Source organism: Micropterus salmoides, unplaced genomic scaffold, assembly GCF_014851395.1.
Source record: "Micropterus salmoides isolate LMB-PRFRI ecotype aquatic unplaced genomic scaffold, ASM1485139v1 Ms_hic_scaffold_5, whole genome shotgun sequence".
Classification (NCBI taxonomy): Eukaryota; Metazoa; Chordata; class Actinopteri; order Centrarchiformes; family Centrarchidae; genus Micropterus; species Micropterus salmoides.
The window spans coordinates 33,040,512-33,328,869 of record NW_024044237.1 but is presented as its reverse complement, the minus strand read 5'-3'; the positions used below and the strand labels follow the sequence as shown (position 1 = coordinate 33,328,869).

The window sequence follows — 288,358 nt, the reverse complement described above, 5'->3', positions numbered from 1 at the left end:
TTTGTAGGTAAGAAGAATGATTTTAAATTCTATTCTGGATTTTACTGGAAGCCAATGCAAAGAAGCTAAAACAGGAGAAATGTGATCTCTTTTCCTGGTTCCTGTCAGAACACGTGCTGCAGCATTCTGGATCAGCTGAAGAGTCTTAATGGACTTTTTCGAGCAGCCTGATAATAAGGAATTGCAGTAATCCAGCCTAGAAGTAACAAATGCATGGACTAGTTTTTCTGCATCATTTTTAGACAGGATGTTCCTGATTTTCGCAATATTACGTAGGTGAAAAAAGGCGGTCCTTGAAATTTGCTTAATGTGGACTTAAACGACATGTCCTGATCAAAGATAACTCCAAGATTCCTCACAGTGGTGCTGGAGGCCAAGGCGATGCCATCCAGGGAAACTATATCTTTAGATAATGCGTCACGGAGGTGCTTAGGCCCCAGAACAATAACTTCAGTTTTATCTGAGTTTAACATAGAAAATTACAGCTCATCCAGGTTTTAACATCCTGAAGGCACATTTGAAGTTTAGCTAACTGATGAGTTTCATCTGGCTTGATCGATAGATATAACTGAGTATCATCTGCATAACAATGAAAGCTTATGGAATGTTTCCTGATAATATTGCCTAAAGGAAGCATATATAAAGTGAAGAGGATTGGTCCAAGGACAGATCCTTGAGGAACTCCATGAGTAACTTTGGCGTGCATGGAGGACTCATCGTTAACATGTACAAACTGAAATCGATCTGATAAATAGGACTTAAACCAGCTTAGAGCGGTTCCTTTAATGCCAATGAAATATTCCAGTCTCTGCAATAGGATCTGATGGTCAATGGTATCAAATGCAGCACTAAGATCTAATAAAACCAGTACAGAGACAAGTCCTTTGTCTGATGCAATAAGGAGGTCATTAGTAATTTTCACCAGTGCTGTCTCTGTGCTATGATGAGCTCTAAATCCTGACTGAAAATCCTCAAATAAACTATTGCTCTGTAGAAAGTCACACAGCTGTTTAGCAACTGCTTTCTCCAGAACCTTAGAGAGAAATGGAAGGTTAGATATAGGTCTATAGTTTGATAAAACATCCGGATCAAGTTTGGGCTTTTTCAGAAGAGGTTTAATTACAGCTACTTTAAAGTACTGTGGTACATAGCCTGTTGATAAAGATAGATTGATCATATCTAGTATAGAGGTGCTGACTAAGGGTAAAACATCTTTAAGCAGCCTAGTCGGGATGGGGTCTAAGAGGCAGGTTGATGGTTTAGATGAAGAAATTATTGAAGTTAGTTGGTAAAGATTGAGGGAAGCAAAACAGTCTAAACATGTATCTGGTTCTACAGCTGTTTCTAAGGTTCCTGAGTTAAGAGATAAGTCGGTGCCATTGAGGGCAGGTCTTGGTGAATTTTGTCTCTAATAGCTAGAATTTTATCATTAAAGAAGCTCATGAATCGTAACTACTGAGAGCTATGGGAATACTTGGCTCAATAGAGCTGTGACTCTCTGTCAGCCTGGCTACAGTGCTGAAAAGAAACCTGGGGTTGTTCCTATTTTCCTCTATTAATGACGAGTAGTACGCTGCTCTGGCATTACGGAGGGCCTTCCTATAAGTTTTAAGACTATCTTGCCAAATTAAACGAGAATTTTCCACTTTGGTGGAACGCCAATTCCTCTCAAGTTTCCGTGATATTTGCTTTAATTTGCGAGTTTCAGTATTATACCATGGAGCTAACCGTCTTTGTTTTAGTATTTTCTTTTTTAGAGGGGCTACAGAGTCGAGTGTCATTCGCAGCGAGCCTGCAGCACTATCAACAAGATGATCGATTTGGGAGGGACTGAAATTAGCATAGGAGTCCTCCGTTACTTTGTGACTAGATAATGTATTTAGAGCTGATGGAATCGCATCCTTAAATTTAGCTATAGCACTATCAGACAGACATCTTGTATAGAAATTTTTGCCCAATGGCGAGTAGTTCAGCAATACAAACTCAAAAGTTATCAAACAGTGGTCGGATAAAGAGGGATTCTGTGGGAACACCACTAAATGTTCAATTTCAATACCATACACCAAAACAAGGTCGAGGGTGTGGTTAAAACAGTGAGTCGGTTCATGAACACTCTGAGAGAAGCCGATGGAATCTAACAAGAGATAAACGCAGTACTGAAGCTGTCATTCTCAACATCTACATGAATATTAAAATCCCCTACAATAATAACTTTGTCCGTTTTAAGGACTAAAGTTGACAAAAACTCTGCAAATTCAGATAAGAATTCAGAATACGGGCCAGGTGCTCGGTACACTATAACAAAAAGAATTGGTTGCAGTGATTTCCAACTTGGGTGCGAAAGACTAAGAACAAGACTTTCAAATGAGTTATAGTTTAGTTTAGGTTTAGAGCTGATTAATAGGCTAGAGTCGAAGATAGCTGCAACTCCACCTCCTCGGCCTGTGCCTCGAGGAATGTGAGTATTAATATGACTGGGAGGGGTGGATTCATTTAGGCTAACATATTCTCCATCACCCAGCCAGGTTTCAGTAAGACCAAATAAATCAATATCATAATCTGATATTAGTTCATTTACTAGTACACCTTTAGAAGAGAGAGATCTGATGTTTAAGAGTCCACATTTAACTCTCCTATTCGTTTGCACTATTGCTCTTGTGGTTTTAATTTTTATGAGGTTTTTATGCACAGCTCCTCTTCTGTTTACCTTTTTAAATAATTTCGATGGTCGGGGGACAGACACCGTCACTATAGGTTTTCACTAAGTAACTCCTGAAATGGAGGAGCAGAGAAGTGTGTTAGACTGCGACTCTGCGTAGGGTTTTGGGTGGGTAACTGCTGAAAAAGAAGGGCAGAGAAGTGTGTTAAACTGCGACTCTGCCTCCTGGTCTCAACTCTGGGTTGTCATGGATTTGGTCCACTAATAAACTTGGCCAGATTTCTAGAAATGAGAGCTGCTCCTTCCCAAGTGGGATGGATGCCGTCTCTCCGGATCAGACCAGGTCTTCCCCAGAAAGTCTGCCAATGATCAACAAAGCCCACATCGTTTGCTGGACACCACCTCGACAACCAGCGGCGGAATGACGACATGCGGCTATACATGTCATCACTGGTCAGATTTGGCAGGGGTCCAGAGAAAACTACGGTGTCCGACATTGTTTTTGCATATGTACACACCGACTCAACATTAATCTTAGTGACCTCCGATTGGCGTAACCGGGAGTCATTACCGCCGACGTGAATAACAATCTTACTGTATTTACGTTTATCCTTAGCCAGCAGTTTCAAATAAGACTCAATGTCGCCCGCTCTGGCCCCAGGGATGCACTTAACTATGGCCGCTGGCTTCGCTAACTTCACGTTTCTCAAAATGGAGCTGCCAATGATCAGAGTTGGTTTCTCAGCGGGTGTGTCGCTGAGTGGGGAAAATCTGTTAGAAACGTGAACAGGTTGATGATGCCCCGTGGACTTTGAATGCTTACTATTCCTCCTTCGGACAGTCACCCAGCCCCCCTTTCCTGGCTGCACAGGGGATGCCGGAGGACGGCTACCAGAGGCTAACTCAGGCCGTTCCGCACCGACTACCGGGGACTGGCTAGCTACAGTAGCTAAAGACTGATCTACCAAGGTGCGGAGCCGGACTTCTAACTCACTGAGCCTCGCCTCCATGTCTATAAATAAACTACACTTATTACATGTACCATTACCGCTAAAGGAGGCAGAGGAGTAACTAAACATCTGACACACCGAGCAGGAGAAAGTAGAGAGAGAGAGGGAGAAGGAGAAGCCATCGCTAGCTGCTAAGCTAAAGTCGCTAACGGCTAAGCTAAAGTACTGTAGCGTCAGTTACCAAAACTTTAGAACAACTATGAGATTGAACAGCAGTCACTAAAAGATGGAAAGAACTGTGAGTGCTTAGGCAAAATTACTGTAAAGAATAAGTGTTTAGCGAACAGTTGGCCGCTGTAATCAAACAAATGTAACTGTTATTTAGCGAGAGCAGCACAACACGGTACCAACACACAAGCACCGGAAACGGAAATGAGTCGACACGCTTACCGCAATACGTCAGCACGTCCCCACCTGATCTTCAAAACAGTCCTGCCCTCAAGTCAGCCATCTCTAATTAAATGCATTGTTATAACCCTCCGTAGCAGTGCTAAGATCAGAGGTGATGTTAGAGATCAATGAGCTGAACAGGGAAAGATTCAAAGCCAGAGATTCCTCAAAGTCCTCAGTCACACACTGCAGTGACATCAGCACTACAGATCCATTTCACATTACAGAAGTGTTTTAGTCATCAGTAGAGTACACTGGAGTGTGTATAAGTGTGTGAAGGCTGATAAAAGCTCTCTCTCTCTCCCATCACACTTTACTTATCTTTACAAAGACATTGTAAGTGCAGTGCAATCGTGTCACCATCAGGCAGAGTAAATTACTTCTGAAAACGGTCATTTTTCAGTTAGGCTTATATTTGGCAGCAGTGAGAGTCCATGGTCATTCTGCATTTTGGCCTCGTCTGCAGTGCAGCTCTGCATTTCTGCTGCAGTGTGCTCAGACACAGAAGGTAATAACCACGTCACCTGGAGGTGTAAAAGCATGTCACACAACATTAAAATGACTTTTTCTGACATTGCATTCCACAGGAAGGTGTTTTGGCCCAAGATGAGATTACATTCCTGAAACAGTTACTATTGCTCTCATTAAAGCCACCAGACTCCGTTGACAAAAATTAAAATTTTACCTCTCTGGTCTCCTACTGCCTCGATTGGTTAGTTTGTGTTATTGTGTGACTTTGGTGTTTTTAAGCCTTGAAAACACAAACTAACCAACTGAGGCAGCAGAAGACCAGTAACTCTGTGTCTTGCGAAGTAAAATTACTGTTTTTAGTCCGACAGCTTTGACGAGTTTCTTGTTAAACAAAAAGGATCGTAAGCTTTAAAAAAGGTTTTTGCTCTTTCCACAATGTTGTCAGTCACATATAATAGCAATCTGACAATCTGAGTAACAAGCCTCTCAGTGGCAAAACCAAGCACTTTAATGGACGCACTTTGACGTGGCACAACTGCCCGCAAGGATTACGTTGCAACCCTGTGTCAGTGCTGCCGACTGCAGCATGCTTGCTCAATACTGGACCGATTTTTTTTTTTTTTTTAAATGGGGAAACATGGGGAAATAGGGTTTGGTTGAAAAAACACCAACTTAACCTAACTTTACTTAACCTTCCATTTCTCTCTAAGATCTTAGAGAAAGCAGTTGCTAAACAGCTGTGTGACTTTCTACATAGCAATAGTTTATTTGAGGATTTTCAGTCAGGATTTAGAGCTCATCATAGCACAGAGACAGAACTGGTGAAAATTACTAACGACCTCCCTATTGCATCAGACAAAGGACTTGTCTCTGTACTGGTTTTATTAGATCTTAGTGCTGCATTCGATACCATTGACCATCAGATCCTTTTACAGAGACTGGAACATTTCATTGGCATTAAAGGAAACGCTCTAAGCTGGTTTAAGTCCTATTTATCAGACCGATTTCAGTTTGTACATGTTAACGACGAGTCCTCCATGCACGCCAAAGTTAGTCATGGTGTTCCTCAACGATCTGTCCTCGGACCAATCCTCTTCACTTTATATATGCTTACAATATTATCAGGAAATATTCCATAAACTTTCATTGTTATGCAGATGATACTCAGTTATATCTATCGATCAAGCCAGATGAAACTAATCAGTTAGCTAAACCTCAAATGTGCCTTCAGGATGTTATAACCTGGATGACCTGTAATTTTCTAATGTTAAACTCAGATAAAACTGAAGTTATTGTTCTGGGGCCTAAGCACCTCCGAGACGCATTATCTAAAGATATAGTTTCCCTTGATGGCATCGCCCTGGCCTCCAGCACCACTGTGAGGAATCTTGGAGTTATCTTTGATCAGGACATGTCTTTTAAGTCTTACATTAAGCAAATTCCGCCTTTTTTCACCTACGTAATATTGCAAAATTAGGAACATCCTATCTAAAAATGATGCAGAAAAACTAGTCCATACATTTGTTACTTCTAGGCTGGATTACTGCAATTCCTTATTATCAGGCTGCTCGAAAAAGTCCATTAAGACTTTTCAGCTGATCCAGAATGCTGCAGCACGTGTTCTGACAGGAACCAGGAAAAGAGATCATATTTCTCCTGTCTTAGCTTCTCTGCATTGGCTTCCAGTAAAATCCAGAATAGAATTTAAAATCATTCTTCTTACCTACAAAGCTCTTAATGGTCAGGCACCATCTTATCTTAAAGAGCTCATAGTACCTTACTACCCCACCAGAGCACTGCGCTCCCAGAATGCAGGGTTACTTGTGGTTCCTAGAGTCTCCAAAAGTAGACTTGGAGCCAGAGCGTTCAGCTATCAAGCTTCTCTCGTGTGGAACCAGGTTCCAGTTTGGGTTCAGGAGGCAGACACCATCTCCACATTTAAGAGTAGGCTTAAGACTTTCCTCTTTGATAAAGCTTATAGTTAGGGCTGGCTCAGGTGAGTCCTGAACCATCCCTTAGTTATGCTGCTATAGGCCTAGACTTCCAGGGGACTTCCCATGATGGACTGAGCTCCTCTCTCCTCTACTTTCTCTCCCTCTGTTGCATGTTACTAACTCGACTTCTCCCCTTTCTGGTAGTCTTGTGCTTTCTCATCCCTCTCCTCTCTCCTCCTATCACTTCCTGCAGGTTTTCTGGTTCTGGAGCTGTGGAGTCTGGATCTGTGGTTGCGAGTCACCTGCTGCCCCCGTGTTCCTGCTCGACACCCTCTGCTACAACTATTGTTACTAGTCCTATTGTTATTATTGTTATTATAATCATTAACATTACGATTATTATCATTAACACTACTGTAAATATCTGTAACATTTTTCATTTAGTCTATAGCAACATCACCTTTACTGTCTGTACCTCCGTGCGTATACTCTCTCTCTCTCTCTCCCTCCCTCCCCCAACCTATCGAGGCAGATGGCCGCCCACCCTGAGCCATGGTTCTGCTCGAGGTTTCTGCCTCTTAAAAGGAAGTTTTTCCTTGCCTCTGTCGCCTAGTGCTTGTTCTTGGTGGGAACTGTTGGGCTTCTGTAAATATCATCACAGAGTACGGTCTAGACCTGCTCTTTTACGAAAAGCGCTGTGAGATAACTGTTGTTGTGATTTGGCGCTATATAAATAAAATTTAATTGAACAACAGGCAATATGAAGATGCCCACTTGATTTGCAGTCACAACATTTGAATGTTGGTGTAACCCCGATATTCTGAATTGAAAAAGACGGGGCTCTGAGCAGTACGGTTGACAAGATACACAAGGAGCGCTAATATTTGAAACAGAACAGTTGGCAGGTTTAATTTAATTTACACTTCCTGGTTAACACCATTTCTAAAATGATTTACCTTTCCAATTTAAAATATCCCCAAAATAAAATAGAGCGCTTTTAAAATACAGAGTCATTCTGCTCAGGTAGCAGAAAATAACAGTTTTAAATGTTTCTCCATTTTCCAAAAATCCTGATGCGAATCTGCAGAATGGAATCAAACACAGTTGGCCACACTGCATCCAGTCATTCCTTCTGCATAATGTCACTCACTGGGACAGGCTCGCCATCGAAGTGATCATGGTATAGAAACAAACTAAATCCCTTATCAAAAACAATCTGCACGTAGCAGTACAGAATAGATCAAATCTATAATAATCATTTCTATTTCTTTTCCATGTGTGGTACCATATTTTTGTTCTTTTCTCAATAAAAAACAGTTTATTTAAACCATTAATCATGGTTAGGAGAGAACAATTCAATTCACAGTAGTACTGTGCTACACTGTGCTCCATACAAAGCAGTTTGACTAGAACATCAGTTTGCATTACAAAGCCAAATGATGTTACAAATTTAAACAATAGCATTTCCAAGGTCTTTTCTGAAATATATTATGTTCCCTAAAAGGGTAAATTAATTCCTTGACCCCTAATAGTCGAACATGCAATGCTTCGATGGGCGGAGCCTGATTCTACTGTCAATCTCACAGTCAAAGCGTCAAAGTGAAACAAGGATGGTGCTCAACAGTTGATTTTACATAGAACTACCAGTTTTCTTCCAATAAGTTAATATACAGCCTATTACAATACACATTTCAATGTTCAATGCTGTAAATAAACATGTAAAAAGAAAAAAAACATTCAATAAAAGTTTTTAAAGTGTGTGAATAAATCCAAAATTGTAACCCTAACCCTGGGTCGTCAGTGCGCATTTGCAGGCGTAGCGTATGTGTGTTATGTGTGTAGTGCAGAGAAACACTTGCTGAGGAGACAGAGCCACAGCTTCACTGGTATAGTCAAGATTAAAGCGGAGCCACCATGTGTGTCCCGGCCCCCCCGCTCGCACTCGCCGTGCACAAAAACAGACATGATTTTACTATCAGTCGACTATAGGCTATAGGACTATAGGACTTGACGATTCCGATTCGACTATGTAAATCCTTAGTCAGGGACAGCCCTAGTAAGCTCATGGGCAAGTTCAGAACCAGGAAACTCACCAGTGTTGTGCCTCACGATGCAGTCCATGTGTTACTAATAAAATACTATCTTATCCACAACTCCGGATAAGAAGTGATCAAAATATCTTTATATGTATTTTCACTGAAATGAGCTAGAGGTCTGTCATACATCTGAAATAGATGCAAACTGGTCTCCATCATGAAAGTCAGATGTGGTACACGCCCGTCCACCACCTCAACCTCCACGCACTTACTTAGTTTTTTTGGCACTGAACATTGACATTCGACATAAATCGCAAGGTGCAGAATCGTCCTACCGGGATTTCTGGGGATAGTGAGCTGTGATTTGGCTAACCTATATTATAGTTAGTTAAGAAATTGAATTGGCTTCGTTCTGGATGACCAAACTGGAAAGATTTAGGAAAACACTGGCGTCCAAATCTTTGCAATAAGGTGCTAACAGAATTACATTCACAGGAGCCTCACTCAAGCAAAATAAACAAACAATAAACCTGTCTCTTTCACTCACTTTGTTTTACTTACTTTACTTGCACTCTTGGTGTGTCCTAAAACAAAAAAGCATTTTGGTGATGAAGAAAACAAATCAACATTTTATGATTTGTGACATATGGTGCACATTTTTAACCCATCTCCACCCTCCTCTGTCTTCTAACAAACCTGTTTGCCTGAGTCCTGTGTTGAAGATGCTCACCCTCCCACACACATATACATACAGCATTTCCATTTTCCTCTTCTCCTGGATGAAAATATCAGGGGAACTCAATCAGTGTGCTGATAGTGAAATGCCACTGAGCAGGGCTGGAGGGAATGCACCTGAGAGGCTCTGTGATTTATTGCGAGGCGAAGCTGAAGCCAAGTCGCCAACTCTAATTAGAAAATCCTGTGCAGGCAGCTGAGTGCAGCAGCGGGCCTTAAATCTCGGAGCCGTCAGCCTCAGACTGCTGCAGCAAAGGAGGAAAGATCTGTCCTCACATCAGCACAGCCAACATCCCTGTCTCACTCTCTGTGTTTACATGTGTTTGAACATGTACATGATCATTAAACAATGTTCTAATCTGTGTGAAATGTGTGTACAGTATATTTGTATGTGCATTGGTCGGTGTGTGTACACAGATGAAAGCAGACTTGTACATTTATAAATGTGCTGTATATGTGTGAGAGCTGGCTGATTATGTCTATGTTAGAATATGCGTTTGAAGGCCTTTACAGTTCAGTACATGTGCTAAACTGGGTTCAGGATGAACCACAGCATACATTAATGATGAGCTTCCACATGTACAGTAACATTAAGTCCATTGGTAAGGCAAGGAGGCATAAAAGGAAGAGGAGAGTGAGAGAGGGATTAAAGGTATCCTGTTTTTCACCTCTTGTGGTGCTATGGAGCAGCCCACGAGTACACTGACACAATACACATTCATGCCAATGGTGTCACACTATAAGTGCGTTTGAGTTCATGCGGCGCTGCGCAGCACTGACTTAACGTAATGCATGCTGGACTTAAATTAAGGCATACTGGTTAGAAATTGTGTCCGACTTTTGCCGACGCTGCAAAACGTAACCATGTCACATGACATTAAAACCTTGCGGGAGCAAGGGGGCTGCAGGCGGCGAGTCCGGCGGCCGCAGTTGCTTTTTTCCAGCTGCACAAAGTTGTAACCACCTTTCAGACAACAGAACTTTACTCTCATTGGTTTAAGGCTTCCCTGACATGCATGACGTGTGCGGCGTTATTATCCTAAAGAGAGCTACAGCTCTGTTATCTCTGGGGATGCAATGTATTTGATTTCCTCCTTTTGGCAGCTCACTTGTTACATATGGACACTGTTTGCAATTCCAACTAGAAAGCTTACAACACAGTTTGGTTCAGGAGTGTCGTTGTAAAAGAAGAAATTTTTTTGCTCTCAATATGGTTGCCTTTTTCTTACAGTAGCCTATTCTCAAATCTGGTTCTCAATTAGCCTATGTTTTCAAAGGACATTACGCAGAAGTAATTTCATGTGTGTCAAACTGAACCTCTGTCTGGCCTGAAAATATTTTAGAACAACATATTTTGGGGTCATTATTTTTATATTTTGCTAATCAGACATATTTAACATATTTAACACTCATATGTTTTGCATGAAAACACAAAACAACTGTGGCTGTAGTCCACAATGAGTTGAACAATCTGGTGTTGTGAAACAGGTGTACTGACTTTACCTAATGTGATGATGTTCATGATGTCATCTTGCAACAGGTGTTCTGTTGTTATGATCCAGGGGACCAGCACAGTGGGGATGTAGGGAACGAGGCCCTGGATGATGAACCACATCCACTATAACCCCATAATGTTCAGGCACACCGTTACAGAGATGAGTGTGCCACAGCATTTAGGGACCAAACCCCCATTTGTTTTGCCCTTCCTGGTCTTTGTGAATACAAATATTAAATGCAGAATACTTGAAAATGACAAAATGATAACACAGACATCAGTTGTGGACTCAAGCACAGCAATCCTCCTCTCAGTGTAGGCCTCATAAAAGACCCCAGCTGGTATGAGCAGGTTGGGGCTTGTGGGTCCTGGAAGAGGGGTGTGGAATAGATTGTGCCCACTGGAGCATTTCCAACCCCAGAACCTCTAAATATTTCATCCATGTGCTGTGAAGAGAGACAGATTTAAATCAAATGTTGTTTCTTGTTCTTCTATCTGCTCATTTGTAAAGCACTCAGTGTCTAAATTGTGCTGTATCAATAAACTTTCCTTGCCAAAAACTGCATGATTTAAAATACACTCATTCAAATTATCAAAGTAAAAGACATTATTATACTTAATGTAATACTCCCAATTGACTCTTGCCTCTCCTGTTGTCCAGAGTCGGTCTTTAAACCTTTTATACGTCGTCATCATGTTCCCAATTTTCTTTCTCACCTGGTCCATTGTGAAATGTACAGTAGACAGCACGCAGACCTGCAGAGCTGATACTCTTAATGCTCTCCATCTGCATGTATTTCAGCCTGTGGAACTTGGACTTTTGAAGGCCCAAAAATGACGTCAAAACCCTGTGACACCCCGTCGCATGTGAGAGATGTAAGCGTATTGCTTAGATTATAAGCTCTCAGCAATCTAAAAAAACTATTCTGCCATCAGTGACGCTGCGTTGGTTTTCACAGGTGAGCCTCGTAGGTGGGCTGATTAATCAGTGACGATCCTAGTCAGACAAATACACTGAGCCTTTAAACTTTTTGTTGGTGCAGTTACGCAGCTACCAGAATTACGGTGTTTCTGCTGTTTTTCTACATCATTAAACCACAGTTATGCTGCGCGATCATGCGCAGCAGATGCTGGTGCCAACAGGAAGTAAACCTATAGTAGTATTTTATTGGTCCAAAACTGGCTTCACTCCTCTCCTTTCAAATCAGCGGAGTGGCTTTGTCCAGTAATATACTGTCTATGAGTTTTTTTGCCTGGCTGTCAGGTGCCCATTATCTCAATAAGGCTTTAACAGCTGAGGCAACAGCGGGTAGGCAGAGTCTCTGATGATATGCATGCCCGCTGGCACAAGAGATTGGGGATCTTCCTCCCAAGCATGAGCAACTGCTGCGGAAAGCTCTGGCATCATGCCAGCTGCCATGGTGGCCCTGATGTGACAGAACCTTCTCTGACTGTCACAAAAGCCAGTTAAGTTCGCTGAATAAAAATGTTTGCGGTTGAGATAAGCAACAGGGTTCTATACGTGTGGCTTTTGAATAGTTATATGGCACCCATCCACAGCACAAACAGTTCTGGGGAAACCCCAGCCCTTGCAAATCCTAACTCTGACCTAAGTAGGGCTTCCCCCACAGGCCAGGTTATATAATGTGGCATGTGTGCATTAACTAGGGCACAAAACTCTCATGTAAATGTGTCATAAAGGTAGATTTGCTTATATTAAATCTGCTTGCCACACCCCTGGTTGGCCAGAGTCCACAGACAGGACTCAGTTGCTGTGAACAAACAATTATTTCAACAGTAGAGTTTTTTGTTTCAAATAAAAAACTAATTACTATTACTACTAAGAAAAAGTAGGCCTGGGCCTCCAAGTGGATCTACTAGCAATGTCTGTTTTAGGCCAATGGCCAATGTGCATGGCGCTTCACTAAACATTTAACTGAATGCAGCCAATATAACATAACCATAACTGTTCTGTCAACCTTTATGAAAGATAAAGGATGTTTGAATACAATTTAGGCCTGACACAGGTTGTCAGCTGATTCCCCTGTAGGTTAAGGCTGTCACCATAACTACATGATTTCCTTCTTTAAACAGGTAGCCTAAACTAGCTATCGTTCTAAGCTGATGTTAGTCCACGGAAGGTAGAATGTGTCCGACTTCACGGCACTGTTTTTATACCCCACCTCTGCAGTCACCTGCAGCTCACGTTAGACTATCAAGTTGGCGAAAGTCAGCCGCCGTCATCTCGAACGCACCTTGTATTCCACTGTTCCCCTTCGAGGGAACACGAACTGCGTCGGTTACGACACTATGAGCTTTTTTCCCATAGTGTCGTAACCGACACAGTGTCTCATTCCCCTTCTCGGGGAACCAGGGTTACATACGTAACCCGAGACAATCTACAGGTGGCAATAATGTTCCCAGATAGGCAGCCATGCACTGGAAAAGGCAGGGAAGAAGAAAACGTTTAAAAAAATGTCTTTGCACTTGCATTACGCTGAAAGAAAATACATTCATCCCATGAATTTAAACATTACTTTTTTTGTAGAACAAACATATCTGCATTTGCTCTTGTGTTTGTCTACAGATTGGTGTGTATGTGTAACTGTGTGTATGCGTTACAACAAAAGCAAGTGCACACGACGTGTGTACTGTGTGTTCCTGTGTGTGTTAAAGTCTGGTGTTTGTGTGGATGTGCCCTTATCTTGGACTGCAGCCCAGGGTCACAATGCTTGGATAAAGCGAAAGAAAAGGCCACGTAAAAGGTGAAACACATGGTGTATTTCACTGTCAAAACTCACTCTCCCACTCATGCACACAAACACACACACTGCTTCACACACACACACACACACACACACACACACACACACAAATCTATACACACACTCATTGATGTAAAGCTGAGACTTTCCTCGTCTCTCTGAATGCCAGCAATACTGGCAACTTGGCAAGTCTGTGAACTTATATTTAGAGATGTCTTCACAGACACACACACACAGATACATGGCTGACAGCCGCTGTTCCCCTTAAAAAAGCAGCAGTATCAATGGAAGCACGGCTCGCCCGCTGAATTGTGTTTTGATGTCTGCTGGCACGCAGAGAATACATGTAAATGTCTGTCCCACTGCAGATACAGAGCAAACACGCACACACACCGGTATTGTCAAGTAACGGTCCAATGAATGCAAATTACAGCCGTTTTTCTATTCAAAGCTGTGCTTATCAGAGCTGTTCATATATTTATACCTCAGGATCAGAATAATGTTTATTCAACATGAGAGTCAAGCCAACAAATCACCTCTTTTATTTTTCTGAGCATTATTTTCAGACCAATATATTGGAAAGTTGATATTAGAGACAGATTTTGCTATATTATGTTTGCTTATATTTAAAAAGACAGGGCAGGACATTGATATTTAAGTTGTATATCATGTCATCTTTGTCATATTAAATGTTTTGAATGGAAAATTGTTTCAAGTTAACAGAACACATAGTTTGAATTCTATCCACTTTTGTTTTTTCTATCAATCAGAATCGGGTTTATTGCCAGGTACATTTTCACATAAGAGGAATTTGCCTTGGTATGAATTGGTGCTTACAGTACACATAACATAAATAGTAATATAAACATATAAAAAGTAAGGATCAAAAAAAAATTACAAGTATACAAAAAATATAAAAAGATACAATAATACTATAAAACAATGCTGACAAGTATGTGCAAAAGTTGGCAACATGAGCATAAAGCACAGTTGAGCGTTGTTGTAAAGTCTGGGGTCAGGAGAGTGTATGAGTGTATGAGTGTTTGTGAGTTTGGTGAAGGGGGCATGAGAGTCACTGACAGTGGGGACCCGGGCCTTGTTGAGGAAGCCCACTGCCATCGGAAAGAAACTGTTCTTGTGGCGAGAGGTCTTGGTCCTGATGGACCGCAGCCTCCTGCCAGAGGGGAGAGTCTGAAACAGTTTGTGTCGAGGGTGGGAGGAGTCAGCTGCAATCTTTCCTGGAGGTCCTGGAGGCGTACAGGTCTTGAAGAGAAGGAAGATTGCAGCCAATCACCTTCTCTGCAGAGCGAATGATACGCTGCAGCCTGCCCTTGTCCCGGGCTGTGGCAGCAGCGTACCAGAAGGTGATGGAGGAGGTGAGCAAGGACTCAATGATGGCGGTGTAGAAGTGCACCATCATTGTCTTTGGCAGGCTGAACTTCTTCAGCTGCCACAGGAAATACATCCTCTGCTGGGCCTCCTTGGTGAGGGAGGTACTGCTCAGCTCCCACTTGAAGTCCTGGGAGATGATGGAAGCGGAAGGAGTCCACAGTGGTGACTGGGGAGTCACACAGGATGATGGGGGAGGGTGGGGCTGGTCTCTTTCTGAAGTCTGCGACCATCTCCACTGTTTTCAGAGTGTTGAGCTCCAGACTGTTCTGGCTGCACCAGGTCACCAGATGGTAGATCTCCCACCTGTAGGCGGACTCGTCCCCACCAGAGATGAGCCCAATGAGGGTGGTGTCATCCGCAAACTTCAGGAGTTTGACAGACTGGTGACTGGAGGTGCAGCTGTTGGTGTACAGAGAGAAGAGAAGGGGGAAAGAACACATCCTTGAGGGGAACCGGTGCTGATGGTCCTGGAATCAGAGACATGTTTTCCCAGCTTCACGTGCCGCTTCCTGTCCGTCAGAAAGTCAGTGATCCACCTGCAGGTGGAGTCAGACACGTTCAGCTGAGAGAGCTTGTCCTGTAGCAGGGCCGGGATGATTTAGTTTAGTCCAGTGGTCCTTGGTTTTTTGGGGACAGGGATGATGGTGGAGACTTTGAAGCAGGCTGGCACATGGCATGTCTCCAGTGAGGTGTTAAATATGTCTGTGAACACCGGAGACAGCTGATCAGCACAGTGCTTCAGGGTGCATGGGGAGACAGAGTCCGGCCCAGCTGCTTTGCGAGGTTTCTGCCTCCTGAACAGTCTGTTGACATCCCTCTCTAGGATGGCAAGAGAGGGGGAGGAGGTGGGGGATGAGATGGTGGACTGTGGCCGATCAGTGGCGTGATGGGGATGGTGTCATATCTGTCCCATTGTCTTTCAAAGCGACAGTAAAACTGGTTAACTCGTTGGCAAGGTGTGAGCGTGTTGTAGTCTCTCTGCGTACAGCTGTTTAGCATCTCGCACTGCCTTGCTAAACCTGTACTTTGACTCCTTACACCTGGCCCAGTCGCCACTCTTAAACGCCTTTTCCTTTTCCAACCTTAGCTGTGAACCAGGGTTTGTCATTGTTATAACTCACCCTGGTCCATGTTGGAATGCAGCTATCTTCACAGAAGCTGATATAGGACGTCACAGCCTCTGTATACTCATCCAGACTGTTGGTAGCAGTCCTGAAAACATCCCAGTCAGTGTAGTCCAAGCAAGCCTGGAGGTTCTCTACAGCTTCACTGGTCCACTGCTTTGATGTCCTCACCACAGGTTTACAGATTTTTAGTTCAATTCAATTTTATTTATATAGCGCCAAATCATAACAACAGTTATCTCACAGCGCTTTTCATAAAAGAGCAGGTCTAGACCGTACTCTATGATGTTATTTACAGAATCCCAACAATTCCCACCAAGAGTAAGCACTAGGCGACAGAGGCAAGGAAAAACTTCCTTTTAAGAGGCAGAAACCTCGAGCAGAACTTGTTGTCTGTATGCAAGAATCAAGTGAACCATGGCGTGGTCAGAGTGTCCCAGTGGAGCTCGAGGGACGGTGTGATAGGCACTGCTTACTGTGGTGTAGCAGTGATCCAAAGTGTTCCCCTCTCTGGTTGGCCCTTTATGAACTGTCTGTATCTGGGGAGTTCATGGCTGAGGTTTCCTTTGTTAAAGTCATCAAGAACAATAACTAAGGAGTCCGGGAATGTCCGCTCTACCCACAGTATCTGATCGGCCAGCGTGTGCTGTGCCTCCTGCACGTTGGCCTGCGGTGTGATGTAAACACCGAGCAGAAAGTAGCTAGCGAACTCATGGCAGTTAGGGGTTCAGGGTCTTGTTCAGGGGCAGCTTCTGCAATGGTCCGTGGTGAACCAGCGAGCAACACCAAGTCCCTACAGACTGAGCAAATACCAACCCTTTTTTGAACGTTTTCAACTAAAATTCTGGCCATATCTTGCATATTGTACCTTTTAAAAAATTAACAAAGAGAATATTAAAACAAACAACTCACAAAATAATGACATTTGCCTCGAGCACTGATCTAAATATCTTGCTGGAGGAGGTTGGGATGGATCGGTAATACAGTGTTACTTCAACATCCAGATTCCACAGATCATCTCCCACCAACAGTTAATGGTGGTTACTTATAACTATGAAAACAATCTTTCCCAAACCATAACCAAGTATTTTTAGTTGCAATGCTAATTAAGTAGCTATGCTAACTAAGACATGATGTAGTGTTTATGACAATCCCACATTAGCACAACAAAGTCACATTCGTCTTGTGACCTTGAGACTCACAATTTTAAGAATAGTTTGGCTGAATCAAATTCTCCCCTCGCCGAAAAAGGAGCAGGAAAAGCTGTTTTACATCTCCTGTAACATGCTAGCCATACAGAACCATTCTGAAGTCACATCGGTAGCAACTGGTGTCATTGCTTTGACCTCTGACCTCCATACAGCTTGCAGCTTGTAATATTGCTAATCTAGAAAGTTCAGCATGTTTTACTGTTGCACTCATCGTGATTCAGAGTATCAGTTAAACACCTGAGACAGACGAAGCCATTTAAAAAATGCAAATGCTCACCTTGGATCAGCCTGTTAACACAGTCCCTCTCATCTGCATTCATCCACCAGCCTGCTCACCTGACACGACGCCGATAATATCTTTATTGTCTGTCACAGTGTGACCTCCACAGAGGTAATTCACGGCCGATTATGCTCTTTCCCCAGCTGTCTGGGTTAATTAATATGAGTTCCATCGTGGAGAATGGTGTAAAGGATTCCTTTCAATTGTTCCTCCTGCTTCTGTCTTAATACTGCTGACACTTGTCTGTTCTTGAACATTAACGGCAGAGCCCAATGGGTTTGTCTGCATAGTAAATTAATATTAGGGATTCTTGTTCACTTTATTGTACCTCCATCTCTGTTCCTCAGAGGTCATGACTGTGGTGTTTCAGTATACACACATCTTCAGAAAAGTGCAAGTGAATTAAGCTGTTTGAAACGACGTGTTCACACTGGAATCTCCAAGCTAACTACAGCTGCCATTCTCCATGAGTAATTTTTTTGAGCGAGTATTTGACGCTCAATGCATAAACTATTGGTATAGTATTCCATTAAAACTGGAATCCAATTAAAAGTTGACTTTGACGGTTATGTCTCTGTTAATGTGACTCCTGCTGTGCTCTTCCCATCTGCTGTTTGTACATAACATAATTAGGAACTTTAGTTAAACACAAGATTCATTAATTATGCATGGCACAAAAACATTCCTTGTTGAAATTATGCAAAAATCATTTAAATAAATTTTGACTAAAATGCAAACACCTTATTGTTACATGTTTCTGAAAGGAGGCCTTATGGCTTTTTAACATAGAATTCAAAGGTTATGCATTTTCACAATGAAGTAAGAAATATGGGAGATAAGCTTTTTTCAGGTTTGAATACAAATGTATTTCTTATAAGACATGTACATGAATAAATGCTTCAAACTAAAGCTAAATGTGATTAAAATCACATAACAGGGGTCATCATTTTAATTCTCTTGACAATCATAAGTAATGTTCTTCAGTGTTGTGTAGTGATTCAATGTAAAGGTCCATCTGTGGGCCCTCAATGTGTCCCCATCATGGCTGAGGTCTGGACCTTAATATAAAAAAACAACAACCCCCAAACCAAATTGGCACTATAATCAGGTGTTGAAATTTTGGTCTATCCTTCAATTGTCTGCTACCACTTAGTTGTTGGTTGTATTGTGGACAAAAATCTGCTGGCCCAAATCATTACATTATGTGACATACATGTAACGATTGCACACAGTACAGTCCTGTCATTTCTAAATAGAGCGGCGGGAAAGAGACGCCAAGTGGTTTCTTACGTAACATGTGTTCGCTGTCAGGATTGGTCACCGTGTTTGTTTGTCTCCTCAGCCTGACAACCTACATGGATAACCCACATCCCACACACCTGATGCCCCGGCTCGTGTTTGTATGTGTGTGAGAGAGATAAAGATAAGCAGGGAAAGACAGATTGTATCTGTGTTTTATATTAGGTTGCAGGGTGTTTGGGGTCTGAGTGTGCATGTTGGTGAGTAGTGCATTATGGATGTGATATACTGTATGTGTTGATGGAAATCTCTTTGTATTTTTTGTAGTGGTGGGTAGAGTACTTACTCAAGTAAAAGTACAATTACTTCCATAAAAAATATTATCATGGTCAATAAGCTACTCAAGTACTACTTTGTGTTTTAATATTACTCTCTACTTTAGCTATTTCTGTTTAATACAATTATTTTACTTTAATCTACATGAAGGTATCAATAAAGGTATCAATAAGAGCTCTTTAAAATATCATACTTGCTTTCTGCCTAGCTGATGGACCACTTGCTTTGATATGAAAGACGTTGCATATGACTCACCTTCTCCAATAGCTCAGGCACCCAATACAATTTGATTATTCCTAAAGCATCTATGAACATAATCTTTGCAATGTAAAGAATTATTGTGGCAATAACATGAAGTAGGATAAGAAATTATTGTTCCTGAAAAAATAACTGGTAGCCTGCTGAGTGAAAGCCAAGATCAGTTTAAAACAAATATTAACCAACGCCATGCTTTGCTAATGTATCAGAATCGATTCAGTGATCATCAGACTTCGATGTTACAGTGTGTAGCCTGCACTTATTCACCAGAGACGAAATACTGCCGGCTTGTGAAAGGGCGATGCAGGCTGCTTTGCAACACGGCGACCAGTGGCAGAGTGTGCAGTTACATTTCTGAGTGTAACTGCACAGATTTACATTAGTGGATCAACCAAACCTTAAATTGAAAAAGATATTTGCCTGATTTTCAAGATTTTTGCATCTGCTCTCTTACATAACCACGCACACCCATTTTGGTTAACAGCTCATTTCAGTTAATGTAGCAAGATGCATAGTAAATAAAAGCCTATTTGAAACAAAGGTAACAGCAAAGTTAAAGCTAAGTAAAATGTAGAATACTGGCCCTAAAAAACTTTTTCTACCCATTTGTATTAGGGGAGAGCAGGGGCAAAAGTACCATTTTTCAGAAAAACCTGATTTTAAAAGATAATGTTTCAGACAGAGGTATATTTTTGCTGTGGACACTAACTCCCAGGTGTACTCTATCAATATCAGGTGGTATTTTGTACAAATGTAGAACGACTTCCGTATAATTTCACTTTAAACATAAGTGGCACATTGTTACTTTCGACCCTGTCAGCTGGGACAAAAGTAACACACAGGTGGGTCAAAAGTAACACACAATACAAAAATAACAGTTTATGCCCGCCCTGATTGTGTGATGTTTGTGTTTGGAGAATGATGTGTGGACAGTGTAAAGGAATAATTCTGGGTAAGATCAATTTCCCCATGGTAACATACAGTCTCATACAGTAGGAGCACTAGTGAGTGTGTGTTAGCTTGTGTAAGTCACGCTATGGGGACACAAACCTGTACACACTGTCACAATATGGGGAGTCACCTCAACTTTGGGGACAAAAAGCTGGTAGTAGTTAAACAAACACAAGTCCACCTATTAGATGTTTCTGCAGCATTCAACCATATCATCATCATCAACCACATGTTAACTGAAAGTGACCTGAGATGGATGAAAAGCTCATTTATTTTTGCGTATTTTTAATGCAAGCAACAACAAAAAAAAAAGGTTTTGAGAGCATATTTATCGCACTGCAATCAAAAATTAAAAAAAGTTTGTAATTAAAAATAAACAGGCCTTTTTTTGTGTCACAAAGTTTTAATTGCTAATTTGTCCTTTATTGATTGCAAGTTAAAAAGTTTCAGAAAGAAAGTCAGAAAGTTTTGCAAGTTAATAAGTTTAGCAAGTTAAATTGTTTTGCAAGTTAAGTAGTTTTGCAAGTTAAATAGTTTTGCAAGTTAAGTAGTTTAGCAAGTTAAATTGTTTTGCAAGTTAAGTAGTTTTGCAAGTTAAATAGTTTTGCAAGTTAAATAAATTTGCAAGTTAAAAAGTTTTTCTTGCAAGTTTTGCAGGTTCAACCGTTTTGCAAGTGAGAGAGTTTTGCAAGTTGAAAAGCTTTGCTAGTCAAAAAAGGTCTAACTAAGAGATTCTATTGGTGGTTTGACTGACCAATCATGTGTTTGCATCAAACGCATGGCCACGCCTACAATCCCCTCGCTCTGACAGCTCCATCCACTTTCTGGAGACAGAGCTGTAGTGTGTACAGGTTAGATGGAGGTAAGTTGACATGTCGCTCATTTCAATAGAAATGCTTTTAAATGTAGTATGGTATGATTTAATGATTATTTATATTTACTGTTGGCAAGGTCACAAAGTCTATCGCTGTCTCCTTTTTTAGAATGACATGTATAACAGTTAGCTAACGTTGGCCTCCTTGGCATGAAGCTTGACTGGCGGTGCAATTGTGCACTTAGACGTGACGAGCTCTTGTTTAAAACACATTTTACATGATATCCAGATAAACTAGTTTTTTGTGACTGTGGTAACTGAAGTTTATGGTCACACAACATACACTGTAATAGACTTTAGACCGCTAATGTTATATTGGAAATATAGACTGTTATCTAGATATTTTGAAGTGTTGCTGCCTTGTTACGTTTTCTCCTGTAATGTTAGATGTGACATAGAAGAATTTATTACACTCATTTATTTTACACCCTTAGTTGCAGTGTGGATCATTGGTGACAGCTATGTCCAGCATGGTGGCCAGAGAGCAGCAGAAAGCTTAGGAAGCACCTTCACCCTGCTGGATGTCTCTTGGTCTGGCTGGCTTCCCCCGTTCTTTTCCCCTCCCTGCAAAGAGGTGCACCATCAGATGTCCTCGCAAAACTTTACAACTTGCAAAACTCTCTCACTTGCAAAACGGTTGAACCTGCAAAACTTCCTGACTTGCAAGGAAAACGTTTTAACTTGCAAAACTATTTAACTTGCAAACCTTATCAACAAGCAAAACTTTCCGACTCGCAAGGAAAACTTTTTACTTGCAATCATTAAGGACAAATTAGCAATAAAAACTTTTTGTGACACAAAAAAAGGCCTGTTTATTTGTAATTATAAACTTAATTTTTGATTGCAGTGCGATAAATATGTTCTCAAAACTTTTTTGCTTGCATTAAAAAGACACAAAAATACCTTCGTATTTGTCACACTTTGTGTGATTTAAGGTTTTAAGGTGGTGGTAAAATCAGACAATATTCTTATGATCATACAGACAACTTCAGCGTGACAGAATGTCAGCAGTCAGACGGAGCTAACAGGTTAGTGGTTAGGCATGATGGTGCTTTCTTGCTACTTGGCAAACATTGGTAATATAAACCTTGTTTCACCTTGCCCCTATGCCGCAATCTGTGCTCCATCTTGTGGTAAGCACAGCTCATACTGCTGATTATGTGTACGGACCCTGAATCTCCAGGGAATGAATTCAAGTCAATACAATGTCAACAAGCGTGTGTGTGTGTGTGTGTTTATGTTAGTGTTCATGTGCCTGCAAAAAATGTGCAAAAAATAGAAAGATTCTTTGCCATATGACTTAAGAGCAATCCTCATTTGCCCGCAAGCATATGAAAGGAAAGAGAGAGACAGTGTGTGTTTGTGTGTTTGTGTGTGTGTGTGTTTGTGTGCTGAAGACACACTGAAACGTCAGCTATTTCTGAGAGTCCAATATTTTCCGCCACAGCCAACAGTTGCCTCTAGGCACAGAGGAAGCTCCCATTTGGCTCTGAGTCTGTACTCCCTCCTTCAAAACCCCCAAACTGCAAACACACATATAAACACACAACACACACATCCTTGCCTCCCTGGGTATAATTAAGTATTTTGACAAAACTGCAGTCAATAAAACGGAAAACGGCCGTCTCTTAACTTTGATCAAAGCGCCTGCTGAGGAGTCTCTAGTGCTCCAGTACTCTTTATTTTACCAAGTGGGTTTAAAAAGATGAGAAGACACACAAACACACACACACACTCTACAATTACACTATGAACAAAAATGCTTCATTCTGGTACCCGGAAATGGTTCTTTAAATTTATACCAGAGCAGTTTGGTTGCCAGATTTAACATTGATGATAGCCGCAAATTGTGTTACCAAGTAAGTTAACTATGTAAGATTTTCTGTCAAGATTCAAAAGATTTTTAATACATTTTGAGTAATATTTATGAGAACACAACATACAGTTTAGTGACAAGGATCTTCACTTATTCCTACTCACTGTCTCTCTCACTTTCTCCTTTTCCTGTTTCTGTCTGTTTGAGGAGTCTTGCTGAATAAATAGTTAGACCCATTGACCCGGCCCACACACACTTAGTACAACATAGCTCCACAAGCAGAGTCTTAATTCAAATTATCTGCTCTGAATTATTCATGAAAAATCGCTTCACTGGAAATTGTCTTCAGCGTGTGTGTGTGTGTGCGCGTGTGTGTGTTTCAATTCATCCACCTGTGTTTTATCACTAAATATTCCATAATGATTGTGTATGCATCTGAATCTGTTTCTGTATACAGACAGATGTTTATGGGGATTAAATTGAAGCCATTTTTTGTTTGCTACATGTGCTATTATGGAAGTCTCATCTCTCATCTAATGCAAATCTAACTACATATTCACAATTAATTCAGTCATGACTAGTCATCACTGAACAACTCCGAAGAACAAAATTCAAATTGGTACGTCACGCAGAGATATACAATGGATCTGACTGTTTCTCAGAAAGGCAATTATGACAGCAAAAATTTTGCAAAGAATTCCGATTCCATCCGATTTGAAATTCATTCACTTTAGTTAAATATTAATGAACCATGACACAAATCTGCACTCAACTCAGCTCAAACAAACTCAACAACAGGAAAATTAAAAGGTGGTACCAGGTGATCCACAGAGGTGAGAAAACACAGGCCTAGTCTCTAGTGGACAGGTAAGTTATGGCAGAATCTGGGAAAAAGGGAGATGAAATTGTCTGGGGAGAAACACCAGGCAGAGGAATGAGAAGAGGAGGATGGAGCAGCACATCACATGTGATATGTCCTTCACATTTAATTCTCAGTTCACAACAGCAAATTAATTTTAACACTAGCAGGATGCCTAAATGTTACTGCACATGGCTTTTAATGTGCCTGTTATGAGCAGATGCCGAATGGCAAGGCTCTTACTGGGGTGTCTCCTTTATGGAGATTGATACCGGGTGTTTTGCAGCAGCTGCAAAAAGCATGACCTGTGCCGCACCTGCATTCAGCTTATCCGTGTCGAGTCACACAGGTCACTCCGACTAATGAAGCCATCAAGGCATATTTTTACAATGGAACCCTAGAAAGACTGTGGAGGTTACAATGAGTAACTATTCGTCCTTCAGTGTCCTTTACTGCTGTTAGCTTTTAATCAGAAGAGTGGACCTCATAATCAGCATGGTCCTACATGCAAAACTAAAACTGTGTTACCTCACTTGACTCCCTGAGTGTCTACATGCCTTCTGGTGCAAATACTGATATCATCTGTTGCAATAGGCCTTTTTCACATCAGACATATTGACTTTTAGTAAGAAAATCACAGGTGTTAGTTGAAAATATAAACAATGGCTCCACTCTATTCAAGTGTCCTAATAAGCCATGACTGGGTGCATTTTGCTAAAGAATATATTAATTTAAAATTGTATGTAATGTCCTTTTATTGGTTTGTGGTCTTTTATTTTTGCATTTTTATAGATTAATACCAGTTAGTGTAAAAAATGTGCAAATAGCTTTGAATTACTTTGAAGTCTTGTCTGCTCCCATAATGCAAACTCCTTCATCTGTTGTAGAGATTTAACAGTAATTTTATTTTGAATACATTGCTGGCCTTAATATTTTACATTTTCTTGTAGTGTGATTGTTGTGTTTACCTTTGTCCAAGCCAATGAGATTGGGTTTAATGTTTGAAGAGACACTGTTTCAGGCTATGATTTATATTTGCAAAGAAAATGCTCTCTCACTGTTTTTTTAAGCTTAATCGACTTAATCACATCAATTGTTCACCGTCTTCTTTGCTGGTTGGTTTGTGTAGTTTGACATAATTGCAATCACCAATTTTGGGAAAGACTTATGTTCCGCAAATTAGCTTTGTGCATGTATTTGAGTTTAATTAGTTAGTAATTTTTTTGTATTTGGAAGTATTTTGTTAACAGTAAATTTGTGAAATTCAAGTAAAAGTCTCAGTCTGTTTGTTTGTTATTTTGCCTTGTCTGTTTCTTGTTCTGTTACTTGTTTCAGTAAGTTTCATGGTGTTGGGTTTTGTTCTGTGTCTTGTGTTTCTTCTGTTTAGTCCTGTTTATGATTATTTACATCTTCTGCTTATTTCAGTCATCGGTTCAGATGACATCGGCTTTCTGTGTTTTTATTTTAGTTCTTGTGCAGTCAGGCACTTTGTGACGTCGGGTGTAACTTCCTGATTAACCCATACTATGAAAGGTGGATGGGTGTTAACCGAGGTCTGTTGCCATGGCAATTTACGCTGCATCTCTAAACTACTCCGAGCAGGCTATGTTCGTGGTTAACTCGAGGTTACCCTGTATACGTGGACTACACACCACATCTGTACTCAGTGCTAATGATAAGAAGTAGGATATTAATACACACCACTTGATAAAATAATTGTAGATTTCATCCTGACTTGTTCCACTGAGGTTGCAGCTGAAATAAAGTTATTTTATACTGTGGTGTATAATATATGTGCATTTGACACATAACAGTTTAACATAGCACTGTAGCAGCTGGAGGATTAGTGACCTTTTAAGGGGAGAGCAGAGGTCAGTGGTTATGTGGAGACTCAGACCCTTATATGGTGTCTAACAGATGTCTACACTTATCCTATAGAACTGTGCCCTTATATGGATTGGTGCCTTAGTTTGCAGACTCAGACCCTTAAATGGTGTCTAACAGATGCCTAAACAGGTCCTATATAAGCTGTGTTTGATGTACAGAGAGACAGAGTGGTCATCGGTCTGGGTCACTCTCCAAGCTGCTGCAGAGCTTGTAATTGTTGCTGAACTCCTTGGTGTAATAAACTTTTATGATCAAGAACAGTGTCAAGCGGATTTCTTCTCAACACATTATCGCGGCATTATTGTTCGGACACCACATAACACAACAGCATCACGTTCACACAGTGAGCCCTGCAGCCTGTGATTTTAGAGAGGAGATCTTCATTACATAACAGGACAGTTTCTGAGAAGTAGCCCACCTGTAGGCTAGACTGAATTATCCTAAGTGTTTTCACATATTTAGATTGACAATTTTACGGAGCCAGGTTAGGGGGTTAATAAACCAAGAAAAAAAATCTTAGATGAAAGTGTCAAATTTACAAGAACGAAAAGCGGAAATTCCCTGAAATTAACACAAAAGCCAAAATTACTCTTCTCTTCTGAATACGCCTCAATCCACGGCAAAGTCTCTAAGGTGCATGATAGTGATTGGGGGCTGAACTCACGAGTATTTCCTCACTGCTAAATCCGATTGTGAAGTCTAATACAATTTCCCACTGCATGCATAATACACTGCAGAGGTGTGTGTGAGATGTTGAAAAAAAAAATTTACTCAATGCGATGCCAACAAGCCTGCCTGGCTTTGTCACCCACTGCGATATTAGATTTGGCCGTTAACATGTCTTTAAACTCCTCATATCCTGACACCCTCAACGTGCATTCTTCTGGGGAAATTACGGAGCATGCACTGTTTCGAAAAAAACTCTTCTGCTCGGCCGAACACACCCCTTTTGTGCCTATGCGCACCAACTCCAATTTAGTTAACACCGTGTTAACACAGACTCAACTAACCAACATCTTGTTCACCGTCGTAGTTTAACTCCAGTGTAGGCAGTCAGAGTTTGTCAACCCTGAGTTAACTCTGAGTAGATTGAACTTCCTCAGCAATTCTGGTTTTTTGTCTTGTCCGTGTCCTCATCGGTTTCTGTTTTTGAAAGATGTTCAGTGTTGGTGTCAAGTTACATTTTTACATCACATGTTTGTCATCCCTCTTTTTGGTCGATTGTAGCTTGTCGTGCTCTGTCTCCTGTGATGTCCTCTGCCTGTTCTCGTCAATGTGGATTTGGATTTTGTCCTTTGGTCCTCCACCTTCCCCATCAACCAAACCTTACACAACCCATGCTAAAATCATATTAATCTCATCAATCAACTTGACATATTTAACATGTGCAAATTCCCTATTTACAAAAAAACCCTGTAGGTTTTAGACTGATTTCCTAACGCTGGACGCCACGTTACGGCTGCTTGAGCTATGCGCAGCCATTGTAGTCAATGCTTGTGCACCAGAAGCGGTTCTTTGCACTGGAGAATAGGCAGCCAGTCTATTTTTTGATGGAAAACACGTAAGGCACAGAGCAGATGAACCATGCAGGAAGTCAGACACAGAGCGGCAGAGAATCTGGTCGATTTTCAAAATAAAATACCATGTGCAGACTCCTGATCGTATATCAACAATAAACAGTTAAAACAGACAAAAAAGAAACAATTAAACTATGTAGCCTTCTTAAACATGGTCGAATCACAAAAATCAAGGACAGCTTATCGTGTCAGCAAAATCTAAACAATTCAGCAGTATCAGGCAGGCCAAATGCTCCATGTGGGAAATTCAGCCCTGCAGGGAACTGTAGTTTCGTTAGTAGAAGCACACAAAATTAAAAGGCTAAACGCTACGCTGCTGAAACGCTTCCAGTGTGAGTTGACGCAGGGCTGAGGACGGATGAAAACCGCGGCGCAGCCGTAACGTGGCGCACACGCCTCCTGTGTGAGTCCGGCTTAACCATCACCAGAGGCTAAAATAGGTCTGAGCTGTCAGTTTCTAACTTCCATCCTTCAATTCAATCACTTGACTCTGACCTCTATTATGGCTGTTTCAAAAACGTAAAGAAACTTAAATAGTTTTTTAGGACTATAAAGGAATTGTATTACCTCACTGTAACTCTATATGCCCAAGGTGAAACCAAAAAGCACATAGAGAAACTGTCGACCTGGTCAGGTTGTTGTATTAAAATACATATTACAATAGCAGAAGATGCAGTAGTGTGATTTTTAGGGATGCTTATGGGAATAACACTTCATTAAGTAAACTCTTAAGTTTCTAAAAATGGATTTGTGTGTTGTACTATAGTTCACACAAGCATTTCTTTGAGTCAGTGTAGACTGAGATAAAGAAATAATAGCACATCTGCTCTGTGAGATGGATGAGTGACAGTCACTGCAATAATGCTTCTAAAAGGTTGGTGTGTGGCTTGCTCCTGAGTCTGCGTTCTCCTGTGGGCAAGCTATCATTGTCACTCCCCAATCTATGCTGTGCTGTGCTTGGTGTATGCTTGTGGGGAGTGACAAGGTCAAAGCCTAGATCAGCTCTGTACATACACTGCTGACTGAAATATTCTTATGTTAAAGTTATGTTGTTATATGTGTTTGTGGACAGGGTCTCTTTGGTAACCCTTCTTTTTGGTGCATTTCAGGGTGCTCCTTCTCATTGCTGAACAGTAAAGGAATTCAAAAGTGGACTATATTTGCATTATTGATCCATATTTGTCCTTGTATGCATCACTGAGGACACTTTTAAAGACAGTTCCTGCAACTAAATTGTTAAATGTTTTGAGATAAGACTGTCAGACAAATACAGTCCTGTTTGCTACAGACCAAGCAGAAAGCCTACGGCCAGCAAACTGATGCGAATGCGGAAGTCCCTTAAACCTACATTCTATCGAACGGCCAGCAGGGGGGCGACTCTTCTGGTTGCAAAAAGAAGTCAAGCTCCATTAGCTTAACACTTTCCTGATGAGTTTATGGTCTCAATCGCTAATTTCATGTCTTCTTCAATACAACATGATGTTCATTTATTAAATTATGGTCGATGTCTGTGAAGATTCTCAGGCTTCCAGGTCATAGTTATCCAAAGAAGGTTAAATTCAAGGGCAACTGGACTTGGTTGAAGATACTAGAAGACATTTTGTCCCTCATCCAAAGGACTTCTTCAGTTCTGACTGACTGGTAGGGAAACTCAGCTATTTAACCTCAGTGGGGTCGTTGGCCGGGATCGTCGATACCGCTGGTTTGTTAGTGTTCCTGGCTGTTGTAATGACACTCGTTATGGTCATTAGGACTACCCGAGGCCAAGACTGAACGACCATCGTTGACATCTTCACCTGAGGCCAATAGGTTATGTTTGTTGAGTTTCCTGGGAAGTGATGAAAGGACAGCATTGTAAGTGGGGGATAAGTGGTGGCGTAGACCCCCTCCTCTGTTCAATGACGGCTTCTCAACCCTGGTGTAGATGGCTTCCTTGACACCTCTTTCAAACCATCCATCTTCTCTGTCTAAAATGTGCACCTGGTGGTCCTCAAACGAGTGTCCTCTGTCCTTCAGATGTAAGTAGACTGCAGAGTCTTGACCTGAGGAGTTGGCCCTTCTGTGTTGAGCCATGCGTTTGTGTAGTGGTTGAGTGAGCCCCACTCAGGCCGATTATCAGCAGCATTAACTCGGTCACCTACAACATTGCCGAACACATTTCTACCATCTTAGCTCCCTTGGAGGGAAACACACTATAACTGAAGAAGTCAGTCGTTGGATGAGGGACGAAACTTCTTCTAGTATCTTCAACCAAGTCCAGTTGCCCTTGACTTTAACCTTCTTTGGATAAATTATGGTCCCATATAGAGGAAAATGGACCATAAAGCAGAGAAAGCTTCAGGGCGGGATTATCTATGATTGACAAGTCGTTACCATGGCGACCTGTCAATCAAGCTAGAGTGACCCAAGGCACTGTGTAAATTTAATCAGCCCTGTCGAAAAAGCTTATGAGTCGGCTGTTCACTTTCTCTGGTGAGTACATTTAGTTTTAAGACTGTTGTTTGCTAGACAAAATTGTCATCCCTGTTAAAATGACAGTTAACATTGAATTACAAATGCACATAGCTCAGCAGCTAGCTAGCTAGCTCCACACATGTTCAAATATGGTCACGTCTGGTGACGCTGGTTGCAAAAAATCAATATGCCTATCGGCCAAGTTCAGGGCTTCAAAACGGCAGTCCACAAACCAACAGGTCCACTTCTTTTATACAGTGTATGCTACATACGACCCATTTTTGTACTTTGTTAGGGTTTACTTGGTTTGATGTGATTGGTTGACTAAAAAAGAAAAAGGCTAGGTTGACGGCCACAGACTGTGGTCAGAGACAAAACTTGATAACAGAGAAAGACCAAAAGCTTTTAAGACATATTACTGTATGAAAGATGTACCAGGCAGTATGTTAAGTGTATACTCTGACCACAGTAAGTGCGTGGCCTTCATCTGACAGAGCTGAGGGCCACGCACTTACAGGCAATCACTCTGAGCATTCAGTTGACCTCCAAGCTCTCTGTCCACAGATTCATCTAGATCACACAAAAGGGGAGAATACAGTGATGACCAGAGGCCATGTTACACAAAGAAAGCTTAATCACCCAGAGTGGGAGTCTATTGACTGTTCAGATTTTACAGACACATATCCTTAGGATGTACATTGTTCAGGAAATGAAAGGGCTCACACACATAAAGACTGGCAGACTGGTAAGCAGTTTAAGTGAAGATTTTTTTTTTCCTATTGAGGTTGTTTCATTTGATTTTTTTTTTTTTGGAGTTGAGGTTAGAATTAGCTTTAGGGTAAATTCAAGGCATCATCTTTGTACCATGCAACTTTTCCTCTGCTGCATTCCCATAAATAATAATTATGATGAACTAAAAATGATTGGCTCAGCAATATACAAGAGGCACAACTGCATAAAACAAGAGAAATGCCCAAATGATCAGTAACGTGAGGACAAGAGATGATAAACGGCCATAACAGGTGCCACATCAGCACAACGCCCACACTGTTAATGAACACCCTCATTAACAAAGACTTATGTTCCCTGTGGTGTTCACCTGTGGGATGTTACACTTAGTACCCCCACCCCCCTACTATTTTTCTCTCTCTTTCCCTCTGTTGGCCTTTAGAAATGTGTTTTTATTCATTTTTTTTCTCCACTCTTTCTTCTACAGGAGCCCAATGTCTGTGTCTTCTCCCTCCTTGTTCTATTTTTCTTTATTTCTGTCATCACTGTTTCTATCGCTACATCTTCCTCTTCATTTCTGTCACTTCTCTTCTTTTCTCTATCAAAATCTTTATTTCAGTCGTTGCTTTCTTCTACATTTATCTGATTTTCTTCCACCGCTCCCTGCTTTTCTCCGTCCGTCTCTATTTCTGTCAGCCTACTCTCTCTGCTGCCAGATTTTAAATTTCTTCAGACTTCTCAATCTCTTCTTTTCATTCGCTTTTTCATCATTGCAGTCAATTTTCTACCTCATTATTTGATTTTCTTCTTATTTATTCTTTCCACTACTGGTTAATTCCTCAGTGTCTTGACCTTTCTTGGCTTATTTTGCTCTGTTCTTTGTGTTTCTGCATCTTTTGATCTCACTTGTTCAATCTGTTTTTTTCTATGTTATTCTCCTCTCTTGCACATACCTACATCATCCTCTGCTTTTGTCTCATTTGTCTCGTTTTTTCTCCTCTCTTGTGCATTCCTCTTCCTTCCTTCTAATCTCTCTCACTTTGCCTTCCTCTACCTACATCCACTCCTCCATTCTCATCATCTCCCTCTTCCTGTCATCCCTCTCTTTTCCATGATTTAGACGAGCGTTATTTCCCTTGCGGCTTGAGCTCACCTGAGCCCACCGTCGGCTGCTGTTCTCCAGCCTCCTTGCATTAAAGCAAGAAAGGTGCAAGGCTACTAACAACACTTCAGTCTTTTGACCTCTCCAGAATTTATTTCTCCACAAAAAAAGCGTTTTCCATTATGTTGTTTTTCTCTGTTTTGTTTTTGTTATTTTTCATACTTTGGCATCAAAATATTCAGTGAAAATAAGTCATTACTGTTGGAATGAAAAGAGGTTAGATGAAGGAACCTTGAAACATGAAATGCTGTTTTGTATGAATTGCGAAGTTGCAAGTTGCAATGGATCACAATTTTAGTCAGTTTTATGCTGTAAAAATCCACAGAAAGTTCTCAAAACACTGCTGGAGCTGATCCACTGATCTACTATCATTCATTTGTTATAGTCTATTTATTTGTATCGTTCAGTATCACATACAATGAGACCCAGAAGAGCACCCACCACTAAAAAATGTATTTATCTCTGTGCTAAAAAGTCCTGCTATCATAAATCAGCAGACATAACAAATATAGCAGTGGCAGTAGAGGTATTAGGGGACCTGAAACATTTACAAATTACTAATAAAGCTGTCAACATGGCGTCATCAGAGCAGCGCTGTGCTGTGTGTACAGAAATAAAGAGGAAAAGGTTCGGCAAGTATAACTTGCTAAAGCTATCCATGACTCAGATTGGAGGCAGTCAACAGTTACAGAGATGGATGAGAAAATATTATACAGAAGTTAATGTTACATAGTGCATGGTTCATTGGACAGTGACTTGCATAAAGACACAGAGGCAGCTGTCGAAGCAGTTTTCCTATCAACTACTAAACTCTATAAGCTGCCATGCACGAACATGCTAAAAGCCGGAATGATGTTATGGTTATGTAGGTCTGTATTTCATATTTAAATAAAATGTTAATGTCTTTTACCTTTTAGTTTTGTGGTGGAGAGAAGCAAACATGATTTGTTCGTGGCTAATAGCAAATTCTAAGTTAGAGAAAATTATTATAACTAATAGATTGGATCTGAAATACTCATTGTGCTCATATTCCATCTCTGTCACCGGACTAGAACGTCAGTGATGGACACTTCTGTAAAACCCTTGATCATGTGGAATGGCAAATTTGTTGTGCCATTTTAATTTTTTTTTCTTTTTTTCATTTCTGCGGTATCGGAACATGGCAACTACCTTTGGTTAAAATGAAAAACAAATATTTTTTCTCAGAGAACTGAGAATAAAATGCACTGACTAAGATGCTGCCAATGCTTCAAATCAGCAGCCTGCAGTCTGTACTCAGCTTCAATTAGGAGCACTAATTATCACCTCAAGTGCATTTGGGTTTTAAATTCTCCTTCCCTTTCTATGATTGGATTAACTCTGTGAACTTGGATTGAACTGAATTCAAGTTTGCACTTACCTAGAAACTAAGTTGGAAAAAAGAGAACATTTTTATATGTCAACACCACAGTTTCCCTCTGTTGATTTGTTGGCTGTGGTTTGATATTTGAGTCTTTTTTTCTGCTTGGTGACATTTTACACCTGAAGTGCTGTTTTGTTTCCATGGTGCCATTACATTAGCATTAAAAATTGGGATGCCTTAAGCCTCCTATTATCCCCATTATCCTGTTAGCGAGTGCTGCATATTTGATGTCATCAGAACGCTTGTAAACTCGACTTCCATTTAAAACCGAGCGTGCTGACTGAGAGAAAAGCCTCGCCAATCTAATCACATTACTGAACGTCTTCCTGTTTGGGATAATGATTGAGGTTTAAGGGCTTAAAGCTCTTCAATAACAAATATATTCCTGTCAGGAGGGAATATTCGCCCTCTGTACTATTGTTTGAGTCTAGTTTTCTCAGGTGGAAGAGGAAAACATAACAGATTAGATGAGATGAGTGTCATATCCTGTAATTATAGTGTTAATATAGCGTATATAATGTGCAATCAGCATTTTAGCATTGTCATTGTGAGCATGTTAATCATGTTAAGGTTTACCTCAAAGCACCGCTACAACCTCACAGAGCCACTAGCATGACTGTACACTCTTAAAATAATTGTAGGTGGAAATAACAGCATGACAAATTTTATGAGTGGATCACTGAAGGAGCAATGCAAGACTATGATCCTCAGTATGCCAAGCTCAATAAAGATTCAATAAGGCCAGTTAAAGTTAAATAGTGATAAACCGTTGTTACATTTTCAAGACAGTACCAATAAATTAAATGAAAAGGGCTTTTGGGTGGGATTTTTAATATGACAGATATATTTGTGGTCAGTAATCTCCATCAAAATACACAAAAATATCCCATTTGATCAAATTTATAACAATTAAGACGGTCAAACACTAACTGAAAAACCAGGGGTGTAACTGAGTAGAATAAATATGAAATAACCATAGACATGTTTTATCTGGTAGCTTAAACAGTACTGTAACAAAGGCTACAGAAGAGGAGAATATAAAAAGAGGGTGAAAGAAGAGATGAAAATGAAAGAAGGGAAACTGGTGGATCCTTGAAAGCGTGTGATGAACGACTGCAGCAATATTCTCAGCTTCCCTGAAAACTCTCACGGCTCATAAACTCTCAGGAAGAACAGAAAACGTCTCTCTGTTCTCTCACTCTCTCCATCCCATCATCCCTCAGATGGGCCGCCGTCCTGCCCGGTCGAGGCTGGGCGGGGGGGGGGGGTATAAAAAAGAGAGAAAGAGAGAGAGAGAGAGTAAAATGGCCTTCTGTTTCATTCTTTTATTTTATTACTTTCATTTTCTTGTTTTTATACGTTCTTTTCTCAGAGGAGGGCGATTCATCACGATAGAGGAGAGCAACAACAAAACCCAAACTCAGAAGGTGGAGGATGATTTATCTCTTCCCTCTGCTCCACTTTCTTCGCCCCATTCTCTCCACCCCAACTCTCTCTTTCTCTATCTCTCGTGAAGGAGGGAGGGAGGAGAAGGGGGATGGAGAGAAACAAACTGGGGAGCAAGACAGAGAGAGAAGGGAGATAGCTTGGTCTGGAAAGTTTGTTAAATGAACGCAATGTAGTAAAATGTAAATCAGGCGCTTTGCGCAGAGAAACAACAAGACGACAATATTGGTTTGTGATCCTAAAACAATCCACAATCACCAATCCAGATGTCGTCGTAGAGTTTGATACTACCACCAGAATCATAAAGTCACTGGGACTCTGTGGAACAAACTGTGCATCCCCAGTTAAAATACAGAGAAGCCAGGGGAAGCTCTGCTTTCCTAAAAGAGAAAGGACTCCTGCTGGAGAACCAGTGAGTCCCCACTTGCATTTTTATTTCTTTTAAAATGTTTTATCTAGTTTGAAATATTCTCAGTTATAGCTTGGAGAAAGTATTGAGGGAATTCAACTAAGTATACTGTATTCTTGCTAGTTCCCACTACCCCCTGTTATTTTCCACGTCACAGTTTTTGGTTTCCACTCCTATTGGTTGTGCTGACGTGCATCTTGTTAGATAATGTCAAGGGCGGGGGGGGGGGGGGGGGGGGGGGGGGGGGTTAAATGGAGTGCAGGCGCCATGTGAGGCGGCAGGTATGACCTTGGGATGCTGATAATCAAACAGCATGTTGGCAGAGACATCCCAATATGGACAGTTTCCTGATTTTTTTGCATAGTCCTTGTTTGATTCGTTTTGACTTTGTTTCCTTGTTTTTCTTGTCTGAGTCAAAGAGGACAGATGGTGTCCTGTACAGTACAGACATTACAAACTGCGTGCCAACGGTTACATAAATATTTTAAATTCTCTCCTCTACTAGAACATTTGTATACACGTGTGTAAATAGTTTGTATGACTTCATTGGCATATTTCTAAAAATATGTCTCCAGAGAGAAGGAAGATAAATGAAGTGAAAGGAATCCAAGAAAATAAGAGCGATGAGAAATGACAGGAGGGGGCGAAAAGGAGAGATTTGAATAATAAAGGAGAAGAGAAATCTGGAAACATCGGGATGGAAAAGAGAAATATTGGTGCATGTTAACATGTTACATAACATGTTAGTCCCTTGTGGATGGTTTTAATGACGCATTGAGTTGAGTCACACAAATCCTGCACTTACTAAAAATGTGCAGTTCTCGTGAGATACAGCTATACTAACAACAACCAGGCAAAACCTATATGTTACTACAAAACTGTAGTAGTCCTTTAGTAAACTCTCCATCCGCCCACACTCTCCATCCACCAGTTCATCTAATATGTTTTCTTCTCCTTTCTTTTAAGAGAGGAAGCAGATTGATTGCATGAATGAGGGTTTAATATGTCTGCTTTCTGACTATTAACAAAATATCTGCATGTGTGTGTGTGGGGGTGGAAGTCAGTCTTTATGTGACGGATGCCTATTGTTTGTAGGTTTCGATAATCGTTAGGTCTGTTCACAGCTCATAATTACAGCCGTCAAATAAACAGGATGGTACATAGAAGTCTCAAAAGGAAAAAAAAAATGGCAAAAGTAAACATATTTTGAATATCACAAAACATTTCAAAAGTGCAACAGGTATGGAAATCGAGTGTGTGCTTACACACAGGCATTGTAGTGATTGTCAAACAGTCATCACGCAGCTGGAGGCTGGAGGCCGCGAACAACCAGGAGGAAATGCTCAGTTTGTACAGGCTGAGTCAGCAACGGCAGCTTGCTACCACAGCATTTTGTTGGCTTTAAAAACTTTACTCTACCAACAAACTCTCACTCTGAGTTCCTTCAAAATGCAAACTCATTATTATCAGTCTGGTTCCAATGGAAAGTCTAACAGCAACAGACCAGAAATGCATTAATTATACAGTATTTTATCAAACACCTTACTGCCATTAACCTCTGCCATTGTCCTTGCACCTTTCTTTTCCGCTGCTTGTGGTATTTGCTGTGCAGTTATAAAACAAGAACAATCAATATTTTCCCAATGAGAGGAAAATCCCACCCCTTCTTTCAAACTGACTGGACATTGGAGAGCATTTCACATGTCAAAGTTCTGTCAGACTCTGTGCGAAGCGAAGGAAGCGCGTTAATTTGTGACCGGCAGCGAATGTATCTCACCCTGTTCCACATAAAAATAATTGGGAGGTGATTATTGGTCAGACTGCGGCATCAGGCGTACACACTCAAAGGATAATGAAATCCAGCTGAGGAAGCAATCAGTAGGTCACCAGGGTTTATGAGCAGATAAAAAAGGTGAGCAGAGCAGAAGAACTAATGCCACTTAGTGGGCAGGTGAGGAATGGTAGACACTAGGGGTGTGAAAAATAATAGATTTTTAGATCCATCACGATGCGGACTTGTCAAATGTCAATAATTGATTAGAGGTTAATTGACATAATGTTGACGGAACAAAAAAGGCCGGAACTCGGAAATGCGGAAGTGCAGCTCCGGACCGTCTGTGCAGTGCACACAATGGCTGGAGCATTGTAAAGTGGGAAGTTCAACACGTCTCTGGACTCTATATTGATAACAGCAGCATCTGAAATAAAAATAACAGCTGCAGAGGTCAGTAATATATTTTATAATGCTATGCAATGTTAGCTACATTTATGAAGTAACATTAAATATCTGCATTTCATTACTACCTGCTTGTTCGGATTATTACAAATACTTTCCTTTAAAAGTACCAAGTAGTCAAACAGTGATATAATACATATTTATCTAATTTGTTTTACAATCGCATCGTAGCCCTCATAATCGTAATGAGGTGCCTAGAAATTCCCAACCTTGAGGTGATGCATCGAGATATTGAATCGAATCGTTGACCTGATAATCGTAATTGTAATTGAATTGAATCGTGAGACCATTGAAGACGCACACCACTAGTAGAGTTTGGGACTCATTTGGGATAGTTTTTTGACACAAGAATCTTGTAAGTTTTATAAATTGTTTAACACGCATACATGGCAACACAATTTGGCATCTTTGTCAAATCGTTGAATCATTATTTTTGCAAACATAAAGAACATTAGGCAGTTTCCATGTTATTTAATGACTTGTTCTGATGCCATGCAAACACTTAAAAAAAATATTTTATGTGCCACACCAACAAACAAGGTAGCCTACAGTGTGTATTTATTTTCTAAGTAAGTTTGTCACTACAGCTTTGACCAGATGTGTTTAGTGCAAAGAACTCAGTGTAGCATTCACAACACAAACTTACTGCAGCTATATTATCTTTGTAAACTATAGAAAGGTTAAATCAACAGCAACTGGAATTAGTTGAAAACACTTGGTTTTTGCCTCTCATCCAAAAGGCTGGTTCAGTTCTAACTGGCTGGGAATCCCGGCTATTTCACCTCTTTAGGGTCGTCATCAAGGTGATGGATACCACTTGGTTCATTAGAGAATCCTGGCTGTCGTAACAACAGTCATTATGGTTGGAGTCAGATGAGGCCAAGTCTGAACAACTGTCGTTGACAATGTCACATGAGGCCAAATGTGAGTGTTTCTTCAATCTCCTGGGAAGGGATAAGGACATGATTGTAAGTGGGGGATAAGTGGTGTCGCAAACCTCCTCTCCTGTTGAGAGATTTTCCGCTCTGGTGTAAATGGCAGTTGCATACTCCTGTAATACATTATTTAACTATACTGTAATCATATATTTTGTCACATCTTGGGAGGGTTGGCTCATATGGATTAACATACCAAAGTAAACGAAGAACATCTCAAAAACTATCTAGTGTAAGTATGACTACTGACAGATAACATGGAAAATGTAAACCAAGAGTGTGTAACATTGTCACTGTTTTTATGCCAGTCCATTATAAACGACATAATAGATGAAGTTTACAAAGCATAGTCAGGTGAGGATCAAGGCTCCTCTCCACTTTGTTCAATTAGATAAGCAATCTGCTAAAATCTTACCAAAATGGTAATTACATTTTTTGAAATACAATAGAAACACAAAGTAATACGGTGGCAATTATTAAATGACACCTTTGTGTGCACAGTAGTAAAGAAATACAAAATAAATAAGTTAGACTTTATATATGCAAATTCTGAAAGTAAGCATTATTGTTCACTTGATAGGCACATGCTCTTGTTTTCGTAACACGGTTAGCAGTAAAAAAGTTTTGCTGGCTGGTCTAAGCTTGGTCTAATCTGCTGTTTGTCTCGCGAACATTACCAGCACATTTCTGCCCGCTTAGCAAAGCCAAAATATAGCGTAGGAGAACAATGTTACATGATATTACAATTCAGTTACATTTTTTAAAACATTGACAAGGGAAACACTTCTCTGGGGATTATGCCTATATTTTAGCAAAAGCTATCAAACAGTTTTCATTTACATTGCTAAAGTTGGAGTAACTTACCTGTCAGCAGAAAACAGGCAAGTTCGGCGTCACTTTGAAAACATTGCAACACTGCATCAGCACCTTCCATCTAGGAAACTGAAGTTTATCCTTGATTTCTTCCATCCTCTTTCCTGACTTCATGTGGTTTCATCATGTTTTTACTTCTTTGGCGATGAAGATTCACGCTCTAAATTATATGTGTGGTCCTCCAGTTGTCCAAATTTTCACTTCTAAACCTTCTTCTTCATACGTATTCAACATAGTGACCAGTATCTACACTGCAGGAATTCTACAAGAAGAAGAAGAACGTAGTCACGAATCGCGCTCTGTAGAGCATTTCGTCCATTTTGGGCTATTGTAGCGCAACATGGGGACTTCCGTTTAAGGGGTCCCGCAGTATAGATAAATAGAAATGGCTCATTCTAAGATAAAAAACAACATTATCCTTTCAATGTAAGTAAATTATAGAGTCTTGACCTGAGGAGCTGTTTAGTTTCCCTGATATACAGCCTGTGCATTGCTCACTGCGCCGGCCAACTTTTCTTGTGTTTAGGTGTGTGGTCTTTCGGGTGGACCTATATTGTCTTAGCGTGTTCTTGGGTTTGAAAAACACAGGGATGTGGTGTTTGTTGAAAATCCTCAGTCTGAGTATCTCTGATATGCCAGACATAGAGTCACAATGTTAATGCGTTTAGTCTTCTTTCCTCATCACCCTTAGTGTGGGTGTTCTTCTTGGATTTTGTGACTGCTTTCAGAAGGAGGAGAGGAGACTATACTCCTATAAAAACAATGTAGAACATTTAACAATTTTTTTTAAGTAGAAATACAGTCAACATCTAGGACAAACACAATAGATTTCATTTAGAAGTATGGTCACCTAGATTTAACCCCTTAGGACCGTTACAGAAAGTCATTCCTAGCCACTGCCATAACAATACACAACAACACTCCTCTGTGCAGAGAGAGGAGACTGAAGGACACGTGAATATTAAAGGACAGTTGCACACTGTGATACTAATTGCACATCCTGAATATGCGCACAGTTGCACTTGTGTATACATCTCAGTTTTGTAAATACATTTTAAACATATTTTTTAAATATATTTAAAATGTAATTTTGTACATTATATGTTAGTTTGTGTAAATATATATCTCTTTCCCCTTGCAAAAAATGTTAACAAAATGAATTGTTCTCCCTAATTTTTAATTTAACCGACATCTCGTGAACTCTCAGGGAGATTTTTAGAGGGAGACACTGTTAATTTCTGTCCCTGATTCAGTACATGCTTCAGTACAAAGTACAGTGTGAGATATCAGTGCCCATCTCCTGAGGGCCATTGTCCTTAATTAGAAATGTAGTTATCTCCTTCGTTTTGCCCTTCATCATTACCAGCTCCTCTGCTTCACATGGAGGCTGCAGGTCATTTTCAGTTCACTCCATTCAGCTGCAGATGCAGAAAAACATTTTAGTTCACCTGCAGATTTGTTGGTGGCAGGAAAACCCCAGGAAGCTAATAAGATGTTTTAGCAAACCGCTGTGTACCTGCAGTGATGTGTTGGCAAACAAAGCATATAGTGAACTATCTTTGAGAGGCAGGCACTTACAAATGTGAGAAGATTCCCTGTGTATTTTCATGAAATTATATTGTAATTGTTATGTAGTATTAAGTCTCTGATTTGTTTTAGTGTCTCATGTATGAGGTTTAAAGGTACAATGCTCAAAAAATATGGCCAGAATTTTAGTTTAAACCATTTTTAATATGAAATAATATTATTATAAAATATAAAACTAACATGATCAATAGAATGTAAAGACGTAACAGCTATGACATCATGTCAGAGATCTGTATGTAATGTGTTGTAGAGATATCTATAACACACACACACTTAGTTTATTAAAAACAAACATGTTTACTGTTAAATTATTATTTTTTTTATTTAAACACACACAAACACAATTGTACTGTTTTATTTTATTTATTTAATGAACTGTATGAAATGAATTTTCTTTTTTATCATCTTTTAAGCTTTGGCAATATTGTTCTTTGACATTCATGCCAATAAAGCAAAATTTAATTGAATTATTGAAGCATGCTAACCAGTTAGGCCCGGCCCGTCCTGTCTCGTATTACCACTTCTGCCTCCAGATGCGATAGTGAGTCACTGTAGCGTCTAGTCTGCCCTTAACCTACATGAGAGAAGTAGAAGTAGAGCTGCCCCGAGGACTCGCCAATCAATGTTCCTGCACAAGCTGCTCTCACTCTCTCTAGCGCTCCACAACCTCACTTGCTCCACTGCTAATTTTTGTCTCCTGCGACCACTTCACCTTCCCTGTCTCCGACTCGGCAGAATGGGTGTGGAATCGTCATTGTCCAGGGATACTGCTTCTTTTCGGCGCTCATGTTAACCAATTACGCTGTCCCGACAGAGTAAGCTAGAATAGGTAACGTAAGCTGTATGGCTCTCATCCATACTTCTCATCATTCATGTGTCATTTTTTGACAGTTTTTCTCTTCTTTTTTTCTTTTACTATGGCACGGAATGATGACATGCCTATTTTTAATCCAACCTTCAAAGCACTGGTTGGCTTGGTGGTTATTCCAATCAGGGAAACATCCATCAGTCAGCACATCATTAGATCTATATGGATCACTGAAAAACTGCAAATGTGGAGAATGACAGCCTGGTTTGGTTTCAGAGGCTGGAAACCACACAAGAGCAGATGTCTAATCAGGCAAAATAATTATAATTCTAAACACCTGTGTGGGTGAACCATGGCACAAAATAAGCACTTCCTATCTGAAACCTGTACACCTCTCTTATGGAAATAAAACAGTGCCAGATGTGTGTTTTGGTGGATTTAAGATGCTTCTGCTGTCAGAAGAGCCATGTAGGCAGAGAGCTGTGGAGTTATATATACTGTATCTGTGTTCAGTTGAATCTGTACTGACTGTTGTACTGAGTTGAATGGCTTTGTACTGTAGATGTAGTGTGAGTGGGACCACCCAAATCCTGTGGGCGGCTGGGCCACTCAGCCAATCGCTGCTCTTGGTTTAGCAGCATCCTGCAGCCCGTGATCAAGCCATTAAAAATGCCTGGCCGAGGCCAGATGGTCTGTCATTGAGGAAGGGGGCGGTAGTGTCAACTAGGGAGATGGAAATATAGAGGGAGGGTGAGAAGGTCAAGATAGGCAGAAAGTGGGAAAGAAAAGAGAGAGAATAAACGAGAAACAAATGGGGCCGTCATTGAGGAGGGATGAGAGAAATACGTCCACAATGGCGAGATGAAGTGCAAGGAGAAAAGAAAATAGATCGAGGACAACTAATAGGGACAGAAAATAAAACTGAGAAAAGAAGGAAGGGGGAGAAATCAGAGACAAAACAGAGAAACAGCTGGAAAAGGAAGAGGGTGCACAGAAAAGAGGGTGAAAGAAAAGGAAGAGGAAAGAGTGAGGATGTAGGATGAGGAAGAAGACATGAAAGGAGAGTGAGTGTGCAGTGAAATCGTGGCCTCGGAGATTGTGGTCCTGATTCCATGTTGCATCAACTTACCTGCAAATAGATTCAATGCATACATGTATCGTCAATATTAATCTGTGGAATACCGTGGATGCAGCTTGCCATACCAATCGCCTACAAGAAATGAATATACAGTATCTTGTGCTACCAGTGTTACAGGCATTAATATTGTATATTAAAATCCAAAAAAACCCAAATTGTATTTGTGGGTTTTGTATCTATCTCTTTGATTGTCGTCATGTTGTTTTTGAACTTTATGTGACTTAGCTGCTGTAAATTTGTGGGTATTATGACACAGGTTTCCCAGGTCATGATAGGGTCAGCCGCTGAGCTAAAGAAATCCAAAGGTGACTCTCCAAAACTGTAAATCAGACTCTGTCTCTTTACTTGTTGACTGACTGACACAGCTGAGTTGATGAGGATGCATGTTATACATTTGTTAGGTAACCCAGTGTCGAGATTATTTTTAGTTTGTTTCATTACGACAGACTGACTGGCTTTATGTAGAAAGTGTTGCATGTCACTTAAATGACCCACAACGTGTTTTGATTTGAACCAGTAACCTTCACACATGTATAGCATGTTTAACAATAACCTTATTTGGACACTTAGTAAGTATCTGTAGATCTAGGAAGGATAAATATCCCCAGACAGGAAGGATTCTTCATATTTGGCATTACATGTGTTTCCACATTGTACGCTGGCACTGTATTTCCTCAGCCGGGCCAAAGTCCTTCCAAAGTCATGCCACTCGGCAGCCATCTTGGCAATGCCTCCAGGCAGATATTTTGGACTACTAGGCTCCTATCTGAATGAATGGGGAGAGAGCCGGAACTGCACTTTCACTTGTCACCGGGACATAAAAACTACATTAATAGAATCACCAGTAAAATCTAATAAAAATCGCTGAAAAAGTTTTATAAAGGCTTTACCTCAACAATGCATGCTCGGTAGTAGTGACGCATCCGCAGTAAAAACAGATCCTTACGGCAGTGGAACCACACAATTAGCTGAAATATGTTTCCCGCCATAGAATTATATTGAGGATGGGATTGAGTGCGTGTCTCCACTACAAAACGTTCTCTGTCCGGACTCAATAAACAATATGTTAACAATATGTTATATTAATATGTTAAAGGGCTATATGTAGTTTTTAAATGAATATGCGCCCTCCCTAGCCTCTAGCTGACACCGCAGCTAACGAAGTGCAGTCCACTAATCATATAATGACACAAACTCAAATATATACTCGACATAAGGATAAATACAACAACAAAGTTTTATGTTCTGAAGCGCATCAGGCCAAACGAGAATCAGAGGATGTCAGGTGAAAACACAGTCAACATCAGAAATGCTGATTGTTACCTCGCCGGCTAATGCCGGCCAGTTGCTAACGTCATCCGGTGCAATATACTACAGGTGTAATGTTATGGCTTTGCACATTACTTCAACAGCTAAAGCAACTCATATTAGTATCCAGTGTACCACTGGGATTATGTCAAAGTATTGATTTTAGCCTGCAAGAAAAGATGTAACAGTACAAAGCAAATGTGGAGCGATTTGTTTATATCAATGAATGAATGAATGAATGAAGCTTTATTATTGTGTCATGCATATGATTACGCCCAGCCCGCATGGGCTTACAAGACACCAACATTAATATACAGAAAAAAAAAAAATACAAGATAGAAAGGTCCAGAGTACATCATATACAGTGCTAACCAAATAGAAACAAGGATTATAAGTGGAATAATAATAAATATGTATTCAGATACATGCATGTATGTGTTCATACACAGATGCATTCACATTTACTTTGATAACCACCCACATAAACCCATAACCCTACACAGAACAAAATTAAATCTAGTTAAACAAACTAGCTTGGCTTCTTTTCCAAGCCTTTGAGCCAAAGTTTGCAAACTTAAATACATCATAGTTAAACAAACATGTTAATTTTTGATGGTCAGCATACCAAAATTTGCCGTGTAACATCCAGAAACAAAGATTCTCTTAGATCATCATAATGTGTGCAATAGAGGAAATGAGATTCACTTTCCACTTCACCAAGGTCACATAGCTCACACAATCGGTTTCATCTGGAATATCTTTGAATTGACCAACCTCAATGGCCAGAGACAAAATCTCAGATCTCAGCTGTGCAACAAAGGATCTCTGGCTTCTAGATAAACGAGATGTAACATACAATTCCAGAGTAAAGTTCCGTTTTATATGCATATATGTCCTTAATTTTGGCTTTAATAAAACATTTTAAAAACATTTTTTTTATAAATTCAATAACAACTTGTGTTTAAGCTAGTTAAAATTTTAACTTAAATTGTTCCTGTAGATATACAAAATATCCACCTCCTCAAAAGTAGAATAAATCTCCTTTACCCATGGAGACCTGTGAGCTTTACTCCACCTAAATACTCTCTTATTTACTCTGTTCTCTGCCATTCTGATTAGACGGTTCCACAGTTGTATCATCAGGATCAGGATCAGAGCACATTTATGAACCCCCAGAAAACATCGTTTGGCTCGATTCTATACGGTATCTACCGTTTTGGATTCTTCAAAGCCCCACACCCCTGCAGCATAGTTCAGTATAGGAGAAACACATGCATCATAAAGTCGAGTATATGTACAAGTATACTTCTCCACCGTCTCAGTCGATAGAAACCCATACAATATACAATAATACAACATAACAGGACTACACCACTTTGGAAGACCCATTCGCAATCTAACTTGAGCCAACTAAAGCACAGCATCACAATATATTTCACATGCTTTGCACTAAAAGCCAGCTCTGTGTAGCTTTTTTAAGTTCCAAAACAAAGCGGAAGCCTTTCCGATGCTGACAGTGTTTTCACCTGATGTCGATCTGATTCACATTTTGCTTGATGGGCTTCAGCACAAACTGTTTTGGTGTTTATCCATACATGGAGTTTGTGTTGAAGTCTGTGTGCCGGGAGCCGGTTGTTTTTTGCCGTTAGAAGACTCCGTTAGCTGCGGTGTTGTTGCAGTGTGTAAGGCTCAGAATCAGAAGCATCGGGAGCATGCATGCCGGAAAATCCAACCCAGAGTCCTCACATAGGATTAGGCATACTAGCCATCAGACATAAAAGAAATACCCAGCAAGTGGATTGTTTTTATAATCCCTTTAACACACAGGCGATAAGAAAATACATAAAACTACATAAAGCCCCTTTAAAACATGTCAAATGGTAAAATGTGGCTCCATGAGAGCTGGCGGAATAATTCTGTCTGTCTGTGTAAACTTCCAGAAGCAAGTCTTGGTTCGCTCCATTTTCTTCATTAGCTCATCATGAACGAAAGACAAGGCAAGCTGTTGTTGGTACACTGCTCACATACTCCCTCTCTCTATGGCTAAACACACACACACACGGTTTATTTAGTACACATGGATACATAGTAACTGATGGGGCTTTGCGCTGCTGTCTGTTTAGCTGTCCAAGTGTGCAAACGGGTCAGCACAGATATGACAGAAAATATCTGCTGCAGGGATGAAAGGATTAACAAGAAAATAAGTGAGTGAAAGAAGGCATGAACGTTGTTTCTTAATAATTTATAATAATTAACTGAATGATTAAGGTAGAAGATGAATAAATTTGTATGAGCGAGGATGTATGACTGAGTGATGAGCTGAGGTATGATTGATATAAATGAATGAACAAATGAACAAGTTTGCAACTAAATGAATGAATGCATGGATTAATAAAGTAATATATCTGTTATTAAGTAAACAAGCTCGACATCATTAGCTCATTGATATGATTGGTTACAATATTTGATATTCAGGAAATTAATTAAGTGAATAAATTGAGTGACTGAGCCAGTCAATGCTTGACTGAGCGAATGTGTTAGTCAATAGATGTTTAAAGTGATGCATGAATTAATTAAATTACACATGAAGGACTGTGAGCACATGGGTGAGGGGTTACACAGGAGTGGACTTGTATCTGAATCTGTATCCCGATCCCACAAAAAAAATCCTCCTTTTTCCGTCCCAATCTCAGAAGAAAAACCACCTTCCCTGAGAAAAAAAAAAAATCAGAAAATAGTGTTTATTCAGTATAGATAAATTGACCTACGGTTCCCGTCCCGCCCATTCCCAAAGCCTTTTTTCCTGTCAAGTCCCAGTCACATGATGAATCCCACAGGAATCCTGTGACCCACAGGATTCCCCGAAAAAATTACAGCCTCAAGTGAAAACGTGTAAATGATAAGATAAACTGTCAGCACATTGTATTGTTCCCTTCCTCACGACAAACTAATGACATCATGAACCTGCCTTGCTATGAATCTCACATTTTTACAGTAGATTTCATAATATAGACAGTTCATTGTTTTTAAATACCATACAGGTAAAGCAAAGAAAGGAAATAAAGTCTTCAAGAGGAAACTAGGGAAACTTTGGGAACAACTAAATGAGATTTATCCATGAATCACTCATTTATTCTCAAAAATGCAGTGCACGATGCAGATTAATTGTGTTTTGCACCATCAAAACTCTCTGACTTGAACATAAGGTGGAGGTTGAGTTCAGCTGGAGGTTTATGAAATTGAAAAGGGAGCAGAGGTCTGTGTGTCCATGGTCAGAGAGGCCAGACGATGCTTCGTGGCATCAGGCAGGTCTGCTGGGAAAGGTGATGTAAGCAGTAATATCTCCTGTTTAACCTCTCATTAGCTTTCTATTACCTGTTTGTCTGCCTATACCGGGGCCCAAAGCCTCATCTGCAGCAAACCTGGGGCCTCTGCTAGCGCTTCCCAACGTGTATATATGTCAGCACTGTGCTCTGTGTGCATCCTTCAGGATGTGACCCGGATACACATTCATCTGTCATGGGCCCACGAGGTTAAAGCATGCAAATGGGAAATAATGGTTTTAGGTTGTAGGCAGAAATGGGGCTGTAATGTTCCAATGCTGTAACTAGGCTGCAATAATAAAGTCTAAAAGGTAAAGACTATTTGATGAAATAAGCAGAAGTGAGGATAGCATAGCTCATCTTCCACCAATCACCTCAGCTCCTTTTTCAAATTTCAGATTTAGCACTTTTCACTGTGAGCGTTGACCAGCAGCAAATCACTCTAAGACTAAGACTGTCAGATCTGCTCTGGCAAAAATGTAAATAAAACTTAAACATTTAAGATTTAGCACAGTTATACTCTAAATAGGGTTGTGATATCCAAAAGCTGTAATATTTCATCTGACTGGGAGTAAGATGGTTGCAATGCTCTGCACCAAAAAAAAAAAAAAAATTAAATATAAACACATAATAAAATAATTTTGGCAGCAAACAGTTACCGCTAGCCTTGAGAATGTTGAATGTAGTAGTAATAGTTTTAACACAGCTGTCATGAAAAACCTATTAAGGCTAAATAATAATTTTTGACAACATAAACAAGGTTTTTGGGGTTTTTTACTGCTACCAACTACACACCAGCTACAAACCATGTCTACTTTTTATATTACTTTATTTGTTATCCACTGTTGAAGTTACTGGCGTAAGATGATGGCTGGTATAAAGAAAATTACAGGGCATAATAAATTCAGTGCTTAAATCACTACTTAAAGTATAATCACAACATAATAAAATTGTAGTGTATGTCTGAAGTTTTGTTGCCAGAAATCGGAGCAAAGACTACTTTGAGTGATAGTCAAACTTTCAGCTTGGAGTAATCACCGGAGAGTGAAATGACAACACTTTCCTTCATGAGTCAGGTTTGTCATATTGCTTCGTGCTGTACTGCCAGACTGTTTTCACAAAACACTCAGCAGGCTCAGCAGCCAGCCAATTAGTCTGCCATTCAGTCAGAGCTAGGAATAAGAGTGCAGTCACATTTCACTTTAATTTTCCACATACTTTAAATCAGACACATGTAGAAAGATGGGGAAACTGTGTCAACAAGTATGCGCATCCGTTCTCATCTCCTCCATCATCTCCATACTTTCAAGCCTTACGAGTTTCACTAACTCTCTTCAGGTTGGTTTTTAAATGTGAAGCACAAGTTAACTCCTTAACGCTAATTGCCGCAAATTAGCATCACACCGCTTCCATTCAGACTGCAGCCGAGGTAGCATATGTATTCCCTCAATGCCAGTTGTTGCATATTCGATACCTACCTAGGTACCTTTTGCAAGCATCCATTTATGCCTGTTGTCGCCAATTTGCATCCTACCTAAATTTATATCTATTCTATGTGCTACAGACAAATTATAAATCTCCACTTAATTTAGCATCAGCTTGAAAGCAAAAACACAAATAATTTATATTTGCATACAATTGTAATTATAATTGAAAATATATTCAGGGCACACCCAGCATAACTGTTTTAGGAGGTGTGCTATGTTGCACATGTGACTTCTTTATGACTGCAGCAAAGTACTACTGGAGCTGAGCAAAAACACGAGTATTTAACTGGTTTTAATTTTTTCTTGATGAATAAATTGATGAACTCTTGGTTCTATCTTGTGTGATTTACCTTAAGGAAGATCAAGTACTAAGCAATTTCATCAATGAAATTTGAACAAACTTTGAGTAGTGATTTCAGGTTCACCAAGGATAAATGTGGCTTAAGCTGCCAACTAAAACTAGCCAGTCAGCCATTAAACCAATGTGGAACCATCCATTCAACAAACTTAACCTTAACCCTATACATAATCTAAACCCGACCGCAAGTGATCAATCAATGAGACAGAAAACCTTCTTCTCATTCTAAAATAACACTAACCCCAACCAATTAAACAGCCAACCAATAATGTTTTGGTTAGCTCTCACAGCGTTGATGTCAGCTGCACCAGGCAGCTATTTTCAGTGAAAAAGTTCTAAAAACCCACTGCACACTACCTGCTCAGTTCCAAACAGCAGACACGGTTTGTGACTAAATGGTAAATGCAACATCTGACTAAACCACCAATGCTTATCATGCCAAGTTTAGAGCCAGCTAACCAACCAAAAGCCAGCCAACTAGAGTTGCACTTGTACACACACATTTTCAAAACCAGCATTTGACATTCAAAACATCTGCTGCAGCCACTGATTGTTTATCAATCTGTGGAATGATGACAGAATTCCTAATGACCAGGATGCATTTAAGGGACAAAGAAAAATGGAGATTGGATTCTAATTGAGACTGGCAGACTGCAATGGTGCTCAACTGTTTGTGATGTTTATCCATCACCCTTTCAACCCCCACCCACCCCCGAGGAACAGCAGACAGTTTGTTTATGTCAGCCGTCTCGGTGAACAATCCGTTTTTATGAGACTTCACATTTGTACACAAACCAGGTAGCATATTAGAAAGGTTAGATGGAATTCTGGCCCCCTGCAAAAAAAATCTTCTTGCAGTGTAATTACTTATTGATGGGTGTTTGCATTTGTGTGTGAGAATGCCTGACAGAATGCATGCATGTGTGTTGTGTATGTGTGCAGGACTGCATGAATGTGTGTGTGTGTGTGTGTGTGTGTTCGTGTGTTCATTTACAATTCAGTTGCTGTCCAGCCAAAGTAAGATTTAAATAAAAAGAAAAAGTAAGAAATACTGTAACAGTATGCTAATGGTGGTCTGCTTATAAAGGAAATATGTATTCAGCGCTAGCAGGAAGGGCTCTATGCATCTATAAATTACTTTGGGGGCTCTGCTGCCTCTCTCAGGGATGCTGATGTATCACAGAAAGAAAGAGACAGCAAGAGAAAGATAATCTGAGTGTTTGTGTTGAGAAAATCTTTTGAGATAAAAAGAGAGGCAGTCAAACAGTGAGTCAGGAAAGATAAGTGGGGAAAATGAGAAAACTGATGAGAGAAGGAACAACTAATCTAACTACTCTAAAAGTGTTGAATTGATGCCCTTAAACTTTGTGCACCTTCTTTTTTTTTTAGACAAATGCAGAATGCAACAAAGATGTGCGGGCTGTAAAGCCAGCAGGGCACCTTGTTCTTCTGCTTTCTAAATGCATTCTCATCAAATCTAGATCATGTTAGGCCTTGATTTTAAATATCCTTCACCACACAGTCCAGTTGTTGGCAACAATAAGTCTAATAAAAGACATAAAGAAGTTGAAGTTTGGACATGCAATAAATACTAATATTAAGGCTGAATTCAGCATGTCACAAACACTCCACAGTAGTGGCAGAACTTCCTCAGATGATTATCACTTAATGTCAGAAATGCATTCTTCTTAATGAGACTGATGAGAATGATATTGCATATCTGACAGTGTCAATAGAAATATATATCTTACTTATTTGTTCATTATCTGAAAATTAAATAAAACCAAAAAAGCATTATGATTGACAGTGATTGAAAATTTGAGAGATTTGCGTGAATCACAGGATGGCTTCGCCAACCGAGAGCGTCTTGGTGAGCTCTGATAAATCTCCACACTCTTACAGGCTTAATTGAGTTTTATTTATATAGTGCCGATTCATAAGAGAAGATATCTCATTGCAAGTTTCAAAGCAAGTCTAGACCGAACTCTTGATAATATTATTTAACAGGCACTGTGTGCAGTTACCATTTACCTGATTCCTAAGTGCGGATATTAAACAGACCTTTTCTCTGTCCAGTGTGTCACCCTGTCCTGCTTCACCTACTGTATTTCTCACCTGACACAGTCACCTGCTTGCCAAGGTGCACTTCACACACAATTAAGTGTCAAACCCCCATTTGAGCCTCTCATGGTACAGTCAATACTCAACAGTACAATACTGGACTACAAACTGCAGCATCACTTCTGGGTATTGTTAGCATCTCTCTGATCAATAATTTTTTTTAACCGACATCAAAATCATATCCTTCTTTGGAAACGAGTGTAGTATACTACAATGAGCTGTAGTTAGTATGTTGTATGGAATTGGGACACAGCACGTACAGTTGCAGGAAAAGGTATGTGACCACTTTGGAATTATCTGGATTTCTGCATAAATTGCTCATAAAATATCATTTGTCCTTTGAACACACCGTGTAAACATTCAGTGCTGGGTGGAAAAAGTATGTGAACCCTGGTTGACCCTCCCTTGGCAGCAATAACCTCAACCAAACATTTCCTGCAGTTGCAGACCAGACCTGAACAATGGTCAGGAGTAATTTTTGACCATTCCTCTTTATAAAACGGTTTCAGTTCAGCAAAATTCTTGGGATCTCTGGTGTAAATCACTCTTAAGGGTCATGCCAGCATCTCATTCAAGTTTAGGTCATGACTGGGCCATTCCAGAAGTTGTATTTTCTTCTGCTGAATCCATTCTGTTGTTGATTTACTTCTGTGCTTTGGGTGATTGTCCTGTTGCATCACCCATCTTCTGTTGAGCTTCAATTGGCGGACAGATGACATTACATTCTCCTGCAACCCTTCCCCCCCTGCCCCCCTGGGGCAGGGAAGCAGCACCAAACCATGATTCCCCCTCCACCATACTTTTCAGTTGGGATGAGGTTTTGACGGTGTGCTGTGCCAAAATTAAATTGGTGTGTGTTTTTCATAGGGCAGGGCAGCTCTAACCAACACCTCCAATCTCGTCTCATTGATTGGACTCCAGGTTGGCTGACTCCAATTAGCCTTTGGAGAAGTCATTAGCCTAGGGGTTCACATACATTTTCCACCCTGCACTGTGAATGTTTACACAGGGTATTCAACAAAAACATAAAAATATATTATTGTTAGTGTGGTTAGTTTAAGCAGATCAGAAGATCAGATCACATTTTAGGACCTATTTATGCAGATATTCAGGTAATTCCAAATTCCAGGCTTTTTCTGCCTCTTGGCCAGAGTCGATATCTGTTGATATCGACCAGAGGGTGTTTCCATATCTTAAGAGTTTGCCAGATTTTGTATATTTCCTCTTTTTCAGGGTCTGTCTCCAAACTTTCTGTCTGAGTATGAGCCTGTCTTCCTGTCTTAACCTGATCCTGCAACTCCTGGGCCTGATTGTGAACCTACTTATGCCTTAGCCTTGGCCTGTCTGTCTAAGCCAAGGCCTGCACCTGAGCCTGAGTATGTGAATTATTTTGCCTCTGTGCATTAATCTCTCTCTAAGTATACAGAATATCCAGTTTTCATCCTTGCAAGATTGGGGTCCTCATTCTTGATGCTGCAGTAGAACAAATGCTCGTATACAGATAACATAATATAATATGTCTGAATGTGGGTGTGACTATGCCTCTATATGATTGTGTGTGTTCTTTCCCCGTCTTATCTCAATTTTACTTTCCTGTTTGACTCTTTTCTTGTCTATCGCATCCTCTGTTATGTGATAGTGTATGTATTCCATTGAGGGAATACATACGCTATCACACCACCTCCTGCTTTCTTTTACGGACCTCTACTGTTTTTTTCTTCCATTATTTCTCAACCTCTCCTTGTTTGGCTCTCTCTAAAAATGGTTATTTTGAGGTTAATATACATTGTGACACAATCATAAAAAGATCATAAGCTAAACAATAAACCTGACAGGTAAATTTGTTTTAATGTTTCTATCTAGTAAGGCACAATGAAACACTTTTTGCAGACTGGCTGGGTTGTTAATGGCCAATTTCCAGGTCACTGATTGTCATACTTATTGGTAAGTCTATTGATGAGTTAGCTTGGCGACAAGCTGGTTTGTTTCTTTGTGGGTTGGTTGGGTAATTTGGAATTCTGATTGGTTTGCTGCCTGTTGCGCTGTTTGGAAGAAGGTCATTAGCTCTTTTGTTGGTTGAGCGCTTGATGGCATTTTGATTAGTTTCTTGGCTTCTCTGTTTGGACTTGTTGTTGCTTTATTTGTTGGCTTCAAACAAATGTTTGTCTCACGAGCCTCCAGTTACCACCTACAATAGAAGCTGCCAACCTACAAACATCTAAATCGTGTAACCAAAATGTCAGTGATTCACCTGAGGGTGCCAATGGTATTGCATCACCTCAATTCGCTATACCACACACCATTTTTCTACTCTTTGCCTTTCTTTCAGCCTTACTGTCTAAAGCTGTCTCTCAGTATCAACCCTTTGTGTGCTGTTCATATTCCACAAAAAGAAAATCTAAAGAACAAGTGCTGCTGAAAGCTTCAGGCAACAAATCTCTGTGAAAAGGACCAGAGAAAGAGCAGACCAGCCTTACCAAGGCACAATACCAACCAATTCAAGCAGTCTCCTGCTTGTCTAACAGACAAGAAACAAAATAGGTTTTGATTTGTCTGTATATGGCCTTTGGCCTTGTTAGTCTGTATCAGGAACTCTGTGACAGGCTGGTGAAAGCAAGGGACACTTTATCATACTGTAGCTGAGTACCATGCAAGACACTGCTCTCCAGTGACACCGAATGTCATTTGAAATGGCGGGTGTCATTTTTATTTTGTGCTATGGGATGCTACGTCACTTATGTCCACTTGAAGTTATTTTACATAAATTGTATGCATGTATCAATTTGGTTATTGACATAGAAATGGATGTCCAAATGTGTTGATACAGAGAGACTTCCATCACACTGTGGTGCAGTCAGTATCATTGCCAGTGCAACAGGTCAGAGGACAAAGACAATAAAATCCATGGAGTACATCTCCAGCCACTACAACTGGTCTATGACAGACACAAGAAAAAAAAATGTAAAGGTTGAAAAATGCCCTTTGGCCCTGCCAGCATCTATCAGCAGCTCCACAACTCTCCTTTTATTGTTGTTTTGTCCTTTTATATAATCATGTGAAACAAGTGTTCTTGATTGGTTTAAAGTCACAAATTCAAAATGTCACCTTGGTATTTTACTAAAGACGAAGACAGCTTTTGGCGTACAACCTTCAAAATAAAAGCACAAATCTCAAATATCTGGGGACAGTCACAATAAAAAGCTGTTGCTAGCAATACATTTTGCTCCAAAATTGTGCAAGCTGTGACACCTATATCAAGTTTGAGGGAATATTTATAAAACAGTGCTTCACCCTCTTACATCGAAAGTGTAATTTCTAAAGAACTGAACATAAAAAACACATTTTTAAAATATTATGGGGGGTTGTTGGATGTTACACAGGGAAGCTCTGCTTTAATCTTGAGAATCTGCAGAGCCACAGTCTCTGTCCATTACTCACTGTAACTTAAACTTTACATTTACATTTCTAGCTAAACTGAGGCTTATTGTTGACCCTTTTCTCTCTGCTCGCCTGCCATTAAACTGTCTTGTGCAGCACCGCGATGTGCATGCCGTTGTCGGCTGCACAGCATGCACGTTGCAGTTTCTTGCGTGTCTATTTCAAGTAACTGTTTAAAAACGATACAATATTCTTTGTGTGGCTCATCAATGGTGATTAATTATCTGAACGTCCCGCCAAGTGCCGACAACTCCGCACAACACTGGCACAGCTGATAGTCTTTCTTCCTCATCTGCCAACACACGCACACACAAACCCGCTGAAGCGTACCGCTTCAATTTTAAGGGTTAGAGTTAAAATTTTGGATTTATTCATGCTCTTTAATAAAAAGATTTATTAAAAGTTTCTTTCTTTTCACATTTTTATTTAAAGCATTATATGTTGAAATTTCTATCAAAATAGGCTTCATATTAACTTATTGGGAGAAAACCAGTAGTAAAATGAGACGCTGAGCACCCCATTTAGCCAAATGCTATCATCCTACTTTCATAACGCCACTGGGAAGATTCGACTCTGAGATTGACAGTCGAATCAGGCTCCGCCCATCGAAGCATCAAATCTTCAACTATTCCGGGTCAGCCCTACAGTAATGTATTGCTTTTTGCTGTAATGAAGCAATATAACGCATTACTAAATAAAATTTGGTAATATTATACCCGTTACTATCTCAGTAACGCGTGTTACAATAAATTTTAAGCCGAAATTAAGTGGTGTTTTGTTAATTTAAGAATTCACCAACACCGCAAACCATTTCAGCTGCAGAAAAACAAATCCGAGTAAAAGAGTAACGTTATTTCCTGTTGCGGGAATCCGATGGTCGAGATTTTAGGCAGGGTGTAAACTACGGGGGAGCTCGGCTCCTCTTAAAAAGACAGTAGCTCCCCTGACGTAGCATGCGTAAATAGATTTCTATAGGCTATGTGTTTGTGCTTTAACATGTACAGAGAGGCTGCTGTCAGTTCATCCTGACCGATCCTGTCGGAGTGTCGGGAGATTCAAATAATCAATGACGTAATGCTGCCGTACCTCGTGCGTAAATGCGCACAGCGTCTTTCTTAATGGGGAGACGATTCATCCTATTTCATCCCCCCACCCCCGCTATTAATCAGAAGGTTTATTTTTACGACAAAGATCCACCCGATCCGCAGATAACTCTGCACATCACTAGAATCCAAATTATACATAACGAGAACTTTATATAGTATCATTCTCATGATAACTGTGAGGCATGGGAGGTATCCCCATCTCTTTTACAAATAAGTTAATAATATTTATACTATATATAAATAACAAAGGCCTGAATACAACTCCACCACCACAGGGTAAACATTGCTCATATTTGTGCCTTCCACCTGCTGTAGATTTCTCCCTGCTAACTTGCAGGAGAGAAATTACATGTCAGCCACAGTGTCACAATGATTAATTTGCCTCTGCATCATGGCATAGTAATCCTCCTTGCAATGGTGCGATCAATCACACACTGCCCGGCGGATCGCCATAGCACATACCACATACCACACACAGCCCAGACGAATGCTGAGGTGAGATGGGTTCCTCCCATGATACAGTCACAACAAACAGCTTGATAGAGTCTGGCTGCCTGGCGGGAACAGAGAGAGGAAATGCAGAATGAGACAGAAAAACGATTTGTACGTTTAGGTGTTTTCTTTATTGTCATGCAGAAGAGTACATTTCGGAGCTGAAAATATGCAATTACAGGAGAGACTTCAGATTCAGATAGAGGGAGCTAGAATAAAATAAGTAATCCACATACAGAGGCCCTAAATGGTGTGTGCAATTATCTCTTTGCAAAAAAACATGTTTAAATATGGCTAGAAACAGATTCTGAAGTCACAACAAGATGCTGACGATTTCAGAAAAAAATGCAGTGATAAACAAGAAGACCAAGAAACTTCAGTTTTATAATTTGGTCAAGTGGAGTTAAAAGATTTTGTGTGTACTTATTGCAGCCTAGAATAGCCTACAATAGAATAGGCCTACATTTCTAGCAGTTTTCATCAGCAGATGGAGATTGTTCAGTTATCATGGAGGAGCTTGCAACCCTCATCAATGGACAGTGAAGACAACTGAGCCATCTTGAGCTGAGCAAACTATTTCCACTGATGAAGATCATGTGGTCAGAAGCTCCAGAAAAAGCATTAATGTTGAACACCGATGCCCCCTGGTACCGGGGGCAGCCCACTGACTTACTTTTGCCGTTTGCGCCGTTTTAAGTCCAAATATCAGTTGTATGGACATAAATAGTGTTTCAAAGATAACTCCCAATAAATGTCAACATTTAAACAGTAAATACTGCCAAAATGTATATTTTGGAAATATTGTATCATCACTGTTGTATTTTAGTTTATTTTAACTGCTGCTATTCTGGTTTAAATAATTAGTGGTGAAGTAATGGTGTTTAAACAAGATCAAAGCGTACAGCCATGCTAACATCTCTGTGAGGCTAAATGCTGATGTCAGAATGCTAACGTGCTCACAATGACAGTGTTAACATGCTGATAGTACAAAGGTATAATGCTTACCATTTTTCACCATCTTACTGTAATGTAGCATATTCACATGGTAACAACACGCTACTCTCAGGGCATGTCTCTAGCCCTTATGTTGACATATCCTGCATGTTCTGTGATGATTGGAGCATTAATGTCTAATTTTTAGTGTACTTTGTGTAATGCAAAGCCCATTTCTTGCATTTGTTGTGCCCCCTAGTGGTCAATTTGAATGAAACTTTCAGGGTATGTGCACATATCCTATGAGTGCTGGTCTATTTATATGAAAAGAAAGCGAAAGAATGTGTGCTAGCACGCTTACTGGCCCAGGGTGAGGTGCCGCTCCTTCCGTACGGGTGTGTGGCATCTGCCCTGCATCATGCCCGGGGATCTCCATCGCCACTACGAGGCGTGCCTCGGCGCCGGTCTGGCCAGGCTTCTCGGACCAAGGATTCAGTGTGGTACCTCTGCTGGAGCCCAATCTCACGTCGTTCTTTGGTGTGAAGCCAGCCCAGGCGGCGGCCGCACGGCATCCCCTTCTGGCCTCTCCGAGAAGGCTAACTCCACTTACTAACTCCGCTTACAGAGTTTAGATCTCTCCCCGGCGGTGGTGTGCACCATCCAGGGGTTGAGGGCTGCTTCTACTCAGTCCTCTTACTCCTCCAAATGGTCGGTGTACCAACGCTATTTGGACCAGGAGTTGGACCCTGTAGCTTGCCCGCTGCCGGGGGTGCTTTCGTTCCTCCAGCTGCTCACGGACAGAGGTCTGGGTTTCAGTTCCTATGCGGGCGTCCTTTCACTGAAGCCTTCATGGCAGGACGGCGTTTGCTCACCCGCTGGTGAAGCGTTTCCTCAAAGGGGAGATGGGAGAAGCACACCACGCACTCACAGAGGACAATCACTCAGACAGAACGCTCAGTACTGAGTGAGTCAGTGAGAAGCGGGAGACATCCCGCAGGTAGAAATCGACTAAAGAACAAAGACCAGGAGGCCGCCATGCAGATGTTGTCCACTGACATTCCACTGTGCCACAGAGGAGGAGACGCCTCTCGTGGAGTGCACCCTGATGTCGTTGGTGGGAGATACACCGGCTGACACATAGGCCTTTAAGACAGCCTTGCACAGCCAGCGAGACAGGCGCTGGGCCGACAGGGGCCGTAAACGCTACGTAGCAGAACAGCGCGTGTACCGGGCAGAGAAGGTGCGGCTCACACTGGCCCTGCTCTACGCGCAACTTATGCGGTCACTATCGTGACCTCGTCTGCACCTGCACAGCTGTGGGGCCCCCCATCCGGTCACGGAGCGCATTATATTTGGACTAGCGAAAGAAAGAACTACAACACGGGAGGAAACGGTGTGTGTGTGTGTGTGTGTGTGTGTGTGTGTGTGTGTGTGTGTGTGTGTGTGCGCGCGTGCCTGCATGCGCGTGTGCTCACCAGTGACACTCACACACACAACATGCACTAACCAGCCTAAGGCAATGCTCAGCTTTATCGCCGATAAATTACATATTGATTTCACAGTGTGGATGGGGGGATTGGGGAATAGGCTGAGGTAGTGAATTGACTATTGAGTTTTCTCCCTGAAGTGATGATTGAATTCCTGCTGTTCTTCTCCAAGTATGCAAGCTGTCTGCTGGCATCCTGCAGGCTGCAGCACATTCGACAGTATTTAACACCTACATTGTTTGTGTGTGTGATTTAATCTTCAGAGAAAGTGCTGGGCGCTGCCTGGCGAAACTGCTGCTTGCTCGGTAAGAGCAAGCGTGTTGCTGTTGGTAGAAAATGAATTTAGATTCTTTAGTTAACAGACAATTCTAGTTTGACATATTTATTATTGCTAACTTAACAACGTTAACCACATGTTTTATTTTGAACGTCTAACCGGACGTACCATATTTATTATTGCTAACTTGACCGGATAACATATTTATTGTCATTAACCCCCACATGCCGAAATTAAGCTAAAGGCTTTCTGCCTCCACCTTAATAAACTGGAAGTAAATAGAATTTTCTACAGCATTGAATAAAAATAATAATAAAAATAATAATTCTACAGCAGCGTTTTTATTATAATAAATATATATCAACAATGCCATGTACTGTAACTCCACAGACGTCAAAATTAACAATTTGCATGAGGACTATTTCTAAAAATCTATATGGATGTATACCTCTAGTGGTTAGAATGAATATATTTGTGGTTAGAAAAAAAAGTATTTTTGGAATATGGATAAACGGATCTATTAAGGGCTTTATAATAAACTAAATCACATGTGGTATGTTTCAGTATAATTAAAACTGTGTGTACTTAACAAAGGGCACCTTGACAGTAAATGTTTTTCTGTCAAGTGTGTGTGTGTGTGTTCTTTTATATTAATGCCTGTAGTTGGTCCATTTATATGTGTCCACTTCAATCTGTGAGCATGTTTGTGTTCGCTGCCTGCAGGTGTATGGGTTTGTGTGTATGTGGCCTAACATGCTGTGTGTATGATTGCAACACGCTTCGCCGAAGTGTACTTAAGACATCATGCTGTACTTAAAAGCCACTATCATGCGTAAGAGTGATTGTGTGTGTGTGTGTGTGTGTGTGTGTGTGTGTGTGTGTGTGTGTGTGTGTGTGTGTGTGTGTGTGTGTGTGTGTGTGTTTGGAGGGGAACTGGTCAGCAGCCAAAAGCATCATCTTAATACATGCTTCCTGCTCTTCCCCCTGCAGGGTTGAAGCAGCCCCATGCAGAGCTTCGCCTTCACCCAAGCCAAATCATCGGCCAACTATCACCCTGTACAAGGTTACATTAACACTCTGAGGCGTCCACTCACATATTGGACTTCATACACTGCAGGAGCTGAGATTTAAGTTCATAAATACAAGGAGAGACTTTTCTCATCCAGTCTGCTGATGTTGCTCTTTCTGTTTTATAATGTGTGTGTGTGTGTGTGTGTGTGTGTGTGTGTGTGTGTGTGTGTGTGTGTGTGTGTGTGTGTGTGTGTGTGTGTGTGTGTGTGTGTGTATCAAATGTGAGAAGCACTTTCTGACACTGATGAGGTGAATCCACGTAAAAGCCATCAACACTTTATTGATTCCCCTTAATAAATCTGCAAGGATATAAAATATGAAGGACTTAATATAAAATACTGTGATGAAGATGATTTACAGCCATATAAAATATTAGAGACACTTAGTTCATTAAGTGCACTGATGAGGGGGATTCAGGTATGAGTGATTATTCCTACTAAATTTGTCTCATTACATCTCTAATAATTAAAAAGGAGGCACTGTAGATAAAGAGGTTGAGTAGTTTGATAAGGAATTTTAAAGCAACAGTTTGATATTTTTAGGGATCGTGCTAGTTCGGTGTCTCATCCAAAGTCAGAAGAAAAGATCCATATCCATAGTTCAAATTTTTGTACAAAGAAAATCTAATCTCTTGGCAGTGTAGGGAGAGATGGAGAATATGCAGTGCTGGGGCTCTCCGGGACCACAAATGAGCACCACAGATTTCTTGCAGCTTAATTTAAGCAAAACTGCATGTTAGTTTTAATAATAAAACCTGAAACATGAGTTTAAAACTGGCATCATCATAAGGTATAAATAAGGTAAGGTTCTCAATTTTCATTTTCAATAGATTTTTCTTCACCCCAAAATGATAAGAGGTCATTTGTCAGTGTCTTCCAAAAGGACCCACATGATTCATGTCATTCAAGTCATTATGATTGTTCTCTGATCTGACACATCTATAGTTAAGGTTTAGTTGACTTGAAACTAAAACTTCTTGGTTAAGGTTACAAGACAACTGTGGTCAGAGTTAAAAAATGTAACACTGGCAGATGGTAGGACATGGGATGCAAAAGGCATCTCACATGCCACATGATCGAGTTTCTGAGTAGCCAACCTTCTACAAAATACATGGTATGTCATACCTTTCAACCCTCCTGTTTTTCCAGGGATTATCCCGTATTTTACCATTTTAATCCCATATTTTCCCATTTAAATATTCCCTGTAATTCTCTATACTATGAAATTAACACAATACTATATTTTTTGAGGGGGGGGGGTCCCTTATTCTTTCCCAATGTTGACAGGTATTTGGTATGTACGTAGTTAAGCCATCTAGTTGGCTATGTTATAAGCAAAGAAGTGAAAAGCAAACAAAAACAGCCAAAGGTTCAAAGGGTTAATATAGCCATGAGAATTGATGATTGACTTATAATTACTGTCCTAAAACTACAATTTATTTTTTTACATTACAGTGTTCAATAATCCACAATCTTGAAGCAGCTTTGGAGTTGTTGGAAGGTTTCTTTTTTCACTTTTGATGGATCACGACGAACGGTTTCCCACTGGTTCCAGGTTTTGTGCTAAGCTAGGCTAAATGCCTCCTGGACCTATGTATGTCTGTGATGTATGCATAGAAAAGAAACTGATTTGTATTTCTGGATAAATGGAAATCAAGAGTGTTTTTCCCCAAAATGTTGGACTTTTCCTTTAATCTTTGAGGCTGAACTTGTCATTTGCAGAAAAGGGATGTGATTGCGTAGCCTACATTCTGTACATTCACTGTCAGCGTGAGAACGTGTGTCTGCATTGTGCTTGTTCATAAAAAAGTGTGTGTATGAAATAGTGAGACGTGTGAGAGATGCTGCTCATTAATCACAGACGGGATGACCCACAAAATCTCTTTTGTGCATTGCTCAAAGAAAAAATTATATAAAGGAGAGAAAGTACAAGCACGCCCAACTCAAAGGCAACACAGTACAATTCAGTGTTCAGTATGGATGCTGGTGCTACATCTCAAGGTTAAAGCCAAAGTGAGGCTGCACTTTTCTGGGAAATCTATGTTCACATTGAATAAAGAACATGAGAAAAGACAGGAGAAGTCCTTGTCTTCTTTAATATGAAACATGTTTTTCAAATGGCTTCATGCTGAACCTTCACACTGCTGCAGGCTGTACTCCTCTTTGTTTACAACCATTGAACTCACACCACCAACTAACATGGTAATTAACTAACAGGCTTTTAGTTAACCTAGATTTTAATTATTTATGTCCCAAATGTTGCTTTTCCTGTTGTATCAGACCACAGTGTTCTCTACAGTTTGTAATAAATGTCGTCCTGTTGCGTTGAGCACTACTAAAAATGAAGAGAAAAATGTGGAGAAATTGCAAATGAGCTGCTGATTATGCACTACAGTCCAAAGCAATTAAAGAAATCAATAAATGGTTAACCTGCAAAGTGTCTGGGCTGCAAATTCTATTTTTTGAAGGATTGAAGGTTTTTTTTAAAATAACAACCTTAAAATTGTTCCTAGATGTGTGAAAAGGCTGCCTCCCTCTCTCTAAGCCAAGCTAATTGATCAGTCATATATATATAATAGCTTGTTGAACTCTTAAAATGGTCAGCCCTACTGTGGTGATGTATGAAATGTTTTCTTGTTTTTTGATGTTGTTCTGTTTATTGTGATGTTGGTGGATATCATTTTATCACAGAAAGTAAGAAAAGGTGTGTGACATTTATTAACATTCTGCTCTGTTAAAGATGGAGCAAACCAATGTTATGTACATACATATGTATATGTAGAAGAAGAGTAGGTGGCTGCTCTCTGCGAGGCTGCAGGTTTGATTTGTGTTTTTTTTCTCCTTCACCTTGAAAATAATTTTGTTGAACTTCTGGGGTTATTTTCTCTTTGTTTCATTACATTTTGTGCCATCTTTGATCCTCCCTGTTAGAGAGCTGCATTGGGATTGGGATCCCACAACACAAATCGCACAGTTTTAACTCTGCTGCGGGCGGCATAAAATTTAAGTGAAGGCATCTCTGTTAACATTGGTTTAGTCTTCTAGGGCAACACTTACCACAACGCCTGAAGTCAGCATGTCTTGCGTCTCTTCTGGCTGTCAGAAGAGATGCTAGCCTTAGCATCAGCTAACTATTGAAAAGACAAATGGCTAACAGACGCCTCCGAAATCATACTGAACAAACTTGGCCGATTACAGTCATGGGCTAATATGATAAGTGTTTAGTTCTCGCTAGTATTTCAAAAATCGAAGCACGAAAACTACTAAAAACTTTTAAAAAAGTATATTTGTATACAAATTCGGTTTGTTTGTCTGCCATCTTGACCAGTTTTTGTAAGCTGCCGCAGCCACACTGGTTTATGGGTAATAGGCAGCATCAATGCTGCCTTAAAAACTGGCCATTACGGGGGCAGTTTGAAGGCATCTTACGAGACAGGAAGAAGTCGTTCGAGCCGTTTGGAACAGCGCTTAATGCCTCGCTGTCCTGTGAGACACCTTCTGAGGCAGCAGTTTAGCCCGATTCGAACACAGCCGATTTCTCTGGTTCTGTTGCATCCATTTTTATCTTGTCTACTGTATGAAATTGATGCTTCTGTGTGTAATAGAGTGGAGTTTCACCCTCAGGGTAACTGATTACTCTATCCATCCCTTTTTTGTGCAGACTGATGATGACATAACCAAAACCTCTTTGTCTTCTGGGTTTTTTTCCTCGCTATTTTGTTTCTGCATTTTTCATTCACTTTATACATTATATTCTTCTTGTCTGGATCTCCTTAATGGTGTCTCTTTCTTTTCCTGAAACACACAGCATGTAATAGGAAAACACAAACAGTGTCTGGTTGCCTGTGTTTCATGGACAGTTGTTTCTTTGACAACAGCAGATGGACGTGAAACAGGAATAGTCAGAAACAAAACTGTTGGAAGTTTAAACACCCAACTGCTGCCGGAGTCTGGGGCCGAATTATGGTGTTGCCATGGTAACAAACTCTGCTTTCTTAATTATCATTTTTACTCTAGCACCAAATGAGTGTTATTTCTGTGACAGAGATATTGTCAAACACTGTGTTGCTGCCAGACAACCATCAATGTCTCCATATATCCACTTCAGCTCGGAGGTTTCAGCAGAAGAGAAAAACTAATGTATGTTCAGTTTCAAACACTTTCGTCAAATCTGATGTTTGATAGGACATTTGGATATTTTTAAATTGCACACTTGAACAGTTGGGAGAAAAAAGCAGATCACGTTTTGTAATTTGATTTTACTTCACATTACATCACCTTTGAGTCTGTGGAGTATTTCAGATATGCAGCAGGAAATCACCTTCATTTAACTCCCCAATTAAGGCTAGCATTTTGGTGTAATTGGTCCAAACATTACACAAGAGTTACCTGCAGTTGTGGAGATGTTACCGTGGTTACTACTGCTGCCAGCGAGGCAGATGGAAGTAGAACAGGGGAGAAAGAAAAATGCTGAGTGCAAAATTGCATCTGCTTTTAGTACAGAATGAAGTCAAATCCCTTTGAGGTGTTGTGGCTAAGTCGTTCCGAGGGATTTTCAACAATACGGCCTTATGTGCTATCATTTCAGCCCTCTATTCTTCGTTTTATGTCCTCTGAAAAGCAAATCCAGCTCTATAAAATGAGAGCAATAACAGCATTTTACAACGCAGCAGATGTCACTGTGTTCATGGGAGGCGTCCTCATTTGGCAGCTCTGAGCACAGCAACTCTGCTGCGTCATTCTGTCCATCATTCGCTGTCTGAGAAACAAATGAGGAGGCACATTTAAGAGATTCAATACTTGAATGTGATGGCTTCATTTACAGATTTCCTGCTGACATGGTATGATGTTCAGTACTGTGACCATGACAAGTATGAGTTAAAGAAAAACAGTGTAAGAGTAACATGTAAGTATATAACAGACAGAGATTATGGGAATTATCAGCATGCATGATATGTCATTGGCTATTGTAGGGTGTGGACACGACATGTAAGCTCCTATAATCGATTGCTGGATTACTGTGAAGCTTCATAGGTAAGTCGTGTCAGTTTTGATTGTATTGGGTGGTCTGACAGAGGCGCTGATTGTACCCACTGCTGTGATTGTATTAGGTACACCTGTGGCATTTAAACAATGGTCAGTTGGCACTAAGGGGCTTAAAGTGTATCAAGAAAATATCCCCCACACCATTACACCACCAACATCAGCCGAAACCTTTGGCATGATGGATACGTTCATGTATTTTACACCAAATTCTGACTGCAACGTCTGAATGTTGCAGAAGAATTCTCATCAGACCAGGCAACATCTTCTATTGTCCAATTTTGGTGTGTTGTAGCCTCTGTCATCAACTACCAAGCCACATTCAAAGTCACTTAAATCACCGTCCTACCCCATTCTTAAGCCTGGTTTGAACTTCAGCAGATCGTCTTGTCCATGTCTGCATACCTAAATGCATTGAGTTGCTGCAATGTGAATGGCTGATTAGATATTTGAGTTCACAAGCAGTTGAACAGGTTAGGGATCATTAAGCACAAGACAAGGCAGGTTTACTGTTTTACTTTTTTAATAATTAATCAAAACCAAGAATGTTCATCAACTTTAACCAAAATCGTTTTGTTGTCTAAACTGACTCAAATCCCAGGACGTTAGAAGATGGGCACAATGGTCATAAAGGCATGGACATGGTCAGCAACCTTAACGTGCTGAGTGTCTGAACAGAGCCCTAACAAGCTGATTGTCGCGGTGGCAGCCCGGCTGTCGGTGAGTGGCCTGTTTCTCCTTTCCCTCACATTCTGGTTTCTCCTGTGCCCTCTCTCTCTCTGTGTGTATGCTCTCTCCCTCCCTGCTCCGGAGCCCGGCTGGCTACCCACACCAGCCAAATAGATTGCCAAATAGCTCGCCGGCTTAAGATTCCCCAGGTCCCCTTAGATACCCCCCTTCACGCCACGGGTCTAATCGGCCAGCCTTTCGCCACTGTCACCCACCGCACTCCTCGGTTATCACTTCTTACTTCCGGCAATCACCACGAGTCCCTCGCCCTCCACCTGATCTCTTCCCCTGCCGCCCCTCTGGTTCTTGGTCTCCCCTGGTTATCCTCCCATAATCCCAATATCGACTGGTCGCGGGGGAAGATCAGGAACTGGAGTACTTCTTGCCATTCCTCGTGCCTCCTGTCTGCCCGAGCCCCCGGTTATTCGGTCCCTCCTGTCTCTCCTCCGCTCCCTCCCGACCTGTCCGGAGTCCCCGATGTCTACCATGATCTGGCTCCGGTTTTTAGTAAAGACCTAGCCCTGTCGTTACCCCCCCCACCGCCCCTACGACTGCTCCATAGACCTCCTCCCGGACGCTCCCCTCCCATCCAGTCATCTGTACAATCTGTCGCGACCGGAGAGGGAGTCTATGGAGCAGTACATTAAGGATTCCTTAGCCGCTGGCATCATTCGCCCTTCATCCTCCCCCTTAGGAGCGGGCTTCTTTTTTGTAGCCAAGAAAGACAAGACCCTCTGCCCTTGTATCGATTACCGGGGGCTCAATGCCATTACTATTAAAAACAAATATCCCCTCCCGCTCATGGATTCGGCCTTTGATTCCCTCTCTCGGTCCGCCATTTTTACTAAACTGGATTTACGAAATGCCTATTATCTGGTGCGGATCCGGGAGGGGGATGAATGGAAAACCGCGTTTAACACCCCCCCTCGGGCACTATGAGTACCTAGTCATGCCCTTTGGCCTTACCAACGCCCCCGCGGTTTTCCAAGCCCTGGTAAATTATGTTCTTCGTGACTTTGTCCACCGCTTTGTTTTCGTTTATCTTGACGATATCCTGATCTTCTCCCGCGACCCTGCCCAACACACAGAACACGTTCGTGTGGTCCTGCAGTGGCTTCTGGAGAACAGGCTTTTTGTTAAAGCAGAAAAATGTGAGTTTCACACACCCTCCGTCCAGTTCCTCGGTTTTGTTATTGAGAGGGGGCGGCTCCGCGCCGACCCCTCCAAGATCCAGGCGGTCGCTGACTGGCCTACTCCCACCTCCGTAAAGCAACTGCAACGCTTCCTTGGTTTCGCAAACTTTTACCGCCGCTTTATCCGTAATTTCAGCACCGTCGCCGCCCCCCCTAACCCGCTTCACTTCCACCTCGGTCCCTTTTGTCTGGTCTCCAGAGGCCGCTGCAGCCTTCTCCCACCTCAAGTCCCTGTTCACCTCCGCCCCCGTCCTCACCAACCCTGACCCCTCCCTTCAGTTCGTGGTCGAGGTGGACGCCTCGGACATGGGCGTCGGCGCCTGCCTCTCCCAGCGCTCCCCCAAAGATAACAAACTGCATCCTTGTGCCTTCTTCTCCCGCCGTCTTACCCCCACCGAACGAAATTACACCGTGGGGGACCGAGAACTGCTGGCCGTTAAGCTGGCCTTAGAGGAATGGAGGCACTGGCTTGAGGGGGCTGAACTCCCTTTCCTGGTCCTGACCAATCACAAGAATCTCTCCTACATCCAAACCGCTAAAAGACTGAACTCCCCGTCAAGCCCAGTGGGCCCTATTTTTCGATAGATTTAACTTCTCCCTCTCCTACCGTCCTGGATCCCGAAACACCAAGCCTGATGCTCTCTCCCGACTCCATTTCCCGGACACTCCCCCGAACCCCCCAGACACCATTCTGTCCCGCACCTGCCTCATCGCCTCTATAGTTTGGGAGGTTGAATCCGCTGTTCGCCGCGCCCAGTCCACTGAACCCGGCCCTGGCCTCGAGCCTCCTAACCGCCTCTATGTCCCGTCGACTCCCAGGTTCTCCAGTGGGCGCACGCCTCCAGATTCAGTTGCCACCCCGGGATGGCCCGTACCCTCTTCCTACTTCGCCAGCGATTCTGGTGGCCCTCCATGGATAAGGACTGTCGGTCCTTTGTGGCCGCCTGTGAGGTGTGCGCGTGCCAAATCCTCCCATCAGCCACCCGCCGGTCTGCTTCGCCCCCTCCCGGTCCCCGGTCGCCCCTGGTCCCACATCGCCTTAGACTTCGTCACCGGACTCCCCAGGTCCAACGGGAACACGGTCATCCTCACCATCGTCGAGCGTTTCTCCAAATCCGCCCACTTTGTCCCCCTACCTAAACTCCCCTCTTCCTTGGAAACCGCCCGCCTCCTCATCAACCATGTCTTCCGTCTACATGGCATCCCTCAAGACATCGTCTCCGACCGGGGGCCTCAGTTCACGTCTCAGGTCTGGAGCGCCTTTGGCGCCACCGCCAGCCTCTCTTCAGGTTACCACCCCCAGACCAACGGACAGGCTGAGCGGGTCAACCAAGACCTGGGGGGCCTCCAGCCTAGGTGCCCTCCGTTCCTCCAGCTTCTCGGTTCCCCGTGTCCTCGTCTGCCTCTCCCCCTCCTTCCACCCTCCTTTTCCTCAATAAACCTCATTTTCTACCCTCAGCGTTGCGTTTGGGTCCGTTCTGTCTCCCACCGTTACACTGATAGTATATATTGCAAGAGAAAAGATAACAAATTAAATATGATATAATACGTTGCGACAAGGGCTGAAACGATTCATCGATTAATTTGATTACTAAAAAGCATTAACACAAATTCTTTGCATCGATGCTTTGTTTAATCCATATAACTATATAGCACACTGTTTCACACGGACATTTATTACTGTTGCTGTGAGGGACGAAGAAGAAAGTGTCCAAAGTATGGGATTATTTCAAGCTAAAAGAAAACAACTCATGTTGCCTACCGCAGCAGCACGAGTAAGCAAAATTACTTCTTAAACGATGCATCGATGAAGCAATGAAATAATCTGTACAAGCTTCGAGTACTAAAATCATCGTTAGCTACAGCCCCCACCTACATAACATTATTCAGCTTAAAACTTTAAATAACTCACTGTTTACTTGTTTTTAAACAGGACTCAAATCCTGGTCTTCTGGATTAGAGTCCTGAGCTTTTTAATCATCCATCCACCCCACCCCCACCTCCCTTTTAAAACTACATCACCTGACATCCTCCTTTGCCACCGTCACATGGCCACTACAGGTCTAACAATAAACGCTAATATGGGTTGTAATAAGCTGCTCCACAATCAACCTATATGGCTGGATGGCATCATGTTGCTGCTATGAACATATTTGTAGAATACAAAAAAGTAGTATATAAACTACACGTTTGCTATAAACCACCAGGGATTATTATTTGTCTTGAAATGCAAGAAAATGTTTTTAAATAAATGTTTATTTATCATTCATTGCAAAAGTACTTTCTCTTTAGAAAAGCAGGTACACTACAGACATTACAAGCAGTCTCATATCAAATCTGTTCTACGGAGCAGACTTGTGTTGAGTTTGTTGTGTCTTGTCTTGGTTCTGACTTCATGCTTGACTGGTTCTTCCAACCTTGACATCTTATGAATATGCCATCACAGTTGCAAAGGGACTATTGATACAAACAGAGGGTGAGGTTTCCAGTTTTGGGAGATGGTTCATGTTTACTAATACTTTTAAACATTTTTTCTTCAGCAGATCTGCTCAGTATGCTTAATTTAATTAGCATTTCCATCCTTTTTCCTTGAATGTGATGCCTGCATCTTTCATTCCTGCCTTCCCCCACTCTGATTCTTCCCTTCTCTCCTGGGTTTTAAATCGCAGGAAGAAGCGTCTTCATCTTGATATCTCTCGGAGTTAGATGCCAACTGTATGTGATGGTATGTGGATGCAGACAGCTGCTTGTACAATGTATAATTTTCCAGCAGACAAGTCACAGCCAGAGTGGAGGCTAACAGGGTGCACACTTGGCAGAACTGATTGCAGTGTAATTCACTGTTAAAGTGTATTGATAAGAAGGAGAGAGAACCAATCTTCTCAGTAAATTCACATCCTTTTTCTCTTCTAAATCAGTTCTGACTTTGTCCTTTACTTGCATCTCAGTGTTTTTCCTTTTGGGTAAAAAAATAAGTCTCTTGCCCAGTACTCTGCTTTAACTGGCCTTTTCTGCATACAAAGCAAATACACAGACAGCAAATTGTGACATATTTTTGGAACTTATGGCTTATGTGTTAGCATATAAATGTCTATTTACGTATCCAGCAGACCCAGATGAGTAACTGCACTCATCTGATAACAAGTCAATATTCATTCTTATTTTAGCTCTTGATTGGTCTCCACCACAATTGGGGAAATAATATATGGTTGTTTAGCTGCTAGATCTTCCCTTTCTCTACCAGCTGGTCTCTTGCTTTGTCTTTTAAATTTGTAGCAAGGTTGCGGAATCATCCAACACCTAAAACATATGCCTCATCTGTATTTTCATCTGCTTTTAATACAATTAAGCCTGTTTTACTCCTGTCCAAAATGATTCAGTTACAGTTCAGGATGTCCATTTTAAGTAACAAGTCTGTGGATTTGAAGGCTTCTCAGTTGCTACAACATTTCATAGCAGTATTTAATACAGACACACATGACAATACTCCTACCTTTCATTGCAACAATCATAAGGTAAACAGTAGAAATACAGTGTGCTTATGTTACAGAACAATCAGTAGAAAAATCAAATAATTCGAGTTGAACTTCCCTGTTGTTTGGACTGTCTTTAAATGTCTTGAATGCAAATGTAATGCAAACATAAATAGTTTTTATTTCCCCCCGATGCACATCACTCACAGGAACAGACAGATGCGGCCATTTGTTGTGTTTCAGGGTTTCTGTTGTTACAGCTGAAGTGACTGACATGGAGTTGTGATGGACATAAGAAAAATGCTTCATACAGTATGTTTCATGAGACCCACAAGGTCGAACACATTGCTCAAGGGCACCTCAAACGCAATATTTCCAGTGAGTCCACATCATCCATCATTTGTCATCAGCATCATCACGTGGGTGGCTTTACATTGGAAAACATGCAACATAACATCTTTCTTTACTTTTTTTAATAAATGATCTGCCCTAGATGACAGAGAGCTTTCTGTGCTTTCAGGTCAAGAGAAAATCATTTTTTTCTACTATATTTTCCCTGCGAGGAGCCACAGAGTGCATTTCTCTGTAAGCATGCCTCATCTTTCTCTGAGCAACATATGGCTATTAGTCAAAACCTTCCTCTGCTTAAGCTGAGTAGACAGCAAGAATTACATAACAGGTTTACTCACTGTTTCCGTGTGTGTGCGCATGTTTTATTTAATTTTATATTGAAAAAGCTGCACACACAGGGGGCCTTGTTCATATTTAAAAATGGAGATATAAAATGCTAGTTATCCGTTATGTGTCCCAACTTTTGCCCCTGACAGCAGTATTTAACAAGCAGATTGGATTTAATAATTTGTGCTAACAAATGGCTCGGTCGTCATCCACTGGCAGGTCTCCTCTGAAGAACAGCTCAGGGTTTGACTGCAAGATAACAGCCGTTAGACAGTGTACTCATCTAATTGGACATTAACAAAGTAAAACATAGGACATCCTTTAGACCTTCTTGTGTGTGCGCCTATGTGTCAGTGCTAATAGGTAAAGTGGGCTCTGCATCTGCCACAATGAAGGGTTTCCGTTAATTACTTATCTCGTAAGGCTGGAACACTGGATGTTGAAATGTTCTCTTATGTGTGTGTCTGTGTGTTATTATTTGTATATATGTGTTCCACCACAGGTGCTGTCTGTGCCTTAAGATCATGACAAAAGAAGGTTTATTTTGTTCAAGAGAAAATCAACATTTAGATAAACAATACATGTATTATGACAGCTGTTCAACGTGACGTCACTTTGAGTTTCTACTGGCCAAAAAAGAGTTTAATGCAACCGTCTGTACAATTAATGTACTGTATGTTCGATAATAACATACAGTTTGTAGTGCATCTACTTAAGGTATATGATGTGTCTCCCACAAATGTGATTCATTGTAGTCACTTGCACCTGCTAGAGTCAGTAACTGCAGATATGAACAGAATTGACATGGGACATCCAATATTTTCAAAAATGCCAAATGATCTGCAATTGATATTGAGGTCATATAGTCTGTTAGGGCTGTGCGATATGAGAAAAAATTCATAGAAATATTCCCAACTGTAACTTAGGATATTTCTCTGCAATATAAAAGGTAGCCTAAGGGATTCTGGAGAAATCCAAAACCATGACTATTACCATGATAGAGTGTACAACTACACAGCAAGTAATGTAACTAATTTTAGGTAGGTTGTGGTTTAGCAAACTGACGCTACTTGCTGCTGTAAAGCTAACATGAGAGGACGAGACGGTCCCAGAGCAGCACAGCAGCTCCAGACAGCGACACTCACAGCTCTCCTGCTGCTACAGCTAACATCACAACAACAGCATGTCTTGGTGAACTAAAAAGTGGGCAAGTATGTCCATTAATTTTAATGCAAAACATGCATGTGTGAAAGAACAGTCTGTGGTGAAGTTAGTTTCAAGTAGGACATCCCATAACTTCACCGAGGTGCAAAGCACCATTCCCTCACCAAAACATTACGGTAAAATGTGGACTTTGCGACACAAAAAAATAAACGATAGAGCATAATTGTAAACGTTAGATATCGTCATATCGCACAGCTCTATGGTCTGTATTTATCCAGTCAGCCACAGAAATCAGAAACATGTCAAATATTTAATTACTAGTACATTACATGTGGCTAACATTGTTAGAGACTCAAGCAACTGTACATGCTGTAAGTTCTGACTCTGTGTTTCCTCTGTGTAGAAAAGATGTCAGTATCATCACCAAAACCTTATTTGTGCTAAGGAGGGGAGTTTAGACAATCTCAGGACACTCTGCTGTTCCAAAATGTATTTTATATTTTGCTGGTGACTTGCCGAATGTCTAAAGTGTTGTCTAGTGCAGGTTAGTGATTAATTCAGATAACTTAGAAAATAAGACAAAATATGTTGTGGTCAAAGTTGTGCTGTGAAAGCAGCAGCTAACAAATTGGGATGAAGAGGTGGAACAAACCAAATGTTTTTTGTTGCAAGGGGGAGGTTGAGGACTGCCTGAAATGCCAAGCACCTGAAAACAAATTTAAAATGATTCTGCCAGCAACACTTCCAGGCAATTCAGCAAAACTATCTTTAGCCTTCGAGAGGCTTACTGTACAGTTTTGCTCCTGCTACTGTAAACATGGTGTGTATGTGTGTGGATTTCAGTGTGTTGGGTGACTGCCCTGTTTTTCTCTATCCCCAACCATTCAGCAGTCACGAGCCGTCCTCTGTGCAACAACAGCACCGAATTATAATTAAGGTGACGTGTGTGTGTGTGTGTGTGTGTGTGTGTGTGTGTGTGTGTGTGTGTGTGTGTGTGTGTGTGTGAGAGAAAGAAATTGCTGCATGCTTTTGTGTGTGTACACGGACAAAATGTGTGTGTTTATTTGTGTGTGAGAGTGAGTGCGTAAGTAACTGAAAGATCCAGAACAAATGATAGTGGATGTACATGTGCAGAGTGCATTTGCAAAAGTGTGTGTTTTCGTGTGTGTGTGTTTTGGCGTTGCAGTGGAGGGGAATCCATCATCGTCAGGCTTCTATTGATGTGAATGTCAGACTCAGTGAGGACCGATCACACTGAGATGCACCGCAAAGCACTCACTATAATTAGACACACCGGCACACACACAAGACACACAGGTATGTCAGAATATTTTAGAACACAAACACACACACACACACACACACTTCCTGTTTGCACAACAGTGACATCATTCACTTCTGAGTGACTCATAGCAGTTCGTCATTTTAACCAAAATATACCAACAGCTGTGTTCAAAGTAACTTCCTGCTTGCTATCCTTTGCACTGTATTACTTTTACAGCAATTCATTTGAGTATGGAAATTGGAAACTTTAAGCCCTATAAGTTGCAATTAAATCTCTGCAGAGGAGCAAAAGGTGCATGATGATGATTGATCGAAGTGTCAGAAATCTAATCACTATAATGTCATGTATGTTGACTATGTAGGGAACAGTGAATGAGGGTGCAAGGGAGTGATTTTGGACACCTATGATTTATACACTATATAGCGTAATGGAGGAACAACGAATTTGGGCATTGCAAATAATTATTAGCATTTAACAAGTAGAGTTCTTAGTCATAGGTGCTCAATTGTAGACACAGTTGGAGCTGTAATTGGTCACTGCTAACAAATATTAATTGTTTTAATCTTGGTTTGAATAAGGGCCTGATCATGTTTATTATATTTTATTCTAATAATCTGTTTATTTGTGTTGGGTGTTGTGTTGCTTGTAGCAACCCCTACTGGCACAGCATTGAAGCAGCGCATTGCAATTGTTTGTTTTTTGTTGTTTATCTTGTATAATTTTTAACAGGAATATTCCCCTTGAGATTCTTTTTCAAGGGAGTCCTGGCCAAGACAGCAGCATAACATAAAAGACCAAAGAACAAACTTAAAAGAAACAGCAAATGACATCAAACAATGAATCAGCAGTGGGCATGTGCATTTTCTCTTCCATGCTTATGCTTATAAAATAATCTAGGTTAAAGTGACTGTAGCTCAAACCAAGATGAGAGTGCAAACACTCAGTAGAGTGGTAGAGTAGGTAGACAACATAAATAAGTAGAGAACATAAATAAGGAGGCAGTTTGTGAAAATATGACCTTGTGGGCTTGTTAGCAGAAAGTAAAGCTGTGGACACTACTTGTTTCATCATGTGGGCACTATAGTGGAAAAGTATACACATTACACTTACACCTAATTTAATGCTATATATTGGCTATATTTTAACATGTAGTATATTCTAAGAGATGTTTAAACCAGTACGAAAGTGAAAAAAATGTATACACTATATTAGTATATTCTGTGCACACATAAACATACACAATGTTTACAAGGTCAATGCAATTGATGTAGGTGCAAGTATATTGTCTTGATATATACATGCAGATACACAAGCTTAAGTTGGTGAACATTTTATTTTACATGTTTTACGCAGCAGTAAAGTGTGCGTGTATTTATTATTTAGCACAATTCAGCTTTCCCATACATTACAGAATAAAGCCATTAAGAAGCGTTGCTTTACAAAAAATGCCTCTGGTCAAATTAATATTAACATCCCTACATTAAACATTAAAATAGCAAATGCAGTCCTTACTGTTAAATTAGAGAGAGAACAAGTTTCATCTTCCCGGAGGAATATGTCTTACTTGCCATGGACAAATATTAACATATGAAACAAAATATTAAAATATACAAAATGTCCTGTGAAGCATAAAGAAGAGGAAGACAAAGGGAAGGAGGGAAATATAATGGCCCTGATGACTCACATAGTGTACAATAAGGATTTGTTTTTTTTGTTTTTTTTTTACATTTCCTCATTTTCCATTTGAGAGTCAAATTTGCAGAAGGCAGCCGGGCTTTGGTTGCTCATCTCGGCCTCTTCCTCTATGCCGGCTACATCTGTTTACTCTGCCCCACGGGAATACAGCTGGGCTTCGGCCTTCATAGGACAATACAGAGGAGACGAGGGAGCGAGGCAGAGAAAGAATGAGATACAGAGACAGAGGGAGGATGAAGAGCTGAGGACGAGGAGGAGGAAAAAGAATCATTTCTGCTTTCATAAACCCCACATGTCATGCACACACAGTCCCAGAAGTCCGTGGTCTAATGTTGTTGTAATGTAGATTATTACACCACAGGGCCGGACAGAGCCGCTGTGCAGATGTTTGCTAAGATAAACCCAGTTCACTTCTGTTGTTTTAACCAAGAGAAAAACAGGTTTGACCCAGAAAACCAGAAGTAATTGGACAATTATAACCATGCAAAGCAAAATTACAAATGTCCAGTCACATCTGCGGTGCTGTGTAGCAGAACGAGTAGAGGAAGGCATTAACACTGACACAGTTAGAGGTCCAAAATAATAATAATAATAATAATGTTTAAAATATTTAGGGACCATTTCAAGACATTAAACCAGGATGAAGGGAACTTAATCTAGAACAGCTATTCTTCCTGAAACTCCAATGTAGATAAGTTTAGTATCTGAAGGCGACGCGGGAGTCGTTGAAACACATTTCTAGAATAATGACTGTATTATATATTATATACACTGCTCCAAAAAATAAAGAGAACACTAAAATAACACATCCTAGATCTGAATGAATGAAATAATCTCATTAAATACTCCTTTCTTTACATAGTTGAATGTGCTGACAACAAAGTCACACAAAAACTATCAATGGAAATCAAATTTATCAACCCATGGAGGTCTGGATTTGGAGTCACACTCAAAATCAAAGTGGAAAACCACACTACAGGCCGATCCAACTTTGATGTAATGTCCTTAAAACAAGTCAAAATGAGGCTCAGTAGTGTGTGTGGCCTCCACGTGCCTGTATGACCTCCCTACAACGCCTGGGCATGCTCCTCATGAGGTGGCGGATTGTCTCCTGAGGGATCTCCTCCCAGACCTGGACTAAAGCATCCGCCAACTCCTGGACAGTCTGTGGTGCAACATGGCGTTGGTGGATGGAGCGAGACATGATGTCCTTGATGTGCTCAATTGGATTCAGGTCTGGGGAACGGGCGGGCCGGTCCATAGCATCAATGCCTTCCTCTTGCAGGAACTGCTGCTGACACACTCCAGCCACATGAGGTCTAGCATTGTCTTGCATTAGGAGGAACCCAGGGCCAACCGCACCAGCATATGGTCTCACAAGGCGTCTGAGGATCTCATCTCGGTACCTAATGGCAGTCAGGCTACCTCTGGCGAGCACACGGAGGGCTGTGCGGCCCCCCAAAGAAATGCCACCCCACACCATTACTGACCCACCACCAAACCTGTGATGCTGGATGATGTTGCAGGCAGCAGAACGTTCTCCACGGCGTCTCCAGACTCTGTCACGTCTGTCACATGTGCTCAGTGTGAACCTGCTTTCATCTGTGAAGAGCACAGGGCACCAGTGGCGAATTTGCCAATCTTGGTGTTCTCTGGCAAATGCCAAACGTCCTGTACGGTGTTGGGCTGTAACCACAACCCCCACCTGTGGACGTCGGGCCCTCATACCACCCTCATGGAGTCTGTTTCTGACCGTTTGAGCAGACACATGCACATTTGTGGCCTGCTGGAGGTCATTTTGCAGGGCTCTGGCAGTGCTCCTCCTGCACCTCCTTGCACAAAGGCGGAGGTAGCGGTCCTGCTGCTGGGTTGTTGCCCTCCTACGGCCTCCTCCACGTCTCCTGATGTACTGGCCTGTCTCCTGGTAGCGCCTCCGTGCTCTGGACACTACGCTGACAGACACAGCAAACCTTCTTGCCACAGCTCGCATTGATGTGCCATCCTGGATGAGCTGCACTACCTGAGCCACTTGTGTGGGTTGTAGACTCCGTCTCATGCTACCACTAGAGTGAAAGCACCGCCAGCATTCAAAAGTGACCAAAATATCAGCCAGGAAGCACAGGAACTGAGAAGTGGTCTGTGGTCACCACCTGCAGAACCACTCCTTTATTGGGGGTGTCTTGCTAATTGCCTATAATTTCCACCTGTTGTCTATTCCATTTGCACAACAGCATGTGAAATTGATTGTCAATCAGTGTTGCTTCCTAAGTGGACAGTTTGATTTCACAGGAGTGTGATTGACTTGGAGTTACATTGTGTTGTTTAAGTGTTCCCTTTATTTTTTTGAGCGGTGTATCTCATTATATTATACAACCTGAGATAAGAGCGCTATTTGACTAACTAGCACAAGCCTTTTCTGGGCTGGCTAGTAGTTAGCTTACCTGGTACAATTGTGCTAGCCCTGATAGTGATCACATCACCAAGCCTCTAGCATCACCTATTTCATGACGACGCATCAGTTAACCAGGCTGTTCATAGACATATTGATTAAGAGTAATTTCATCAGAGGCTGCTTAGAGAAGCTGGAATGGATCATAAAAGTCTATAATTGATCAGATTCACAAACCTTTGAAATATTCACCACTTGGAGGGAAATATTTACACCATATTTTCTTTGTATTATTGGTTATTATTTACTGATTGGGTTGCTCCTGTCTGACTTGACTGTCTGGTAGTTAGGGCTGCAACTTATTTTGATAGTTGATTGAGATGAATAATCGACTATTCGGATTATAGTCGCAAAATGCCACAATGCCTCTCATTTTGCAACTAGCTTTTAAATTAAACTTGAGATTGTTTTAAGCATGTGCTATTTAACAATCAAGACAACAAAATGAATACTGCCTTCAAAAACATCTTTGAATGAACGTTTCTGTTGCAGCAACAGAAGTTCCACTGAAATCCAGTCCTTTCATGGACCAGACAGGTCTACAGTAAGAAATAAAGTGTGTGTGCGCAGTGCTGTGCAAGCACTCATCTTAACATCTGCTGTCTAGTGAGGAGCAGCTTACATGCCAGTAGTGCAACACACTGGGACAAATGACACTATATATATAGAAAGGAATAACATTAAAAGTCCATTTTGAATTATGGCTCATGATGCAGGCTTTTTGTGCTTTTTTGCACATATTTAGTACACTTTTTTTTGCAAATTATTAGAATAATTTGAGATAGAAAGAGAGTGGACATACTTCCCTGTCATCCGTGTTAAACCTGAGGTCAGCAGCTGTGCATATTCTGGTATCTCAGAGGTTGCAGTTTGTCTGACATTTGTCAGTTGGCTGAAGGTGAAGAGAAGTGACCCTGGATCAATCTGATCCTTGCATCTCTGCTGAAAAGCATTTCCGTATAACAGCATTTGGAAATAAATAATGGCGTCAGATAAATTCATGGCAGATAAAGTTCAAGTAACAGAAAAGTCTGCATTGCATTTTGGGCTATGGTAAGTTATTAGGTATTCTTTTTCAAGAGGCTCCATTTTAAATTTCGTGCTTAATCTCAACTGATGCTCCTTCAAAATACAATGACATTTGGTGGCGCAGTGTGTACTCAAGAGCTGGACACACTTCAAACTATTTGAGTGTAGCTTAGAGGACAAGTGTCACCTTCGGATGGGACTTGAATCTTGAGTTTTCAAAGGAAAAACTTTTATCCTTACATTGCTATACGAGCAAGTACCAAGGCTACAGCTCAAAAAGAAAGATGCCGACATGAGCAGCTGCTGTACTTTTACAGAGTTTATATTTTAGGTCAGGGCTTTTCAAAGTTTTGGTGACTTAAGGTAAATCTGCCATATCTGCACAAGCCAGATAGATATATTGGAATAAAAATAAATATCTAAAGTTTTACAATGAAACTCTCCATGGGTAGAGAACGAGTGAAGAGAGCTGCTATTCATTGGCTGATGTCATATTCTTCAACGGCATTACAGATTTTTTTCTGTCTTCCTGTGATTTCAGAGGCTTTCTTCCGTGCTGCTGCACATTTGGACCAGTCTCTGTGCTCAAGAAAAGATGCATCACGGCTAATGAGAAAACTCTAGACAGCAAGGATCAATTTCTCCTCCATTATGTTTTTTTTTTTTCTGTGGTGAAACACGCAGAACTTGACAGGACTGTTTTATAAGTAGATGGGGCAGTGGATAAGACACATGCCATTGGTGTGAGAGACCCGGGTTTGATTCCCATTGTGACACATGCACCCATGTGTCCCTGAGCAAGACACTTAACCTCTAGTTGCTCCAGAGGTGTGCGACCTCTGACATGTATAGCAATTGTAAGTCGCTTTGGATAAAAGCATCAGCTAATGAGTAAATGTAAACAAGACAACGGGCATTACATGTGTAACTGCTTGCTCCAGATTCCAGAATATTTGCACATGGTTGAATTTTCCTCACCCTTCCCACTGCCCTGCACAAAACACAAATGCCTGTTCTCACCTATCTAGATAAGGTTAAATTTTGCTTTAATGTTAAGACTGTTCACTGTTAATAATCTTTCAGTTCGTCTAAAAAATGAGTCTCTTCTTATAAACTTTGGGCTTACTTTTTACTAGCCCCTCTACACTGTGGGCCTTGTCACTGCTAACTCGATTGTGAGGTGCCTTGTCTACTACAGATAAAGCTGCAAAAATCATTGCCAGCTAGGCCATAGGCTCTGCTAAAGCTGACATGCACTACATGGTTTAGGTGGGGCCGCTTGTGTATTCTCCTCAACTCTGTTAGAAATTATATTTATATATTACTAAACTGTTTTTGCCAGTCACGTTGTGGGGACAAATTTTACCGTAATGTTTTGGTGAGGGAACGGCGCTTTGCATCGCAGTGAAGTTAGTTTGAAATTGGATTTCAACATCTATCGAATGTCCAAGGTTAAAGAAATATCCACTTAGAAAGAAATAACTTCACCGCGGTCCGTTCTTCCACACGTGCCGGTGTTGCAGGGAAGAAATTCGCATTAAAAATAATAGACGAGCCACACAACACTATCCAGCAGTGCCAGCCGCGATGTGTATGTCAGTCAGGTAACGTTTAATGACTTGCCCACGGACACACAGCTCGCTTTTTAGTTCACCAAGACATGCTGTTGTTGTGATGTTAGCTGTCTGGGACCGTCTCGTCCTCTCATGTTAGCTTTGCAGCAGCAAGTAGCGTCAGTTTGCTAATCCACAACCTACCAGACATTAGTTACATTACTTGCTTTGTCGTTGTTCACTCTATCGTTGTATTTGTCATGGTGTTGAATTTCTTCAGAATCACTTACCCCACCTTTTATAATGCAGAGAAATATCCAGAATTACAGTTGGAAACGCCATATTTTATGGAATTTACAGAAAAATTTCTATATTGGGATATCGTTAACGGGATATGAATTTTTTGCCATTTCGCACAGCCCTACTTGTACAGCCAATGCGCGGCTCACCTGCTGCTGTGATAAAGGATCGCCGGTGGAAATGTACGGATAAAAGACGAGTTCTCAGTCTTTTAGGTGACTTTATAATACAGACTTCTGATTGAGAAAATGGAGCAGACGGGGAGAGAGGCAGAGAGAGGCTGGGGGTGTTTACCTGAGGTGTAGGTGTGTGGGGAGAAGAGAATTCAGAGGCAGGTGCAAAGCATACTTGAAAGCAATAATAAGAATGTTCGAGTACAGGCATTACATCCTGAGCCATGTTTGTTTTAGGCAACAAAAGCACATTTGTAAAAGTTCTAAAAAGATTGTGGATTTGCTTAAATGTTAATGAACAGGCTGTCTCTCATGCGTCAAGTCCCTGCTCACATTTTATGTATTAAATCACGACGATTCTGTAGTAAGTACTAAAACGTGGATATAGAATTAAAGATAAGACAATTTGGTGGAAAACAAACATTCAGTACCAACATTTTTGCCACATGCCATATGTATTACATAATCTGTCCGGCATTGCCTAGTTCCTTCAAAAAGTATTTGCTGTTGCAAATGAGTTGTATATAAAGTAATTTGTAGGACTGCTTGTGTAATGTGTCAATGGACTGGTTTTATTGCAAAGTGTTTGAGTGTCCTGAAAAGCGCTATGGAAAAAAATGTGTTGTTGCATGAAACACAATTGCTTCAGGCATATACTGAATTCTTGAATTCCTGACATTGTACAGCACATCTAATCTAGAGGTGGTGCTATAACAATCAACAGGTGAAATCTACTCAACTATAAATCAACTAAATCAGTTTCTATTCCAGAGGTAGCAGAACCCCCTCCGAGAAGCATTAATTCACCTTTAAAAAGGAGATCCCCCTCCCCTTCACTCAGGCGATAAGAGGATGATCCAGCTTCCCACCCACTAACACTTACCACTGTTTGTTAAAACGAGCAAACCAGATGTCATCCACAGGCCCACGACCTCACTTGTGTCCGTCACTGAGCTGCAGAGATATACAGAGCTAAATGCTAACAACACAGTTGAGGTGGCTGGACCGAGGCTTCAGAGTTCACAGGATCTGATGCAACTCCTCGCTGTGCTATTTTGGATGAGCCTCAAGGTAGAAAACCTGGCCTGCCTGCCTGCCTGTAGATGAGGACAAGCACATTACTGGGGATGTTTAGTTTTTACACTTTTTTCTGATGACCAACATTTATAGACCTGGTGTCTTGACATAATAAACATTGTTCTTTCTGCTCTTGTGTCATGTTTTATCAACATCTCTCCAGATTTGAGCCAAAGCAGATGATGAACAAAGAGATTTTTTATATCATACTCATACAGTATATATGCTCTTTGCTGTACATTTTTATCCAAAGTGTGTGTGAGTAACATTGATGCAGGTAAGGTCCTTTCACATTATTCTGTCATTTGGTATTATTTTCCATCCACAGAATAACTTTTAGTTAGTTTCCTGAGGCTGACTGACCTTTTAAAAGCCAATAAAACATTAATTTAGGAAGTTTTATGGCTCCTGTAATTAGAGGATGAAAGAAAGATTGTTTCAGAACCTAAATGTTTTGTCCTAGATCTAAATGCATACTTAGACAAGTTGTGGTTTTATGTCAAATTATGTGCCAAATTTCTCTGCTGGGAGCTGTGACCAGGAATCTGCGCTGGTTGCCAGGTACAAATTTTCTGGAATATAGAGATACTGATACTAATACTGATTCAGTGTACTCACCCTCATGTCTAAAAAGAAATGTAAAGCTTCATTAGGATGGAGGGAATTATTTTTCCACAGTCACTCATTTTAGAGAAACTGGTGTTGACGGAATATGAGACAAAAGTGACTTGTTCATGTGGGGTTTTTTCTCCAAAGCATTGTCTGTGGCCATCACAAAGTTATATTAAGTTGTATCATAAAAACTTGATTTCTTAACACCAGCATAGACATAATCATTTATTCATTTAGCTGACGCTTTTTTAAAAAAAATTTATCCAAAGCTACTTACAATTGCTATACATGTCATAGGTCGCACACCTCTGGAGCAATTAGGGGTTAAGTGTCTTGCTCAGGGACACAATGGGGGATTTAACCCAGGTCTCTCACACCAGAGGCATAGTCTTATCCATTGTGCCATCACCACCCGTTTAATCACTTAAGAATACTAGTTATTTTAGGTCCAACCATCCACAGGAAAGGAAACTTTTTAATCAGATTATGTATTTCACAAGGGCAAAGCTAAATAGTCACCATTATCACCAAAAAAGCACTAAAACATTTAAAGCACAATAAAAACTTCCAATCTGTTTTAATTAACTCCTTATCGAGCTGTGCAATAACTATTCCCTGCAGTCTTGGGGTACATAAGCAAGAAAACAGCCACACAATTACATCTGCTCCCCAGACAGCCACCAAACCACTGGTACATAATCCCAATATAATATGATTTTTTTTCCTCTGCATGTGTTTTTTCCCCCCTTCCTCTTCTCCTTACTCTCCAGCACTTGAGCACCTGAGGGAACTGTAATTGCATCCTTCTCCTGGCAATAATACAAGCAGACTGGCCTCATGCATTATTCATGCTGTCTAACATGGCACGTTGGAATTTTAAAATTATTATTTAAATTAGAGGTCATCCTGTGTTCCAGCTCAGGACGCTGTGGGAATTACCTGCACCAAGTGTGTAACGTACTGTACTTCTGTGTATTTTCTGTGTGTGTGTGTACACGTGTGTGTGCACAGTGTCTGCATTAATTAGTTTATGCATTTGTGCATGTGTGTGTATCCCTGAGTGAATGCTTGTTTGAGGGTACTGTGAGTGTATTTCCAAGCTTAGCTGTATATGTAGTATGTTTGTGTGTGCGTATAAAAGTGTTTTTTTTGTGTGTTCGCTATCCATTATCTCCCTGGTGGGATTAAAGCTTACTTCACCGTTCTGCCTAAAACCTGATATTTGCACCTGGAGGCATATGGCGCTGTGACCTAACACTTTTTAGGGCACATCAGGTCGCTGTTCTGCTAATCTGTCCAGTCTAGCCAGGCCAAATGCACAAAGATCACATACAGGGGCTTTTCTTTATTAATTTTTTGACTTATTTTTATCTTCAGTCCATCATGTATTGTAAATACATGAAAATCTAAATATGTCAAATACACAGTATCAAATATATTTAAGTATATAAATTCATTCATGACCTTTTGGAATAGCAGTCTCGACTCAAGGTTCACTTACTAACTTTTCTTCTGGAGCCTTCAACTGCATCTCATGGTCTCTGTTCACAGATGAGGCTTTCTGAGTAGTCGTAATTTATCAATTTATCAGTTCCTCTCCGGGAACCATCACCTTATTGTGGTGGAGAGGTTTGTGTGCCCCAGTGAACCTGGAGGCTGTGTTGTCGGGAGCCTAGTGCTCCTGGTAGGGTCTCCCAAGGCAAAGTGGTTCCAGGTGAGGGGCCAGACTGAGAATGGTCCACAAAGACCCTTGATGACAAATCGAGGAAGACAGACCCTGCCCGGAGGAAGCCAGGGGGCCCCCGTCTGGAGCCAGGTCCAGAGGGAGGGCTCGTCGGCGAGCGCCTGGTGGCCGGGTTTGCCACGGAGCCCGGCCGGGCTCAGCCCAAAGAAGCAATGTGGCACCCCCCTCTCCATCCTTTGGACCCACCATCCATCGGAAGATCCGCAGGGGTCTGGTGCGCTGCCACATGGGTGGCAGTGAAGGTCAGGGACCTCGACGGACCAGACCCGGGCGGCAGAGGCTGGCTCTGGGGACGTGGAACGTCACCTCTCTGTGGGGGAAGGAGCCGGAACTTGTGCGGGAGATGGAGCGCTACCCAATTAGATCTGGTGGGGCTGACCTCCACGCACAGTCTCGGTTCTGGAACCGTACTCAATTGATAGGGAATGGACACTATTCTTCTCTGGAGTTGCTCAAGGTGTGAGGCGCAAGGCGGGTGTGGAGATACTCACAAGTCCCCGGCTGAGCACCGCTACGTTGAAGTTTACTCCGGTGAACGAGAGGATCGCCTCCCTACGCCTTCGGGTACTGGGGGGAAAACTCTGACTGTTGTTTGTGCATATGCACCAAATAGCAGTTTAGAGTATTCGGCCTTCTTGGAGACCCTGAATGGAGTTCTGTATGGGGCTCCAGTAGGGGACTCCATAGTTCTGCTGGGAGACTTCAACGCGCATGTGGGCAATGGAGATACCTGGAAAGGCGTGATTGGGAGGAACGGCCCCCCCCTGATCTGAACCAGAGTGGGTGTTTGTTGTTAGACTTCTGTGCTAGTCATGGATTGTCTATAACGAATACCATGTTCAAGCATAAGGATGCTCATAAGTGTACATGGTACCAGAGCACCCTAGGCCGAAGATCAATGATCGATTTTGTAATCGTTTCATCTGATTTGAGGCCGCATGTTTTGGACACTCGGGTGAAGAGAGGGGCAGAGCTGTCAACTGATCACCATCTGGTGGTGAGTTGGGTCAGGGGGTGGGGGGGGGAAGACTCTGGACAGATCTGGTAAGCCCAAAACGGGTAGTGTGGGTGAACTGGGAACGTCTGGAGGAGGCCCCTGTCCGTGAGATCTTCAACTCAAACTTCCGGCGGAGCTTTTCTGGCATCCCTGTGGAGGTTGGGGACATTGAACAGGAGTGGGCAATGTTCAAAACCTCTATTGCTGAAGCTGCAGCGGAAAGCTGTGGTCTCAAGGTCTTAGGTGCCTCAAGGGGCGGTAACCCTTGAACGCCGTGGTGGACACCGGTGGTCAGGGAAGCCGTCCGACTGAAGAAGGAGGCCTTCCGAGATTTGTTGTCTCGGAGGACTCAGGAGGCGGTTGCAAGGTACCGACGGGCCCGAAGGACTGCAGCCTCTGCTGTGGCAGCTGTAAAGCAGCGGGTGTGGGAGAAGTTCGGAGAAGACATGGAGAAGGACTTTCAGTCGGCACCAAAGTGTTTCTGGAGAACTGTCCGCCATCTCAGGAGGGGGAAGAGGGGAACCGTCCAAGCTGTGTACAGTAAGGATGGAACCCTGCTGACCTCAACTGGGGAGGTAATTGGGCGGTGGAAGGAACACTTTGAGGAAATCCTAAATCCGACTGACACGCCCTCTTTAGTAGAGGCAGAGCTCGAGGCTGATGGGGGATTCTCATCAATTTCCCAGGTGGAAGTCACTGAGGTAGTCAAACAACTCCACAGTGGCAAAGCCCCAGGGATTGATGAGATCCGCCCAGAAAAGCTAAAAGCTTTGGGTGTGGAGGGGCTGTCTTGGATGACACGTCTCTTTAACATTGTGTGGAAGTAGGGTACAGTGCCCAAGGAGTGGCAGACTGGGGTGGTGGTTCCCCTGTTCAAAAAGGGGGACCAGAGAGTGTGTGCCAATTACAGGGGTATCACACTTCTCAGCCTCCCCGGTAAAGTCTATTCCAGGGTGCTGGAACGCAGGGTTCAGCCGATTGTCGAACCTCAGATTGATGAGGAACAATGCAGTTTTCGTCCCAGTCGTGGAACAACTGACCAGCTCTTTACTCTCACAAGGATCCTGGTGTGGGCTTGGGAGTATGCCTATCCAGTCCAGTGGGGATCCCCCAGTCAGAGCTGGTTAATGTGGCTCGGGAAAGAGAAGTTTGGGGTTCCCTGCTGGAGCTGCTCCCCCCGCGACCCGATCCCAGATAAGCGGATGAAGATGGATGGAGCTCATTTGCTGAAAACTTTGCTCAGTTGTTAGCAACTCCATCTGTTGAGGAAGAGAAATAGACACGTATGAAAGATCTGTGGAAAAAGAACAGTGGACCTTGAGTTAGGAAGTTTAATGGACGGCGCCGTCAGCTGTACTTATTACTTATTAAGTAGCCAACGTTAGCATGCTAACAATCCTGAAATTGTGAGTATAATAAATATTACACCTTGCTAACATGATCATATTAACATGTCATTGTAAGCATGTTAATGTTAGCCTCCGGGTGTGAAAATTAAGCCAAAGCGGAAGTGCCTTATGCATGCTTTTTAATTTCCAGCAGGAGGCGACTCCACTGTTTGTGTAAAGAAGTCCAACTGCATAGAAGTCTATTAGAAAATGACCTTTCCTCTCAGTTGATTTGTTACCTCAGTAACTAATGAGTTCATGGTCTCAATCACTAGTTTCAATTCTTCTTCAAAACATCATGTTCATTTTTAAACTGTGGTCCGACTTAGAGTAATAAAAAAGCCCATAAAGCAGGGTATGCTTTAGGGCACGGCTACCTTGTAATTGACAAGTCGTTATCACGGCATTGATTGCGTTGATTGATGCGTTCAAACTGGCACACTGTCATAAACACACACAAAATTGACATGCTTGTACACGAGTATCTTCCTCTCTGCATGAATTCACACACATACCGTCAAGCTCTTAACAGTAAGTAGTGTAGCTGTATGTCTCTCTGTCAGGACTGAGAAGTGAAACCACAACACTGAATATGTAGCGCTGCAGGACACAGATAAAGCACCTGAACATTCATCCAGCAGCCACTCGGGTGTTTCAGCTCACTTGGCAGGGCAGCAGGAGTTCCTGTGGGGTCTCAGATATGAATCATGCTTCAATAAATTATTCAAACGGTTCAAGTTTGACTCTTGAACTCTGCATGCTGTTTGAGAAGATCTGAAGCATTTTTCCACCAAGCCTCAAGACCTGCTTGTCGTCCTTACAAACTGCACTATTTACTTTAACGTAATTTTTGATGAGGATAGCCTCAAATATGCACATGCATAAACATTAAACATGCAACGTGTAACTGAAGCATTTGATACACAACCCATGGACATATACAAACATAACAAAGCAATCTAACTAATCAAATTGCATTAAAAAGAACTTATCTGCCCTCATTTGCATCCACACACATCTGTCTCTCTGATGTTGCACTTTTAAGAGATATCCATCTCTCTGTTCTTCCCCTCCCTCCATCCTGACAGAACAGCCAGTGTGTGAAGTGCTATGTCAGGCCCTCCTGCTGCTCGTCGATCATGATTTTCCTGGTAGAGCTCTCAATAACTCAGCAGGCCCTCATGCACCATGAGAGCACAATTAGGTCGACTGACGACTGCATTTTTCTCCTCAGGAATAAAGTGGCACGACCCGTTGGTATTAATCTCAATGGAGATTTTGACTGATGTAATGAACGGATGGTTTCCCACCGAGCCCGGTGCTGCTGTACAGTCGCCTGTCTTCCTTTAACTAAAGTGGAGAAGTGAATCTGAGATCTTGCTTTTTTTAAAGGAATTCAAATTTTCAAAACTGGACCAGATACGCTGGGTACACCAAACTAAAAAGGTCACATTTTTTTAAACTGCCCAAGACATGACCATGGAATATGAAAAATGTGACTGTGTTAAAAAAAAGGTGCTGCTTTGGAAAAGGAGCTTTGTGTAATCTATGATATTCATCTCAAACTAACTGTAAATTTAACCCTTTGAACACCAAGCTGTTGATTTTCCACTCACTTTATTTACAGGCTGACAGCACAGTTACTTAATGGCTTAGATATACCCAGTGCAGTCTCCATGAAATTTCGTTCATATCTGACAAATGTCCAAACTTATGACTTATATCCAGTGTTGGCAAGTTACTTCCAAATCGTAATACGTTATAAACTACTAGTTACTGCCATTTGAGAGTAATTAGTTAGTTATATTACTATATTACTGTCTCTAAAATTGTATTGCTTTACAGTACTTTTGCATTACTTTGAGTTACTTTCACTGCAATTTAATGGGTGCGTTATTCTGATGAAGATGATGATTAAGATGTGGTGCATAGGTGGGTTTAAGTGATGTGCGTTATATTCGCGGATTGGTGGGTCTTTGCCATAAAAATTAACCTTCTGATTAATTCATGAAAGCCTATAGAAACCTATTTAGACACAATCCATCAGAGGAGCTCCCGTCTTGTTAAGAGGAGCCGAGCTCCCCCGTAGTTTGCACCCTGCCTACTATCTCAACCATCGGATTCCAGCAACAATACTACTTAATTTCAGGTTAAAGTGAGTTGTACCGCACATTACTGAGATTGTAACGAGTATAATATTACAGATTTTATTTTAGTAATGCGTTATATTACTACTTTACAGCAAAAAGCAATACTTTACTGTAATTGTGTTACTTTTGTAACGCGTTACTCCCAACACTGCTTCTATCCAAAGATTATGTTGAGTGCAAACCCACGAAAGTGTGTTGTTTATGTAGAAAGTACACGTGAGGAGGTTCTGCATGTAAGGGTTCCTCACAGAACCAATAGTCTTTCTTAACCAGAACATTGCTGCCATGCAGAGATATTGTATTTTTATTTTATTGTGTTATTCAGAAGTAGCATGTGAAGTGTGCTACACACTAGTACAATTACTAAAAAATAAAGTCTTAAATACCTGACTTTTTTTTGTATTTATGTCCAAAGGCTTCCATTACACAATAAATGTATGTGAAAGATATTCAGTGTTACCATGAATGAGTGAGCTACACCTCAAGTCCTGCGCCCCGTTTCAGAAAGCGGGATTAGTGAAAATTCTGAGTATGTTGGAAACTCTGGGTTTTCTGTTTCAGAGAGCGAGATCAGATAATCCCCCAGGTCAGTAACTCCGGAAACTGATGCTGTGAACCTCACCTCCTCAGGAGGTGGTGAGGTTCACAGGATAAGTTGGAAAACTGTAAGTTTCTCTCTAACTCCTCCCCTCCTGCGGAGCCTGAGGCGGCTGTCTGACACACCGTTTCATTTCCTCATTCATTCTGTTGATATCAAAGCACATATCTGAACGCATTCACATCTTTAAACACTTTAAAATCCCGGTTAGATAGGCTATTAGATGTCTGTCTTTAGGTAACGCTGCAACTCTGGACAGTTGCACTGAAAACACTTACTGTGTACTACATTACTGCAGTAATCACTGTTTAATATGTAGGCTAACCTATAAAACCGATCAATGAACAGTAATCTTTCATATTGTAGTCGCACTGATAGGAACATTCATAGTTATGTGTTTTGACAGCATTAATAAAATACGAAATGAGCAAGATTTTATTAATGTAAAATAGATGTCTAAAACTTTAACCTATAGACACATTTTCCACTGCAAAAAATAATTAGGCTAACAGTCTAACCTGCTGGGTGTGACTGTGACTTTACAATCACAAGTTCACGAGTAAACTGTGTCTTATATTTGATCTATAGCCTACCTATTTTCATAATCCGGTAGTCGATTGCCACCAGAATTTTATCCTGTCGGGTTACAGCTTAATAAATATAGCCTTCCTATTTAAAATTGAATGTAATGGGCTGTTGCACTTTATCATCCATTAAGGAAATTCCAGTCTGGTAAATGATGAATGAGCAACGCTGTATAGAAGCCTAATAATGTTAACGGATTGATCCTTCTTCCACGCCTGTGTTTTAGAGCCAGGTCCGCGTTGGCAAACATTCATACCTATTTCTAGTTCCACCTGATTAAAATGGAGGCTCTGCCTTTATTTACCCGTTGCCATGGGGAATCTTAGTATCGGAGCTCCTTTGATGATGGCTTTTTTTCCATCCCCACGTCAGTCAGGCTCAACATACTCAGAGTTGATTGAACTAATTCTGATCAGCTGTTCTAGAACAGAGAGAGTTTCCCACCTCAGGCTCAATCAACCCAGAGCTCAGGGATAAGCTCAGAGTTTGTTAAGCCTACTTTCTGAAACAGGGCTCTGGTGAACCTGCACCAAGGAGAGGCTTCCTTCATGCTGTTTCCAGCAGTATGTGTATGTCATGTGTGCTTTCTGGTTTGTCTGAGAACAAAAAGGTACAATTTGATGCAAAATTCACCCAATACATGTTAAGAAAAAAAGTCCATGAAACTTAAGTTTGTAATGCAGGCAGTTTCATCTATAGAACATGACCACATTGTTCTGTCCAACCCATTGTTGTCGTCTGGTCCCTCCAGAGAACATTTTGTTTTTGACAAACCATGCGTCTCTAGCTTTTATACTTGCTGTACCTTAAAGAGGATATTCTGAGAATTTCAATGATAGGAAGTCAGTGGGCAGATGGGACCTTACAGGAACTTAAAGTCTAAGTTTGGTATTTTTCAACCTGAACCTTATGGTCCCATGTTTTTGTGTCTGACTAATTGGGACAACATTTTTTGACATTGGTTTAGTATTGAGCGAGCGGGCTGCAGTCAGCAGCATTGAAAGAAGTCTACATCGTTAATCCTTGCGGGCAATCCCAAACCCAGTCAGAGTAGGTCCACTAAAGTGCTTGTTTTTGCCACTGACAGGCTCAGATTATTATTAGCGTCTGACAAGATTCTGGAAAGGTTCCCCACAGAGATCTTTTTGTAAAAAAGTAAGAACTTTTTTGGTTCAATCAGAAACAATCACTATATCACTGCCTCCAACTGCAGAGCACTTGCTCAATACTAGACCAGTTTCAAAAAAATGCATATAAGTATCAGGTACAAAATACAGAACTTATCCTTTAACTGTGGCACACTTTCCATCAGTAGAGGAAATGTTTGTATTGTATGTTTGAGGGAAGGATCATTAAGTTTTCAGAATTTGTCATGTGTGCTAGCAGGAACAGGTTTTAGGACCCAAACACAGGACACAGAGGCAGGTACAGTTTCTGGGTATTTATTTAAGCCCACAGAACTTACAGCAGGGTCCAGAGTTCAAAAAAAGGTAGTGCAGAAACAGGCAGGCAGGCAGGCAGGCAGGCAGGCAAGCAAGCAAGCAAGCAAGCAAGACACATGGCAGTGGACAAACATACAATGAACCAGCAACAGCTGAACAGAAGTCACACACATTTAAGCACTGGCTAACGAGGAGGGAGGGAGCACAAACAGGTGATACTAATAAAGACAGCAGCCAGGCAGGCAGAGAGACAGCAGGGGAAAACAGACAGATAATAACAAGTCTCAAAACACAGGCAAGAATCTAACTGGCACTCAAAACACATACTAAATAACAGATACTGGACAGACCAATAAACAAAACTCACAGAGACCTAAACTAAACCGGGCCCATCAGACAGGCAGTGTGACACAAGTAGATGATTTGTAGCAGCAGCTTAAAGGTGCAGCTCATCAGTAATTAGCAGCTTCACTACCTGCAACTCAGCAGCAGTAAATCTTACAGGTTGATCATGATAGCGCAGTCCAGTGAGTCCATTTTCACACAATGTAGTCATAGCTACATGGTGCTAAATTACAGATATGTTAATAAAAACAACATCCTAGCAGGGCTGCCCTCGGCACATCATAATATCACACCTACCCTTCCTGAATTGATTCTGTAGTTCAAAAAAACAATACACTTACGTTACTTACGTACGAAAGAAGCAGATGTGTATGTGTAAGCACCTCTAGTTACTTAAATCTACCAGAGCTTCATGATGAGTCAAGTCAGAACTCTGAGGAAATGCCAGGTGCAAAACGAACACTCAATGATAAATATTTATCATTAATTGTGGCAGTGCAGTTTAACTCTTGGAACTAAAGACACTTGGCTGTTTTTAACTGTTTGATATATTTTGTGTATTAATACATTTAACATATGTTTCTGGGATTAACAGATAAAATATTTCAACAAAACAGTTTAAACGGTCTGTTGTCAATGTGTGGAGGTGGGTTTACGTTGGGCTGATGTTAGATGCCAGAATAAAATAAACCTAAAAACTACAATTCCATCAACACTTTTGTTGATACTTTTGTAAACCTAAACTTAAACTCCCCTCCTGCAATTCTCGTCCTGGAAATTAAACTTAAAAGAGAAAATTATTTCAACAAATATGCAGGGACATGTGGAATACAAATCTATTGCATGTCTGTTGTCAGTGAAAAAATGACCAGATTTGTGGTGCTTTCCACTGCTACTCAGTGCACATATTCTTCAGCAAGGGAAAAAATGCTGCTCTCTGCTTTAGGACTTTTAATCTTACCTTTCATGTCGATCTTTATCTATTTAAGCCTTTCAAATCTGATTAATCATCATTATTGCAAAACTCTGCTAACTTAATCAGAAGTGCCTGATATGCAGTCATGCCAATGTACAAGATGTTGAATCAGTAATTTACTGAAAGTGAGGAAACCTCATTCTTTTTCCTCACTTTACTCTCACATCACGTCATCAAGTCACGTGAGTATCATTTGATTGCTTTTTTAATCATTACTGCTTGGCTAAACTAAAAGAATTAGAGTCACATTAAACAAACATCCACTTGAACTGTCCAACTGAAATGATTCAGTTGAAAGGATCTCGGCCACAAAACTGAAAAGCTCAATGCTCAGATAGAAAAATCACTTTTGAGTTCTTTGCTTTTGATACTGATCCAGATACCTTTAGTTCTATCTGATGTAGAATCTATCTGATTGTATCTGACTCGATCTGATTTATTTAATTATCAAGGTGATAAATTATTTTCTTCTGCTTCTAGTTTGATCCTAGTTTGTATCTTGTTTGCAATCTTGTAAAGCACGTTGTGAGCTATGTTATTGTTTCTGGAAGTTAACCTGCTGAATGCTGAATCGGCTCATCACTCTATTTCAAGCTCCACACCTGAGGAAACTCATGGTCCGGACCATGGGAGAGCAGGTAGCAAAACGCAGGTAGCTGCAGGTTATTCTGGCTGTCTGACATTTTAACCAATCGTGGAGAGAACCAGCCAGCCGTCTCAAGGACAGCATGGCTGACACACGCAAGAGAAGAAGACAAGCGGTTGCAGAAGGACAAAAAGATAAAGACAGGGAGGGAGAGGTTTGGTGATGGAGAAAGGGGGTTGAGAGAGGTACACTGAAAGTAAAGAGAGAGAATCCAGCAGTTCAATTCATAAGTCTGGCTAAATTAAGCAGATTGCTCAATGTGGTCCCCTGTGTGAATATGAAGAAATGCGCCTCTTAATGTGATTGCCAGTGGCGGCCATAACGTAACTCAAGGTTGAGGTTGGATGATGCAAGTGTGTGTGGGGGATTATACGAGGACATTTACAATGTGATGATGCCTGGCGAGCATCAAGGAGAGCGGAAGCTCAGGCCAGTCAGCCGCTATACCATGTTGGGCGCAGAGCAGGCCAGTGAGGCAGGCTAACAGCTAAGAGCATTGAAACTAGCTTCTAGAAATGTGTTTTTGCTAACGCTATATGAAGATCTGATCAGTGAATGTGATGTAAATTACATTAAAAGTGTTTCTGCAGGTTGCCTATGATCACAGATTTTAGTCATAAAGCTTACCTTCTCTTTACTTTAGTTATAAAGTAAGTGCTTTTTTTGCTCCAGTTAATAAATTTTCTACTTGAGTGGCTATGTCTTTGTGCAGCAAATTACGTGTGTTTGTGCCCACTTACATCTTTCCACCCACTTTGTATTCAATCACCATGTCTAAAATGGGCTGTAGATCAGTCTGAATACCCTTACTGTAATCAAATGTTATCATTGTGAAGAATATGTCAAAATATTTTTGGTGTATTTGGTATTGATTTGAAGTTTTGCTTAGAACCTGGCTTTACAGACAGTCATATTGTTACTTCCAGCTGGAGAAGGCAGTTTGTTCAGTGAAAAAGCCCTAAAAAACAACAATATGTGCTCATCAGCAAATAACAGACGGATACAGTTGTCTACCTGAACATAGTGGAGCATTTAGCTGCTAAATAGCCAGATATTTCCCACAGGAGACCATGGGGCATTCATTCACCAGGTGGCCAGAAACACGACTCCAAATGAATATTAATGATGCTCCGTAATTGCTGGGTGTGTAAATAAGTTTACCAAGTCAATGTTGAGGCCAGCAATATTGCATTAAACAACAACATGAAGTAGAAACAATAGTTATAAGTAGGTAAATAATAAAATATTTTGCTATGAAGGAAGCGTTTTTCACCATAAGATATTGTGTGTCTTCTTGAGTTGACAAATATAAAATTAAATGCATTTTATTTTTCATAAAACATTTTCAAAGCCATTTTCTTATTATTATTATTTGCTAGCTAGCAGTCTTTTTCTTCCATTTTTTGTTAAAGTCCATCTCCATTCTCCATTCCAGCTCATCCTCACGAGTAAAATGGCCAAATAGGTCAATTGCGCAGCATCTTATTCTGACCCATATTTCCGTTTTTTTAAGGCTGTGACCTCTAGTGGCTGTATGATGGTATCAAAAGAGAAAGTTGATGATAAGTGAGTGAGGAAGGAGGTGGATGGGGGTGGGCGGACTGGTCAAACAAAAGCTGGATTTTCCCTCAAAAGGCTGAGGTTCAAGTCCAGTGTGAAATCAAGTCAAGGTTGACTTACTCAAGTTAAACAGACACTGATTTTAACCTAAACCATGATTTTTTCCTAAACCTAACCAAGCTGTTTTGTTGCCTAAACATGACCAAACTGACCATTTCACAATGCTATCCACATTGTTAACATCATGAGACTTATGTCACGTGGCATATGTAACATAATTAATATCCTATTACAGAGACTGGAACATTTCATTGGCATTAAAGGAACCACTGGTTTAAGTCCTATCTATCAGATCGGTTTCAGTTTGTACACATTAACGATGAATCCTCCATGAGCACCAAAGTTAGTCATGGAGTTCCACAAGGATCTGTGCTCGGACCAATCCTCTTTACTTTATATATGCTTACTTTAGGCAATATTATCAGGAAACACTCCATAAACTTTCATTGTTATGCAGATGATACTCAGTTCTATCGATCAAGCCAGATGAAACTCATCAGTTAGCTAAACTTCAAATGTGCCTTCAGGATGTTAAAACCTGGATGACCTGTAATTTTCTAATGTTAAACTCAGATAAAACTGAAGTTATTGTTCTGGGGCCCAAGCACCTCCGTGATGCATTATCTAAAGATATAGTTTCCCTTGATGGCATCGCCCTGGCCTCCAGCACCACCGTGAGGAATCTTGGAGTTTTCTTTGATCAGGACATGTCAAGGACCGCCTTTTTTCACCTACGTAATATTACAAAAATCAGGAACATCCTGTTCAAAAATGATGCAGAAAAACTAGCCCATGCATTTGTTACTTCTAGGCTGGATTACTGCAATTCCTTATTATCAGGCTGCTCGAAAAGTCCATTAAGACTCTTCAGCTGATCCAGAATGCTGCAGCACGTGTTCTGACAGGAACCAGGAAAAGAGATCATATTTCTCCTGTTTTAGCTTCTCTGCATTGGCTTCCAGTAAAATCCAGAATAGAATTTAAAATCATTCTTCTTAACTACAAAGCTCTTAATGGTCAGGCACCATCTTATCTTAAAGAGCTCATAGTACCTTACTACCCCACCAGAGCACTGCGCTCCCAGAATGCAGGGTTACTTGTAGTTCCTAGACTCTCCAAAAGTAGACTAGGAGCCAGAGCGTTCAGCTATCAAGCTCCTCTCCTGTGGAACCAGGTTCCAGTTTGGGTTCAGGAGGCAGACACCATCTCCACATTTAAGACTAGGCTTAATTTGTCTCCCCTTTTGTATTTATCTTTTTGTTTGTGTGGGTGTACATGGTATAGGATATTTTCATCATGAGATGTTTCTTTAGCCTGGATCAAGGTGCAGAGGAAACTTCAGGAAAAACAGCTGAGCAAACTTCTAGATAAACCTGAAACTGAACAGTGAGCAGAGGGTCGGTGAAGGATATGATCCACAGGGGAAGTTGTGCTGGTACACTGGTCATGATGTAAGTCTGCACCTCTGTATGACAGTCTGAGGCATCACTGTGATGTCTGTAGCCTCTAATGCTGCATTCTCACTGTCTGTACCTGAAGGCCTCTCACTTTATTCACCACAGTCTGTTCAGAACAAGGGTAATAATATTATGAAGGTCTAATGTAAAAACTATTTTCTATTAAGATAATGTTTTGGAAATGAATTCTGAAAAGTCAGAATTTTTCACTTTTTCACTTCAATTTTAGTCTATAAAATATTCTGATTGTCTGTGTTTAATGTCTGTAAAGGTTCTCAGTCATCCAGGTCATAATTATCCAACGAAGGTTGAGGTCAAGGGTGACTGGACTTGGTTGAAGAAACTAGAAGATGTTTAGTCCCTCATCCAAGAGACTTCTGAGTTGACTGACTGGTAGGGAAACTCAGCTATTTAACCTCTGTGGGATCGTTAGCTAGGATCTTCGATACCATTGGTTCATTAGTGCTCCTGGCTGTGGCAAAGTTTAATTTGGGTCCTTCACACAATCCAGTTCCTGAATTGTATTGCTTGTATTTAATAGTCTCTCAGTGCCAATACATAAAGAGGTGTGAGGTTTCCACAATTCACCTTGCTAGTACTGGGTTAGACCCCCTTTTGCCTTCAGGACTGCCTTAATTCTTTGTGGCACATTTTCAACAAGGTGTTGGAAACATTCCTCGGAGAATTTGGTCCATATTGACATGACATTGGCTGCACATCCATGATGTCAATCTCCTGTTCCACCACATCCCAAAGGTGCTCTACTGGATTGAGATCTGGTGACTATGGAGGCCATTGGAGTACAGTGAACCTGTTGGGTGCTTCCCAAGTCTCTTAATTGCATCCACGTTTCCCTCACTTGCGTCTTTTTCTTGCATCTTAGTCCCGCCCACTGGGGGATGCATGGAGAGAAGCAAGAAAACTAAGCCAGGAAAGAAGGAACAAGGAAATATATTTTTAGAGACATAAGACATCCTTTCCTCCGAAGTGTCACGTTAAAGCCACGTCCGTTTCTGATGACGGCGGCAGCTGATCACAGATGGATCAGCTGTCAGTCGGCTCTAACAGCTCTAACAGCACCTTTTTATATACAGTCTATAGTCTGCACACATGCGCACTGTATTGGTAGTAATAAAGTCTCACAGTTATCAGTGCGGAGCAGCATCATTCTCTGTTACCTGTTAAACAAAAACCTGCACATGAATAATTATAGATTACTGGATGTCCTGCTCAGAGGCACAGGATCATTTCTACTGGCACAATGCTGATATAATTATTATTATCTGCATTTAGAGTTATTGATTCTGATTGTAAATTCGTTATTAACCCAGAATATGATCATGGTGCCTTGGGATTTATTAGCCTAAATGTTTCAGGAAAACTCCTTAGTGTACTATGTGTTATCGTCGTCTATTTGGACTAAACACAGGAAAGACCAGCCTCACATGTGACTGAATAGAAATGACGATAAATTATGTAAAACATGTTTCTTGCTGACAGACTCTCCGACACTCACTGACTTTAATTGTCTAAATAATAAAATGTTGATGGGAGAAATAAAAGAAAGAAAGATCTTTCTACTAAATGAAGAAAGTTGTGTGTGTGGGGCTTTTGTTGTTCAGACCTACAATGAACACAGATTTTAACAAGACAGTGAATCACAAAACAACTCAAATTCAAGACTTTGCAGTAATGCACTTGAGTTAAATGTTACTGTCCTGATGCATCAGATCAGTCCGATCAGCTGCAGCGTCCAATCAATATAAGGGCTACCCAATAAAGGGGCGTGTCGGTCAGTAAAAGACTTCCGCGAAGGATGCACTGGTGTATCCTTGCTCATAGACCCTCAGAGATCGCTCCTCAATCCTCGACCCTCGCTCCTCGGAGCGCAAATAAGAGTTTGGGACGGCCTGCAAGATGGCGGAGCGGAACAACTTCCGGTTCAAGCGAGGAAACGACAAATAAGAGACTTGAGAAGGACCCTTTGTGAGGTTCAAGAAACCAGTTTGGGATGATTTGAGCTTTGTGACATGTTGCACTATCCTGCTGGAAATAGCCATGGTCGGCTGTCACTTAAATTCCCTTTCTTCCCCATTCTGAGGCTCGGTTTAAACTTCAGTACAGTTGCTGCCATGTGATTGGCTAAAATCGCTATTTGTGTTAACATCAGTTAAACAGGTTTACCTAATAAAGTGCCGGAGAGAGTGTACAGTGTAATGAAGGGTAAAGGTGTGGAGCAGAGTGCTACTTCAGCCTGAAATATGGACCTGCAGCAAAAAACATTTTAATTTTATGCCTGACCTGAACCCATATACTGCAAGTCAGCTTTTGAAGTTTAACCTTAATCATACTTAAATTGCCTTGTATATGTTAGGAATATCTAATAGAAAAAGGTAGTGACGGTTTAACAGGAAAATGTTGTTTCTCATGTAATGTAACTAGAAATACAAAATGTCAAAATATGAATGACATTTAAAGGAGATATGGTTTGATCACAAGATAGATGAATAAAACACACAGCTCTCCACATAATTCTGGCAAAATATCATTTCCATAATGGCATGATAAAGTGTTTTAATAAGATTGTTTGGTGTGACCACTTTCCCCTTAATCTGCTTTATCTACTGTCTTCTAGATTGTCATTCAAAAAACCTTCAAACAAAACAGGAGTACTTTACATGAGTTACACAAGCAGGTCAGGAGGTCATTTAGCAGAAGCAGAGTTTTCTTGATAGAGACCCACACTCCTTCTCATAACTCAGTTTGTGTTGTGGCTTCATTATGTTCTGTTGTATTTTCTTCTAATGGAGTGCAGGAATAATTTGTTGTGCTTCTTGAACAATGGACTTGAAAATGGAAAGAAAGAAATCTTGCTCTAAAGAAACTGAAGCCAAAATTTAGTTTTTCTTATCATTTGATGTTTTAGATAACTGAAACAGTTTCTACTAACAAACTCCAAATTGCTGCTGAAAATATCTGGACATAATGTCACATCATCTATTTGGCAATTATCCACAGGAAGAAGAAAAACATGCAGCAAACAACCAAATGGTAGATAGGCCATTAATGGCTATTATTAAAGCCTTAATTTTAGGGCAGTTCTTTCTTTCAAACAATTATTTGATTAATTGAGGGTAATTGTAATTTGGACATTTACAAAAAGAAAACTAGGATGAGACAAGATTTTGTCAGTGTTTAAAAGAAACTGTAACATAATTGCTTTAAAAACAAAAGAGAGAAAAGCATCTCAAGCTGTCACTGACCGTGAGGAGAGGGTCTAAAACAACAAGAGCAGCGGAAAAACAGCACCAACGTTTAATGAGAAATGGTAAGCGGGTCGTGACTGGCTCATGTTTGAAGAAAAAGCCGTTTTGTCAAACCGCAGGTGATTTAAGATCACAATGCTTCCGAAAGCACCAGTATTCACAGACACACTCTCAAAAAATGAGCAGGGAACAACTGTGTTGCCTCTTACATTCTGCCCTTTCTAAATCTGTCCTTAGTTGCAGTGTTTTTTTTCTGGTCTTTCTAGTATATTCCCTCTTTAAATGAGTGGCTCACCAATGTGACCTTACTAATTGGCTTACAAGTGAGTAAGTTACTCATATGATTGCTAGACATACTCTTTTGTCATAGTCATTTGAAATAAAGATGATCAAATGCAGGCAATTAGATTGACTGCAAGGATTTTGCACATTTGTTTTGTTTTTGCCCTAGATTTTGACAGATTTGTGAACAATATTTGAGAGAAATAGGCCTTTTGTGTACATAGAGAAAGTCTTAGATCTTTGACTTCAGCTCATGATGAATGGGGGCAAAAACAAAAGTGTTGCGTTTATAATTTTGTATATGTATATTTGTGTGTGTGTGAATATATATGAACAATAAGTCATGGTACATAAATCATAAAACAGGTAATGGTCAGACCAGAACACAGCAGCAATACTTTGTATCCAATTTAAACTACTAGGTAATGTTTTGTAAAAGTCGACTTCATAATGTTGACTGTTGGTAGAAGAAAAGAGACACACAAACTGCAGTTTCCGGTATTGAAGTCACTTTGTATGCCCAACCATCCAACTAGACCTCCTCCCTAAAGGCGGTGACACTGCATAAAAAAATCAATGCAAAGACACGAGTGGAATCAAATAATCACAAGTCCACCCGGGGCTGCACAAATTTAGGTGAAGATGCATATATATATATAAAATATGCATATACGCAATAAAATAATATTGCTGCAGGCATAAACTTTTTTCACAGTGCTGTGGCGTAGTATTTTATTAAAAGTCATTGAGATTGAGGATAGGAAGTTGTAAGAGGGAGAGATGCATCACTGTATGCCATACTGTAGAAAGAAAGGCCTGTTTCCTGTTGGGTTGTCATGCTTCTCGCCATGTTGACATCTGGCTACCTTTATGAAAAATATCTGGGGCGCCACTGCATGTCGGATCCATTTCAGATATCTTCCAGTCTTCTTGTGACACTGAGTGTTACAGCACTGCTTCCTATAGCAGCCATCGATTATCTGCTCTGATATGAAAAATGGTCAAGTTCAGGCCTTTCCTCAAGACACTGCTTTCATTAGGAGACTGGAGCTATTGATCTGTCCTGCAGGCCTGCTGCTCAACGTCATCTTTACTCGGACCGTCTGCTCGCCTTCCAGCAGCAAACTGAACCAGTTAAACAGATGAATGACAGCCTATTTAGATTAGTAAATTATACCACTGGGAAAGCAGCGAACAGAAATACACACAGTGAACATAAACACATAGGTAAATACACACAGAACACGTACAGTGTTGTTGTATTGTACAGTGGGTCTTTTGTGCTGCTGCTGTCAGACTCTTTAATCACAACTGTTCTCACCGGACCATAATATCTCCTGGACCCTGCGTCAATCACACCACTCAACTGTGAACTCTATTTGCATTAGGAGACTTCACATACTTTTGTTTTCCTGCTGCAAACTCACCTGCCAGACTGGTAAAAAGAAACCAGCTCAATGTTGGTCTCTTTTAACCATGGCCAAAGGTAGTCAGCCTGGGTCCAAACTATATTTAGTCTATTTGGGTCAGGTAAGTTCTTGTTATATTGCTGTAGCTCTCAGTGTTGTGTGATAATACATCCAATCTCTATCAGCTCTGAACACATGAAGCATTTTAATCAATGTGTAACAAGCCCTGGACGTGAGTTCTGTATTCAGATTATAATTTCTGTAGATAACAGAGAAATGATAAGACAGGCAACAGGTAGTGTGCTTCCCTTCCTCGCTTCTGTCATACTTTAACTACATTCTCCACTTCATATTTATCTTTGTCTCCAATTTCAAGGTCACATAATGACAAACCAATATAACAAAATTTCACTTTCTGTTAGAAGGATATTTCCCAAAATCCACACTTGTTTTGTAGAAATTAAATAAAATACATTATTCAAATATCTTCGGTCAGCTGCTCCTAGCGATAATAACTGAAAGAGTAGTTTAATAATTGTAGGCTTCCAGTTAACCTGGCTAATAGGAAATAATCCATGTTTAGCATAAAGCTAACAAAATACAAAGACTTTAACCCATAGGGAAACGACACGAGTAGCAAGAGTTAGCATTTTCCTATCAAACTGAAAAGTAACCATAAATATTATATAGCATTATACACACCAAATGTTTTTTACATACAGTCATTTTCATACAGTCAATACAATCATGGGCCGTCCTATTAGACTCGAGAAAATCAAGTTTAATACACACGTTATACACATGGTGATGCAAGCTAGCTTAACATGCTGAGTAGCGTTAGCATCCCCAACTACGTTATTTTCACGGCACTCAATAACAACATAGTAGCGACTCTGATAAAAAGAGCACATGAAGGCAATAAAATGTACGTTATACTTCAACATTTTTGACCCCCGTTTTAACCGTTACTAACCTGTAGATGACAGAGAAATGATGAGATGTGTCACAATTGCAAGAGAAAAATGTTACTGAGTGTGATCCAGCAACCCTATCGCCAGACAACTACACTGAACAAAATTATAAACGCAAAACTTTTGTTATGAACTGAAGCCAAAGATGTAAGACTTTCACTATTTTCAAGTGGCCTTTTATTGTGGCCAGCCTAAGGCACACCTGTGCAATACCCATGCTGTCTGATCAGCATCTTGATATGCCAAACCTGTGAGGTGGATGGATTATCTCTGCAACGTATAACGTGTGCGGCAAAGGAAAAGTGCTCACTGACACAGATTTTGACAGATTTGTGAACAATATTTAAGAGAAATAGGCCTTTTGTGTTCATATAGAAGGTCTTAGATCTTTGAGTTCAGCTCATGATCAATGGGGGCAAAAACAAAAGTGTTGCATTTATAATGTTGTTCCGTGTATTTTAATATTGAACGATCCTGAATAACCCCAGATTATGAGTTACTGACAATATTTTTTAAGGTCCAGTGCCAATTTGCACTTTCTGCAATATCTAACACCCACCCAATATAACCACTCACCGCCGTATGGTTCAGGAGAGATTATAATTATTCACCCCCCCCCCTCCATCCCCACACTCTTACTTTCTGTTTTGCTTCAAATAGGGCAATACTAAAGAAATACTATTACCTGCATTGGCGTTAGAACTGGCTGGAGATTGTAAGGTGTGGAATTGTCCAATAAGGATGTAATTCCTTGGGAAACTGGGCTGGAGCATGAACTGTGAAGTGCAGGATAAATTACATGCACTGCTGCTCCATTCAACCAATAACCCTCAATCTATTGACAAGTATTTTAATAAGGATTTTGGTGTTAATATATTTACAGTTATATCTTAATCCTTTATGCTGCATGGCTATGTGTTTAATGAGATTAACTATTGGTTGTCAAGTTTTTGCTTTATTTTGTTGCTCTGTACTGCTTTGCATGTCACTTCATTGGTTTTAGAACACTTTTCCAAAGGACTGGTGCTGAAAATTAGCCAGCTGGTGAACACTGGCACATTTACATATATTTTGATTAATGTGCATTGTCCTTATAATTAAAAAAATTAATTAAACATAACCCTAAGACCTCTACCATCACCACGATCATTACCTAACATTCACCTTCCTTAACTAAAGCTTACGCATATGTGTCTGGTCCGAAAACAGGCACATGAATAATTTTAACAGTCATAATAGTTTTGCAAGGCATCAACAAACAACAACATCATCCTGATGATCAGGGCACCAGCTTCTGTATTGTCTTTTCCTCCTTTTTTGTTGCTGTATGATTTGATTTATTTGAATGTTTTGCACTTTGAGCTGCATTTCTTTGTTTACTATACTACTACCTTTGAACACAAACAGACAAATACTGTATAACGTGTGGCGTCTCAGTTCCAGAAGTGCTGCTCCTTGAGAACAAAAAGCCTCTATAGAGATCGATAAAGTATCACATTAAAAACAATCACAGGCAGATGGGATCCTGCATCCACAAGCCGAGCAACACACTCAACAAATCAATGGAATCCATTTCAAGAAATACAGCCAGGTTGTTGATTGAGAAAAGCTGGTAAAAAAGTTCATTGGCAGCATCACATTTTCACACAGTACGGTTATAGTACTGGATAGATGAGATCATTTAAAACCGGATTACATGCAGTGACATAGATTATTATTATATTTGAAGAAGATAATTACATAACAACAAGAAGATTATTCTATTCTATTCTAGTTTGATAAAACGTTCAATGTGGAAATATATGATGATTCATTTCCTGCATTCTGGTAACATTTTCTGCCACCTAGGCCTATTTTAAATCGTACTTGATTGCAGAGCGCTGTAGCACATTTGCGCAGCACATCCTCTCGCTCGTCTCTCTTTCTCTCCCTCATGAACACCGCTGCACAAATTTGTCCAACACAAAGTTGTCGGACGCCCAGCTTAAAAAAAGTTAATAGCAAGCATGTAAGGGGCCTAGCTAAAACGAACAGCTGACGTTAGAATACAGCTGGGTTGTCGAGGTTAGCACGTTGTTAATAGGTGGGGCCACAGTTACACTGTCATTCTGTGGGAAACACTGGGATCACTTAACAAATCTTAGGTAAAACATTTAAAACAATTATGATTAAGTAAATTTATTTAAAATATTTAGTCCAAAACTCATTATTATATCAATAAATACACACGGACTGCTATTGCGTCGCTTTATATTAGCCTAACTACAGCTAGCATGTAAACAAAAAACGCGTCTACACGTTGACCTTTTCAGTGACACCTTAATTGATCCACTAGAAACTTCCATGCCCTGTTCACGGCCTACAATAGCCAGTGAGTGTCCACGTAGCCAGGAAGTGCCAGTTCCCTTTCTTTCGCGTATACACCGACACTGAGCCACCAATTGTGCAGAGGAAGACTGGCGCTTCACACACACATAACACGCGACAGTTAAAAATTATGCAGGAATATTTTGCAGGCATTTTTATATACTGTTGAATACAAAAACGCGTCACGCCGGAATGCTGGCACGGTGCCGGAGAACTTTAAGCCCTGTGAATTGTTAGTTTAATCTTTTTTTTTTACTTTAGGTCAACAAGTCAGATAGTTGTAATCAACCACATTTATCCTTTATCCAGTCAAAAACTGTTGGTCTAAAAATGTTGTTGGACGTCACTGAACAAACTGAATTAGCGGAGGTGCATGCGCCGATTGCTACAATACACTAACCGTACTACCTGTGGCTTTCTGTTGTGCATTTTCTCACAAAAGTGGCGGATAGCCCGTCGATGTCACCCTCCACCACCAACAATTTACCCGCATTTGGCAGGTGCTAATTTCATTTCCTGTTTGACACTAAAGTTTCTGTAGTGTCACCTTCTGTCAAGCTTGAGGCCATTGTACAACAAGTCAAGGTACAGCGTAATGTGCAAAGTTGATGCTTCCTCTGCAGACTGCTTTACTCGCGTGTCATGTGAGCAGAGTGTAATCGCAGCCTTTGCGATTAGGAAATCTCATTTTATCATATCACGATAATATTGCAAATGCAATTAATCGTTCAGCCCTAACTAGCATGCAGCCGTGTATCACTTGAATTTAATTGGGAGTATTCACGAGGGCTCAGATACATAATGACAGTTGTTTAGGGAGCGTGTTTAAATTTACGTTGTCTGTTGAGAATTTCTCCATCGGGGATTTGAACCACGACTTTCCAGTCACACAGCTGTTGGTCTGCGCTGCTCCACACAGTCCCACCCTCCTCTGCGTGCACCACCTTCTGCAGCGATGGGTCAGCTGGGTGAGTCGACCCACTCCAAACGACGACTGAAGCCAATTACAGCCTGCTGCGACTATAAATAACCACCACAGCACTTTACTCTGCATTTACATAAAGAGCTATAATGGCTATGTAATGGTTTAAATATTCATCATGCTTCCTTTGCATTTCATTTTCCACTTCCCACTTTCCACTGAATTATAAAACAACAAATAAAAAAAAACATCTTCCAAAGCTCCAATTATTGCAGATTTGGCATTAAAAGGATTGGAAATTAAAACTGCCTTCTATTGTTTGTGCATTAAAAGACATCAAATTCTAAATCCTGCTGTCAGCTGTCTTTTTAGTACAAAATTACCACGGCCCTCCTTCGTACCATTCACCCATAGACAGTATATTGCTGGACGAAGCCACCCCGCTGATTTGAATGGAGAGCAGTGAAGCCAGTTTTGGACCAATAAAATACTACTACAGGGCTACTTCCTGTTGGCACCAGCGTCTACTGCACATGATCGTGGAACCATGGAACCTTCCATGCAGGCTTTGGTCGGCTTCACTGTTTGATCTCGGTCTTACCCCCTTGCATTCACCTCCTGCTCATCAGATTCAGGCCCAGATCAAGCTCATCACCACAACTAGTGTCTAGACTCCATCTGGGGGTTTTCTATACCATTACGGCTTCAACACCCGTTCAATACCATACCATCATGATGGGGTCTAAACACCAAAGACTTTTCACATTTCTCATATTCACTGTTCACATAATGTCCATAAATTATTATTGTTCACTCAAATGAAGTCTCTCCTGGTTGAAATAAAATTACCCTCTAACTCTGAACCATACTCACAACAATAAAAAGGAAACCAAACAAAACAAATCATTATTTTAACGACAGACAAAAGAGTTTTTGAAGCAGGGCTGATGGGTCTTTACGGCAATAACTGCATGTAACGAATGAATGTTGCAGTTAACATCATTTTGTCAGCTCTTCATACTGCATTTCAAATGTCAGTGCAGTTTTTGTGTTGTGTGTTGAGTTTGATGTTTAGCAGCTGTATAGGATGTATGTAGAAACCACCCTTGATGTTTGGTACTCTGATTATTTAGAATCTTTCTCTACGTACTTCTATGTTTCTTTGCGGGGTTGGGGTTCCTGATCTGAATGGACGGTCTAAGGATCAAAGGTGTTGTATGCTGTACAGATAAAGCCCCTTAAGGCAAATGTGATTTGTGATATTGGGCTATAAATAAAATTGACTTGACTTGAATGTCAAGAGGTATTTCCATTATTTACTTTGAGGTAGAAGCCTTATTGAAAGAGCGGGTTTCCCTTTACACTAATGAAGACATCATATCCATATTCAGCAGCTCTCCCTCTCACTTTGTGTGTGTGTGTGTGTGTGTGTGTGTGCGTGCGTGCATGTGTGTGTGCTCTTCATTCCCAGTATCACTCAACCTTGTGATTCCTTCCTTCAGTGCATGCAGACATTGGAATCAGAGTCACGTTCAAGCGGACACTTCGGACAAAACAGTCCTGAGGAGGAATGTGTGTGTGTGTGTGTGTGTGTGTGTGTGTGTGTGTGTGTGTGTGCAGAAATAGAAAACGCTACCATAATAGCACAGAAGACATTATTAGAATATCAAGATTACAGTGCTCATACAAGATTAAAAATATTGTAAAGTACCTCTCAGTTGGTGTAAACGCTCCAGTGACCGAGACTTGTACCACAGTGTAAAGAAGGGTATAATAATAATCACTTGCAGATTAGCAACAAGACAAACCAAAGGAAAACGTTGAACCTCGCTAAGAACAAGTCTAAACGTATTGACCAGATCAAAAATTGCGGTTCTTGTACCTTACCATACAGTGACACTAAAAATGTGATGCTTAAATGGGTTACAAGGATTTTTTTTTTATTAATCAATAAATCACTTTTTTACTGCCTATTTGTCAATGAGCTGTAGCCTCACTTAGAAATGAACCACACACCTGTTTTCTCTGTTGCTTGGAACAGCCACTATTCTGCATCTTATGTGAAGAAATCAGGTCGGGTTCTAGCTGCATGCGAGCTCCTGAGCCTCACTCCAACACAGACTCCAACACAGACTCCACATAAGGATAAAAATCAACATAATAGTTTTATGTGCTGGAGCCCGTCAGGCTAAACGAGAATCAAATCGATGTGGGGTGAAAACACAGTCAACATGAGAAAGACCCGAGTCAAGAGCAAGATCATTGCTTTCTTTTGAAACTGACTAACCCGACACAGAGCTGGCTTTCATCCTATTGGACAAAGCACTTGCTAACGTTATCCGGTGCAAAATACTACAGTTGTACGGCTTTCTGCATTACATCACCAGCTAACGTAAACAAACGTGAGCTGAACAAGAATCTAACTACTTCCTGCCAGACAAGGTTATCTAAGGGCCCTTGTCCACCAAAGCGTTTTTTGCCAGCTGAAAACGCCACCTGCTGTTCTGAACACGCCTACCTGGGAGCGCTGGGGTGCGTTTTGGAGGCGCTGTGTTTTTCTTCAAGATGCTGTGGTTGCTATGATACATAATTTCCGTGCAGGCAATGTGCTGCAAGTAGGGTAGCCTACTATGTCACCACAAAGTACGTAGGCCTACTTGTTCTGGCCCTTGCTCCGCATGAAGAGAAGGCTGAAACATGAGAGCACAGTACGCGGGTTCATGAGATTTACGGGCGAGGAAACACCTCGGCGACGAGGCACATCGTTTCGTTCAAGATCGGATGTGCTCGGTGTGGTTTTTGTCGCGCCTCTCTTGCACTGTGATTGGATGGCTGGGTAAAAACAGTGACGAGCGCAGCGTTTTTCCCAAAGTTGAATATTTTTCTCGCAGCTTTGGATATTACATTTACATTTATGAATTGGCTGACGCTTGTATCCAAAGCTACTTACAATTGCTATACATGTCAGAGGTTGCACGCCTCTGGAGCAACTAGGGGTTAAGTGTCTTCCTGAGGGACACAATGGTGTCTCACAGTGGATTCTCACACCAAAGGCATGTGTCTTATCCAGTGCACCATCACCACCCCATATTATTAAAGAGTGCTGGTACAGGGATTGACTAGATGTGAATATGCTACATTGAATGTAGTTATTAGGGCAGATTATGAGTAAGTTAAAAATACACATAGCCTACACTTATTCTCTTTCAGCCATCTGTTTACAGTTACACTTTCCTGCAGCAAATATTTATTGATGTGCAATTGTTTACATGTTAGGTTGTTGAGACTGTAATCTATTTTATTAACATATTCCATTTAAAAAAAAAGGTTTTATAGCCCACAGAAAAGAACAGCATAGTTTAAACAGGAGGTCTACTATCCAAATAATTTTCAAAATCAAAATATTGGCTCATGAATCAGCTCTTTTTCAACTTAATATCAGCATCGGCCCCTAAAAACCCATATCGGTCAGGCTCTAACACATTGTAATCTATAATATCTGATTTCTATATTTGATTTCAGTGTAATCATTGCTCATACTGGATAGACATAGTAGAGTTAGAACAATGCTAAGCTTTGGTAATCTTGTGAAAATTAAATGACTACAGGGTTACTATTGAGTACCACAGAAAAGTCCTCTAATAGCCTCACGGACACACAATAAACCACTATGTGATAATATCACACCATGAAGTATGATGATGTAACATCAGTTTACTGAAAAAGGGATTTTACTGAAATATCACAACAATAAGGCTATAACAGTAAAAAAAAAAAAAAAGAAAAAATAGGAAATGACATCAGGTCAAATCTTACAATTGAAGATCCAATTAAAATATGATATTTATTAAATGTTTATTTGTATAGAGGCAAGTATAGCACGAGCCAATGCCACATACCACATACCATTTGCAACCCCCCCAAAGGAAGACCTTTAAAATTCATAAAAATCATCAACAAAATACATGCAAAACAGCACATGACAAACAATAAACTAATCTAAATGTTGATTTTCCTGTGTTTTTCACTGTTGAATTTTCTTAAACGTTTTTTGTGTGGAAGAAACTATACTAAACCAGTGCTACACATTTATACATTTTCTAGTATTTCTACTATTTTAGTCATTGTCTTTACATTTTATTTTGTTCTACTATAATGGAATTCTTTCCCTCTTTGTTGTGTTTCATTAAAATGTTTATTTTCTTTGCCAAATGTAAAGCACTTTGAATTCTCTCTCTGTGATTAAAAAATACTAAACAAAACAACTTAATTTATCTTATTAAGGTCAATTCTACCTCACTGCTGAGCATCACAAATACATTTCTGTTTAACAACATGTCTGTAAGGTCTATCTAAACTCATCACAAAGTTCTTTTTACAGTGATTTTCCCCTAGGGGATTTATGCGTGAGGGGCAGAGCTCGCCCAGCTAGTGACACCTCTTCCAGCCAATCAGTGACGGGCTTCAGGGCCGTGCTGGCCAATGGCAGCACCCTGTGGGAGTGTCTGTCCACTGCGAGGTGCGTTTTTTGGAGTTTGCTAAATGACTGCAGCAAGAAAATACAGTGTCGGAGCGCACCAAGGTTGGCTGTGCTACTGTACCGCCGTGTGTGTGTGTGTGCGTGCGCGCCGTGCAGGGGCTATAGAGTCGCTATCGCTCTCCTGCCATGGAAGAGGGTCCTCATCAGTACAATACGCAGGTCTCGACATTTTTATAACACTCTCTCTTCTCCTGAGGGACTTGCTTTTAAAAAAAATAGTATTATTTCTAACGGAAGCCGTGCCCGGATGGGAGCGGATGCGGAGCGCAGCAGCGGCTGCCGGTGCGTCTCCAACTTGACCACTACCAGACAATGGGAGTAGCTGAGACGTGCTGCTTCAGCGCCAACTACTACTACTACTCGCCCCTGGGAGATAACTACGAGAGGAAGAGGCACACGCAGCAGCAGGAGGAGGAGGTAAAGAAGAAGGAGAGGGAGAAGAAGAAAAGGAGGCAGACTTGTTCTACTTGCAGACCTCCTTCTCAGAGCAGCAGCGCCGGGACTCCAGCAACAGCCAATACGCACGGATCCAGAGCGACGCTCCGGCTGCCTCTGGGATGCATGTGAGAGAAAACCTGCAGGTCTGAGAAGAGCACTCCTCTGTGTGGGTCTACTCTGCTATTGGAATTAGGGAATATAACACACAGGCACAGTTTGCCAGACCTCTGGAGACAGCGAAACGCAGTTTCCCGCCGCCGAAACACCCCGTGATTCTTTTTTTCCACCACTGAAGGAATATGTCTTATTTCCCCTTTAACCGCTGTAGATCGCACAGACTGGACTTACGAGTAATTGGGTGTAATTATAATTGTGTGTCAATTAACACCAGCCTGTGAGCGGCTAACCTTTTCTCGAGGACCCCCTCCATTCCCCCATCCCCTCCTCCTCTCTAACCCCCCTCCCCCCCTCGAGCCAAAACCTGGACGAGCTACCTCCCCGCAGCCCCGCCGGTATCTCTGCCTGCCTCTGTCCGTGGTCCTGAACACAATTTCGTGGATTTTGTGGATTTACCCCGGCTCCACTGTGGCGGCGCTGGAGGCGTGAGAGCGGACATAAGCATGATTTCATGGCCGGTGAGGTTATGAGCATCCCGCGGCTCAGCACCGGCGACTCCGGGATCTGACACACGCACAACAAAAAAAAAAAAAGCGGAACATTTTTGGCTCACCTTGGAGGTCATAAACCATAAACATAAACCCCCCTCCCCTCTCTTCCTCTTCCTCCTCCTTTTCCACCACTGAAGGATTTTTTTTTCTGGAGGGGAATTCATCTTCTCAAGAGTGTGACCCCCCCCCCCCCCCACCCCCTTCAGCAACACCTTCACCCCCCCTCCAAACAAAATGAGACTGGCAAAAATGTGCCGACTAAACGCGCTGGGGATCTATTTGTGGGAAACGGTAGTGTTTATCAGGTAAGCAGAGGCATGTCATGGACTTCATGAGTGAAAATAATATGTGTGTAATTTGGATGAGGTTTGAGAAAAATAAATTAGCATTTGCATTGCTCTTGCTGCTATTAGGGACATGCTTGAGCATTAGTGCTACAGTCAGAAGTCTTGAAGGGGGGGGGATTCAGGTGAAATCTTGTGAAAGTTGCCTTTGGGCTCGTGTGTGTTATTGCTCATGTGCACGATAGCCTGTGCGTACTAGTGAGGTGAATTAAGTCTCACAGAATCCAGGCAGGATTGTGTGGGGAGCGAACAGCGACCACTAGCGGGCTGTCTGCGTTCATGATGTGCTTTTCCAGAATGTCAACAGGCATATGAAGAGAAAAGTAGACTCTCAAGGCGCCACATGTTTTGGCGTTTACATGGTGGTGTTATTTATGACTCCTAACAAATGCACTCATGATGATATTTAAGATTGCAGAGGTCATTTCAGTCAGTGGGGTTCTTGTCCAGTTAAGCTTTTCAATGTGAATCATTTTTTAGTGCCTTGTTTCCTGAAAAACCTAAAACTCATTTCACTCACCAGTTCAATCAGTTGACAGTCAGACAACTGATTGACAATCAGTTGTTATGAGGTTTGGGTTTTAATTCTTTATTCATTACAGGCAATCCATTAGTCGATTACCAACAAATTATTCTGCTGCTGCTGCGCTGGTTGTACATCAAGCTAAATCTACAAAACATCAAAGACAAGGAAATTTCTTTACTTTCAGAATTCAAATATGTGTTGTTTTTCCTGTTGCCAGAAACTCATATTTTGAGGTAGTCCCTTTGCCAGCCATATGTTTGCATATGTCTTTGTTTTCCATGGTGTACCCATGTTGATTTTGAGGTCATCTCCAGTCCTTCTTCTGGCTTGGTTGTAACATTTACTCATCCCTGCTGCAGCCAAAGTTGCCTATTCATCAAGGCCCTCTTGCATGCTGTATGCAAAACCCCCTAGCAACAAAATCCTGTGCTAGTGACGCAGCAGTAGGCGGGGCATATGGTAAAGCTGCTGTGCAATTCGACGCTTAAGGGGGATCTTGCTCGAAACGTGAAGTTGCAGCCATCATTTTGTCGTTGACATATGAGGAAAACGTGGCTGCTCAGTCGGGGCTTTTGAAAGGACTCGTGCTGAGCAGATCTGGTAGTTGCTAGTTTTGTATTGATGGTGACATTCCTGTAAACAGAAAGGGTAGATGAGTCCCCTGGTTGTTGATTGTGATACTTGTTATGTTGTCATTCGTCTCATCCTGTGATCAAACAAAAGGGGTTTATGAGTAAATTTGTTTTTACATCTAATGCGGAAACACAGCAAGAGTTGTAATGAGGTGCTCATGACTGGAAGTAGACTTGAAAGTAGGAAAAAAGTGTCACACTCTGGCTCCATATGCATTAAATCAACATGTCTTAAATCAACATGTTGAAAATGATCAGAATTATCAAAGACAAAGTGAAACTGGAGCAAGACCCGATCAAACCACAGTGAAAGGATGACAAAATATATTTTTGTGTGGTAGATAGATGAGATGGACAGCAAAGGGGAAGTTGGACTTTTTTTTTGGCTTTAGGCCACTGTGACCCGCCTAATGCATCATCAACAAGGTGAAAGCATTTAATAAACCGTGAACAGGTGTCACTGCCCTTCACAGGCTTTAAATTGCTCTCCTGGGATCTTGACTAATAGCAGCAGGTTTGGGGTTTGTTGAGCTCACTGGGTTCAGGCAACGAGTGAATGTTTCATTTATAAAGACCCAACTTGTGTGTCGGCATGTTTTGGAGGTGGAGCTCATTCTAACTACTTTCAAAGGGGCATGAAACACATGAAAGTTTGTTTACTAATTTTAGAGAGTACTATTTACCCAGCCTGTTCTCACCCTTTAGCATCATAGTTCAACACAGAGTGGTAAGCTCTTTAGTTTCATTGTTCAACGCTATATTTAGGCCTAGTATAAATAACAGTAAAGTGAGAAAGTGGGTCAGTCAGAAATCACTTTTACCCATGAAACTGGTGTTCCGTTTAATGTGTGAAACAAAAAGTCAATATTGAACTTACTTGTTTTAAGTTATGTTAGTTAAAGTAACATAGTTTTTTTAACCCAAACTATGATTTTTTCCTAAACTTAACCTAGTAATTTTGGTGCCTAAACCTAACCAAAATGTGACATTTTACAACAGTATCTACTAGTTCTATTTAGAAAGTGTAACCGGATTGCATATTTATTCTTGCTAAGCCGAGAAGATTAAGGATACCCAGGTTGTTAATAAGTGACACCAAGGGATCTTGACACCCTGGGATGAGAACGGGTTGTTTAAACAACTGTTTTTATAGGATTTTAAAGACATACTTGTTTCCCAGGCAGGATCTAATGTAATCTGCTGTTTAGATGCATGATGGGAACTGTAGGAGGCTTTGGAGCTTAACACATAGGGGGCAAAGTTCATAATATTGCGTGATCTACTCTGCTTTAATGTACCCTGGTTCAAATTGGTTTACACACAATACTCAAATTAATAAATACAGAAAATAAAGATATAAATATAATGGAAACAAATTACACCTTGTTAAAAAAAAAGGGTAGTTTATGATTATTATTGAAATATTTTTTATACATTACACCACCAGAAAGTAGACCCATACCCTGATAATCAATATAGGGCCAGCATTATAAATTAATTAAATGTTTTGTATGATAAAATAAAGAAGCCCCAAAACAGATATCCTGAGGCTATTAATATGAAGATAATAAACATTTTTATAGGACTTTGTAACCCTTGTTGGTAAAAAGGTTGTACTTCCACAAATCCTCCTGATTAAAAAAGACAACAAATGATTATGTTTTGCTAGTTTTCCATAATGGGAACAAACTGCGAGCTGGAAATGAGCCTATTTAATTTTACCCAGTGTTTCTCCCAATTTACACTAAATGCATTTTGCATGCAAATATCTCACAATATAATTTGGTAATGTATTTGGGTCCTGCTTTATGATTCCAGCTGCAGGCGCCCTGCACATTTGACTTTATTGTGTCACGTGTGGATATTATTTCCCTGCACGGCCTCCGAGATATTTCATCATGTGAACTATCAAAGGCATTTTTCTACCTGCTCTCTCATTTCCATTGAAAGGCTTCTGTTTACAGTTGGGATGGGTGGGTTGGTGCTGGAGGGGGCGACTGCAGGAGTTTTGCATTCAGCACACACTGTTTAGTTAATGAACCAGAGTCGGGATATTGCCGTCTCAGCTCCTCAGGCTTGGACTCTGCAGTTCCCTGCTTAATTGATATCCCTTCCCTTCCGTCCCAACCCAAACCCCCCACACCTCATTCCACATTCAGCTTTATTACTAAACATTGATTAGCCTGTCAATGGCCAAGGCCAGACCTGATGAATACACATTTAATGCTCGCACATCTCTCTGTCTCCGCTCCTATTATTCATCAAAGAAGCAAGAGAGGAGAGCTGAGAATTTAGATTGAGATTGAACCTTCAGGAAATGTTCATCTCAACAAAACCTTTAATCTTGTATTCAGGTTTAAACCTGTGAATTCTGTCAAGAAAAGTGAAAGAATGTGCCAAGAAGGTGAGATAATTTCACTTGTTGCCAGTACATCTCACAACTGAAGTGTTTTTGATCAAGTGGTTAAACTTTTTGAACAAAAGAGCCATATTTAAAAAAAAAAGTAGAACCAACACATTCGCACTCACTACTAGTCACATATGGACACTTGGTCAAAACCCTCGGCGTTGCTTTTTAACGGCCTGGGAACCCCTATAAGGCCATTGTTTGATGTTTAGGGCTCTGCGGTCAAGTTAGCAACAATATATATTCTACGTCCGGTCAAGTAAGCAACATCCTGTTTGACTTTCAAAATAAAAGTACTTGTTAACGTTGCAAATTTTGAAATGAAGCGTTGTTAATGTTGTGAAATGTCACAGTTTCGTTTGGTTTAGGCCCCAAAAGTACTTGGTTAGGTTTAGGAAAAGATCATGGTTTGGGTTTAAAAAGCTATTTTATGTACATAGGTTAACTTACGTGAGTTAAGTAACGTAACTTAAGGAAGCTATGTCACTTAAATAAAACATTTTAGTGCTGAATTTTTGTTTCACACGGGAAACGAACACTGGTCTTCAGCTTAAAAGTTGGTTACTGGCCAGCCGTCCACCTAAACCACCTCCTTACATTGCCTTTTGTTAAATATCATATACCTATCTTCGCCATCCAAAAGCGACGCTACAGGGCTTCCCCCAGTGCGTCGAACTATGACGCTATGGGGCTCCCCAATGCGTTACAAACTGATGCCAATGGTTCTTGACCATGCGTCCATATGTGTAGAGTTCTGAGTGAGAACGGGTTGGAAGAACACGAGTGGAACAAGTGAAACTGACCTTGACGTCTACACTATATCGGTCGCTTTGCATGATCTAAGAAACAATTGTTTAGCATTGTTTTGAATCTCAAAAAACAATTTCAGCCACACTGGTGAAGTAATTCCCTGTGCTCTCCCCAAATGTTTGTGTGAAGGTGAAGGTTTTAAAAATGAGCTGTCCACATCTTAAAAAAAGACAGAATAAGGCCGAATTGTGCACCTACATGCCACTTATTTTGGAAAAAAGTAAAATCACATCAGTTTGTTAGTTTTAGGAAGATAAGAGTGTGATTTAAGATTAATGACTTCTCACGTAATTTATGTGAAGTAAATAATCTGAATGGATACATTCTGTAAATGGCAGTGTCTGATATTGAACTTGACCTGTTAGCACACCAGCTAGCCAGCTCATTTAGCAAAACACTGGCATCCTGAATGACAATGTTATTGTCATATAGGCTTCAGTAACTAAATTAGCTAGCGCGATGTGTCCATAGCAAGGGTTTAACTGAATGTTAACTTGTTAGTTTCCACAAATCAGAATGCTCTATTGGGGTGGTGATGGCATAATGGATAAGACACATGGCTTTGGTGTGAGAGACCTGGGTTCAATTCCCCACTGTGACCCATCTACCAATGTCTCCCTGAGCAAGACACTTAACCCCTAGTTGCTCCAGAGGCGTGCAACCTCTGACATGTATAGCAATTGTAATTCACTTTGGATAAAAGCGTCAGCTAAATGAATAAATGTAAATGTCTCTTTGAGACGTATTTAGACAGCATCAGCTGTATAAAATTATTTCAATTCAAAGTGATCACTGCCTGCTGCCCTTGTTTCAAATGAAATCCTCTGAGGTGCATCCTATTTAGAGTTTGTAAAGCAACATGAAATGCTTTGTATTTGTTACAAAGATCAGTGAACAGCAGATTCTGGCTTTTAAGCTAAGGAAAGTGTGGGTAACCACTGGTCTATAATTACTTTTTGCTAACAATCTTACATATTTAATGCATGCTTTGCCTTTTATATATGTGTACATTACAGTACACTAAACTCCATCTTTAAGTGAACACTGAACAAGTGAACAAGGAAGTTATTTTGGACACAGCACCAGGAAGTGATGGTAAGCTAACACATACTGCGGCTAGATGACTAACAAGCTGTCTAAGCATGAAACAAATCATTGATGATACAGTCAGCCTCTGCTGCCGCTGATGAGCTCAGAACCTCCAGTATGGATGCAATGTCACTGTATACGAACCAGTAATACTTTACTATTTCTGACTGAGTCAGAATCACAGCAGAGGAGCAGACTTGAAGTGCACAGGTGAACATGACATGCTCATCAGGCCTCCAGCACGTCATCCTCTTGTATCGACCGCTCACGCAGGAATGATTAATCAAACCAGTCAGCGTTGCGTTTAAAGAATGCCAACGCACAAACCGTGACCATCAGGGAATACCAATCAGTCAGTCAAAAAGATTGACAGGTCTTTGAACAGCCATTGACATCTCTGCTTTATTGCTTTTCTACCAGGCAGGAGGTTGGTGTTGGAACAGCAGAATAGTTGAGGTTAGCATAGGAAACTTTGGGGGAGACACTCCTCTGCAACATGATATCTCTGCGTGTTTGCCTGGACATTTCTAGATGTTTGTGTTCATGTATGCATGTATTTGAGCTTTGTCTGTGTTTTTTGAACTAAATGTGTTATAATTTTAGGAAAAGCTGTAGAGCATTATGTATAGAAATATGTATTCCCTGATTTAGATTAAATTATGGGAAGAAATCAATGGACAGTTGTGCAGGAGCAGAAGAGAGAAGTACAGGATTTTCTGTTTACACTTCTTTTTTTTCTTTTTTTTAATCACGCGTTGGGGGTGATTTACAAGGAGGCTCTGAGTTGTTTGTCAGAGTGCTACCACAACAAATAAAGTATCTCAACGTTTCGAGAGCTCAGCTTCTCTGGAGATACAAACGTTTCCACTTTTGATCAGGTCAGATCCGCCTCCCTGTGATAATGCAGATTGATCGCCCCTCTCGTTTTCGGGTGCTTGTGCAGATCGTTATTGTGCACACAAGAATGCAACATCCCTCAGTATGCAAACTATTCATCTTCACCCGGACAAAAGGTCCAGTGACCTTTTCCTCTATGGATTTCTATATTCAATAAAACTCTTTATTCTCTCGAGTGGAAACAGCGAGCCGTCCATATAAATACGTAATCTAAACATTTCACCTCTGGCCTGAAATATATATGAATAATGTATAATCTATATGGATAATGTAATCTATCATTTCTGATAGCAGGGCGAATATTCAGTTGTGCCTGTAGCCGTTTACCTGTCTGCTACTGGAAGTGACCTTGAGTTGGCCTTGAAAATGCAGCTGCATGTGGAGATCTCCACACGCCGCCATTCAGGAGACACACACACCTTCATTGCACACAGGTTAAATTAGATCCAACTCTACCAGTTCATGAAATAAATTGATGTTGAAATTTGATGATTCAGAGAAGGTCATTGGTCTGCTTTCCTAAATTATTTTAAGTAAAGAGGCCCTGGATGTCAGACTCTGTTGAGTCTAATTATTAAATAAAAGTCCTTATCCTGAACTGGCAGGATTGAAATTGGGACAGACCTGACTTTTTACAGAATAGACTGAATGTCCTGGCGGTGTGTTCATTAAATAAAAGGTTAGCCTCCACGTAGACAGTCAGAAAAAACAGAGCTGTGACAGAATGACTTAATAGAATGTCATGTTACCTTGAGTGATATTTCACTTCGGAGTAACATTTCTAGTTGTGGCATTCATTAGCTGTATAAGTGTTGTGACTCAGTGTTGGCCGTCGTCAGCATTTACAGTCACGTCGCAGGCTTGCCTCTGTTTTCATACAACCAGATTGTAAGTTCGACGTAGAACTTGGAACACAGTGAACAGAGAAGAGTCTCTGTTCTGGGTTGTTTTTGAGAAGTGCAAGGTCAAACTTGAAGTGCAAAATAAGGTGGGGGAAAAAAGCTTTTCTCACTTGGGAAAAGAGAGCACTGTTGCTCCCTTTTATATCATATCAGAGGTATTGTAAAAACCAAAGCTGCACACATGAGACTTGGACTCGAGTCACAAAAGTGAAGACTTGAGACTTGACCTAAACTGACAACTGTTGTGAAATATTTTTTTTCAGTTTTGTGATAGAAAGTTAGTAAGAACACAGTAATCCAACAGACAATCCAACAGTCTATGCTTTTAAGTTCCTCTACAATGTAAAATTCGTATTATTCATCCAGAATTATTGCATACTGATGAAGTGTAATCCAGGCTGTCAAGACAAAAACATACCCTGTCTAGGACTAATGACTATGACACTCACTTGAGACTAAAGAGCTTTTCTGATTATCCAAGAGCATTAAAGGGCATTCAGATACTCAGAAAGGGGATTTGCTTCACCCAATTTCTGTAACTTTCCAAAACCAATAAACTCACCTCCACTAACTTACTTACTTTCTGCAGTGATTGACCAGGTGAGCACAGGTATGAAGGAGAGATCTCCAAGAGTGCAGCAAACTGTGTTTTTTTTATATCCCTACACGGCCCATGTTCACAACAGGAACACAGCAGTTGACCTTTCCAAATTATTGATTTTAAAAGTCGCAATATGGTTTAGATTATCGATATATAAATATATATTGCAAACACATGCAAAATCACTGAAAATACTGTGAAATTACTGTATAATATGATGCATCACACCATACAAAACTCTAAGTAATGTTTTAATTCAAAATGGCTTACAATCATTTGGGCAACATGATTGTGTACAATAGTTAAATATGTTTATATCGTCACGACATGGTTTAAGTGAAATTTCCCAGCCTTAATTAGCGACCAAAACTGATCATCTAATTACTTTTGTTGAACATGGCAATAAAGTTTTCTTTAGTACAGTCAGCAGCCCCTCATAGACCAGAATGCAACGCAGCCCAATACATGAAACAGTTCTCTGTTGTTGTTGTTAAGTGGCACTCTGGGAAACGTACAAAAAAATTAATGTTGGTCAAACAAAAAAGTAACTTCTACCTCTTCTAATGTTTCATTAGATAATAACTTTTAGAGTGTATTGCCACATCACAGATTGATGATAATACGATTTACTTTGTGGGCTGTGCACAAAAAGCATAGGAAGAGAAATTTTTGCACTTTATTCAAACTTCTGTAATCCTCTATTGATCCACCAAAGGGACAAATTTCTTTTATCTTGCTTTCTTCAGAGTTCAGAGATTAAGGTCAGCTACAGCTGACAGAACAAAACCTATGAAGCTGGCAGGGATTCATTGTGTTGCTCAAGGACACTACAGAAAGATGGAGAGCTCAGCACGTACCCCTGGCCAGCTGCAGCGCTCAGAAATCACCCAGTGTCAGTAAGCATACACTCCTGGTTCAGCCAAATTAAAGCGAGTGTTATTTATGAACCTGCCCTGAGGCTGTTTCATTTGTTCTTCAGGTACCCGGCTGATATTTATCGCTCACATCTTCCATCATAACAAATCATAACACATATATATATATATATATATATATATATATATATATATATATATATATATATATATATATGTTTATTTATTTCCTCTAATGAAAAACAATCGACTGCTCTGGTGGAGTTCGCTACCGTCTCTACAATAATTAACTTCTGGGCAGGTTCATTTCCAAAACTTGATGTATGATAATACATTATTGATTAGCAGACAGTGACAGATTTGCACCATAAATAACAGAGTATATTATCAATGCCCTCTCAGCGCTCGATTACAGTGAAGGTGAACTGCTGGAAATGTTAGAAGCTACAACAAATTTCTGTAATTAAAGTGAAGCTGGACAGCAACAGAGGAAAGATGTGTACATTTTGTTTTGTTGTTGTGTAACTGTATGCTTTTTAGAAAGAGAGTGGGAAGAGTTTTTTAATTACAAGATTTCAGCAATGTTAAAATTTGAATCTTCATTGAGTGAAGCTTGTTCATTTCCTTTTCCTGTCGACTTTGCATTTGGTTGCAATATGAAATTTTCTTTACAGTTTAACCTTAATGCCAAATCTTAAATGTACTTTTTAATTGTTTAAAACCTATCCAGATACAGTAGCTATTTAAAATCAAATAAACAATTCTGAATTACAACTGTGAAAGTAAAAATGAGAATATGGCAAAGAAATAATTTCCTAATAAACTACGTATTTACTTGTTGTTTTCAGATGTAATTAAAATGTTTCATTAGCTTAAAATATGGAAAACTAAATATGAGACATGCTGAGGAATCATCTCTGTGCGAGCTGCAGCCCTCTGGGACTGAAACTGCGCAAATTTCTGCTGTTCGGGAATTTAAATATAGACGTCAAGTTTCATTTCCAAATTTCCCTCAAAGCTTTTTAATTTTAGAAGCTTTAATATCACATAAAAGGTATTACAGTTGGTGGACTCAAAAGTGTGCCTCACAGCACCATGACTACATACATTTTTAACACAGCAGGTCCCAGTGGAATCAAACCCCAAACCTCTGCAGTGCTTGTGCTTTGCTCAACCTGGACTACATCAAACCTGCAGCAGCTTACATTAGTGTACGACCTGTTATGCTGATTGATTGAACATAATTTACAAGGCGATTATTTAGCCTAAATTCTCCTACTTGTGTAACTGCATGAAATCTTGGTGTATGCATCCTCAAAGTGTGTATCAGTGTGGTCACACAAAAGGTTATTATCTGGCTCAGAGACCTTTTCTTTACAGTGCTCATTACCCATTTCTGTGGCCCTGTCTTAAAGTGAGTCTATTTATTCTGTATATTTTTTACTGAATGTATTTTACCTCACAACCAGGTAGTATTTACATTAAAAACTGGACACAGCAGTGGGAGGAACAATGTTTAATAGTTGCCAAGCAGCTCACTTTTTGTTCTGGGCCCCTCGATTGAGTTAGTCTGGCCATGATTTTACACAAATTTTTATGATAAATTAAAAATAAATGTTTTCTTATCTAATGGGCACACATGCATGCATTTAAAGTCCCCCACGGGACACTGTGATTCATGTGAGCCTACTGTATGTGGACATTTTTCCAGTGCATTCTGGGTGAAACAGATTTTGAACAGAAAACACCTGCGTTGTCAGCATGTAGGAAATGTTAGCACGATACAGCTGGCAGGAGCAGAAAATACAGGCCATCTTGAACCTCTGCAGCATCCACAGACATAAAGCTGGAGTGAGTGTTTACCTGGTAATCTGCTCTGCAAATAGTAACTCCCGAATGGACCGAAATGCCTTTTAAAAAGGAGTTTGACTCTTTGCCCCGGTGAATGTGAAAATGTGACCTTTTTGCTGTGGTGCCTGGTGTTATTGGAGCAGTGGAGTGTATGACGCAGCTCAGCCATCCGAGGCCTTCATTTGTAGTGATGAGCGAGTGTTTGTCGGGCGAGCCAGGCAGCCTATCTGTTAGTGCCAGGGAATCGCGCAGTCCTTTGCTTTCCTGAGTGTTACTAAATGCCAGGATGAGATCAATTAGGGATTCGGGTCTTCAGAGGCTTTAGGAACATAATGAGGAACACTTAGAGCTAATGATTGGAGCCTTGCATTAGCCCACACCTTGCTCTCGCTCTCACTTTTCCCTCTACTCGCTGTGTGCATATTAGACACTGGCACAAGACGACTCAGCTGTTTCTTCTTCTTTGCTGTCTCAGCATTGGACACGGGTCTCCAAAGTAGCCACGGCCAGCATTGATCTGAAATAATTAAAGCAAATCCGAACTTTGATCATGGAAACCCAGAGAACAGGGCGTTCAGGGAGAAGATTATCAACAAAAGCAGATGGAAAGGCCTTGTATGGCTTTCGACAACGTTGCTGTGTGCTACGTCGGTCGATTGTGAAACACTTCAATCCACAGTGGCCCCATTCCAGTCTATTAGAGTGTGTGTGTTTACATAGGCTGGTGAATAGCAATGGAAGTACTGTCAATAACATGAGTTAAAAAGCATGTTTCAGACTGTAACAACACAATAAAGTCAAAGGAAATGTGCTTTTTCCCTTACTACTTATGTAGTTTATACAATAAGCTAATATACAAACGTACTTTCAATAAGAAGAGCCACTGTAAAACATTATTAGATCTTACATTTCAGTTTACAAATAACACAGTTCATAATTGGGTTAGAAACCAGTTTTTGGTAAATTAGTTAAATTATTAATCAATTAATTTCAAAATCGTCACAGGTGAGTCGGCTCGTTGACAACATGGCAGAGATTTAAGCTTGTCAAACACAAATGCAACAAATAACAGGAATAGTGGTTTTATTGTATTTAGTTGTTATAGAACCAGGTTTGCCAACCACTGTTGACGATAGCTGCTGAGGTTTGAAGCTGTCACTGTGTATCTGGATCTCCACAAGCCACAGAATTAGCCTTATGAAGATAATATTGGACAGAACATTTCCTGGGGAGCCACATCCGAAGAGACAGCCTCTTTGAGTGAGAAATTAAGTAAAATAACACAAAAGTTGGGGCCCGGTCCCCTGCAGAACTGCTTTTTCACTGCGTTTGCTATACTATGCTTCATGCTAGCCAGCAGTTGTTTGTGAATGGATGGATGGATATCCACAGATATTAGTAGCCTACTTACTGTTTTGTTTCCTTGTCCTGTATCAGAAACAGGGATTACCGATTTCATGATAAACCACGGTAAAATTCCGGATGAGTAGTATTACCGTTTTATTTTAAAAAAAACTTTTAACTTTTAACATAACAGGTGAAACACATAACAGACACATAACAACGTAGTGAACAGAAAAAGAACAAACCAAACTATTTGACAAATCAGATTTTAATAATCAGGAAAACCATGTTTGATGACCACGCTTTGATAAATAAATACTGACTAGCATCAACCAAAGTTAGCAAGTACCCCAGATGTGGCTTTGTTTTGGGTCAATAAAAACATGAAGGAAGCCGGTGACAGCGCACCGGAGATTTTCCAGCCTGGCTGAAGTTGTATTTTCATTTCTATATTAGTGCTGAGGGAAACTTGATCGCAAAAATAGCTTTATAGTGAATGCAGGGTGAGTTAACTTTTAGCTAAATGCGTGATGTGGGGATGTCATGGTTTTTCTAACTTGCTAATAGCTTGTAAACTGAATTTCTCTGTGTTACCTACCCAAGTATAAACACTACACTTTGTTCTGCTGCGTGTCTGCAGACTCTATTTGGCACCCATATTTAGTCGCCTAACCAACCGACAAGCAGCCGAATTGGTTGTAAAAGTGTTCCAACAGGAGAAACGCTAACAAGAATCCTCTGTATTTATGTCAATTGTTGAGCTCATTCATAAGACTAATTTTGATTTGTAAAATAGGGTCATTGCATAACTTTATCACATCTTTAAAGTTAATGCACATTTTATATGGTTTTCCTATATTTACATAAGGTATTAGCTGTTATGATTTTTTTTTGTTTATGCAAAGAAAATGTGCACAGTGCTGCTAAATTTATTTGTGGTTTTAAATATAAAAATTGTTTTAGTGTGTCTCAGTACTTTAGGTCACTCTAATCGTAATATTAAATTTTCCTACCATTTAATTTCTAATCAGAAATGATCTGCAGTCAGTCAAGGTGGGAGGTAAAATATTCTCTTAACTGGTTTATTCATGGAAACTGAGGCAGCCTATGTACTATGCCTATGTAACACTATGGACTGTTTGCAATGATATTAAAGCATGTGAGCTTTTTAAAAGTACAAATCAGATCTACGTTTGGCTCCGTGACCCAATAAATATATTTTTATAGAATTTAAAACAAAACTGATATTGTTTTTTTAATAAAATATTTCCTTACCTTTTTAACAACCTTCCTGATTATTAAACAGAAATTATCATTAGAGTTTTTCTGACCTGAGATCTGTGCCAAGAAGCAGAAAGAGTAAGTCATCCAGTCTTCTGTCACCTCAACGGGCTTTATAATCCAAATGTACTTTCATTTGTAAAATTGCTCCAGTTTAAAAGAGAGACTGGCACTGACCTCTTGTTTGGGTGTTATTGATTGCTTTTGTATTCTTGATATAAGGCATCGTGAAGCAAGGAGCTGTGCTGCATGGCTTCAATCAAAGACAGGAATACAGAATAATGATAAGGGTTTCAGCTGTACAGAGTCCAGATGTAACATGATGCGCTGCTCATTCACTCTTTGTGAATCATCCATCGACCAGTTTTTTTACCACCTACTAGCTTTTTCTCTAGTTTTCAGTCACATTTCACAGTTTACTGAATTGTCATAGAGATGGCTCAATATGGAACTTCAGTCATGTGATGATTTTATAGGTTTAATAAGCTTCCTTTATATAGTGCTCACAGATTAAAAAATTCTAATTACCACAAAGTAATTGACACAAGTAGTTGTTGTTAGTTGATCAATTAGTTTGAAACGTTACTGTCAAACATAAAACTAAAGAAAAACTAAAAAAGACAAAGACTTTTTAAAAAGTCATAGAATTAGATTCTGGGTTTGTGGGCGAAATATAATTAAGATGTAATGTTTAGTGTTCTGAGTGCACTGTAGGCTACTTGATTGGAATTGAGGCAATACACAAAGTACAAGGTCAGGGGGTTTAAAAGGGGTTCAACAGCAAGCAGTTAGAGATTGAAAGGCTACTAGGAGGAGTTCAACTCCCCCTTCTAAATTTCACAGTGTCAGTGTAAATCAGCCTGAAGTGTCCCATTCTACAAATTCAGGGGAAATTATGTTTGTGTCGAGGACACACTGGTGTAATCCCAGTCTGTGACTAATCTGATTGCACAATCGTCAGCTCAGCAGTGTGTTTGTTCAATGCTAATTTGAAAGCCATTTCACGTGGGTCTAATGCTTCATTGTATCATGTCGTTGGTGAGCGATGTGCTCAAACAACAGAATTATGTTTTGTTTTTGGTGAGAGCTTGATCCTATCACACTCCCACTTGTCGTTGTAAAGAGGATTAAGCTCAGATTCGTCACGTCGCGGAGGGAATTATTGGTGCAGTGATAATCTCTGATCCACCTAATTTGCTGTCACAGAGAAAATAACTGGATGAAGTGTGATTGGCTTCAAAAACCTGATGTCTTCTCATTGATCAGCAACAACGCTGACTGTGTAGGATCTGCACTTTTGTGCGACGCCATGAGAGGTCCATTATCTGATTACTGATAGTTTAGAGATGGTGTGTTTTTCCCAGGTTGTCTGATTCTCCAGTGACACCTGACGTTATTAGGCAACTATCATCATTATCAATTGACTTCACTTCGCTCACTCTCATCAGTCACTCGTGTGTGACCTCGGCAGCACATCAACCAGAGAGCAGTTAGTGTGAAATGGTTAAACAACAATGATCCAAATAGTCTAATCACTTATGGAAATGTGCTTAAATCAGTCTCAGTGGTCACAGCAATCATCAACCATTTTCACAATTAACACAATCAGGCTCAGCATGAATTTAATAAATGTAAGTGAGTGAAAAGGGTATTTCAGAGCTCCGTTATACTTCATACATGGAAGTTTTTTCATTAGTGTTTGCAATCCCTAGTCTTTTTGGGTATACAGTTAACACGAGTATCAAATTAAAATGTTTGTATTTTCAAAACTAGTAAATATGTCGCAAGACAATGGTTTTTCTTTCTAAAATCAATATTATATACACACACACATATAGACCTCTGACATATATAGCAATTGTGTCTTTGGATAAAAGCGTCAGCTAAAATGAAGGAAGGTAAATGTAAATGGTGAAAAGACTTCAACAAAAGTATTCTCCAAATTGCTGCTTGTTTGAGTTCTGAGCTGTACAAAGAGGGTTTCCGAATGTGGTTGTCAGTCTCCTGTATTTATTGGAAATATTGTCTCCATACATATTGCCTCTATCCATGAAAGCCACCAATAACAGATACTGCAGATACACTTATTTTAACAAAGTTTCCCGGTCAGCACTGATTTGTTCAAAGGTTTATAGATATTTTAAATCCAAAACAGACTTTGTTGAAAAGGGAACAATTTTTTTTTTATCTGGGTTATTTATAACCATGGGCTGTTACTGTGTTGTTTTGCATCTCCATACAACCTAGCCATGTATAATACATTAAATTGTGCTCAATAAGTATAGATTCAGGTCCCTCATGATGTAAAATATGGACAGTAATTCCACCTAATTTATACATACATATACATCTGTATTAAATATACGAGACAGTGTTGGAAAAAAGAGCAGATTTAGACCAGTCCAGTTCTAAATCTGTGCAGATTTCACTTTTTATTCAGTTTCAAAGATCAGATTGTTTCATATGTGAAGGCAAAAAAAAGTCAATATTAGGTTTTTATTTTTAGAGGAGTGACGACATAAAGTGCAGTGTTGGCCGGCAGACATGTGACCTTCTGTCACTACCACAAGGACAACGGGAGGGTAGTCTGCTGCTGACGACTCATAAAACATTTAACTAATTAATTTTTTTTATTATTTTGGCATCACATTATTATCTCATTTAATCAAAAATCTGAAATTTTAAGGACATGTAAGGATGCAAGTGTGAAAAACAGCAGTTTCTCTGTTTTACTGCTCAGTAGTCCATAATCCAGTCATAATGATGTCAGATGGAGAGGGAGGCAGTGATGATAAAAGATGGGAATTAAAACAAAAACAGCAACCTCCTTCCTCTCATTGTAACTGCCCTTAAAAACACTTCATACTGCTAAGTCACTATTTTTATTTTATTTTTCTAAACTGCTGTTCGACGTAATTCTTCTTGTGACCTCTTATTTTTGACAATTGATTCAACTCTGATTTCTCGTATGGCGAATCTTGAAGGAACAGTGCTGATGCTGACAATGTTGACAGTGTCTCTGCATTTAAGAAATGAATTGTTTATAATTTTAAACTTTTCCTATATCCTATTTCGGAGCTTCGTAGAAATGCTGTCATCTCAGACTCATTTTATTTTTCATATGTGACATCTCAGACACCTCTGGCTGGGCTTTGATGAAACACTGACGTGTGACAAATGTTGGCTCTGTGCTCTGGCATTTAAAAAAATACCCACTTGCCAAATGAGCAGTCTGCAACTAAAGGTCAAAAATTCAGATAAATGTTAAAACTCCATGATGGATCTTGGTCCTGATTGGCCTAAAGCGTGCCTCTATCAACATGTTTATTTGTTCCAGATTTGTCCATTTTCCAGTAAATTCTGAATCATGAGGCAGCAGACTGAGTCATAACCCTGCATACACTTGAATGACTATTTGTCATTTAGTCCCTTAAACTGCGTCTGTCCCCTTCTCTGTGACTTACAGTGTGCCAAGCCTGGATTTAGACCTGGATATATTCATAAAAATGATGTAAACTGATGTGAGTTATTTCAGTGCAGGATGCTTTACTAATAAGAAAGCCAAGCTGCAGCTGAAATGTTGAAAAAGAAATCTTGCCTGGAAATAACACATTAATTTCATGCAGACGCAACAAGATGGATGCATGTCTGTTCCTTCAAAACATTTCAATGTTAAAGAGAACAAAGCTTTTCTGTAAATACAGCTGCCGCTTGCTTATCTTATTTATTAGCACCATTAGTATCTTGAATATTACATATGACGACAAACAAACAAATAAAATAATAATTTCTTTCTAAAGATGAGATATTTTATGACTTCACAAATAATCTACTTTTCAAGATAGATAACAAAATCTCCTAAAATAGTAAGTAAAAAAAACATAAATAAAAAGGAATAAACAAAAGAAATGGTCATTTAGCATGCTGCAAGCTATTAAAAGGTAAAATGTTTACAAAACAACAGACAACCGTTACTGTAACATCCATCTACATCATAAGCACTGTGGCATTATGATCTGATTTATGATCAGTTCACTTAAAAGTTTTAGCCTGATCATCAACATCATCAGTCTTGATGGTTGTAATATAATTATGTGAATAATTTCTGATAATTACAACCTCATCAACATCACGCAATTATTTTACAACAGAGACAGAGAGAGCATGGCTGTATGTGTCAGCTGTGGACACAGTGTGAGACATCATTTATTCACTGAACACTGAATTATAATAACATCCATTACAGCAGTTTTAAACAGCAGTAGTGAGACATTTTGCTTATTGGATTTAGTTTGTGTTGGCTTGTTTTTTTTTTATTCAAAGGCATGTACATCATTTTCGTGTTTTTTCTTTTCATTATTCATTTCATTCAGCTTTTTTATAATTGTCAAATGAGCTTGAAAAGGATACAAATATCCCCTCTGTATGCAGAGAATTCCACTACAATAATAACATTTATTCATTTAGCTGACGCTTTTATCCAAAGCGACTTTCAATTGTTATATACTCTCACCTAAAGGATTATTAGGAACACCTGTTAAATTTCTCATTAATCAACCAATCACATGGCAGTTGCTTCAATGCATTTAGGGGTGTGGTCCTGGTCAAGACAATCTCCTGAACTCCAAACTGAATGTCAAATGGGAAAGAAAGGTGATTTAAGCAATTTTGAGCGTGGCATGGTTGTTGGTGCCAGACGGCCCGGTCTGAGTATTTCACAATCTGCTCAGTTACTGGGATTTTCACGCACAACCATTTCTAGGGTTTACAAAGAATGGTGTGAAAAGGGAAAAACATCCAGTATGCGGCAGTCCTGTGGGCGAAAATGCCTTGTTGATGCTAGAGGTCAGAGGAGAATGGGCCGACTGATTCAAGCTGATAGAAGAGCAACTTTGACTGAAATAACCACTCGTTACAACCGAGGTATGCAGCAAAGCATTTGTGAAGCCACAACACGCACAACCTTGAGGCGGATGGGCTACAACAGCAGAAGACCCCACCGGGTACCACTTATCTCCACTACAAATAGGAAAAAGAGGCTACAATTTGCAAGAGCTCACCAAAATTGGACAGTTGAAGACTGGAAAAATGCTGCCTGGTCTGATGAGTCTCGATTTCTGTTGAGACATTCAGATGGTAGAGTCAGAATTTGGCGTAAAAAAAGAACATGGATCCATCATGCCTTGTTACCACTGTGCAGGCTGGTGGTGGTGGTGTAATGGTGTGGGGGATGTTTTCTTGGCACACTTTAGGCCCCTTAGTGCCAATTGGGCATCGTTTAAATGCCACGGCCTACCTGAGCATTGTTTCTGACCATGTCCATCCCTTTATGGCCACCATGTACCCATCCTCTGATGGCTACTTCCAGCAGGATAATGCACCATGTCACAAAGCTCGAATCATTTCAAACATGACAATGAGTTCACTGTACTAAAATGGCCCCCACAGTCACCAGATCTCTACCCAACAGAGCATCTTTGGGATGTGGTGGAACGGGAGCTTCGTGCCCTGATGTGCATCCCACAAATCTCCATCAACTGCAAGATGCTATCCATCAATATGGGCCAACATTTCTAAAGAATGCTTCAGCACCTTGTTGAATCAATGCCACGTAGAATTAAGGCAGTTCTGAAGGCGAAAGGGGGTCAAACACAGTATTAGTGTGGTGTTCTTAATAATCCTTTAGGTGAGGTATGTCAGAGGTCGCACGCCTGGAGCAACTAGTGGTAAAGTGTCTTGTTCAGGTACACATTGGTGCTTCACAGTGGATTCGAACCCAGGTCTCTCACACCAAAGACGTGTCTTATCCATTGCATCATCACCACCCCATAACTGTCAGCAATGTAGCCTTGAAATTATTTTCCCACTCCTACTTTTATGTTTATGTCTCTAATTTGAGAAAAGTACTATTTAAAAATGATATAATATTCTTCGTGTGGTTCATGTAGTGCGGACAACTGGGCACAGTACCGGTGAACATGGTGCTCTGTGTCTTCAGCCACTACACACATACCGACACACACACAAAATGGTTTGATCCTCGTTTCATAATGCCGTTGCGAAGCGCCGACTGTGAGACTGGCAGTCGAATCAGGCTCCGCCCATCCAATATATATTTCTTAAGTCTGTAGAATATGGTGGGTCTCTGCAGCGCAACAATATTTAATTAAAAATAGCATTTCGACACACATATAACCTTTAACAAATACTGCGCCCCCTGCAATTTGAAAATTACAGTTGCCATATTGCGATTTAGAAAAAAAATTGATTAGTTGTTCAGCCCTAGTTTGATGAAAACAGCTGCCTGCTGCTGATAGAAATGGGGTTGAAGAGAGAGGTGAGATTGAACCACAGTGTAAATTTGCCTTAAAACCAAGGAGCTAAAAGCCTGGAGTTGGTGATAATTATTATTTTCACATACATACACATAACTTATATTGTGTTTTATGCTATGATCTATATGCTGAATCAGTTTAGTCGACTATAGCAGCCCAAAACAATGTTCTCACAGCATTTAGCTTGTTAGTTTTCTTCAACATCATCATTATCATTCATGAGACATCGAACCACTACCGCCTAATTTATGGCACTTTTTAGCACTGTCATCAATATCCTCTGTCAGGATCCTCATACTGTCGTTATCAGTGTGATGATTTATGATCGTTATAACATCATCGTCACCATTTAAAGCCGCAGACAGACAGAGACTGCATGGCTGGGTCGGTCATTGGTAGCTGCCTCCGTGTGTGTGTGTGTGTGTGTGTGTGTGTGTGTTGAGAAGGTCATGTGACTCTGCAGGCAGCTTGGCCAGTGACCTGACAGGCAGGGTGACCCGAGCGGCTGGTAGCAGTGTGGACGGAGACAGCAGCCAAACCTCATTTATTGCTCTCCTCCTCCTCTCAAACACATACACACAAACACACATGCCCGCATCGTCCTCCTTCACCCTCCTTCCACTGTCTCGTCGGTGCCCTGCATGATTTGTTTTCTGATGTTTTCACTGATGAGGGCGAGTTGCTTGGAAGGTCGGTGTATGTGTGTGTGTGGAAGGTTCTGCAGCAGAAGGAGGAGAGTGTGTATTTCTGCAGTTTTTTATACAATATTGTGTGTACCTACTTATATGTGTGTGTGCTTTTCCATTCAGTGTTGTGCTAACACATGAATGCATCATGAGACAAGAACTAACAAGGCATTTGTCCCGCTTTAGTTTGTTTTCCGATCACGGCAGCTCCATAATTCCCGTTTTCACCCGGCGGACTGTGATTCTGATCAGCAGTTTCCTGATAAAGTGACGCTGCTGACTGCATTACGTGTTTATGAATTGCTAATGGTGCTATTTATCATGCCGCACATCAGGATTTACCATATTGAGAGTCACGGTTAGCGGTTTTACATTTAGAAGGTGAAAACTTAGGCGTGATCGACTATAATCTGTCATTTTAATTTATGAAAGATTAATGTGGCGATGCTCTCCTCCCCCGCACTCATCAGGAGTTTCAACTAATGGTTGAAAAATTGTCATTCTCACTTTTACCACTTCAAAATCTCTGTTTTGACCTTTACAGGCATTTATGGATAATATTTGAGTCTTTAACTGGGGGTTAAGAAAGGTCAGATGCTGGTTTTGGTCACTCCATGTACTGTCTGAACTTCAAAAAGTCTAAAAAATTCAGCAAACAAAAAAGAAAAGTTAGATTTAGTTCATGTTGTCAGGCTCTGATTCAACTTTCTCAGGAAATAATTTTGTCTGTTTTCAATCATTGATACCATGAGCTGAGCTTAGAGGAGGAGGTCTTGATGGCTGAGACTGACTGCTGCCTCACTGGACGTCTTGAGTGCTGCAAAGTGAAAATGTTCCAGCACTAAAATGAATTATTCCTCATAAACACAGCCCATGACTTTTCCTCACTCTGTGAAAGTTTGGCTGAGACAGAATCAAAATAAAAAATGCACGTCAGGAAAAATTCCCAGTAGGCTGAAAATCAATTTTTCATATATATGTTTATACATTTTTATGAGTCATATTTAATCGAAAATGTTCAAAGAGGATTCTCATCAGCAAAGTTAATGACTACCACTTATTTGCCATATGTATGTAAAATAAGCAACATATATCAATAATGATAAGTTACTATCACTATTCTCCTCAGGTTTCTTTAAATTTGCACAAATACCTTTTTTCTCCTCTGGCTCCAGTGCTGTCCAGTTAAGCTATGATATTTCAATTAAGTAAAATATTCATACTGGAGATTTTTGTGGCAGCACCATCACATAAAACTGTATAAATGATGCACAAGACCTCTAGAATATTTCATATTTCCCAAAATTTCAGATATAATAATTTTGGCATCAATCAAGTGGGTCAAGCAGAGTTTAATAGAGTGAAACCAAAAACACAAAACTCCCTTTTCTATTAGATAAAACTGGTTTGTCTTTTTTTTAACAAAATAATGGTTGTTATTACATAATGTTTCTGAAATGTGGAACGTGAAAAACAAGTCAAACTGTGCAACTAGTTAGTTTTTAATGGAGATAAAATGAGGAAGCAACTAATTGTAAACCTTGAAAAAATAAACTTTACCCAACTGTTCTAATATAATGAATTATTCCACTGTTGATCACTGAACTTAAGTCTGAGACTTGAACTGACTAAAACTTAAAAAAAGTCATGGACATTATTCCTTTGTGTTGTTGGTTAAAAAGCTCATTGTGAAGCTGTAGTCAAATGGAAGGGGACAGTACAGCAACTTATTTATAGCCCAAATCACACTGCCGTCCATGCTCTTTCTCCAGGCACAGCGAGAAATGATGCAACCAGATACAAACTGCACTACAAGTGGCTGCTAATGCAGTTCCACTGTAAGGCCACGGGTCAGTTCAGTCCTCGCTCAGATTGAAGTCACTGTCAGTTCACTTTCAGTCTAACTCAAGCAGCAGAGCATTTCATTTCAAAACGTGTCTCTTTTAAAATGTTCATACAGCTTGTAACACAAGAACTAAAAGCAACATCAATAACTGATAATCACAGTTTCAGCTGAATGAATGAATGAGTCACAGTGAGTCATAGCAATGAAACAGCTCACATAAATAAACCCAATGTTATGAATGACTCTATATGACAACAAATGTTTATATTTTTTAGCAAATACAAATCCACTGGGATGAATTTGAGGGGAAGTAAGCATGAGATTGGATTGGCAATGTGTGTGTTACCTCTTGTTTTTCTATCTTTGTAAGGACCTATTGAAATTGTAAGACATTTTTGGAAAGTGAGGATGTTTTTTGAAAGTGAAGACTTTCTTTAGAAAGTGAGAACATGTTTGAAAGTCAGACATTTTCTCTTTAAAGGTGGAAAGACATTTATAGAAGATCAGGACCGAAACAGTTTTTAACATTAAACATTTTTATAAAAGAAAGGACTGTTTTTTTTTGTCTTCTCACTTCAGAGAAAATACTTTGGTTTTAGGTTAAAATTGGGGAATGAATGTCAGTGAGGGTCACAAGTACAATACAAGCATATCTGCTTGTGTGTACGGCAGTGTAGTGATTCAGAGTTCTTGGTAAATGATCATGAACACAATCACAATATAATTATTTAAAAACAACAAGGCATATATATTTTATAGTATGTATTTAGGCTGTAGTGGGGATTTTATATTATGCATAGAACATCTAACAAGCATGTTGGGCTTAAAAGGGTATAAAAGTAAATTGCGCAAATAACACAACCTTATTGTAAAATCAATGTGTCACTCAGCAGGACATGGTTAATACTTTAAGGAAACAAGTGTGTGTAACAAGATCTAATACATTAAACACCAGTCAGCATGTAGTTGACAAGGCAAGTTGACATTTAATTATTCAGTTTTTAATTAAATGACATAAAACTAAATTAAATTAAATGATGATAAATAAATTTGATGTGCCCTAGTGTGCACACAGATATAAACAATGGCATTTAAAGATTGATGCCTATACAAAAAGACTAATCTCTCAGTTCTTCCATTTTAGGATTAAAAGAAAAATTCATCAACAGACCACCAGACAATTTGTCTTTAGTATACAGATGACATAAAACAATAGAATTGAAAGAAAGAATTGTAAAATTTAGGAAACAATTAAAACCGATATTGTCACATGACTAGTTTATTCTAATGTACAATGTACATCTTTTCCATAAATAACCTTCCTTCCATTATTGTATTCAAAATGATTTACATTAAATGAAGGCAAAAATGTGCTCTCAAAATACATTAAATTCATTTTGACAGCACCAAGTGGATACTGGGAGTTGCAGGCAAAGTAAAAGTTTGAAGTAAAGTTTGGTAGTCCTACACTTTTCTCCTCAATGGTTTAAATTCCTGCCTCAACACATGTCAGTCACTTTCATGAGCTGCAGTATTTCAAACTGAGGCTGGGAAACTGTGTCCCTGAAGCCTCCAAAGTTGTTGAAGAGGCAAGCAACCAATGCAGGAAAGATCACTGGCACTTACAGAAGATCTGCACTCTGGTGTCAAAGTCACAGGTTTTGTACACCCATCTGTCGACCTGACCTTCTCTCTGTAACTTTTTCCTGTGTCATTCTTTCTGTTATTTAATGGGTCCAATAAAATGGTAAAAATGGTTTCATTATTTCCTTCATGTGATGAAAAGGCAGTTTGATTTGATAAGTCTTTTTAGTAGTGCAGCATCAGTTCACCCGTTACATGTTGGTGCCCTAGACTTCGGGTGCACATTTCATGGCATTTTTAAAGTAATGTAGGCTGTTTTTAACAAAAGCCCAAAGCAGTAGTTTTGTCCAGAGACGACTGCCCATATCAATCTCCTCCCTATCTGAGGTGGTCCATCATCTGCTACCCACAAATTGTCCCTCAGACAGCATTCCCTCTTGTCTGATTAGGGAAGTCTTTGACACCGTTGGACCATGTATTTTGTCATTGATAAATACCTGTCTCGTTTCTGGTTATGTTCCGTCCGCCTTTAAACACGCTGTTGTGCAGCCCTTTCAATCCTATCTAACAGATTGGAGTTTCTCTGTCCACCTCAGTATTTTCCTCTGAGACAGCCCCATTTACTCGTGGTGTCCCTCAAGGTTCTGTCTTAGGCCCCATCTTATTTTCTTTGTATATGCTGCCCCTGGCCTCCATTTTTGAGAGGTATGAGGTCTCTTTCCACTGTTCTGCCGCTATTTAAATTTAATTGCCCATGAAAGTTAAAAAAAAAAAGGGCTCACTGCAGCCCCTGCTTGACTGTATGAAGGACATCAAAACATGGATGAACCTAAACTTCCTTAACCTAAACTGAGACAAGACAGAGATCATAGGGTTTGGACATCCTGAACTGCTTGATGTAGATTCTTTTGGCCCTTTAACTTCAAATAACCGCTCAACTGTGAGGAGTCTTGGTGTTGTGTTGGATAGTGCGTTTAAATTTGATGAACAAATATCCGCCACTGTTAGATCCTGCTTTTTCCAGTAAAAAACTATAGCCAAGGTAAAGGCCTATCTCCCTCCTAATGATATAGAGAGGGTGATTAATGCCTTCATAACTTCCTGCCTTGACTATTGCAACTCCTTATATGTGGGCTTAGATAAGTCATCGATTCAGCGCCTGCAGTTAGTCCAAAATGCAGGAAAGAAGAAGAGGGACCACATCACACCTGTGTTGCGCTCCCTCCACGGCTTCCTGTTCATTACAGGACTGATTATAAAATCTTGCTTTTAACTTTGAAATGCCTTAATGGATTGGCTCCATTGTACTTAACGGAGCTTCTTCATGTTCATACTCCAGCTAGAGCACTGAGATATGCCAGTCTCCTCCTCCTGGATATACCCAGAAGCAGACTTAAAACATGAGGCGATCGAGCCTTTAGTGTAGCTGCCCCTAACCTGTGGTTACAACAACCTGCCAGTCCATATCAGAACTGCCTCAACTCTCAAATGTTTTAAATCACTGTTAAAAACACATCTTTTTTCTTTGGCATTTCCTTTGAGTTAAGCTTGTTATTATTCGTGGCAATTGTTAATATCATTATATATCGTATTCTGTATGTTATAATGTTTTATTGCTGCACTTTTACTGCCTAAGTACTCTTATTGTTGTATTTTAACCTGTGAAGCACCTTGGTCAACCTTGGTTGCTTTAAGTGTGCTATATAAATAAAATTGATAGTGATAGTGATTGATACCGTGACCTTTAACCCTTGGTCCTTTTTCCTCTCGGTGTGCTTGTAACACAGCCAGACTGCTGTTGTAGACAACAATTCACACAAAGGTTGTTGATATATTATGACTACAATCCAATCCGATGTTCATTTTTCTGCCTGTAAAAAGTTATCTTTCTCATTACAATCCAATCACAGCATTTTTACATCACTCTGCCCCTTTGCGTCTTTCTCTAACCAAATATACCTTTCTGTCTTTCAGCCTGGCAGCATCGAAAGAAGCTGCGGCGAGGAAAGCTGCCACCCCGATGCCACCCTCCGAGTTCCTGGACAAACTCATGGGCAAAGTATCGGGTTACGATGCCAGAATTCGACCAAATTTTAAAGGTAGGAGTTGCCACCAAGACTCAGTCGGATAAGACAGGAATGTAGCCAAACAATATTCTGAAAAGACCTGGATATGTGTTGTTTCTGCATTTCATTACCCTTTTCTAAATGCCTTTTTAAGGGTTTAGCCAAGGTTGTCACCAAGAAAGGTTTGTATTCATTAGTTGTATTAAAGAAGAAAATTTTATATATAAATATATTACTAAAATTATGTTGCTTCATGTTTAATCATCTCACTGTTTTTAGTTGTTCTCAATCTGTCAATCTCTTTTCATTTGCCCTTTGCAGTGTTCAACAAAGGTAATTCTGCCCATTGTTCAACGTGCTATAGACATAATAAGGCTATTTCAGGTGTTAGTCCCCAAAACCCGATTTTCTCTCTCTCTTTTTTTAACAAAACCCTGTCCCTGCACTTTTAGCCCCAATCAGACTGTAAAACAACATTCCCATTATTTTAGTATTTCAAGTCCATGGTGCTATAGTTGGCTACATTCCTTGGTATCCACATAGTATCCTGAGTGCTTGTTTTGGTGGTCAAGGTAATGTGCCTCTCTCCCACAAGTGTCCTCCTCAATATGATTTCATGATGATGATGGTGATGATATTGGTGATGATGATAATCTAATATTAAGTAACCTCTCCCTGAATTGAAGCCCCCATAAAGACACATGTCAGAGGTTTCTATATTTTACTTTCTCACATTAGGAACACAGTCTGGACATTAATATGTTTGAATGACATTAGAAAACTGGAGCAACCCTCCACATTCATTAAAGTGTATGAATAATACAAAAAGTGATGTTTTTTAATCATAGGCAAAAATATATTAAAGTAATTGAAACAGACCCAAATTTCAGTTCACAATCACAGAAACAAAACAATGTTTTCCAACATAAACTGATATAAGTGACTGTTTGAACCCAAAATGTTACATTTGAACCTTGTTGCATGTTAAGCACTGACCTATCTTAGTTTCCAGAATGGATGTGAGTAATTTCTATTTCCGTATATAGGTCATTTGTGTATTCTGAGTGTACAAAATATTAGTACCCTCGTGATATTCCACTTTCCTGTGTGTACATCTCAACTTTAATCACGAGCATATGCTCCGTTCTTCAAGAATCAAAATCCCTTTTACCTTTTTTCTATTAGTAATTATATCTTATACCTGCATTTCTTTAAAAAAAATAATATCTTATAGGCGGGTATTCTGTCAAGGCACTGTGACCCTTGACATCGTCCTTGAGACCTTGCAATCTGGAGAGTAAATCTTATTCTACTTTTGTAGTAACTTTAAATCACTCACATTGGTTCAATCGGTAGGAAGTGGTACACATATTTTTCTGTCAAATTTTTCAAATTTAATTAAAATCAGAGCACTGGTATCAGTAGGATAACATTTAAGTATACATTTCCATCTTCAGTTGTACCATTGTAGTTTTTAGGTGGAATTGTATATGAGACAGATGTTGGTTGGACATAATAACAACATAGCACCAAAATCTGTGCAGGTTTTCTCAAAAGCAAGAGTTTCAAATTTTAGAATTTTATGTAATTGGTTTGGCTAATTTAATTTAGTGTTGAAGATCCTCAATGAACTCTTTCTTGTGTTTACTAATTCAATTGATTTTGATAAAATGAAATGAAACCTTTGGAAGTGATAAAACCTGGAGAGATGATGAGCTATATCTTGTTAAGTCGATGTCAGCATACTTTCTGCATTTCCTCTTCATCTTTACAGCAGATTTAACAGGTGAAATTAATAGCTGGCCTAATATTTTGTACACTGAACAACACACAGGAAACAGACTGCCAGAATGTGCAGCAGTGAACTACAGTTTATGTTTATGAATGCTGTCATGGAGCTTCTTTTTTTTTTTTTGCTGAGCCCATAATGGCATAACCCATTACATGGTGATCTTTGTAAGTGGGATATTTCAGCTCAGATAGATGCGAGATGGAAGGGGGAGGGGTGGAGGGGTTTTACCGTGACTAAGTGTGCATTATTAAACCTGCCATTGCTGCAAAACAGCTAAAACTGCTCATCCTTCCTGACCTGCCATGAATTTGTTCGGGTGTTTTGTGAGGCAATCTTGGAGACTATTTCTATTTTTTTATTTTTTAAATCTGATTTCTCCTCAGCTCCGATTGGCAACAATCCATTGTGATTTACTGCGACTATTGCTGCATTGACCGTTACTAATCAGGAATTAAACAGGCCGATGTAAAAGTTATTTGAATGATGACTTTCATGGGTTTTTTTTCATTCTTTTAATTTGATGTAACAAAAAAGTTTAAATGCAGATGAGAGGATTCTCTGGCAGTGTGTTAGACATGCAGATAATAATAACAATCCTCCAGATGATGTCAGTGACCTTTCAAAATTTCAACCCCAACTCAGAAAAATGTACCTAAAATAATTCAAATTAAAGTTCTTAATAAGTGTGATTTTGTATTTTTTTTGCTTTTCTTCTTTGGCTTAATGTGAACCGAAGCAATCTGTGATGAATATGTACATACTCAGGAGAATGAGCACATCTTTTATGTAATCTGCTAAGCTAATTGTGTCAGGGGCCATTGTTAGCAGACAGAACCCGATGTGAATTTCCAGACTCTGTCATGGCTGTCAGGTCGACAGAGTGGCATGGCATGAGCTCTCCAACTTGCTCATTCATGCAGATTTTGTTTGTGTGTGTGTGTGTGTGTGTGTGTGTGTGTGTGCGTGCGTGTCCCCTACCAGCTAACTACACTACTGCATTAATCACATTCATGAAATAAACAGCTTGACAGCTCTGCTCCTCAGTAAACTCAAGGGGCGGGGTTGGGAGAATATGTAAGTACACAAAAAAGTGTACTTTTACAGGATGATAGGGAGTCAGTGGTGGTCTCAAAAATGTTTCTTTGTCAACCAATATAATGATAATAATTAGGGCTAGCCCATATGGCATCATGTCATTCGATATCGATAATTATCACGATAAAAGTCAAGTCTTTCTTTCTTTCAAGTTTAAATGCTGATTTTTGCTCCTGATTGAAAGTTGAAGAAGCCAGATGGTTAATTGTGTGATTAAACTTTATTGTTACAACGTGACAAACACTTGATGCCACTTGATGGATCACCTCACAAATACTAGGTAGAACATTCAAAACAATTATCATAAAATCTTTTTAAAATATGATTAGTAAATCTTTTTTCAGTCCCTTTTCCTCAACAAAATAAATATCTTAATAGAAAAATTAGTTGCTAATTAGTTTGTGATTCAAATTAATTAAATCAAACATTTATTGACAATTGTTGAACATGTTGAACATTTGTTATATTGTTATTGAGGAAAATTACATTCCGATAATTATCAGCCTAATAATAATACAATTAAATGTAATAATTTGATATGCTGTATAAGTAGGATCACACAGTGAATAAACTCTTAGTAAAATTAATTTTATGATGATAATAAATGTTGGGAAGTGAAAATGGAATACCCCGCATGTTAAGAGAACACTGAGGTGTCTGAAAATGTATCTGAACAGTGGGATTCTGGACCTCTTTATGGAATGTAACGATAGGAGAGGTTCACAAAGACAGTTTGATGTTACAGGGTTTGCTCGGAATCATCATTCGATCTACCTAGCTAGTAAGCAAGCTTTACATCCAACCCGTTCTCACTCTCCAACTTGTCACATATGGACACATGGTCAAGACCCATGGGCGTCACTTTGTAACACACATAGGGAAACCTATAGCGTCATAGTTCAACCCAGTGGGGGAAGCCCTGTAGCGTCAGTTCTTGACGGTAAAGTTAAGTTAGTTAAGAGTTAAGAGGTGGTTAGGGTGGATGGAGAGTCAGAACCCGGACTTTGGAGAACGGGGTTTGTGTCCCATGTGAAACAAAAAGTCAACATTAAATATTTTTAGTTAAGTTAGGTAAGTTACGCCAATTGCGTAAGTTATGCAAGTGACGTTAGTTAACTGACGTACGTAGTTATTTTAACCTAAACCATGATCTTTTCCTAACCTTAACCAGGTAGTTTTAGTGCCTAAACCTAACCAAATTGCAACGTTTCACAACTTTAATAACGTGCCGTGTCAAAATGGCAATGTTTGCAAACGCTAGCATTTTATTTTAAGTGTAACCAGACATTGCACATTTGTTTTTGCTAAGCGTTGCTAACTTCACCATGTAGCCCTAAACATCTAAAAATGACGCAAAAAAGGTACCCAGGGCATTTAAAAGCAATGCCATAGGGCCTTGACCATGCATCAGTATGTAACGAGTAGGGAGTGAGAATGTAACATCCTCCAAGCCAATTCACATAACAACTACGATAGCTTGTATTCAAATTAGCCACTGATCTCTGACCTTTCGCTAAGACATACACTTAGAAAAATAGTCATTTTTCATAGTATTGGTATGAAATTTAAACTAGGACTAGGTAATTCTTTTTTTCCAGCAAATAAGTCCCAGCTATAGTTGTCTGCATGCATTTATTAGCAAGCATTTTCAAGCAGAAATGAAAAATATATTAGTTTTAGTGTGTTTAAACTTATTTTAATCAATTCCAGTAGCACTTACAGTCATTCTAACTTTTGGGTTAGACGATCCAGAGTGTTATCTTTCAGAGAAGCCCAAAAGCATGCATATACTCCAAATGGTTCAAGAACTACATTCAATTTACTTTGGATATGCCTTGAATAGGCGTTTTGCATGAATTTTACAGGAATGTTAAGAGTGTCAAGTAATGCCTAATTATTCACAATTATTACGCCCAACACTGGTCACGAATAAATGCTTGTTAACTATGACCTGCTTTCTAGCAACTTTCTAGCAAAGTTGTAGTGTAGCCTAGTCTGTCAAACGTAATAGATGTCATGAACTGCACGTACACACTGAAAAGACAAGAGTCTCACTTTGTAAAGCTGATAACTGTTTACCAGTTAGCTCTCCATTTTAAAAACTAGGCATTAAGCTAGCTTGCTTGCTAGTGAGTGAGTTCACTAACTCACTGACTAACTAGTTAGATATCTAGCTAGCTAGTTCACTAGCAAGTTATTAGCTTGACAGAAAACTTGCCACCGTTCTTTCTGAATTTGACAAGAGAGGAAATGATGTTTCCGTACACAGCGGCACTTTAGAGCATATCATGTAATGTCAAACTGCCTTTATGAACCTCCACCATCACCTACCATTGCAACAGATAATAATAAGCCACAAATGGATGCCAGCTGTCAGCTAGGATGCGTGCAACTTCATTTTATGACTCACTTTTGGGTACAGGGTACCTGAATGTGTTGGCATGCGGACCGTGGCTACTAAATGGAAACGGCAAAATAGTGCAGCTAGCTTTGCTAAATGTAAGATGATTGCTCTTCTCTTTAAATTAGTGTTTACACACACACCTCATCAAATCAGCACCGGCCCCGCTAATTTTGCTGTTCAACAACAGTGCGACGGAGGGATTGGAGTGAAACAGGGGAGGGAAGAGATGAGATTTGCCAGAGGCTACAAATATGCCAGCATGAGAGAAAATTACACTGATCATGACCGGGGGGTCCACCGATAATGACCGGGTGTGGGCAAAAGCTTCCGATTGATTTAGCAGGTTATTCCATCGGAGAGAGAGGAGAGCAAATACTCCTGACACATTCGGGACAAGCCATTTATAATCCATGAGTTAATCAGTTCTTTCATTCTCTCGTCCTCTTTCTTTTCTTGGCGTCTTTCTGTCCTTGACTCTTTTCTTACATCTTTCATTTATTGATTTATTCACATTTTGATACCATTCTTGATTTGTTCCTTGCTCCTCTAAGTTATTTGTTCCTTTTATAAATTGTTTTTTGTACCTCACATATTACTGTTCTTTCAGCCTTTTTCTCCTTCTTCCAGTCTTCTTTATTCCTGTCTACTTTGTTTTGTAATCCATCTTTCATCCCCTTTCGGTGTTTGTACCTGCTTTTTACTTACCTTCACTTACCCACAATTATTCTTCCATCATTCTACCGAATTATTTATTTTATTTCTTGCTGTTTTGTAATCTGTCATTTTGAAAGTCATTATTTGTTCCTGTGTTCTGCCTTTTTCTTAAATTTGCTACCCACATTTCTTATTTTTACCCTGCCATCCTTCTTTCATCACATCCTAAGTGTTTTCTGTTGTCTAGTCTTTTACTTCAGTGTCCATTTTCCTCTTGTCCGGATGAAAGACAAGGTCATTAGATCAGTGATCGCCCCATTCATCTTCTCCCCACCCCACCCCTCTCCTCTCCTTTGACCTTCTTTCCCCTCCCCTCCTCAGGCCTCCTCTGTATTCAAGCCTTGCTTACCGATCTCACTGATTCGTGAAACAAATTGGACTCCATTGACCCGGCTGACCAGCTGGGAAGGAAGCAGTCAAGCTCACAGAGCAAGAAGAGACTGTACAGTTCCTCAACAGCAAGAACAGGGACATGTAGTAGAATGGCAACACCAAGTCTTTCTGATCTACTAGCCCCTAGTAATGAATGGCCACATGGCGCTATACAGATAAATTAGTGTGTATGAGCGTGAGAGAGAGATAGGCAATTTCAGAGAGAACCAGGGAGGGAAAGGTGTGTTTGTGTGATTCCTGTGTGAGTGTGTGCACACTTGATGAATGGTACAGACTACAGCTGCGACTCCCCTCTCCCTCTCCGCCATAACCTTGTCCTTCCTCATCATTCAAGCCATGTGGCAGCAAGGACAACAACCGCTTCTGGTTTTAAGCTCAACCAGAATGAGTTGCTAGTGAGCCAGGTATCTGAACCCACCCCCATTCCCCTTTGCAAGACATAAATCGATGCTTGAAAAGACCCTGAACGCGTCCCCAACCTTGTAGATTCCAGTGTGCATTAGGATTGTGCAGGTCTACATTAGCAGGTATTCATCAGCTCTCTTAAACAGCCATTGCCTTAGCTCTTCGGTTTGCTTCTTCGGCTACAATCCTTTTATTTAATGCTGCTCCCATGGGTGGTTTGGCAAAGCTCCCTCCTTCTCTCTGCTCTTAAATCCCTGTGATGATCAGTGTAAAAAAAACTCTTTTTAGAGAAGCTACCACTGCAACATTTTGCTTCTGAGCTGAATAATAATAATGATGCTAATAATTATTATTTATATAAAAAACTGTTAAGAAAGTGCTTTGACAGACAAAGCAAAAGCGGCATAATCAGAAAGCGATATAACAACAGCAAGCCAAACAGTAAGCAAAAGCAAGACAAAATTAACCTAACGTGAAAACAAGAAGACGCAAAAAAAAAAAAAAACACAGTGGAGACCGCATCACATAAAAAAAGTGATTTTAAAAAATGTCACTGATTCTGCGGACCCTTTCCACTCAGGCAGATTGTTTCAAAGTGAAGGGGCCCTTATAGCAAAAGCATAGTGACCTTTAGATTTAAGACATAACTTTGAAAGGGCCAGATGGGCCCCACCAGAGGATCTAGGGCTGCGAACATTCCAACTTGGGGCCATACTCAGGCATGTTTTAAAAGCGATCAGTAAAATCTTCAAATTCAATTCCTACTCGAACAGGGAGCCAGTGGCGAGAAGCCAGGATTGGGGTGATGTGATGTAATCTGTTAATGACACTCTCTTTCTCATCTGAATAAGTGGACATGAGTAAATATACAAAGGACGGCAGTATATTTACATGTTTGGCTTCCTCCTTTCTCCTTCCTCCACCTCTCTTTCCTCTTTCTCTTTCTCCACAGCTGGAGTACTTGTTACTACACAAACCTGCGCTACTCTATACTACACTTACATTGTACTACACCCTCCCTGTTCCTTTCTGCACCTCCTTTTCTCCTTGACAGGGTTGAACGTGCCGAGGTGGGACTGTAGTTATTAGCTGTCGGAGCTTGACGTTCATTTGGTGTTATCAGCACTTGTTTAATGGCTACTTAATGGGATTAATGGGTATAAGGTAATGAGCGTCGGATGGAGGAATGGCTGCGGGGGAAAAAGCGGATGGGTCAGGGAGGGGGAGAGAGAGAACGAAGTGAATGAAGGTAGCATTGTAAATAGCTAACCAACTTGGAGGGATTTGCTTACGACAGAAGATTGGAAAGAACAGATGGCAAAAGTGCAAACCAGGGTCTCACGCCCGAAAACACAGAATATGTTTCCACTACCGTAGCACCAGAATATTGATGCTAACACAGTTCCCAGTGGGCTTCAGTATTGCTCAGTTATGTATAACACTTGCAGCAGACATGAATAAGCAGCTCTGGGATACAAACTGTAATATCTACACAATCCTCCTCTTCTTTTTATTTTTCCGAGAGCTTCTTGCCACAAGGATGCAAACACAGAAATCTATTGGACTGAAGGGACATCCTTCCGCCTAGAGGAAGGTCTCGTGGCTCTTTTAGTATTTGAGATAATGGCCCAATCCTTTCCAAGCCAGGAAATTTGGATGGGAACTATATTGCACGGAGCGAGGAATTTTAATGTTGTCGCAGAGGTGACTCTCCTCTGAGTTATGACAAAAATATTGATCACGCTTCAATGTCTAGCGGGAGGAGGCGGAACGGCAAGGGCAGTGAAGAGAGGAATATTGAATAGGGTAATGGTTAAAGGCAGCCAAACGTATGAGGGCACTCAAGACGGCCTGAAAGAGAGACTGATGGGAGGGTGGAGGAGAGGAGTGGGCAAATGAAAAGAAGCACGGATGTTTGCACTGATTGTGCTGCCAAATGTAGCAGTTGAAATCTGAACCAAGGAGTACAACAAGAAGTAAAAGAGAAATGATCAAGCTGATAATTAGAGCACAGTCTAATGAGCCATGTTGTCAAAATGAATGAACTCTATATCTCTTTAGTTACACAGTTTGCTATAAATACATCACATCATCATTGTTTCTTCTTGATCTAAAGATAGTAAAAACGTGGAACCTCTTTAGATCGAGGCAATGCAAAGCTAATCTGGGATGTGCGAGAACAGATGACGGCTACATTACTCTGTCTTCCTCCCTCTGCGGTCCACTGGTCCGTGGCTAATATCTTTATAAGGAGGGGAATACTGCGTTATAAAAAGTCATTGAGTCCTGCGGAATCACACCTCTAATTACCAGCTTGAGGAAAAAAAGGTTTAATCCCACCATATCAGTCTGAAAGGCCTGTTGGAGAGGTTGATGCATAATTGTTTACTGCTGTGACACAATCATGAAGGCGGTAAGCTGCTGTTTTCAGGCTCTACATGGCAGACGTATCTAATCATTCGCTGGTGCAGGCAGCCCGGGAGTACGCTGAAGAGAGAAAAAAAAAAACTAGGGAAAATCCCTGTACTCATTTAACAAAAAATACCTTTGTTTTCCAACACAAAGGCAGGGTTTTTTTGTTGTTGTTTTTACACCTCCCCTGCAAAGCCAGGAGAATTGATTCTGCACAGCACTAGTAATTAGCTCACGTTATGAGATCTCCGCTGCCAGCAAAGCAAAGCCCAAAAACCAAAGCTGCTGTGGTTTTAATGCCAGAATCAGGTGCTCAGATGTTCGACAGGCTGCCTGGCCGCGGGGCTAAGCCCGGGCTTAGCCCTGACACAGAGAGATTGCCGTGCACAGAGGAGGAAGGAAAAATTGCCTTTCATGGATTCAGGCAGATTATAGAGTTTAAGTCACCTGTCTACAACAGTTCATGGTCACAACGAATACTTTCCATCTATCTTAGGAGCCGTTTCCCCTTTTTTTTCGGGCTGACAATGACAGATTACAATATCGCTTCCAGACTTCTACTCGGCATAGTTGCAATCCCTCACATTGGCAGTTGTCAAGTACAGGAAAGCAGGCCAGGCCTGGTTTATCAGTTCAGTGCGGTTCAGAGGCAAAATAGGACATCAATCAACCAAATGAAAGAATAAAATACTCCTCTGTTTGTAGTGGGAGGAATTTTTTGGCCTTCGTAGTTTAGAGTCAGTCAAAGAGAATGAAGCTGTTCATCTTGATGAAAATGAAAAGGCTGTGTGGTGACATTTCTAATTTCAGTTAAAATTGCAAAGAAATACATATGTTGTCACACACAGCTGTGATCATTATATGCTCAAATAACATTAGATGTGTGAAGGTCAGAATGAGCTGTACACTAGTTGACCTTTACATGAGGACATTTCTGGATTCTATGAAGGATTTTCAATTCAAAATCTATAAGACACTTGTGGTATGTGCAGTAATGGTGAGTATATTTGTCAAAAACACGAAAGGATGAAAGGTGAAGTGATGTGGGGTTGGTTGAGTATCTGCTGATCAAAGGACAGAAAAACTGACCTGGCCTTAACAGTGGGAAAGGCCTTGTCACTGTGAAACAATGAATCATTTGGCCTTAACTTTCAATTGCTTGACATTAGCAAGTCGGCATTTTTCCATTATAAATCAACCTCTCTGGAGACCAAACGTTCCCTTTCTGTGGTGTGACTGAAATTATGTGGCCCATTTGGAAGAGGCTGAAGATTTACATTTTTTGGAGGTGGAAGTAGAACCTTTTGTCATTCCGACGGACTCCATTTCAGCCAAATTAATTCAAATTAATGCCGTCCATTTGAAGAAAAAAGTAGAATATCGTTTCGTTTCGGAGATCATTTATCCATCCTTGTGGGGTTACGGCTCCATTTCTGTAGCTGGAGTCACATCATTGTGAGGGACAACGAATCCATTTTGAGAACTTTCTTTCTAGACCAGTTCATTTCATTTGGAAGACAGTGAAGTTGTGGAATATGCGACACACCACCAACCTGTTGCCCAAAAGACAATCTAATGTAATTTTCTCGAAGGCCGAATGTGGCAAAAAACTAGACGAAGCCAGTTTGACATGTAGTCTTTGCATTCTCCCTGCTCTCCTCCTCTTCCTCCTCTCTTTCTCTCTGGCCTCTTGCATCTCTTGTAGTGCATTTTGCTAGCCTTACTTCAGCTCCTACTGACAGAACTGCATTGCAACCCTCCTCTTCCTCCACTTCATCTCAGTGCATCGCCTCTCCTCTCCTGCCCGCTGCAGTATGGCAGTAGACTGTTCCTCTAAAGACTCGTGCATCCCCCTTTCCTGCTTCACAGTATGTTGCCCCTCCTCCTCCCTGCCCCTCCTGAGTCTCCCCCACTGCCATACACTCACCCCTGCTGAGTGTTGGCAGCAGTGTGACACCTTAGATATTCGAGCCTTGCTGTCTTGTTCGCTCCTTGATAGACAAAGCAGTTGTTTTCCTTAACGAGGACAAACAACGTATAGTTGGTAACATGATGTTAGAGTATTCTGTGTTTAATTCTGATCTTTTTTTTATTAGACCCCAAAGGCTCCAAAAATGAAGCTACTCACAAGAAAGGTACTTTCCTTTTCTTTTTTTCCCTTTTTAATTTTTTTTTTCTTCTACTTTTCTTCCCTGACCATGGTTCTATGTTTGTCTCATGCGATGATGAGGCATTTACCAAGTGTTGAGAAAACTAAGAATGTTTTTGGAAATGCCTTCTTGGATCATATGTAGAGATTTACATGTATTGTTGTAGGTTTTGTCACTCAAAATGTTTTGTCAAGAAATTGTATTGTCTAGAAATCCCTGCAGAACATCTGGTGGCAGGAGCAATCAAGCAAGAAAGTATTTCTCAAACATCAGCAATATTTCAAGCTTTATTTATTATGTTGACACTGACATTTTTCTTCCTTAATGCCACGCACAATTGTTTCATTAGTGGTAAAACATGTTGGAAAAGATGCTTAGTTTGACAACAGATATTAAGCCACAAGTGTGCCCATTTCCTTACCATAAAACGTTCTTGCACTTGATTATGGCTATGTTATTCTATTGTACTGTAGATATACATATATGACACTGGTGAACTCCTGTACGTTGTTTAGTAACTATAGCATAGGAGAACTCCCTTCAATGTTAAGTTAAACAAAACCTCTATGGGTGCCAAATAATGGTACACTGATAATGAGTCAAGGATAAGAGTAATCGGGAAAAAAAGAGCAAATTATAAACACATACATCTGCAGTAAACATAGTGCTATTGTAGATATATTTCTTTTTCGCCATTGCAACATTGAACAACTGTAAGCTCACTCTAGTGTGTGATAAAATGTCTATGGTGTTGCTAACACTTGTTTCCCTTTGTGTCAGCAATTGTACCTGGCAGTTGGGAGCTAATATTACCACAGATCCTTACTCAGCACAACCTTTACCAAGTTAAAATATTTTACCCAAAATTGCACTTCAGTCCTCTTAAAGTTCTGCAGTGAGAAAGTTTCATACACCACATCTTTTGAGAGTCGTTCGAAACATTGCAAGCATCTTCAGAGCAGGTCACATATGCAGTAGGAGTGGCTTAAACCTTTGTTTTCATAAATTGTGATTCATCCCATGGTATTGTATAGAGTAGTAGTAGTTATGTATTATTATACAGTAAAGTATGTACAAGATAATAGGCTACAGTACCTACAGTATCATGCATAGTTAATTATTTTGTTATATTGTGTAATATTCATAGTTTTCATGTGACGTCACATTCCAAGGAAAACACTCCCTTGGAGGGCAAAAGAGACGTTATTTCCCGCTGCCCGCCAACCAGGAAGCAAGTGATACACTGTTACTTTGAGTTTGTTGCTTTTGCGTTGCCAAAATGCCAAGATTTGACTGCTTTTGCGGCGTCTCTACGGGGGACTCGCGGTGTGAGCCGCTATGTTGGTCTGTTGTTTTGCCCTCCAGGTCACCGTGCATGTCACGTGACTGAAAAATATGATATTATTAGTATACAGTATCGTAAAGTGTGCAGTATTCAATATACTATTCATATTTACTAATATCCATAGTATAGAGTAGAGTAGGATAGTACAAAAACAGTGCAGTATAAGTATGTAAAGAGTAGTATAGAAGTATATAGAATAGCATAGTACAGAAGTGAACAGTATAGTGTATATAGCATAGAAAAGAATACTGTGGTAATGAATAAAAGTACAACACAGTACAGTACAGTGGAGTACTGTTTGATACAGTATAGTACAGAATAGCTTTGTAACACTTTTCTCCATTTATTCCTTGTTGATCTGTGTTGAAGAATCTCTTTCAGCCCCATTGGCTTGTTAGCTTAACATGCTAACGCTCATAGCACAGCAGGCTCTTTACACAGTGGCTCCTGTCAGTCGTAACTAATGTGTATGTGGCCCTGATTTACATGCACAGAGAGGAAGCCATGGTAAAACCCCCCATACACACTCTACACACATGGATACACACAGTGGCCCGTCCTGCATTTAGTGCTGCAGGACTTTCCAGGCAATTACTGTTGGTGATGGAGCAAACAGGAGAGGTGATGAACTGGGCAATGTTTTTAGGCAATGCCTCTAGACACAGTTGTTGCAGGTTAAGAGAGCGTATTTCAAAGTTTCCTGGCAACAGAATATTCCTTAGTGGTTGTAGCAACAATGCTGAGGAAACATTAGAGGTCCCAATGCTCAGAAAGTTAACTTGGGCCATGCCGTCTCAAGATGATTAAAACAGAAAATCAACTTCAGCAGCGTCTCTGTCCACAGCACTGCAGATATGATCCTTTTGTGCCTGATTACTCTGGGTGACTAATGCTACTGAGAAAGACTCTGTTGGTTTGCAGACTGAAGACCCCAATTACCTCCTGAGCTTATTCTGCTGGCCAATACTGTCAGCTTCACAGGAGACGTTTTATATTAGCAGGCAGCAGCCTGTCTGCCTTCAGGCTGCTAACCCACTGGCTCGGCAGAGAGAAAAAAAACTGCAGCGCTAATGAAAAATAATTTCCCATTTTAATGTTCAAATAGCAGGAGATTCATAGCTATTATAGGTGAATTATAGCTATATAGCTATAGCTTATATAAAAGTTCAGAGATGTGAGAGGGAGGGTATGCAAGTCTTCATCTCGTAATGCAATATTTGTAGTAGTGACTTTACGCCAAGCGGCAATCTCCAAAAAACGCAGTTCATTGAATGGCCACTTGAGGGTGCCTCCAAAAGTGAGTCAATCCCAATAGACCCCCATTAAAATGCCCAACTTTATAGCAGAAAAAAAAGATGTTTATAGCCTGTTACAAAAAAAACGGTTTTGGTCTCTATAGCTTATGACAACTGTGCGGGGAGGGTGGGGCTAATATAACTTAAGGTTGCGTCACTTTGAGTGACAGGTGGGTGCTGTTACAGGTGGCCAGCTGCTAGGTGGTTTAAGCAAGCTTCATTCGTCCTACCTCAGCTCCACCTCTTTGCCCATTTTTGGATCAGCTGGAGTCAGATGGCCGCAGCTGCAGGGAACTTCAAAACTGCTCTTCAGAAACCTATGGGTGATGTGACGGAGACTACGTCCATGTTTTATACCGGCTATGCTTGAGGCATTATCAGAAAATGGTAGCAAAAGTATTAATGTTTGTAATAACTTACATTTTTATTGTGATATGTCTTGGTTTGCTTGTTATGATCACTTAAATTATGGCTGGACTTTAAAGCTAGAGTGCGGGATTTTTACATATAAACAACCGTTACATTTTGCCCTTATCAAATGAGTTCACACAATGATGATTAAGCCTATCATTGGCAGGTAAATATCTCTGTATTTGCAGTATCTAGTTGTTTATTAAATCATTGTGAGCAATGTTACAAATCACTGCATAGGACTTCTTTGCATCAGTACGATATAGTAACTTTTTTTGTATTTGTTATGTTGGATTAGCCAAAAACTGATAATCCAGTCTGATTCCTTTATGCATTACTGGTTTTCTATTTAATATGCTACCCATCCTATGTTGTTAAATTTTGCATTTTAATTAAAAAATTGGTTAAATTTCAGACATCATTCTACATACTGAATTTTTATAACTGACAAAATAGTCTTTCCTCACAGTGCATTTCAGGTGTGATTATAGCCTAATTATTAGCATAATTGTGATTGGCCCCAGTGCAAATATTTTTCTTGTGACCCCCACCCCGCCACCCACCCTAATGTACAGACACACAACAATGGCACGCTATTGAAAACCTGCAGTCCCACAGACAGCAGCCGAAGTGCCGAGTCCATCAAAGCAAATCTAACAGCTCTGCACTCAAACCACTGCAGCCTGCTGTTTTGAACTATCAAACAACCGAAACAGCTTTAGCCAGCCTATAGTAGTAAGAGATCAACCCAAAACAGCTTACACAGTTTGTCAAAGACCACAGAACAAATAGCAATCGAGAAGAGCACAGCAATTTATTGTAGGTCTACACAGTATGAATGAATGGATGACGGCATCTGATCATGTTTCACGCGGCATTTGTCGCTGTCCCTCGTGGGCCCTTGCAATCAGCTGCACCAGGGCCTGTCAGTACTTACGCCACTGACCACAATAATTTCTACACATTCTACATTTGATGCTCCCCTCTTATTTTCTTGTCTGCCATACACTGATCTAAGCAACTCCCTAGTTGTTGGAGTTATACAGATTTTAAAAAGTCACAGCCCGGAAATGGTTGAAAATTCTGTTTTGAATAAAATAGGTTTTCCCTAACTGGTTGCTTCTATATTTGATGTATTTAAATTGTCCATTGTCTTGCAAAATTGCTACACTATGAGCGCAATATGAATCACCTCTGCAAACCTAAAGAAAACTGTACATGTAACAATCTAGGAAGCTTATTTAGCAGAGAATAATGTTAACATGCAAGTGCTAGTTTACATGCTAACACACTTAAGGGAGTATGCTAACCAGGAGCTGACATTGTCTAAACACATAAAAAACAACTGGAAGGACAGTGATAAAATTATATGGTCTTTGTCAGGAACAATCAGAATCTGACCTCCAATATGGCCGTCAGACGCAGTGCTAAATTATCTGAGAGCACTCTATTGACAACCAATAATTTCTCATAAAAAGGATGTGGCATGCTGGAGATTAAAGCTCATTGATTTGTTCTAATGATGCCTCTCACTTTGCACAGCAAGCGATACAAAGTATTTTATTTCCTTTGTGTGCTTCGACTTTATTTTCCTGCAGTATCCTCAGCGGGACCCTGAAACCTTTTACTTATAATGGCGGTTATTGACGTGCACATTCGCTCTTGCAAATGGTAACGGAATTTTTTACTAGAAAGTAGCGTGCAGGCTCATCTCTGATCTGCAGATCAGCTTTAGACTACTTTAGTGGAAATGTCAGTTTTAGAAGAGGGGAGGATAGCAGAGGAGACAAGAAGGAGAAAAGATTAGGTTAATGTAGATGGAAGAGAGAGAGAGAGAGAGAGAGAGAAGGGGGAATGAGAGACTACAAAAGCAAAAGAAAGGACAATCTACCGAAGAAAAAAATGAAGGAAAAGAAAAGAGAAATGAGAAAATAAAATCATGTAGGCTCATTGTAAAATAAAGTCAGTTTAAGGACAGTAAAGAGGAGGATAGAAAAGAGAATGAAAATAAGATACGAGAATGTTAAAGAAAGGACAGTGAGAAAAGAAGGAAGGAGACATAATGAAAAATGGTGAAGGAAAAGGAACAAGTGAGCAAAAGAAAGTACACGGAAGGAAAACAAAACAAAAAAAGGGAGGGAGAGGACCACAGTGGCGGAAAGAATGAATGAATGAATGAGTCAAACAAACCAATGTAGTGACTTGAAGCAGAGCGCATTACTTGAGGGGAAGAGAAAGCCATCATTGATGGCGGAGACATGGGAGGAAAGGGAGACGAGAGGAGAGAAAAGATAGAAACGAGGACACGCAGAGGGGAGAGAGGAGATTTCTTTTTCCAGCGTGTTCAGCAAAATTCAGTCAGCAGGTCAGGGCCCGATGCCTCGCCACGGCCGCTGTCGGCAGCAGCCGTTCTTCCTGATTAGAAGCTCTGCTCGGCTCCTTCTGTTGTGGGATGTTCAGCACATATTACACACAACTCACCTCCTCGCACCGGCGCTTTATGCAGATTAATGTTAGGCCAAGGGATATTTGTCTGCTAACAGATTCTGGGCTCTCCTTCTCCCTCTGTGCTGTGCAAGAGGCCCGAGGATTCACTCTGTCTCTCTAGATTTATGCTTATACAAGTGCCCGGTTTCATAGAGGACGGCTTTGTAATGTGATTGCATAGTGCTTTAGAGAGGTGACACTTTAATGTGAAGACTGCAGGTTGGAGCATATTGCGGTTTATTTAACTTTTTTATTGAGAGTAAAAAAAAAAATTGCTGCTATGTAGATTTATGCTTATCCAAGTGGCCTGTCTCATGGAGAACACCTTTATAATGTGATTGCACAGTGCTGCAGAAAGCCAACACTGCAAAATGATTACTGCAGGCTGGAGCACATAGTGTGGCTTTAGTGAATGTAAAGCAGAATATCCCCCTACACAGATTAATGTCCATCCAAGTGGGCTATTTTAAAAAGTATAATATGGCTGCACAGAGCTTTAGAAAGGAAACACTTGGTTGTGATTGCGGGGCTTCCCTCGACTGAAGAAATTCAACGAATCCTCAGACCTACACGACAAAATTAGTAATTTGTCAGTGCCCTCCAGAAAGGTCTGAGGTTTAGACAAGAAAAACGACATGGTTATGGTTCGAAAAATGTTGTTTTCGTGCTTAAAAGGAACCAGTGTTGTCTTTCGGTAGGACACAAGATGCAAGCTGCAGTCTCTGATGTCAAAGTGGCAAGTGTTGTATGCCCAACATCCAACTCAAACTCCTTGTCAACCTGTCTTTCACACACATGCATAGTCTGTCTGAGTTACAGCTTTACATAAAACATGACCTACCCTACAAAGAAGCTAATTAGCTACAGACTACATTACATATTTTCTGCCATACTGTAGATTTTTTACCCAAGTCCTGATAGGATCAGAAAGTAGAGTTACGTAACACACAACATTAAGCATTCCTCCGTTCTTCAGCTGTAAAACTGGCTGTCACTTTTATACTGTGACTTGAGCCTCCTGTTGGCGTTGGAAAGTCCCGTTTAGTTGAACTCTGCAATGTGAAAGCATACAGCCTTAACTTAAAGTTCAAAGGTAAGCTTATTCCTTGGTCAGATCACACCCCCAGAGTTGGAGTCGATATATATATATTCTTAAAAAGTCTGCTCCCTGTATGTATTGATCTTGAAGTATTGATCTTGAGGTTAAAAATGAAAATCCATTCATCTCTTTATCAAACCATCTCATCCCATGCAGAGTTGATGCAACACACAGAGTCTAAATGAAAACAAAAGATAAAACAAGAGTATTATGGGTACTAAAACAGTAAAGCAGTATTTGAATTAAAACATCTTTGATTTCCACTTGAATGATCTAAAACATGAAAAAGGGACATGATAATATTGAATCAGCCTGTTTTATCAGTGAGGTTTAGAGAACGACTGCATGCTAGTGTTTGAGGGATAAGGTGAGGGGGCGGACTGTGTTTGTTTATATCTGTGTGTGTTTTTCCACTAATCTTACATGACTATCTACCTTCCTCTCAAGATGATTAAAAACAACTAACAGCGAAGCATCACGACATAACTAATTCATTGAGCAGATGACAATCACACACCCACACACAAACACACACACACACAACAAACAGTCCATCTGCACAAACACGCAAGGATCAAGCAAACACATACGCTCATGTACACACAAACACACAATAACACACAGATAGAGACGTATGTACAGTGCAAATACAGACACTACAATGGTCACGTCTTTTTGTTTACTTTTTTTTAAATCTCACCCACACACACATTCTCACACACACTTTGCAGCATCACTACCTTTCAGTAATCCAGTGGAATAAAGCTCCAGTCACATCGTCTGCGTCACCGTGTCGCCGCTGTAGACCTGCTATTGATTTCTGTCCCTCTGCAGTCAGGAAGCTGCCAGCCTGTCATGTCCACCTGTCAGTCAAAACCTGGCCTGGAAAGCCCTTGAAAGTCCAGGAATGCTACTAACTAATTCACTGCAGGTTTAAGTCACTATCATGTAGGCCATTAGAGAAGGGCAATGTGTTTCCTTGTTAGAAAGTGACCAATTATTTATGGCGATCAAAAACATCAATATCCAAATATCCGATGGTCGTGCCCGCTTCACGGAGTGACTGGCCAGGTGTGTGTCAGGTGCCATTGTCCATGCTGACTGCTGGACGCACTTTGATCACAAGTGTTGCTGGAATGCAGGCTTTTAGAGAAGAAACTTACAGTAATGTGACTAAGCTTGTGAACAACAGCTGGAACAGAGTTGACTTGATACACTGACTCTCTCTGACAGACTCTCCCTGCACCAGTTAAATGAGGCAACCTGCGTGCAACCAAGATTCAAATCCAAAAGGCAATTTATTTATGGCTGCACTAAATACATAAAAAGCGGAAACTTGCTCGCTGTCCTCTGAATTATCTCATATAAATTTCCCCTACAATTCAGCGTGACTTGCTATCTCTGGAAACTTTGAGAATCAATAGAATTTATTTCTGTGGGTTTGAAAGGATGAGGCTGATAAGGCGGATATTTTCCTTCTCTCGTCTGTGACTCTCAGCCCCAAGACGTCTATCTTTAAAACAGCTCACAAATATAAGTTTCAGACCTCACATTTTTGTAAATACCTGTTTATATCTTTTCATGCGACAACACTGAAGAAATGACACTTTGCTCCAGTGTAAAGTAGTGAGTGTGCAGCTTGTATAACTGTGTAAATTTGCTGTCCCCTCAAAATAACACATCACACAGCCATTAATGTCTAAACCGCTGGCAACAAGTGTACACCCATAAGTGTACTCACTTAGATATAATCAAATATTTACAAAAATGTGAGAGGTGTACTCACTTTTGTGAGATACTGTGTATTTATATGGGGCAGCAGGATGGTGTATAAATCAACATAAACAACAGCATGTGTGTTGGTAATGAAGGAACATGTCACCCAATGCATCAGTGTGGCTCACTCTAATGGCACCTGCCTGATTTGATTCGGTTGAATCGCACCAGAGTTCGTTTTCCCCCTTGGTGCGGTTTCTTTGGGCAGGTGTGAATGCAGCAATCACACCTGGGTGTGCACCAAAACCGGACCAAACAAGCGTACCCTTTCAAACGGACTCTGGTGCTGTTCACTTGTGGTGTGAAAGCAAACGAACCAAACACAGGATTTTATGATAGCAGAGATGTGATCTGAGCATTATTTCCAAAGCTAAACCACTAATAAATCCATCTGCTGACAGCGACATGTGTTCAGCTATCTTATAATTGATCTGTATAAGCCATGTATAGGCTATCTTTATGAAAATCATTTGGTAACGTATACTTGTCAGCGCGGCCATTTTCGCGGATGAATAGGTTAAAATCTGTTTAAAAAGGAGCTAACAGCACTGCTTTTATCCTGTCAGTTATTAAGTCCATAAAACATTTGTGACAGCGATACCACAGTGGACCTACACTATAGGCTAATAAGCCCCGAATTTTTACTGCACATGTCCTGTATGCGGTCGATCTGTGGTCTAACACTAATCATGCTTATAATAAATTATTACTTCGTGAGCTCTTTGCGATACAGATCAGAAGCTTTAAAGTGCTGCATAAACTTCTGTCAGTCACCAGAGTTTGATTTCCCCACGTGGGTCCTGATGATGGAGGATGACAATCGCCAAAGACGTCCAATCAACACGTTACCTGTAAGTCAGTGTAACGTCATGGTTACCTCTCTTGGTTCGTTTGTAAAACTGCAGTGTGAACATGAACCGGACCAGAACTGAAATGCAACAGCGAATAATTTTTTTCACTTGGTCCACATGAACCAAACTACAGGAGTGAAAGTACCCTAAGACTCAGAATAATAAGATATACCAGGCTTTAAAATACACACAATACTTGCTAGGATGGGTGGTTTTGGTAGTTTACTATGCTTTGATGACATAAAAAATATACAATGTACATATTATCAGCCTTGACCTTTATTTTTTTGGATAGCTAGATGTTTGTTTTTCAGTGTGCTCTGGCCCATGATTAATACCTGGATGAGACTCTGTGTGTGCGTTAGAATAATATGTATAAACAAATGGGGGGGTGCACACATGCAAGCATACGCTGACAGGCAAAAACACACACTCACACACAAATATGCTCACACTGTCACATGGAGAAAATGCTCGCAGCCATGAATGCCAATTTTGCGTAAATATGCATAGACAAACACACACACACACTCATAGCCTCAGGTGATTTCTGACCAGGCTGCCATGCATCCATCCATCTCTCCATCCTCTCCTCTCTGCCAGCCACCAACTTTGAATACATTTCATCTCATAATGAAACTTGAACACCCTGTGGCTGAAAAAGAGAGAATACAAATGAGAGAGGAAGTAAGAGGCAGAGTGACAATAAGACAGGAAAAGAAAGGGAAAAAGCCAAATAGAAAGAAATAGATTCATGGAGAGAGTAAAGGCGAGATGAGGGAAGAGGAGAGGAGGAGGAGGAGGGGTAAAACATATCATAATGGCATTTCACCTCCCTTGCTGGGAAGGAAAATTAAGTTTTTCCCTAAAGTTCACTCCATGGAAGAGGCGATGATGGATGGTTGAATATGTCGGCAGGAGAAACCTCCATTCCTCATCTCACCACTCCAATTAAAATGTGACAGGAAGTGTTTTTTCCCCCCGCTGCTGATCAACCGCACTGTTTACTTCCTCACTTAAAGCCGAAATGGTTTACTGTTCTATAGGAGAAGCCAGGTATACGATTTTATATGTGGGAGAATAATGAGAGCTGTCTTTGTAAATGAAGATGGATGCGGCACAGAAGAAGGGCTCTGGCATCTGCATGGGAATAACGGCAGAAACAAGAATGCGATGCAGCCAGGTTCTTTTTTTAGGAAATGGCTTTAGACAAGGTAGACATAAGGAAGAGAAGGGTGGGTGGGGGGAGTCTTGTTCCAATAGTGTTTCATTGTTGAGTCAGGAGACGGACGGCACTTTAATGTTTCGCCGCCTTCGAGCATTTTCTTCTCTTTCCCCTGGCGGTTTCACAGCCTTGATGTTTTACTCCTCTGTTGTCGTGGCTGGATGTAATGGAGGAAAAAATCTGAATAAAACAGTAGCGAGTCTGAAAGTTATTCTCCCCATGTTTTTCGTCCTTTAGCAGGCGTGCACAGAGGAGCAGGGGAAATGCTTGGAAGGTTGTTAATTTGATTTTGATGTTGATGGGTTTTTGGAAGTTGTATTTTTTATCAATGCACAGTGGCCAAATGAATCATATGATATTTTGAAATGAACCTATCCTAGAGTTGACCAAGATTTAAAGACTTACAGGGGCTCTCCAGCAATTTAGGTTTGCTCTTCCATAAAGTTCGGGGACTTGCAAGAGACCGACTTTACAAAATGGATGGTCATAATGTCTGCAACAGATGACAATATATCGTGATGTTTGTAAAGCAAGATAATGTTATGAATTTATGAATTAGTTTTAAAGTCTTAGCTGACATACTGTACCCCTAATGACATGTCTTTGGTTATATTGATTTAGCAAAGCTGTGTCAGAGTCCTAGCATACACAATACAAGGATTTGATTTAGGTGAGAAGTTCTCATGGCTAGCAAAATAATTTTAATGTATAAAATCAGTGTCCCTTTAACAATATGAGGAGTAATAAGGATCCCTCTCGCACTGAATCATGGTGAGCTTGTAGTCTTTTATTTCATTCCCAACAAATACTCTACTACTACTTTCAACATGACAATGTCCTCGTAGACAAAGCCAGATGTATGAAGTAATGCTTTTCCCAGTTTGGTGTGGAAGAACTTGATGGTTTACACACAGAGCCCTGACCTCAACCCCATGAAACAACTTTGGGATGAACTGGAAGACTAACTGTGAGCCAGACCTTATCCCCAACATCAGTGTTGGACCTCACTCATGCTCTTGTAGTCGCATGGGAGCAAATCGTGCAGTCAGGTTCGACTTCTGGTGGAAACGCTGTTATAGCAGTACATTCATGCCCGTGGCTTTGGAATGACATGTGGGTGTAGTGTTTGGGTGTCCTCAAACTTTTGGCCATGGACTGAAAAGCTCTATGCCACCAGTTATTGGTTTTCCAATTACAGCAGTAAAAAAGGAAAGTTCCATATATCATGAAAAATGCTGCCAAAATATACCTGCAACACACACAGACACACACACACACACACACACACACACACACACACACACACACACACAGTTCAGGCATTTGAAGGGTTTTTTCTTGAGTACAGTCAGTTTTACGGCTCTTAGCGATTTTTTTTTAGAAGTTGAGCTGAGTAACTTCCAAGAATATAAAGCTCTCAGCATTTGATAAAATGTTCATTATTTCACTGTTTCGCTATCGAGTCAGGAGATTTATGATGCTTTAAAGTTCCCAGGGACATGTTATTTTCTTTCGCTGGCATTTCAGCTCTGATGTTTATGCATGGAGGGTAAGAACAAAATGATCACCTCCTCAGTGTCGGGACATAATGGAGGAAAAACAGCAATAGGAAAAGAAAAACAACACGCTACTTCTTTCTCTCTTTCCTTCTCTGTCTCTCTCACTCTCAATCCTGCTTGTACAATGAGCTGTGTTCCTCAACTTCCATTGAGCATGTGTGGGGAATATATATTAGTTCAATAAAGAGTAAAACTCCTTTCGCCAGACCATATAGCCTACAGACAATGCCCTATAAATATTTAATGTCTCACAGTCATTGTAGTACTTTTTGCTGAAGGCAGCTCAATTGCAAAAGAGGCAACCCTGCGTAATTCAGAGTATTATTCATATAATTTGTAGCCTGTGACTTTTCTTCTCCCCGTTGCCTCTATTTGCTTTGTTTAGCTTCTCTGCCATTTGTTGCTGTGAATAAATCCAGCCTCTCTGCTGCAGCGCTGAGGTGTCACTTAGAGGAGTGCAAATTGGGCATTGGGAGAGGAGAGAGTTAAATAAAGCATAGGAGAGCAGGGCCAACACAGTCCTCTAGATACCTGTGTTTTACAGCTCTACTAAGGCCTGACAATGAAGCATACCCCACTGTATCGCCTTTCCATGCGGGTGGGCTTTACCAGAGGCTCATTTCAGAATAGACTTGCCGTGTTGATGTTCTGTAACCAGGACAATGACAACCATGTGTCCATGACAGCATATGCTTTTGAGAAAGTTGCAGCTGCTTATCACTGTATCACAAGAAAATGTTGGAGTGAACGCTGTCCATATAGGCCACAAAGGAGAAAAAGTGGGAGCTCATTGTCTTTTATCCTCCCAGGAGAAAAACGTCATAAGTTGAACCTCAATGTTATTCTCTGCTCATCCAGAAACATCCATGGGGGCATTTTATGTCTTTAGTTGTTTTGTTGACAAAGCAACAATGCCACTAATTGTGGTGTGACAAGATGAATATACTGATTTTCTTTGTTGTATTAGCATGGACTGCATTCTGATAAACCGCAGTCACACCACAGTTTGACCTGAAACTATATCAGAACTCTTTATAACCCTGGGTGAATACTACTGGATTTGAAATGTGAAAATGCAATTTTGCAAATTGTAAACTTTTAAGGGCCAAAGATAATGAAGCTATCAAAGAAGATAAGCAGCCCTGGTTTTTTATTAACCATCATGTGCTTTGTGGTTTTTCCAAAAGCATTTTAAAGCCCCATAAGCCCAAAGTTTTAGAACTTTTTCTCTACCATTTCTCAACAAAACCTTATAATTTAAAACATTAAAAGAGTTTGTAAAATTGAGTGCACTAAAATTTATTTCACAGAATTAACCAATGTGCTCAGAAATCCTTATTCTTGTTCAAAACATCAACAAATTGGACATATCCAAAGTTCTTCTTTATGAATACATCCAAGGTACACTAGTCTGACAGAATTTCTGGATCCACCAATAACATCTGGCAGTTTGACTTCCTGAGGTCATAAAAACTTAAATCTGCTCCTCAGACACGCACAGCTCAGCCGCCTCCATCCTCAACATGAAGTGAGCTGTGCCTGCTTTCAGCACTGCAGTGTTTCAGACTGTTTCGTTTGTGAGGAGGTCCGGCCATTGTTGGCTGAGTCATTGTTGGCAGATGGGGATCAAGCCACCACCAGAGGCTTAAGGATGGCTGCAGTGAGTCCTGGACTGATACTGAGACCTATGAACCTCATTGAAGGTTAATGAAGAGGCAAGGAGATTATATTTGTAAGCCAGTGTCTCTTCTGCCATCTGTGGATTAAAAAATGACCTGGGGCCTCATTTATAAACGGTGCGTACGTACAAAGCAGGGCTGGAAAGGTGCGTACGCCACTTCTCAAGCAAAGGTTGTGATCTATAAAAAACAAACTTGATGAGAGAATGTGCGGTTCTGTAAGTAAACTCTGAACCATGTGTACGCACATAAAGAGGAGAAATGAGAAACGGCGACTCATATGGCAGAAGGATGAAACGCCTTGGAAAGAATAGGCCTACTATTGTGTAAAATAAATCAAAATATTACCTCTGAGCATTATAGTCTTAAAACCGTTCTGAATAAACAAACACCCGTTTGATTGACTTTCCCTGAAGTGCGCAAACCACCCCCCCCCCCCCCCCCCCCCCCCCACAATTAATATCATTTGCAGCGCACACAAAAAGAATCCAGACTTAGGATAATAAAAACAAACAGACATATCTGTTTCTGCAAAAGAACGCCTCAAATATGCTGTACAGTTTAATCAGGAATCAGATTAATTAATAGGCTATTTGCATGCAGTGCAATTTATTCTCATAAATGAGGTGAACAGGAGGACAAATAACATTTAAATTGATGCCGTTTTCAGTGCGTCAGTCGAGCAAATATGAGAGCATAGTTTCATTTAGCCTTTTGTTATCACATGTCCGCTGCCTTACATTTGGTTTACTCTCTTTTCAAACAAGGGAATCCAAATTAGTACCTGGGTCATCCTGTCTTGCGTGTGTGTGTCCCTCCAGCCAGTGACATCACTACTCAGGAGGAATGCCCGTTCGGTTCTGTAGGGGAACGTCAGTGTCATACTGAGTTAAATTTCATTTTGTAGCTTTTCTGTCAGAATTTGCCTCCTTTTCTTCATGCAGTCAGTAAGTATTAATATTAATGAGGGGCGTTTCACTGACCATTAATAGACAACTATGGGTGTTTGAAGGGTCGGACATGGAGCTCCCTCACATGCGCCACATTTCAAGTTGATTCTGATTTATAAAGGGAACATTGCTTGCAAGTGTGCGTACGCAAGTCTGAATATTTTTTTGTGAATATTCTACGCACAGTTTTATAAACCAGACCCCTGAGCTTTTAATAATAAAAAGAGTTGTTGAATATCAGTAACCTGCTTGTATTTGTGGTCAAAAGAAAAAGAAAAAAATTCTGACTTTTTGGTTTGAGACATGAAGTAGACCCTGGTCTCTGAAGTTAAAGCCCAAAGCTTTGTACGTCAAGGCACATTGTATACTGCTGAATACAGTCTTGGATTTTGCCTTGGTTGGTTGAGAATGGATGGGAAAAGTAAATTTACTGCAACAATGGATCATGTTCTCTTTTTGCATTATTGTCTTAGTTATAATGGAAATAGTGTGTTTGTTGGCAGAGATGTTGCCTTAATCCTACTTGTTGTCTGATATGTCCTAATGGACGTGCTAACAGTATAATAAGCATGCTGCTTAGCTAGTTCAAATAGATGGAATAATTAACAGATGTAGGTCTTAGTTTTGTTAAATAAAACTGTAAAGACGTGTCTCAGTTCTTGCCTTTATGAAAAAGCTACACATAGACTGCTTCAATTCTTATTGTGCTGAAGATTATAGACATAGTGGTTGTATCAATTGGGCATTACTGGATTTTGATTCACCACTACATTGGCCACAGTAATGCTCCCTGCAGTCTTTATGCACCTGCTATATCATCCTAACATATGGCATTTGGTGGACATGGCATAACCTGCTGTTTAGTGGATGCTTTAATCCAGAACACTTTCCAAAGTCATGACACGTTTGCAATAAGAGTGTATCCAGTGAGGAACAGTGATGAGATGCAAAACATGAAAAAGCGCCAATATGCCATGTTTTCAGCACAGCTAAAACTCAATTTCAGGTAGTATTGATAGAGAGATGACCGTAAAACAGTCCCATAGGCTCAAGTCTGGAATCCACATTCTCAGTTGGCGGCTCGCTGCTGGTTCTAGTGTCAGTTTTAAAATCACAACAAAGACGAGATGTTAAATTGACTCTGGAAAAAGTCTGCTGAGGGAGGAGCACAAAACCAGGGAACTGTTAATCATCAAAAAAGTAATTACAGGCACTTCTCTGGCAGGTTTATCAGGCTGTCATCTCCATACCATCTCTATCTACTTCCTGGATAACCACCAACACTCTTTTCTCTGTGTCAGTTCTGCTCTGAGGTGAAAAATGAGTAGATGATGATGACCAGCAAATGTGGCACTCTAAAAACTAAAAGGTACAACGAAGAACCGATATGGTGAATCCATGACAGTGAGCAAGAAAAGAATTTCTCTCTTTTGAAAGAGGAAATAGACTTTCACCAAACATACTTCACTAAATCTGATCACGTGTTTTGTGCAAGGTAGACAGCAGTATAAACTCTCACATTGTAATATGTATTTGATCGATAAATGTTTTATTGGTATAGAGTACTCTGACAGGGTGAAATGAAAAATAAAAAGTTATTTTTTACACATAGGAATGTGATTTTTTTAATGCACTGATTTAAAAATTGGCAAGAAGTTTTTATGTTTTTTGCAGTTAAATTCTAAAATCTATCAGTCACTTTGATCACAAGATTGTGAATTTATGGAAGGTTAATATACAGCAGTTGTCCCTCCTCCTCAAAAAGCAATCTCAATCTAGAGATCATCACTTTCTTAAAGGCTATCTTTAATTGTCAGAGTGTACAATAGAGATATCGATGGTAAATACTGGATTACAACTAAACATAAAGTGGTAGGTGATACACGTCTTAGACACCTAGGCGGCCATGTTACCTGTGATCTTCACTTTCAAAAGCAGATTATCACTGTTTACACTATTCTTTAATCAGACATAATTACATCACTATAGTCTATATATACAGTATCTCCTTTATTAGTGGTTCCCCAATTCACAGTTCAGTTCAGACCTACCAACCACGGTTTGGTTCATACCTCTTTTTTGTTGTTGTTGCCATCCTTTTAACAAGCCGATGAAACCTGGAAACTTAACAGAAAGGAAGTCTGATTTTGGAGACAAAATGCATCCATGGAGGCGCCCCCTCCAGTGTATTTTAACGGCACAAACTTGGACAAATTGTTTCTAAAGATTTTGTTTTGCGCATGGCATACAGAGAAATCATACACATAGAACGAGAGAGCTCAGGGACTGTTTAGAGCTTTTATTCAGTAAGAGGCTGCAGTGGCTGCAGTTAGCAGAAGTGCTGAGAGGCAGAGCTGTTTGTTTCATCCTGCTTTATTGCTGTTGTCACTTGTTTTTAATGAAAGTGGAGTTCAGCTGAAGAAGGGAGGGAGGGTTTAGTTGTGCCAATGCACCTCAGCAGGACTTCAGTACAGTCGGTGGCTTTGATTGGCCTCTTCTGCGTGTGCGTGTATCTCATTATGTGTGTTTTATTCAGTGAAATTAACTTTTTAGTTTGCATGCCAAGGGCTGGTAGAGTAAAAAATTATCTCACAAGAACATTCACAGAATAGTATAAATAATTCAAGTATGTTTTTCAAAACAAACATTAAACACACACCATTTTGAGTGCAGTTTTATGACAAATAGTCAATATGTTAATAGTTTAATGAGTTTTACAAGGTTAAAAGTAAATGCACTTATTTAAATATACTTAGTTACACAACTGTCCAATCTACATTTTAATATTTAACCATCCAGGCAGCAGATTTCCTTTATTGATTTTATGTTGATTCGATGTATGCACGCCAGAAGGGGCAAACTTCCAATACATGCAGAGGACAAGGACTGCGTGTAACATATTTAAATGTTATCAGCTGCAAAAGGTTAAAAACCAGTGAAGCATGGAGTACGTATCCGTGCAAAACATTATGTTAATGAGTTTTAAATGTGTTTTGTGTGCTGCAGCCTGTAAGACCCATGCATACTGTATGTGTCCTTGAGTTTCACATGCGTATCTCATGTGTGTGTGTTAAAAATCTGTTCATATGTTTATTTATGTATTTATGTGTGTGCTTGTCTTTTTGTTCAGTTTATATTTGTGTATATCTATGTAATTCAGTGTGTTTTTTTTAAAAAGCATGTTTGCTCATTTATGTGTGTTGAATTCATGTATTGTTTGTGTATGTTTGTCACTTTATTGTTTGTGTGTGTGTGTATGTGTAGGTGTGTGTACTCCCTGTTTGTATATATGCGTGTATGTAGTACATGTATGTCTATGCTTTTAGTGTACATGTTAATCTGAATGTGTGTGTCCTTCTGCACATGTACTATCATTATGATGACTAGTTTAATATTCCTATGTTGTAGAGGTTTTAGGGTTTATGTTAGAGTTATAGATTTTAGGTCCAGGCAGTGAACAAGAAGAGGCTGAGAGAAGAACGCCTGACATTGTCGACTGCTCTCTATAAAATTCAACAAAAAGTTCAGAAAAGACTCAGTAAGAAGGTGGTTGGGATGTATGGAGGGCCAGAACCTGGACCTGGGGTTCGTGTCCCATGTGAAACAAAAAGTCAACATTAAATATTTTTAGTTAAGTTAAACAAGTTACGTTAGTTACCTTACGTGTTAACTGACGTACGTAGTAATTTTAACCAAACAAAAATCTTTTCCTAACCCTAACCAAGTACTTTTTCTGTTTCAACCTAACCAAATTGCAACGTGTGCCGTTTCAAAATTTATTTTGAAAGTCTAACCGAACGTTGCATATTTATTTTTGCTAACTTTACCGGGCGTTGCATATTTATTGTTGTTCGAGCCCTAAACATCTAAAAATTACACTAAAGCGCTACCCAGGGTGTTAAAAAGCGACGCAAAAATGTGACCAGTCGGGAGTGAGAATGTTTTGCGACATAGTTTCCAGCTACTGCACTGCAAAAACTAAAATCTTAGTAAGATTAATTATGTTAATTGAAGGCGAAATATACTTGTTTTATGTCTGACAAGATATTTCTTCTTACCAGGCAGCTTTTATGTTAAAGAATTTCATCTGTTTCAAGTTTTTTGTTCTGTTGTAATATTGCGAATTTAAAGTAATATTTCCCCCATTTTAATGCTTTTTTCCCCTTGTTTTTGAGAGCTCAGTTTTTGCAGTGTGACAGTTCTCATTCAGCCAGCAAAATCAACATCTTTTTGTCTTTTATCTGAAATCAAGAGCCCATTGTTTTGAAGATTACTATAGATATTGGGTGGTAAATCTGGCACAGTTATTATAAACTGCATACATAAAAGTAGCAACAGCAACCAGCACAGGATACATTTTGAAAACTGATGCTGCCTGAATCTCCTTCATTATTAAAAGGGTTTAATTGTAATTTCACACAAGAGGCTAGGGAATGCATTATGTCATGTCAAGTACTGTATAGAAGTGCTGACGTGTGTGTGTGTGTGTGTGTGTGTGTGTGAGGCCATTTGGCACATCCACACTGAGGCAAATTTAAGTGTACAGCTACAGTAGCCTGTGAGTCACACTTCCGGCCTGTCCTCCATGACAGTTAATGAACTGTTTTCTGCTGCACCCCCGTCTTCTGTCTTTATGGGAAAGCTTTAAAGCAAACGGTCTCTCTCTGTCCTTCTCTTCTCCTCTGGATGGTTATTAAATGAAGTGCTGTGGTAGAAACGAGGGAGAGAAGCAAAAGGAGGAGGTTTTCGGGGGGTACTGGCTTCTCCTCCTCCTCAGGTTTTTTGTGTCACGTGCTGCTAGGGACGTCAAGAAAAGACAAATTATGATATCCTTCTGCTCGCCTCCCTCCTGCCACGGAGTCTGAGGACTTTGAAGGAGGGATTTTGAACAAAGCCAGGATGCAGAGAAAATGTGTCAGAGGACTTGAGTTAGGCTTTCTGAGGAGCAAAAAAACACACAGTGATAATGTAATACCAGCTGGTTTATGGATAAACCCTCTGATGCACTCAGACATATCAGAGCTTGTGCTCACTGGGTTTGTAGTGCCTTTAAACATCAGACAGAAACAGTCAGGTGGTATAGCTGAGGTGATTATTTTCCAGGAAGCTTCCAGAGTCCGTTTATCTTCCAGTGCATTTGCAGTTTGTTTGTCCTCTTGTTTCTTTCATGTAGTGCCAAATAAAGGGATCATTTTACTGCCCTTTTTCTCGGAAAATCAGGAAACGTTGTAATGTATATAATTAAAATCAGTAACTGACATTAGGTGCTTATTATGAATGAACAGGTCAAACGTGGATGACATCCATAATCCAAAAATCTGTGTGAAAATGGAATTAAATAAATACCTTTTGCTACGCAAGCACTGCATAGATCACCACAGTGCTTTAATTAAGACAACACTTACTATTACTCACAGTAGATTTGTCAGAAAAATAGTCCAGTTTTCTGCTGCATCAAGGTGCAAGAGGAGGCAGGAGATCTGCAGCAGTGTGGGGTACAATATGTGATCTAGTTCCGTCGGATGGATGCTGGATAAGATCCTCCAAAATCCTCTTGTCTGTACATAACCACTCATGCACATGACTTTTGAAATTTTTAATTTATTCCAACTAATTAATACATTTTGTGAGCAAGTCATCCTCCAAAATTCTACATATGCATTTAAGAGGATTCCTGGTTTAGAGTATTGGGGCCTTTATTATTCCATCTTCGGGAGACCCTAGTGAATAATTATTAATTTTCTCCCCACTTTTTTCATCAGTTTCTATAACCACATTTTAAGGTCTTCTTGCAGCAGGGAACGCAATATTTTTGGTGCAAGTAAAACACAGCTGTTTCTGCTTCAGTAAAAAGAGGGTCCATCAGGGTGTTTTCTGTTCAAAATCTGTAGAACCTAAAATCAACGGACATTACAAATGGCAGCGCACCTGACAATGGGAGACGTAGCTCCCAAAAGAGACTGGCGCATGGCAGTGTGGTTTATTAGGAGTGCAACGGTAACCTGCTACACTGCAGGATCCAAATATATAAGGGGGTCATAGATTGATGCAGTTCATTACAGTTGGAAAGCCACATAGAACAAAAGTTCTAGTCTGGACTGATGTTCTTGTTTTGTAGAAGTTTGTATATGCCCCTATGAATTAACATATTAATGACTGTATGAATTTGAATATTGTAAAATACATAAACTTGCATGTGTAAATGATTGAAAACCTCTCCATACTCTGCTGGAAAAAAATGTTGATCAGCTTGTCATGGCTTTTCAAGTGGCACTTGTCCTGGTTAACAATTTCAATGAAGTCTATTAAAAACAAAACAAAAACGTGAAGCATTTTCATAGTTTCATGCGTCAAATTCAGTAAGAGAAGCCCAGCAGTCTCAACGGCTTATGAAACAAACATTGGGCTTCCACACTTCCCAAGCATCAGTTATCTATCACCTTTGAAGTAATTGAACCTTTAGCTCTGGCAGTTTAAGTGTCTTGTTCTCCTCATTCAGCTACAGTGTGCAGCTATTTCTCTTTAGCAACGGTGGACCAAACTCATTTCATCTAGAGCCAGTTTCATTTTCTGCACTGGAAGCAAATGTGGTTTATTTATTATCTGAAAGTTTTTTCTTTTTCCTTTATTACTTCATCCTCCTTTCCTCACGCAATCCTGTGAGTAATCTATTGTTTGTTCTAATTAGATGCTGTACATGTATGTCACATAGGGAACGATTGCCTCTGGCTAGCTTTAATGATTTTTCCCTCTTAACCGTGCATCTTCAACCCTATGATTCTACTCTATGGCTTAACCACAGTTGCGTGCTTGTGCTTGTGTGTGTGTGTGTGTGTGTGTGTGTTTGAGTGAGTGAATGACTCTCAAATGATATTCCTCCCTAGTGGCCTCCAGCAGTCCTCAGACTGTGACAAGGAGAGTAATTGGCCATCAAAATAATCCAGACCCCTTTGCTTCATTCGTAACTTGCCGCCGGCTAGTGGAATTAGACACCAAGTTTAGCCAGGGACATTAAACACGAACTGTGTGTATATATGTGTGCGTGTGTGTGTGCGTTTGACCTTAAGTCAAGAATATGGCTGTTATGCAGCCTTTTGACTTATTAAAAATACATTTTTATAATCCAGCACAATTTTAAATTCAGATTTCTAACACATAAAGTCTGATGAGTGGATTAAATATAATGGGATTACAAAAATTTGTAGGCAGTGATCTCATTATTTCACAAACAAAGTGCAGATAATGGTGCACAGATTGTAATACACTGCTATACATAAAAAGTACAGAGTTGCATTTTGGGACTGGCGTGCTTGCAAAGGAGCTATTACAGTAAAGCATATGTTTGTAACAGCCTATTACCTCTTTTAGAACAAACAAAAAAGTACCAGATGTGTACAATAAAACTGTATGATCAGGATTGAATGTATTTTTATCCACACAGGGTTCACTTAATCTTTGAAAAGAGTGGATTTCCATAAAACATCAATTAATAGCTGCCTACCTCGTTTACTGGCCTGGTGTGGGAATAGATTTTCACAAATGAACGCAGGTCTCGATCGAGAAGTTCTTTGGATGTATAAAACCTTTTAAACCCCGCCGGATCACCCACTTTAGCTGCTTCTAAGCTGCTTAGATCGTTAATCAAACAATAACAAATATTAATGTTTAAATGTATGATCAATATGTCAGTATGGACATGCTGCACATCGTTAGGATCAGTTAAATTCTCCTCAATTCAGTCGTTCAGTTCATTTAACGGAAACAACGAGCTCGGTGTAAAAAAAAAAACCTTTGAAGCACTCGTTAATGCCAAATGTATCCGTTCCGTGATTATTTAAATTCCTCCGCTGATCAAAAGAATCAAAACAGCTTTTCATAAAAATTAATCCAAGTTGTGACTTGGATTAACTTCTCCTCCTGCACCGCGTTGTTGGGTATGTTTGTTTTCGTTACGTTGCTGCCTACAAAATAAAAGTGCATAAGCCGTCTGTTGGAGCTAGATCAAATGAATGATGTGTATTTGATATTATTTGATCATTTTTACACAAGTAACATTCATACTGTTTTAAATAAATACACTGTTTCATAGTAGTAATTTAGTGATGTTAGCAAATAAAAGCCCGGGCTATTAATCAAAGTTTTACGGTATGTGGTTATTATTTTATATAAACAGATGAGAAAACTATTGTTGCTGTTCCTTATGCTGTGCTTCTACTTGGCTTTTTTAGCAGTCAGAAACCTGTTTCTGTTTAACCTTGCTTCCTGTCTTTGCGCTAAGCTAGGCTAATGATATCCAGACTTAAGCTCCATAGTTACTAAAACTCAGATGAGAGGGTAGTATTCATCTTCGCATCTAACTCTTGAGAAAGAAAGTGAATAAGCATATATCTCAAAATGTTGACCTACACTCGCTGCTTCCTGTTCTCAAAGTAAAATTTGACGTCCGCTCTCAGTAGCTGAATAAATTCCTTTTCTGCAGTTTATTGGGTAGATTGACTCTCTGTCATCATCAAACCAGTGACCACCTGACTCCACGACTTTAGAGGTTACTCACTGTGATTTAGCTTTTAAAGCCAATACCATGTCCACTGTCTGAAAGAGATGAGAGCCCGACTGTCTGTTTGGCCGTCCTCCACGCTACTCACCGCAACTCCACTCCTGCAGCCAAGTAATCGCATTTGTGTTTGTACAACCTGGTAATACATGGAATCGATGGAGCGGCAGCGAAAAGCCTGAAATGCTATTTACTTTCACTCCCACTCGCTCACCTGAAAACAACCTTGAGTCTTGACTCTGAGAGGAGAGTGAAGGGGAGTATTTTCGTCATTATGAATTCCTTTGAAATGACACTCTGTGTTTATTGATATTGCCTGAGTTTGACCGACAGCACTTTTTAAGTCTCAAAGGGGATGACATTGATTTTCTCATTTCTAGTTTTCTTAAGCTGTAATGAGATGTTTACACGTTGTCCTTCTCAGCGACTCCTGAACAAACTTGCTGCTGCTGTCAGACAGTCGGACACTGTCGGAGTATTTAAGTCCAGAGCAGAGACTCATTTATTCAGTACAGCCCTCACAGTCTGTGCTGGAACCCATTTTACCAGACAGTTTCTTTTACTTTGTTTACTTTCTCTGTTATCAACTCACTTCACACTAGTCTTCTCTGCTGCTCTAATATCTGGACACACACATAGACTCAAACACACAAATACACAATCCTTAACCTCAGTTCAGACCTTTATTGTCCTACGACAGGAAATTCCCATATATACACAACATGGAATACATTAAAAGGTAAATGCAAGACATTAGAACAAAACTGGTACTTGATGGTATATTTCAATGTTTGAATGTGTTACATCAGATTTTCGGAAGCCTGTATCTCTGCCCAGAGGGGAATTTCAAATAGCCTGGTTTCAGACGCCCACATCAGATTGGTCTGATGTTGTGCTCATTGACTCTTTTCAAGACAGTCAGAACTGTGTAGTAAGAATTAAGGTATTAATGTCTTGTGCCAGAAATAAAAATGGAAAGGCAACAAGCATGGATGAGAGAGATGTAACTCTTAAGGTTTTTGTAAGCCGACAAACAGAAATAAATCATTCTTAATTATTAATGGATCAAATGATGATTTGAAAAGAGTACGAAAAACAAGCCAAGTATATTCACCAACTCTGCAGTTCCCCTCAGCTCTGTGGAGTATTTTTGCATCTTTCAGCTCATTGTTTTGTTTTTACAGCCTGCAACTCTGCCGTGGTTCAGTCTCAGCGCTCTCATCAAGCCCATTTTCAGCTACAGAAGGTGGCTGTTATCTGTGATAAACAGACAAAGACAGAGAGCTGGGGAAAAGTTCGGCTAAAGAGCCAGATATTTTTTTATGTAGGTGGTCACACTCCAGCGATGTGACGATGTTGCTCCCTGTAAGTGGATGTCTATTTAGGCAACTGTTTGCTTAAATAGACATCAGGTGATAATATGTAAATGATGTGTTTACATATTGTTTGGCTTGTTAAAAAAATATCAATGTAGCTTGAAATTAGTATATTTCTTTGATTGACAAGACTAACAATAATTTAGTCATGTAGGGTGGTGATGGCGCAGCAGATAAGGCACATGCCTTTGGTGAGCAAGACACTTGAACCCTAGTTGCTCCAGAGGCATGGGACCTCTGACATCTATAGCAATTGTAAGTCACTTTGGATAAAAGTGTCAGCTAAATGAATAAAGGAAAATAAACAAAAACAAAACTGTTCATAGCAGCCAACAGGGCAAACTAACCCTTTCCCAACAGCAGACACAATGTCAGACTGATTAATGAAGTGAAAACAAGTTTAGGCTCATTATCAGGCTAGATGTCAAATTTCTTTCATAAGGGATGGTTTTGATTCACTAAGACTGATTTTGCTTAAAGTGTGTGTTTTCAGCTAAAATGCATTTTAGGAATGATTCTGTGACAGATCTGGAAAAAAACACACAACTTCCTCTCAATGAAAGAATATCTAACCTCTGAAAACCTCCGTTTATTGGATTTTCTGGTGATCTTATCTTTAATTATTCCATCTCTTGAGGTGTTTTATATGTGTAAATACATTTTATGTTTTACCGGTTGTTAAAAACTCTCTGATGAAATCTAATTTCTCCATCTCTTTTCCTCTCTTTCCCTTCTCTGCAGGTCCGCCTGTAAACGTAACCTGCAACATTTTTATCAACAGTTTTGGGTCCATCGCTGAAACAACAATGGTAAGCTCAATTATTCTTCATATCTTTTTGTAATACATCTCGATATGCAGATTTTGTTATTATTTATTCGTCACTGTGTGTGTGGATGTGGATGGCTGGGCGGCTAATGGAAAATGTCACATCCCGTCTCAGCTCCATTTAGACTTGGGTAATTTAGCCGTGAAAAATTCGATTAATTGGATGCGCCGAACATCAGTCGTTCCATTTTTATTTCTTTTCAAAAATTAAAAGCCTTCTGCCCTCTGAGTGTGTAGAAAGGTCTCTGCCTCATTGAGCTCTCCCATTTCAAACAATTCATTTGAAAGCGCGCATCAGTGCCGCGTCCATTTGCATAACAACGCAATGGCTGCGCTGCTGTCGTGCCTGTTTGCAAGCGACGGGGGGGTTACACGTATTCATTACATAGAAAATCCATTAGTGTTAATATAACTGAACCATCAACCATCACAGAGCAACAAGGCCCAAAGCAGATACGGTAACACTTCACCATAATGTGTGTGTGTGTGTGTTTGCATGTGTGTGACAGCAGAAGTGCTCTCAGCATCCACGGCATCCATGAATGTTAAAAAAGAAAAGGGTATACACAGGGCACACTCGCCACTCTAACCTCCATAAAATACATGATTCATGTTTTCATCCACCAAATCATTGAGCCTGTCAGCGGTGAAAAACTTCTGCAGGGGTCAAGCTACCATTGAGGACACAGAGGTCATGTCCATAGGACCCGGTGGTTTATGATTAGAAGCTGATTAAGTAAATTGCTTTTCAGGGCTTTTTTTAGGTTAAGGTTAAAGGATGGTGGAAAGAGGAACTGGACCAGCAAGCAGCTATTAACAGAGTCCAAGCCCCCCAGCGGCCCCTCAGAAACGACGCAAATCAGACCTACAGTGCCACGGGTATGAATCAAGTCGCAGGTCGAGAGCAGCACAGAGATCTGAAATAAATGTAATTCAAAAAGAGTAGTTAAATCAAAATCTTCGCAAATTCATGATTTTGCAAGAAAAGTGTGACCAAGTGGCCAATTGGTGTCAAATTTTGCACAGAGCTTCAGTTTGGCAGGGGAAACTGTTGCCCCAACTTTTGTGGTAATTGGACAGACCAAGAGATTAGACATCGCTTTCATTGCTAACTTTTGAGGAGAGTCCATAGATTCTTTGTTTGAAATTTTGTACAGATCTGACTAAGACCAGGAGGAGTTTGAATAAGTAGGTAAACCTAGAGGCAGATTAGCGCCTAATTTTGCACAGTCTCAGTGGAGCATAGTTATGAAATGGCCCAAGTTTCATGTTTATCAGACAGATGATCAGATAAGGCAGGGCAATAAATTAATAATGATAATTATCGCAATATAATTTTCCTCAATAACATTATAACAAATGTTTAATATATCGTGAATAAATGTTTGATTGAATTCATTTGAATCACAAACAAATTAGCACTTTTTCTATTAAGATATTTATTTTGTTGAGAAGAAGAGACTGAAAAAAATTTACTTATCATATTTGTTTTTTAAATTAATTTTAATAATTTTTTTAATAATTGTTTTGAATGTTCTACCTCTGTTATGTTAAGTGATCCACTGTTTGGCGCAAGGTGTTTTTTCATGTTCTGACCATAAAGAAGTTAAATAGTTTAACCACACAATTAATTATCTGGTTTCTTAAATTTTTACTCGAGCAAAAATCAGCCATTAAACTTGAAAGAAATAATGATTTAACATTTATCGTGACAATTATTGATATTGATATTATATTCTACTGATAAGATGAAATGTTTTTATCATGCTAAAAGTTTTGGCTATATCGCCCAGCCCTTTGATCAGATGTATATTTGTCTTTGTCTTTATTATTTATTCCCATTTTATGACAGATTGACTTTGGACCTGGGTGCCACAGAGTAAGTCAGAGAGTATTGAGAGATGGACAAACACATTGTTTATTTTGGACTTTTCAAGGACTATAAAAAAAACCTCCAGCCTCACCTTTAGCAGAACACATAACACTATGAAGACAATTACCACTTCTATAAGAAAAGTGGAGAGGAAGCAAGGAGTGAAGCACAAAAGGAGAAAAGAAAGAACTAAAAGGTGTCAAGTAAGGAAATTCGGGAAGATCAGAGGCAGGAAGGGGAGTGAAAAACCTGAAGAATGGCAGAAAGACTGAAAGAAAGGAAGAAGGGAATACAAGGAGGCAAACATGTGGAACATACATTCACACACATCACTGCATTGAAACTGCTGGCCGCTGCAGATCCTCGTCATGCAGAACAAATTCCAGATTTTCCCTCTTGCAGAAGCCGAATCGATCTTTGTTAAAAACCAAGAATGGAGGGAGACAGGAAGGAGTAAGATGGACAGATGGGGGCTAAATGAGGGAATGGGCAAATAATCTGAGGGGAACGTGATAATTGTAAGAAATTATTATAGTCTGGGTGCGATCTGCCAGGGGGGATGCGTGGGATTTCCCCCTTTCTGGTTTATATATATTGCTGCCTCTGCTGAATTATTTTCATCCCCGGTGGGGACAAAATTTATCCACGTAATTCTGTTTTACCACATTGTAATTCCACTACGCCGCCATTCTTCCAGAATGAGGGACCCTCTTCCGTTTCACTTTCTAAAGTATCTCCCTTTTTTTCATTTCTTCTCTGAAACTCTTCCTTAACCGAATCGCTTATCTTAGAAGAGGATGTACCGATTGTATACCTATTTTTTCAGATTTTTGTCTGTAAATAAAAATGAATTGTCAGAGCTCAAGTGTCTTTGATGCCGCTCACAGCCTGGCAGACGGAGCGACACGTCAATCAAGTGCTGAACACAGGATAACTCCTGGATGCTGAGGCTGAAGACCACAGAAGACCACAAAGTGTAGATTAGAAGCGAAAATTAAGCCTTAAAATAATTGGATTTAACAGGTTATATCAAGCCAGAAAATCCATTTTAATGCCTGAGGCAACACAGAGCGAGCAGGAGGTTGAGGACGGTTTCTTGATGCAGTGATGTTCGTTGTAGTGTGTAGCTCTTGCTTTAAGCTTGGACTACAGTATCCCTCCAGCTTCAATACACACACACACACACACACACACACACACACACAGTGCTGCTGGGGCCGGAGCACAGTGATAGATGGAGTCGGTAGAATGGCGCAGTGCGTGTTGAAGTCCCGGCGGTACACGGCTTTATTCCTGTTTCAGTGCTCACACCGCTCGCTTGCCTGCTCGCTCTTTCTCTCTCCCTCACACACAGACATGCAACCCCCTTCTCTACCTCTTCATCCCATATCCCATTATACGATATATACCATATTTAATACTATACCGTAATAAAAAAAGAGTTGGTAGTATATACATTATACTTTTCTGTGTGTGATATTTTGTGCTATTCCTCTCTAACCACAGAGCTCTTAGGCTCTTTATCCTTCACACACGAAAACCTCAATGACTTTATTTCCCTTTGTTACCCCCCTCCATCCCCCCACCCTGCACATACACACAGTGATCTCGCTGCTCATTCATTCCCACTCCCACCCTCCATATGAAGCTATATGAAGAGGATTTACCCTGTGTTATTTAGAGCATTGCTGCCAGCTTCTCTCTCTCGTCCTCTCCTCTCATCTATATTGCTACTGTGGCTGCGGTCCTTACTGTAAAGGAAGTTACTTTCAGATACTATTCCCTACATACATTTCATTTCTCCACATTGTCAGTATGATACAAATAGGACAAAGGAATTATGAGCAATATTGTAAAGGCAAATACCGTATAGCGTGACAAACACTCTTGATGATTTAAAGTGACTTTGACCCAGAGGGCCGCAGTTGAGTCAACTTCATAAGCATGATATCCTTGAGCATTCCCTAGTAGTTTTATTTCCCAATACTTAGCCAAACATTAATCACCGGAGCACAAGATCAGAACGCTCAGGTGGGGCATTTTCCAAGGCACTGACACATGACACATTTGGTTGTTTAGTTTGGTGGACTTTTTGAACAATGTCCCAGACTTTCTAAAGAATGATGACTAAAACCACATCTGATATTCTCCGCTCCCATTTCTTCTTCTTATTTCCTTCTATAATATTGTCATTACGGATACTGAAAACAATAGTAATTGTTGTATAGCAGTAGCAGTTTATACGGTCAATTCATTCACTTGGAAATCTCATACAACAACGTAAGAAAAGGAGACACTATTTCTGCCATGTGTCAGTTTTTGGATGTACTGGACTTTTGTTTAAACGTAAGCTGTATGTTCTTGCAGACTGTATTATATCTGCACTGTATCTCTACATCTGTACACAGCTCAGCAGTCTTCATCTCGATCTAGCACTGTTTCCGTGTTGGTATCAACTCAGTCACTCTTGACTGCAATACTGGTCTAAATATTGTCTCAAGACCACTTTTTTGATATATATAACTGCTAGATTGGAGGCTCTTAGTTCTTAGTAGAATTCTTAGTAGAATCCGAAGACCTAAATCGGAGAAGTTTTAAAACACCAGTGACCCTGTTTTCGTTTTAAAACTTTGGAGTAGCGTATTGGTGCGGACAGACAATAACGGAGGACTTTAGAAACGATGACACAGACGCTCACGTTTGGCTTCCTGATTGGGTCATGTAAGTCATGCAAAGCAAAAACACAACACCATTGACAGAGTTTAAGTTTTGGTATTTTTATTAAACTAATTTTGTACTGTGTAAATAACACTTATAGCCTACACTTGTACTGTGTATGTCCCCGTTTTACTTTACGTTTTCCATTTAGTAACAAGTTCCACTTCGTTGTTGGTCCATGCAAATAAATCTCTGGTGTGGTTCTTCATCTGCATTACTTTCTTCTTTCGCCAAATCTTCTGCAACTGCGGAGTGGACCATCTACTTCCCGTTTACACCGGCACACGCCTGCCCAGTGTGCGTTAAAGGCCACTAGATGTGCGTTTTCAGTCGTTTTAATATAGACAGAGATCAGTTCTGATACGCAGCTAAAATGCTGGCATGGACGGAGATTGTATTCGTTTTAAAACTCTAGTAGTGTGGATGGGGAGTATTCGCATCAGTGCTTGTTGAGTGGTCCAACCTGTCATTTCTCCAGAGAAGATAAGATCCAGAGAGAAGTTTGCTGTTGATTTGACATCCCACAGGGCTGCAGGCGGTGGTGTTGCTTATTTTGAGGCCACACCGTGAAAACAGCATCTTTCCCTTTCTCAGTGTTGTCTGAGCAGAGCAGATGCGCTGCCATAATGTGTGAGCTTCTGTAACCTCCTACCTCGTCTCCCTACCTGAGCAGCATCCAGGGAGCCGGCAGGATGTTATGACAGGCGTGGAATTAGAATATGGCTGTTGCTGTTTCTGTATGCATTTGTTGTTGTTGTCTGAGGAAGGAGAAGAAGTAGAGGAGGAGGAAGATTGCAGTCTTTCATGCGTGGTTTACTGCCTGAGTTTAATACATGCTGAAATGAGTTCTGTATTGTGTAAGTACAGCATTTCCTCTGCTAATGGTTTCATAGCAGCGTGGTGATGGTGGATGGTAATTTCAGGGTAGCACTTAACAATCCAACGGCCTTATGTCAGGATATTAAACAACGAGTATGAACCTGCAGTCATCATGGGAGTCCGACATCTTGCTGCACATATGCCGACGTCCTGCAGCACTTTTCTGGGTTCAGTACGGAGCCACCTCAGTGTTAACATTTTTTATTAAACCTCAGAGTAATCATGCATTCACTCCAATTCCAAATAATTTCCTGAAATTATTATTAACTTGCTCCCTCAAATTACTTTCCCCTCATTTGAATCTTGAATGGCGCACTGTCCGTCCCGCCTATCTGTTTGATGCACTTAATGTGCATCCATCTGCAGCCTTTGACCTATGAAGATGACGTTTTATGGACCAGATGACATCCGCATCTGGATTTTTTTATTCTGCAATTAAACTATATATTGTTTCATAAACGGCTTTTTAGGGATGTCCAAATAAAACAGCATTGTGTTTGACAGGCAAAACTGTAGTGTGGGAAGGCATTTTAAGGCAAGATAAAGGTGATGGTCTGAAATGCTAATTGAAAATGAATAAAGTAGTTTGAGAGACAAATATTTTTTGGAGGAAAAATTGTAAGGCTTGTCTGCCTTAAATATATAGAATCAAAAATTAACTATTGCAGCTTTTGGAAACTTGATATTGGGAAAATAATGTCAATACTGGACAATTAAAAAAAAACTGTATTATGTTCTGTTATAGCATTTATGAAATTCTCAAGTTCTGCAACATCTGCACATGGCATCTACGGCATAGTTAAGGTTTTGGTTATGGCAAATTAACTACAGTTAAGGTATGGTTAAGGTGAGGCAACTACAACAGTTGGTTAAGGTTAGGAACATCATGGTTAGGGTTAATAAAAAAGTTAATTGCAGACCAGCTTTGCTCTGGTTTGAGGCAGAATTGTCCAAAACCAAATTCCAGGGTTGAAAGACGTTTATAGTTTGAGGGAACAAACTCGGATTTTGAAGGAATTAATAGAAAATATTTTGACCATGAATTAGTTATAATTTGCAGGTATGAATTATGTGAAAGAAAATAAAAATAATTTAAGGAAATTAACAATTCAGGACAGAAATAAGACAGAATTAAGACTTAAAGTTTCTTAAATTGAGAAATAAAGAACAGGTGGTGAACAGTTCAACAACTATTAGCTTTGTAAAAAGAGTCTTGTGTGACCGTTAGATTCAAAATTCTGTTTGCTTTCAGGGACTCCATCAAGGCCATTTCCTTTAGACTTTCGCCCTTTTCAAGCCGGTGTCAAACAGCCGGTCTTATGACTGATGATCCTTGTGTGGACTTGTACGTCTCCTCTGTATTCCCTCGTTCCCTCTCTCCATCGACTGACACTCCTCATCTCTGCGCCATTTACAGGTTATTTATCATATTCTCGAGCAGAAGAAAAGGGGACTCATTCATGAAAGGTCGAGCTCATTTGTTTCATGTGAGATATTCAGTCTAATAAACAGTGATGAACAGTGAAGGGGTCTCACTGAGGCTGATTGCCATGTGACTGTATTTCACACGCGCACACATGCAGCACCGTGGCTGATTGCGCCTTTAAATGCCACCCACTGGAGCTGCTGGCAAGGCCGTACATCGTCCCTGCAATGCATTTCTGCTACGCCACTCAGCTTAATGATGACTCCAGCCTGGCCGAGGTGGCCGAGCTCCATATTCTGAGAATAATTGACAATTAGGGGAATAGAAGGGGTGAGCTAAATGCCACTCCACGCTGAATAAAGATACCATGTGATTGTGAAACAGGGGATGGAGAACAGGGGGTGGAGGATGTACAATAAAACTCTGAGCAACAGTTAATATCTTTTTATATCCATTGGTAATTCAAACCCTAACTTTAACTTTTGATGGCTGGATCTACAAAAAGTGGGAGATTGCTGTTCCTTTTCTGTTACCTCCTAACAGTAAACTTTTCAACTGTTCCCTAACCATAACCAAGTTATTATTGTAATCATGACAATGAAGGTTTTCTTAACCTTAACAAAGTGCTTATTTCAATCCAAAACATATTTCCCAAACCCTAAGCCAAATCACACTGTTAACACAGACAAGTTGAAGCACGTTAAGTTACAATGGCCATGTTTCCATCTAATAGTCAATTAAGGCGAATTTTAGGCGAACTTCTGGAAATGTCGCAAATAATAATAATTAAAAAAATAAAATGCAAATTAGGCGCATTTCCATGAACTGCTTTAAATCAGGCTACACAAGGCATAGTTACGTCTGAAGTTGAGGTTACGCATGGCTGTAATAAACAAGACCCCGACAACGGAAACAGCTGATCGGGCATGTGAGGTAAATGATCGCGACACATAGACTGTATATAAGAAGTGGATGTAGTCATCGTGACGTCACCCGTCGGTTTGTGGACTGCTGTTTTGAAGCCTCAAGTTTGGCCGTTGACTTAGCTAGGTGCATCTGTAATTCACGTTAACTGTCATTTTAACCGGGATGATATTTTTGTCTGGCAACAAACAGGCTTAAAACTAAACGTACTCACCAGAGAAAGTGAACAGCCAACTCCTAATAAGCTTTTTCAATGGCGCTGGTTAAATTTACACAGTGCCGTGGGTACGAGTCACTGTAGCATTATAGACAGGTTGCCATGGTAACAACTTGTCAATCACAGATAATCCCGCCCTGAAGAATACTCTGCTATATTGTCTATTTTCCTCTAAATTGGACCATGATTTACTAAATGAACATCATGTCGTATTAAAGGGACTATATGTAAGTTTTTCAATGAAATTAATCAAATTTTCATTGCCTTATTGTCAGTGTGCTCAAAACTCACTTAGAAATGAAGCACATGCCTGTTTTCTCCGTTGCTTCCATCAGCCACTGTTCTGCTTTTAATGTGAGGTCTCCAGGATGAATTCAGCCCTGTGCGCGCTCCCGAAATCAGCTGAGAAGTAGGGTCATCTTACATTTCTAATAGAGTCAGATTTCTTTTTGCAACCAGAAGAGTCGCCCCCTGCTGGCCGTTCAATAGAATGCAGGTTTAAGAGACTTCTGCGTTCGACTCAGTTCTCTGACTGGAAGCTTCCCACTTGTCGCAATGTCAGAATTTATTCAGCAAATGTGTTTCCATCTCCCATTTAGAATAATAACTCTTTTCCGAAAAAGACAAAAACCTACCTCAAGCGAGCTTAAAATCGTGGACAAGGACGTTTTTTCAATTTTTGCAGTTTCCATCAACCTTTTCTATTCCGTCACTTCAAAATGCGCATAAAAAACGTTGATGGAAACTTGACTAATGAAAAACTCAAAGCCTTATTCACTAATTAACACACAACGCAGTGCATTTAATAAAGACGTATATACAAAACATTTGATGCACCATTTCCATCTTAAAAAAACATTTTATATGTTTTATCCGGGCAAGCCAGCCCTGCATAACGATATAAAATATGATACGAGCCATTTTATTTTGTAAGACGAGGACTGAAATATAAATTTTCATAACAATCCACTCACTTGACAAATTGGTCCTCGCAAAGATAGACCTGCAGGAGTACACACACACACACAGGCAGACCAGTAGGAGATGTATTGATCTTTCAGTTGAACAGCGGGGGCTGAAGGTCTTAAAGCCACATGGTGGAGGTTCTGCAGTCTGGATTTAACCTCCGGTCAGCTCAGATTCCAGCTGGATGAAACCTTTTAAAACCAAAACTTAATCTCTGAATCTAAAGTAAAGCAAAGATCAGCAGCAGTAACATTGTTGTATCATTCAACACCTGACTCTGATGATTCTGTGTCTGCAGGTATTTTTATTTATTTTTGTCGTCTAAATTTAAGTGTTCAGCATCTCCAGGAATTCTGTATCCACAGTGTCTGAGAATTATGTCTGAATCTTCTGACCACCAAACTACGTCGCACAGTTAACAGATGCTTTTTGTTGTTTCTAAATTTTATTCTCATTCTGATATTTAGTTTTAGTGCTGGCAGGAGTCTTTTCAGTTCTCTATAGATAGTCTGAAAATGGTTTACAAACGGCACCAAGGATTGCTGCAACACAAATAAGAACAGTCTTCACACATTTCATAAATCAGGTTTTCTTATTTTTGTGTTATTTTATCTATATGAACAAATTTAAGAGAGAAAAATAAGACAGCGTAGGTCAATAAGGAAGGATTGTGGTTGCAGTTTCAATGTATATGGCCTAAATCCATCCTCCTTATTGCAACAACCTCAAAACCTTAAAAACTCTGCTTTAAAGGTTATTTTTCTTGAATACATGCAGCCCAAAAGCGTCATCTTTGAAAAACGCTCTACAGCCTTCTATCTTCTGTTCATCTATCCCTCTGACTGTCTTCCCACTGTATCGCTCCATCTCCCTGTGTAAGACTAAAGAGGGAGCAGCTCAATTACCTTCAGCTGCCTTCCAGTTTTGTATGAGGCCGACTCGCCACTCATCCATCTGCCTGTCTGTATATCCCAGCACTTCTGTCAACTTACTTAAAACAATAATCGTAGCACTCTAAAACCAAACCTTAAAAAGTGCTTTATCAATCAAAACCCAGCAAACACAAGCCTCCACAGAACAAGCAGAAAAATAAGAATAGAGAGTAAAAAAATATAGTTAAAAGTTGGGCTGAATGCTGTCTTAGAGGCTGAGGAGGATCAGAGGCAGCAAACTGGCTTACAGGCAGGAAAAAGATGTCAGATTTGGCTCGAGGCCACAGCTCACCGTGATCAGTAAAATCTCTTATATTCACATAAAGGAGAAAATGACATATGAATGAAGACCCATAACCACCTGCTCATCCAACCGCAAAATCCTGCCCATCACTCCATCTCTACATCTGCCGGTATCTGTCTATCCATTCCTCCATATGGAGTTACAGCATCTTGAGTCAGCAGTGCAATGACCCTTGACGGGCCTTTTTTTCCTCCCTTTCTTTCATTTGTCCTTTTTTTTTTTATTATTTAAAGGAAACGCTTTACATGTGTCTGTTCAATGTGTTTCTGAGATGTATGCTCCATCAATTTTTGCTGTTTTGTTGTAATTTAATTTCTCTGCTAAATCAAATTTCCTCCAAACTGCCTTGTCTGCTTCAGAGAGACTTTGGACCTCCAGAGAATGCAGGTGTGGTAGGCATATTCGGAAAGAGCAATAGAGATGGCAGTGATAATTTAATATGAGTTTACAAGTTAAGGAGAAGCAAAACTGTTAATTTATGTGGTTGCTGCATTGCATTCTGGTCTGTTTTTCTGCTCCTGTGGGTATAGACATCGATCTCCTTGTTCTTCTTCTCTGATAAATATCTTTTTGTTTAGAGAAATACAATAAGCTCTTGCGCCTTGGATTTTGAGAGTCAGGCTCTAAAATTTGACATTGTTAATGTTTGAAAAGGCATTTAAAACCCACCACTAAACAGCTGAATGCGTCCACGTGAAACAACACTGCTATCACCAGAGAAACAACAGAATTGGATGCAAGAGTAGACGTACAGTATGGTTCTGTTTGTGATTATGAAAATAAAACGGAAGAATGTTGACAGTGTTGTAGATCAATATACAGTATCTTACAAACCCCTCACATTTTTGTCAATATTTGATTATACCTTTTCATGTGACAACACTGAAGAAATGACACTTTACTACAATTTAAAGTAGTGAGTGTACAGTTTGTATAATGCTGTCCCCTCAAAATAACACATCACACAGCCATTAATGCCTAAACCGCTGACAACAAAAGTGAGTACACCCCTCACATCCCATCGCACACAGTGGACAGGACATAATAATTAGTCAGGGTGCAGCGGGCGGGATGTGCCGATCTGTTAGGCAGTTGTGATAAAATTGCTGCTTTGCTGAATATTTGATGTGCTTCAATGTCAGGAAATAGGACAGTGGAATCTCCCCAGCTGATTATGTCCACCCACTATGATGCACCTCAAGACGCCGTCAGTTGGTGGCCTTGCATTAAAAAAAATGGATGCTGGTGTTTTGACATGCGTCCAAAGCCGCCACTGTGTATTGTCCTTGAGAGATATGGTCAGCGTGGATAGATGTGTGTGCAAAATGTGTGACTTTGACGACACAGTGCACTGTTTGTGGTTGAAGCCTTCTACTTCCATCCACATCCAAATGCAGATCTTTGTTTGCAGATCTTCTGTTTTATTATTTCAGATTTTAGATATATCTTTGATCCATTGGCATATAATTGTTGTAATTGTATAATTGTTTTTGTAAAGTACTGAAGGAGTGGGAAGCTGGATGCTGTAAAAAAAAAAATGCTGCTTTCAGATTTATTCTCATTACCACTAAATGTGTGATCATGCATCCAGCCATAGCTTCAGAACAGTGTCTCCCTCTATCTAACATCTTAAGATCGTATGTCCTGTCCGTCTCCTCTCAGGACTACAGAGTGAACATCTTCTTGAGACAACAGTGGAACGACCCTCGGCTGGCCTACAGCGAGTACCCAGACGACTCGCTGGACCTCGACCCCTCCATGTTGGACTCCATCTGGAAACCTGACTTGTTCTTTGCCAATGAGAAGGGGGCCAACTTCCACGAGGTCACCACCGACAACAAGCTGCTACGCATCTCTAAAAACGGCAATGTGCTCTACAGCATACGGTGAGTGGAGGAAGTGTGAGATTTTAGAGTCCAACTGAGAAAAAAAGTCCGGTTATTAAACTGATTACTACGGCACGGATACATCTTAACGTTATCATTTCACTCGGTTTGTTAGGTGTATGCAAACTGTAAATGGCACAATAAGTGCCCTCTTGTTATTGTTTAGACGATACAATAAAGAACACGTCCTCTTTTTCCAGCTGTATATAACATTAAATATATTCTGATCATGCAAATCCCCCAAAGTAAACTGACATTAGTGATATCACGAAGTGTTTTATGTATTTATAAGGTCAGGTTGTTCTGTCAGCCAATCATTTCTGTTATTTTAATCTCATTCCAAAGTTGTTAAGCTTTTTTGATATCCTCAATGTTATTTAACTAACACAGGAGTCTGCTGTATAATGACCGTACCCTATCTCTTACAGCCATCAGGTGTCTCCACAACCATTTGATGTATTACCATAAATTTGATAGACATTCACGGTACCCTCAGAATGAATTGTCATCGTTTATTGGATCCAATACAATTAATCACGTTTTAGCATGTTAACACATTAAGCTAAAATGACAAATATGGTAAAAAATTATGCCTGCTTCGCATTAACATTGTCATTGTGTGCACTAGGTCTGAAAGATTAGGAGAAAAAATCTATTTGCGATTTTTCTCCTAGATACTGCGATTACGATTCGATTTGCGATTACTAAAAGTGGAGCTTAAGTTCAATATTCACGGCTAGTCTATTTTTGACGGAAGCCTCAAGCAGCACAGAGCAGATGAACCGAGCAGGAAGTCGGACACAGAACGGTATAGAGAATACGGTCGATTTTCAAAATAAAACACCTGTGCAGACTCCCGATTGCATATCAACAATAAGTTAAAACTGACGAAAAAGAAACACTTTAACTACGTAGCCTACCTAATCATCATAGAGTCATAAAAATCAAGGACAGCTGAACAAATTAACAAAATCTGAACAAGTCAGCTGTATAATTAACCTACATTTTAATCGCCGTCCTCATGATCAGCGAATTTCAAATTGCAATTCCGATTTGGAAATTAATTGTTCAGCCCTACTGTGCATGTTAGCATGCTTACGTAAGGATTTAGCTGGCTGTAGACTCAGTCTTGTCTTCAGTCATGTCAGTTCAGTATGGAGGATGGCTCTAAATACTAGGATATCCTGCTATGAAGAAGTCAGATGCACGAATTAGAGCAGAAGCAAATCCGGTTTCTACAACCGAGATATGTTTAGCCTTAGCTCACCATTAGCCACGCACATGTCCTCGAGTTTGTACTTTTGACTTTTTATCAAAGAAGGAAACAGTTGTCTCATCTTTTGTACCAATGATTCAACATTTAGAACTTCGTGAAGTTGTTTTCCGAACTAACTTTTTAAAAAATGACAAGAAGCACAGTGACTTGATTATGGTGTAGTATAACTGTACAATGATCATTGAAAAGAGACATAAAACGTAATTGAAAAAGTTATAGCATAAGAAGATGGAAAAAGGCTATAAGTTTGGAGGTTATTTTGAAACAATCAGTAATAAAACTATGATGGAAAGTGACTCTCCTGCTCTGACTTCCTGTTTATTGCATTCCAGAGGCCTTTATCCTCAGCTTTAGAGTGCTCTTATTGCGTCAACGTTGGAGGTTTTTATTTCCTCCAGAGCTCTACGTCCTCCCTTTTTTTCTTTGTATCTCCAAGACATCCCATTCAAGGCTGTCAGAGTTATAGCCGCCTTCCGCCGACAAACCTTTTAGCTTGCTGGTGTCTCCTCCTCCTCCTCTTCCTTGCTTTTATTGCCTCAGCTCAGGGCGAATGAGAAAGCACTGCAGCAGCCGTGGTAATCTACTCAGCCTGTTAGTATTCCAGCAGTGAGTCTGATCTGTTATCAGCCTCACTTTTCACCTTCATGTCCAGCAGGAGGAGGAGTGAGATTGGCCCTTTATAAATTTCGTCAAAAAAAGGGATGAACCGTTCGCTCCGCCTCTGTTGCTTTCATTTTTTAACTTGACACTATCGGAATGAACCCTCCGTTGATCAGCTTGATCTCGGAGACGACGAGGCGGCTCTGGATATTAAACCATTTCTGAGGAAGGGGGAGAAAGTGGGTCTTGTAAATGTTGTTTACTCCGTTTTTTTTATGTTTAACGCTCAACAATTGAGCAGTACGAGGAGGAGTCATAACCGATGGCCTCGTCATAAAAGTGAACTTTTTGAGATTGGATGACCAGATTCACAGTAGTCCAATCTTGTGCTGTGTTTTTAAAATAAAATGCAGGGCTTGCACTGAAGAAAAATCTATGATACTTTAATTGCAAGAATTCCTTTGCAAAGAAATAAATGTCGAAAGTTAGTTTTCTCTAAAAGATGAAATACTGAAAAAGGGGCAAATCGAGAAAGCCAGGATACCTTATTTTAGGATGATTAAATCTGACATTCACTTTTGTTCAAATCCCTAAAATGACTTATGTTTACATTCATCTCATGAAGACTCCAAGCAGTAATGTCAGGAATTGGTCAACCATACTTTGAGAGCACAGTACCTGTCTCCTACCATCAGTAAACAAGAATTTATTTTACCATGATACCAATTGCTCTCTTACCATAACCAAGTGCCTGAACCTAACTAAACATTAATTTGTCTTACATGACGTAAACCTAAAAAACACAAAACTTTATAAAATACAGAAACACACACACATATATATATATATATATATATATATATATATATAAAATGGTAAAACCGACATGAGATTACATTACAAAGTATATCGTATTTATTTCTTATCCAAGATGAAAAAGTATGCATGATTTCTTTATTAAACTCTTTAAATACAGGTTTTCAAACCATGAGGCAAAGATTCTGAATTATGCTACATTTCCTATTTCCATCACAGATAAACATCATAGAAAAACTTGCCTGAGAATCATCAAATTTTTAAGTTGTCTTTGGACATATGTTGTCCAACATAACGGTCCAACATTGTGATAACTGTACTCCCAAAACATTGTTACCTCCAAATCGAAGGAATCAAGATTTTTGTTTTCGCCAGTGGCAGATTTTAGTTGACTGGAAAACTCAAAAAACACATTCTGAGCTCAGAGTTTATTTGTCACCATGTAATCAGATTTCTTAAAGGTTAGTCATTGCTGTGGGGTTTTAAATTCACTGTCTGTCCTTTAATAGTAATTCATGATTTTCCATGTAATCCCACTTGTACTGGAACAAAAGCACAAAATCACCAGCAGGATTGGGTGTTCAACTCCATCTAAATCCCTAGGAGTATAAAGTAAGGCACTAACTTTGTCAGCATTTGGCATTTAGGTGTCACGGCGCAGCAGACAGAAAACCACAGAGCTGAATCTTCTTTCTGAGAAAGTGGGACATCTGGGAAGACTTCCTCGTGTGTGTAATACATATTCAGCATCCTGTCATGGACTTATAACAATGTGCAGACGTGGCAAAGTTTATTTGGTACAGCAGGCCGACTGGACGTGTGTGTTGTAGCAGCGGGTGTCCTGTTAGAGCAGAACAGAAGCACTGAGTGTGTGCAGCAAAATCACCTCCTGCACGTCACGACAACTTGCAGACAGCTCAAACTGCAGAAATTAAACTGGAGTTGTTTTTTTTTAGGTTTTCTCAGTGAAATCTTTAGCATTTTGTGATTTAGAGATCATGAGGACGATGGTGATGGATGGTCATTGCTGATTGTGGTTTTCATCGGCAGTTATTAACTTGTATTATCTGAGAATAACCTTCAAAGTAATTTGACAGATTACAAGCTCCCTGATTTATGGACAAAGCAACCAATACAGCACAGTAGGCACACTGTATTTAGTGTTTTATGTATGTCACCAATCAGATTTCCTGGCTGACGTTATGTTACACCCTTAACAAATTGGGAGGAATAATCACGAGAGTGAAAGCGATGATTCCTCAGCGAGAACTTTACTCCAATTAATCTCCAATTAGAGAATCCGGTCAATTTTCAAAATAAAACACCCTTTGGAGACTCCTGATCGTAAGACAACAATAAACACAGACACAAAAAGAAACAATTTAACTATGCAGCTTACTTAATCATAGCAGAAGCGCAAAAAGCAAGCACTGCTTACCAAATCAACAACATCTAAACATGTCAGCAAAATCAGGCAGACAAAACGCTCTAATTCTGAAATGCTCCTTTTGGTACATTCAGCCTGATGACAACGGAACGGAACGGGAGGCACAGAGCGCCGTGAAGAAGGTAGTAGAAGCAAAAAAAAGGACAAATGAATAACAAGTGGGGCAGGCTACATGCTCCGCCACTGAAACGTTTTTGAGACGCTCTCAGTGGACGTTGATGCCCAGGATGGAACAAAACCGTGGCGCGGCCGTAACATGCCGTAGTAGTCAGTAGTCAGTGGACTTAAAACTTACTCAAACAGTTTAAATCCATGCACAGAAATAAGACAGAAGCCCCGTGAGACTAACAATTTGCACACACACACTTTACTACACTTAACTCTAACTTATTCAAAATGTCACACAAACCCTCTTGAAAACTCTTGAGATCTTAGCTTGGTATCACAGCCATGGTAACTTTTTTAACACCGACAACATACTTGAAAAAGGGAAGGAATAATCACAAGAGTGTGAGAGATGTTTCCTCATCGAAAATAGAGATAGAGCGATGTGTGCAGAGACCGAAGTAATTGATCTCAGGATCACAGATCAATACCACCTTGAAGATCGCAGATCAATACTTTAACATCCCACAGGCCATGAATACACTACAGTCATCTGTTATAAAGTGGTGTATTTCAGATAGACAATCAATGATAGTTGAGTTCATTCTTAACCTTGTAAGCAGCAGCTAAGCAAATCTCATTACAAGAACCATTTGGTATCTGTTCTGTTCTGGAGCTTTCAGTTGGATCACATCTCAGATAAATTAAAAAGATAAGCAGAGCTAAGCTTTACTGTCCCCCCCATTATCATTATTTACATTTGACAGTCTACACATGTATTGACTAATTGAAAAATAATAGATTGATTGATATTAAAAATAATCAGCAATGTGTCAAATGTGTCTCCAATTTATTTTGGAAGCACATTAAGATTACATCTTCTACAGTGTCCCTAGTTTTAAACAAACAGCTCTGAAAAGGCAACTGATTTTTTTTAAACAGCAAATGTTGAGGTCTAATGGGCAGAGTGGAGCATTAATAATGTCTGAGAATGTGTTTTATTTTTCAAATGGTAGATATCTCATTTTAAAATGAAAGTCCTTAATTTCAGTAATGCATCATATCAGTTATAAATTATTTTTTCCATTAAATTCTGGGGATAGTTGACTTTTTGCAGAGATACATTCCCTCGAAGTGACAGCGGTAATTAATTTTTGGTGCCTGAAACTCAGGAACGTAATGTGTCACCACGACGTGGGACCCGCTGCCTTGAACGTTTTAATTTTCCGAGTTTCACGGATCAGCCTTGCATGAAACAAGATTCATTCCCTTGTTGCTGCACGCATGCTAAGCTACAGGTTTTCATCCTGTTAGTCCTCCAGCAGAGAAGAAGACGTGCATGAGTATAGTAGTAGTAGTGAAACGGTGACCTCTAACATCACATTCCAGTGTGTGTGTTCATGGCATTAAAGTCACCCAGTGCAACAATGTGCCTATTTGTTTTTAATAGTTTTTGGACAACAGTGGAACTCTATGGCACTGAGGAATTAGAGATATGCTTTGATACACACACAGTACTTGTTAGATACATTCAGTGTTTTGGACATTTCATTATATCTTGTTGACAGTAAGTTAAATGCAGAAAATCACCAGATTTATCATTTAATTATTTAGCTACCAGAGCCCAGGGTGATATCTTCACGTCACTTGTTTTGTTTCATAAACAGCCCAAAACCAAAACATATCCAATTCAATTGAATAACAATTCAATATTTAATATTTAATCTACACAGCTTATCATACAGAGAGAACTAGCAAATGCTCACATTTAAGGAGCTTACACTTACAAAATACATGTTGAATTTGTTGTAATTGTCTATCAACTAATCAATCAATTAATTAACTACTATTGTTTCACTGTTAATCCTCTCAAATCCGTTTTAGTCACAACATGTTTTAATGAAAGCAAGTATACATCAGTTCAGTTGCTCTTTAATGAAAGTTGTGTTTTTTTATTTAATTAGTTTGACTTTCACCCTTTAAATCTTAGATGTGAATTTTGCTCCTTCTTTCTGGGAGCATAAATTTAAATGTTTATTTAATGTAAATGTAAATTCATTTAGCCTATTGTTGCATGTATTACAAGACAGTCTGGATAACTGCAGTGGCAAAAAAAAAAAAATTTATTCATTTTTTATCAATTTCAAACACGACCTGATCTGTCGCTCAGTGTGGTGGCCTGGCGCTGGCTGCTTGAGCCAAACTGACAAAGCTCTGGATAATCCTCTCAGTACTCAGTAAGTGATTCTACATGTGTGTGTTTCTCTGTGTGTGTGTGTGTGTGTGTGTATGTGTGTGTTTGCAGAATAACACTGATCCTGGCCTGTCCCATGGATCTGAAGAACTTCCCTATGGACGTTCAGACCTGCATCATGCAGCTGGAGAGCTGTGAGTAAATCACACACACACACACACACACACACACACACACAGAGTCAGGGGTACATGGAGAGCATCAGTCACTCAGCAGCTGGCAGGGTGAGAGATATGATATAGATTTCTCTGTGGCCTTTTCATTCTTTGAACAGACGTGAGAGGAATCACAGAAACACAAGCTGAAGTTCAAAGAGCTCTGTACTTCTACAAAGGGTCAGCGATCATAAAAGAAAGATAGAACAACACAACACTCACTAGTACCATACTGACATTTGGTGTCAGTTCTGATTTTAAGGTAACAAAAGGAAGCGACAGATACTGAAGAGCTTCATAAAGTCACTGGCTGACTCTGCGACAATCACATTTTTAACCTTAGAAAGAGTGTTCTGTTCTCTGTTGAAATGATTTTCCCTTTGGTGAAATTTTCTTAAAACAGATCAGCTTAAATATTTGCCACTCTTGGCACCATTGACATTTGTGCAACCACCAAGTTGAGGCATGTACATTAAGCATCAATTCAACAATGACAAAACAGAGATTTCTGCTGATGTTGATATAATTTTATCACCTAGAAAAACTAAAACTAAAAGTTATTGTTGCAGTGTGCGTTCCGGCGTTCGATCCGCATTCATAAACCTATGGACACTTTTTTTCAGTTCCCTGAGAAAATGCAGGGGAATCCAATCACACGTTTACTGACGGCTTTTTCAGAGGTGTGTCAAGCAGGGCAGAGACTCTTTTGAATTTCCTTCAGAACTCTTCAAAGTAAAAGCTCTTAATGAACTCGACATGAAGCACTGGTGCAAAATACGTTCTAGCGCTTTTATTTTTGAGGCACAATCACTTAAGAGGAAGTGATTATGTGAGTAACAGTAGCTGTCATAACTGAGATCTATTTCAGCACCAGCTGTTATCAATTTATTAATTATTTATTTTTCTGCTATCAAAGCAATCTGGCCGCAGGCCAGATATTATTGCTGGTGGGCCAGATTTGGCCCGCGGGCTGCCTATTGCCGATCACTGCTCTACACTGTAACCACTTAGTGCCCGACTATGAATCCTCAGCTGTCAAGTATATTAGGTGTTGTACTTCTAAATTTAATTTTGTCTTAATATCTTTTTCTTTCCTTTTATTTTTACTTCAGTCTTTTTCCGTCTCCTTTTTTCTCCCTTCCTTCATTGATTCTCTCTTTCTTGCCTTCAGTCCTTTGTAATTTCCTACTTTCCTCCTGTCTTTCCTCTGTCACGTCTTAGCTTGCTTCTTTATTTCCTCTCTTCTCCAACTGATCTGAAAGTGTCCAATCTAGGGTTATGAATTGTAGTTTTTTTTTATAATGACTATTTCTGTTTTGGATAGCTAAATAAATTTTCCTGATTATATAAATAACGATGAAACAGGCCTAACCTCTTGCTCGCTCCTCTCTCCTCCAGTCGGCTATACCATGAACGACCTCATATTCGAGTGGGATGAGAAGGGAGCCGTGCAGGTGGCTGACGGCCTGACGCTACCGCAGTTCATACTCAAAGAGGAGAAGGACCTGCGCTACTGCACCAAGCACTACAACACAGGTGAGTGGGGCGAAGATGAAATGTGGCCTCTGACAGTCTGATTATTTCCCCCCCTTTTCTCTCCTCTGTCTGTTGGCTATTGCTGTTTGGTTTACACACTTATAAAATCTAAGTTATCAAGTTAATTTTACTTCTTATGGAGACGTAAAAGACTTGTTTTCTCAAAACATGTGAAAAACATCTGCCACTGCAGTGACACTACAAATCAACAATCATCAAGTGTCATTTTACATGATTCTTCTTCATTCCATTAATGTCTTTCAGAAACAGAATCAAAAACTCTTAATGCACTGGCAGATTTTTTTCCAGTCAATTTTCTAGAAAGTTTCCTGGAAATAATAATGTAATTTGCAGGGATAATAGAGGTCTTAGACCCTCGAGTTTAGTTAGTTATGTTGAGTTTATCAGCAGTTGCTGATATCTAGAGGGATTTTCTGGAAAGAACTGCTCTTATCTATAATTTATTATCCATTTGGAAATTGTATGGTTGCTTGGAGACAAATTTAACAAATTTGCATGTTCAGCTTATTTGCTATATTCTGACTAAATTACAATATTAACAAATAACTGGGTTTATGCTGTCTCAATTTCCTCTATAATTAGTACCAACGTATAATGTTATTATAACTGACAGACATGATGAACAAAGCTACAAAAGTTGTAATAAAACAGGATGATTCTTCTTGAGAGAAAACTTTTAGACCATGGCAAGAATAACTTGACCAGATATAAATTTTCTTCAGTGCAACATAATAACGTTTCAGCCGGCCAACTCGCTTGGCATGGATTATTGTCTGCATGCAGAATATGCTCAGCTCAGCAGGGAATGGGGAGGGCCATTACTAACTTCCTCCTTAGGGGTAGTCAGAGCCTACAGGTGGCTGCTGTTGTGGAGGTGGAAGTTTTGAAATGCTATATGAACAGCAGCACTAACAACACACGTTCAGCGCCATAATCAAAAAGGTGCATTTGATATTTGCAAGTATGCAATATTTTGTTTTGTTTGTGTTTGTTCACAATGAAAAAACAACCAAAACAAGCCGATCTCCCTCCATTTTTCTTTTGCCATCCTATTTCTCTCTCTCATTTTCTTTTTTCTCTACATTGTTTGCTAAAAGGACAGATGGAGAGAGAGGGAGAGATACAGTAGAGGAGGTTTAGTAAGACCAGAAAATAACGCAGGACTTAAAGCAAAGAGAAGAAAAGGGGATGCATGTCTCTAAGGCTACGCTCAGACTGCAGGAAGAATAACACGACGTCATACGCAGCCTTCTGTTGCAAAGAGGTTAGCTCTGGTTAGCTCCTACTTGCTAACCCTACCAAATATCACGGGAGACGTATTTCACTGTCCTGTCTGGGTTTACTACCAGGGTCACATCCTGAAATAATGACAAATGTTCAAAACTTTCTGGCTTTTCCATGACAATCATTACAGTTTCTGGTGATGTACAACGCATGTGCCCCACAACTCTCTCTCTCTCTCACTCGCTCTACTGCGTCTGCTGGCATAAGTAGCATGCATGTAACTCAGAAGAGAGCCACATGTATGATAATGTGACTTTATGGAGCTTTTTCATTCACCGCAGCTCCGTCGACAGCAGAACTGTGACAACACCTGCTCTCCGGTGACGTAAAAGCTGCATCAATTCCAACCTGTGCCAGACTCAGGTCGCATTTAAATAGATCCAATCTGTATTGGATTTGGGCCACTTTTATATGAGGTCCAAATCCGATCCGAACTGGAAAAGATCCGATTCCATGTAACTTGGCCAGTTCACACTGTTTTAAAAAGATCAGAGCTGAGTCACATATGAGCAAAAAAATTGGATTTGGGTCAATGTGGCCTGCAGTCTGAACGCAGCCTAATTAAGGGAGAATACATCAAAATTACGACGTGGCATCTGTTCTTTAAAATTAAGAGAGGGAGACTCCAGAATTACCCCAGAATTGCATTTTTATATGAATGTGTGAAATGTGAAAATACCACACTGAAATGGAAAAACATATTCCCCAATATATTTTTTTATTTTCCTGCCAATGTCATGAAATTTTCTGTGTGGCTCAGTGGAGAGGAAAACACTGTGGGCTGCAAAGTTTGTTTCAGCCACAAACTCAGAAATAACTGTTGATTTATTCACCTTTTTTTCCGATTGAAAGAGTTTGTATTTTTACATAATAACAAACATTGTGAAAACATAAGACTTCTATGTACATTTTAGGACTTCCTCAGACAGAAAGAGAATGAATAGCAGAGGATAAAAGAAGAGAAGAAATGACAAAAGAGGATTAGAGTGGAGACAAAGTAATGGGGAGAAAGTTAAAAAGTAAGGCTGAACGATTAATCGTTTTCAAATCGAAATTGCGATTTGAAAGAACGCGATTAGCTCATTGTGAAGGCGGCGATTTAAATGAAGGTTAATTAAACAGCGCATCTGACCCGTTTTAAACAGTCATGCAGTTACAAATTCATTCCGTTGTCATCCTTGTGTAACAGACCTGCTCGCCAATCACAAGCGCTATGCGCCCACTGTTACAGTCCTACTCACCAATCAGAGGGGGGACAGGGCGTGAACATTTTACAACAACAAACGAAACTAGAGGAAACAGACACAGGCAGCGACTGTGCCGAGGTTTTGTCTACACGTTGTTAATGTGTTGTTAATTTGTCCTTTCTTGTGCTTCAACTCTCTGTGAGCCGGTTTTGTTCCGCTCTCCGCAGGCTACAATTCCAACATGGAGTTTTTCAGAATAAGAGCGTTTTGCCTGTATGATTTTGCTGACTTGTTCAGATTTAGTTGATTTGCTTGGTTGTCCTGGATTTTTGTGCTTCTACTACAGTTATTTAGCCTGCGAAGTTGAATTGTTTATTTTTTTATGTCTGTTTTAACTGTGTTTATTGTTGATATACAACCAGGAGTCTGCACAGGGTGTTTTAATTTGAAAATCGACTGGATTCTTTATGCCGTTCTATGTCTGACTTCCTGCCCGGTTCATCTGCTTTGTGCTGCTTGACGCGGCTTCCATCAAAAATAAACCGGCAATGGATATTGAACTTTAGCTAAACTTTAAAAAAAAAAAAAAACGCAAATGGAATCATAATCGCAATATCTGGCAGAAAAATCGCAATTAGATATTTTCCCCAACTTGTTCAGCCCTGTTAAAAAGGAAAGAAAAAGAACCAAAAACTGAAAAGAATTTTTTATTTTTTTTTAAAAAGGTGAGGAGCAACAGGACAAAAAGAAAAGGGAAGAAATAGACAAGGAAAAAAAAGAAAAAATGGATAGACAGTGGAAGAAGAGAATGAGAAAGAAAGAATTTGCATCAGTCACGTGAGCCCCAAGCTGAAGAACAACAGAAATAAGTGAGAGCAGCAGAAATCAGAAAAAGAGACAAGCAACGAGAATCTAGCAGAGGACGGGGGAGGATGGGGGCGGCTGCCACGCTCTGTTTCTCCCTCCAGGTCCTCCAAGTGTGGCTGAAAACCATCTGTCCAGTCCACCTCGCCAGTCTACAATTCTTACACACAAGCGAAAACACAAAACAATATGTACAGCATATAATAATTTTAACTAAAATGCTCATTATACTTTTATTCTGAAATGTAATACTTTATTGGTCACTGGTCAAAGTGTGTGTGTGTGTGTGTGTGTGTGTGTGTGTGTGTGTGTGTGCGTGTGTGTGTGGGCAAGTGTGCGTGAGAGAGAGAGAGAGAGAGATAGTGTGCAGGAGGCTGATTAGTTCAGATTCAGAGCCATCACTCAGACAGAGGTTGACGTTTGCTGTCGCCACTGAGGAGATGAACGATCCACCTCCAGACGAAAAGCCTTGACACGACTCAGCAGAGCCACTCTCTCTCTCTCACACACACACACATAATAAATACACACCTACATCTATACCCTCACACATGCATATACACGCACACAGTCAGGTGCATGCACAGCAGAGACAATGAAGTGATAATCCACAGCGTCGCTATACAAATACATGTAAGTCTGTTTTCTCACCATCAGGGACGCTCACAGACATTTTGAAGCGTTGTTGACCCAGAGCGACAGACCCAGTGAGTTTATTACTGCGGGATAAGAGTGCTTAGAGTGAATCAAAACTCTTTGCTGAAAGAGACAAAAATGCCCTGTAGAGTTTGACAGTTTCTCTGTGGGTCTGTCACCCCAGCGGCCGCTATTAAACGTGCGCTTCATTTACCCCTCCCTCCTCCTTTTCCTACATTTCCTTTTTTTTGCCGACATCTCATCTCCGGCCTATTACTCTCCAGCCGTGCTGCTCCTCTGTGACTACGTTCGTGGGCATGTGTGCGATAGTGTGTGTGTTAGCGTGCGTGGTTGAGCGTGCACATGCCTCGCTGCTTCCCAATCAAGCATTAAGAGGGAATTAAGGTGTCGTTTTTCCTCAGATTTATTAGCTGCAGTCTATTGTGACTCCGAGAGAGAGGCAGTATTTCCCTGTATCTCTCTCTCTCTTTCACTATATCCCACATTTTCATTTCTTCCCATCCCTCCATCCACCCTAATACACACACACACACACACACACTCAAAGAACAATCCCTGTTTGAAATACTAATTATGGTTTCTGCTGCATTGCAGGGCGCTTTTGTTCTCTGGCTGGTGATATGTTTATAGTGTACAAGAGGTGTTCACACCCAAACAAATACAAGACATATTGCATTTCCTAGCCCCTCACCCAAACCTTAAGCAACACCTACATGCTTAAAACCCGAGTATACTTGCTTTTAACTACGCAAGATGGCTGCCACGTGTATCCCGCGTTCCTTTGGAGTGTAGGTTGTGCACGTCTCCAGAAATTAACGCTACACGTCTGCAAGATGCAATTCAGCACATGAATTGTGGTTGCAGTATGTCGATCTGGCAGACAGGTCAGCAGCAAACTTCTGTTCCACACACCAGCCCGGGTGGTGGCGGTATGCAATTGGTTGCCAACCGCCAAAAGCAAAAGAAGAAGAAGGTCAGCAGCAGACTTACAAAAGGAGATTTTTGGCGGGATATGTACAATAAAAGTCCTGGAGTGAGATCGTTTTGATTTCTCATTAAAATCACAACCTGCTCGAGTGTCGCTATATTTGGTTTGTTTACGCTGTGCAAATTTGTTGGAGGAGGTTCGCAAAGGAAGATGATCTGGTGTCAGCGAGGGTTGATCTGCCCCCTAGCGGATTCACGTTTAATCCTTCAGGTACGCGCAAAGAACTCAGGCAAGTCTGTGAACAACGCCATTTGCGTCGCCGAAGCCTGTCTACGCCTACGCATAGTTAAAAAGCAAGTAGGTCAGGGCCTTAAGGCCGATCCACCAACCAACCGATCAACTTAAAATCAAATAGAAACAAAAGATGATACATATACACACACACCGCACATAAAGATTGAATAAAAGTACAGTATGGATTTAAAGGAAACACACACACACAAAACTGGCAACCACACGGCACATGTCAAGAAGAGACACAAGTGTGTGCACTATCAATATAAGACACACACACACACAGACTCAGTCCCCACAGTGAGATAGGGGCTCGGCTGAATAATTTCAATCTTCTTATCAGATGGAAAATATGGACAGCACTTAAAAGCTCTGAAGTGTATCACGGCTATAAATCAAGTCCAACTTCATCGACTCTCGTCCTTCTCTTCCACCTCCTTCTCCTGTTGCCATCATTTCCCCCTTCCCTCTTTTATTCCATCTCTCTCTCTCTTCCTCATCCCTCTCTCCTCTCGCCCCGGCATCACATTTCTTCCACTCTTTCTCGTCCTCTTCCTGTCTTCTGCTTTTCTCTCCATTGCAGTCTTTTAGGGTTAACTCTAATTGATGAGGCTGCCTTCCATTGATCTGCTTTGATTAAATGGATCGTCGGCCATCTTGCTCTGTGGCTCTCTTGTGGTTTATTATGAGACCCGGCGTGCTCATTACATTACAGACAGAGAAGACATTTGTTTCTGTTGCTGGCCTACTGCACTGCAGTGTGTGTGTTAATTGAATTATCTTTGTTGCTGATTTTGTTTACACGCATCATTTTTGTGCTGAAAATTACACTTTTTGTGATTTTTAAATTTGTATTCTTATTTTCTAAAATGTTTTTAATCCCTTTAAAGAGGTGGTATTATGCTTTTTGGCTTTTCCCTCTCCTTTATTGAGTTATATATCTTTTTTGTGCATGTAATAGGTTTGCAAAGTGAAAAAGTCCAGCCCAAAGGGAGTTCCCATCATCTCCCGCAGAAAACTCTGCTCTTTACTGCCTGAAAACATTTAGTTTGAAGTCCAGCCGCAACCCTTTCATCCCTGTGACGTCACAGTCCCCTCATATAACGCTCGCCAAGCGGCTAGTCCGATACTGACTAGGGGTGCAACAAAAATCGATTATTAAATTCTTTACCAATGAATTTAATAATCGATTTGTTCATGACGTCATCGGGCCGTAGCGACACCAAGTGATGTGAACAGTAACGTTAAAGTTACTAAAACAACATCAGAGCTGCAGTAACACCTTCACAACCTAAAACCTCCAGAGTGTGGCAGCATTTCACTCTTCACTCCAGAAAGGTGGTGAACTGCAGCAAAGCTGAGCTCTCCCGGAAACACCGGAGCATCTGAAGAGGAGGCGCGTAACGTCGCGTCTCTGTGGATGATGAAGACTCGTCTCGGTAAGCTAGTTAGCGAGCTAGCTTCACGTTAAGGCCGTGTTACTTCACGTTATGAGCTGAAACGTTTTCTATATAATTGTTAAAGTAATGGTGCTGTGATTAGCACATAATTATGATACACAACGGCCACGTTCACGTTCCAGATGTGCCCTGACTTTACAATCAAACGATGCATCGCTCATGGCGACGTTCCCAGCTGGAGAACATGTTGCTGGCGAGTGTGCAAGATTAAAGAGAAACAGTTCTCCTGTCTGTGCGTGAGGTGGCGGTTAATCCACCCCAAACTCCCATAAAAAGTTTTGTGAGTTGTTGATTTAGGGGAAACTATATAAATGTTGTGAAACGCTGTCTACTACAAAATCGTTTTTATGGATCCCCTCTTGGAAATCCGGCAAATGAAATGCATGTTGTTATTCCTTTCTTTGTATACAGTGTCAGTTTGTCCCGGGGTGTTGCAGTACTGGCGAGAAAGCTGCTCCGTCACTAAACAGCAGATCAGCTGCTTATCAGGACTTGATTTTAGTGGAACTTTCTGTTGCTGCAGCAGAAACGTTCATTAAAAGATGCATTTTTGAAAGCAGTATTTATTTTATTGTCTTGACTGTTAATTAGCACGCGCCTAAAACAACCTCAGGTTTAATTTAAAGGCTAATAGCTAAATGAGAGGCACTGTGTCATTTTGCGATTCATAATCCGAATAGTCGATTATTCGTTTCAATAATCGATAGATTAATCGACTATCGAAATAGTCGTTAGTTGCAGCCCTAATACTGACCTGCCCTTCTCTGCTTCTCGTTGGCTAGTAGTCCTTAACTAGGAACTGTGCATGTGCAACTCCCAACAAAGATCATTTAGAGACAAGATGTATCACTCCATAGCTAAAACGAACCTTAAACACACAGGGTAAAAAGAGGAGCTGCAGCAATGTGCAGTATGACAAAAATATGTTTTTTGTAAATTAAACCATGTAAACCTTTTCTGGTCCAACCCCTAAATAAGATTTTGAACCTGAAAATGAGCATAACACCACCTCTTTACATTTTTCAACATACGGTACAGATATTGATTGAATAACCTATTAAACCAAAATAAAGCATTGGTTGTCATTAGCAGTGAGAGACACCAAGGTTAAATAGAGAATGAAAAGAGCGCCACCTACAGAAACTCTATCTAAGAGAGTAGACACCACGCTGTTTGATTGACAGGTAACCGCTGGGAGGTCCAGTGCAGTAAAGCCAAATGAGGTTTGAAGATATAAATTAAAAACTGGACGCTTGTAGATTGTTGCCTACAAAATACATATTCCATAATGTGGTGAAACAGGAGCAGAGGGATTAGGGATTAGCAGACGGAGGTGGAATTCCAGACTCCATTCCTCCTAATCTCTCTGCTCCCCTTTTACAGCAACATGCTGTGAGCGTAAACATCCACTGTTACTTCCCCTCCGCAGCCACGCAAGGACTAACAGAGCTTCTGGCAGACTACAACAGGCAGCTGCAGATCACCAGACATTCAACAGCAACAACACAGCATGTGCAGTGTGCTGGCATAAGAAAGCAACACAGTCAAGTTGCCAAGTTAAGGGAACGAGACACCAGGAGGGTTAAAACTTTTAAAATTCAAGTTGATGTATTCATCGCAAGAAAGAGTTCAATATGGATGGCCTGGATTTTTGCCCTTTTGAGTAGTGAGAGAGTAATGTCAGTGTTACTATGTGGTTAGGCTGATGCAGAGCCGGCAGAGAGTCGCTCCCTGTGAGATGTACTTTTCAAAATGACTACAGTTGTTAGCACAATTTAAACAAAGCAAAGTCTTGAGGTTGAAGGTTCCTTCTTGACTTTGGGAACAGCAGCTTAACAAAAAGCAAACCCTGAAGCCGAGACTGGGCAAACAAAACCCTGAAGGAACGTTTCCAGTTAAACACCCCAGCATTATTCTGTGTTTGCAGAGTTGGCATCTTTAAAGGATTAATTGAAGGATGTGAAGGTTAGGGTTATTTAAATCTGGAAAAAATACAAGATGTCATGGCTTGAGTATAATCCTGATTCGCCCATGATGGTGTCAGGTCAGCACGAACTGCAAGCACGTTATCTTGTCAACACATTCTCGATCCCAACTCGCAGATACTGAGGCTTGGTCAAGGCCCTTTGGCGTCGCTTTTATACGCCCTGGGTAGCCCTTTACCATCATTTTTAGACGTTTAAGACTCCGCAGTCAAGTTAGCAACGCTTAGCACAATAAATATGCAACATCCGGGTAAGTACACTTTCAAAATAAAACGCTAGCGCTGCGAAACATTGCCATTCTTAAAAGTTGTGAAACCTTGCAATCTGGTTAAGTTTAGGCAAAAAGTACTTGGTTAGGTTTAGGCAAAGATCATGGTTTGGGTTAAAATAACTACGTACGTCAGTTAACACGTAAGTTAAGTAACGTTAATTTACGTAACTTAACGTAAATAAAAATATTTAGTGTTGACTTTTTGTTTCACATGGGACACACACCCTAACCCTGGTGTGGTATATAATAATAAATATTATATACCACCCTTGACCGTCGAAAACTGACGCTACGGGGCTTCCCCCACTGCGCTGAACTGTGACGCTGTGACAGGTTGATATTTTATGTTGTGGTTTTACAGTTTGAATCATACATCTTAATGATTACATCAAATATGCTTCATGTTTTGTGCTTTTAGGGCATGAATCTTTACAAATCTGAACGTAGGGCTGGACGATATGGCCAAAAATGTTATCACGATAAAAAGTTTCATATCTTTCGATATCAATAATTATCACAAAAAGTATCAAATCGTTTTTTCTTTCGAGGTTAAAGGCTGATTTTTACTCCTGGGTGAAAGTTGAAGAAACCTGATGGTTAATTGTGGTTTAAATATTTCTTTATGGTTCTGCGGCTCAGAATGGAGAACTAATATGGCTAATGTAACACACACAGACATATTCTCTGTTTTCTGAGAGAGGAAGGGGCAAAAGCTTCACCATTTTCTGTTGTGTCCTTCCACGGTGCTACATGCCCATCTGAACCACCTTTCAGGCGCTCTGAGACAGGCTGTTATTGCAACAAGTAACTGGCAGCTTAAATCCCAAAACACCTCCTGTGTTTGTTTTCAAATATTTATTTGGTTTCATTTGATATTCAGTAAAGCCGAGCATTTGTGTCTCTCTGATTTTCCGCTCATGATTTACATGTTGGCTTAGTGCGAGTGCTGAAGGAAGATGACATTTTGTCTCAAAGCTGTCAACTTTGTCTTCAGTCCCTCTGTGTTTTCCTCCCCGGCTTATCCTCCTTTTCACTGCCAGTCCCACAACACTTCCCTTCTCTGATCCCTCCTTCTCACTTTCTTTCTACGTCTCTCCTCATCTCTCTGGATCATTCTTTTAATTTTGCCCTCTGTCTCATCATTTCCACCTGTTTTTTTCCAGGGGACACGAGTGTGTCAGTGTTCAGATAATGTGCCCGTTCAGATGAAGATAATAGGGAATTCAGAAACACTCTTCACTGCTAATGGAACTACATCGCCTCAGGGAAACTGATGAAAGAACGTTTTGCCTTTCAAGTAGAGTTTAAACATTGCCTAGCATTATTATTTCTTTTTCCTGGAATCAACCACTTGTGCTTGATGTAATGCAAATTCTGTCATTTTCAAATGAGATATGTTGAAAAACAGCCCACCCAGTGAGACAAAATGATTGGCCCGGTGAATATATAACTGAGTAATGAATATATTTGAAGCCATCTCATTACAAAAAAATAACCTTTTGCTCATGTGCAGCTCTTTCTGTTCCTGTTAAAATGCTGAACATCAGAATAGATATATTTAGTTTCTCTCTTTCACTGCAAACCCTGATTTGCTTTTAACATTTTTAGACATAAATCTTTAAGGATCAGAATTTATAGCCAAGACAACAGCTCCTCCTCTGTCAAGTTTCTCGCTTTGTTAAGGTTTATTTCATTAAACAGTGTACTGACTAAACTCTTGAAGGGACTACCAGCTTTGCTACATATAGTTGAGGCAGATTTGTGTTTTCTCAAGTATTTCTTTTTTATAAAAGTAGCATCATTATCATAAAATTAATGTGAGAGCCAAGGACATTGATGATTGGTTTTTTTTAGGCCTATTTGCCCCCCATTTTTGTTTGCTTTGTCTTGTTGCCTGATGTTCATGATAATGCTTGATTTGATATTTCTCAAATAGGGGAGACATTTTTGAAATCCTGTTCGCTTTACCCTGCACGTATCGACTGAGCTCAAATATTGTCTATACCCCCCCAGGGGGGTCGTGACTTGGTCCCATGGGGGTCGCAAGAATGCTACTATAGACACAAAAATAGAAAAACAATAACTTAAAAATAAGAAGAAGGACTATAGTTGTGAATGGAATCACTTTTGAGGTGACACTGTAAATATTTTGCACTGTTTAATCCAGTAGGTGGCGGTAATGCCAGCCGCTATAAGAACGCCAAAGAAGAACGCCGATCAGACAGAAAGCGCTTTGCAGGTTCAAAAACGCGAGGCGCACAGCAATGCCTTTTTTTGGTTTAATTTGGAAAAGAACAAAGCGCTGCGTTTTTTATGTTGCTAGGCAACCACCGAATCAGCTGTCCAGTTTTGTATTAATAAATGTAATTAATAATTAATTATTAATAGTATACTGTTTTGCAATAAGTAAGAAATTCAGACATGATACAATATGAGGATAATCAAACTGCAACTAATGTAATAATTCTCTCATTAAGCTTCACGTAGAGAACACAATATTTTTTCCATAGCTACCTCATTGCATTGTGGGACTTGACAGTACAATGAATCTAATGGACTTTTTTGAGTTTACTTAATTTTGTCACATTTCTAGCCTAAAATCTTAGAGTAACTTTCAGCCTTTAGAAACACAAAAGAAACCCTCTATGATGATCTCTTTGCCAGAGGTTTGTGCAGTCGCTCTGGTTTTCAGCAAGTCACTTTAACCAGAAGTTACTAAAGTCTCATCACAATAATAACAGTTTTTTTCTTTTTCTCTAATTCTCCTTACATTCCCTACTTCCATTCCTTCATTCATCTGGGAAAACTGAAATGGAACAATGTTTTTTTTTTACTACTTCTTCTCCCCCCCGCAGGTAAATTCACCTGTATTGAGGCTCGTTTCCACCTGGAGCGTCAGATGGGCTACTACCTGATCCAGATGTACATCCCCTCGCTGCTAATCGTCATCCTGTCCTGGGTTTCCTTCTGGATCAACATGGACGCTGCACCCGCCCGAGTGGGTTTGGGTATCACCACTGTGCTGACCATGACCACACAGAGCTCTGGTTCCAGAGCCTCCCTGCCCAAGGTGAGGACAAATCAAACGCTCCAGTACCAGCTTTTGTAATAAACAAACATAGACTGTATAAAAGAAGTGGACGTAGTCATAGTGATGTCACCCGTTGGTTTGTGGACTGCCGTTTTGAAGCCTCAAGTTTGGCCAATAGGGCGCCGCCATTTTTGCAGCCAGCTGCACCGGACGTGACCATATTTGAACGAGACGGTGAAGCTAACGGCCATGTGTGGAGCTAGCTAGCTTTCTCAGCTAGGTGCATCTGTAATTCACGTTAACTGTCATTTTAAGAGGGCTTATAACTAAATGTACTCACCAGAGAAAGTGAACAGCCGACTACCAATACGTTTTTTCAGTGGCGCCGGTTAAATTTAAACAGTGCCGTGGGTACGAGTCACTCTAGCCTGATTGACAGGTCGCCATGGTAACAACTTGCCAATCACAGATAATCCTGCCTTGAAGCATACTCCATAAGACCATAATTTACTTAATGAACATCATGTTGTGTTGAAAAAGACTTGAAACTAGCGACTGAGACCATAAACTCATCAGGAAAGTGTTTACTGAGGTAATAATTCAGCTGAGAATTAGCGTCATGTTACCATTATTTCTAATGGTACCGGACTTCTTTTTGCAACCAGAAGAGTCGCCCCCTGCTGGCCGTTCGATAGAATGCAGTTTTCCGCATCAAGTCTCTGACCGGAATCTCCCGCTTGTAAACAAAGAAAGAAAATCAAATTAGCTGCTGTCCCAACTTTGTATAAAGTTAGACTTTTTAAAATAAGCAAATTGTCATATTTTATGATTGAACAGAAAAACAAGATTACAATTTGTGGTTGCAGGGAGAGTTGAATGGCATAACTATTTATTGAAGAACAATGTTTATCCATTTGACCAGTACTTCTCTGCAGTGCGTTCACTAGTAGCCTGTCAACCTCGCTGTGATGACAAGAATCTAACTCACTACTGTAGCTCGGTTTGCTTTAGCTTAGCCCACCTAGCTGTTATTTGACAAGAAATAGATTGAGCACGTAACTTCCGATAAAGTAACAAATTTACATTTTTACATGACTGTTTGGGTCTAGTTTAAACAAAAGATACAACATGTTAATTAGTGAGCTTTAAAGATGTTGGCAGATATGACAGATGTATATAATAACAGTGATAAAATAAGTACACAAATAAAAAACATTTGACCAAACAATATTACATATACAGTTAAACTCTGTCAGTATACATTTACGAACCAACATGTCATGTTCCAACAGTTTCACGCTTCACCTTTCTACTTTGGTAGACCACTTTGTCCCATTTTCTATCCAAATGTCAACAACATTTTAAGATAAAGAAAAAAGTACAGATAAAGAATTATTTATTTATTTATTTTTGTTCAGGACCTCATCATATGGTTTGGAGCACAAACGAGACATAACAAATAACAAACATATGGAGTGTTTCCCACTGGACTTTAAGAGACTATGGTGGGTGGGCCTTGGACCCTCTCGGGGGATCCGGGGGCATGTCCCCTCAGAAGAAAATTTTGTATATTTTAAAGTTAAATGCTTTAATTTGGTGCAAAATTAAGAGGCTATCTATGAAGAACTTTGCAATGTTGTGCTCTAATAAACTATTTAATCATAAACCCATTGTATAGCTATAATAAATGTGATGAAACAGCAACAAATGCGAACAAATTTATTAAATTTATCAAAGAATAGAAAATAGAATAAGTCATTTCCCTAACATTTTACTGTTGTTGTTTTTTTTACATTTAATGGACACATGTATTATGACATTTCATACTGCAACACTTGTCTTTGTAAAGAGACAAACTGACAGGATAAAGACGCTAACCTGCCTGTCAACTCGCTCTGGTCCGTTTCAGTTACTATAAAGGCTTTAATACGTGTGTACTCCAAATTTAGGTGCGGCTAGCTTGATCGTCCTCTCACAAACGAGTGACAGAAACCGTTAACGTTAGTTACCTCAAAAAGTTGTCTCAAGTCGGATGCCAACGTGTATGTAATATGTATGGAAGGAACAACCTAATTATGACATAAAGTATGAGGGTGGTTGATGTTTTCTACACCTTTTCACACCATTTCAATCAAACAAATGCAGTGGAAGAGTGGCAGAATACAGGAATAGAAGGGGAAAAGATGAATGTTAAAGAGAATTGGGGTAGGTAGACAGAGAGCTACAGTTTCTGCTGAATAATTTATGTTCAAAACAAGTAAAGGAAAATATAGACATAGAGGAATTATTAGAAAGAAGATGAAAGAAAGGGAAATAGGAAGAGAAATGGGAAGAAATAGCAGATTTGTCATTGCCAAATGTATGTTAGAGTGGAGGGATGAGAGGAAAAGTGGAGGGGAGGAGAATAATTAAAAACAGACATTTAACAGAGGAAGTTCAAGAAAACAAAGATGAGTGAAATAACTTTTAAAAACCAAGAGTAATATTTTCCTGAGGGATTTTCAGATTAAGGAAATACTTAACGGTCAGGCGTTGCGTGAGCCAGTAGGATTGCATAAGTATGTCCAGGGAAGCTGTAATCCCAACACACACATACCTACAAACACACAAACACACAAACACACACACACACACACAGTGTTTGTTGACATTAGGTGCTTCATGCGCTCTAAAAATTGAATAAGTGAACCGTGATTCCTCCGCAGTTCAGCTGTCACAATAATGATCACACAGCACAGCTGAGCTTAAGGTGAACGTACTGCTCACACACACACACACACACACACACACACACTCGTACATCTAAGTGTGTATGTGTGTGATTGATAGCAGATACACACACACTTAACACACGGCTCTTTTCACATGCCACAGAGGACGGCTGCACCATGTCAGGCGAGGCAAGAAAGGAAATGAGGAAAGGAGACGAGGCAGGAGGAGGAAGGAGGACGAACACGAGGAGAAGAAATACTAGATTGTTGACTGTGTTTGGGATTTATTTAGCAAAGCAGAAGATTGATGATGAGTTAATGTTACGTACACAGTAAGTTCTGATACTGTATATACAGGGATGGTTAACTCACCACAAAGTATTGCAGTATGCAGGTAGACAAAATGTATGAACAAGTCTAGAAAAACATAACATCTGTCAAAATGCTACACAATGCAGCTACTACAAAGGTTGGTCCTATCAACTTCAATGCAAAAGAAGCCATATTTACCAGCCTTTAAATAGATTTTTAGCATTTTGAAGCGGTTTCAAAGCAACTTTAGGATCAGAATCATAAATTATTTATTGACAAGCAGTTTTCACATGCAAGGAATTTGCCTTGGTGTTGTAAAAGGTACTAAGTACATTTAATTACCGTTTTACAACACATGTTTGTAAAATGAGATTAAGTTGTATTTTCCTTTTATGCCACTCACAAAAACAAACGTTATATACAAAAAAATATATATACGATAAATGGGTGAAAAAATAAAAAATGCCATAGTGATGCAAATAGTAATCTAACATACACAATTTTGAATAAGGAATGTGCAAATGTTCGTAGTATAAAGAATAAAAGCAACTTCTAAGTATCGGATTACACAATGTCAGCCAGAAAATGGTCCTGATCCTACAGACGATTACACATTAATAAGCAAATGAAATTTTATTTCATTTGTTATGATAAAATGCAACCGAGTCTGCGTCACGAGGCTCACAGAGAAAGATAGGTAGAACAAAAACTGATTTTGCTTTGCCTTCTCTCACCAAGTTCAACGATGTCTACCACGTGTTCTGTAACACTTTCAATGCCATGGTTATTAATATGTCTGATCCCTGAAGTCTGGGCCCTGATGTTCAATCAGGTTGTGACAGACTGTGATTGGCTGGGATTGAACATACTTTAGCTTATTCCTGATTGTAAACATTTATACGGAAAGTTATAAAAGCTACAAATTGGTAGTAAAACAGGAAACCAGGAAATAACTATTTAGAGGCATTATTTCAAACAATTTGGTGTACCCACTCTCTCTCTCCATCTGCTACATTTACTTCAGTTAGTGCTTTACTTTCCTAGAATGCCTTTTAACCACCTTTCAGAGAACGATGCATTTTTGCGTTAGTTGTACAAAGTTAATGTTTTCCAGGTAGGAAGGGGGCCATTTAGCTCTTCTTCACATATTTTAAATTGATTCATGGAAATACAGAGTTCTTGGTGTTTTATAATGTCTGCTTCCATTTGTGAATCTGCGTATGATGCCAGTACATTGTGCTAATTTTATAATTCCATCCAAGCATCTCCAAAATAATACATACAGCAACCAACACTAAACTAAACATTACTTGGTGAAAATAGGTAGGACATCAGTTTGAGAGAGGAAATTGGCTTGCATCCCTGCCTTATGTGTTTCAATACATTTTTTCTGTTTATATAAAAAGGTTTTACGAATTTCACGAATCTCTAAATTGGGGTAATGTAAGAATCCTCTTTATATTCTTATTCTGTTTCTCTCTCTCTGTCTGCATGACCATCAAACCGTTTAGGCCTCAGTGCCTCTCAGCAGCTCTGGGGGGGGGGGATCAGTCGGGCATTCGAAGATAAATGTTTTCATAAGCATCAGACTCTGTGCAAACGAGCCCAATTCACAACAAGGAAGAGGGGCGGTGATAAGCGCTGTGTGTTTGTGAAAGTGATCTAAAGTCATAGTTTAATTGGATTTTAAACGGCTGATTGTGGGTTTTGAGACAGAACAGGGATCTCCCTCTCAGGCTGCACGGTGTAATTGCGTGTGGAGATGGAGAGTTGTAATGACAGGCCAGGGTGAATGCACTTGAATAATGGCACTTGGCGGGTAGATAGCAATCAGACAATGATCCAACCAGGCTTCATTTAGCCCTTATTATCTGGACAGTCCTTACCCTGTCCTTCTCGGATCACAGCTCAGTCTGTATGTAAAATCTGCTGACATTCGACTGGTTTTGTGTGCTTATCGTATCTTGTGTTGTGGCTTTTGGTCCACCTGGCTGTCTGTGTAGTCCCTACAATCTACACATAAATTAAAAACATCATACAATTGTGATCTAAACTCTATGCAGTTAGCATACTTTTACATGTTCATGGAAAGTTATGAGTTTGTGCACTGGTCAACTTCACACCAGATTCCACTACAGCAGTCGAGGCGGTGTCATAGAGAGTGTTTGTCCCATGCTGTGCCTAACTGTTTGTCCTTGCCCCTCCTATAATCACTTTGATTTTGTTTTATTTAGGCAGTAAAATGAGAACTATAACTGAAACTCTGATGCATAAATATAGTTTTGTATTGAGGCCTAGTCCATACGTACAGGGTATTTTTATAACAGAGTTTTTCCTCTGTAGTTGAAAAAAAAAAATTCTGTCTACATGGAAACGCAAAACACGCTATCAAGCGCTGTCAAGAGCATGCCAAACCAACAGGCGGGGATATGACTCTAACCGTAAAGCTATGTTAGCCAATCAGAGCCTAATAAAAAACCGAGACCTCGGTACACTTTCAAACTCTGGTGCTGTTCACTTGTGGTGTGAAAGCAAACGAAACAACCACAGGATTTTATGATAGCGGAGATGTGATCTGAACATTATTTCCAAAGCTGAACCACTAATAAATCCATCTGTCACGGTAAGTGGGTGGTGAAGTAGGTTGTAGGACCCAAATGCAGGACACGAAAGCCAGCAGGAACAGTTCAGAGAAGGGTTTTAATACAACAAAAGGCGAGCACACTTACAAACAGAGTGGCTGATTGACTGAGTCCAAAAACAAAGGCTGTCCAACAGAAATCCAAAAGGGTGAAAACCAGAATCCAAAAATGAGCAGGGTAACAGGGAGACACAGTGAGTAAGGTTGAAGACACGAGAACAAACTGCAACACTGGGTGACAATAAACAATGACCCGACAAAGACAAGACAGAAACACCAGGTATATATACACACACAGGGACTAACGAGCAGGGCGGGAGCAACACAGGTGAAAGACATGAGGCTAATGAGGCACAGGCAGGGAGAGAGAGCGCAGGGGAAAACAGAGACAGACATGCAGAGGGATCACTGGGGTAACAGACATGACAAGGGTTACCGAACACCGAAGTCTCAAAGGGCCAAATACAGGCAGGGCAAAGCAGTTCAGGAGGCCAACCGAGGCGGCAAGAGGTGAACAAATATAAAGGGGCAGACCCGGAGGTCGACCAAGCAGACCAGGAGGGCAAAACAGTTCAGGTGGGCGTCCCGCGGGACGACCCATGAGGCCAGGCAGACCGGGGGGCCACAGAGTTCGGGAGGCCGTCCCGAAGGACGACCCAACAGGCCGGGCAGAACAGGGGGGCCACAGAGTTCGGGAGACCGTCCCCGGAGGACAACCCAAGGCGGAGCTGGTGCCGGTCGGACCACCGACAAGGGACCAGAAGTCGATCGGGCCACCGGCGAAGCTAGTGCCGGACGGACCACCAACTTGGGACCAGAAGTCGGCTGGGCCACCAACGGAGCTGCGGTTGGTCGGACCACCGACAAGGGAACAGGAGTCGGTCGGACCACCGGCAAAGCTGGTGCCGGTCGGACCATCGACGAGGGAACAGGAGTCGGCTGGACCACCAATGGAGCTGTTGTTGGTCGGACCACCGACAGGGCGCAAGGAGCAGGAATCGGCTGGACCACCAACGTAGCTGGTGTTGGTCGGACCGACGACAAGGGACCAGAAGTCGATCGGACCACCGGCAAAGCTGGTGCCGGTCGGATCACCGACAAGGGAACAGGAGTCTGCTCGAGAACAGGCAGGCTGCTAGCAGCCCTAGTGGGCCGGGGATCAGGCAGGCGGCTAACAGCGCTAGCGGGCCGGGGATCACGCTGGTTGCAGACGGGTCGCTGCTGGTGGCCTGGTCACCTCCGATGACCACCACGGGAACCCGAAAAGATGGTCAGGCGACTCCCTTCAAAGGAGAACTCCGGGGGAAGCCTAGCCTCCAGGCTATCGGGCCATAGGCTAGCTGGTCGACTCAGAGCTGGTTGGCTGACTGGTTGGGAACTAGCAGTCCTAGGGCTCTCTGGTTCTAACGCCAAGTCCATCAAAAAAGAGACCAGAGAGCTAGATGTCCAGGAGTCCCCAACCAGTCCGGATGATGGAGCTAACACAGGAGGGAGATGACCAGGCAGGCAGCTAGCAGCGCTAGCCAGCAGAGAATCAGGCGGGTGACTAGCAGGCTGGGTGCTAGCAGGCCGGGAGAGGAAGAAGCCTCCCACCCTGCAGCTAGCAGGCCGGGAACAAGTCCTTTGGGGGTTAGCAGGCTGGGGAACAGACGGCCTGGAGCTAGCAGCACCGGGGACAGGCTGAGGACTAGCAGCGCTAGCCGAGCTGGAGACTGGCGGATCAGGTTGGCGGCTAGCAGCTCTAGCGGGTCGGGGATCAGGCTGGTGGCTAGCAGCTTGAGCGCCACCAGGCAGCGAACCCTCGGGAGTGTCCATTATCTGCTCCAGGTCTCTCTTCATCCGTCTGATGACGACCAACTGCTCAGCCAGGGAGGGGAGATTCAGCAGCTTTAGCTTGCTGCACAGGGTCTTCTCCATGAGGCCATAAACAAACAGTCTGCGGTTCAAGTCCGTGGAATCCAGGATTGTGGAACCTAACCTTTCGCAGGTCGAGGTCCACTCCCTTATATCCTCTGCCAACAATGCTAGATCCGTTGGGTCCATTTGTGGTCGGGTCATTCTGTCACGGTAAGTGGGTGGTGAAGCAGGTTGTAGGTTGGAGGACCCAAATGCAGGACACGAAAGCCAGCAGGAACAGTTCAGAGAAGGGTTTTAATACAACAAAAGGCGAGCACACTTACAAACAGAGTGGCTGATTGACTGAGTCCAAAAACAAAGGCTGTCCAACAGAAATCCAAAAGGGTGAAAACCAGAATCCAAAAATGAGCAGGGTAACAGGGAGACACAGCGAGTAAGGTTGAAGACACGAGAACAAACTGCAACACTGGGTGACAATAAACAATGACCCGACAAAGACAAGACAGAAACACCAGGTATATACACACAGGGACTAACGAGCAGGGCGGGAGCAACACAGGTGAAAGACATGAGGCTAACGAGGCAGAGAGAGAGCGCAGGGGAAAACAGAGACAGACATGCAGAGTGATCACTGGGGTAACAGACATGACAAGGGTTACCAAACACTAGACGACAGACAATACAAACCCCCAAAACCCAACAGACCGAAATAACGCTAACTAAACACAAAAGTGCAAAACACGGCATGGCAGACAGGCAGAGTGTGACAGTATCTGCTGACAGCGACATGTGTTCAGCGATCTTATAATTGATCTGTATAAGCCGCTATGTTTCTGAAAATCATTTTATAAGGTATAGCCTACTTGTCAGTGTGGGTATTTCCCTGATTAATAAGGTTAAAATCTGGTTAAAAATAGAGGGCAAGTAGTATTCAGTTTACCCTGTCAGTCCATAAAAACTGTGTGACAGCGATACCATAGTATACTATATGCGAACAGAATTATTACTGTACATCCTGTTATTATTCATAATAGGCTATGTGGTGGATCTGCTGTCTAGCATTACTAATCATGCTTATAATAAATACAGCGATACAGATCGGAAGCTTTAAAGTGCTGCATAAACTTCTGTCAGTCACCAGAGTTTGATTTCCCCACGTGGGTCCTGATGATGGAGGATGACAATCGCCAAAGCTGTCCAATCAACAAGTTACCTGTACGTCTGTGTAACGTCATGGTTACTTCTCTTGGCTCGTTTGTAAAACTGCAGTGTGAACATGAACCGGACCAGAACTAAAATGCAACAGCGTATAATTTTTTCACTTGGTCCGGACCAAATGAACCGAACTACAGGTGTGAAAGCACCCTAAAATATGGGTGTGTTTAGTGCACAAACTCCTTAAAGACAAAAGTTGACATGAATTTTAGGGATCTGCTACATGAAGAAAATACTTATCAAGACAGTCTGTGGCTGGCTGCACAAGAAACCTTAAAGCATAAACAGTTTCTCATCATTACTTTTGTCGCTTTCTTAAGAATCAAATCAAGATGATCGTATTAATGATTATCAAGTCAGACATCAAGGCTGGTGGGCGATTCATAAAACAACAACGCCTCTAAACAGCTCAACCCAGATGCCACTAACAGTTTCTTTCCCCTTTACAGGTGTCCTATGTAAAAGCCATTGATATCTGGATGGCTGTATGTCTGCTGTTCGTGTTCTCGGCCCTGCTGGAGTATGCCGCTGTCAACTTCATCGCACGCCAACACAAGGAGCTGCTGCGCTTCAGACGGAGGCGACGACACATGAAGGTGAATAATCTCCCACATCTGTGATCCAGTTAAACATTTACATTCACATTGTCTTCTTTTATCTTTCCAGTTAAGTTTTTCTGTGATTCCGAGTAACAAAACGCCTGATAAAAGAAAATGAGACCAGCTTTTGCTGCTCTTCAAATAATTATACATGACTTAAGGATTTGACAAAGATGAATACAGATGGAATTTGAATGCTAATCTTGAATGATCCACACTCTTCCATATGTGCCCTTTAACTTCTATCGTTCAGCTGTTTTAAAAGAAAGGACCTTTAAGAACAAAGAGTAACCAAACAAGCTGTTTTCCAATGGTCAAAAACAAACGGTTCAACAGTTATTTTGTCCGTACACAAGCATCATCTTTATTGACTTGTGTTGTTGTCTCCAGCTAGCACCACAGAAAAGAAACAAATAATTTAAAACCACAAATGTGTTGTTTTTAAGGGATGAGAAGTGGTACCTACTGCAGTTATGGAAATCCTCTGCCGCTGGGCAGCAATGTCCACCTAACCAAGATCTTATATATCATTCATACCTTGCACTTTGTAGAATAATGTAATCATAGATAATTTATTATTACTGCTTAAGCACTTCTGGTTCGATGCTATCTGCATTTTGTTGCTTTGTACCTAGTGACAAGCGCAATGACAATAAAGTTGAATCTAATCTAATCTTAGTTTGTTAGGTGGACATTGAGGCGACGTTCTGCACTGTAAACATCAGAATGCGGTTTGGATTAAAATCCCTGCGCTCTGTCCTCGGGCTCTGAAATATTTACTCCGTGTTTGATATTAGCTTTGTGAGGTGCTCATCACCAGGCAGAAACACATGGCATCAATGTTTCATGGGCGGAGCAATGAGCATGATTAAAAGCTGAGCTGTGGAGCAAACAGAGACAAGGCTCATAATGGATTCATAATGTAGAAGAGTTAAAAAAAATGTTCCCTCTGCTCTGAAACTTTTGTTTGTGGAAATGCATAATTTACAAGAAACAGTGATGAGAGTGTGTCTTTTTCAGGGATGTGTGTAGTTGCACTGAATCCAGCATTTTGATCCCTGTTTCACGGTCAATGTGCTGCATGTCTCTTATTTCTATTTTATTTTTGCCATATTAATATTCCAAAGTAAACATCCTGTCAAAAACACACTAGCAAAAAGCAACTTGAACGAAAAGTTTACTGTTTTCTTTTAAAGCTGAAATTCAAATTCATTTCATGGAAACAGCAGTAAAGACAAACAGACTTGTGGTGACAAGGTGCATTTAGTAGATGTTCTGGAGCTTTTGATCGTCCTACATGATCCTTATTAGCAGGCAGAAGTTCAAGTGGTTTAATATGTCTAATAACTCACTGTAGTTGATATTTTATTAAACAGCAATGTGTTTTGTGTTTGTGAGGGTCGTATGTATGCATAGATGTGTTGCTGAATATGTTAGTGTCTTTGCACTGCGCTGGAGAAAAACAGCACAGTCAACAACCTTTTGTTTTTCTTTGTTTTGACATCACTATGAAGTCAAAAACAAATAGATCTACTTCAAAAACCACCTAAATTTTTTATTAACTGTCTCCAAGCCTAAGAAGACTACTTTAGATGAAATGAAGATAAAGTGGAGACCTGAAAATATGTCACTTTATTTAATTTCTCAAAACCTGCTTTGGATATATTTAGTAAAAATGACAAAGCGTGATGTCAATTTTCCCCTGGAGGACTTTTGAGATGTATCAGGGTTTTTCATCTTTCATTGTCTTTGTATTTTTACACATTTAATCAATCAATTCTATCTGTCTGGGTATATTTATCAGTCCCGGGCTGCTATATTGAAAAAGGAGTAAAGCTGTCAGGTTTGTGGGGAATACTGAAGTGCTGATTGATTGTGAAACTGGTGGTTTGTGTGTTTGTGTGGGTTGGTGGGGGCAAAAAAACATAAAACACCCACAGGAAATGCAATGGTGGGCCTGCAGTAAACAATCCATGCAGTCCTGGATTTGTGTCTCTATGTGTGCGTGTATCAGAGAGAGGAGGAGATTATATCTATACAGCCGGTGAACTTGCATGAGTGCATTCACGAGGGCTGTCGTGCGTTTTGACGTTGTAGGGCATGTGTTCGCTCCTGCCTTGACTGGAGCTGCTGACACTGAGCAGTTTCCGTATTTATGAGGGCCTCGTGTCCTCGCAAGGCTGCTAAGGTGACAAAGGTGCTGTGAAGTGAGGACACTGTGCGAGAAAGTCCTGTTCGGGATGAGATTGTTTTAGTTTAGAGATGGATGAAGTCAGGGTCACGTTTAAATTGGATTCAGAGCTAAAGGTAATCCTTTTTTTTTTTTTTTTTTTTTTTACAATTATTATTAGGGATGATGATGTCTTCAAATTGTTTGTTTTCTCAGACCAACGATGTTCAATTGACAGTAATACAAAACTTCACATGTGAGAGGCTAAAATAGCAAATGTTTGGCATATTTGTTGCTTGATAAATTATTTAAATGATTTGCAAAAATTTTCCTCAGTGCTGTTTTCCGAAGAATAAACTTTGAAACTCAGCTTTTAAGCCAGTGTCATGTTATATAAGCAAAAGCACCGGAACAGCTACAGTACCTTGAGGAAAGATTGTTTTCTCAAAAGCTTTTAGAAGAGTCATGAAAAATAAATATTATTGATTTTATGTGGTAGAAATATGTTTTTCCTTTCCTTTTGTGACTCTTCTGTCGACAACTGAGAAGTGATTGTAAAGTATTTTATGACACCAAATTAAATTTTTCAAATAGCATCATTCTCAATTTATTATTTATTATTATGATGTCAAATTTAGATTTGTGATTGTTGTTATTGCTATGCACAAAGATACCAAAGCAAATTCCTTGCATGTGTAAACCTACTTGGCAACCAAGCTGAATCTGACAAACCCAAATTAATGGAGTAAAAATGGGTTTAAATAAACAAATGACAGCCTGCTGTTTGTGAACACTTCCTTAAGTTTAGGTAGTTTCATACGCACATCAACCTCAGTTAATAAAAGCATAGAAAGGAAAAGGAATCAGGAAGTTCAGTGGGGTTTGTGGGGAAAAGATACATAAAAATAAAAAACTATAAATCCTAAATCCTATTGTTGTAATCCCCAATCCTCTGAGCTGTGATTTTAGGTGAAGAGCTAGATTAGCGGTCCGGCTGCCGGTGCACTTTCAGGTGAATCAGACACTAACCGCCTTGCTCGCTCACTCTGTTTGTATACCTCTCACTATGTCTCTCGACCGTCTTTCACCCCAACAGCAGGAAGAGAGAGCGAGAGGACCGCAGGCTCAGGATTGACCCACATCTGGCACACCAAACCTTTTGCATAGTTTTTTTTTCTGTTATACAGTTTATTTCTGCTCATGTGACGAAAGCAGGAGGTGAATTTAGGCCATCGGTCTGTTATGTAATTTGAGTTTGGTTAATGAAGGAGCTTGTCTGTTCAGTTGAGGTCAAAATCTAACAGACTTTGCAGCTGATCACATTTCATCACAAAATTTTTGAATTCAGGTGCTGTAACGTGGTTTGTTTGACAAACTGTACAGTCTATTCTTCACACAGTGTGATTTATTTATTAGTAATTTCTATCCATAACATGTAGAAGAAAGAAAACACACTTATCCAGCTACTTCTGCCTTTTCACACCACAGTCACAAATGTTAAAAAATAAATGTACTTGAACTGTCAGGCGATTTGATGAAAGCATCAGCACCAAATGTCAGAGATGTTACTGCAAGTGGGTGAAAATTTTATGAAAACAGATTATGCTCCACTGCAAGAGAATAAGATACAGATAATGTTAAGACAAATAGACTGTAATGAAAGAAATCAAAGAAAATGTTTAATACATATATCTAGTGATCCCCATAAAACTGCAGGAAGCACAAATCAAGCATCATACTGTTTGTTTTTATCAAATTAAATTATCAATGGAAATCAAATTTATCAACCCATGGAGGTCTGGATTTGGAGTCACACTCAAAATCAAAGTGGAAAACCACACTACAGGCCGATCCAACTTTGATGTAATGTCCTTAAAACAAGTCAAAATGAGGCTCAGTAGTGTGTGTGGCCTCCACGTGCCTGTATGACCTCCCTACAACGCCTGGGCTCCTGATGAGGTGGAGGATGGTCTTCTGAGGGATCTCCTCCCAGACCTGGACTAAAGCATCTGCCAACTCCTGGACAGTCTGTGGTGCAACGTGGCGTTGGTGGATGGAGCGAGACATGATGTCCCAGATGTGCTCAATTGGATTCAGGTCTGGGGAACGGGCGGGCCAGTCCATAGCATCACTGCCTTCCTCATGCTGGAGGATGTTGCAGGCAGCAGAACGTTCTCCACGGCGTCTCCAGACTCTGTCACGTCTGTCACATGTGCTCAGTGTGAACCTGCTTTCATCTGTGAAGAGCACAGGGCGCCAGTGGCGAATTTGCCAATCTTGGTGTTCTTTGGCAAATGCCAAACGTCCTGCACGGTGTTGGGCTGCAACCACAACCCCCACCTGTGGACGTCGGGCCCTCGTACCACCCTCATGGAGTCGTTTGAGCAGACACATGCACATTTGTGGCCTGCTGGAGGTCATTTTGCAGGGCTCTGGCAGTGCTCCTCCTGCTCCTCCTTGCACAAAGGCAGGGGTAGCGGTCCTGCTGCTGGGTTGTTGCCCTCCTACGGCCTCCACGTCTCCTGATGTACTGGCCTGTCTCCTGGTAGCGCCTCCGTGCTCTGGACACTACGCTGACAGACACAGCAAACCATCTTGCCACAGCTCGCATTGATGTGCCATCCTGGATGAGCTGCACTACCTGAGCCACTTGTGTGGGTTGTAGACTCCGTCTCGTGCTACCACTAGAGTGAAAGCACCGCCAGCATTCAAAAGTGACCAAAACATCAGCCAGGAAGCATAGGAACTGAGAAGCGGTCTGTGGTCACCACCTGCAGAACCACTCCTTTATCGGGGGTGTCTTGCTAATTGCCTATAGTTTCCACCTGTTGTCTATTCCATTTGCACAACAGCATGTGAAACTGATTGTCAATCAGTGTTGCTTCCTAAGTGGACAGTTTGATTGAGTGTGATTGACTTGGAGTTACATTGTGTTGTTTAAGTGTTCCCTTTTATTTTTTTGAGCGGTGTATTTGGAATTATATTTGGAAAGGCAGGTATTAAAGGAAGACGTTAATATTTTGGGAAACGCGGTTTTTAGCTTTCTTGCAGTGAGTTAGATGAGAAGACTGACACCACTATAACTTCAGATATATACACCTTGTGAAGACAATATACAATACTACAATGTAACAATACTCAGTTAAAGTGAATATATTTGAAAGTGTCAAAGTCTTACCAGGAAAATGTACTCACTATCTGACATGTGGCACTATTTTATTATTGTTTATATTCAATTAGTGGAGTATTATAGCTGAAGCATTAAAATTTAAGCTTGATTTTAAAGTTGTAGCTTGTATATTGACTTAATTACTTTGTGGACCATTGGTTTGTTTATAGTCTCAAAAAATCTTAATATGAAAATAACTGGCAACTTCAATTATCAAATAAAGTGCTTTACTTTTGAAAAGTAGTGGATTAGAAGTATAAAGTAGTATAAAGTACAAAGTACAAGCAAAGTACCTGGGCTTACTTTGCACCACAGGTGCACAAACCTTTTCTTATACCAAACCATGACAGCTACAACACATTAAGGAGCTTTTCCTTTTTTCCTGTTGAAACCTCTGTAAAACTAAAAGAAATTTGAGGTATTTGCATTTGAAACTGGATTTTGCCAAGAGGGTTTCATAATGCAGTCCAAATGTAGGAATCATTCAGAAGTGTTAAGCAGTTTTAAATTTAGCTCCTCAGGTCGTTTTACTTTATTTCAAGCACAATGAAAAAAAAAAACAGAAGAACAAAATCCATTATTAAAAGTACCCTCAATATGATCATCACCATTAATCCCAACTGCTGTGCTGTGAAATAAATCCAGCAATGGAGAGAGAGAGAAAGAGAGGCAGTCCTTGGGCGACACACGTTCTTAATTAACCTCTCTGGCCAGTCCTTCTAATGTGAGTCTAATGTGATCCACATCCCTCTATTACGGCTCTGAGAGGGCTATCAGTCAGGTTTCAGCTCGCAGCAGAGGAAACTGTCACTGTTGGCCTGCAGCACATGTACACTACTCTACAGAGGCAGATGTGGTGCCGCTGTTCACTGCCTAGTCACCTCTCCTTGTCCAAAAACAAATGAAAAAAGCAGAGAGGAAGGCAGTGAAGACAGCACAACTTTGGAACATGAGAAACTGTAACAGGACATGTTTTATTGTCCAATTGAATTATTATTGACATTGTATAGAACCATTACAGTCCTATCAGAGGATTCTGTCAAGAGTTCTTGTCACATCAAAGACCTGCAACTAACTTAACCAAGTGTTTCAGTCGCCTAACCCTAATCATAGCTTTTATATTTATTCGTTTGGCAGACGCAAGCGACTTCTACATGAGGTGCGCTGCCAGAGGAGATCAAGGAGAAGCTTTTGAGAATAAGCGCCTCAAGATTCTCTTTTCTGTGTTCCACCTGACACGAGTGCCACAAAGCTGCAGGTGCATGAAGTAACACTTAAGTGCATAGCAAATTACGATAGAGAGAGGGAGAGAGAGAGAGAGGGTATATTAGCTGAGTCTCACAAGAGGTAGGTCCTCAAGCTTTTTTTGAAAACAGAGACTAAATCAAGTCTTAACCATTGTTGTTTACCATAGCCACTATCGTACCGTATGTAGTTACCATGCCAGATGTTGTTGAAGACGTAATTTCTGCATTTCCATTGGATGTTTAAAAAGGGTGTCATGAATTGTAACTCCAGGTTTTGAAGTATGTGTACACATACAAGGTATTTGACTTTTAAGTTTTAAGTTGCTCTCAGCCTTACACACAGTTCCAATTTACAGGAGAAGATAGAAATAGACATACAGCTTAAAAAAGGTCAAACTAAACAGGTATGCATTTTATTACAGCAAAAATACCCCGAACGCCTGCTTCCTGCCGTTACAAATGCAACAGTGACACTTCTCAAGGGGATAATGTTTTATTCAGTTCAGTTCAATTTTATTTATATAGCACCAAATCACAACAACTCTTATCTCATAGCGCTTTTCATAAAAGAGCAAGTCTAGACCGTACTCTGTGATGTTATTTAAAGAAACCCAACAATTCCCAGCAAACTATTGCCAATGCATGTGTCAAGGGTTTTCCTCAACAAGAAAGGAGCATACAAGCAGGAAACATTAGAAAGGACATACTGTGCCGCACAGCCAGTCATGTTAGCACACATCTTCAATTTCTTATGGTAATTGTGTTAGGATGGTAGGATGTATTGGATTAGAGCAATACTTCCCTGGAGGGATTTGTTTACTGTGATAATGGCTACAACAGTAATGAATGGCTATGAGGTGCAACTGAGTACAACTGGAAGTCTCTATAATCAGAGTGAAGAATGTCCTCAAGGGCTTTATGGCTTTTCTGCGACTGTTACGATGTACTGCATGTGTGCTGCTTTAAAAGTGTTCTTTGAAGCAGCAAGAGCGCCTATATAAGACTGTAAGGAAACTATAAGTATGGCCAACCATTTATGAGCACAGTTGAGTCTCATCAATCAAGTATTACAGTACGATCATCCCTGCTTTGACTCATCTTTCTCTGTTGGACCTGAAAAGCTGTCATCGCAGTGCAGGTAGCTGCAGCAGCAGCAGTTGTAGTAGTCTCAGTTGTGCTGATTTCTGTGGTTTCTACCCTGATGCGTTATTGATTCGTTAGTGACACTGATAGTCCAGAGAGAACGAGACAGAGAGAGAAAGAGCGGGTGCAATCGGACTGAGGCTACCTGCTTCATAGGGCTGTCTAATTAGACAGAGCGAGAGGGCATAAAATAGACGGATACTGCTGCCCTGCGAGAGGGAAGAGAGGCAAAGCAGGCTCCTCCGAGCACCGAGGCAGACCAACATCTCCCCCTGCTGGGGGAGTGAAACAACTGCAGAGGGATCAGATCAATAGCGCCACTCATCCTTGAAGGATAGGCCCGCCTGGCAGCAGCTCGCTTGTTTAACACAGACAAGCTCTCCAGACTGAAAAAGAGAGAACCCCTTTAGAAATCAAAGGGAAGTCGAACATTACTGCCTCTCGCCTCCATTTCAATCAGGACTGTCTTCAGTGGTGTTTCTGAATTCCACGGCTCAGAATGCAAATTAGTATTTTTAGATCGAGAAAGGCTTTCATTAAAATAAATTATGTGTCACTCCTGTCATATGCATCAAAAATAACAGGCCTAATTAGAAATGCCATCCAGTATCGCGGTAAAAACAAAGTACATTAAACCATGTTTTCTTTAGCCTAAAGACAGAAAGCTACTAAAGCCTAAGGACTGTCCTCTTCTACTTCTCTTTCACCTCAACATCACAAGGAAAGAAATAAGAGCGACGGCGGAGCCTTGAGGTGCTTCCTCCCCTGTCTGTTTTTGTCACACTCTGCCTTCTGGCAAAAAGAGGTATACATTTGAGGAAGGTGCCAGAGGGATGTGACCCCCTCCTGCGACTACATTCGCCATCCTGCTGTTTAACAACGACAGCGCCATATTAGGGAAAGCGTCTTCCTGATTGATTGGCTATAATCGCTCATTAGCTGTGATTAGGTGATTTTCGGCAGGGGTGGGGTGGGGTGAGGGAGATTCTACATGCTGGTTTGCTCTAAATGCCTTGATCTCGCAGGCTGTTCGGCAGCTTTGAGAACAAAGGCAGATAAGAGTGCATGGGGATTAAGAGGCCTGAAGACAGCGATCAGTGATCTCCGCAGGCTGAACTTAACCATCAGATTGACAGGTCGGCTGTGAGTTGGCATGTAACACACTCACTGTTTCCTTTAGAAGAAGAAGTGCTTAATTGACAGAGTGGAAACATTCATAGTTTTAATCCATCATGTATTCTGCATTTGTGCTGATGACACTTTGTGTCTTCAATATAACTCACTGGAACCAAATACCTTGCAGATCTTCATTTTAATATCCATATTTATGTTGTTAGCTGTTGGCAGAGGAAATGTGTTCACCTATTGCCCCTATTATGCTCTTAAACCATACTGAATTAGTTAAAACATCAATTCTTATCAGGCCCGCCATGTTTTTACGAGGATTAAAAGGTTGACCTTTTGGACTGAAGGCTGTAGTGATCCTGTAATTTCAGTTCTTTTCCAGTTGATTTTGGAGGTGCATCATTATGTTAGGAAACGTGCAAACTATGTCACTAAACTGTAAAAGCTTTAAGAATGATTCAGAAGGTGACAACAGGTAGTTTTAGTTTTAGTTATATTACATGCAATGCAATCAAACAGCACACATGTCATAACAGTGTATTTGTAATGCATGCAAATTAACTTTATGTGAATTTAACTTGTTTTTAATATCTTTCTTGTGCATTTAATGACAAACAACATTAAAGAGGTGGTATTATGCTCATTTTTAGGTTCAAGAACTTATTTAGGGGTTGTACCAGAACAGGTTTACGTGGTTTAATTTTCAAAAAACACCATATTTTCTTTCATATTGCACATTGCTGCAGCTCCTCTTTTCATCCTGTGTTGAAGGCTTCGTTTTACCTATGCAGTGATAACTGAGCTCTGTCTCTACATCACAGTAACAACTTTATTTTCATTGGCTGCCTGGAGGGTAGCTAGTGTTTGGAAGGGAGAGGAGAGGTGTGTGCTGCAGCTCAGTGTGACGTCACAGGGATGAAAGGGAAGCGGCTGGACTACAAACGAGCTGTTTTCAGGCAGTTCAGAGCAGAGTTTTCTGTGGGAGATGGGAACTCCCTTTGGGCTTTTCCACTTTGCAACCCTATTACATGCACAAAAAAAGATATATATATATATAAAGCAGAATACCACCTCTTTAAAGGACAAGTCTGGTGATATTCTATATAAAGGGCAAAAAAGCAGGAAAATATACTGAGACCCCCCCCCCCCCACACACACACACACACACACACACACCCCCCGATAAAACTGGCGGCGGCTCTATTATAATATACGGATGGTAAAGCAGGACCCATGACAATAACTTATTTGGTGGATGTGTTGCAGTGGGAATCAAAGTCAAGTGTCTAATCCACTGTACCATCACCACCTCTCTATAATAATAATTATTTTTTGTTCCTTTTTTACCAAGCTTCAACAGCTAAATAATATAACTATTAACTTTCAAATTAGTTTAGTAGAAGTTAATAGATTGTTTTTAATGAAAAAGAGACAGCAGCAAAGTTTGTTACCTGTGTAAGACCAGCTGGCGTAACTGTTAAAGAAACAGTTTTATTATTCAGGAAACTCAGACCAAACAGCCACAGCAGTCTCTGTCTGTTGATAAACTGTAGGAAAAAGCTTGACATTTCAACTCTGGCAGCGGGCGGGCGGGCGTGTGCGCGAGACGAGAACGACCGCGACAGTTTCACGGGATCGCGCTAGTTACACAGAAGCCGTTGCCATGGTTACCTGGCGGAGCGCTTGTTTGCCTGTTTGCTGATGAGGTGCGAAAAGCGACCCCGCAGATCAAAGCCGTCTGAAAAGGCCTTATAAACCCCGTCACAACCATTCACAAGAAATTAATTTATAATGTGCCAAAACCTTTAACATAAGGACATAAAGACTTAAAAAGCAACCATTTATACAGCAAAGTTAATAGCCTATATAGTCATAGCCTATATAACAAGCAGTAATCAAAACATCCAATTTATCCGACGCTTATAGTCAACTCAGTGTTGGGCAAGTTAGCGGGCTTTTTGAGTTTCACGTTGCTGTGCTGCCTTAGCTGATGCTTCAATTACCCTAAGTCAATGTGGAATTGTTCGCGGTTAAAGGCTTTTTGCTGGTCGCACAAAGTTTACAACGTACGACAATGTTCTTTGCATCTTAGATTGTGACACAATAATGGCAACAACGTTACTTACAGCTGTCGAAAATACCTCGCCTCCCTGTTCTCCAGTCTTTCTTTAGCTTTGGTGCCGCTGAGCTGCAGCGCAGTCGCGCATTCACGTCAGGGATGGTGCGTTCAGTAGGACAGCCTTAATAGGATTAGTGACTGTAATAACATTACTGTTTTGGAAATAGTAATCCGTTAACTATTCTTTACTGGGAAAAGTAATATTACAGTATTACTGCCCAACATGTTACCATGGTACCACTGATGCGACAAAGCGACTGTAGTACACACTGCGCAGGTGTGGAATGGGCAGCTGAACGCATCAGTGAGCCACACAGTTGCACTGGGTGACACTTCATTACCATGAGCACACACATTGTAGTTGACTGTTAGTACCGTCCTGCTGCCCCAAATCCTCGATCACCAAATGTAGATTAATCCGCAACTGAAAATAGTCCCCAATAAAAACACTAGTTCCTCCTGTTTGTGTAACGTCTGATAAAAACTACAGTGACCATCTGGTGAAGGAAATTAGTGAGCAATTTTAAACGAAACTATTGATGAAAAGAAACAAAAATGGTTTCAACAAAAATGTAGAATATCACCACTATTAATTAAAGCTATGGTTTTGCGGTTATGGGAGTGTTTCTGTGGAGGCTCAGCATGAAAACTTTGTTTCCATTATGACATCAAAGGCTAAATTTAACCCAACATTAAGATGAAGTGAACTCTAATTGACATTTATACGTCATCTTTAATGGATGAAGCTAAAGGTGTCGTGGCTTCCCTGAAATGTTATTTAGATCTAATGCTGAAAGTGAAATAGGAGAGAGAGAAAGGAACAGTGCAGCAGATCATGTGGATAATCATTCCAGGTCAGCGGCCTGATGAGAGAGAGACATTAACACACCATGCTTTAATGTAACAAGGGATTCCAGTGGAAACAAATGGAGATGAGAGGAAAAGGCAGGATGGATGGATGGATGGATGGATGGATGGATGGGTGGGTGGGTGGGTGAATCACTGGATAGAGAATCAAAAACATTATTACAGTGTAGATGATTATTGAAGTCTAATGGATTTGACTGATTTGTGTGAGAGCCATTGTGATATTAGGTTAATCATCACCATCTCTACATTTCTACCCAACGGCATACTGCTAAAGCATTGTATTCAAATGGCACAAAAACTATCAACAAATACACCCTGGTCCTCCCACAAATATGTTTAGCCGTTCAGCTAATGTTTCCGTAGAATGTATGCAGGATCGGCGCTGGGTGTCACTGCAACCTCATGTACTCTGAAAGCAACGTAGCATGTTGCCCCTGATTTTCATGCTTTTATAATAATATAATTTTTCTACAGTAACGGAACTTTGGCAAAAATGTTTAGACTTTTTACAAACGCTGCACAGGCTAATTAGCAAGGTAGTTGATTCGCCTTGTCAAGCACAAGAGTAGGTCTTGTCTTATGCCGTATTTTCAAGCTAGACTTTGTTCCAGTAGCCTCAGTCAGACAATAAATTTACATGTTCTGTCCATATTAAAGATAAACAGGTATCTCTGCTGTAATGAACAAAAACATTTGAGCACTTTTTAACTTCAGTGACGTTTTGGCTCTAGCCTAGCTAGCAAGGTAGATGACTCGTCTGACCTTTGAGCCAAACAAAAGCTTGGGAAATGTTTGAAAAAAGGCAAAGTTAGGTCATATGTTGACATGTGTCAATCAAGACAAGTGAGCTACATGGACTGTGACATGGGTGACTTGTCAGACAGAGGCAGCTGTGCCACTGCTTCACACAATAACACGTATCCCAAAAAGTCTTCCGCTGTGGCTTAGAGGTAGAGCGGGTCGGGTCACATACAAATCAGGAAGATCAGCAGTTTGATCTCCAGTGCCTCCAGTCTGCATGTTGAAGCGGGCAAGATACTGAATCCGAAGTTGTGTAAAAGTGTCAGTTCTCCCCCAATTCAAATGTTGCCGTGTGCATCTGCCAGTCATCAGCAAATCTTTAAGTTTTACATTCTCAATTTCTCCAGTGAACAAAAGATAATAGGAGATATTGCTTTTGTTGACAACATAAATGTATTTAACCAAATGGAAAACCATTTTAGTTATTAAAGTTAAAAAATATTAAAAATATTAACAGTTAAAAATAATTGTAAGGTCAATGCAACGTTACCAGCCCTCCTACCTGATCCGTGAGCCATGTAAACCATTTGCCACAGTCACACCTGAGCACTGGGGTGTGCTCCCACTACAATCTTCCCTCCTTTAAAACTTTGTTCCATCTGTTGATCTAAGAATAAGTAGACCTATACAGAACAGAATGAGTTATAAACAAACAATATTTATTGAACACGAAAATTGATGTTGTTGAGTCTGTGTTTCTATTGGCCGAAGATCCAGCATCTCCTCTACTGATAAACTTACACATAGCTGGAATTTATAGAGTTAGTAGTACTGTTATAATTTTTTTTTAAAGCTGCATCAGGCCCATTTAAACTGGTTCCCCCAGATTTCATAACTTTACCTCCTTTTCACTCAATTCGCTATAATTGGGTGGGTTTTTTTCTCTCTTTTCTACTTCATCCTCTCATGAAAGTTGTAAATACGGTGAGGGGCTTAATTTGGCCGACAGAGAAAAGCAGCCAGGCAAGAACGGGAACAGATAAGCATCGCCTAGCACCCCTTGGGTATACAGTTTTTTTTAGGGTGTTTTAAATCGCCCAGAGAACCTCATATAGAAAGGTCTGATAGAGTAACGGCAGCTTGCGCAAGAGAAAGTCACGGTTGTACACCGAAGAGAAACATGTAGATGTGCTGGTTCCGGTGAGTACAGGCCCTATTTCCAGCACTGGATTTGGTGGTAAAGGCCCTGGTCTCTGAGGGAGACAACTGATGCCAGTCAGCTCATGTAGTCCTCTGCCTGAGTTAATGTTAACAGTACACAGTGGCGCTGTGTGTCAACCTCCTCATTGATTGATTGATTGCCGTTGTGTGTACCTTAAAGTGGTCAGGGATACAAGCTCACAATTGACAACCCCAGTTTCTTGTGCCATACAAGGGCTTGTAAACAGGGAAGGACCACGTAGCCTCGTCTGTCCTCCTCACTGGATGTCTGGGCACACGCGTTATCTTCTCAACAGCAGTCACAGTTATCTCACAGATAAAATCAAATGCAGGCTGGGATGCAAAATCCAATCACAAGTGGTCACTTGGGGTGGATCCTGGACATATTCTCGGGTGTGAAGTACAGTCCATCCCAGCTGATATCACTCTTACCCAACTTTAAATCACACATTTAAAGAAAATGAATGTCTACACATAATACTAGCAGCAGCTCCAACTAAAATGTTGTGTGCGTCCACCTTTAAATATCTTTATAAGTAAAGCAGCAGACCAAAGAATTTACATTTTTTAAACTCACATCTACTCAGACATTCCTCTCAGCTACACAGAATCCACTCACCGCAGACATATTGATACTGAAACATCCTTAAAAGCCTCAAATGGCCTTAATCCAGGACAGAGGCAGAGGGGAGAACGGGGAAAAGGAGGGCGGTTTGAGATGAATCCCCCAGAAAATGGATCAGCAATGGCAAATTTATAATATATTTCCTTCCCCACTGCACGGCTAGAATTGCTTCTGGGGGGAAATCATAAAGCGGAACGCAAGCCAAGGAATTCCTCCTCCGGCCTCTTTTAGGAGAGACTGATGCCGGCATTAGTTGGGGCTGACACCTTTCCCAATCGTGTTTTATGTTAATGCAGGTCTCTAAAACAAGTATCCAAGGGTAATATTTGCAGAGGAGATGGCAGAGGATAGCAGGCCTGACGCAGTTTGCTTTCTGCTTCCTGCTAATCTGCTCGATTAATCACATCAGCAGAGGCAGAGATATAAATGCTTCAATCGGGAGAGGAAAGCATGATGGATGGGTGAGCTAAGAGGTTCTCTTGCTCGCTTCTCTTCTTTTTCTTTCCCTCTCTTCACTCCATTCTATCTATTTTCCTCCATCCATCGCTCTGCCTTCATTTTATTGAGGATTTTTCTCCAACTCTCCACCATTTTTTCTTCCACACTCTTTTTCAATTTGTTGTTGTCTGTCTTTTCCATTTCTTTCTCTTTTCTTTATCCCCACTGCCACTGACTACCTCAGTAAAATAGGCTTAGTAATTGCCGTCACATGTTGTAGGCTATGTGCAGACTGATGCATCACATGCGCAGCCTTGCAAGCATCTATCTATATGAAGTGTTCTCATTTGAACTGTATATGAAGTATGAGAGAGGTCTTGATTGGGCTTTGTCCAAGTGCACCAGCTGCTGCAAGACATAAACAAGAAGGTGATTTACTATTGTTGTTACATTGCCATGTAGCTGTTGCCTGTGTGACATCACTTGTTGGGATTGGCTGAACCATCTGAATTTTACCACAGGCGAAAACACACAAAGAGTGTGCGTGTTGTTTCACTCAGCGGTTTGTTTTGTTTTTAAATGGCATGTGAGTTAATCACTGTAGAAAGGGCCATAAGGTTTGCAAATGCAAGAGGAGGTCAGGAGGACAATGATAGCAAGAGGATGAAGGGAAGAAGAAGAAGAAGAGGGAAAGAGGAGTGAGCTGCATCCTAAAGCGAGGCCGTAAATTGTTTCCCAAAGGGCAAAGCTCCATTCATCTTACCGTTTATCCCCTGTGTCCTTCCCTCCACCCATTCATCCCTCCACTCATACATCTATCCATCCATCCATGGACCGTACAAGCCCAGTCCTTGCTGTGTAAATGGAGGAAATTAATAATTAGGCGTGAATGTAATGAATCAACTGGGAAAGCCAAGGGCGTAAGTTTGGTTTCAGTCAGGGGTCTTCTGACATTAAAAGCGGTAAGAGAGCTTTTTTGCCCTGAAGAGTGTCTCTCAGCCTGCAGGGCTTCCTCCCCTGCCTCCCTCATTGTCCTCCTCCTCCTCCTCCTCTCTTTCTTTTCCTCATCATGCCTCCTCCTCCCTACATTGTGCTCCTCATTGCGCCTCCTCCTCACGTCCCTCCGCCCTCCACATTAATCACATGGCAGGGAGAATAAAGCAGAGCATCTGTAATAGTTTAGCTGCGTCACTGAAGGACGGACAGAGGTCGGCTAGCATCGTGGCTAGTGTGTGTGTGTGTGTGTGTGTGTGTGTGTGTGTGTGTGTGTACATGTATTAACAGTAATAGATAGGTTGGTGTGGACACAAGGACAGAACGGGGACATGGGACGCTAAAAATGGATCCCTACCTGGTGGTCTAACAAACACACATATCTGTAGGCACACACATTGACATACATTCATCTACACACACACTCACACACACACACACACACACACACACACACACACATACATATATATGAATGCTATACATGCCAGCCTACACACAAAAGAAGGGGAAGAAATCTCCCTCCTGTATCTGCATTTGCCCCATCTGATTTTTAGGTGCATTTTTATCCTCTTTTCTGACATTTTATTGATGGATATTGCTGATTATTGGTTTATTGACTATTTATTGAGCCTTTTTCCTTCTGTTGGAAACTACTGTAGAGGCTGATTAACAAAAGAGAGTTGAGCCGCCTTTTTTTTTTTACTGGCTGGTTGATTTGTTGTTGCTGCAGAGGTTTTGCGTCAGTCATTAAGTTCCCCCGCTGCCAACAGTTCTCCTGCTTCAGGCTGCATTTCTGCTTGTTTTCTGATCACAATATGCTCCTTTTTTCTATCCCAGAATGCAATGTAAAGATTTCCTGCTGATAGGCTGCCAGACAGTTTCCCACAGTGGCCCATAGGGAACGCAAGTCGCATTCATGCATGAATTTTATGACATCGTCTTTTATCAGAAATGTGAATTCCAAAACAAAGATGACTGCCAATCATCGGAGGGCTTTTTGTCTGCTAATTTTAATTTCATGGGTGTTGTTTTAACTTTGAAGGGCACTTTGGAGCACCTGTTATATTCCTAGTTAAATTTCCACACACAGACTCTGTGTCTCTCACCCTATCGCAATGTTTGTGTTGGAGTCTCTGAAACCAGATAAGGAAGTCATTGTGTCTCCTGTAATGAAAAGGCAGGGTGACGGTGCAGATAGGATTTCCAATATCTCACCGTGCCTGGGTAAAAACACAGCCACGCACACGCCATAACCCTGAGTGCAGCGCATGTCAATCAATCCAATCCATCAAAAACCTCCTTACTCTCCTTGACAGGTGAGATAAACACGCTCGGTGTTCAGCTTCCGCTCACACTGATGACTTTTACAAAGACGAGATAACAGCATGGTCTCAGTGCTGGATGTAGTGTGATCAATGTTCAGCTCAGAAGTTTATGAATCCTACATTTGGGATCTTTCTGTGTGGAGGTTACGTCTGCAGGGTGCTCCTGGTGCTAAACTGTGCAAATGGCCTGAAGATGTAAACAGATGAATGGTTGTCTGTCTTTTGCTTGTTCAGGTGTAACCAGCCACCGTGACCATGAACAGGATAAGCGATTATTGATAAAGAGTGGATGGATGTAATATCCTCCTTTTCCATTCCTTTTCTGAATGCTATAGCTCCGGTGAAAGAATAACTAACTGTGAAGAAAGCTAATCGGTTCGGCGCTCCTTCATTACACATGGACAAATCCATTGAACTTCTACTCATCCAAATATCAATCAGCCACAACTGACCATTGGAAAACGGTACTGTCTGTTTGAAGAGTAGTACTGTAAATGTCACCATGTTAATACAGCTGCATATAGAACATAGTGGTAACAAACTATAAAGATTCAACCGCTGGAAGGCGTATAATTCCTAGAGACTAGCTTCCAGGATTTGTGCTAAGCTTGACTGAATATTTCCTGGACCAATCTCTCTGCTGAATGTACAAAAATGAGTATTCCTTTAAGTTTAAAAAAAATAGAATTAGGTGACACTCTTATATTGGCTTTAAGGTCTTGTATGTCAGGCTACCTATGGCATCATCTGCTAGTGCTGTTTAATTTATCTATCTATTAAATAAAAGGTTTAATGGTGACTGGAAAACAGGGAATATGAACAGAAATTGGTTTTCTATGTCTGAGCCTCTTTGTAATTAACTGAACTGAAATTGAACTGGTGTTACACGCACACACACACACACCTCCAACAGCATGTAGTTACATCCAACACCCATCACACTTACACACACTCACTCACAAACACAGACACCTCCAACAGTAACGTCTTTCTCTGGTTCCTAACAGCCTGAGTCTTGGCCTGTGTTGCAGGAGGATGAGACAGGCGAGGGGCGCTTCAGCTTCCCCGGCTATGGCATGGGCCCTGCCTGCCTGCAGGCCAAAGACGGCATGGCCATCAAGGGCAACAACAACAACGCCCCGGCCTCGGCGGCGCCCGAGAAGAGCATTGAGGAGATGAAGAAGCTGTTCATTGGCCGGGCCAAGCGCATCGACACGGTGTCCCGTGTGGCCTTCCCACTCGTTTTCCTCATTTTTAACATTTTCTACTGGATCACTTACAAGATCATCCGCAGCGAGGACGTCCATAAGCAGTAGTCGAGAGGCGCAGGAGGAGGAGGGCGAGAACAGTGCGAATGCAGAGAAACAAAAGGGAGAAAGAAACGGAGGAAGAGATGACTTCAATAGGAGATATCATTGCCCCTTTTTTCATGCCAACCACGCCCGCTTTTCTTGTCCGCTTTTTGCGGCAGTTTCACCATTCAAATCCTACCTGACACCTACTAGACGTTAATTATTATTATTGCTTTCTTTTGGCTTTAATTCTCCTCTCTTGCCCAAAACCCTACCCCCATCCCGTCTCTTTACACGTCCTGAATAATCCGGACCAGTGCAATAGCAATGCAGTAAAATGCATGATATATGAATGTGGCAATATATTAATGAAAAGATGAAAAATGAAAAAGTAAATACAGACTTTTGCAGGCACACCCAACAAACTGTGTGGGAGTGGACGGACAAGAAATAAAGAAGATCACAAGAGAGTCTTGTAAAGGGTCTCTTATTTGATTTTAGTTTTTTTTGTGTGAAGGAAGATATATAATTCTATATGAAAGTGATGTCGGGACGGGTGGGGGGATGTGCGAGAAGCATACAGCAGTGTAATATACTCATATCTATCATAAATGAGGGGGAAAAGAACATTATTTCCAAAGGCGGGTATCTAGAAATGAGAGATTTTTCAAACAAAAAAAAGAGAAGGAAAGCGGATCGGTGCTTCCATTAAATAAAGCGATGCAAGGATCACGCATTCTATATATCTAGATTTGCTTCAAACATGTATTGCAAGCACTCCTCAGCGCTTTTCCTCCCCCTCCCCCCCCTCCCGCCGCCAACACCACGAAACCTTGAACTGCAGAGACACTTGAGATTTGCTGCTGCTGCTGTCGAACACATGACTGGACAAAAAGAAAAACAAAAAAACAAAACACTGAACAAGCAGTGCTGAAGACTGAGAGAAAATATCTCATTTATCTGTGGTCAACGTGTTCCTACCTGTTCTTAATTTATTTCATATTGCATTTGTTGTTGTTTTTTTGGTTTGTTTCTTAATTTATGTGCCAAGTAAACATGTTGCTTGTGGCAGTGCAGCGCTCTGCAGCTCCGACCTTTTTGTAAAGAGGAGGGTGGATGGTTTGACGTCACTCTCCGTGTCGATTGACGTCTCCTCACAGGCTTCTTTTGGATTTTTTTAATTCCTGAGATAATAGTTTGTTTTCATCGACTGGAAAAAAAGCGAATCGATCCTGGACAGAGTAAAAATGCAGATCCTCGTTTGCTTTCCTTGTTGTGTTCACTGAGAATGAACCACAGATATGTTTACATCTTAGTAGTGCTTCCTTGCTTTGACCCCGCCTTAATGTGACACCCTACCCTTCCCCAGCTGAGAGGACATATGTAGTAAATTATACAGATTATAGCACCTGTTATACCTTAATTAACTGTATTTCCATCTCATTCAACTGTAGCTGCAAACGTCATCAATTGTGAAAAGCTACGTCATCATGCACGTGATAGTGTAACAGCAAGATTTATTTTGCCATAGCCATGTTGGACGGGATTTGATCTTTTAACAGGTCAGTTGGTTTGATTGATAATATATCAGCTTACTTTATTGCTCTTTTACTTTGCGCCAGGCTTCTCTATGCAATGATCAGTATATGCAATTATGATTCCTTTTAGCAACTCCATCTCAAAAACGCCACCTTTTGGTGAGTTGTTTCATCCCACTGCTAACTGCTGTACCGTCTTTCATGCTCATTGGTAAAAATATGAAATCAATTATGACGATATTTCTCGCCAGGTAAAATGCTGTCTAGCGAGACTCACGTAATTGCCATTTTTCACATGCTGTCAAGCCACATATTAATTTTGTCACGCAGTGAAATACAAATGTAATTATAACTGATAAGAGAGACACACAGAGCGAATCATCTCCGCCCAGCTGATGCGACAATCAGCGTACGCCCTGATAGTAATCAACTGAACCGCACCGCTCATGCTGTGACTCCAGACAGCTGTGACGAGTGATAATGTAGCTGGTAGAGTTTTGCAACATAAACATCTAAAAACTGAGGCGCAACCTCAGGCACAAGCAAGACTTTCTAACTGACTTAAAATTAAATAATTTATTATTGGGGTGAAAAGGTGCCACAATCACATTTAAAGAGGTTACTTCCCCAAACAAAGATACAAAGAGGAGGAAAGACTAAATCATGAATCAGCAGGGATAATATTAAACAAGTTGATCAACAGGACAAAACAGATCTGATCTGAGCAGCACAGAATGACTGAGAGCTGCACTGACTTAGATTCTGATAGAGTTAGGCTGCAGAGTTTGAACTATCACCTGCCACTTGAATTTTGTGTTTCTCTTTGCAGAAATAAAAACATTTTCACCATAAACTGGTGTAGAAAAATTCATCCGAATGCAGGAAATAAAGTGTTTAATGCTCAAAATTTTTATATAATTAAGCACTAAAGACTAAAGTCGTCTCGTCTCGATCTCGTGAACACAATCTCGAATCTCAAATTTCGTCTCATCTCATCTGAAAGATAAAGGGATAAATCAAAGTGATGAAGTAGCAACCAGTCCATGGGCTTTCGTCCCTCATGCATGCAGATTAGTGTATGGAGAAAAGCAAATGTTATAGTAGAAATCATCAGCAAACAGATTAAGCCAACAGAGCCAAAACTCTGTCAGAACTTGGAGCCACTTAACTGAAACTGTTTCACCATCTTTTCTGTGAAGAATCACCTCAGAGTCAAGAATTTAAAATCAACTGGACTTTGATTGTGAAGTTGAAAATGTTTCTGGCACATCAGACAAACGTTTGTCCCGAGTGAGGACACATAAGCTAATTAAAACTTATTTAACTTCACAATAATAATTAAATAATAAATAAATAATAATAATAATGTTTTTGTAAACCGTGGTTCAGTAACAGTCTAAACGAACTGTTGATCGGGCTGAAATTACTATTTCAATTAAACTTTCTCCTTGTCAAAATGTTTAAGCCCCAGTCCAACTTGGTTTTGAAGCAAAACCAAAGATATGTTTGTTTCTTGTGTTTGACATAGTGTTAATTGCCTTTTGCTGCTGCTGTAGGCCAACTGTTCAAGATTTGTTACTGGATGTGATCATATTCAAGTTTGTCTTTTTATTATGACTGCCAGATGCAGTATTGGATTTGCCAGATTAACTTCAGATATACATATAAAATTATAATATATATAGACATATTTTGATATGAAAAAATTCTGCATTTTCCCTCTACATTCTTGTATTGCTTCCTTTTAAGAAAGCAGGTTATTTTTATTTGATAAATCACCTACCTATCCCTTAATCCCCCATTACCTACACAAGTAAAACTGACACATTGAGAGGTTTTTGACTCCTCTGATCTTGTTACTTTTGTTTAAGAGATAATTTTTACAGAGTGTCAACATCTGCGTATAGGAGATATTTTCCATTTGTTTCATTCCATCATAAATTTAATACTAATTTAATGAATTTCCAAATGTGTGTAAGACTGATCCGAAGGGCTATGCCATGCACATACATTCTTCGTTTGACATTCCAACATGTTTTAACTTTAAAGTGGAAGTGCCATAGAATACGCTTCATCCCTAAAACTATGCATTTAATTCAGTAAATTAATCCCAGATACAGCGCTGTTAATATTTTTAAGGCCATGATCACCTAGGACGCTTTATTTTTATTTTTTAATGATTAGGTTACAGCAGATACGTACATGTCTCCCGCTAAATTTACAGCTGGCATTTAAGATGCAACCATCAGTTTTAGACAAAGAAAAAATGAGCAAAGCCTGGAGTGACATTTGTCTTTCAGCTTCATGGTGAACATTATTAGCTTTTACAGCATCTGACCTTTTGGTGATTAAGATCCTCTTTTATCACAAGCACACACAGGAATCTCTTACTTCTTGTGGTTCATTTAGTCCTTCATTATCTCTTCTGAGTCAGCCAAAACTAATTATGTAGCTGCATACTGACTTGCCCAAAAGTAACTCTAAATGGCGTTGTTTATGATGTAGCTGTATGGAGTCACAATAAGAACTAGTAAATTCACCAAATTACACCCTTTCTTCCAAGAAAGGTTCCAAGAAAAAGCCCTTAGTGTTTCCATAACAAAGCACAGTTAATGCTAAAATTAGCTTTCTAGTATTGTGAAGTCTTACATATGTAAAGAACATTGAGCAAAACATAGGGGGAGTTGGCACGGTACTTATCTAGTCAAAAGGCTATACAATTTGCTATTTAGCTTGCTTGATAGGAAATCTGTGTGCAGCCTCCAGACAGCATTTCTTTGTTGGGCCAAATTAACCTGTGTAGTCTTTCTTTTGTGTTAGCGACACAGATAAATTTAAGCTCCAATAAAAAGCTCATAGTTTTTTCAAAAAGCAGCTCAGAGCTAATCCTAAAATGATCATGCTAGTAACGCCAACTCTTACGGTTACAAACGTGGAAACAATGTAGAGTCGGGATGGTACTTAGCCAGTTAAATGTATGTAGCACCTGTCATTACAAGTAACAAAATGTGTTCTTCATAAAAAGCCCACAAAGCCCCAAAAGATTTAAACTGAGACTCTTAGCTTGCACGTACAAGTAATAGATCTCGTGGGCACAAGATTTTAAAACACAGATTTTGTGACTTTTAGAGGCACAATTAACAAGTAAAAAAAAAAAAAAACGAAAAGAAAAAAGATAATTACATAATAAAAACATAATTTTACCAAGAGAAAGCTTTTAGGATGCTAAGGAGAATGGAGGCAGTTTGTTGACTTTAGAAATGCAAATATAAAACACCGCCATCTAGAGTCCCTTCAGGGCTACAGAGTGAGTGCAGTTAGCCCTCCCCCGCTGATCGCAACCTAAACCCTTGTGGGAAACGTAAAAAAATGCTTGGTCTTATTAGGATGATTAATTTTTCCTTCTGTGCCATAGACACTGCATCTGGAATAACTTCTGAACATCAGCATCTTTGCCAAACGCAGTCATCCATTTTCTAGAGCGTACATTTCTTCTCGTGCCATATGGGGGTTGAATATGCAACTAAAAAAAAACAATACCTAAAAGCATATCCTGCATTCATTCAACTACCATTTTACATGATCCATTCCCTTTCCTCAGGCGTGGGTGTTCTGTGTATCATAGTCAGTTTAGAGCATTGTAATAGGCCTCACATCATTGTATTAATCATTGTTATACTGTATGGGTTTGGGGAGGGAAGGGTTCATAACATGCGATAGATACTGAGTTTATGTTGCATCACGGTGTGATGTGATGCATACGGATTGAACAATGAAGGATGTGTTTTAGAAGTTTATAAAACCTTAGGTTCTGAACTGGATTTTAAAAGTAGCATGGTTTGATTTGACAATGGTTATATTGGTTTTGGTTGATTCTCTTGTATTTTATTGTATCTATTGTACAATCGGATGCCCTAGTGGGGAAGGAAAAATACAGTGACTCCTGAACTGCTGTGACTGAAAGGAAACATTATTAGTACTATGATTATTATATTTATTTATTTATTTTCTTTGCACAAGTTGGAATGGCCTTAATTTTGCTTTACTTGCTTCTATTGTGTATTGGCACAAAGTGCACCCGTTTTGATTTGCAAAAATTACAAAGCTCATTATGATGCTTATAATCCGAGAGCGCACATCAAAGCAGGATGAAAAAAAAAAAAAAGAAAAGTTCAGCAAATCCTTTTTAGTTTTCATTAATCTGAGAAACAATATTTTGCATGAATATAAATACAATGGCAGATATTTTGGCTTGTACAAAAAATGTGAAGCAATTTGAAGAGAAAAAAGAATGTACCGTTTCTGCTGTATCTGTATATATCTAAATATTTATTGAAATATGTCATAATACTAATTCTATTAACGATTAAAGGTTTTCTGAACAAAAATCTCTTTACCTGTTTTTGAACATTGTCAAGGTTGTTGGAGTTGGATCTTCTGCTTTCTGTTACTCGACTCAAGGATCTGTGTAACCATTAAAGAAAAAGTATTAAAAACTGCAAATAAATTCTTGCTGTAGGGTGTATTTTTGTCTGACATCCCTGTGACGGAAAGACATCCATCTTTACAGCTGATTATTCAGTGTTGTACTGTATAGGTTGTGGGAGGGATGGGTTCATAACATGAGATAGATACTGGGTTTATATTAAATTACAATGCAATCTTGAGTTGTTAAACTTAGGAAAATGTGTTTGATTCTGTTTTTCTCTGAGAAGATCTTGGAAACAGTCATAGATGCATGCCTTCCTTACATCTTGCCTGTATTATTTCCTTGTATTAGGGCAAGTCTTTGTTCTGCCCTCTTTTCATCCAAAAGTGCCGCCTCCACTGGTCCACAAAAGGGAGCACAATACACCTGTCCCCACATCACTTCACCGGTTTAATGTTCCTTTTACCCAGTGTTCGTTTTTTTCTGTTTTCAAAGCACAGATGGGTCTGGCTAATGTGCTAGTTGGTCTGAAATTCTCAGTTTCAGCTATTTTTCCAATGTCTAGACACGGACCAAATTCATTTAAAACAAATGAAACCGGCAATAATATATTTATGACCGCTTGGGGGGAGAAAAACTACCAAACTGTGAAGACAGCCCTGACTTATTTTTGTCTTTTTGCTAACATTTTAGCAAACAATTGCCTCTTTATACAGCGAACACACAAAGAGCAACGTTCCACCTGATGAATGTTTAGCTCTGATTTGGTCTCTACCAACTCCTGCTGGATATTTCACTTTCTTCACCAGCTCAGTCAGTGTTCATCAGAGATTGTATGCTACCTGCAATCCTCTGCTGCTGGAAATAAGATTGAGCTGCACGTTACATGAATTAGTTTTAATGTTAAAAATGTTCATCAGTGCACCATTTGGTAAATATGTTGGTTTGAGGGCTTTCACAGAATAGAAAACTATCAAACATTTATTTCATTGTTTGGATGAGCTTTATTTTCATGACCAAATAAAATCGATCCTCAACCAAAATTATTAGCAATTTTTTATATTTAAGTCACGTTTTATTTAAAATTACGGATAACGTATACGGATACGGGCAGACTATTAATTTAACAATTATATGATTTGACAGTACCCTTGGCCTTCTTTTGGCCACTGGGTTTGATAGAAAGATGGAGGTGAGTCTCACATTTGAAATATTTTGCCGCAATTTTACTTCATCTGTGGATACAACTTGTTTCCATAATCAAACTACTTTTTAATAACCTAACAAAGACATACAAAATAGACGGACTGTTTTCGGCAAGTCTACAATGCATGAGAAAAAAATAAAGACGAGCCATGAGGTTATCAAAACCAAATGCATGACGCAGTGTTAAAATCTGTTTCAATCATTGTATGCAGGTTAAAACAATATCAGAGACTGGCCTGTTTAAATCTTTATTCTATGTGTTGCAGACTATGTGCACGTCTTTAAGGCCCCTGAGGACACTGGCTTCTTCGCTCACTCCTTAGCATCACTCTGACCTGCTCCTGCAAACTTTTACCCCATCTCTACTTGTTTTGCCAAGCTTCATTAGCTTTTCCTTGTTTTGCCATTCATCATACATGCACACACAAAATAGACATCCTTGGTAATGAAGCAATACATGTTCTGACTGATCTTATCCATTAGGGTCAATATGGTTTCTTTTTGGTTAACTAACCTCAGGGTGTTTGATCGACTTTTTTGTTGTGGAGATTTGATTAGATGCATTAGTTAGTGGTTAGAGAGAGAGAGAGAACATAATTTAGTATCTCGATACAACAGAGCTAACAAGATGTTTAATATCCAAATGCCACAGTAAACAGAATTACAAGCAACATGAAATGATTATGGCAAAAACACTTTTTAAACAATGTATTGTCCTCAAAAGGATGTAGAGTGTGTTTTCTGTCACATTAAATCACATTCTGGTGACAAGCAAAGTGGTACTAGGGACAAATATCTGATCACACAACGTTAAACATTATATATTAAGTTAAATCAATTCCAGTCAATACAATATACTTGCAAATGTAGTTGTGTAATGTGAGGGAACATCTGAGTTTACACCTAATAAGGATATTTTGTCCAGTGCTCACTTTAGCTTAAGGGTTTGGGTTAGACATGTAGTCGTGATAAAGTTAGCAACTAGGGAATGGCATATTTAAGGAGGCTCCTCACAAGTACAGTACAAAAGCCTGTGTGTGTGTGTGTGTGTGTGTGTGTGTGTGTGTGTGTGTGTGTGTGTGCGCTTGGGGTCTTGCTGCCAGCTGGACCAGAACATGCTGGAAGCCATGTTGGTCCACCACGAATACTAATAATGTGTCTGTTCACAGCGAGAGGGCTGCACTCACACTGAATATACAAGCAAACCATTTGTCCACACAGGCCGTACAGTAACTAGTAGGTCACAAGCTCAAACCCTGCAACATTAATGAGTTCAATGGGTGCCACTTGTCCTTGAGTAAGACACTACGCAGTAGTTGAGGTAAGAGCATCAGTTACATTGGAAATGTGTGCTTGTATGGGTTTCCTCCTCCACCAAAACATGTATGTTAGGTTAATTTATCCAGTCAGTGCCCTTGGCCAAACCACTGGCTTAGATCTGGTGTTGGACCCCAGGCATTGCACAGTGGGGCAGCCGCTGCACCTAATTAGGATGGTTTAAATGCGGAGAACGAATTATGCATACATTGTGCTGTTTATGATTGTAAATGTGACAATAATATTTGACTTGAAATGTTCTTTTCTATACCCAAAATTCAGTTTATATTGTTTAAATTGCTATAAATGAACCTTTGCTTATTATCGTTATAATCAGATGTGGTGACTTAGTAATAAGACATTAAGGAGAACTGTAATCAGGTTTATTATTTTATTTCAGCAGCCAAAAGTACAAATCAAATAGTGTTATTGGTATAATTATTACCAGATATAGTACATACTCACACAAACTGGTCTTAGCACACACACCCAACACCTACAGCAAGCTCCAGGCTCTGTCCTCTACACACATTTCAGTTCATCCTCAGTTCAAGGGAAGTTGGTGGAGTAGAGGAAATCAAAGTCCTGAGAGAATGCATGTAGCTGAGCCCCGTCTCACACACCTAAATTAACCTGAGTCACTCACTTTGTGAAAACACCCAAAACAACAAACTTAAAATCAAACTTTTAGTTAAGAATAGATGGCAGGTAAATGTAAAATAACTGTCCAGAACCAAACCGCAGACAAAGTAAGACACTAGGTGAAGAGGGACAAACAAATGTTGCTCTGCTGCTTATGTACAGTAAATCGTTTGCTAACATGTTAGCAATGCAGTTTCAAGGCCCTAGGTGTGACTTTCTTTCAAATGATTTTGCAGTCTACTTACTGGACATTCAGCCAAATCATTGAGTGTCGCTATCCTCTGGAATTGGGATGACGGCACCACCTGCTGTCTTAGTTTGTGGCAGTGTATCTTAAACCGTGCTAGCAGCTCAACTCAAGGGATGGCAATGTCATACTGTGGGTCCACCGCTTTGGTCCAGAGTGGAATATCTCCGTACCTATTGGTTGGATTGGAAAGAAACATTGCAGAGACGTTCATGGTCAACAAGGAATGAGTCCTCTTACCTGTAGTGATCCACTGACCTTTCTTCTAGCGCCACCATGAGGTTGAAATTTTTGGCCTTCAATGAAATTTCTCAACAACTATTGGACTGATTGCTATCACAGTACACATATTCATGACCTCCCCCCACAGGATAATTTATAATAACTTTGCCATTACCTCCAGCGACATTATCAGGTCAAACTTTTTATTCAGTCAGTGCTAATTAGCAAATGTAAACGCAAACACACTGAACAAGATAGTGAACATAGTAAACATTATGCCTGCTTAACATTATCATTGTGGGGGGGGGTGATTCTGCTTGATTGACGTCTCTCTGACCCTCCTATCAAGTTTGTTGCACCTGTAACCACAAAGAAGTTACACCTGTATCATTCTTAAGCTGATGATACACAGAGCAACTTTTAGAGCAATCGTGCAGGGCAACGTTGCCGTCATTGGTAATGATTAAAGATTACACAAAAAGTTAACTATAATCATTTCAAGAATATTGATGCTGCCTTTTTAGAAATTCTACACTAGTTGCACCAAATTCTCTAGGAGATATTGTGTGAATAACTATTATCACGCATGCAAGTATACATTTAAAGCTAAAATCGCTTGCATGAAACTGCTTAAAATAAAAAAAATCCAGCAAATCAGTAGTGTCAGCTGATCAGGGATTTGTATGTTGTGGTTGACTTTCACATTGATGAACAGTTCATGCTCACTGTTCATGCAGTGACAGGTGTGTTGGTAAAACGTCATCTGTTATCCATGGCAGTATTCAAACAGTCTTTGACCTGCCTGATTGTGTACGGACACGCCGTCCTGATTATTGGATGTGCAGCTATCCTATGAAGTACAATTTAAACATGCCCTTAAGGGCTATTAAGTAGGGGGAAACAGGCTTTTAGTGGGCCCTACATGCTGAGACGTGGCTGCTTTACTAACAGGGCTGAGCTCAAATCATTATTCAGCTCACAGTAAGAAATTATGGATATGATCCACCTGCTGAGAACATTGTGGGTCGTTTTTACATTTATCAGACAACTGAAAGCAGAGACATAAAGAAGTGGAGAGATAGGTGATATGCAAAGAAGTCCTAGCCAGACCAGATTGAAACCTCAGACATCTTATCTAACAAAATGTTTGAACTAAATAAGATTCAATCAATAAAACCAAAAAATGTTTAAAAACATAGTTTGCAATCCTGTTCTTACAGACGTTGCATCACACTTCAGGCCAGGAAAGGTGGGTTAAGCCAAACAGGGCCGATCACAAACTAGGCAACTACATTTTGATGGCAACCGCGATTCAGCCTGCAGACTTCAGGGAAGTGTTTCAGCTACAACATTTGTTTTACTTACCTTTACCATTTTAATCAGCAAAATAAAAATTGCATTACAAATTGTCTTTATAAAGGGGGTCTTCATATTTTTTTTTCATATTATCAACCTACAGGGGAGTAACGAGTTGGTGCGGGCCCCCCGATGCAAGTCGGTCATGGTCAGTGGGCCCTCCCATCACAATCAAAGTAGCATAATCAGTAGCAAATTAAAGAAGTGAAAGGTTGCAACTTTAAAACGACCAGCCACAGCGAAATGCACTGCACAGTTGACACCTAAACTAAATGCAAACCAAATAAAATATCTAATTCCTGTGACTGAAATATTAATTACTGATACTCTATGTTTAAGTGAAGTCAATTTACAGAGAAAATTAATCAATTAATGACATTTAAAAAGGGGACAGTGACATTATAGAACAAAAATACGAGATCATTATTTACAAAAACCCAAAAGGAAAGCAAATACTGAGAACTTGTAAAATCTGTTAAGCATGTTAAGGAAATTAATTAATTTTAAAATAAATTATGGAATTTGACATTTAGACAGCTGAAAGCAGAGACAGAAAGAAGTGGCATTTTGTAACGCCGCAGACAGTTTATGTAGATGAAAAGACAACATTCATTTATATGTACACAGCATTCTGAATGTTTGAACAACGGCAAAATCCTTACGTCATTGACCCATGAACACATGACTGGTGACAGCGCACCATCACACATATGAAAACATATGAACACATTACTGGTGACAGCACACCATCAAACATATGAACACATGACTGGTGACAGCGCACCATCACACGTATGAAAACATATGAACACATGACTGGTGACAGCGCACCATCACACGTATGAAAACATATGAACACATTACTGGTGACAGCACACCATCAAACATATGAACACATGACTGGTGACAGCGCACCATCACACGTATGAAAACATATGAACACATGACTGGTGACAGCGCACCATCACACGTATGAAAACATATGAACACATGACTGGTGACAGCGCACCATCACACGTATGAAAACATATGAACACATGACTGGTGACAGCTCACCATTACACATACTAAAACATATGAACACATTACTGGTGACAGCACACCATCAAACATATGAACACATGATGACCTCACACGTATGTGAACACATGACTGGTGACAGCGCACCATCACACGTATGAAAACATATGAACACATGACTGGTGACAGATGAACACATACTGGTGAACATATGAACACATGACTGGTGACAGCGCACCATCACACGTATGAAAACATATGAACACATGACACGTATGAAAACATATGAACACATGACTGGTGACAGCGGACCATCACACGTATGAAAACATATGAACACATGACTGGTGACAGCGCACCATCACACGTATGAAAACATATGAACACATGACTGGTGACAGCGCACCATCACACGTATGAAAACATATGAACACATGAGCGTGACGGTGCATCATCACACATATGAACACATGACTGGTGACAGCGCACCATTACACATACTAAAACATATGAACACATGACTGGTGACAGCACACCATTACACATACTAAAACATATGAACACATGAGCGTGACGGTGCATCATCACATATGAACACATGACTGGTGACAGCGCACCATCACACGTATGAAAACATATGAACACATGACTGGTGACAGCGCACCATTACACGTATGAAAACATATGAACACATGACTAGTGACAGCGCACCATTACACATACTAAAACATATGAACACATGACTGGTGACAGCACACCATTACACATACTAAAACATATGAACACATGACTGGTGACAGCACACCATTACACATACTAAAACATATGAACACATGAGCGTGACGGTGCATCATCACACATATGAACACATGACTGGTGACAGCGCACCATCACACGTATGAAAACATATGAACACATGACTGGTGACAGCGCACCATCACACGTATGAAAACATATGAACACATGAGCGTGACGGTGCACCATCACATGTATGACAACATTATCCTATCGATAGTTTCAGTGTTTGTACAGCCTGGGCCTGTGAAACTTAGAGGCACTTAAAAAAAATAAACAACAGAAGTAGTGTGAGGGGACTGTTGCTTTATTATTCTAATTGACATTACATTGCTAGTGTACAGTTTTGGTTACAGTACTTACTTTTACTTACTTTTATTTTATGTCATTCTTATTTAGGCACCTATATACCAAAGGAAAAAGTCTTATAAATTAAAACCTACGTGGCAATAAACCTTATTATGAGCTTTTTGTTGGGTGATAAAGCCTGGCTGTTTTTCTGAAGCACTCCAGCCTCTTTATAGTTCTTTGCATTCATGGTATTGAGCTCTCATGGATGACGCTGGCTAAGAGAAAGCTCTTTTAGTTGTGTTAGCAAACACCTTAAGTGCAATAATAAATCAGTGAATTAGAGGAGTGTCTTGCTGTCTTGTCTTATTCTCTATTTTTCCCCTGGTGTTGATACTAGTGTTCATAGTAAACCTCATTCACTTAATAGTAGCTAGTTAGTCTGTGTGTTGGAGTTTGGTAATTCACTTGAACTAAATTGAATTACTTGGTTTAATTAGGGTTAAGGTTAGGGGGGGGTGACAGAAATAATCTTGACTAGTTGACTAATCGAAAAAAAATGAACAGATTAGTTACCTACGAAAATAACGGAATAAACTTACTTACTACTTACATTATAGGCGCACTCAGCTTTTTGCTGTGTAAAGTCTTTTATTAATCCCTTTAAATGCAGCTGGCAGGCAGGGAGGCCCTTCTCCACTGACAGTGTGGCATGTCCAGATTAACGGGTCTGTCCCAGTGAGCTCTTCAGGTAATTTTTGATAAGTTTGAGTTTGGAAAAAGATTTTTCTGCAGAGGCCAGACTCAAAAAAAAAAAAAAAACAGTCCAACAGTGCAGACTACCCCAAAACTTGAGGCGATGCAGTTGTTGTCCACAATCATCATCTTGGTTAGTTCTTTCTTTTTTCAGATGCTGCCTCTTATAACGTTACACCCAGGGAATGACAGGAGTCGCGTGGGAAAAGTCGAGGTTATGTCATTTTTACTCACTTGCAAGCTCAAAACATTCCGTCTGCTGCTTCTTTCAACTTTCGCTTCTGAACCCACATCTATAACGTGTTAATCTCCCAGTTGCTGTCACTTCTCTAGCTTGCTACTCTGTGTGGATTTTGCTACCCAGCAATGCGCAGGTCAATTAGTATTACCCAGAATTCTGTGCGGGCCTAAATTACACATCTTCACTATTTAAATCCCATGAATTCATCCTTATTTAAATGACATATGAATGACATTAAGTGCAAGACTGAGACACCATGGAGTAATGTATGGTAGCCTGGACACTGCTGTCCCTATGTAATATGAAACAGTACAATCTTTGAGTATATGAGTATATTATATAATATATAATTTGAGTCCCTCAAACAAAGAGGCGTGCATGTTTGCAATACCATTCATTCATCTTATTTCTCAAAATTGTATTTATTCAACTGATAATCTAACAGAAAATATATACATACAAGTACAACTGCATTGGGGAACGTCCACTGTTCAAATTAACTTTGTTTCTTCTAACCTTTGGAGGCTCTTTACATTTTGTTTGCTTCCCTTTGTCGTATTCACAGCTTGAAGAAAAGTGCATCTGCCCTGCTCCTGAATGCAACCCGCCTTCATTCATTTGGTCGCCTCTGCAGAAAGGCCATCACATTAAAACTGACTTCAGTGATTTATTGATGGCGTTTGTCTCTTTTCTGGTACTGTATCGATCCTTCAGGAGGAATCAGTCTTTTCCCTTGGCTGCCTCCAAAGAGAGGTTAAAGGACAGCGTCAGATACAGGACCGCGACCCCTGAAGCTAGTCGGCACTCAGCTGCTGAATCTCAATTAGAGGAGTGTGTAAAGTCAAAGGTTTTGATCCACCAAGAGAGATAATCAATCTGCTGTATAATGTACATCACCTGGAGGGAGGATGTGCAGAATGAAAGGTAACAAAAAGTAATGAGCAGGTATAAGATATAATGTTTCAGATGAGGTGAAAAGAAAAAAAATGAACAGCCTAATTTTCAGTGTCTGTTCTGATTTTAACACTGCAGTTTTCTGGTGTCTTCACCAGTCAAATTAATGTTAGTTAGTGTAACATTTTGGGAAGTGTTTTCAGCCCCAATACCAGCAACATTAGCTAATGAAAGGCTCCAATAACACAACCATTCATTCAATTATTCAAACATTCTTCTAAGTAGGACTGCATCTGAAACCTCAATGCTGTTTTTGCCACCAACACAAAATTGTTGGTAAAACCAAGTATTAAACTGTCAAGTATGAAATTATTTTAGCTAGGTTTCTTGTAAAGCTACGTGTTTACACAAGATTCAAATTTTGTGAAAGACCCAAATTAAGCATGTTTAATAGTATTGTTTTGCTATTTTCAATATTTTTGCTATGACAAATACGGAGATGGACGTGGAGAACTGCCAAAAATAAACATTTATTACAGTAACTATGACACTAATAATTACCAATGTAGAGTGTGTCAGTCATTGACATCAGTGGTATAAATGGGAAACAGCGTGATGTTTAGGTGTTGATGAATGGTAACAAAACATAATTAAACCAAAACAGAAGACGTGCTGCTGCTGCTGGCAGTAGTGGAACCGGATCAGAGAGAGAACGACAGCAAAAGGTATTTATCCTCCCAGAGCGTCTGGCCCAGGGGCTCCCAGTCGGGCCCATCACCACACAGTTAAACACCCCACTGGACAGGGCCGTCACACTATCAATACCAAAACTTGGAGATCATATCGGCACTAGTATCCAGAAATGTCAAGCAAAACTCTTCTGCCCTCACTGTGTGTAGGTCGACAGCTGTGAAACCAGCTAAAGACTTTGCCAATTAGTAACAGAGATGGCCTTTATAGTTTTTTTTACCAGACGTATAGTGTGTACACTGTATTCATGATATCTCCACCTGTTCATTCTGTATGTCTAGCATTACTTTTATACATGCAATACCTGCTGTAACTGCTACACATTGCTCATACTCCATATAAACTCCTTTACACATCCTTTTTTCGGGACACTGTACTTTAAAGACAATTCTGTAAAATTCCAAATAACTTTACAGATCTTCATTGTAAAGGATGTAAATAATGTCTTCCATGCTTGATCAATGAACCAATTAATGAACATGCACCTGGAACACCCGTTAAGACACTAACAATCCTACAGACGGTAGGTAATTAAGGTCACCATTATAAACATTAGAACACTAAAGAGACCTCTCTACTAACTCTGAAAAACACAAAAGAACGACGCCCAGGGTCCCTGCTCATCTGCGCGAACGTGCCTTAGGCATGCTGCAAAGAGGCATGAGGACTGCAGATGTTGCCAGGGCATTAAATTGCATTGTCTGTACTTTGAGATTCCTAAGACAGCGCTACAGGGAGAGAGGAAAGACAGCTGATCGTCCTCGCAGTGGCATGTAACAACACCTGCACCGGACCACAGGGCCAAAACACTGACTGTTACTTTTGATTTTGACCCCTCCTTTGTTCAGGGACACATTTTTCAATTTCTGTTATGTCTTAGTTGTTAAATCTTTTTATGTTCATACAAATATTTACATGTTTGTTTGCTGAGTATATATATATATATATACACACACATATATATCTTAATGTATTCATATTTTAGCATATTCACTTGCAAGTTGTTCATTAATTCGCATACGAGTTGACTACTATTCAGCAACTTGTACTTACAAGTCATTTTATTTTTACTAGTCTTGTTACAGTATTTGAAGTTGCATTTAGACAGTGTTATTAAAACAGTTCACCTTTTTCACAACAGACATGTTTACATGTCATAGCAGACAAAAAAGGACAGAAATCATTAAAACATTGCTAATTGCAGCAATATATCCAGGTACATGGCCCTGACACAGGCCTTTTTTTCCCTTTTGACTTGTAGGAAAAGCACAGGTTTTGCTAAAATGAAGATGGCTCAGTTCCAGTAAGACATGGCAGTGTTAGTGTGCCAGCTAACACAGTAGCAGGACCTTGACATTGAGCCGTCATTCATTTTATTATTTACACCTATGCTTTCCCTACTGCGACATGTCAAAAACGTCTTGTGATGAAGGCCTTTAGCTTTATATGGACAGCGTACTTAATGAAACAGAACTACCGTTATTAGTTGTAAACCTGTGATTTTCCTGCTGTGATGTGTCAAAAGGCTGTGGAAAAAACTCAAGTCAATACACAGATGGATTTAAAGTTCTGCATTAAGAGTACAGTGGCGTGTGAAAAATATCCATGTAGTTTCATAGAATGCAAACTGAACTGCAATAAATACCACTTGCCTTGTCAATGTTATGTTCTTGTTGGAAGTAGATTAGTTGCTTTGGAAATATATACACATGTAATGTCTTGGACAGTATTATGAAAAGGTTTTTGAAGCAGTATTTTATCCGTCCACCCTGCAAAAATTCAGTTCACCACTATAAAAATCTAAAAACAGTTTAAATTATATTGTAGAGGCGTTTATCATTCTACAAATAATCAAAATAAATCAAATCACATTAATTCTTCCAATGTGTGACAAGATCCATATGGGTCATGTAGTACCTTCAGGTGGCCCAAGTCAAAAGTACCCGGCTGATTTTCATTCCCCCCAGTCACCTCTGAAAAGCTTAAATTGTGAATATTGCTGGATGTAACTTGTAACCTCTCGATCCTAATGTAGATATTATACCTGCGTTCTGATACCACAGTGATAAAACTTCACCTAAACTGTCTAAAGTTGTTAAAACTACAAATTCAGCAAATATCTGATTAAGTAAATGACAGCTTTACTTGTCTTGATACAAATCACTGAAGAGTTAAAACACGATCAGACAAACAGTTTAAAACAGTAAATCACTTTTAATTTAGTTCTCTCATCGGCAGGTGAGTTTTAAACATGATGACAAATGAAGTGCATCGGTAGTAGAAGCCTAACAGGATTTGATACATGCTCCATTCAGACGCGTCCGTGAATCCACATATCACAAGCCAACATTTTTACTCAAATAAAAACCACTACAGTTCAGCTCTTGACCTGATAGAATAAAAAGATAAGACAGATCCATCGCTAGATACAACGGTGGCAGCAATACACAGGATTGCCCAAGCAGTAAAGTACACGTTCCTTTAAGAAACAGGGAGAGAGAACGCGAAAAAACCTAACCTCTGGGTTTTTTAATCCCCAATTCAAGTAGTATTTACCCTTTTTCATGTGTTTGCGTGTTTTGATTCGTATCTTAATAAATTCAAGTTCAGCATTGAAAAAAACAAAACTGAGAAAAAAAAAGAAAAAAAAAAAAAGACCAAAAGTCCAGATAATACATGTGTTGGTGGAGGAGACAAAAAGGAGGATAGGAGGAAAAGATGGGGGCAAGAGGAGTGACATTCGGGATTCCTCAGAGGGAAACAAAGCAGCAGGTGAGAAAGAAGAAGAATCAGATGGGGGTGGAGGGAGGAAGAGGAGGCAGCCATCTTCATGAGAGACAGATGTCGAGACTGGCTGTTGAATTCAGCAGGAGCTGGCGTGACTTGACGGTGAAAGCTCGCAACCAAAGCTGCATCAATTACTAACAGAAATCCCTTCAAAAACCACTCGTTTACACTCACATGTAGGAGAAAGAAAGAGGAGGAAACTAGTCACAAATCAGGGTGTGTATATGTAGCAACCCATGAAATGAACAATTCCTACTTATTCTTGCTCCTGTGTGAAATGTAAAGAAGGGTTTTCTTGTTACATTTTGGGCTTGTCCAATTGGTTCCTGCTGCAGTAAAATCAATCATCACTTGGAAGTAAGCTGAATCCAAATAGTAATCTAACTCAGGTTTGAACCCCAGGTGCCTCACTGGCGCTGGGTAGAGTAGCGCCCCTCGTTGGGCCCTGCGCCCCGACCGGAGCCGAAGCTGGGTTTCTGTGCCATGCCTCCGCGAGTGGGAGGGCCTCGGGGTCCTCCGCCGCCTCCTATTCGCTCTCTGGGACCGCCGGGACCTCCTGGACCCCGGGGCCTCATGTCCCGCCTGTCGCCCTCCCTGGCCGACCGGGTCTTCTTCTCCTCCACGTTTAGACGGACGTCACCTCTGAACTTAATGGGCTGCGGAGATGAGAAATAAGGAGAAAATCATTAGTTTTACTTTCTATCCCCCCCCCCGCCTATATAAAACCTGAAACATTCCCAACAGTACGTAAAACTCAGCGTCTGTTTTAGGTTTTACCTGCGCAAACTCAATGTGTAAATCTTAACACGTATCCACTATATGAAGGCAGTGACTGAACAATATTACCAGCACTTAGCTCCGGGTGTTTAAAATATGCAAACTGGTTTCATAATAACGTGCAGCATCCGAGAAAGAGGATTGCGTTACCCTGTTGCTGAGGATCTTCTGCACAGGTTCAGAATCGTCAAACACCACAAAACCAAAGTTTGGTAGCTTCCCTCCACTGTTGATCCTCAGCTCCAGGACTGTGCCATACTCTGTGGGGGCGGAGAGAGACACGCTTTAGTTACAGCACATTTTACCACCACGATTACAACACGTACTATTTTTTTATTAACAGAAATAACTATTCAGAAGCTGTTTACAATCTACTGAGATGTCATTGTGTTTCTCCACATTGTAATTTTAATATTTCCTATGATTTAGCATATTAAAAAACAAACAAAAATAAAAGGTGTTTGGGTCCCTGTACCATGCGTCTGGGATGTTTTTCTATGACTTGATCATGTGCTACTTTAAGCTACTGTACGGGCATCATTAAATCTGACTTACGTTCAAAGAACTCCTTGAGTTCAGTCTTGTCCACGTCGTGAGGAACGTTGCCCACAAACAGCTGGTGGGCGTCGGGATACCTTACCACCCTGCGACCCTCGGACTCACCCTGCTCACCCTCCCGAACTGAAACAACAGAGCAGCAGGTCAACACAGGGATATATGCTGTGAAGATAGAACAACTACCTGTATAAACATTTTTATATTTTACAACAGTATTTATAGCATTGCTTAAAAAACAGCTACAAGTGTCTCCTAGGGGAAATCTTTCAGGACATTACTGACAAATGAACAAGCGGGCACACCAGAGTGTCAAGAGCTGAAGCACCATCTCTGGCCTCGGGTGTGGATTTCAGGTTTGCGTGTCAGAAAACTTTAATACAATATAGCGCCAAACAAAAAACACAAGCATAACAGTGTGTTTGTGAGCAAAAAGAAGTGCAGAATTTGATGCGCCACCAGTGAGCTCACGGCAGACATTGTGTGTTGCCTGCCAACTGGTCAACAATGTCATAATTGCTTTCAGGCACACATTCTGTACATGCGCTTCACTTCCACAGATATAAAAGTTGTTCCCATCACGTTTCGAGACGCGTCTGAATACACCTGCAGCCACACACACACACACTGCTCTCAGTGCCATATATACACAGCAGATCTGATCACATTTGGTTTATTATACCAGCAGCCTAATACTGTCAGTTACATCTGTTTAGAGGCATTTTAACCACTGTATGTGCGTGTACCTGGTCTGGGTCCTCTGTGTACCGGAGGAGGACCTCCAGGCCTCTGTTCCCTCGGTCTCTGGTCTCTCTGTGGTCTCTGTGTTGTTGTCTGGGACTCTGGCTTCACCTCCACTCTGGGCTGAAAGAGTCAACACCACACACACTTTTGTAAGAGAAAGAAAAGAGCAGGTTTTCTGCTTTAAGGGTTTACAACTTAAACAACTTCGATCATCATCAAGGTCCAGCCAACAGGGATGTTTCTGTCCCATCTGCTGCCGTCTCTACACCACATTACTGTGGTTTCTAAAAGGACTCAACGCATCAATCTGTTTTGATCTTTATATACTGAAACCGAAAAACCATACAATTGCTTTAAAGCGTGTGCTGAATAATATAAATTCAAACTTGATCTTGCATTTTGTCAGTTCAACTTTTGAAATTAGGTTGTAGCTGATTTACCTTTCAAATGTGGCTTGGAGATAATTTAAAAATCACATTGTGATTATAAAATTAAAAACGGATTAATTTATTACAACTTTCATTTAGTATCTTACGTCAACATACTGACCATCTAGTAAATGAGCCTTATATGAAATATTCCAATACACCAAAACCAGGTGTAGGTTAACCTACCGGTGCTGTGGGAGTGACTTTGACTACGTGTGGGGAGATTCCTGAGACTGGGACTGCCCCACTGGGAGGGAGGTTCTTACTGGTGACTGACGCCCAGGAGAACGGCTGTGGGACATATAACAGGAGACATTTAGGCCTGATGGACCGTGAAAAACAATACACGTGTGCCTCATTTCAGCTAATTCATCTGTGCAGCGAGTACAAGATGAATCTGAAGAGATGAATACATTACGGAAATAGGCGATAGCTGCACTTCCATTTGTTTAATCTGCCTTTGCAAGACTACCTTTGCTAAAAAAATAAAAATAAAAAGGAGCATAAATTTCACTCTGGTAGGCGTTCAGACTTACGCGGTTTTCTTCTGGAGCAGCAGGGGCGGCTTCAGCGGGCACAGCGGCAGGTTCTGCGGTCGGTGGAGCAGCGGTGGGGCTTTTCTCCGTCTGGTCGTTGGCCGCGTGTGCGTCTGTTTGCGTCTCCAGCATCGACTCCGACTTCAGCTCCACAACTGCGGCCTCAGACTCCTTCTCGACCTCCAGCTCTGGTTCTGGACTCTCTGCGGCCGCTTCCTCCTCATCACCAGGAACCGTTGGCTCTGAACTACAAGCGACAAGTACGAGACAGTTACAAGATCTGTTGCTGTCGAGTTGCGACTGCACTTTTAAACATAGGCTGTCAGATATTCACTCTTTAGACGTAGGAAGTAGCACTTTTTACATGCTGGAGTCTCATTAGATGTCTGTTTTGGAAAGGATGGGGAGAAATAAAAACAATAAAGAGGAAGAATTTAAAAAGGTTTAAATGATTTACATACGTCAGAGCGTGTATTTTTTGTAAGTTGGACAATGTGAATATTACATGAAGCCCTATAAGGCAGTTAAAGCTTTGTGAACATAAGTCCGTGATGCATACCAGACTGCCGGGTCGTAGAAGGGAGCAGACTCCTCCTGAGCCATGTCAGGAGAGGGGACCCTCTCCTCGATCTCTTCAACCTCATCGTCAGACTCTGAAAGCACACAGACAAAAACATGCTCAGGACAACAAACATCACATCTACTTCCTGAAGCTCTTACTGGAATAAAAACAGAAGTGTACTAGTCAATATAAGTTCCATTAAAATTATACTAAGTTTTACCATTTGATTAATGCTCAATTTTAAGTTAGGTGTAATCTTATATATAAGACGAGACTGACTGGGTCATTTAGTTTTTCCTACAACAGACAATGGAATATTTGTCTTAAGATAGGCGACTGATCTTCACCTTCAAAATTCCCAGACAACAAACATTTTAGGTCTCTTTAACTCTTTCATCTGCTTCAACCGTCAGAAATAAAAAGACAGCAGTTCAAAGAAACACTATCCTGAATTATGATGCTACAGTGCCGATACAACTTGTGCAATCGCTAAAGAATGAATGAGGAACTCATCTCTGACTTCATTTATCTTCAGCCAAATAATACCAACATCAGAAAGATCTATAAAGAAGATGAAAAGGCAGCCAGGAGAGAAACAGAAAAGTGAAACCCGGTGACGCATGAGCAATTTTAATCACAATTTTAAACAAGATGGACGTTCCCTCACCCTCTGGAGGCTCAGAATCGGAGTCGTTAAACACCTCGTCTTGGTAACGAAACACGTCATTGTGGACGTAGAATTTGTTTGCAACGGTACCCTGGAGGAAAACGAAAGAAATCAACACTTTTTACGCAGTAGAACAACTTCTCCTGCAAGAAAACACCAAAACATATTGATCAAGCCTTCACACCTGCATGAGAAATCTGTCTCAAGTTTAACAGAAGTGAGCTACAAACCTCGGGTGCCAGCACAAACGTCTGCATGAATTTCCTCATGGGCTGCATGTTGTTGGACAGCTCGCCCATCACCTGCACCACAACGCCCTCGTTCAGGGTGGCGTGGGCGTCCACGTGCCTGATCTTGGTGTGACAATCACGGAAACTCAGAGCCATCACCCTCTTATGGATCTCCTGTTAAAAAAAAAAGGGACGGGTGGAGGCTGAATAAAAAGGATACACAACCAGGACAGAAGTCCACCTTAAAACTCGAAGAAAAGGCTGAGATTGGCGCAGCAGTCCAGACTGTGGGTGGGTGATATTACAGGTGTATTTGCAATATAAGATTGTTTCTTCAGCTGGCTCTTTCTGTGGCTCTGAGATCTAACTGTCTGGTGTTTGCCAACCAGTCTTGCTTGTGTGTCGAGTTCTGCCCTCCTTAAACATCCTCCCGCATAGTGTTTTTGGGTTTCCTGATGAGTAATCTCTGCCATGTAAATGTGCTACCATGTCACCTGACCTGAATCAGGCCTGAATGTGGCCGCTGTGTGATGAAATTTGCATTTAGGAAAAGAAGTTGAGGAGACGCTCCAATGTTTTAAAGAATCTACTTCAAAAACAATTAGCAAAAGCACAACATATGCAAAAAAAAAAGAAAGAACAAAAGTCCAAGTTAATGTTAAGCGTTTAATGTTCTGTGATGTTCTGTAATGTTAAGACCCTGCCTTAACGGTCCTTTTTGGACAAAACAGCTCTAGCAAGCAACCTTCCTTTCACGCTCTGTAGTTGTTTTCCCCACTGTATTGGTACGTGGGAGTTAAGAGTGGTGCTGCCACTCTATGGAAATTACATTTTTAGGAGCTGCTGGACGAAGCCTACTTACAGATTGTCCATAAACAGCCTCTACCGGTTTGCCATTGTTGTCCAGGCCGCCGTGCACATACGAGGAGTTCTTCCCATAAAACCTGAGCAGAAAGACAAAAAGGTTCATTTGTTCCACAGAAGACCATTCAAACAATGGGGAATGCTCAAATACGCAGAGTATGTATGCACCTGAGACAGCATTTGGCTTTCATCCGCAGAAATACATCTAATTCACACCTGGTTTCAGCCAAGTCTGACCAAAAGTCACATGACAGAAATAGAGAGGATGGTCGTACCTGTGCAGGTAGTCGGGGGCCTGGTTCAGCAGTGTGTAATACTGTCGGACAAACTCTCGCCCGACCAGCTGGGCACTTGGCTTCTCCATCACCATTTCTTTGGTCAACTGGAAATCTCTGCAGTGAGGAAGGGAAGGGGTTGATAAGTCACTCTCCTCATTAACACACTGAAGTGTTACATCTCTGGTTCGCTGCAAGTTTTGAGACCAAATTATACTCTATCCCCGCATATTTCCAAAGTCATTATTCGGAAAAAGAGACCTGCAATGATTGGTCAAATAATCAGTTAGACTGACAGAAAATAATCTGCAACAATTTTAATAACTGATTCAAGTCTTTGAACATTTGGCCAGACAAACAGATGTCACAATGGACTAACTGTGAAATAATTCTGATATTTTATAGATACAATTTTCTTTTATGGAAGGTAAATTGGCAAATGAATCAATGATGAAAATAATCCTTAGCTGATCGTTTCCAGCTTCTCCAATGAGAACATTTGCTGATTTATTCCCTTTAATATCACTGCAACATCTTTGAGGGTATTGTTGGTTTGACAAGAGTAGTCATCTGTAGATTGGCATTTTCACTATTCTGACATTTTAAAAGACCAAAAGATTAATTGTTTTAAAAAAAAAAATAAAAAAAAAAGACTGACAAACTGAGTGAAAATATTCAATCCTAAAAAATGAACGTTTTAAAAATACGTTTTTAATTCATACGTGTACAGTAACTTTAGATTTTTCCAGCAATACTTTGATGTGATCAAGTGAATCACAGGATGCTATGACAACTGTTGTGGTAACGAGCTGCATAACAGCCAATCTTTGTTGCCGTGTACGATACTTTGCAGAAACACTGCCCCCTAATATCACACATTCATCAGTTTGCATTCTAGAGAAGCCATAACACTTCTGAGAATATGATGAATCATCCCACTGTCCTGATTGGAGAGGAGTCGGATCCAATCCCACGAGTGTAAATCAGGTTAGGTATACACGGCCTCTGATTTTACATCAGCACACAATATCTGACGCTTGTCACGTAATAGGCTCAAATTTAATACGTTTTTTTCTGGACTGTGTTGAAATGGAAACGGCATAAAGTGTGTTTGATCTGCAAGACTGACTGATCCCGACGAGCTTCTACTGCCCCATCTGGGTGCACCGACATGAAAAAAGCCCGCCCAGGGCATGAAAAAAACAAAAACAAACATTCGCTGTTTGTTTTCATACAGAGCGGATGAAACATTTTTTAAAAAAAAGAAGCTGCACAGTCATTGCACTCAAATGCTACTTCAGAAGCATTTTCTTCTCCACAAATGAGCCTAATGCACATTTAGAAAGCAAACGCCATCCTTTTTTATTGGAGGAGGACATGAACTCAAGTACTGGACAGTGGCGTTTTGTATAGGTTGGGTACCGGAAATTCAGGAGGACAATTTTATTTTGGTTAACACATCAACTCCAGCTGATATTAAGTCAAATTCTGGCTTAAGGTGATATTTATATTCATTTCAATACAGTATGCAATTTCAGTATGATCAAAGAAGAGGTAATCAATAACAAAGAAGGTTGTGTTTCAGATTAAAGGTGGCATGTTATGTAGTCTCAGCCAGTGACGTTTCTGTTCAACTGAAACTGGTGCCCGTCTGGAAGGCAGGAACACAATAAAGAATATGACCGGTTTGTTACCATTAATCCACTAAGTGACCAAAACCAACAGCCTGTCTGTGGCACTCGAACCCAAGACTACTGGGTCCCTAGTGAGGAAACACACAGGCCGCAAATATATAGTTTCACTTTTCAAAAAAAAAAGCTCAGTGAGGTAAAGTGAAACAGGCGCAAATGTGCATTTGTTGAGGACGACTCACAGCCACAGATTTAGTGCTCTAGTGAGCATTTCCGGCTGTAAGACGGTGCATGTAGGAAATGAACTACAGTGTTGTGTGTGTGTCTACAGTTTTGTGGGGATAAATTATGAGTTTTTAATCGTTTAAACATAAATGAAGGGGGGAGGGGGGGGGGGGGCAGTATAGCACAAATAACGTGCAGTTGAGTGTTAAGCACACTGTATGGTCATTCAGCAGGATGGGGAGCAAGTGCTTTCTTTAACGGACTGTCTGCCACACCTGTCCACACAACCTAGAGCCATCTGTTGTTCTGGCACACACTTGGCAACCATCAAACATTAACTGATCCATCAGACTAAGCTCTGATGAGAAGTACGTCACCCCTAAACGAGCTCAAGGTGCGCTAGGACAGATCTAATGTTACCAGCTAACACCGGGTGGGGGGCTTTACCTCGAACGGATCCAGGTTTATTTGAAGAATAAGTACATATATGGGCACGCTACACTGCAGCAGCCATATCAGAAAGCAGCTTGTGTAGAAGCGTGGCACGCAGACAAAGGCCACGCCGTGCCCGCAGTGACTGTGCCATTCGCGGGGTCGATCGGCCTAACGTCGCTCATCGCCCGGCACTGCGGCTCCGCACGTCGGCGGAGCTTTCGGTTTCCACATATAACTTGGGCTTCAAATGGCAAGCTGCCCCCATCCCGCTACGGAGTTATAACCGCGACAGCGGGACGAGAACACGGCCGCGAAACTAGGACAGGCACGGCACGGGCTATTAGCTCGGTTTCAGGAGCAGCCACCAACACGTGCCCCGGCCAGCTCCCGGCCAGCCTAGCGTTCAAATGAAGGATAAAATCAATAAGTCAGATATGGAAAATCTTATCGAGGACAACAGGCGAGCAATGTGGTTTAGGAAGGGAGGGAGTCACGACTGCATGAGACCTAGAAGTGGGCTAACGTTACACCGGGGCGGTGGGTATCTCCTGGAAACCCAACGTGAAACTAAGCAGCGGTGGCGATGGTCGACATTTCAACGTGTAACAACTACTAAATCACCTGCTGGTAACTTAAACATTAACACCTCGTGTAGCGTTTATTCTCCAGCATTTAGCATTGATTAGCGTGCTAAATGTTGCTAACAGCCACCGTCTCATCACCAGGATGTAGACGGAGCCCAAAAAGCGACCCAGTTAATCTAGTGAACACAACACAGGAAACAAACTACGACTTTTTGAAGGTAATTAATGACAGTTTATCTTAGAGAACAACTTACCAGCGGGTCAATTATCAAAAAAAAAAATCGTTGATTTAGAAACAAAGTGATTTCTTTGAATCACCTCGGCGGCAGCCAGAAACACTCGCGGCTTCACAACGTGCTGGAGTGCTAGGTTACCGGTTTCAGCTCCGCAACCGAACTTGACACCCCGCCCCGTGCGAACCATCTAGCCAATCAAATTGAAACGTCGCGAACCCACGCACCAATCGTCTGGCGCTACAGGAAGGGGCCACGCGTTAGAGCCAATCGCGAACGGCTGCGTCTCTACCTGGATTTCCTCAACAGGGCCAATCGTGTTACAATAATGGCTGAAGGCGCGATGGTTTCACCGAGAGGCGTCTACCGGTTTGTTTTGCGGCACTCCAGCGGTGCGACATCTCTCGGTGCACTGGAGCCTCTTCCCCGCTTGGGGGCGACAAAACTTTGTACCGGGTTTAAACTAATTTAATTAAAGCGGATGACTCATGAAACTAAGCAGATTTTTCTTTCACTTTAACTGGTTGAACGTGTTAATCAGAGTCTGAGCTACATTACCACTGAGGTGAGACACCAGAAGAGGAAAAACCTCTCTTATCTAAACCAAAGGTGTCCCCGGGGCCTGGACACTCTCCCCGGCCTGGACACTCTCCCCGGCCTGGACACTCTCCCCGGCCTGGACACTCTCCCCATTATGTTAAATAAAAGGCTAAATCTAGCTGAAAGTGATTGATTTCAGGTTTTGAGGCTCTTTATTTATAGCTGTTCAGTCTCTCTAATGACTTGGCTACGTTGCAGAATAGAGCAGAATATTTCTTTGACCTAACTCAAGGTCCACTTACTAGCTTTTTCAAATGCTTTCAACCGCATTTAATGGTCTTCATCAGCCGGCGGGGTTTGCTCAGATGTCATTGAGATGGCTCAGTTTTCACCACGTGACCGATGTTTACAGTGTAAAGCTCCAGAAGAATAAATGGACATTGATTTTGGAGTCAAACCAGAATTTCCAGAATGAACTTTCACACTCATCGCTTGAATAAAATAGAGCGAAACACATACACATTTGCCGTAGGACCCTATGATGTAAAGTTTGACTCTAAAAGAAAGATAATGATGCAGAACCTGCCTTAAAGCCTTTTATCGTTCCAGTCGACATTTAATGTTGTTCCCAAGCAAATTAATCACATTACTTTGCCTACATTGCTTTTAAAAATCGTATTAGCGAAAAGAGAATGTCAGAGAATGTGGCATGTATGCACACAAAAAGAAAGAATCAATGCAACATCCAGTTATGTCAGACTCAGTGAACTTTAAATCTGAATCTTTCCTCATGTTGTCGCCCTCTGCAGAAGGTTGTGTGGAAGACTGCTGATTATTTGTACAGATACGTGAAACTTGCTTGATCATGATGCGTCAAATGTGTAATTCAGTGTCCATGTCTGGTGCTTTTAAAAAAAATAAAAAATAAAAGAACTTCATTGGCACTTGTCAGCCAGAACAGGTGTAAAAAGCAAGATCAACACTCATGTTTAAACTATTTGCTGTCACGTCTCCCAGCAAAAAAGAAGCCAAAATACTAACCCACTTTAACTTCCAGAAGCTTCTATTCTAGCCGCCCCATTTCTTCCATCCCTCAGCGTCAGTTAGAGGACAGAGAGTGAAGCTTTCGTGCTGTGGCTGAGAGGAGGGACTTTGGCTTCGTGGACGAGACCCGGCTGTTGTTTCACATTCTTGACACTGGAGTCTGGATGAGCGGGTGGGGATGGTAAAAGGGTGCTCCGTCTCTCTCGCTCTCCCGTCTCCCAGGGGACCCTGAGCAGCTTCGTGCTCAGCCAGAAACAGTTGAGTGTAAAACAGTATTTTAAACTCACAGGCGGGGGTTTCATGAGGCACTTTGAACAGCAAGGGCACAGACATGTCAGCCATGTATGGCAGTTATGTAGTAATGTTTAATGACAATTTACAGGATAGTGCTTTGTTTTGAACAAAATGCTCTTGTGGTTTGCTTTGCCTTGTTTTATGGCCCCTTTCACACAAATTCCAAATATACCACGTATGTTTTCTTTAGGCTAAAAAATACAGTAATATTGTATGCTTATATCCAAAGCACATTGTTCATTGTGCAACTGTGTGTTTGAGTACATTTGTAGACTATACTAAATTCCATTGTGTGCACATTACATATAGGGGTATAATCATGACAAGGCCTCTTTTTACCTTGGCCAATATAACTGTAGCTTGTTTCAGCCTGTTTAAGTTTGACAGACTTTTGTTTCTGGCTTGTTTTATTGTGTTATAGGTTTGTTTTAAAGACCCTATTCTCAGAGCGGACCCACACATATGTTTTCACCTACTGCCTGTTTAGACACTTTCTTATGGTAAAAAGCAAAGCAAAGTCACCGCTGATGCCTTCTCTTTAATTTTGAGAAGCAACAAATCTCCAAAAAGGAACACAAAAAGGTCACGGGTGGAGACAGTTGGCAGGCAGCATGAAGAAAGAAGTTCAAATAAGGGTGTGGTAACCAATCACACATCACATCCTTCTAATATGCAGTTATTATACTTAGTTATTCTAAACTACAATAACACTGGAAGAAAGCAGTCCACTGTGTTTGCACTGAAAGGATTGACTCACACCTGCATAACTGTCCTGTTAGTTATTCTTTTATGGAGCGACCTCAAGATATTCCCAGGTACGCCCACCTTCACCTCCAGCAAAATAAAGTTTGAAGTCTGTTATTCTCTTCATTTCTCCCGACAATGATGCCACAATGTACGGACACACTTCTACATGGCTGCAGCAAGGTGAGAAGTTCTACCACTAGAGGTCAGCAGAAACACGATTTTCAGCTGCGGTTAAGTTGCTTTTCAAGCTAGACTACAAGTGGCCTAACATTATTTTAAGTGTGCTGATTTTAATGTATTTTTGTCTCCTGTCGGCCTTGCTTTTCAGTTGAACATAATTTAATTTAATAGGTTTTTTAGCTATGTTTTAAATTTGAAAAGGTGCCATGAGACCAAACATTAAAATTATATTATCTGAGTTCCAAGATGTTGCAGCAAACAACTAAACTGAAAGGGAAACTTTTTAGTTTTTTCAGAGCTGGTGTGCTGCCTGAATGAAACGGAACTGAACCTTTTTAGATTTAAATTCTGACTAATAAACCAAAACGGGGCTTCATAAACCGTTATTTCCTCTACTAGAGTTGTGAGTTGTGAGTGTGTCTCACAGCAGGATAAACTGAAAACGTTGATCATCAACATTATAGAAAACAAACGTCAAACCTCAGTGTCCGTAGACTGATCATAGTTGAGAAACTAAAGGACTAGAAAAGAAAACGTGCTGCGGGAGAAGAAAAAGAAGAGGCTTGTTTTAGAAGCTTGTAAAATAGCTCTTTTTAGGGTCTCCAACACGCGAGGGAAGATTTTAAAAGCGTTACTGTTGCACAAAGGCAGCATTCAGAGACAGACAATACAGAAGAGTGACTCCTAAGGATGAGACGAGAGCTTCTTATTAAGACGTCTTATGTTTTAACGACTGAGAATTATAAAAATGTGACTCTAGATTATTTTGAGTACAGAGTTAAGTCTTGCTCGTAAACACACCGGCCTCCTGATGAGTCATGGAGTCATGCTGATCCCTTGTCAGATCATCTCAACAAAAAATTCCTTAGCAGGGGATAAGAGACGCAGATATGAATGCATGCAGAGATTTCCAGATCTTTTCATAGTCTTTTATTCATGGAAAGAGTTTGGTCGTGCTCTCAGTGTCAGTAGAAACATGTTAATTGTGAGAAAAACTCTCAGCCTGCGAGATTTTTCCCTCATTAAATCTCCAAACAATATATCCTCTTTATTGTTTCAAATATCAGTACACGGGACACGGAAGCTGTATGGAAAATAAAACTGAACAGCTCTTAAAGCAGTAGTCAAAAGATCGAAAACCAAAAAAAACCAAACAAACACAAAATGAGTCCACCACCAAAAGAGTGCAAAAACTAAATAGTTGGTTTGTAGAAAGCAAGCAGAGGGAGCATTTATTTAGAAACTTTATTTTTGACTTTACAGTTTTGTCTCCTCAAGATACTGTTTCAAATTGATCTCCAATTAAAACCCTGCACAAATCATAGCATATATAATATTGTCAACAACATACATTTACATCAGAGGTCTTTAGTTTTCTCTACTGGGTTCAACAAACAAGAGAATTCAAAGTCGCATGAATTTGTGATGGTTAGTACAGACTATGCACATTTCTCTTTTGTAATCTTTTTTTTTTTAGTGGTATCGGTAGAAAAGGTCATTACTGGAAAAACAAAATAGAAAATAATTAGCAATTAGCACCGTTACTGTGATTTATTTTAACTTAGGGATCAGCACCTTGTCCCGTTAGTAGCGACTAGGGGTTGTCATACTGCTGCTGCTCAGAGGAGCTTAGATGATGAGGTCGTTGTCCACGTCCTCTGCAAACACAAAGACACAAAACATCCATCAGCACATGTTAACATCCTGACCCACGTGGCAACAGTGATCATAACAAAATATCAAATAAATGAATGTGTAAGGAGAACAGTGCTTAACAATACAATACAAAACCACAAAAATTAGAGTGTTGTAGCAGCGTTTCTTCTTTTGGATGTAAGTGACAGGTTTTCAAATATTAACAACAAATATTTTAAGCATATGCAAAGACAAAATATGATATTTCTTAGGTAAACTTAAGAAAAATGCTGCTTTTCTTTGTTTTCTATTATTGAAATTAAATAAATTGAAAGATCTTTGGGGGTTGGACAAAACCAGAAATTTCAAGATGTCACCTTTGGGCAGTTTAAATAAAAGGTCAATAAAAAGGGTCTCTTTCATTTCCCGCAGCTAAACCTCGTTAAAGCTACAGTAAGCATCGTGATAAGCTTAATTTAAGATCATTATTTTTGTTGTTTGGTGATCACATTCAGGCACACAGTCAATACTCACGCTCCTTGATGCCGAAGCAGCCGGCCCACTCCTCCAGGGCGATGTATTTGTCGTTGTCAGCGTCACACTGCTCGAAGAAGCGGGTGGTGCAATGCTCCATGGGAATGAGAGGGGCGCGCAGTGGGGAGAGCTCTGTGTGGGTCAGGTATCTGGTGGCGTACAGACACAAGAACAAGATTCATTATGGGAAAACTTTCACGGTATGATTCTGTCAATGTCTGTGTGTCTTAGTTTAGGTTCTTGCTGGTGCATGTAGAGTCTAGCAGCCACATCATCATTTTTTAGAATAACTAGTTGTAAAGTGAACAGCAGCAACTGTTTGATCCATCAGTATGGCATGAGTTCATCATTCATCATCCACACTGGAAACCAGTCAGCTCTCAGTCTGCCAGAAGCTCAACCACTGCCTGAGCAACACAGATATTTCAGTTTGCAGGACCTTACATGTGCCACACGTCAGAGGCTGAGGTTTGTCCAAGAGAGCTCCTCATTTTTTCCATCTATGAGAGATAGCTGCGGAAGTCTGATTGGATATAAAACTACTCCTTTTGGTCTCCTACGTACCCGTCGTTGGGGTGCTGGTCAAGCTGGCCGAACTGCCAGTGGACTGGGAAGATGTACATGTTGTAGTTCTTCTCGAAGTCGTGAGCCAGCAGGTCCAGAGAGTGATCGCCAGCCTGCAGCCTCTTCTCATTCTCATAGATCTTCTTCACCTGAAGGATCGGACAGACACAATCCACATTACCAAAAAATAAACTGCTTATATGACCCCTAATAAGCTTATTGTGTGGTTTAGATGTCGATTGTTGAAAATATGTGCTGCAAATCTAATAATCAGTCTAATTAGCACTTTAGTGATTAGATTCATCTAAAAGCTCTGGACAGTTTGCAGTACAGCACACTTTGGTCTGCATCCTGAAACTACCGCTCTTGTCATATTGTGAATCAAAAGCTTGTTTGTGAAAGTAAAACTATTCTCAATGATCTACAGAAGTCAAATCAGCTCTCATCGGTGCAGAGTGATGAGGAGCATGAAAGCTAGTAGAGTGGATCTAAAACTTCTCTCTGGTATTTAGGTGCGTTTCAGTCTGACCTAACAGTCTGAATGAATTACATTTTTAAACTGTTTGGATTAGAGTTTGTTCTTTATGAGCGAAGTTTTAAACACATGCCATAAAACATTGTGTAGTGCACCAGTGAACAAGCTTTACCCTTCACCATTGGTAGCAATATCTCTCAATATTTGAGGCATTTCTCTTTTAAAGAACCTTGGAAGCAAACCCTCTGTGTTTAATGTGACTCTCCTCTATGTAAATGTGATTCTCATGCCTATAAAAGGTAGCTTGTGAATTCTTGCTGACTGTTTGGCAACTTTCAGACCCTTTAAGTTTAGTGTCTGACAGAGGACATTAAATGCTTACTTTAAACACTCTTTGTATGTTTGTGCTGTGAGCTAAATGGATCATTATTCATCCTATAAAATGTTTGCCAAGGCCTGATAATATATCCAACACATCCACCTACAACAATCAACAGGTTACATCTTACACCGAAAAAATTTAAATAAGCCCCTACACTTGAACATTCAACAGTGGCACCAACGAAACGCCTGGACAGAGAAGTATCCCCTGAATCTCTCTTTACCAAAATGACTCCTCACCCTGAGCTTCTGCTTCTCGGTCAGCAGGTTGTTGTCCTCATCGCGCTCGTACAGGGTCACCAGAACGTTCTTCAGCCAGTCCCTCATACGCAGGGGGAACTCGGTGAGCTCAGTGTCCAGGCAGGGCTCGATGACTGCAGAGAGAAAACACTGTCAGCATGAACAAAAGCAGATGCGTATTATGCAATAAATTCAACATCAAGCCCTGACTTCGCTTAGGCACTTTGTGAAGAGAAGAGAAATTTCTAAAATGGAATCGTGACATTGCTGACACTGCAGTTGACAGGTGGAGTAGGAGCATTACTTTGTTTGTTTGATTCATAATTTAATTGAGGTGTGCTTTTGAAAACAGCTGAGGCAAACTGAAAAGCTTTAACCACATCAAAACTTGCATTCTTTTTTAAAAGACATTTAATGATTCTTGTGAACATTATATTGTTACATGAGTTGGAATAAATTAAGTTATATTTAAAAGAAAGAAGAATTTCGAAGTCAAAAAGACAAACTGACCTCTTGTTCATTCAGAAATATCTCAATAAAACTTTCATTCAAATGTTACTTTTTTGTTATTGACTTTATCAACATAATATTGTTGTTTTAACTGATCTCTAAACATATCGTTGTTATTACCATTTATTGAAATTCAGATACATGGACATACATTATGTAAAATTCCCACCCAAGGACTAGTAGACTCACTGCACAATGAACTTTACTTACTTTCTTAAACCAAAAGTGCGATGAAAATTTAACAGCAAAAAAAGAATCAGCATCTAAATATCCACCATTTCATTCTCAACTATCCCAAAATCACAACCTGCATCACGTTTTATTCTGATTTACTGAACCACACCTTGATCTCCATTTGAACCATTCAGCCCTGAGTCATCTCCTCACAATGTTTGTGTGTGTGCATGTGTCATGTTTCAGTTTCAGCAGCGGAAGAAATGCAGCCAGCGTGTCTGCACAGATCCTCCACAACGCTGAGCTGCAGCCTGCAGGCCAGACGTCTGATCTGCCCATCCATCACAGCAACACCGAGATGCAAGACAGTGAACGCTAACTGTACACAGGGACATCTGAGCTTCGGCTTCTTAGCTTATCAATCAGATTAGTAGGACCACAAAATACTCAGGAACATAAGATAAACCAGATCCCACAGTAGCAAACAGAAACAGATCAACAACAGAAACCACATGATGGCAAAACAAAACACGGAAGAAAATTCATAAACTGCAACCACAGATAAAGAGATACAAATTCTAGCCAAAGTGGTTAAAGATGGATAATGTGATTCTGGAGAAATCCAATTCCACAACAAACGCTAGCTACGCTGTGGGTTAGCAAACAGCACAGTTGCTGCTGCAAAGCTAACGTGCAGAGAGGATGAGACGGTTCTATAGCTAACATCACAACAACAGCATGTCTTAGCCAACTAGAAAGGAAGCTGAATGTCGGTGGGCAAGTCATTTAACACTAGTGACACACAAATCACGGCTGGAATAGTGTTGCGTGGCGGGTTGGGGGACCACTTTGTTTCCTATTTACAGAGTATACAAACTCACCACACACACAGAACAAACAGCTGTACAGTGAAGACAGATTAGCTGAATTTGACAAAAGGCTTGGATTGGATTAGAATTGCTTAACCCACCTTTAATTTATCTTGAAGAAGATTTTAAAGGCAGAAGTAAGTATTTGGCTCTCCATCATATTGCCTTAACAACAAACAACGATGTGGGCAACACATTCGCAATGTGTCCCGAAGCAAAACACTTTACTCCTAATTGCTCCAGAAGCGTGCAACCTCTGACATAGCAATTGTAAGTAAGCTGTGTTGGATAAAAGCGTCAGTCAAATGATTATTATTATATGTCAGTGTTTTGGGGTCGTTGATTTTCTATCTATTTAATTAGCTTTTTGTTGTTTCAAAGCCTTTCAAAGCCGTAACAATAGCTCCCAAATACTGGAGGGGATTAGTGGTTTAATTCCCATTGTCCTCACTGACTGACTGTACTGTAAGTTTGTTCTCTGCAAGAGCTAGATATGTTGAATCAGAGTGCGTGAGGGCTCACATTTGCAGGATCCGATGTAGTCAAGGTGCAGCTTGTGGCCCTTCTTGGTTCCCTCCAGGGTGCACTTGGTGGCAAAGAAGTGGCAAGAGGTGTCGTAGGTCTTGTTGTCAGTGCCGCAAACCTGAAAAAGAAAACACAGACAGATGACTTCTCTCAGCTCTGAGCTTGATGACTTGATGATTCAGAAATGGCTGCATTCAAAACAAATCATAATGTTATGGCTACATATTTAGATCCTTAGAGAACCAAACTCCTAACAAAGAGATTAGTGTCTCTGCTTTGTGACTACTTTAATCATTTAATCATTGTTTTCTGGAATTCTGTTATCACTTATTCATTTTGTAAAAAGTTCTGGTTGAACATCTGTTCAGGCAGAGATGAATAGATAAGTGTTAGTCCAAGAAAGGAGATATATTCGTGGCTAAACACAGTGGCCAAGTGGTGGCCAAAATGTATTTATATCACCGTTAGTCTCAAGGCCTGACCCGTCACCAAGTACCTTCAAAATCTGTTCTGCCAGACAAATTGGACCTATCCTTGGTGATGAGTTACCAGTTTAAGAATAAAGACAAGTTTAAAGAACTGTTGGGCTGGTTGTTTTCAAACTCACATGCTCGAACTCTCCCTCAGCAGCGGGGCAGGTGGAGGGATCCTGGCACACACACATGGGCGTGTTGCTCTCGTCGATCTCGCAAACTTTGCCCTTCTTGCAGTGGTGGTTCAGGCAGGGATCTGTGAAAAAAGCACGGAAGAAGTGTTACAGTCTGTTTCTCAGAAAAAAAGCTCCTGTGTGAAACACTGATTTAACTGAGGCTAAACAGACATGACTCAATCCAGACACAAATATTTTTTTTGTCTTTTAGTGCAGTTTGCCAAATGAAAACTCAAATTAAAAGCATCCATGTACTAGAAGATTAATAAACAAAATGACTGAATAAACAAGAAAACTGTCATGAAAGAGTTTGTGCTTGGCTTTAGCTACTGTTCAGTTATAAAGAAAATTACAGTCCTGAAAATGCTGCTCTATGGAAAACAGCAAAGGTCATGGAAAAATGTCAAAATTAAAGGCACAAACTGTTGGACAGTAGCAGAGCAGAAGGGTGTTGTAGTTTAGTTTCTGTCTCTAGTAAAGACACTATAGTGCTTTATATGGTGCTAAAATGTGCACAGACATTTCTGATCAATCCAAGCTGTTGTATTATTTGTTTTCTTTAATTTTGAGATAGCCATTGCTACCCACCCAGCATCTAATGTAACAAGAGAAAACTTCCTTTTGTCCTTTCGTGTTTCCTTACTGAATTCCTTCTGTCTCTCCTCTAAATGTATCTCCAATATGGATGGATGGAGGGTGGACATGGAAAAGCTACACATTACTAGTTTCCAAAGAAACCATTCACTATAAAAATTAAATTTAATGTTGGATGATCAAATTTCTTAGGAAGTTATTTAGTTACTTTGAATACCCAAAAAGAAATTCCATTCAACTCCAATGTATGCAGATATGGAGACAGATCTCAAAATATCAATGTATAAAACTAAAACTGTCTGCATGGGTAGATACCACCAGGTGAATTAGTGGTTGGTATTTGTTACTTTTAACAGAAGTAAAGGAGTTGAGTACATCTTCCAGCACTGCTCAGGCAGAACTAAATATCTCACCCTGTACATTTTGTACAGTTGGACTGTTTTCGTGCCGCTGGCGTTGCCTGCGGCTCAGTTACTGGGCCGAGCAGGGTGGAACACATAATTACAGCCTTCTCCTCACAGAATGAGGCAGTCTGTCATTACGACTGTTTGATTTGCCAGTCTGAGGCGTCACTAACCATTGCAAACCCAGATACTATAGCTGGAGGGCAGAGGAGAGAAATGCAGCAAAGTCAAATGTTTTCAGAGGAGGTGGAGTGGAGTGACTGAGACTTCTCAAACTAAAGGATATGTCAACGTTTGACTTCAGCTTTTCATTTGAGGTCAGGTGACTCCAAATTTACATATGCATGTGTGCCACACTTATGTGTGTGTATATTGTGATGTAATGTAATGGACATACATTTTGCAGCAATTTCTATTCAAGTTTTAATCTTTTTAATATAGAAATGTTCACACAGTCACAATGTGGGGACTTACTACCAGTATGAGAACAAAACTCTGATCCTTACATACATAATAAACCATTAAATGTTGGCGTTAAGGCTTGATTTCTGGTTAGAGATAGGGGTGAGATTAGGCATGTAGTGGCTAGTTTAGAGTAAGTCTTCTGGGAATTCATTTCAGTAAATCAATGCAATCTTATCCTAAGTGACAAAAACAAGTTTGTGTGTGTTTGTGAACTTACTCTCAGCAACAACATCTTCAACAACTTCAATGGCCTCATCAAACTCTCCAACCTCAATCTGCACTGGGTTGGCCCCCACCTCGGCCTCCTGGGGGACATGAGAGGTCAGAGGTCAGACTGTAAGCAGCCAAAGCTTTATGAGTCACATGCTGGGGAATTTAATCTCATTTGGGGAACAAAGTGATCAAAGCGAAAATCTGAGTGAAGAAACTGCCTGCTTCTTTGTTTTTTTTTCTTGATGCACTTTCTGAATTTGGTCTAGTAGATGATTTCCGTGCAACAGTCTTCAGGTCTATTTCTACACGATGTCCACTTAAACCAAACCGCTTAAATATCCCTGGTTTTCCTGAAAAAAGGTTTAAACGTCACCACTAAAGAAGGTTCCTCCCTGAAGGCCAAACAGAGTCTGGGAGCAGAGAGACTGTAATATCCAACAATAACAAGCAGCTGGATCCACATGTGGTGAAGCCATGAAAAAACTTAATGGTTTCCTGACCGGCTGGCGAGCTGAATGCACGGCTAAAATTAACAGCTGTGGGATCTCTGGTCCCGCTGGACCTCTGGAGCAGGAAACGATAATCAGTTCACACAAAGACTCACTCCACTGGTTTTGTACTGGTATATTTTGGTAGTTTCGTATTGTTTACAACAGGTTATGAGAGACATTGTGCTCTGTTAGAAAAGTCTTTTTTTCTCTATCTTTTTTTCTCTATCTTTTAGAATCAATTAAGAGAGACTTGTCTCTCCTAATAAGGCAACGTCATGGATGGAGCTGAAAGGGTTTCATGTTTTCGCCTTGTCTGTTTGCTGGAAAGAGATGTCAAAAGCCTCGGAGGAAACCAGTGGATTTGGGTAGAATTTGGTGAACAGATTGGTTAGATTTTGGTAAATATCCCGATGTAGGATTTCCACCAGAAACAGATTAAGCTTTAGTGGAACAACCGGACATCAGGGATTTTCAACTCTGCAACAAAAGTTGCTGCAGTTTTCCTAAACATTAGAACGTTCAGATTATTTTAATCAGGAAGTTGAAACCGCGAATCCCAAGAAACATCTGAGAGGTCCACAGAGCTACATTTCAAACTTCCACCTCTTCAGGCATGAAACAGTTATTCAAAAAGAACAATCTGAGGAAGAAATAAACTCCTCAGGTGCACTGCTCACAAATCGTGTTATGAAGGTTAAAAAGTAAATCCAAACGACAAAAAGCTAAGCGAACTCTTCAAACACGGCATTATGACAGATATCTAATCTCTGAGGCCTCTGTTAGCAGAATCAGAATTTGACTGAATGCAATAAACACACCGGGCTGTTTGTTCCTTGCAATTGTTCAGTATGCTTTCCATGACAGGCGTTTAGTTTTCAGTTATTCTGTGATGGATCGATTCTTTCAGAGGCTGAACAAATGAGTAATTCAGCTGTGGGCGTCACATGCATAAATCCCACTGAACTTCTTTGGCTGCAGTGTCGAAAGCCCAAAGCTCCATCACAGATCAGATCATCTCTCTGAGCAGCTGCTCAGGAAACACATCACAGGCGCCAAATCAAACTCAAATGAGAGCAAATGTATTTGAGCCGAGTTTCCACCAAATATTAGCATAACACCATAAATGAAACAGGGCGCAGTAGATAAGACACATGCCCTTGGTGTGAGAGACCCGGGTTCAATTCCCACTGTGACACATCCACCAATGTGTCCCTGAGCAAGACACCTAGTAGCCATCAGAGGCGTGTCGGGTTGGAACTCTGACACATATAGTAATTGTAAGTCGCTTTGGATAAAAGTGGCAGCTAAATGAATGCAAGTTTTAAGTAACTGTTAAGATCCAAACAAAGTCCAAAGAGCAAGAAACACAAGCGTGGGACGATCAGACAGGTTGTAAACAACAGTTTATCCAGAATATCTGCTTTATTTAGAAGTAAAAGAAAAATTGAGCTGTGTTAGTATTAATCCCTGATTGCATAGGAATACTGTGTGCATGCAATTAAGGTATACAACAACAAATATATTGCAACAGAATTATTTTTCATTTCTCAATTTACATTTCATACAGGGTGAACATGGGGACTGACCTCAACAACTGGCTCCTCAGTTACCATCTCTTCCACGATGGGCTCTTCCACGATAGGCTCTTCCTCAGTCTGGGACACACACATGTGAAACCATTAGAACTCTTGCGCATGAACACACACTTGTGGGTGCTTAAACAAAAACACTTGAGTGAAGGAAGTCAAAAGTAGACAATGATCTCACTCACATGTGCACTCACACAATAGTACACATGCACACACAAACACACAGAATACACTCAGGGGAGCAATTGGATTTAGGAAAGCAAACATTTCATCTTCACAGACTTGCATTAAGAACACACACACAAACACACACACACACACGCACAGTATGACTTACAGGAGCAGCCATGGCGTGGCCAGCCAGGCACAGGACGAAGACGATCCACACCCTCATCTTCAAAGTCTGTGGAGACACAGCAGAGCGACAGGTGAACCAACCGTATTCACAAAAACAAAAACAAAAAACAAAGCCACGTAAACTTATATCTACTTTCCTGATGGCTCTGTTGAAAAAGATTATTCCTGAGCAGAACTGAAGAGGAGGAGTGACTTTCATGTGATTAGATTTGAATAATTATTACAATATTAAATGTTTTTAATGATAAGCTTTCATCGTCTGCATATAGTAAATCCAATATAACATCATTAGCGGTTGTAAGTTTAACCCAGTCAACAAAAAAAAAACAATTCTGAATTATAATATTTTTCCTTTTTTTGTGGGAAATACTGATTCATATTTGAAATCTTTTTTTTTTTTAATGTGGCTCTGCTGTGTAGCTTCTCACCATGTCAGCACACAAGTCTGACTATAAGCCTCACAAAAGAGAACACTAATACAGTGAAATGTAATCAATGTAATATTTTCATTTTGATCATTTTATTTTACTCGGTCTGATGTATACTGATGTGTACTTGCTTTTGTTATGCACTTTGCAACTCATTCTCTTCTCAGTAGTATTAGCAGTAATAGCGGTAGTAGGAGTAGTACTACTAGTAGTCATTCTAACATTGCAAGAATATTTATAATATATTTAGTTTTCTTAGCAGCCTGCTGAAAATGCAGTAGACTTTTTCCTTTCCCTAAATTTTTGTTTCTTTATGTTCTCAAAAAAATGAGTAGAATAAGTTCCAGAATGTAAAAAAATCTGAATTAGAGTTGATTAAGTCTAAAAGAAATAACAAACCCTACTCTCATGTAGACCGGCAGTCTTTCTATAGATAACAAGAACATCTGGACACAACATATAACACAACTCTCTCTGCAGGCTAATGGAAGCTCTTCAGTTTCCTGAACAAAACCCTCACTGTCTGCTTTGTTTACTGGCAGGTTGTGTCGAAATTGTCTCTGGCTGTTTGGGTTTATGTTAAAAAGACTCTCCCAGAACATCATTTCGCCCACTGACAGGATTTTCTCTTCATTCTGGAGCATAAATCAGAATGAGCACAGTGGCTGACTGGACTAAATTAGGTTTCAGAAACACGACTGTAACAGCCTGGGTCAACTCATCTTTCTGCCATTTAGATAGAAACAGGCATGTAAACAGCTCCTGTCTTTATGTACACTACCACAGCAGTATACTTTAACTCTTCATCTAACCACCAGGCTTCTGTTTGGAAAAATGACTCTCCATAAAACTTTCCTAAACATACATCTATAAACAGACAAACGTGTAAGAATCTGACCCTGATGTGTGGTTCTGGGTAACTGAATTGGTGGAGCAATGTTCAGCTCCTATTATGTATAATACTACTATGAGATGATTTGGATAAAAGCTACAGGCTTGTGATATTAGATTTTCCTATGTTGCATGTGTTCTGCTCTACATCTACCATAGAATCACAGCATGTGTAAGAAAACCTTTTCCATGTGAGCGACATATTCTCACGCCATTTACAGTAACTCCACATCGTACATATTCTCAACAAAGAAACAAAATGTCTCAACAAAATGTTACAAAAGGTGACAACTTTTTTATAATATTACTACAAATTAAATCAACTGGTTTAAATCCTATTTCTTTTGCCACACTCAGTTCATCCAACTCAGGCATTTCAAATCACAGCTACCTCTAGTCACTACTGGTATTCCCCAGGGCTCTGTCCTGGGGCCCCTTCTGTTCGTCATCTATCTACTTCCTCTTGTCAATATCTTCCGTAAATTTAACACCCATTTCCACTGCTATGCTGATGACACGCAGCTCTACCCGTCCACTAAACCTATCTCAACTCTGTATTATTATTATTATTATTATTAAACCGGACCAGTACTGTATTTGTATTTGTAAGGCCGATAATATTCAAAGTTTAAAGACTTGTGCTGTGGTTCTATGGATTGCTGTGCCAATCAGCTGTTTGGTCCACTATTGAAGTAGCTCAAAAACTAAAAACATTTTTTATATAAAAAGGTACAAACTTGCTGCATGTCGCTTCGTGAGAGCAAAGTCCCTATCAGCCCCCTATCTGTCTATCTTTCTTCCTCTCCATCTGATCTGAGCATTCATTGTTGGGGTCTCTAAACGCTTCTCCATCCCTGATTCTATTCCTCTATCGTGTCTCTTCTGAAGGACTAAATAAGGGCTCCATTGTTCGATAATGAAGCATGACATTGCTTGGTCTTCCTCCCTCTTTCTCTATTAGTTATCTCTCTCTCCACCGCTGTGAAGTCAGCTGTTTCACCCAGACAACCAGAAACAATCTCTATCCTCCTGACATCAAAGGACATATAAGGGTAAGTGTCTCGGGAGGCCGACAGTAAAGATGAAAAAATCCCCCCTGTTATTTCCTTTGTTTTGTTGTTTCTTTTTTTTTGCTTGATATCAGAAAGAACTGGAATTTGCCTCACAACAACAGACTGTATCTCTTGTTTCTTTTGAGTTTTTACTCTGCTGAGAAAGAAAATCCTCTAGCGGGGCAATAAGACTGAAGTGAGCTGACACAGTTTGTACAATATGAATGCTGCAGAAGACCAACGGAGAATAACACATTTTACAAAAGAAGGCTGAGAACAGTTGGTATTCCTGCACCTCGGATAAGAGGGCAGCAGGTTTAAACCAACAATAAATCAAAACTAAACGATCCAATCTTCTCTGTTTTTACTTTGTTATTACAACAAAGTGCTACAATTAACAACTCAGACATGGTGGAATTGGAAATGTACGACATGGCTCTGAATTTTAACATTTTGGGGGTGGAGGAACACTTCACTTGGCTGGTTGCCGGGTGTCCTAAAAAATGCAGGAGGGCCTCTTGACATGAAGCATCTGAATGGGTAACATGTTTGAAATCGATGAAAAGGGTAACGTTTGCATACAGTCAACCACCAGTGGAGGGTTTTGACATGTGTTGTTTGATGAACCTGAAGCGACACAAGAACGTTCTGGCACTTGGACAGCCAAGCTATATTGACCTTCCTTCATGTTCAAAAATGACTCATGTGTTTGTATGTGGCGTAATCCAGCTGTGCAAGATGTAGCATTCTTTCTTGAGAGCAAGTTTGTGCAAGTTTTATCATCAAATGAAACCCTCAGATGAATGTGACTGGAGAGCCATGTACTACAACTACAATGGCCATTTGAGGAAGCCTCCCAGTTTACATCAATCATGCATGTATCTGACATGTATTCTTTCACATTTTTTTTACATCCGTTTAATTCCAGTGCATTAGTGTGATGCTGTTGTGCTAAATTACTTGTTTTGTGCCCCAGCTTTCTGCTACATGTGGTGCGAGGTTACTTTTAACCAATGTAAAGTAAACATATGGTATTTTTATTGTAATGCATAAGTCTGTTAATCAAAAGGAAAGTTTGTCAAGGCATGTGTGTAGCAGGGCTGCCATGTAGCTTGTGATGTTAGAGTGAGACCATGGCGGTATGTGTTTAGAGGATTTATGAAATAGAGACCCTGTGAATGTTTTGTTTCTCTACAAGTACACTACGGAAACTGGGGTCTTATTCTTCTGCACGGCACAATGCAGAGTTAGATCCGCCACATCAAGGTAATCAATTTCTAATGACCGTGTACAAAAAAGTAGTGCTAGCTACACTTGCTGTAAACAACTTAACATCTTAACTACATCTAACATGGTTTTTCTTGGATTTTTCTCAGTTCTGACAGTAATCTGGACAATAAATCACACCACGGATCCGCACAGCTGTTTTGATGTGGGTGTCTGTACCTTAGATGTTAGAAAAAAGAAAGGAAGAAAGTGTTAGTTCCAGACTGGCAGAACATTGGGGATAGGAAAACAAGAGATGCTCCACAACTTAAAGAGGAGAATCATTCTGGAGAATAAAACTAAAAAGCAACATGATTATTGTTGCATTGTTTTGTTCCACCTGTCAAAGGAAAATACAAATCTTTCGGTGCTTAATGCAGAGTTAAGGGAAGACATTTACAATGGTGATCACTGTTCATGAAGGTCCAGAGATGAGAAAGACATAAGCAGACTTGGATGTGGAAAAATACAGAACGCCTGGCAGAGGATGCAGACAGTGATGTCTCCAAATAACCTGCACACAAGGAAACTTCTCTGTACTTTTCAAAAAGCTGAGCTATAAAAACAAAACAAAAAGCAAGGTGTTCTGCAGACAGGAAATTTTGAAAAAAGAACTTATGTCACACATATAAGAAGCGTGTCTGCCTGAGAGTGAGAGCTTAATGTGATCGCAAAGAGGGGGAATCAAACAAGGTCTCATCTCCAAAAAGTGTGAGGTAAGTGTTTGATTTGGAGGGACACGGTGTTCCCGTCCTATGTCGTCTTTAACATATTCCTGTTTGGCCAGAGAGTCATTCGGCTCTGCTCGGCAGGAAAGAGGAGGACTGATGTAACAGCAAAGCAAATTATTTTATTTGGAAAGCTGCTCTCATAATCAAACAGGACCGAGGCTAAAAGGGGAACTTCAGGCTCATAAAGGCGCCCTTTTTCTCCTCAAATGTATTTAATTTGGGAGGCTAGTTAGGTAAGCAAGTGTAAACTCAATATGGAGGTAAACAACCTGCACTGGAACTGCTGCAAATTCAGAAATCTCCCTCACTTTCTCTCTGCTTCTGCCTCTTTTTCAGATGCTCTTTAAAGGGAGCAGTTAGAGGAATTCTTTCTTCTTCTCCTCTGTGACATAACAGGCGGGTTTGGAGGCCTGGAAAAACAACCTGTAGCAGCCTGTCTGCCAGAAAACAGTGCAGACAAACATCACTGGCATGCAAAGGACTATGAAGAGGCAAATATTCAGTGAAGTCTCTGAGAAGAAACAGTGATTTCCTCCGTCTATACTGAGTTCTGTAGACAAGGCACTATAATGGTGGAGGTCATGAAATACCTTTTGGATTACAATTCCCAGACATCTAAAAAAGAGCACATGTGATAGAAACGCCACATAAAAATATCTCTCAAATCACTTTTCATCCTGAAGTGCTACTGGTCCTGTGCTAGTCGGGGTCTCCCAGTGCTCAATTGTTACAATTGCACTTGAAACTTTACGCTTGTTGAGCATTGTGACAAAACAAGAGGTGTCAGTGTTGAGTCATTTTTTGACAGCTTCCTCTTTGCTCCCAAAGGAGAAATGTTATCCGTCCATATGAGCAAGACAAAGAAGAAGGCTCTTCCATGCTGACTTTTTTTGGGGGGACCAAAACAAAAACGCAAAAGGTCAAACACATGTTAGAAACCCTGCAAAGAGATTTGAGTCTGACAGTAAAGCCTCTCTAAGCCCGTTGCGGTCAGTTAGCAAAGTGTTATAAATAAACTACGAGTGACAGATGATGAAGTCAGGTAATGTGCATGCAGACTGTACAAAACATGGACGTCTTCTCTATGATGTCACCTATAGCGACTGGGACTACAGCATGATGTTTCTTGTTAAAATATCAAGCCCCTTCCATCCGAGCTACCTCTTCAACAGGAAATAAGACACCGAACAAATTAAATTTTTCTCTAGAGAGTGTGGGGGGGGGGGGACCCCTTTAAGTTGCCTGGACAAAGAGTAGTTTCAGAGAGACCACCGGTCATCCCCATCACCAGCACAAAGAGCACAAACAAGAAGAGGAAAGTCAGGATATATGTAACCTGAGTTCCTTGTCACCTGACCTCTTTGACTCTGCTTTTTACCTTCCCCCCTTTTCCTTCACCAGGACACATCCTCTGTTTCTTGCTTTCCACAGAATTACACTTCACTTTAAACAAACTGCTCTGAGCCAGTTTCCCTTTAGCATTTCTTTTCATGTCTTCTCTCCAAGTTCTCTGCTGTGGTTTAAGACCAAAAATAATTGTATTGTGTCCCAGAAAAATCTTTAAAAAAGCCGAACATTGTATTGTTGTTTGGGTTGAATTCAATGAACTGAGCCTTTCAGTGAACCACTAAAGAAAATTATGCTTTGCCCTCGCTTTCCTATGGCTCCAATTGCATTTGGCTTTTCTTCTTGCTCTCTCTTTTTCATTGTGGCTTTTTACATTAGTGTTATTACTGTTAATAATAAGTAACTGCTTTTGTAAATCTTGATTTTGCTCTCATCAGACCACCTCCGCCTCTCTAAAAAGATGAACTAAAATCGTTTTTTTTGATGTTCTCAGTGCAAAGCTGTGCTTGAGATTGCTTTTGTCATTTCCAGTGACCCATCTCAGTCTTTTTGTTGTCTGTGCACTGTAAGAGGCCAGAAGCCACGTACTTTATGTGGTCGGTATGGCAGCAAGTCGGTGTGTAGCAAAAACTTTCATTATAGTCTCATAATAGTGGCAGTAATTCAAAGTGAAAATGCAATAATAAACCACAACACTGTACATATATACACACACACACACACTTAAACCACTAATAACAGTCATTCAAGCAGCTCAAGAATAATTTTCCAGCTGTTTTTTCTCTCTCTCTTTAAACACATTGATTTCGCTTTCCTCTTTTTTGTCCTTTATCTATATTTTATTTAAATCTTTTTTATTGTCTGCCTAGCTTTCACTCCATTATCTGTCTCCATGTTTGTTTTCTGCTTACTTCTCATTATGTCTGACTATGTCTTGAACTTCTAATTTGTCTCTCCTTTTTTCTAAACCTTAGTGTTTTCTTAATTTTCATAATTTCTCCCTGCTTATTTCTCCCCGGCTCTTTTTTTTCCATTCTCCACTTGTTTGAGCCTCATCATCTTTGTGTTTCTGTTTCTCCCTTCATTCTTTTATTCCTTGCCTCTTTCTTCCTGTCTTTCTCTGTCTGCCTTTGTCTCTCTTTGCTGACACTAAACTCCAGGTTTTTCTTCTTCACGTCGAGCCCAGACAGCAGCACAATCCTTCCTTCCTGTCCAGGGATTAGTGCTTTTCTAGAGATTGCCAAGCTGGCCCAATATTTCCCAGCATCCTCAGCTCCAACGCCCACACACCCCCTCCCACTTTGCTCCAGACCTGCCACCTCAACAATTAGGCGTCCAAAGCCGCTCTGTCTCCACCTCACCCATACTAATGCAGACACATTGTCCTTCAGTCCTCCCAAAGACAGCTTGGAAAAATCCTCGTCAGGTGTGACGAAAGCGTAAAACAAGAACCTAATTTACAATCAAAAGAGAGTGATAACGTTTGTCTACTCAGCCTCAACTCAAACTGTCTTTTAAACGTGTAATTCAGTGTGAGGAGTGAGGAAAGGATTGGAGAGTATAATGTGGTTTCAGAGCAGGAGGAATCTCTATTGCGTCAGATTGGACTGAAACAACTTGAAAGGAGAAAGTCTGAGAAATTACAACTTCAAATTCTAGTTTTAGAACATTTCCACTTGATGTATCTGTGCAACCTTAAATAAACATGGCGTTGAATATTTTACTCAACAGTGGCATAAATAATAAAAGATTGGAAGAAGCAGAAACAGAATAAAATTTGTTAATTTTGTTATGTATTTTGTATATAAAACAACTTAAATACCAATGATGCTTAAAAAAGAAAGATCATCAATTGGCATTTTATAAAATGTTTTTCCACAAAAATGTCAAATTAGTAATTTACTTGCCAACAGGTCCTTTCCTCACATTGAAAAATCCAGAACCGTTGAATGTGCATAAAAAGTTTAACTAATGAACACAAGATGTCTAAGTTTATTCTCAGTGTACGTGGAGACTTGTGTCACACTTGTGTAAGTTCATTCTGTAACAACCGGCCCAACCCCTGCTAAGACAAACGTACTAATGCCATTTGTGATAACTACACGTGTCACTGCAAAAACAGAGACACTAATCTGCTGCTATCACAGCCTCCACTCCCCTGGTTTCAGACTTTCCGCCAGATGGTGGAACATGACTGCAGAGATTTGCTCTCATTCAGCCACTGGAGCATCAGTGAGGTCCAACGCGGATGTTGGTGATCAGGTCTGGCTCACGGTTGGTGTTCCAGTTCATCACGAAGGTGCTGCATGGGGTTCATAGGCCAGTCAAGTCATTTATCTATGGAGCTAGGTTTGTGCACGGGGGTGTTGTCATGTTGAAAATTGTTGACACATTTTTTTGCTGTAGCATTAAGATTTTCCTCCAGTGAAACTAAGGGCCACCGTACAAACTATAAAAAAAAACAGCCCCAGACCAAACAATCACCCAAAGTATGCAAGAACTTCAGCCTCTTTCTGCAAATCCCTCGCCCTGTGGGTGAGCATGAGTGACGTCCAGACACTTGAAGGCATCTGAACTAACTAACAGAGCATTTAGAACAGCTGGTTACCGGTTACCACGGCAACCTGCATTCCTCTACATGAGAGTAATCAGAGAGGGGGAGTCACAGAGGGAGGGAGGGAAGGAGAGAGGGAGGGAGGGAGAGATATTTGTCGGAGAAAGGCTCCCATTAGGCTTGTTGGAATCCCGTGCACCCCCACCACTCCTCCACTTCCCTCCCTCTATCTTTCCTTCTGTTTAGTCACTTTATTATCACACCACTTTTTCAGAGCGATAAACCCTGCAGAAGTCCATTTATACAGAGTTCTTAAAAAAACAAAAACACAGCAGCAGTTTCATCTTGCATCTAGACTAAACTCTGACAGCAAATTAATCATTTTACAAAACAGTAATTATTTGACAGTAGAAAATCAAACCTCAGGATAAGACAAAGCCAAAAAAAATTTAATGGCATATCAGCACCCCCCCCCCCCCCCACACACACACACACACACACACACACACACACCCACACACCCAAGCTTTAACCCACAGTCCCCCCTCCGCCTCCTCCTCCTGTGCCGATGTGGCACACAATACCTCCACAGAGAATGAACACTCATAATCACAGCTTGTTTACCTGCAGGGAGTGATTTTCCTTGTAGCTGTTTCAGCAGTAATGACAAGGGAGATTGTTTGCTGACAATTGAGGCCACAGTAGCAGCCTTTTTAAACCAGATGTCCATCATTTTAAAGTAAGTTTAAAAGTAAGTTAATAGATAAAACGAAAAACCGCATATTTTACATGATTTATTGCAAATAAATGTGAGAAAACAATCTGCATTTCAAGGTTCAACTTCAGCAAACATTTGCTCAAACATGAAAGTAAAGTTTTATCGCGTGATTAGACTGTCACAAAGAACAAAAACCTAAATGTGTCACTAAGTTCCTGCTAACTTCTCATTGTCTACGTTCTCTTCCCCCATATATCTTGCAGACTGGAAGGGTAAAATATTATCTTATTCTTCTGCAGAGCAGCTACACATCGCTGAAGTCACTCCTGCCCAGTGTAAGAAGATAAATGACAGTTCAGAGATGCCGAGCTCTTACCTATAGCTTTGCAGAGCAGGGATACCAGAAGAGAAGTCAGCAGTATGCGGGGCCCGGGACGATCTAACAGCCACAGCAGTTCACACAGAAGACATTTCCAGTGGGACGTCCCAGTTAGGACACAGCCCCCCTCCTTTCACCCAAACCTCCCATTACAGCCTCCCTCCCTCACTCTTCCTGCCCTGGTAGGTGGGGCTTAATGTGAACTCTCCCACTGATAGTTTATCTGGAACCTGTCGTTTTGGGGTTCTAGTAGTTTTTCCACTGGCTGATGTTTTTGAGTTGTGTACTATCCCACATTATCCCAAATGCTTCCAACAATGTTCAAACTTCAGACCCAGAGAAATCAGTCATTTTATTCATGGTGACCGTTCGCGGGTGCTTTAATAGGTGTAATGCCGATGGACCCACACGTGCAGACACAGTCCTGGTGCACAGTTGCTCAGTCGTTCAATTTGGGCTGCATACGTCCACACAGCTGTGAGCAGGTGACAGGATTTACCTCACATGGACCCTTGCAGACGTTTCCTGCTGCCTGAACACAGAAAGCTTCAGTTTATGAAGGACTTCACAATTACTGGAAGACTAACAATGTTTTATACGCAAGTGTACCGTAGTTACGCCTCAGCATGATTGATATTAAACATATCTGCAACTAAAAGTTCACTGTCAACATCTCTTTTTCCACCTACAATATTGTGCCAACTAAAGCATGATTAAGTGTGTCTGCATCTTGTAACGTATCTCTTGTGTTTCTCTACAAATGCTAAAATGGGTCGCAAAACATACCTGGGCGGCCCGCCGAGGTAAAGTCTATATGTGGGAAACAGTGCGGTTGGTCCGTCCAGTTTTTTGACCAGACTCCAGACAACTGTTGAATGAATTGCTATGACACTTTGAGGATGTATCCAACAGACTTTGGCAATGTGCAGACTATCCTTGAAGTGCCACTACGAGACTGACATTTGTGGCTTCTAGTGAAATGTCTCGACGGCTATTTCCATGGCATGTGGTGCATACATTCGTGTCCCACTCATTTCATGTGGTGCTTAGTGCTAATTAAAAAATGTTAGCATGCTAACATGCTAAACTACGCTGGTGAAAATGGAAAATAAACATGATATCTGCCTAAAACCAACATGTTAACATTGTCATTGGGAGCATGTTATTGTGCCGATGGTAGAATTTAGCTCAGAGCCTTGCTGTGCTCTAAGGCTAGTTATTTTGTACATATTTAAATCTGTTTTGTGCTTTTCTTATTGTGCCTTACAGTAGGAGCTGTACAATTGAAGTTTACTTACTTATCCCCTGTATACCACAAGGACATCCCTTTGGGAAGCTGTATGTAAAAGCAAGCAGAAGGTCTCTTTAAAGGCAACAAGTATTTACTTTATATTAGTGGAATTTAGCTCATATTATTGGTTGTTTGCTTTAGCCTATAAACTGATTTGTATGTTTTGCTACATGCATCTTGCCTGGGTCTTTTTCTATATTACTCATTAACATGTTAAATCTCTGAAGCTTCAGTCTGAATCCCTTTACGGCTGTGAAACTTAGTGAAAACATTCAGTCTTCTAGTGAGTTCATGGCAAACCTTCAGCCTGTGGAACATTTACTTCATCACAGATTCATGATTCAGTTTTCAAACACCTGCCGTCCACTAACAGACAGAAGCAATCAAGCTCCAATTCCTCACGCTCTTTTATGCAAACGCACACTCTGGGATTTGTTCTGCTGGGTTTTCTTTTTTTTGGGTTGGTAGATTACTCCTGTCTGTTCCCACAGTGTAGCTGATGTGAAGAACAGCTGGATGGGAGGGAGGGAGGGAGGGAGATAGAAAAAAGCAACGATGCAACGTGGCGTTTTCCATTCTGCCTGGAAGCCACGGTCCAGCCGATGATGGAGAGAAGAGGAGGAGGAGAAGAGGGAGGAGGTGTCATTACACCGTGAGACTCTCTGTTTCCTCCTCCCACATTTCTTATCCTCTTTTTTAACCTTTCTTTTTCCTCAGTTTGTCTACTTTTTCTGTCTCCCTTCTTTTATTCCCCCCCCCCCTCTCCTCTCACATCCCATCTTTTTTTCCTCACCCCTCCTCTCTCACTCCCCCTGCTCACTCTCTCTCTCTGTGAATACGTGGCAGTTGTCTCTCTGTGTTTGAGTGTCTCAGAGAGATGTGTGTGTGAATAGCTGCAATTATTTTCTTTTTCACTTGCCGGTAAATTATCCATCTGCGACTCTGCAGGATTAAACGTGTTGAGATCTGATGTGGTGATGTGCTCACAGACACTTCAAGCTTAAGGAGCAACATTATAAAATACTATGAAAACCATTGGAGTCCCACACATGTCTCTGTGCCACATCATGCACTCGAAAAAGAAAAGACAGGAAGAATAAAAACACTGATCTGTGAGAAAAAAGAAAGTATTTGGGCTCTTATCAGACAAGCTGAAACAGATAATACAAGAGAGCTCTTATATAGAAAGCTGAGAAGTCCTCTGAGATAGTTTTCTAAACAGAAATGTCTAAGAGACTTTACTCTTTAACTGGTTCTTTAATCTGTACGAAGAAAGACAACCATGCTTTTTGGGAATACCACTTATGCCATTAAAATGTCTTTTATATAGCAATCGGTGGGGTGGTTGTGATGGCGATCCTTCCAACCGCTGACAACTGAGTTGGAGGATGGTGGCTGGATGCACTCCAGGTTTTCTGCTTTGCCATGGTGTACATTGTATTTAATGCAAACTGTGGACTGTTTTAGTGCATGTTTTGCATATTTATATTATATTATATCCATAATAGTGCTGATAAAACTTCATACCAAGTTTAACTAAGACTGGATCAACATCGTCTTTTTGACTTGTCATGCCAGGAAAAGCACAGATGTTACTAATAACATTGATGTTTAATTCAAGTGTCCCAGTAAGACATGACACAAGACTAGGACCCTAAAACTGAAGCAGCTAAATGCTTCATCATTCTTGTTAATAATTTACATCTGTGCTTTTGCTACCATGACAAGTGACCAAGTAAACTGCTTTTCTTTTTTAGATTAGAAAGGTACTTATAATATAATACAATTTAACTTATGTTCACGTCTTCATTACTTCTGGCTACAAGACAACATTTTTCTTTGAGGACAATACGCTTAAAGAAACTGTAAAAGTTGAAGAAAATGCCACATCAGCATAAATTTAGTGAACAATAATTGGAATACAGAAAACTTTATTTCTCCAATGATGTAATACACCAAGTTTGATGAAGACTGTAAGAAAGGTGGTAAAAGAAAACATTTATAGGCCTCACAGTCAAGGATTGTAAAATATACAGTAATTTCATGAATGTATTAAGTTTAGCTGGAGTCAACTCTACAGTATGTGACCCAATTTCAAAGATCAAGATAGACTACAAGTTAATGTTCGAGTAAACCCAACAAAGGCTGAATATTTTAACTTTTTAGAGTTTGTTTTCCTCCCTCCTTTCTTTCCAGGGTTACCAAAAAGTAAACTTTACAGTGTGTGTCTCAAAGTGTAAATGAGAGAGAAGGGTAAAAGGAGAGAGGGGTGGCTGAAGACAGCAGAGGACTTAAACCCAATAACAAAGATCAAAGCTACTTTTTCACTACTATTTCCTCTCACACTGGCCATTAAAATGATTACTACTGTACACTAAGGGACAGGGAGCCTTTTCACTTTGATAGATGTTTTGCCTTCAGTCAAACTCAGCCTCCTCCTCCTCTTCCTGCTGCTGCTGCTGCTGAACTCACAACAGCAGAAGCACAACATTTAAACACAAACACATAAAGGGGGATTTTGCCCCAGATGATCATACTTTAAGGTGTGAATTACATGTTTGTTGTATAGCGTCTCTCATTGGTCAACCGGACAAAATAGAAATGAAATACTTAAATAGAAAACTTCATAGCACCCTCAAGAATGAAACTAAATAAGGAGAAACATTATAAGATCCAAATAAAAGTTATTATTGCCAACATGATTTCCTCTTTCCTCTTAGTTTCTTTGAAACAGAAGTTAATTGCTGTACATTTTTCTTTAATTCCTGAGGAATCAAGGGACCACTGTGACCTACAATTCAAGGGTCACATAACCAACACGGGGTAGCTGAACTATAGCACTAACACTTGTGAGCTAATCTGCTG

General features: G+C 40.4%; 3 protein-coding genes across 3 annotated transcripts; 1 reads left to right on the top strand and 2 right to left on the bottom strand.

Moving 5' to 3' along the window:
- The first annotated feature begins 111,353 nt into the window (after positions 1–111,353).
- On the top strand, positions 111,354–240,173 carry glra1 (glycine receptor, alpha 1). Its single transcript, XM_038700391.1, has 9 exons — positions 111,354–111,447; positions 137,127–137,251; positions 173,932–173,999; positions 185,918–186,141; positions 192,691–192,773; positions 194,193–194,330; positions 206,137–206,351; positions 215,498–215,644; positions 233,868–240,173. Exons 1-9 carry the CDS (start codon positions 111,377–111,379, stop codon positions 234,150–234,152), a joined length of 1,356 nt encoding a protein of 451 aa, XP_038556319.1. The 5' UTR covers positions 111,354–111,376; the 3' UTR covers positions 234,153–240,173.
- An 11,850-nt stretch (positions 240,174–252,023) lies between these two features.
- Positions 252,024–261,530, bottom strand: g3bp1 (GTPase activating protein (SH3 domain) binding protein 1). Its single transcript, XM_038699470.1, has 12 exons — positions 261,384–261,530; positions 258,255–258,371; positions 257,978–258,059; positions 257,116–257,289; positions 256,886–256,976; positions 256,216–256,309; positions 255,657–255,903; positions 255,307–255,411; positions 254,695–254,812; positions 253,949–254,074; positions 253,544–253,653; positions 252,024–253,272 (listed from the first exon to the last, which is right to left on the bottom strand). Exons 2-12 carry the CDS (start codon positions 258,347–258,349, stop codon positions 253,024–253,026), a joined length of 1,491 nt encoding a protein of 496 aa, XP_038555398.1. The 5' UTR covers positions 258,350–258,371; positions 261,384–261,530; the 3' UTR covers positions 252,024–253,023.
- Positions 261,531–265,368: 3,838 nt separating this feature from the next.
- sparc (secreted protein, acidic, cysteine-rich (osteonectin)) lies at positions 265,369–284,333 on the bottom strand. The gene is made up of 10 exons (XM_038699590.1): positions 284,200–284,333; positions 274,817–274,882; positions 274,477–274,545; positions 272,404–272,491; positions 270,682–270,803; positions 270,072–270,192; positions 267,997–268,130; positions 266,901–267,049; positions 266,337–266,485; positions 265,369–265,825 (listed from the first exon to the last, which is right to left on the bottom strand). The coding sequence occupies exons 2-10, from the start codon at positions 274,871–274,873 to the stop codon at positions 265,797–265,799; spliced, it is 918 nt and encodes a 305-aa protein (XP_038555518.1). The 5' UTR covers positions 274,874–274,882; positions 284,200–284,333; the 3' UTR covers positions 265,369–265,796.
- Between the last annotated feature and the right edge of the window lie 4,025 nt (positions 284,334–288,358).

Excerpts from the sequence above, each read along its gene's own strand:
- g3bp1 (XM_038699470.1), bottom strand. The coding sequence starts at position 258,349 with ATGGTGATGGAGAAGCCAAGTGCCCAGCTGGTCGGGCGAGAGTTTGTC. Across the intron at positions 256,977-257,115 it reads CGTTTGTGCTGGCACCCGAG|GGTACCGTTGCAAACAAATT; the intron begins GTTTGTAGCTCA and ends GTTTTCCTCCAG. Across the intron at positions 255,412-255,656 it reads CTGCTCCAGAAGAAAACCGC|CCGTTCTCCTGGGCGTCAGT; the intron begins GTAAGTCTGAAC and ends TATGTCCCACAG.
- glra1 (XM_038700391.1), top strand. The coding sequence starts at position 111,377 with ATGAGACTGGCAAAAATGTGCCGACTAAACGCGCTGGGGATCTATTTG. Across the intron at positions 137,252-173,931 it reads AATTCGACCAAATTTTAAAG|GTCCGCCTGTAAACGTAACC; the intron begins GTAGGAGTTGCC and ends CCTTCTCTGCAG. Across the intron at positions 174,000-185,917 it reads CCATCGCTGAAACAACAATG|GACTACAGAGTGAACATCTT; the intron begins GTAAGCTCAATT and ends GTCTCCTCTCAG.
- sparc (XM_038699590.1), bottom strand. The coding sequence starts at position 274,873 with ATGAGGGTGTGGATCGTCTTCGTCCTGTGCCTGGCTGGCCACGCCATG. Across the intron at positions 274,546-274,816 it reads GCCACGCCATGGCTGCTCCT|ACTGAGGAAGAGCCTATCGT; the intron begins GTAAGTCATACT and ends TGTGTGTCCCAG. Across the intron at positions 267,050-267,996 it reads CCGAGAAGCAGAAGCTCAGG|GTGAAGAAGATCTATGAGAA; the intron begins GTGAGGAGTCAT and ends CCGATCCTTCAG.